The sequence below is a fragment of the Elephas maximus genome, chromosome 19 (assembly GCF_024166365.1).
Source record: "Elephas maximus indicus isolate mEleMax1 chromosome 19, mEleMax1 primary haplotype, whole genome shotgun sequence".
In the NCBI taxonomy this organism is placed as follows: Eukaryota; Metazoa; Chordata; class Mammalia; order Proboscidea; family Elephantidae; genus Elephas; species Elephas maximus.
In genome coordinates this window covers 20,387,921-20,676,278 of record NC_064837.1, presented here as the reverse complement: position 1 = coordinate 20,676,278, position 288,358 = coordinate 20,387,921, and the positions used below count along the sequence as shown (strand labels likewise).

The 288,358-nt window shown below is 46.2% G+C and overlaps 3 protein-coding genes across 3 annotated transcripts in view; 2 read left to right on the top strand and 1 right to left on the bottom strand.

Annotated features, from left to right (window-relative positions):
• The window catches only part of RFLNB (refilin B), a 9,514-nt gene extending 8,278 nt beyond the window's left edge, over window positions 1-1,236 (top strand). Inside the window, exon 3 of the mRNA XM_049860906.1 lies at window positions 1-1,236. This exon is cut by the window's left edge and continues 2,319 nt beyond it. The gene's annotated coding sequence lies outside the window, so the exon portion shown is untranslated.
• Window positions 1,237-23,615: 22,379 nt separating this feature from the next.
• Window positions 23,616-27,284, bottom strand: C19H17orf97 (chromosome 19 C17orf97 homolog). The gene is made up of 2 exons (XM_049860302.1): window positions 27,051-27,284; window positions 23,616-24,248 (listed from the first exon to the last, which is right to left on the bottom strand). Exons 1-2 carry the CDS (start codon window positions 27,253-27,255, stop codon window positions 23,758-23,760), a joined length of 696 nt encoding a protein of 231 aa, XP_049716259.1. The 5' UTR covers window positions 27,256-27,284; the 3' UTR covers window positions 23,616-23,757.
• A 53,514-nt stretch (window positions 27,285-80,798) lies between these two features.
• On the top strand, window positions 80,799-257,715 carry RPH3AL (rabphilin 3A like (without C2 domains)). Its single transcript, XM_049858722.1, is given in 10 exon segments — window positions 80,799-84,988; window positions 114,065-114,176; window positions 117,126-117,269; window positions 121,339-121,468; window positions 154,578-154,664; window positions 223,564-223,738; window positions 251,947-252,060; window positions 253,987-254,102; window positions 254,104-254,133; window positions 256,525-257,715. Coding segments are annotated over 9 exon segments (1,095 nt in total). The 5' UTR covers window positions 80,799-84,988; window positions 114,065-114,099; the 3' UTR covers window positions 256,747-257,715.
• The last annotated feature ends 30,643 nt before the right edge of the window (window positions 257,716-288,358 follow it).

The following is a 288,358-nucleotide window of genomic DNA, read 5'->3' as shown; positions in this document are numbered from 1 at the left end:
GCCGATCGGGCACATCTCGTTGGACAGGTGCCTACAGTCGGTGTAATGGTCCCAAGTTTGCCAGGGTGAAGCCAGGAGGGCACTTGGGGACCCCAGAGTCTCCTCCATCAGCCTACAGAGCAACAAATGCTTCCTGCCTTTGGAAGAGCAAATGACAGCATGTACTTCTAAAAATTGATTTTTCTATCCAGTTTCATAATCTTGCCATTAAGTGCTAAATGTAATTTTTAAATTGTGTTGAGAGACTCCCCAAGGCTTTGCTCTGGCCAGATGGAGGCACTTGAATGAGTTCAGAACGTTATTGAGGGCAGCCCAGCAGGAGTCCCTGGGGGGTGCAAAAGGTTAAGCACTTTGCAACTAACCAAAAGGCCGGCAGCTAGAATCCATCCAGAGGTGCCTTGGAAGAAAGGCCTGGCAAACTACTTCCAAAAAATCAGCCATCGAAAACCCTATGGAGCACCGTTCTACGCCGACACACATGGGGTTGCCATGAGTCAGACTCGACGGCAACTTTTTTTTTTTTTTATGGCTGGAGAGAGAAGTGTGGGAGAATATGCCTTTTAACGCAGCCACATTTTAAGATGTCCTTATGATCATTCTTTGGTTTAAGGAGGTCGTGTTAAGTTTGGGCACATACTTCTAGGTGTGGAGAGAATCTGAAACGTATCAGTGAAGTAAGTGGAAGCGAGTGATTGTAAAGGAACAGTAGGAATGGAGGAGCAGGTTTTGCTAAGTTATTCACTGGGGAACCAACTGTAGTTCTTTCTAACCTTTTTTTCCCTCCAAATCTGCTTTGCTGAAAGTTGCCGAAAAGGAAGACATAATGAAACGCGTTCGTGTAGATGTGGATCGAGTGACATAAATCAATAGGCTGTCCCTGTGCGTTCACGGTGACGTTTTAAAATTCACTGGTTAAAAACCAACATTCCTAAGTGTATCTGGGAGATACAGTTTATGTGTTAATTAAAAAGCTTTTTTTCTCAGTCTTTTAAATTATGTTTTTTCCTGTAATAAGTGATCTGTATTTTTAAAAGTTACTTTCTTTTCAAATCACAGAACTTTTTGTAAAAAACTTAATTTGAATGAGTAAATTTTCCTTTGACATTCTTCCTGTTCCCAGCCTTAGGAAATCCCGACTGGTATTTGACACAAACCATTGTTTAGATTTCTCTTTGACACCTGTCCTACATCATTTCGCTTTGTGACTTCTTCATTTAACAATAAATTATCTAAAAATAAAACTTAAAGATGTTTCTCACTTTCTTTTTTCATGCCTCTTTTTTAAAGTAAAATAATGTTTGGTCAAGAAGAATGAGAAAAATATTTCCTCAAGCTGGATCTGTATTCCCCACCCCCACCCCCACCCCCGGGGTACAAGAAGACTTTCTAAGAGATGTCTGGGTACAGACAGTTTTAAGGGAGTTTACTTGCAAATTTGATGTATGTGCTTTCTAAAACTGATCTGCCTGAAAAAGCGCCTGTGAGTGGAGATGTCAGACCTTTGGTCCTTTCTCCATCACCCCTTTCAAATTGCCTTTTCCTCGCTTTAAAGGAAAAAATACATGCTTCAGTCTAGCTCATCCTTAATTTTACTGTGATACTTTGTTCTGGGCTAGAAAAACCTCCAAGCACCAGAAAAAGGGACAGTTAGAAACACTGGTGTCTGGCACTCAAACTCAGTAAAAGTGAGCCTGCTATAGATAGGCCTTCAGGTCACTTGGGGTCCAGCATGCAATTGTGTTGAGGGTGAAACACTGTGGTAGGAGCAAGGTTGGCCTTTGTTGGGATTTTCTGAATCCCGGTATCCGTGGAGTGGGGCAGTGGGTGTGAAGTCCCTTTTCATTTAACATCCACATCTCTTCAATCTCAAATGATTGTTTTCCTTGAGGGAGAATCCCTTGGAACAAAGGAAAGAGAGTTCATAAGAAATACCGGAAGTGGAGACACCTTATTTCATTCAAGTGTCAAATTAATGGCAAGGCTTTATCTGTCTGGCTTTATCTGTCTGACTTTGAGTTATGACTCGGAAATAAATATGCCCCAGGAATGCATATTAGCATTTCCATGAATTAAAAAAAGGAAGCATATCTCCTTGTAATAGAAATTAAGTCTCACTGGGCTGATTGGTATGACAGTGAGGGCTGGCTTTGCCCATTAGGTTCAAAACCAAAAAACCAAACCCACTGCCGTCGAGTCGATTCCAACTCATAGCGACCCTATAGGACAGAGTAGAACTGCCCCATAGTTTCCAAGGAGCACCTGGTGGATTTGAACTGCCGACCTCTTGGTTAGCAGCCGTAGCACTTAACCACTACACCACCAGGGTTTCCACCCATTAGGTTAAACATGGTGTAAATTTTCCATAAGATGAATGAGTTAATCAGCAGTCCCAAGGATTTGATGGGAAAATATTTAAAGCAATAAGATTAAAGCATCTTGTATATTTAGATACATACAGAGGCAAAGTTGTGTTGGAATTAACAATATTTCCTTTTCCCATCCTTTCTCAGATTAAGCTGGTACCCCCAAGAGAAAAATAATAGGTATAACTAATAGTAATATAATAAGTCTTAGAAAGCCTATTTGGTATACTTCCCAGAAACTTAAAAAGCTAATGATTTTATTGATGAAGTAACAAATCCCATTGCAAGGAATGCCTCTTTTCAAAGTTCAATTCCAATAATTTTATTTTCGAGTATAACCACTATCAAATGGTTTCTTTACATAGTTATTTCCCAGAGTGCTTCCTGTGGAATACAAGATCCCGTTCTAGGATCCAGTAAATGCGGGGGGGGGGAAATGAAAAGCTAAATGATGCTAAATATGTTTATCACAGGGCTTCTTGGAATCCTTGCATTCACCAGCTTTTGTTGCATAACAAAGAGCCACAGACTCACAGCGGAACACAGCAGGCAGTGTTTATTGCTTGCACACAGGTCTATAGAGCAGCTGGGGCAGCTCTGCTCCAGGCTGTGTGTTGAGTTCAGGTTGGCCGCACTTGTCTCTGAAGTAGGCTAGAGAGGGTTACCTGGGACATGTTCTTCTCATGGCAGAGGTCAAAACTCCTGAGGAGCAAGTGGAAACACGCTATACCTTTCAACATCTATACTAGGACCTGGCACCCTGTTATATCCACCCACATTCCATTGGCCAAAGCATGGAGCAGGGAACCATACTTCTCCTATGGTGGTGGGAAGAAGGAATGGGATATTTGCTGTACAGTAATCTTTTTTTTTTTTTTAATCTACCATTGGAGCCCTGGTAGTGCAGTGGTTAAGAACTACAGCTGCTAACCAAAACGTCAGCAGTTTGAATCCACCAGCCGTTCCTTGGAAACCCTGTGGGCAGTTCTACTCTGTCGTATAGTGTCACTACAAGTCGGAATAGACTTGACAGCAACTGCTGGTTTCTGGTTTTAACCTGCCATAGCCTTTAATATGGTAATGTGCATTGAGAATCTTCGAAAGGGAAGATCTAGTATGTAGCATTTTCCAAACTCATTGGACCATAGGACCCATGAGAATTTCACAGACTAATGTCTTCTGGAATACACTTTAAGAAATGCTATTTATATGGACAACAATCAAGAGTTCAGTCAGAAAATCCAAGACTGTTCTAGGTATTTCCAGCAGAGGGGATTTAACGCAGAGTTCATTGCACAGATGCTGGAAGGCTAAAAGAGCAAAAAGGGGACAGTGATGTAAACCAGACTTTCAGTAAATGCGAGAAGCAGCTCTCACCCCTATTGCCCCTCTTAAGACAATTTCCACCTTAAGAAGCTAGAAAATGGTGAGAAAATTAAACCCAAAGTAAGAGGTTGTTGTTAGGTGCCTTCGAGTCGGTTCCGACTCATAGCGACCCTATGCACAACAGAACGAAACACTGCCCGGTCCCATGCCATCTTTACAATTGTTGTTATGCTTGAGCTCATTGTTGCAGCCACTGTGTCAATCCACCTCGTCGAGGGTCTTCCTCTTTACCGCTGACCCTGTACTCTGCCAAGCATGATGTCCTTCTCCAGGAACCGATCCCTCCTGACAACATGTCCAAAGTATGTAAGATGCAGTCTCGCCATCCTTGCCTCTAAGGAGCATTCTGGCTGCACTTCTTCCAAGACAGATTTGTTCGTTCTTTTGGCAGTTCATGGTATATTCAATATTCTTCGCCAACACCACAATTCAAAAGCGTCAACTCTTCTTCGGTCTTCCTTATTCATTGTCCAGCTTTCACAGGCATATGATGCGATTGAAAATACCATGGCTTGGGTCAGGCGCACCTTAGTCTTCAGGGTGACATCTTTGCCCTTCAACACTTTAAAGAGGTCCTTTGCAGAAGATTTGCCCAATGCAACGCGTCTTTTGATTTCTTGACTGCTGCTGCCATGGCTGTTGATTGTGGATCCAAGTAAAATGAAATCCTTGACAACTTCAATCATTTCTCCGTTTATCATGATGTTGCTCATTGGTCCAGTTGTGAGGATTTTTGTTTTCTTTATGTTGAGGTGTAATCCATACTGAAGGCTATGGTCTTTGATCTTCAGTAAGTGCTTCAAGTCCTCTTCACTTTCAGCAAGCAAGGTTGTGTCATCTGCATAACGCAGGTTGTTATTGAGTCTTCCTCCGATCCTGTTGCCCCGTTCTTCTTCATATAGTCCAGCTTCTCATACTATTTGTTCAGCATACAGATTGAATAGGTATGGTGAAAGAATACAACCCTGACACACACCTTTCCTGACTTTAAACCAATCAGTATCCCTTTGTTCTGTCCGAACAACTGCCTCTTGATCTATGTAAAGGTTCCTCATGAGCACAATTAAGTGTTCTGGAATTCCCATTCTTCGCAGCGTTATCCACAGTTTGTTATGATCCACACAGTCGAATGCCTTTGCATAATCAATAAAACACAGGTAAACATCCTGGTGTTCTCTGCTTTCAGCCAGGATCCATCTGACATCAGCAATGATATCCCTGGTTCCACGTCCTCTTCTGAAATCGGCCTGAATTTCTGGCAGTTCCCTGTTGATATACTGCTGCAGCCGCTTTTGAATGATCTTCAGCAAAATTTTGCTTGCACGTGATATTAATGATATTGTTCTATAATTTCCACATTCAGCTGGATCACCCTTCTTGGGAATAGGCATAAATATGGATCTCTTCCAGTCAGTTGGCCAGGAAGCTGTCTTCCATATTTCTTGGCATAGATGAGCGAGCAGCTCCAGCACTGCATCTGTTTGTTGAAACATCTCAATTGATATTCCATCAATTCCTGGAGCCTTGTTTTTTGCCAGTGCCTTCAGAGCAGCTTGGACTTCTTCCTTCAGTACCATTGGTTCCTGATCATATGCCACCTCTTCAAATGGCTGAATATCGACTAATTCTTTTTGGTATAATGACTCTGTGTATTACTTCCATCTTCTTTTGATGCTTCCTGCGTCGTTTAATATTTTCCTCATGGAACCCTTCACTACTGCAACTCGAGGCTTGAATTTTTTCTTCAGTTCTTTCAGCTTGAGAAATGCCGAGCGTGTTCTTCCCTTTTGGTTTCCATCTCCAGCTATTTGCACATGTCATTATAATCCTTTACTTTGCCTTCTCGAGAGGCCCTTTGAAATCTTCTGTTAAGTTCTTTTACTTCATCAATTCTTCCTTTTGCTTTAGCTGCTCGACGTTCGAGAGCAAGTTTCAGAGTCTCCTCTGACATCCATCTTGGTCTTTTCTTTTTTTCTTGTCTTTTCGGTGACCTCTTGCTTTCTTCATGGATGATGTCCTTGATGTCATTCTACAACTCGTCTGGTCTTCGGTCACTAGTGTTCAATGCGTCAAATCTGTTCTTCAGATGGTCTCTAAATTCAGGTGGGATATACTCAAGGTCATGTTTTGGCTCTTAGTGCTCTGATGTTCTTCAGTTTCAGCTTGAACTTGCATATGAGCAATTGATGGTCTGTTCCACAGTCGGCCCCTGGCCTTGTTCTGAATGATGATATTGAGCTTTTCCATTGTCTCTTTCCACAGATGTAGTTGATTTGATTTCTGTGTGTTCCATCTGGCAAGGTCCATAAATGTGTATAGTCGCCGTTTATGTTGGTGAAAGAAGGTATTTGCAAGGAAGAAGTTGTTGGTCTTGCAAAATTCTATCATTCGATCTCCAGCATTGTTTCTATCATCAAGGCCATATTTTCCAACTACTGATCCTTCTTCTTTGTTTCTAACTTTCACATTCCAATCACCAGTAATTATCAATGCAACTTGATGGCATGTTTGATCAATTTCAGAGTGCAGCAGCTAATAAAATCTTCTATTTCTTCATCTTTGGCCCTAGTGGTTGGTGCGTAAATTTGAATAATAGTCGTATTAACTGGTCTTCCTTGTAGGTGTATAGATATTATCCCATCACTGACAGCGTTGTACTTCAGGATAGATCTTGAAACGTTCTTTTTGACAATGAATGCAACACCATTCCTCTTCGAGTTGTCATTCCCAGCATAGTAGGCTGTATGATTGTCCGATTCAAAATGGCCAATACCAGTCCATTTCAGCTCACTAATGCCTAGGATATCGATGTTTATGCATTCCATTTCATTTTTGATGATTTCCCATTTTCCTAGATTCATACTTCATACATTCCAGGTTCTGATTATTAATGGATGTTTGCAGCTGTTCCTTCTCATTTTGAGTCGTGCCACACCAGCAAATGAAGATCCCAAAAGCTTTACTCCATCCACGTCATTAAGGTCGACTCTATTTTGAGGAGACGGCTCTTCCCCAGTCATCTTTTGAGTGCCTTCCATGCCTGGGGGCTCATCTTCCAGCACGATATCACACAATGTTCCGCTGCTATTCATAAGGTTTTCACTGGCTAATGCTTTTCAGAAGTAGACTGCCGGGTCCTCCTTCCTCATCTGTCTTAGTCTGGAAGCTCAGCTGAAACCTGTCCTCCATGGGTGACCCTGCTGGTATCTGAATACTGGTGGCATAGCTTCCAGCATCACAGCAACACACCAGCCCCCACAGTACGAGAAACTGACAGACATGTGGGGGAAAGTAAGAGGAAGGAAAGAAATGAATAATTAAGAAAATTTAAAAACCAAAAATCTAGTTCTTTGAAAATATCTTAAAATTGGTAAACCTACACTGGGTTAATGAAGAAATAGACAGAAAACACAAATTACCAATATTATGATTGAATTGAGATCCTACATTGAACACCATCAACCCTAGAGGGCAGAGTAGAACTGCCTGGTAGAGTTTCCAAGGAGCGGCTGGTAGATTTGAACAGCTGGCCTTTGGGTTAGCAGCTGAATGCTTAACTATTGCAGCACCAGGGCTTCAGAGATTGAAGAGATCCTAAGTCTGACAACTGAGATAAAATGGGAAAATTCCTTTTAAAAACTCATCTTACCAACCTGGCAGAAAATTAAATGGAAAATCTGGATAGTAAATATAATATCTTGAAATGACTGATGTATATTATTTATATATATATATATATATATATCATATATAAGCCAAACCCACTGACGTCGAGTTGATTATGACTCATAGCGACCCCACAGGACAGAGTGGAACTGCCCTGTGGAGTTTCCAAGGAATGCCTAGCGGATTCAAACTCCCGACCTCTTTGTTAACAGCCGTAGCACTTAGCCACTAAGCCACCGGGGTTTCCATATCATATATAGTACATATTTATGACATAATGATATATATATATGCTCTACTGAATATATATAGATGCTTATTCACAGTGAACTCTATCAAACATTCAAGGAAGATATAATGCCAATTTTACACGAACTCATTCAGGTAACAGAGGAAGGATGAACACTTTCCAGCTTATTCTATGAGGTCAGCATTACTATGATCCCAAAACCTGACACAGGCATTATAAGAAAACTATAGAACAATATCATTCATAAATACAGATGCAAAAATCCTTAACAAAAACAAAAAACCTATTGCCATGGTGTTGATTCCGACTCATAGCAACCCTGTAGGATAGAGAAGAACTGTCCCATAAGGTTTCCAAGGCTATAAACTTTACGGAAGCAGGCTACCACATCTTTTTCCTGCAGAGCAGCTGGTGGGTTCAAACTGCTTACCTTCCAGTTAGCAGCCCACTGCTTAACCCCTACACCACCAGGGCTCTTAACAAAACAAGTAAATTCAGTAATATATAAAAAAGGATACTGCATTGTGACTAAATGTTATTTATCCCAGGAATGCAGGGTTGGTTTAACATTTGAAAATCTATCAATGTAATTCACAATACTGACTAAAAAAAATACACAAAAGAAAAAGTACAATCATCTCAATAGATGCAGAGGAAGCATTTGACAAAATTCAACACCCGTTCATGATAAAAACTGTCAGCAAACTAGGAATGGAAGGGAACTTCCCAAACCTAATAAAGATCATATATGAGAAACCTCCAGATTGTACATCATGGTAAAAAGACAATGTTTTCCCTCTAAGTTTGGGAAGAAGGCAAGGACATTCACTCTCACCACTCTAATTCAACATTGTGCTAAACTGGTGTGTGCAATAATACAAGAAAAAGAAAGGTATACAGATTAGAAAGGAAGAAGTGATACTGTCCTATTTGCGAACAATATAATCATTATGCAATATCATATTTAACAGTAAATACTGAGTGCTTTCCCCCTAAAATCAGGATCTTAAGCCAGTGAAATAAGGCAAGAGAAATAAAAGGTTTAAAGATTGGAAAAGGCAACATGATTGTTTACACAGAAAATCTTTAAGAAATCAACCAAAAAATTAGTAGAACTGATTGAGTATGTCAAGGTCTCAGAATACAAGGTCTACATATAAAAATCAATTGTGTTTCTATATGCTAGGGGTAAACAATTAGAAAATGGAATATAAAAAATTCCATTTATAATAGTGTCAAAAACTATAAAGACTTAATATAACAAAAGCCTTTACATGAAAACTATAAAATACAGCAAAGAGAAGGTAAAGACATAAATAAATGGAGAAGTATACTATGTTCCTGGAACGGAAGACTTGATATTGTTAAGAGGTCAGTTCTCTCCAAATTGATCTATAAATTCAAAGCAATCCCAATCATAATCCAACATAATTTAATAAAAATTGAAAGCTGATTCTAAAATTTACATGGAAATGCAAAGGACCAAACAATCTCGAAGACGAAAACAAAGCTAGGAGATTTGACGCTACCCGATCTGAGACTTACTATAAAGCTGCAGAAATCAAGAGAGTATGAGTTTGGCATAAAGACAGACAAACAGATCAATGGAACAGAATAGAGAATCCTGAAATAGGCCTATTACCAATTGATTTTGACAAAGGCACAAGAAAATTCAATGGAGAAAGGGTTTTCAGCAAATAATATTGGAATAACCGATTGTTCATATGGAAAAAATGAACCTCAATCCCTACCTTATACTATAAGCAAATATTAACTTCAGATAGATTATAGAGCTAAATGTAAATGCTAAAATATAAAAACTCAGAAGGAAACCTAAGAGAAACTCTTTAAGACCTAAGGGTAGGCAAAGATTTCTTAAACAGAATATGAAAAGGAATAACCATAAAAGAAAAAAAAATTGATAAAATAGATTTCATCAAAACTTCTGTTCCTAAATTTCTAGAAACACACTATCTACCTAAACTAACACCAACAGAGGTAGAACAACTCAATAAACCTATAACAAAAGAAGAGATTGAAAAGGTAACTTAAAAACGCCTCCCACAAAAAAAGCCCTGGCCCTGATGACTTCACTGGAGAATTATACCAAACTTTCAGAGAAGAGTTAACACCATTACTACTAAAGGTCTTTCAGAGCATAGAAAAAGATGGAATACTACCGAACGCACTCTATGAAGCCAGCTTAACCCTGATACCAAGACACCATTAAAAAAGAAAATTACCAATATCCTTCATGAACATAGACGCAAAAATTGTCAACAAAATTCTAGCCAATAGAATTCAACAAGGTATCAAAAAAATAATCCACCACGACCAAGTGGGATTCATACCTGGTATGCGGGAATTGTTCAACATCAGAAAAACAATGAATGTAATCCATCGCATAAATAAAACAAAAGACAAGAACCACATGATCTTATCAATTGATGCAGAAAAGGCATTTGACAAAGTCCAACACCCAATCATGATAAAAACTCTCAGTAAAATAGAAGAGAAGGATAGGAATTGAAGAATAACTCCTCAACATAATAAAGGGCATTTATGCAAAGCCAACAGCCAACATCATCCTAAATGGACAGAGTCTGAAAGCATTCCCCTTGAGAATGGAAACCAGACAAGGATGCATCTTTTCACCACTCTTATTCAACATTGTGCTGGAGGTCCTAGCCAGAGCAACTAGGCTAGAAAAAGAAAGAAGGGGCATCCAAATTGGTAAGGAAGAAGTAAAAGTATCTGTTTGCACATGATATAATCTTATACACAGAAAACCCCAAAGAATCCACAAGAAAACTACTAAAACTAATAGAAGGGTTCAGCAAAGTATCAGGATGCAAGATAAACATACAAAAATCAGTTGGATTCCTCTACACCAACAAAGAGAACTTCAAAGAGGAAATAGCCAAATCAATACTATTTTACAATAGCCCCCAAGAAGATAAAATACTTAGGGATAAATCTAACCAGAGACATAAAAGACCTATACAAAGAAAACTACAAGGCACTGCTGCAAGAAACCAAAAGAGACCTACATAAGAAGACATTCAGGCAGCTAACAGACACATGAGGAAATGCTCACAATCATTAGCCATTAGAGAAATGCAAGTCAAAACTACAATGAATTACCATCTCACTCCAACAAGGCTAGCAGTAATCCAAAAAACACAAAATGATACATGTTGGAGAGGTTGTGGAGAGACTGAACACTTATATACTCCTGGTGGGACTGTAAAATGGTACAACCACTTTGGAAATCAATTTGGCACTTCCTTAAAAAGCTAGAAGTACTATATGATCCAGCAGTCCCACTCCTTGGAATATATCCTAGAGAAATAAAAGCCCTCACACAAATAGATATATGCATACCTATGTTCATTACTCGATGGCAATGGTTTTTTTTTTTTTTTTTAATGTTCATTACAGCACTGTTCACAATAGCAAAAAGATGGAAACAACCTAGGTGTCCATCAACGGACAAATGGATAAACCAATTCTGGTATCTTCACGCAATGGAATATTGTGCAACAATAGAGAAGAAAGATGAATCCACGAAACATCTCATAACATGGATGAATCTGGAAGGCATTGTGCTGAGTGAAATTAGTCATTTGCCAAAAGACAAACATTGTGTGAGACCACTATTATAAGAACTCAAGAAAAAGTTTAAACAGAAGAAAACTTTCTTTGATGGTTATGAGGATGGGGAGGGAGGGAGAGGAGTGTTCACTAACTAGATAGTAGACAAGAATTATCTTAGGTTCAGGGAAGGACAACACACAATACAGGGGAAGTCACTACAACTGGACTAAACCAAAAGCTAAGAAGTTTCCTGAATACAACCAAACACTTTGAGGAACGGAGTAGCAGGGGCTGGGGTCTGGGGACCATGGTTTCAGGGGACAGCTAGGTCAACTGGCATAACAAAGTGTATTAAAATGTTCTGCATCCCACTTTGGTGAGTGGCATCTGGGGTCTTAAAAGCTACCAAGCTGCCATCTAAGATGCATCAATTAATCCCAACCCACCTGGCACAAAGGAGAATGAAGAACACCAAAAAGTCAAGGAAAATATTAGCCCAAGAGACAGAAAGGGCCACATAAACCAAAGATTTCATCAGCCTGAGGCCAGAAGAACTAGATGGTGCCTGGCTACCACAATGACCGTCCCAACAGGGAGCACAACAGAGCGTCCCTGGTGGAGCAGGAGAAAAGTGGGGTGCAGATCTCAAATTCTAGTAAAAAGACCAGACTTAATGGTCTGACTGAGACTGGAGGAACTCCAGAAGACATGGCCCCCGGACTCTCTGTTAACCCAGAACTAAAATCATTCCCGAAGTCAACTCTTTAGACAAAGAATAGACAGTACTATAAGACATAAAATGATATTTGTGAAGAGTGTGCTTCTTGGTTCAAATAAAAAAAAAAAAAGTAGATACATGAGACTAAATGGACAGCTCCTGTCCGGGGGCGAGATGAGAAGGCAGGAAGGGACAGGAGCTGGTTGAATGGACATGGGAAATCTGGGGTGGAAAGGAGTGTGCTGTCACATTATAGAGAGAGCAATTAGGGTCACACAACCTTGTGTATATACATTTTTGTATGAGAAACTAACTTGAGCTGCAAACTTTCACTTAAAGCACAGTAAAAAACAACAAAAAAAACTTCTGTTCTTCAAAGACTCTATTAAGAAACTAAAAGGTAAGCCATAGACTGGGAGAAAATGTTCATATCTGACAAAGGACTTTTATACAGAATATAGAAAGAACTCTTACAAGTCAGCATTAAAAAGACAACCCTATTAAATGTAGGCAAAGACATGAATACTTTACAAAGGGAATTATGTGAACGGACAATATGCACAGGAAAAAGTGTTCAACATCAATAGACATCAGGGAAATGCAAATTAAGACCACAAATTAAAATCATGATACCTTTAGGTATTTATCCAAGAGAAATGAAAACAGAGGTCACAAAAATGCTTATACAAGCATGTTTATGCCAGTTTTATAGTCATATTTTGAAATAACAGAAATGTCCATCCACAGGAGAGCGGATTCAGAAACTGTGGTATATAGTCATAGAATACCTTTTAGCAATAAAAAGGAGTAAATTACTGATGCATGTACTATTATAGATGAATCTCATAGACATAACGGTAAGTGAGAAAAGCTAGACACCAAAGAGTGCATACTGTATGCTTTATAGGAAGTTCTAGAATAGGCAAAACTAAGTTGAAAAAAAAAAAGAGCGTTTGCCTAGCTCACACGTGGGGGACAAGGGCCAGTGCACCTCGTGAGCAGTGGCCACCCGACTGTCAGTAGAGATTTGCGAGTTGCTATGATGCAGTGGTTAAGAGCTACGGCTGCTCACCAAAGGTCGGCAGTTTGAATCCAACAGCCACTCCTTGGAAACCCTGTGGGGGAGTTCTACTCTGTCCTGTAGGGTCGCTATGACTTGACGGCAAACTGTTGTTTTTTTCTTGGTTTATGATGCTGAACAGGTTGCAGCACCACTTTCAGATTAAAACGGATTAGGAAGAAAGACCTGGCAATCTACGTCCAAAAATCAGCCAGTGAAAACACTGCAAATCATAAACACCCTGATCTGCAGCCTATCTTGGGGATGGCGCAGGACCCGACGGCATTTTGTTCCATTGTGCGTGGGGTTGCCATAAACTGGGGGCCTACTCGAGGGCAGCTAATAACACAACAAGGTGTGTGTGTGCTGGGGTGACCGGGAAGGGACATGATGGAAATCTGTGGAGACGGAAATGTCTATATCATGATGGGAGGGGGTCACATGGCTACATCCTTTGTCAAAATGGCACAATTAAGGATGTTATGAGAAGGGACCAGTCCCTGGAGAAGGACATCATACTTGGTAGAGAGGAAGACCCTCAACGAGATGGACTGACACAGTGGCTGCAGTGATGGGCTCAAGGATAGCAACGACTGTGAGGGTGGCACAGGACCAGGCAGTGTTTCGTTATATTGTACATAGGGTCGCTATGAGTTGGAACCAACTTAATTGTACCAAACAACAACAATGTATATAAGGAGTCCCTAGGTGGGGCAAATGGTTACTGTGCTCTCGCTTGGAGGTTTCGGTCCACCCAGAGGCACCTAGGAAGAAAGGCCTGGCAGGTTACTGCCAAAAAATCAGCCACTGAAAATCCTATGGAGCACAGTTCTACTCTGACACACATGGGGTCATCATGACTTGGAATCGACTTCACAGCAACTAGTTTTAAATGTATGTAAATTTTTGCCTCAAGGAAAAGTGAACCATAAAAAATAATAACAATTGAATGGAGGGGTAGGGAGTGGGTGGAGATACAGATAAAATAAGAATGGCAAAATGTTGAAAACTCTAGGAACTGGGTGATGGGTACATGGGATTTCATTAAGCTATTTTGTTTACTTTGTGTATATTTGAAATTTCCCACAATAAAATTTGAAAAGTGTACCGTAAGTGTTATTTCTATCACACAACTGACGATTTAGGAGATGATATTGGAGCCGTATTCCTTGTCCTAGAATGTGACCCAGCTGGAGCTGGACTCCTAAGGACACACCAACTGGGCCCTGAGGTACAAAGACAATTCCTAGGACAATCTTGGAGAACATCTTTTAGGGAAACTTTCCCATAAACAAATCATGAACAGTACAAAGACTCATATACTTTCCAATCTTATCTTTTTCTGATAGCATTTAGTGAACAGTAAGGTTTGTGGCACAGTGGTTAAAAGCTACAACTGCTAACCAAAAGGTTGGCAGTTTGAATCCACCAGGCGCTCCTTGGAAACTCTATGGAGCAGTTTTACCCTTTCCTATAGCGTCGCTGAGTCCAATCGACTCGACGACGTAAGATTTGTTGGGCCAGTGAAGACCCTCCTGACTGAAACCTGTACCAGTGATTGTTAAGGAAGATAATTCAAAGTGTAAAATCACAGTTTCTAGCCAATGTGTGAAAAGGTGAAGCTTTCACTGTTTTGCCCGTTTGTTAATGGTAATATATACTGAGGACTCAGTAATGTTCCTCCGTCTTCCTTCCTTGGATTCTGGCAGACAGGGCTCTAGCAGCATGCTTGTCTGCTTTCCCACTTTTGCCTCTTTGAACGTGTGCGGAATAATGAAAACCCTGGCGGCGTAGTGGTTAAGTGCTACTGCTGCTAACCCAAGGGTTGGCAGTTGGAATCTGCCAGGCGCTCCTCAGAAATTCTATGGGCAGTTCTACTCTGTCCTATAGTGTCGCTATGAGTCGGAAACGACTCGATGGCACTGGGTTTGGTTTTTGTTTTTTTTGCTTTACTAAGCTGCATGAAGTTTTTACTCTATAACACCGATAAGTGCTCATTAAAAAAAATCAGAAAATACATTAATAAAAAATCACTCATCTTCCCTCTAGAGATAAAAGCATGTTACTTTTTGGACAACTGCAAATTTTGAGGGTGGAGGATGGAGCCAGCTGAGGGAATACATTGCTTTGAGATGTTGCGTTGTAAACACTGCTTTCAAGATCACAATAGTGTAGGCGTTTCTAAGTCACTTCATGGGAGTGTGAGGGGGTTGGTGTTTTGATGGGAGGTTTCTGTTCTTTACATTTCCTGACTTTTTCAAAATGAGAATGCAGGGGTCTTGGGTGTGGTAAACCAATTGCTGGTAATTGCAAATTACTGCTTTTCTACAAAAGCTGGGCTTTATTTATAGGTAATTAAACTGACAAGCACAACTACCCAGATGGTCAGAATGCTAGCAAGCCGCCTTCCCAACCAGGAGTTCTTACAAAGCAGCGAGTCTCCAAAAGCTTTGTTTAAAGGAAGTCTTTCATTCATTTTTTTTCCATGTATCTATTTGTACCCACTTATTTTCAAAAGGTGACTAAGGTGCACCTGTCCCAAGCCATGGTGTTTTCAATTGCCTCATACACATGCGAAACCTAGACAATGAATAAGGAAAACTGAAGAATTGACACCTTTGAATTATGGTGTTGGCAAAGAATATTGAATATACCATGGGCTGCCAAAAGAACGAACAAATCTGTCTTGGAAGAAGTACAGCCAGGATGCTCCTTAGAAGCAAGGATGGTGAGACTACATCTCACATACTTTGGACATGTTATTAGGAGGATCAGTCCCTGGAGAAGGACATCTTGCTTGGTGGAGGGTCACCAAAAAAGAGGAAGACCTTTGACGAGATGGATTGACAAAGTGGCTGCAACAATGGGCTCAAGTATAACAACTGTGAGGATGGTGCAGGACCAGGCAGTGTTTCATTCTGTTGTACATAGGGTCTCTGTGAGTCAGAATGGACTTGACGGCACCCTACCAGCAACAATGACAATTTTCAAAAAAGGAGCCCTGGTGATGCAGTGGTTAAAAGCTCAGTTGCTAATCAAAAGATCGGCAGTTCAAATCAAGTTGCTCCTTGGAAACCCTATGGAGCAGTTCTACTCTGTCCCATAGAGTCTCTATGAGTTGGAATCGACTTGAAAACAACAAATTTTGATTATTTTCAAAAGAAGGAGCCTTGGTGGCACAATGGTGAAGTGTTCGGATGCTAACCGAAAGGTAAACCTGACTTATGGTAACCCCATGCAAAATGAGTTGGGCCTTTGTGATCCATACGGGTTTCATTGGCTAATTTTTAGAAGGAGGTCACCAGGCCTTCCTAGTCTGTCTTAGTCTGGAAGCTCCACTTAAACCTGGTCAGCATGATAGCAGCACACAAGCTTCCACCGACAGACAGGTAGTGGCTGCTCATGAGGGAGACTGGCTGGGTCTTCCACATGGAAGGTGAGAATTCTACCACCGCACCACCACTGCCCCTGGAAACCAACTGCATGTCTGCAAATAAGGGATTGAATCAATCGAGTTCATAAAATGGAATACTAGATAAACATTACAAAGTATGTCGATGTCAATGTAGAGACTTGGAAAGATGTCCATCCTATATTTTTAAGGGAACCATGAAAAGACAATATATATATTACTATCCCATTATCTTTCTTTTTCCTGTATGTAGATACAGGAATAGAAAAAGACTGGAAGGATGGGTACTAAGTGGATACGGGTAGCTCTCTCTGAATGGTGGGACTACAAGTGTTTGAAAAGTATTTTTTGCTTATCTGCATTTTCTAATTTTTTCTGTAATGCACATGCATTTATGTAATTTGAAAGGTACAACCTGAGCATAGAATATTATTACAGAACTTTCTGGTAATCTGATTTAAACTTAAGAGAAATGAAAGGGATAGTGGTTGGTCTGTCTGTCTCGTAGACCAAGGTCAAGAACTATGAAGAGTCTTAGATTTTTTTTTACTGTTTGCAATCTAACAGGTTAGTGCACCACCATTTATTTCATGGTGACCAAAGACATGAGACTCTTGGGTCAAAGACAAAGGATGGTGTGTTAGTCACAGCAATCACAGTAGCCAGAGTATCAGCATCTCTGCCGGTTCCCACAGGGGGATGTGAAGAGGGCCAAGTGACATGGGAACACAATGGGTTGGGTTACAGGAGAGGAACTCTGAGCTTAGGAACTGGAACCTTTTTCCTATAAGCAGTACAAAATCTGGAAGGAGCCCTAGTGGTGTAATGGTTATGCTCTAGACTGCTAACCAAAAGGATGGCTGTTGGAACCCACCTTGCAGCTCCATGGGAGAAAGACCTGGCAATCTGTTTCTTTGAAGATTACAGCCAAGAAAATAAAATGGGGCAGTGCTACTCTGTCACATACTGTCACTAGGAGTTGAAATCTACTTGATGGCACCTAACAACAAGCAAATCTGCCCTTTGCTCTCGAGAGAGACACTATCTCTATCTTCCAAGGCTCTTCACCACACAAACATCTATGAAAAGATTCTCTGGCACAGAGTCAGTCAGTTACTCTTCTCAGATGTCAGAAAAAGACCAATGAGAAATTATCTCCCAATAATTACAGCTTCTCACATTTTAATTTGCATATGAATCACTTGGGGATCTTGTTAAATACAGGTTCTGATTCTGAGGTGGGGCCCAGGAATCTGTTTTCTAACAAGCTTCCAGGAAATGTTGGTGTTGCTGGTCTGCAGGCCATATTTTGAGTAGCAAGGACTTAGACACCCATCTTCAATGCCAAGGCATGAACAGTAGCTACAAGCTGAGTTTGCTGGGCAGAGCCTGGAGCTGGCCTGGGGTGTTGTAATTAAGCAGTATGACTGAATGCAGTAGGATGCTTCCCAGACCCTTCTGAGGGACCATCAGAGACAGTCAATGGTTTCAAGGCCAAATTTGACCATGAACAAGTACCCAGGGCAGTCAAGGATCCAGAGGGTGTTCTTCCATTAACCCCATGGACCTTCAAACCTGGCTGCTGGAGGTTTCCACTTCTGAAGCTTCTCTGTCAGCCACAGGAACTGGCTCTCTCCTTCTAACACATCCCGGCCCTGCTCCAGCCACCACCCCTGCAATCAAGTCCCCAGTGCTGCTGACCTGTCTCTTTCCTTTATTGTTGAACTCTGGGAGCTGGTGTAGCTCCCACCTACCTTGGGAACACGTCTTAGACACCAGGAGCTTTGGAACCAGCCAGACCAGGGTTTGACATCCCAGTTCTTCCTCTTAGTCCCTGGGTAGGCCGTTTTCCCAGTCTGTGTCTGTTCCCTCATCTGTCAATGAGAACCATAATACCCTTGCACCTCAAAGGTTGTGGTGGAGATGAATGGAATCGCGTATGTTAGGGGCCTAACCCCATGCCTGGACAGAGGAGGAGCCTGATAAACAGGGACTGTTATGCGTATTCTTGGCAGAGAGCTGAGTATTTAGTAGTTGTTTGATAAATATTTTCTAAAAAGACCATTGGAGACCTTAGAGCAGGCCTCTTATGAGTTGTGTGATTTCAGCAAGTCACTTCTAAGCCTCAGTTGTAAAATAGGGGTAATAATTCCTACCGCTCAGGGAACTGATGAACAAACGAGATAGAAGAACTTATAAACTATCAAGTGCCATATAAATATCACTGTGGCAATGAAAGGTTGGAGGCAGTATTAAAAACACATACCACGGAAACAAAATACAAATAGCTATGTGTAACTCCACGTATGAGCAAAACAAGCAGAAACCAATCAGAGTCTTATCCAGCTCTTAACTCACCCAGCAGCTCCCTCAACCCTACATCACTTCTGGAAGTAAACTTGAAAGTCCTCTGAGCACTGGCGTTGGGTGTTGATGGTGCCTGGATAACACGCTGCTTCTATGACGAGAAGTCTGATGTGCTATACACTGCACCACAGAACCACCTCGTGGCGCAGTGGTTAAGCGTTCAACTGCTAACCAAAAGGTCGGTGGTTCAAATCCACCAGTCGCTCCTTGGAGGAGTCCCTGTGGGGCAGAATCGACTCGACAGCAACGGGTTTCTATGACGAATTTGGGTTTCTGCATTTCCAGCTCCCAGATCAGGGGCAAGGCCGCTTGCTGAGGGCAGCGGACCCACAACTGATGGGGGAGGAGGCCAACTGCGTATTAGTTATCTTTTACCATGTAACAAACTACCCCCAAATGTAGTGGCTTAAACACCTTTATTATCTTACAGTTTCTGCGGACAGGTGTCTGTGTGCCGCTTAGCTGGGTGCCACTGGCTCAGGGTCTCTCTCAAGGCTGAAGTCATCCGAAGGCTCAAATGCGGGTGGACCTGCTTTCAGGCTCACTCATGCAGCTGTTGGCAGGCCCAGATCCTCCCTGGCTGTTGGCCAGAGACATCTGTTCTTTGCTACCTGGGCTTCTCCTCAGGCAGCCCCAGCATGGCAGCTTGCTTCCCCCAGAGAGAGAGCTCTGAGAGAGAGGGAGAGAGAGTGTGGGCCAGGTGGCAGCCACAGTCTCTTTTTGTAACCTAATCTAGGAAACCCTGGTGGCGTAGTGGTTAAGTGCTACAGCTGCTAACCAAAGGTTGGCAGTTCGAATCTGCCAGGCGCTCCTTGGAAACTCTATGGGGCAGTTCTACTCTGTCCTGTAGGGTCGCTATGAGTCGGAATTGACTCGATGGCACTGGGTCTGGGTTTAATCTAGGAAGTGACAGCCTAGAGTGTCCTCTGATGCCCAATTTATTAACTTTCAGGACTTTATGAAATGATAAGCATTCTTTTAACCACTCAATAATTAATATTCCTCTAAATATTTACATACTACTGAACTAGTAAGTCCAAACTTAGGTATCTGAGAAGGTATTTTCCCCCAAACATTTAAACGTAGTTTGTCGTTGTTGTTCATTGCCATTAAGTTGATTCTGACTTATGGTGGCCCTGTGTGTGCAAAGTAGAACTGCTACCTTCTATCACTTTTGCCATATTCTGTCATTAGAAGTGAATCAACAGATTGAGCCCACACTCAAAGGGAGGGGATTACACAAGGGTGTGAATACCAGGATGCAGGGATCGTCGGGGGCCATCTACCACACCAACCCACCCACAGCCGTTAGTCCCCGGATGTGTCTTCCTTCGGGGTCCGCAGTGGGTGGTAATGAGGCTCACACGGGAGCACTTTGTTTTGGGTTTTGGACCACTACTCGTGTGGGGTGAAGCACCTGGGTAACTAGAAAGCCCAAAGTCTGTTTGTGGCGAAAGTCTCTTACAGTGAGTCTAGCTATGTGACCAGACTTAAATGGTGAAACCCATGCCCTAGGCACAACTCAAATTGTATGTAAATCATAAACCCAAGTATTATTACTAAACAATGCTGACTGGCCAATACAACCTACTCCGAAACAACTCACAGACCCAAGCCTACGGAACATCTTTTATCTTTAGTGAATAGATTCCATAGTGTTGGCCAAGGGTGAGTAGCTCTGGAGAAAGCACGCAGTCAATCCAGGCTACCTGGGATTAACCCTTGCTCTGTAATCCCTGCCCATGACCCTTGGTCAGGGCCTCCTAAAAATGAATCACTCTTCATCTGGAGGGTAATGGACACATTTTTTCTAGGTGCCAGGCACTATGTTAAAGTAAATGCTTTAGGTAATGACTGCACTTGATTCTCCCAACAGTGAGGTAGGTACTTGCATCCCCATTTTCAGACGAGGAAAATGAGATTCAGAGCAGTCAAGCAATTTGCCCGAGGTCACACAGCTAGTGGGAAAGATGCATTCAGCTCTGACGTTGAAGCTAATAGTCTTGACGGCTCTCCCAGAATGATCCCTTTAATGGTCTGAATTGTGCCCTACCAAAATATTTGTTGGAATCCTAACCCCTGTATCTGTGGATATAATCCCATTTGGGAATAGGGTTTTCTTTGTTATGTTTAATTAGGTGATGTCAGCATAGGATGTGTCTTAAATCTAATCACTCTGAGATATAAAAAGAGCAGATTAGACACTGAAGCAAGCACGTGGAAATCACCAAGGAAGCAGGCAGCACCAAGGAAACACTAAATAAGCTGAGATAAGGACCTTCCCCTAGAGTGGAAAGAGAGAGAGGGTCTTCCCCTAGAGCCAGTGCCCTGAATTTGAACTTCTAGCCTCCTAAACTGTGAGAAAATTAGTTCGTTTGTTACAGCCACCCACTCGTGGTATTTCCATTACAGCAGCACTAGACAGCTAAGACAACAAACACATCACGGCAGGAAGATGACCCCAGGCCCCGCACACCTCTCCTCCCGTGAATACACATTGCTAATGACCAAGGCACTCTGAGTCTGTTGTGCCATCAGAATCTTCCACACACAACCTCCCTCCTCCCCGCAGCCACTACTGTGGATCCAGAGGGCACATGAGAGCCTAGCCTAGCTGCTCTACTCTCTGCTCAGTCATTGCCGAGAGCCTTGGGGCCTCAGGCAAGGTCCTCTGCCCTCCTCCCATGGAGCCCCACCCAAAGCCCTTGTTGTCTTTGTTTGCTGCTGTGAGTTCTCCTCTCCCTGGACTGCAGAGAGGACAGGCCACTTCAGCATAGGGTGGGCCATTCCTGTCTGCTTCAGGATCCCTGCCCGCCCACTGCTACGCAGTCTCCAGGGGAGGGGAGCAATCTTCCCAAAGTCCCTTCCGTCTATTTTGTCAGGACATGATGGCAAAAATGTGATAACTCTGTAACTGGCCTTTCAAAGCAGGGTGAGAAGAGGGCTGCTCTGTCACCCGGGGGATAGCAGGGACCAGGATGATTTCTTCCATTTAACTTTTAAATAAACGTTCTGTGATGTTTCCTCTTCACTTTAACTGTATGTCTTGCCCACCTAAAAATATTTAAACCCCTGGAAGGCAGGGACCTCATCTTAAACCTTCACTCCGTCCTTCTTGGAGTCCCTGGGTGGTGCAGTTAATGCTCTTGGCTGCTAACCAGAAGGTTGGAGGTTTGAGTTCACCCAGAGGCACCTCAGAAGGTCTGACCGTCTACTTCCGAAAAATCAGCCATCAAAACCCTAAGGAGCACAATTCTACTCTGACATTCATGTGGTCACCATGAGTAGGGGTCAGCTCAATGGCAACTGGTCAACTGGTTATGTCCCTCTCAGGCCCTGCACTGACCATCCCAAACCCTTGGACTTTTCAGGCTGCCTCTTTGTGCCTGAAGGCTATTTTCTCCCAGAACGGGGCGGGGCCTCTTGGCCCACAATCCATGGTAGCAGTCTGTGAATGACTGGAAATTACCCTCTCCCAAACAGCTCTCAGCCAAGGTCTCTTGGGTGTATACATACCTCAGCCCCCTTACCCTCAGGGAGGATAAATCTCAGAAGTGGGTTTTGTACCATCTCCCAGTATTTCCGCATGGGATGAAGCTCCAGTTGCCCAGCCTAAAATCTGGTTTAGTAGTGTTCTCTGGATCGGCTCTCCCCCTTTCCTGCACCACCTCTCCCTTGATGTTCTGTCACCTCTCAAGTGATCTGCTTGTTTGACTCTTGGACTCCAGGTCTGCTTCTGGGAGAACCCAAAATAAGGCAGCACACAACCCTCACTCAACAAGTATTTTTGGAAGTGAGGAACGGTAACTTAGGATAAACAGCAGTGTAGCGTGTTTTTTAATGCTCCAGAACTTTAAAGTGCTGTCTTGGGGCTGTGGGCGACTACCATATTTATAAGAGAAGCAATAATCCTTTCGGGACTTCCCAAGGATGAAGTTCTGGAACCCACTTATTTTGAAGGCCACGTAAGGGCATGAAATATATTAAAAAAAAAAAAGTCTCCAGGATATTTGGGGCATTTTCCTTGGGCCTACAAAACCACGTACTGTGTAAGGGTTTTAATCATGATATTGGTTAAAACTTTATTGTTAGCTGCTGTCAGTGGGGACCCCATGGGTAACAGGATCAGACTTCTACAATTCACAGGGTTTTCACTGGCTGATTTTTCAGAAGTGTGTCAACCAGGCCCGTGCTTCTTGTCTGTATGTGTCTGCCTTTCTTGGTCGGCTCTGTTGAAACCTGTTCAGCATCACAGCAACACACAAACCACCACTGAGAGATGGCTGGGAATTGAACCCAGGTTTCCTGCACGGAGGTGCCCTGGTGGCCCAGTGGTTAAAGCACTTGGCTGCTAACCCAAAGGTCAGCGATTCGAACCCACCAGCCACTCTTCGAGAGAAAGATGTGGCGGTCTGCTTCTGTAAATATCTACAGCCTTGGAAACGGCACGGGGCAGTTCTACTCTGTCTGGTAGGGTCGCTACGAGTTGGAATCAACTCCAGGCAACAGATTTTTGGCTTCCTGCAGAGAAGGCAAGAATTCTACCACTGAACCACCATTGTTCCCTTGGTGTAAGACTAAGAATTTACATAATCTATACTTTCTCTTCTTTTGGGTGCCAGATAGAGACACCGAATAGTGATGAGAAATCCCATAACAAAGAAGAGATGCCAGTTGATTTAAGAAAAAGGAAATTTTTTTTTTTTTTTTAAAGAACTTTGTTCATTACATTGCTTGTGCTCTTAAGGAACTGTGGCTTTCCTTGGCAATTAAGGGCGTCCTGGTGCTTTTGGTGCAGGCAGGGGTGGATCTCATTACCGTACCAGCGTCTGCTTCCTTCAGATATAGGTCTGATTTCCTTTTATTACCAATTATTTTTTTCACACAGCAACTTGTGGTCCAGATAACCTGCACACTCGTCAGCGTCGAGGGTGGTTTTCATTCCGGCAGAGCAGGAGCTGAATCCGCGTGTAGGGTCTTTGGAGTCAGGTTTGCTTCCAAGTAGTGGTGCGGGCGGTCGGCCTTCAGAGGGGGCGGCCTGCTGTTGGAGTGGCTGTCTCTGTCCAAGAGGTAGGGAAGGTTCTCCACTGTCTCCTCGGCACCCTGGTCAGAGCGGAAGCCCCTGAGGGCGAAAACCCGGTACCGCTTCCTCCGGTTCAATTTATATATTCGAATCCTTTCTTTTTCGGCCTCGGGGTCGGCCAGAATCCCATCCCAACGCAGGCTTTCGTTCATCTGGTGCGAGAGGTTCTCTTCTACCTCAGCAAAGTGGGGGAGGCTGGCCGTGGCAGGGTAAGAGAGGATGTGCTTGCTGTCCTCTTTGGCCTGTCCCTGCTCTTGCTCCGGGCCCTGATCTTTGCTGGGACTTAAGATGTCATGAGAAGATGGAGAAAACCACGGACTCTTCAGGCCTCGGCTCTGCTGTTTATCTGCTGAGCAGACGAGCAGTTGTTAGTGGGGAGGCCTCCGCTCAGTCTGCCAGGGAAATTGCCAGAATCACCAAACATGTGGGGCTCGGCCCCTCTGTACCTCGGGCTCGGCCCCCCAAGCCTACCATCCTCCTACACACCTACCAGCTGTGCGCTTTTAAGTTATTCCTGGGGAGAGAGGAACCCTTTATGGAGTCCTCTGGACAAAGGGTGTCATTCAGCCCCATTTCCCATGTGAGCAAACTGAGGCACCAAGCGTTTCAGTGACTTGCCAGTGTCACCTAGTGGGTTGGAATGCAGGCCTGACTCTCAGTGCCTCATTCTTCCGCTCTGCCACGCTGCCCCCCACTTAACCTCTCCAGATGTTCACCCAGGTCCTTCCCAGTCCTGGGAGTCTATGACTGTACCACTAGTCTAGACACTTTACGACGGAAGAAACGGGGCACGACAGGAACACTTCCTAAGTGTGACTGAGGAAAGCACCATTCGGCCAAGCCAGGAAATACTTCTGTTGTGTGGCTTTACAGTTTTTGTTTTTTTTTTAAACCATTAATAGCACTTTAGAATTATTTTATATGAGATACTACAGGTTGTGGTTCTTTCATCAATTCATTCTTCTCTTTTCTGGGAGACAGAAATATCTGCGCCTTCTCCCTATCCCCTAACCCCTTCTCCCTTCCCCGGAAAAAAGAAGAAGAAATTTAAAAAATGAGCCAGAATCCACTCACAGTTGGCAGCGGGTTTGGTTTGGTTTGGGCACACCTTCCCACTCCCTGAAAACTATCTGGTGCCCCCTGCTGACAGAATGAGGTACACGCCACTGCCATTTCTAGAGTCTGAAACCAAACCAAAGCTGTTGCCATTGAGTCTATTGGGACTCATAGTGACCCTATAGGACAGAGTAGAACTGCCCCATACAATTTCCAAGGAGCTCCTGGTGGATTCAAACTGCCAGCCTTTTGGTTAGCAGCTGTAGCTATGCCACTGGAGTTCTACAGTCTGAAGCTAAGCCAAAAAGACAACAAATTTCCTAATTTGGTTTTGGGGATACACACAGGAGTTTTGAGCTAAACTCCAGAATTTTTTTTTCCTTTTTATTACGATTACATCTGAGAAAGTCATTATAATCTCCTCAATTCTCCTTTCCCCAAACTACAAGGTTGACATGGGGAAGGCTGCCATCCCTTCTGCCTCGTCTTCCCATGCTGTCAGCTCTGCACAGAGGGCAGTGATCCAAAACTTGAGCCCCGGACTAGCCATGCTGGAGGTCAGGGCTGTGTGCCAGGGTCAACAGGAGTCACCTCCCTAAACATCCAAAGCCACTGAGGTGGACCACACAGGTGACAGAGACTTCCAGCACTCACGGCAGGTACCCTGAATTCTGTGTCATTGTTGTACTCTCTCTCCATAAAGGGAGTGCTCAGTGGCCTTTGTTGAGGTGTCTGGGGTTCAACAGGAGGGAGCTCGGTGAGATGCAGGGACTCTGGGTTTGTGGAAGGCGTGCATATGTATGGGAAGGTGTCCACGGAGAGGATGGACTGAGTCCTGCACGTGTGCGACTGCATATGTACAGGCACTGTTGGGAGGTGTCTGTGCGTGGGAGTGTATAATGTAGCATCTGTGTGTGTTTGCGTGTGTGTAGGCTGTCAATGTGTGTGCGTAATGGTGTGTCTGTGCTTTATTCTTATTTGGAGGTGTTATATGACAGGCATTATTGAGGGCGTTTGGGAATTTAAGAGTATGTAGGCATCCTTAGGTGGCACAAATGGTTTGCTCTCAACTACTAATGGCAAGTTTGGTGATCTGAACCCACCCAGTGGCACTGTGGAAAAAAGGCCTGGCAATCTGCTTCCATAAAGACTACAGCCAAGAAAACCCTATGGAGCAGTTCTCAGTAACACATGGATTGCCGTGAGCTGGAATTTACTCGATGGCAATGGTTTGGTTTTGGTAGCAGAGACTGATGTGATGGGCGTTTGTGTGGTCAAAGGCTGCCCCTGGACTTTTGGGGTGTGTGTGTGAGGATACTTTATATGTATTTGTGTGGTGGCAGGAGCCTGTCACATATGAGGGTGTGAGGAGGGTCTCCAGGCAGATTAACTTGAGTCTGTGATTCTGTGTGTACATGCCTGAGTGTCTGTAATGTGGTTCTTGGTGTCTTTGGCTTTGAGAACAGTCTGTGCGGCAGTGAGAGGATCATTGTAGGAGGGTTTAAGATTTCTGTGGGGAAGGTGTAGATGTTTGGGATTTTGAGTCTCCATGGAGGGGTTAAGGAGTTGAGAGGGTGTCTGTGTAATGCGAAGAGTAGCTATGTGGGGCTGGGAGTCTGTGTAGGAATGGGTAGGGTGTGTCTTCATGGGGGGGGTCTCTCTGTGGGGTTGAGGTCCTTGTGGATAGGGAAGAACTATCAGCCCAGGATTTGGAGTGCACAGGGATTGGAGGGTCTCTGTGACTGTGGATATCAAGGAGTCTCATGGGACTGTGGGGCCTTTGAAGGGGTTGGGGTACACTATAGGATTTGGTGGTCTCGTGGGTGTAGGGCTGGAAGACTGCAAAACGATGGTGAGTCACCGTTATGTGCTCGTTGAGGGAGGGTCTCCGTGGACACGGAGGACAGTCTTTACTGGAGGGCTGGGGCATCTCTGCGTGGGGAGCTGGAAAACCTGTTTGGGATTGGCAAGTTTCTGTTGCCGGCTGGAGGTGGTCTGTAGGTAGATGGAGGATCCCTGACGCAGCTGTCTCTGCGAGACTCGGACTCTCAGGTACCGGAGCTGAAGCTGCGGCACTAGCTGCCCCTCTTACCGTCGCCTTTGCCTGACCCCTTGGTCTTTTTCTTCTTCTTTTTCTTCTTCACCTTCCGTTTGGCCAGTTCTGCGGTGCCGCCCGCGATGGGGGGCAGTCTGGACCCCTGCGTGGCCGCAATGCCGCTCTCCCGCTCCTCTTCGTCATCGTCGTCCTCGCCCTCCTCGCCGTACCCCGACGCCCCAGCCCCACCACGGCCGTCCATCAGCCCGCAGGGCCCCGACCTGCGTCTGCGGCAGCCCAAGACCTGCAGCACCCGAGCCCGCGGCTCCGAACGCAGACGCCCTGTCCCGGGCCACGCGTTTCCATAGCGACCGCCTTACACCGCGCGTGCGCAATCGCGAAGCTTCCGCCCCGGTGCAGCCGGTGGAAGTAGATCTGCGCGTGCGTGTTTCGGTTTTTTAAGTTTCTGTTAATAGTTGGCAATGGAAAGGGGGATGTGGCTAGAGAGGCTCTAAATCCTTGGGCGGCGGATATACATCTGATCCAGTCTTGTGCATTTTAAAAAGCTATTTATTCTTTCCTAAATCATTATCTATCCTAAATTTATTCTAAAATTTTATTAAATGAACATACCAACCACTATGAAGTTGGCTCAGGACCTGGCAACGGTTAGTTGTGTTATACATAAGGTCGCCGTGAGTCCCAGCCACCTCACGGGCACTAACAACATCAACGACAGGATTTTATTCCCCAGAGTTCCAGTCTCGCACATCTGCCTGGGGTCGGCTCAACATGTCCAGAACAACTCCTGAGCTCATGGTTTCTTCCCAGTCCCGAATTTACTTCTCCATCGCTCACCATCTCACTGAGCGCACAGCTGGACAGATCGGAAACCTGGAGGTCTTTTTCCCCCCATCCCTCCACCTTCTTGTGCCCTCACTTAGGCTAGCCCTGACCACCATTGTTTTTCACTTGGACTCCTGAAAGAACCCCCTTCTAACTGATATGTCTCCTTCCAGGCTCTCCTCATAAATTCTCTGTCCTCACAATACAAGGGAAGTCAGCACTACGGCATCAAAGCAAAAGGAAATAAGTTTCCTGGACACTTCCAAACACTTTGAGGGACAGAGTAGCTGGGGCTAGGGCCTGGGGACCATAGTTTCAGGGGACATCTAGGTCAGTTGGCATCACATAGTTTTTTAAGAAAATGTTCTACATCCCACTTTGGTGAGTGGCGTCTGGAGTCTTAAAAGCTTGTGAGTGGCCATTTAAGAAACTTCAGTTGGTCCCATGCCACTTGGAGCAAAGGAAAATGAAGAAAACCAAAAGCACAAGGAAAATACTAGCCCAGAAGACTGAAGGACTGAATGAACCAGAGGCTCCACCAGCCCAAGGCCAGAAGAACTAGACAGTGCACAGCTACCAGCAATAACCGCCCTGACAAGGAACATAACAGAATTCCAGACAGAGCAGGAGGAAAATGTAGAACAGACCTCAAAATCACGTAAAAAGACCAGACTTAATGGTCTGACAACAGACTGGAGGAATTCCTGAAACTATGGCCCCCAGATACTCTGTTAACCCAGAACTGAAAGCATTCCCAAATCCCACTCTTCAAACAAAGGTTAGACAGGACTATAAAACAAAAAAATAATACACGTGAGGATTGCGCTTCTTAGTCCAATACAGTCTACGTTTGAGACCAAACGGAGAGCTCCTGTCTGAAAGCAGGATGAGAAGGCAGGAGGGGATAGAAACTGGTTGAATGGACCCAGGGAACCCAACATGGAAAGGGGGCAGTGTGCTGTCACTTTGTGGAGATTGCTACTAATGTCCAAAACAATATGTGTATAAATATTCAAATGAGAAATTAACTTGAGCTGTATCACACACACACAAAACACCACCTAAAAAAGATGGAAAAAAAATTCTCTATCCACACAACTGATAGAATGAACTTTTAAAGACAACTCTGGTGAATTTCACTCTTGCTTAAACCCTCCAGCAGATCCCAATCACAATTCATATCAAAGCTGAACTCTTGATATGGCTTACAAGGCCTGGCATGCTCTGTCTCCTGCTTTTCTTTCCAGGTTTTTATCTTCCAAGGATTATATTTTCCAAAAATGGCAGCAACAATCTCTCTTATCTCACATGCTCTACTAGAATCTTGCTACTTCCACATCAAGAAACCGAGTCTAATTTCACTCCCCTTAAATCTGGATGGGTTTGTGGCAGAAGTGACACTGAATGACTTCTAATGTTGGGTCATAAAAGGTAATGTAGCTTCTACCTTGTTAGCTGGAAGACGTGCTTTCCGAATCCTGAGTCTTCCTGTAATAAGCCTGAGTACCCTGAGGCCCCCCTCCACATGTCTGTCAGTTTGTCGTACTGTGGGGCTTGCGTGCTGCTGTGAAGCTGGAAGCTGTGCCACCGGTATTCAGATACCAGCAGGGTCACCCATGGAGGACAGGTTTCAGCTGAGCTTCCAGACTAAGACAGACTAGGAAGAAGGACCCAGCAGTTTACTTCTGAAAAGCATTAGCCAGTGAAAACCTTATGAATAGCAGCAGAATATTGTCTGATGTAGTGCTGGAAGATGAGCCCCCCAGATTGGAAGGCACTCAAAAGATGACTGGGGAAGAGCTGCCACCTCAAAGTAGAGTCGACCTTAATGATGTGGATGGAGTAAAGCTTTTGGGACCTTCATTTGCTGATGTGGCACGACTCAGAATGAGAATAAACAGCTGCAAACATCCATTAATAATCAGAACCTGGAATGTACGAAGTATGAATCTAGGAAAATTGGAAACTGTCAAAAATGAAATGGAATGCATAAACATCGATATCCTAGGCATTAGTGAGCTGAAATGGACTGGTATTGGCCGTTTTGAATCGGACAATCATACAGCCTACTATGCTGGGAATGACAACTCGAAGAGGAATGGTGTTGCATTCATTGTCAAAAAGAATGTTTCAAGATCTATCCTGAAGTATAATGCTGTCAGTGTAGGATAATATCCATATGCCTACAAGGAAGACCAGTTAATACAACTATTATTTAAATTTACACACCAACCACTAGAGCCAGAGATGAAGAAATAGAAGATTTCTATTAGCTGCTGCAGTCTGAAATTGGTCGAACATGCAATCAAGATGCATTGGTAATTACTGACGATTGGAATATGAAAGTTGGAAACAAAGAAGAAGGATCAGTAGTTGGAAAATATGGCCTTGGTGATAGAAACAATGCCAGGGATCAAATGATAGAATTTTGTAAGACTAACGACTTCTTCATTGCAAATACCTTCATTCACCAACATAAACGGCGACTATACACATTTTTTTATACACATGGATCTCGCCAGATGGAACACACAGAAATCAAATTGACTACATCTGTGGAAAGAGATGATGGAAAAGCTCAATATCATCAGTCAGAACAAGGCCGGGGCCGACTGTGGAACAGACCATCAGTTGCTCATCTGCAAGTTCAAGCTGAAACTGAAGAACATCAGAGCAAGTCCACTGAGAGCCAAAATATGACCTTGAGTCTATCCCACCTGAATTTAGAGACCATCTGAAGAATAGCTTTGACACATTGAACACTAGTGACCAAAGACCAGACGAGTTGTGGAATGAGATCAAGGACATCATCCCTGAAGAAGGCAAGAGGTCACTGAAAAGACAGGAAAGAAAGAAAAGACCAAGATGGATGTCAGAGGAGACTCTGAAACTTGCTCTCGGATGTCGAGCAGCTAAAGCAAAAGGAAGAATGGATGAAGTAAAAGAACTGAACAGAAAATTTCAAAGTTTGGATCGAGAAGACAAAGTAAAGTATTAGGACATGTGCAAAGAGCTGGAGATGGAAAACCAAAAGGGAAGAACATGCTCGGCGTTTCTCAAGCTGAAAGAACTGAAGACAAAATTCAAGTTAGGAAAAGAGCGTGTCAGGGTTGTATTTTTCACCATACCTATACAGTCTGTATGCTGAGAAAATAATGCGAGAAGCTGGACTATATGAAGAAGAATGGGGCATCAGGATTGGAGGAAGACTCAATAACAACCTGCGTTATGCAGATGACACAACCTTGCTTGCTGAAAATGAAGAGGACCTGAAGCACTTACTAATGAAGATCAAAGACCACAGCCTTCAGTTTGGATTGCACCTCAACATAAAGAAAACAAAAATCCTCACAACTGGACCAATGAGCAACATCATGATAAACGGAGAAAAGATTGAAGTTGTCAAGGATTTCATTTTACTTGGATCCACAATCAACAGCCACGGAAGCAGCAGTCAAGAAATCAAAAGATGCATTGCACTGGGCAAATCTGCTACAAAGGACCTCTTTAAAGTTTTGAAGAGCAAAGATGTCACCTTGAAGACTAAGGTGCGCTGCATGTGAAAGCTGGACAATGAATAAGGAAGACCAAAGAAGAATTGACACCTTTGAATTGTGGTGTTGGTGAAGAATATTGAATATACCATGGACTGCCAAAAGAATGAACAAATCTGTCTTAGAAGAAGTACAACCAGAATGCTCCTTAGAAGCGAGGACGACGAGACTGCATCTTACACACTTTGGACATGTTGTCAGGAGGGATCAGTCCCTGGAGAAGGACATCATGCTTGGCAGAGTACAGGGTCAGCGGAAAAGAGCAAGACCCTCAACAAGGTGGATTGACACAGTGGCTGCAACAATGAGCTCAAGCATAACAACGATTGTAAGGATGGCTCAGGACTGGGCAGTATTTTGTTCTGTTGTGCATAGGGTCACTACGAGTCAGAACCGACTCGATGGCACCTAACAACAACAACAACAACCCTGAGGCCACCGTGCTGTGAGGAAGTCCAAACTAATCCACATGGAGAGACCCCAAGACTATGCGAACGGAGAGAAAGAGATGCCCCCACTTTTCCACATCCAGCCATGGTCTGACTACAACAGCAGAAAAGACTCCCAGGGTCAAACCCACCCAGACGGGCCCTTTCTGAATTCCTGACCCAAAGAAACCATGAGAGATAATAAAATTATTGTAATTGTTTAAGCAACTAAGTTTTGGGGTGATATGTTATGCAGTAATAGATCATTAGAACATCAGCCTTTGATTTTGACTATTCTTTTTTTTTTTAATTGTACTTTAGATGAAAGTTTACAGAACAAACTAGCTTCTCATTATACCATTAGTGTACATATTGTTTTGTGACATTAGTTACCAATCCCATGACATATCAACGCTCTTCGTTCTAGACCTTGGGTTCCCTATTACCAGCTTTCCTGTCCCCTCCTGCCTTCTAGTCCTTGCCCCTGGGCTGATGTGCCCATTTAGTCTTGTTTTGTTTTATGGGCCTGTCTAATCTTTGGCTGAAGCGTGAACCTCAGGAGTGACTTCATTACTGTGCTAAAAGGGTGTCCAGGGGCTATACTCTTGGGGTTTCTCCAGTCTCTGTCAGGTCAGTAAGTCTGGTCTTTTTTTGTGAGTTAGAATTTTGTTCTACATTTTTCTCCAGCTCTGACTGGGACCCTCTATCGTGATTCCTGTCAGAGCAGTCAGTGGTGGTAGCCGGGCACCATCTAATTGCGCTGGACTCAGTCTGCTGGAACCTGTGGAGTTGTGATCCGTTAGTCCTTTGGACTAATCTTTCCTTTGTGTTCTTGGCTTTCTTCATTCTCCCTTGCTCCAGATAGGGCAAGACCAGTGGAGTATCTAGATGGCCGCTTACCAGCTTTTAAGCCCCGAGACACTACTCACCAAAGCAGAATGTAGCACATTTTCTTTATAAATTATGTTATGCCAACTGAGCTAGATGTTCTCCAAGACCATGGTCCCTATATCCCTCAGCCTAGTAATTCGGTCCATCCGGATGTGTATTATATGCAGCTTCCGTGACCTTGCCTTGGACAAGTTGTGCTGGCTTCCCCAGAATTGTATACTGCCTTACCCTTCACCAAAATTACCACTTATCTAGTGTCTATTTAGTGTTTTTCCATCCCCACCCCTCCCCTCCCTTGTAATTGTCAAAGATTGTTTCTTTTTTTGTGTAAACCTTTTTATGAGCTTTTATAGTAGTGGTCTCATACAATATTTGTCCTTTTGTGATTGACTTATTTCACTCAGCGTAATGTCCTTCAGAGTCACCCGTGCTGTGAGATGCTTCACAGATTCATCATTGTTCTTTATCTTTGCGTAGTATTCCAATGTGTGCATGTACCATAGTTTGTTTATCTATTCATTTGCTGATGGGCATCTAGATTGTTTCCATCTTTTTGCTATTGTGAACAACACTGCAGTGAACATGGGTGCGGATATATCTATTCATGTGACAGCTTTTATTTCTCTAGGATATATTCCTAGGAGTGGGATTGCTGGATCATATATTTCTATTTCTAGCTTTCTAAGGAAGTACCATATCATTTTCCAAAATAGTTGTACCATTTTGCATTCTCACCAGCAGTGCATAAGAGTTCCAGTCTCCCTACAGCCTCTCCAACATTTGTTATTTTCTGTTTGATTGGCGCCAGTAATGCTGGGGAGAGATAGTTTTGATTTGCATTTCTCTAATGGCTGTTGATTGTGAGCATTTCCTCATGTGTCTGTTAGCCACCTGAATGTCTTCCTTGGTGAAGTGTCTGTTCATTTCCTTTGCCCGTTTTTTAATTGGATTATTTGTCTTTTTGTTGTAAAGGTGTTGGATTTTCCTGCAGAATTTAGAGATTAGACCTTTGTCGAATTTTCCAAAGCCCAAAATTTTTTCCCAGTCTGTAGGTTCTCTTTTTACTCTTTTGGCGAAGACTTTTGATGAGCTTAAGTGTTTAATTTTTAGAAGATCCCAGTTATCTAGCTTATCTTCTGGAGTTTGTGTGTTGTTAGTTATGGTTTGTATCCTGTTAGCGCCATGTATTAGGGCCTCTAGTGTTTATCCTATTTTTTCTTCTATGATCTTTGTAGATTTTGGTTTTAAGACAGGGAACAGAGGGACCCCAAATCTGCAAACAAAGTAAGAGGAAATGGGCCAGGGCGCAGAAACAAAGCTCTTCCCCGGAACAATGGGGCAAGGTATCAGAAAATAGCCCTCAAACTTCTTTAAAGTTGTCTTTCATTCATTAGCAGCTAGAGAAAACCAGCCCCAGGCATATGCACAGAACATCCACCTGTGACTGCTGTGTGACCTTCCACCAGGGGCAGTGAGGGGCTGCAGCAGCAGCCAGGGAATCGAACCCAGGGAGCAAGAGACTGTGCAGATGTGACACCCCATAATGAGTCCTGCTTCGAATCCCAAAGGCCTCTGGGACAGGAGCCATCTTGGAGAGCTGCTGCACACACACTGTAGTTAACATATCCTAGCCTATGCCTGTGAATAAACGTGAGTCTTTTCCCTCCAAGAACTTTTAAAAACCCGGGCGGGTGTTTTGTCCTGTAAGACGGAGGTAAGTGTTGCTTTAGGCCCTCCTCGTCTCTGCTTGCAAGCCTCTTCAATAAAGCTTTGCTTTAGGCCCTCCTCGTCTCTGCTTGCAAGCCTCTTCAATAAAGCTTTGCTTCTGTGGAAAACTCCATGTGCCTTACCTGCTCATTCTTGAGCAGTGAGAGGCAAGAACATTATTCCAGTAACAGTTTTATATTTAGGTCTTCGATTCATTTTGAATTAGTTTTTTTGTATGGTGTGAGGTATGGGTCTTGCTTCTTTTTTTTGCAGATGGACATCCAGTTTTGCCAGCACCATTTGTTAAAAAGACTCACCATTTAATGGACTTTGGACCCTGATTTTAGCTATTCTTGTGGTTAGCCATTCTTCTTGCTATTAAGCCAAATTATGGGTCCAAGCCCTGGAACTGGAGGCCCAGAAGAGGCATAGTGAGCCCTTTCAGGAGCCTGTTGCTTGAGATTGGATTATTGTCAGGACTAAGGAGAGCAGTACCCATCCAAAGCAACGCAGTCAACCAACACCTTTGAGCCAGACACCACTATTTCCAACTCGGCGCAAAATCTGACGGACAAGAGATTTGGTTGCTATGCAATGCAGATGCTGCCCTTGTTTTCTAAGAGGGAGATTAAGTTTCTAGCAGGACTTCATCTGTAATTTTTCCCGTTCTGGTTATGGTTCTAATTCACCCAAATTTAAAAAATTTGAGTCTGTTGTAGTGTCACTTCCTCAACCATGATTGAACTCGGAAGAACTGGTTCCAAGCCCTGGTTCGAAACGCTAACCTTGCACTCGTAGTCAAGCGCTTAACCGTTTGCACCACCCAGGGACTCTGTAGCCATTCTAGTGGGTATGAAATTGTATTTCCCTGTGGTTTTAAGTTCTATTTCCACGATGAATAGTGATATTGAGCACTTTTTAATATGTTTATTGATCATTTGTATATCATACTTTGTGAAGTGTCTGTTGAAATCTTTTGCCCATTTTATAATTGGGTTGTTTATTTTTTTCCTGTTGATTTGTAAGAGCCCTTTACATACTTTGGATACAAGTTTTTTGTGAAGATTTTTGTTCCAGGTCTGTAGCTTGTTTATTCATTTTCTCAGCGGTGTCTTTTCATGGGCAGAAAATTTAAATCTTGGTGAAGTCAATTTATCAATTTTTTCTTTTTGTGTCCCACCCAAGAAATCTTTGCCTACCCGAGAACACAAAGATAGTCTTCTATGTTTTCTTCTAGAAATTTATGGTTCTGGATTTTAAGCTTAAATCCTTAATCCATCTCAAATTAATTTTGTGAAAAGTCAAGATAGGGGCCAAGATTAATTTTTTTCCAAATGGATGTCTGGATGTTCTATCAACTCTCATTGAAAAGACATTCCTCTGTTGACTTGATGTGGTACTTTCGTAGAAAATAATTTAACTGCATATGTGTGAATCTATTTCTGGACACTCTATTCTGCTCTATTAATTTATTTGTCTATCCTTGCAACAATACCACACTGACTTGATTATTGTAGCTTTATGGCAAGTCTTGATATCAGGTAGAGTAAGTTTTCCAACTCAATTTGTCTTTTTGAATATTATTTGGACTATTCTGGATCCTTTGCTTTTTAATATACATTTTTGAGTCATTTTGTCTGTTTCTTCAAAACAACCTGCTGAAAATTTGATGGGTATTGTATCAAATTGGTAAATTTTGGCACTCTTAATACTCAGTAAATGACAGTCAGTGTGGACTGGCGTGTGTGCACACACTGCTGGGGAAAGGGTCCTTCTGTTGTTTTGTACGTGTGTCCTTGGCCCTCCCATCCACTGGCAATCTCCCTAATGTGTCCAGAACAGTTCTGCATTTTATGAGTGCCTTTACTGGTCTGCTTTTGTCCCTAGGAGCTAGGTGAAATGTAAATGATAGAGGTTCTTTGTGTGATTTAACAGCTGCTAGTTAGTTTTTTTTTTTTAGTTAGTGGACATGTCTACGGTTTGCTTTTCAGATGCCCTCCCCGTGCTCTCAGACAGGTGCTTGGAAAGGCTCTCTGTCCTCCTGCCTGTCTTCCCTCTCAGCTGGCCCTCCTTGTCTGGATGCTTCTCTGGCAGGAGGCAGCTTGACCGTTTCCTCTCCCAATTTTAGTGAAGGTTGCATTGAGATTGTGTTGAACCAGCCAGTCGACTTTGAAAGAGAAAATTCACCTCCAGCAAAGAGATACATTTTATGAGTAATCATAGCAATGTCTTGCAAGTGTCAGCTATTTCAAATGTTTACAGGAATTGTACATCATTCCATTTGGTTTCCATTGGCTCTCTGTGCCTCCTCACTCAATCTTTGCTCCTCAACCTGCTGCAGTCAGGCTTCCAGCCCCATCACTCTACCGAAATAGCTTGGCAAGATCAGCACTGCTCTCATTGTCACTACATCCAAGGGACAGCTTCTGCCCTCATCATACTCAACCTCTCAGCGATACTTGACATTGCTAACACTCCCTATTTAAAAAAATTTTATTGTGGTAAAATATATAACAAAAAAAGTGTCATTTTCATTAATCCAAAAAAAAAAAAAAAAGAAAACAACAAATGTTGGTGAGGGAGATGGGGCCAAGATGGTGAACTAGTCAGACACTTCTGCTGATCCTTCTTACAACAAAGACCTGAAAAACAAGTGAATCGATTATATACATGACAAGCTAGGAAACCTGAGCATCAAAGGCAAAATTAAGGAATCAGTCTGAGTGATGGGGGAGGGAGAGACAGTGCAGAAGCAGTGACGAGTTGCCGAGCCTGTGCAGCTCCTCAGCTCCGATTCCTTGGTGCATTCCTTGGCATGACTGTGGCGGGGCTGATGGTAGTTTCCTGGGACACAGCAGCTTCAGAGAAAGAAGGCAAGCAGAGTGGTGCACCCCTGACCCTGTGGCATGTCTACAGTGGGGCTGGCTGAGGTGTTTAGGAAGCAGCTGCTTTAGGGAAAGAAGGCAAGCATGACCCATAACCCACTGGGGCAATCTCAGGGGGCACCCAGCCAGCACACACAGGCTACACACACCTCTGGAATCTGAGATAAAACAAAGTAAGTGATTTTGTCTAATTTATCATGCAGATCTAATAGCTCCTGTTTTTGAAAGAACTCTCTCCTATCTTATCTGATCTCTCCTCCCTCTGCCCCAGCCAGCGTCATTAACAGTTGATTTCCCTGGGCCTGAGATAGGACCTGCTGTGCTGCCTGAGCCATTCTCCTGGCCTGGGAGAAAGAATAAATTAACAAACAGGGGAAAAATACTCTGCTGATTTCCCTAATCTGGAAGCTCAGAGCAGAAGCAGTTCCAGTACAGAGATAAGAGATCCACAGACTTTGTCTTTCACCTCTTCATGGATTCAGGTGGCTATTATATTGAAAAGGTGAATCTGTCTGAGGTCTGGCTGTAACTGTTTCAGCTGTGCGGTGGAAAAGCAGGTTTTGGAGGTCTGATACCACTCTGCCTGTTAAACAAGGCCTTCACCTACCCACAGCAGGGGCCTGAGGACTAGAAGCTCCATCCATGCCACTTAGCCATCCACAAAAGGGGTCCAAGGATAGTGGTGCCTACCAATCCTTACAGGTATAAGCATTGGGTGCCTAAGGTACAGCTGCAGAGCCCACCCACCAGAGCGATCTAGAGAACAGAGACATGCCTTCCTCACTGACACATGGGGAAGGTTATCAGTCCCCTGCCTTCCTCAGAGCGTGACCCCCTGCTGCTACCAGAAACCAGTGCATACACCCATCACCACCACTCCTCTAAGATAGTAGGTGAGAGCCTACACCGCACACTACGTGACCAACTCTCAGGACACCTGAGCTGAATCCATACAAGAATAGTGAATGAACTCCTAGGCTCATATACCTGGTAACAGCTCTAGCCATCAACAGAACGTTAGTGCTTCAAAGGCTCCAATAATCAAGTTAGCTCACTCTAGTAGCCTACTTGGGTATATCAAAACAAAACAAAGCAAGAAACTAGGACACGGTGAGCAAACATAAAATAAATTAATACGATAACTTATAAATGGTTCAGAGACAACAGTCAATATCAAATCACATAAAAAAGCAGACCATGATTGCTTCCACAAACTCCCAAACAGAGAATCGAGGACTCTCCCAGATGAAGATGTATTACTGGAATTGCCAGATGTAGAATACAAAAGATTAATATACAGAACTCTTTAAGACATCAGGAACGAGATCAGGCAACACACAGAAAAAGCCAAGGAACACACAGATAAAGCAGTTAAAGAAATTAAAAAGGTTATTCAAGAACATAATGAAAAATTTAATAAACTGCAAGAATCCATAGACAGCATCAGAAACTCAGAAGATTAACAATAAAATTACAGAATTAGACAACTCAATAGAAAGTCGGAAGAGCAGAATTGAGGAACTGGAATGCAGAATAGTGAGAATGAAGACAAAACACTTGGCAACTATATATTTGAAGAAAAATCAGATAAAAGAATTTAAAAAAAATGAAGAAACTCTAAGAGTCATGTGGGACTCTATGAAGAAGAATAACCTGTCAGTGATTGGAGTACCAGAACAGGGATGGATAACAGAAAATACAAAGAGAATTTTTGAAGATTTATTGGCAGAAAATTTCCCTGACATCTTGAAAGATGAAAGGATATCTATCCAAGATGCTCATCGAACCCCATACAAGGTAGATCCCAAAAGAAAGTCACCAAGACATATTATCATCAAACTTTCCAAAACAAAAGATAAAGAGAAAATTTTAAGAGCAGCCAGGGATAAGCGAAAAGTTACCTGCAAAGGAGAATCAATAAGAATAAGTTCGGACTACTTGGCAGAAACCATGCAGGCAAGAAGGCAATGGGATAACATATATAAAGCACTGAAAGAGAAAAATTGCCAGCAAGAATCGTATATCCGCAAAACTCTCTCTCAAATATGAAGGTGAAATTAAGACATTTACAGATAAAGAGAAGCTTACGGAATTTGCAAAAACCAAACCAAAATGAAAAATATTACAGGGAATTCTCTGGTTAGAAAATCAATAATATTAGATATGAACCCAACACTAGAACACAGAACAGACAAACCAGATATCAACTCAGATATGGAAATCATAAAAATAAACCAAGATAAAAAAATACTCAAAACAGGAAATCAGTGATGTCATTATGTAAAAGATGATATTAAATCAATAAAGAGGGACTAAATTAAGTAGGCATAAATCTTCCATATGGAGAGGAAATCAAGGCAATATAGGAAGATACAAGTTAGGTTTAAACTTATAAATATAAGGGTAAATACTAAGGTAACCACAAAGAAGACGGACAATCCTACACTTTAAAATAAAAAACAAGATAAACATAAAGACTCAGCAAAAACAAATTCAACTACAATGAAAAAGAGGAACATAAAATTTACAAAGAACTTCTCAGCACAAAAAAGTAAGTGGAAAAATGAAACTGTCAACAGCACACCAAAAGAAGTCATCAAAATGACAGCACTAAACTCATACCTATCTATAATCACCCTGGATGTAAATGGACTAAATGCACCAATAAAGAGATAGACAGTTGCAGAATGGATTAAAAAAAAGTGAACTGGCGATATGCTGCCTACAAATGACATGCCTTAGACTTAAAGACACAAACAAAGTAAAATTCAAAAGATGGAAAAAAATATATCAAGCAATCAACAATCAAAAAAAGGCAGGAGTGGCTATACTACTTTCCGGCAAAACAGACTTCAAAGTTAAATCTACCACAAAAGATAAAGGACACTGTATAATGATTAAAGGGACAATATACCAGGAGGATATTACCATATGAAATATTTATGCACCCAACGACAGGGCTTCAAGATACATAAAAGAAACTCTAACAGCATTGAAAAGTGAGATCAATAGCTCCACAATAACAGTAGGAAACTTCAACCTTCAACACATCACTTTCAGTGAAGGGCAGAACATTCAGAAAGAAGCTCAATAAAGACATGGAAGAGCTAAATGCCACAATTAACCAACTTGACCTCACAGACATATACAGAACACTCCACCCAACAGCATTCAAGTATACTTTCTTTTCCAGTGCACATGGAACATTCTCTAGAATAGACCACATATTAGGCCATAAAGCAAGCCTTAACAGAATCCTAAACATCAAAATATTACAAAGTATCTTCTCTGACCATAAAGCCATAAAACTAGAAGTCAATAACAGAACTATCAGGGAAAAGAAATCAAACACATGGTAACTTAACAACACTTTGCTCAAAAACGATTGGATTATAGAATAATTAAGGACAGAGTAAAAAAAAAAATTGATAGAATCCAACAAAAATGAAAACACTACCTGTTAGAACATTTGGGACACAGCGAAAGCAGTGCCCAGAGGTCAATTTATTTCAATAATTGCATACATACAAAAAGAAGAAAGGCTAAAATCAAAGAATTATCCCTACAACTTGAACAAATAGAAAGAGAGCAACAAAAGAAACCTTCAGGCAGCAGAAGAAAGCAAATAACAGAAATTAGAGCAGAATTAAATGAAATAGAAAACAGAAAAACAATCAAAAGAGTTAACAAGACCAAAAGCTGGTTCATTGAAAAGATTAACAAAATCAATAAACCATTGGCCAGACTGACAAAAGAAAAACAGGAGACTAAGCGAATAACCCAAATAAGAAATGAGGTGGGTGGTATCACAACAGACTCAACTGAAATTAAAAGAATCATAACAGAGTACGATGAAAAGCTGTACTCTAACAAATTTGAAACCTAGAGGAGACGGACAAATTTCTAGAAACATACTACCTACCTACCTAAACTAACACAAACAGAGACAGAACAACTAAATAAACCCATAACTAAAGAAGAGATTGGAAAAGTAAAAAAAAAAAAAAAAACTCCAACAAAGAAAAGCCCTGGCCCTGACGGCTTCACTGGAGAATTCTACCAAACTTTCAGAGAAGAGTTAACACCACAACTACTAAAGGTATCTCAGAGCATAGAAAAGGATGGAATACTCCCAAACTCATTCTATGAAGCCAGCATAACCCTGATACCAAAACCAGGTAAAGACTCCACACACACACACACAAAATTACAGACCAATATCCCTCGTGAACTTAGGCACAAAAATCCTCAACAAAATTCTAGCCAATAGATTTCAACAACATATCAAAAAAATAACTCACCACAACTAAGTGGGATTCATACCAGGTACGCAGGGATGATTCAACATTAGGAAAACAATTAATGTAATCCATCACATAAATAAAACAAAAGACAAGAACCACATGATCTTATCAACTGATGCAGAAAAGGCATTTGACAAAGTCCAACACCCATTCATGATAAAAACTTTCAGCAAAATAGGAATAGAAGGAAAATTTCTAAACATTATAAAGGGCATTTATACAAAGCCAACAGCAACATCATCCTAAATGGAGAGAGACTTAAACCATTCCCATTGAGAACAGGAGCCAGACAAGGATGCCCTTTATCATCACTCTTATTCAACATTGTGCTGGAGGTCCTAGCCACAACTATACCAAAAAAAAAAAAAAAAAAAACCCAAACCCAGTGCCATCAAGTCAATTCTGACTCATAGCAACCCCAAAGGACAGAATAGAACTGCCCCATAGAGTTTCTAAGGAGTGTCTGGTGGATTTGAACTGCTGACCCTTTGGTTAGCAGCCGTATCACTTAACCACTACGCCACCAGGCTTTCCTGCCAGAGCTATAAAGCTAGAAAAGAAATAAAGGGCATCCAAACTGGCAAATAAGTAGAAGTATCTCTGTTTGAGGATGACATGATCTTATACACGGAAAAACCTAAAGAATCCTTAAGAAAGACTACTGAAACTAATGGAAGAGTTCAGGAGAGTATCAGGATACAAGATAAACATACATAAATCAGTTAGATTCCTCTACGTCAACAAAGAGAGCGATGAAGAGGAAATCACCAAATCAATACCATTTACAATAGGTCCTAAGAAAATAAAGTACTTTGGAATAAATCTAACCAGGGATGTAAAAGACCTACACAAAGAAAACCATAAGATACTACCGCAAGAAACCAAAAGAGACCTCCATAAGTGGAAAAACATACCTTGCTCATGGATAGGAAGACTCAACATTGTAAAAATGTCTATTCTGCCCAAAGCAATCTATAGATAAAATACAATCCTGATCCAAATAGCATTGATACTTTTTAATGAGATGGAGAAACAAATCACCAACTTCTTATGGAAGGGAAAGAGGCCCTGGATAAGTAAAACATTACTGAAAAAGAAGAACGAAGTGGGAGGCCTCACACTACCTGATTTTAGGAAATATTATACCACCGTGGTAGCTACAACAGCCTGGTACCGGGACAACAACAAATACTAGACCAATGGAACAGAATTGAGAATCAAGACATAAATTCATCCACATATGAGCAGCTGATATTTGACAAAGACCCAAAGTCTGTTAAATGAGGAAAATACAGTCTCTTTAACAAATGGTGTTGGCATAATTGGATATCCATCTGCAAAAAAATGAAACAAGACCCATACCTCACACCATGTACAAAAACGAGCTCAAAAAGGATCAAAGACCTAAATATAAAATCTAAAATGATAAAGTTCATGGAAGAAAAAACAGGAACAACACTAGGAGCCCTAATACATGGCATAAACAGTGTACAAAACATTACTAGAACTGTATAAACAGCAAAAGAGAAACTAGATAACTGGGAGATCCTAAAAGTCAAACACCTATGCTCATCCAAAGATTTCACCAAAAGAGTAAAAAAATTACCTATAGATTGAGAAAAAGTTTTTAGCTATGACATTTCCAATTGGCGGCTGATCTCTAAAATCTACATGTTACTGCAAAAACTCAACAACAAAAAGACAAATAACCCAAGGAAAAAATGGGCAAAGGATATGAACAGGCACTTCACTAAAGAAGACATTCAGGTAGCTAACAGATACATGAGGAGAAATGCTCACGATCATTAGCCATTAGAGAAATGCATATCAAAAGTACAATGAGATTTCATCTCACTCCAACAAGGCTGGCATTAATCCAGAAAACACAAAATAATCAATGTTGGAGAGGTTGTGGAGAGACTGGAACACTTATACACTGCTGGCAGGAATGTAAAGTGGTACAACCACTTTGGAAATTGGCTTGGCGCTTCCTTAAAAAGCTAGAAATAGAACTACCATATGATCCAGCAATCCCACTCCTTGGAATATATCCTAGAGAAGTAAGAGCTGTCACAGGAATAGATATATGCACACCCATGTTCATTGCAGCGCTGTTTATAATAGCAAAAAGATGGAAGCAACCAAGGTGCCTATCAACAGATGAATGGATAAATAAACTGTGGTATATTCACATAATAGAATACTATGCATTGATAAAGATCAAAGATGAATTTGTGAAACATTTCATAACATGGAGGAATCTGGAAGGCATTATGCTGAGTGAAATTAGTCAGTTGCAAAAGGACAAATAATGTATGAGGCCACCATTATAAACACTCAAGAAATAGTTTAAACAGAGAAGAAAATATTCTTTGATGGTTATGAGAGGCAGGAGGGAGAGGGGATTCACTAATTAGATAGTAGACAAGAACTAATTTAGGTGAAAGGAAGGACAACACATAATACTGGAGAGGTCAGCACAACTGGACTAAACCAAAAGCAAAGAAGTTTCCCAAATAAATCCAACACTTCGAAGGGCACCATAGCAGGGGCGGGGGTTTGGGGACCAATGTTTCAGGGGACATCTAGGTAAATTGGCATAATAAAAACTATTAAGAAAACATTCTGCATCCCATTTTGGAGAGTGGCATCTGGGGTCTTAAATGCTAGCAAGTGGCCATCTAAGATGCAAATATTGGCCTCAACCCACATGGAACAAAGAAGAATGAAGAACACCAAAGACACAAGGCAAGTATGAACCCAAAAGTCAGAATTGGCCGCATAAATCAGAGACTACATCAGCCAGAGACCAGAAGAATTAGATGGTGCCTGGCTACAACCGATGACCGCCATGACAGGGAGCACAACAGAGAATCCCTGAAGGAGTAGGAGAGAAGTAGGATGCAGACCCCAAATTCTTGTAGAAAGACCAGACTTAATGGTGTGACTAAGACTAGAGGGTCCCCAGACCTTCTGTTAGCCCAAGACAGGAACCATTCCTGAAGCCAACTCTTCAGACAGGAATTGGACTGGACTGTAAGACAGAAAATGATACTGGTGAGGAGTGGGCTTCTTGGATCAAGCAGACACAGGAGACTATGTGTGCAGCTCCTGTCTGGAGGGGAGATGTGAAGGCCAAGGGGTGCATAAGCTGGCTGAATGGACACGGAAACAGAGTGGAGAGAAGGAATGTGCTGTCTTATTAGGAGGAGAGCAACTAGGAATGTATAGCAAGGTGTATATAAGGTTTTGTATGAGGGACTGACTTGATTTGTAAACTTTCACTTAAAGCTAAACTAAAAATATAAAAATTAAAAAAAAAAAAATGTTCCTGAAACATCTTGCAACTTGGATGAACTTGGAGGACATTATGCTGAGCAAAATAAGTCAGTCACAAAAGGACAAATATTATATGATCTCACTTTCATGAAATGACAGGAATTGGTCATGTACAGTGACTAATGTTCATTGGTGGTTACCAGGGGTGAGAGTGGGGAAGAGGAGGGATCATTCTCTAGATAGTAGTCACTTTTTTTTATGGTGATGGGCAAGATAGCACTGAGTGTAGGTGAAGTATGCACAGCTTGATTAATATAACTGATGCCACTAAGTTGTAAACAAGAAAAGGATGTATTAGTAAATGCTATGTTATATTATGTACAAATTTTGTAACTATGACAACAACCAAAAGAAATGTATATATGCATATATATATATATTTGGACACACATCAAGGTGGGTTGCTCACTGTGGGGTTTAGAATTTAAGCTTACCCCCCAAAATTGGGATTTCTCCTAGGTTCCTGAAAGATAATCTCTTTTAAAAAAAAAAAATGCAAGAAGACCTTGGAATGTGTGTCTTCCACAAGGACTCCAGACCACACCTAAATAACAGGTTATGCTGGTGAGGTGATAAGGTGACTCTGGGGTGGGGGCTGGCCAGGCCAGAAAGAACCACTGTGTGATACTTTGTGATTACCTTGTGATATCAACCAACCTCAGGAGGTAGGGGCTGGAGTTCGCATTACGTAATGAGCCTGGTTGGTAAAAGACATTGATGCACATAGGAAGGTGGTAGCTCCCTTGGGGACATGGAGGCACCATGTTGGGAGCCCTCCCAGACCTCGCCCTATGCATCGCTTAGTTTGTATCCTTTTTTGCTATAATAAAGCTGTAATTGTAAGTATAGCAAAAAAAAAAAAAAAACAAGTACCATTTTAACCATCACTCCCCCCTTCTTGAAATACTCATTTCGCTTTTGGGACACCACACTCAAGGTTTTCCTCCTTGTTCTCTGTATACTTGATCTCCTTTGCGGGTGAATCCTCCCCTTCTCAACCACTGAATGTTGGACTTCCTCAGAGCTTGGCCTAAGGACTCTTCTTGAAGCTCTGTCTATATGTTTTTCTTAAGGCATTCTCATCTACACTTATGGCTTCAATCATTTCCCATATGCCGATGCATTTCAAATTTCTATGTTTAGCCCAGAACCCATTTATCCAATAGCCAACTTAAACTCTCATCTTGCACAGACACCCCTGGAGCAGATACTCTTAGTTGTTAAATTGGCTTGTGTTCCTCCAAAAGCAAACTCTAAAACAAGGATTTGAGTGCGAAGAATGTATTCAGGTGGTAACATTAGGAAACACTGGTAAGGGAGTGGATAAGGGAGACAGGGAAAGCGAGAAAGGTAATGCCCCCGCCAAAACCCCAAATCTGTTGCAGTGGAGTGGATTCTGACTCATAGCAACCCTATGTGTTACAATAGAACTGCTCCACGGGGTTTTCTTGGCTGTAATCTTTCAGAAGCAGATCTCCAGGCTCTTCTTCCATGGTGCCACTAGGTAGGCTTGAATTGCCAACCTTTAGGTTAGTAGTCCAGTGCAAACTGTTAGCGCCACCCAGGTACCTTCAAGAAATTTACTAAAGGGCACGTTATCCTGCCAGTTACTACTGTGTGCAACTGGAGCTCAATCCAGAATTCTAGAAGAACTCTAGGAGATAGTGCAGAACATGGCTCAGAGCTATCCCAGCTAAGAGGCAAAAAAAAAGAGGCAAGGACGCTATATATTATCTACCACCTCTCAGAAGAGGTTGCTTCCGAGAGCATTGACTCTGGCCCTTCTGGCTTGCTCTGCACAGGCCAGACCACAGGCAAAGAGTCCCAGGTGTTTTCAGTAAAAGCTTTTGGCATGTAAATGTGAACTCCAGGGGTTGTGGGTGAAGCACAGACAGTGTAGGCTACAGTTGCCCACCAAATTTTATTCCTCCCTTCACCCATGCCTGCAAAGCGTTGGTTTTGATTCCCCTGCCCCACGATTTAAGGGGAAAATCTTGATTAGTCTGAGTAGATAGTGGTAATCTCACTTTCTCTGCCAATGATATGTTCATTGGCCAGGAATGGCCTGTTACCCATTCCTGGCCAATGAAACCTGAAGAGACGTATGTGAGGGCTCTTGGGAAAGGCTTGCTCATTGGTAAAATGATGTTGAGGGGCAGAGATGCCCCTCCTCTGCTGCCAAACCCTGCTGTGTGTGGATGTGACACCCAGGCCTGAGGCAGGTATCTTGTAACAGTGATGGAAGCTAATCTGAGGATAAAGCCGATGTGATGAGGATGGCAGAGTCTTCGGGAATGTCGCGCCTTGAGATGTACCTAAGGGAAACTCTTGCACATGGACACCAGGAACTGTCAAGAAGTTCACAGCAAAAAAGCAAAACTATAAAAAAAAAAGAGGTAGTGAAAAGATCAGGGGAGGGGGCAGTTATGAATAGTTGGAGTACAGGACATTTATAGGGCCCAGAAACTATTCAGTATGATACTGTAATGGTGGACACATGACATTATGCATTTGTCAAAACCCATAGGACTATGCAACACAAAGAGTGAACCCTAATGTAAACTGGACCTTGTTGTTGTTAGATGCCATCGAGTTGGTTCCGACTCATAGCGACCTTATGCACAACAGAACAAAACACTGCCCAGTCCTGCGCCATCCTTACAATCGTTATGCTTGAGCCCATTGTTGCAGCCACTGTGTCAATCCACCTTGTTGAGGGTCTTGCTCTTTTCTGCTGACCCTGTACTCTGCCAAGCATGATGTCCTACTCCAGGGACTGATCCCTCCTGACAACATGTCCAAAGTGTGTAGGACGCAGTCTCGCCATCCTTGCTTCCAAGGAACATTCTGGTTGTACTTCTTCCAAGACAGATTTCTTTGTCTGTCTTGGAATGAACAAATGGGACTTTATTAATAACAATGTATCAGTATCAGTTCATCAATTTTAACAAATCTACCACAGGAATACAATAGGTGAATAGGAGACATGACGTACAGAGGGGAGGGGCCATAGGAGAACTCTCTCTGTACTTTCTGTACAATCTTTTTATAAGCCCAAAACTGCCCTAAAAAATAAACTGTATTAAAATAAATAAACAAACAAAAAGAATGTTCATAGCAGCGATGTTTGTAATAGCAAAAAATGAGAACCAACCCAGTGATACAATCACGCAATGCAATATTATATATCAGTGAAAAGAATGAACTATAGCTATCTGCACCACATGGTGAATCTTGGAAACATAATATTGAACGAAAAAAAGGAAGTCTCAGGTGACTACAGTACAGTAAAAAAAAAAAATACCATTTTTATATCAAAACTAAGCAACATATTGTTTGGCATACAAATTCTGTTTTTTAAAATGGAATGATAAGCACAAACTCTAGGGTAATTGTTACCTCTGGAACTAGGAAGATGAGATTGTTGGTACGTTCTGCTTCTTGATTTCAATGGTGGGTTCATGATTGTTTATTAAGAAAAAAAAAAAGAAAGAAACTGGATCTTGGATGACATTGTTGAGTAGCTGATTTAAAGCCCTGGAGCTGCTTTGATGTGAGAGTTTTTTTTATATGAGATACTCTTTTTTTTCTTCTTATTGAACCACTTCGAGTTGGTTTTCTATTAGCTGCAGCTGAAAGGACCCTATCAGATACAGCGCATCAACTCAACATGTACAAACCAAATCCACCATCTTCTCCCTTAAATTTGGTCCTCTTTTCATGTTCTTTACCTTGGGGAGTGATACCACCATCCATCCAGTTATCCAAGGCAGAAACCTGAATCACCTTGGATGCCTCCTTCTCATTGGCCCCCAATTCTTTGCCAACTAAATATCTCATATGCCCCTTTTCTCCATACCCACAGTGGTCACTCAGGGTCACACTACCATCGTCTCTCACCTGTGCTGCCACAACAACCTCCTAGTAGTTCTCCCCACATCTCTTGTCCCCTCCAAACTAGTCTCTACTACAGATGGGGTGACCTTTTTGAAATGGAAGTCTGCTCACTTCACCTGCCCCTCCTCCCTGTTTAAGCCACTTCAGTGGCTCCCAAGAAAAAGGCAAAACTGAGTCTGGCCCACAAGGCCCTTTTCACTCTGGAATCACACAGCCTGTGGGTTCCTCTGGACTCCTTCCCACCCCAGGGCCATTTTGCATGGGTTATACTCTCTTCTCGTTAATTCCTACTCATTCGTTACATCTCCATTTTTTGAGAAAAAGCCTTCTCTGATTTTGTGATTCCTTTGGCTAATGAATGCCCTAGCCATTTTCTTGAGCCATGACCATTTTAACGGGGATGCAGGAGGGAAGTGATGGTGGTCAGTATTGATGTTTACTACTGTACATCTTTTTGGAGGGTGTCCCTGTAATGGTAGCTCTGGGTCTCGCTGACTATAGGACCACTACATTCAGGCCAACCTAAAAAAAAAAAAAGATTAATTCTAGGAGCCTTGTATTGGCATTCCTAGGTCTTATTGTGATCATGTCTTTGTGCTCCTCATTCTAGTGAAAACACTAGATTGACGCTCTGTTATAAAAAAAAAACAAAAATTTTAATGAAGGAATAATTTCATTTCATGAAATAGAGAAACACGCAGCATTCAAACAGACTGCAGCGCATGTTCTCCTTGCAGGCAGAAGAGCGGGGTATTTAACAGGCAGAGTAAACAAAAGCTAATGGTTTTACATCAAAGAGAGTGCAGGGGAAGGAAGGAGAAATTAACAAGAGGTTGTCAAACTACAAAGTTTCTTAACATCAATTTCTAGCCTAACACAGATCTCTTATTCCTTATACAATTTGACTAAGGCAATATTTCTAAAGTGAGATGTATAATCATTCTTGATGTGGGGGTTTAGTGATGGGTTGCAAGCTGAGTCAACCTGGTTGGAGTCTTTGAAATGTAAAGTTAGGAAAGAGTGAAGATTAAATCAGCTCTAAATCTGAAGCCTTTTGAAATATAAACATCGCCCATCTACTAAGAGGGTGGATTCCCTGAAAGTAGTTAAGGTAGCAAGTGTATTTATATAAGTTAAAAACAGAATCTCTGAACTCTATGTTACAGTCAAAACCTTTACCGCTGTGATCTGCCTCCTGATTTTTATCAAACTTAGTATCTACCTAGTCTCAATTTTACAAGGAACTAGCAGAAATACAATGGAAAAATCTCAGTGAGTGAAGATTTAATCTGGGAGTCAGGATGTGGAACTAAGACTTGATATATACCTATCTTGGCTCTACAGTTATTTACAGGCTCTAACTTCATTTAACATATCAGTTCTATCTTGTAACCTCTGGTTGGCCAAGGTGACGTCTCTGGAGTCAGCTGTGTAAACATTCTTAACAGGCACTGAGCAAATCTTTCGGTTAGAAATTCTGACTTCTACTTTCTTTGTTTTTTAAGTAGCAAAACTTTGACAAAAGGCTGAATGGTTTCATTAGAAGAGTAGAAATGAAAATCTTAGTTTAATTCAAAACGGAGATTTTAATTTAGGTCTGAAGTCACCCAGTTCAGATATGCCAGGACCTCAGTTTCTAACATTCACAACCACAAACAATAGAGCTGGTCCAGCCTTCAGAGAGAGAGGCTTTTCTTTACTTTCTGGGTGAATCCATGGTCCATGTCAGAGAAAGGGTTGCCTGAACTGAATATCGAGAACGAGCAGGAGCCAAAGTAGAAGAAGATGATCTAATCTAGGAACCAGACCCAGAGCTGAGAAAGACTGGGAGACCTTTCGGTGACCAAGTACGATGTGAATCTCTCACATATATTCTGGAAGAGGGTGCCCATTCCACCTTAGAAGGTTACAGGCATGAAACAAGGGTAACATTTTCGGAAATAATTATCTTGGATTTGGGAATGGGCAAAAGAGAATACTTTCTCTTTGTCCTTTCTGTGGAATGCCAGGTGTTGTCCAGCTGACTTTGGAGGATTACCTGATTCTACAGGGGAGTGCACCTTTGATTGTCTTTCTAATGACTAGGCTATTTTACAACTATGTAGGGGTAGAAAGTGGGTTGCAGAAAACTTACAGTAATGCAAATGATTGTTATCTACTGCAATGCAAATGCTTTGGTATGAATTCAATTGATTTCCACTCTGCAGAAAACTTCAAACTTGACATTTTATTGCCTGTAGAATACTAAGGATATTAGCCAACTTTTCATTTATCAGCAACCTCACTTCAGCATTTCTGATATATATACTCTGTTCTTCCAATTCTTCTCTGAACCAATTTTAACACCTTATGTTCCCTTCATCAATTAATGGGTTGAATAAAATTTTGCATCAGAGTCATGGTCTGACCTTTTTGAATATTATAATTTATCACAGAAATAAAAAGCTTTTTGCCTTATTTTAAAAGAACACTTCTACATCTGGAAAATACTTCAGACCCTGAAAAAGCTCAGTAGGAAACAGGCAACTCTTAGAGTGCTTGCTTGCCTGTCTCCTCTGCCAGATGAAGTTCCTTGAGGTCGGGGAGTATGACTTGTTTATCTCTGTTCTCAGGCCCTAGCTCAGTTCTGGCACAGAGCTGGTGTTCTGTGAGTCAGTGAATGAATGAATGAAGTAGGTGTTAACCTGACTATTCTAGGAGTCACTTATGCTAAACCCCACGCCAGCAAAGGAAACCTAGCTAATTCCAATTTCCTGTAAATGCCTGACTTTCCCAGGGGCTGAAACCTGTCAATCAATTTCCTCGGCCTGAAACGGAAACCTAGCCTAACCAATTACGACTTGCCTACTCAAGTTAGCCTAGTTCAGAATTTCCCCTTTATCCCAAATAAGGAAAGCAAATGCACACCAGCCAACCCAAAATTTGCCCAGTACAGCTTCCTTGTTCCTGTGTGTCTATACTTACAGAGCCCTTTCACATTGTATCTCTCTTTGGAACTCTTGTCTGACTTCCAGACCAAAAAAAAACCTAAAATTCATTGCCATCAAGTTAATTCTGACTCATAGCGACCCTATAGGACAGAATAGAACTGCCCTATACTGTTTCCACAGAGCACCTCGTGGATTTGAACTGCTGACCTTCTTGTTAGCAGCCATAGCTCTTAACCACTATGCTACCAGAGTTTCAGCAGTCCTGATTCATGAATTGAAAAATAAAACTTAGGAGTTTGTACACAAATTTTATATTACGAAATTTTTATTTTTAACATAGGGATAATTGGAACTCATTTTCATAACTCAGAGAGAGAGAGGTTGAGCAGGTATATCTCTATGTGATAGATGAAGAAACTGAGTCACAGAACTGTACCTTGTTCAACTTCTCGATGCTAATTTGCCACCACCTTGGCCCTGGAATCCGCATTCCCAATTCTACACATCTTGCAGGAGAGCAGTAGACTTTACAACGATGATTATTAACCAACAGAAGACAGGATAGCATTTTCATGATTTGTGTCAGCTTCCTTGTTTATACTTTCTCCTTGAGGTCTCCGCGGCTGTTGTTGTTGTTGTGCGCAGGTAAGAGCTGAGGTCTGTTTCCTAGTGATGATCAGGTTTTCTCCTCTGGCCAGTGCTGATGTGGGCTCAGGCAAGCCTTAGGTAGAGCTTGGGGTTTTTGTCCCTTCCTGCTGCCTACTCAGCCTGGGTCCCAGCAACTGGCTGGTTTGCTAGTACCAGCTTTCTGCTCTGGCCTGCCCAAGAGACATATTGTCAGCTCCTTCTCCAGGGTAGACAGGCAGAGTCCACCCTTCTGTAGCACCAGCTTTAGACATAACAGGAGGGGGTCAGCCGCTGGTCTTGTGCTTTATAGGCCCCTGTCCTGGCCCTCCTCTAGCTGCATCCTTCCCCAAGAGACAAGGAGTCTGTGAAATTCAGGGCCTGCCTACTCAGAGCCCATTCCCTCTGCTTCTAGACCACAATTGGAATCTCTGGGGCCCTGGGATTTCTTGCCCAAGCGCCCAGTCTGCTTGTAGTGTTGCCGAGTGAAAATTCCAGGTTTTGCCAATATCAGAAAGATGCCTTTATTGCATTGTACAAGGGAAGGAGCAATCAGGGCTGCTGCCTCCAAGATTGCTCGCAGGCAGCTTGGGGAGGTGGGCTTTTACAGAGAGCAGACAAGGAAATGCAAATTCATCATGAATATTCAGGATTGACCTTCATGCAGGCGCTCAGGGCCTAGGGTGATTGTGCATTTTCTCTAGACAAGGGTTCAATTCTCTGGCAGGTGCTTACATTTTGCACTTAATGAGCTAATAGGTAACTTGAAGTGTTGAGATAGCATAAAAACCCGAAACCCTGGTGGCATAATGTTAAGTGCTACAACTGCTAACCAAAAGGTCAGCAGTTCGAATCTGCCAGGTGCTTATTCGAAACTCTATGGGGCAGTTCTACTCTGTCCTATAGAATCAACTCGATGGCAGTGGGTGATTTAAGACCAATTGGGGCCCACATTGGCTGTTCTGTGGTTATCTTGTCAAGGACAGTTCTTGGCCCATTTTATAGTTACCTTGTCAAGGATAGTTTCTAAAGAATGTATAGCCTATTTTGCCCAAGAATAAGTCAGAGCAGGTGTCTCTTAGAAGTGCTGACCTCTGAGGCTGCCTGTCTCAGTAGGGTCTGTATGGGCTCTTTCTAGAGCCCATCCTCCTGTACCCCTAGATCCAAGGGTGGCATGGCCAGGATTTGGACCTACAGGTTGAGGTGTCCAGATTCGGGCACTCAAGGGCCAGCTCAGTGCAGGGAGGAGCTGGGAGTGGGAGGAGGTGGGGACACGCAATGGGCAGGGTGCAGAACCCCGAAAAGGCTGAAATTCGAAATTTAAGTCTGGCCTTCCAGATTGTTAGGAAGGTGCATTTGTCAAGGTAGAAGGGTAGTACATATTTTATTTAACATTTTGTTAGCTTGATGTGTAACTTTTAATATTTAGACATATGGTATGTGGGCCTCAATTTCTACCCTTGCCCGAGGCTTTGCAGACCTGTTTCTTCATCTTGAATGAAGCAGAAGTCTGGGTAAATATATTCTTATTTGTTTGTGCAATTCAGGTCAATGGGGGACAACCAGGAAATGACCTTGCTTTTTCCCACTGCTTTCCGAGACACTTCACTGGGTCTCCCTTTGCTCCTGTAAGAACTTGTCAGGCAGATCATGTAGCTTTTCGGTCACTTTAATGATAAGAACAAACCCATTTTGGAATTTACAACCCTCTTTGGGGCCCGCCCTGTTCTCTACCTTCTGTACTCTCGAAACTCAACACTTCTTTGAGTTCTCCACTAGAATGTATTTACACAGACGTTTCAGAGAGAAATGTAAACTTTCCTGAAGATTTTGTGCACTCTAAATCAAATCCCAGTTCTCTGTTGTATTAGTTTCCTAACGCTGCCATAACAAATTACCATAAACTTGGTGGCTTAAAACAACAGAAATTTATTCTCTCACAGTTCTGGAGACCAGAAGTCTGAAGTCAAGGTGTCAAGAGGGCTGCGGGCCCTCCAGTGACTCTAGGGAGAATCCTTGCCTGCCTCTCTCAGCTCCCGGTGGCTCCAGGTGTGCCTTGGCATCACTCCAGTCTCTGACTCCATCTTGATGTCTTAGTCATCTAGTGCTGCTATAACAGAAATACCACAAGTGGGTGGCTTTAACAAAGAGAAATTTATTCTCTCACAGTCTAGTAGGTTACAAGTCCAAATTCAGGGTGTCAGCTCCAGGGGAAGACTTTTTCTCTTTGTTGGCTCTGGAGGAAGGTCCTTGTCCTCAATCTTCCCATGGTGGAGGAGCTTCTTAGGCACAGGGACCCCAGGTCTGAAGGACGCCCTCTGCTCCTGGCACTGTTTTCTTGGTGGTATGAGGTTCCCAGCTCTCTGCTTGCTTCCCTTTCCTTTTATCGCTTGAGAGATAAAAGGTGGTGCAGGCCATGTAACCGAACGAGGGCTCTTGTCCTGTCCTATTAGCTGATCAAAATAAGACAGACGCCGCACTACCGGTTTTAAGGGAAAAATTAAGTGGAAATTTATTGCCTGTGCAGGCAAGGAGCACCGCGCGGGGTCTAGCAACCATAAGGCCACATGCTTGCTGCCTGAGGGGGCCGGGGAGCTTTTTATTTCCAATGGCATCTGGGGGTTGGGTTTGGTGCCCGGGACTCTCTGCCCTTAGCCCTCCCATGTCCACATTTGGAGGTCCAGATGTTGAATCATGTCGGTGATGTTCAGGTCCAAGGACAGACTGAGGACACAGCTCTTCAGGTCCTGTGCCATGTACCAAAATATTGGTTCGCGCATGTGCAGGATTCTGGCACCAAATTCAAACTGTGGCTATGGCCACAGTGTGGTTGGGCCAAACCGCAGTTAGAAGCTGTGGCTTGGTGGGCTGCGAAGGGGGCGGGGAATTGCATGGCGGGGGGCCGGCAGGGAGAGTCTCTGCGGAGGCCTCAGCTACACCCCAGGGAAACTCTCTTTACATTGGATCAGGGAGGTGACCTGAGTAAGGGTGGTGTTACAATCCCACCCTAATCCTCTCAACATAAAATTACAATCACAAAATGGAGGACAACCACACAACACTGGGAATCATGGCCTAACCAAGTTGACACACATTTTTGGGGGGACATAATTCAATCCATGACATTTGAGAAGGGCTTCTTTTCTGTGTGTCTCATGTAAGGACACTCGTCATTGTATTTAGGGTCCAGATAATCCAAGATGATCTCATTTTAAGATCCTTAACTTAATTGCATCTGTAAAGACCCTTTTTCCATAAAGGTCACATTCACAGTTAGGGGTTAGGACGTGGACATATTTTTTTTCGGGGCTGCCTGTTCAGCCTACTGCATCTGTAAGTTCACTCTTCACTCTCTTTTCCAATTCCACACTTCTCCCCTTTCTGCTAAATTTTAACATCCAATCCCTAGAAAAGGACATCATGTTTCGTAAGGTAGAGGGTCAGTGAAAACGAGGTAAACCCTCAACGAGATGAACTGACATAACAGACACAACGATGGGCTTAGACGTATGAAAGACTGAAGACGGCACAGGACCGGGCAAGGTTTCATTCTGTTACGCGTAAGGTTATAACGCAGGTCCTTGTACGGGGTGGAAGAAGGGCCCTCCTCTCTCTCCCTTGTCTTTCTCTTGCTTTTATCACCTTCGGCTTTGGCCATTTGAAGTTTTCCCAGGAAGCACTCTGTGATACACTCCCAGAGTGACCTCTTGATACCCCTCTGAGTGTCTGCCTCCAGAGGAACAGCCCTAAGCCTTGTTGGCGGGGGTTCTCTTTCCCCCACGTACCCCCACATGCTCTTGGGCAGGGACTCTTTCAAGATTGCTTGCACCTAGCTCTCCTCCACGGTTTCCTCTTGGGCCTTAGGAAACTCCCCCGGACAAATGGTGGAAATGTAGGGCTGCCCTACCCCTATACCGTTTGGTCCCACTATTGCTGGTACTCTGAGCTGCTCCCCACTCTTCCCCTCCATAATTCTCTAGGTTAGAAACAGCCGCCAGCTCTGGATCAGTGGTTCTCCATAGGCACGGGGAGGGGAGTTGCCCCTGAGGGACATTTGGCAGTATCTGGAGACATTTTTCATTGTCACAACTGGGGTGGAGGGTGGAGGGGTGCCACTAGTATGTAGTAAATAGAGGCCAGGGTTGCTGCTAAACATCCTATAATGCTCAGGACAGCCCCCCACAACAAAGGATTGTCCTGCCCAAAACGTCAACATGCTATGGTTGAGAAACTGCCCAAGGTTCACATCTGTCCCCAAATTCCAGGAGGCAGAGTCAGCTTCCCCTGAACTATTCTCGCCATGCTCTGCTTCTGGCACTACCAAGTGTTAGCGTCTCAGCCAGAATCCTGCTGGGGAGTGAGATGCCCATCTTGCAGGAACCCTTGATTTCTTGGGGGTTTTCTGGGCATGGGGGCAGGGGGAGTGAGAAGTAGAGTTGAAGACAAGCTATAGCGCTCTTCTCATTAGCCTTTGACTCACCACCTTGGTAGCTTCTCTCCCAAGGAACTTGGTCTGCTTCTATTGGCAGCTGGGTGAGGTCAAAGGACCAGTTTTGTCGCCTCTCAGTACATTACGAAAGTTATGTCTGGCAGCTCCGTGTAGGGGGCAAGAGTTTTCATTACCAATCCATCTCAGTTTGAGGCCCTCACAGGAATTCTGAGGCAACAGGGAGCGTCTCATCCAACGTCTAGCAGTATTTCTTTGTTTAAAGTCCACTTCCCTCTCTAGAAGGTAAACTCCTTGGAGGTGGAGGTTTTCCTAGTTTGTTCACCTCTGTGTCTCCAACTCCTGGAATAAAAGAGCTATCTATTGAATGCATATAAATGAAGAATTCACCTTCTTTAGGGAACATTTGGGTTTAAAGCTAGCAAGAGGTTTTTTTTTTTTTTTTAAATCCCTGTAATCCATTTGAGGAGTTCCTGGGTAGCGCAAATGATTACGCATTCAGCTGCTAACCAAAAGGTTGGCAGTTCAAATCCACCCAGGAAGAAAGGCCTTGGAAGAAAGGCCTTAGAAGAAAGGCCTGGTGATCTGCTCCCAAAAGACTACAGGCAGTGAAAACCCTATGGAGCATAGTTCTACTCCAACACACATGGGTTCGCCATGAGTCGGAATCTACTTGACGGCAACCAGTCTGGTTGTTTGGTTTAATCCATTTGAAGGAAGAGAAGGAATAACTTTTCTTGAACCAAAGAACAAAAAGAGAGAAGAGGAGACCATTTTGAATTTTGATGCATAGTTGGGGACTGGGTGGCGGGCGGGTGGGTGGGGAGGTAGCTAGGGACACTCTTTTCCAAGCTATGGGAAGAGGAATTAGTACAAACAAAAGGGCCTCATCACCAGACTCTCTCCACGTCATTGAGAGTGAGAGGCTGTGCAGCTTGGAGACTGGTCGAGGGTGGTATGACCCACCACTATGAGCACGAAGAAGCCCACCACGGGTGGTGGTGAATGCTCCCTCACAGGGCTTTGAGGGACTCCTGGAGGAGTTGTCTGGGGTGCGTAGGGGATCTGGAGAGCCTGTAGAATCCCTGCAGCCTTGAGATTTTGTGGTTAGTGAGGCGATGGTGGTGATGACGATGGCATTAATAGCTGCCCCTGACTGAGCTTACAGTGAGTCAGGCATTGGGCCGGGGCCTTTGCCTACATGATCCCGTTTAATCCTGCAACAGGACTATGATTGTCTCCATTTGGCATAGCCGCATTTCGCATGTGGCTATCTATATCCATTTAATTAATTAGTTCATTAAAATAAATTCAGTCGCTCAGTTGCACTAGCCGCATGTGGCTAGTGGATAAAACATGTAGAGAGCATTTACTTCATTGCAGGAAGTTTACTGGACAGCACTGGCCTGGAGAGGTTTGCTCACCTTCCTGAGGTTACAGCTCCTAAGGGGGAGATCCAAAACCCAGGGAGGTATGGCCCAGGATGACTGTGCAGGAGTCATGGGGGAAACTTGGAAACCAGGACTCCTTGATTTGGTTATCACTCAACTGCTGATTCCCAAGGTTATCTCAGGAAATTATTTCATAACTTTTTTTTTGAGAGGGGGGTGGATCTACTCATTCTCCGCAGAGAATAGAGGCTACAGCCCCTAGTACTGCCTCTCCATTCTCCCTCCACTCCTACCTCATCTAGATACACAGCCAGTCATCCAGCCTCAGAGCGGGTGGAAATGGAGAACACTGCAGATGTTTTTGAAATGGTGGAGCCAAGACACAAGCCTTAGCTTTTTGCCACTGTTTCCTTTAGTGACAGTAGCAAGATGCCTCGGTTTGTCCCGCCATCAGTGTGACATTCATTCATTCGACAAACATATGTTGAGCTCCAGCTAGTGGCAGGCACTGGTCCAGGCCCCAGGTCCCATACCTGCCCTCTTTTTGCCTCCTGGGGTTGTCAGAATGGATCATTTTATCGACAAAGGTATTCCATATGGGTTGTGGACTTGAAGCTGTTCAGGGAAAAGCTGGAGCCCTGGTGGCGCAGTGGTTAAGAGCTTGGCTGCTAACTAAAAGGTTGGCAGTTCAAATCCACCAGCTGCTCCTTGGAAACCCTATGGGGCAGTTCTATTCCACCTTATAGTGCCCTTATGCGTCGGAACTGATCAAAGAAGGGACCTTCAAGACCCGTTCCGTGGGCGAGGATAGCCATCTAAAGGGGCCCTAGCCTACCTACCAAGTGACCTCAGGTCGGGGTCCTGCGGCTGGTAGCAACAGGGCCCTGGTCAGAGAGGGGCGGGGCGGGGCGGGGCGGGGCGGGGCGGGGCGCGCGCCTGGATATCCGCGGCCGCCGCCAGAGGGCAGCCAGGGAGCGCACCCGGCGGCCTGGGCCGAACCCCCAGGTAAGTCTAGCTGAAGTGGGGCCGCCCCCCTTTCACGGCCCGGTGCCTGAAGGCCGGGAAGTGCGCTTGGCTCCGCGGTGGGGGCCGGAGGGGGCGCGCGGGCGGCCCTGGGGCGGCGGGTGGGAGCCGGGAGCTCTTGGCGCACCGGGTAGGGGCGAGCCCCACGGGCCGGCGGGGCACGGGCCGGGCCTGGCGCCGAGCTCCCCTCCCCGCCGCGCCCGCCGCTGGCTTCGCGGGAGCCCGGGGCTAGACCCAACCCGGCAAGGCAGCGCCCCCGGGTCCAGCCCCCCGGAACGGTCTGCGCTCTGCCCCTCTCCTGCAGCCTGGCTGGCTGGAGGCCCACTGGGGAGCCTGTCGTGCGCCGGGAACTCGGGGGCCGCGGGGGCGAGGCGGGGGCGGCCGAGTGGGGGAGGGGGCGGCGAGCGGCGACCGAGGGCGGCCGCGGACAGCAGGCGGCGCTGGGTAGAGCGCACCGCAGAGCGAGTCAACAAGTGCGGTGTTTTCCCAGCGCGGCCGCGCGCACGTGCGGGCGGGAGGGGGCGCCACTGGCCCTCCTGTTTGACCTTCTTTTGGTGGGGGGTACCCACTCCCAAGGATTTGGGGGGCGCTGTGGTGCTCCTGGGTCCCGGACATTTGGGCCTGAGCCCGTGGTTAGGCGGTCAGGAGGTGTGTGAGTGCGGGACGGAGGCATTTCTGACTGGCTCACCCTGCCCCCGTCACTCAGTCCCAGGTTTCTTTTCCAGCCCTCCGGAAGCCCACTGTCAGCAGTCAGGACACCTATTTTTCCCAGGCAGAAGGCTTTGGTGCAAGTACTGAAATCGATCCAGGGCGCCTCACTTGCCCTCAGGGTCAAGGTCCTGTACTCATAATGGTGCCCACAACACCTGCGCAGATGGTGCAGAAGCTTCCTTTCTCGGGCTGCTGGGGGGCTCTACTGGGGCACGTGGGGCTTTAGCCCCCTGCCTGGCTGCTCCGTGGGGTGAGCTACCAGATTTCTCCACCTGGGTGGTCTGTCACACCCCCAGGTTGCCCTGGGAAGAGGGGGGAGGCAGAAGAGTGAGGGCATTCAGGTGAATGAATGATGAATGTGACCCTCCATCTGTGCAGCCGCGTGGCTTTGATCCTCCCAGCAGTCCGAGGGCAGGGGGGACGCAGGGTGCGTTCCTGGAGACCCTGGTAAGGGCACTGGCAGAGCCACGACTGCATGCCGGTCTTCACCCCTCTCCCCCTACACACACCTCTGAGAGATTGGGCCCTTACCGGTTTCCAGGCCCCCCACCTCCCTGCCCCTGACATCCACATGGCCTCTCAGCTCTTGGGGACAAAAAAAAAAAAAAAAGGCATGTATCCGAGCCATAAGCTTCATTTCCTCTTCTCTCTACTGTCACATTTTCCCAACAAGTGCTGTGCACCTGCTGCCTTCCTTCCTCTCCAAGCTTCCCTCCTTAATCCTCCGCAGCCTGGCTGCTGGCCCCACCATTCTGCTGAAACTGCTTTCTTGAAAGTCATCTTGTTTCTAAACGCTGCTCCTTTGTCAGCCGCCCTCCTTCTGCCTGGGAAGCAGACCCCTCTGTGCGCCTGTCCGCCATGCAGCCCCCTCTGTGTGATTTCTGGGGCTCTCCTCTCTCCTGGGAGTCCCTGGGTGGTGCAGTTAATGTACTTGACTGCCAAATGAAAGGTTGGAGGTTCAAGTCCACCCAGAGGCACCTCAGAAGAAAGCCTTGGCAATCTACTTACAAAAAACCAGCTATTGAAAAGCCTGTGGAGCACAGTTCCACTCTGCATGCATGGGATCTCCATGAGTTCAAATCAGTTCGACAGCACCTTTTTCCTGACTGTTTTTATTTCTCTATTGTTCTTTATCCTTTCCTGATCCCTCTTTCCTCTTTACTGGGACTGTTTTTCAGGCCCAGTGTTTAGCACCTTGGGAGCATGCTTGTTTGTGGAGTCCTCAGGGAACACCCTCTCTGGTTTCTAGTCCTAGTCTTGTCTCGCTCTCTCTGGGCACCCCAGTGTCACCCCAGACTCAGCATGTCCAAGACTGCCTCCTCCTCCAAGCTGCCCTCACTCCCCTTCTGAGCTGTGGGTTTCTCTTGTTATTGGTCATGCCACACTTTTCTCTGAAGGTCCCTTCCCCTTTGTGACCAGGCGTCTTCAGGGCTTGTATGTCTTTGGCCAGAGTAGAGAGGCCTATTAAATGGTCTCTCAGACTCCCTTCCACCCTTCCCCTGCCATCCACTGGTGTGTCACCTCTAGACTGATGGTCCCTGGTACTGCTTTCAAACCCTGTTGCTGCCCCATCTAGAAATTTCAGAGGCTCTTCATTTCGTGCCACACAAAACTCAGCTCCTCTTCCTTCATTTAGAAGGCTCTCAGTGATATGGCATCTCCCTCAACTTCATACCTCCCTACCACGGTTGGCCCTCTTGACCTTACCCTTTGGTACTCAGCTCAAGTGCTATTTCCCTGGGAAGCCTTTGCTCACCTCCAACAGGCTGGACTGGTTGCCACAGCCTGCAGCTGTCTGCTTGCTGATCTCACATCCACTCCTGTCCCTGAGGGTGGGAAGCCTGTTCCTTTTCCCTCTGAATCCCCAAGACCCGGCACAATGTAGGTGCTCAATAAAGAAAAAAAAAATTGTCATTGAATTGATGCTGATTCATGGAGACCCCATGTGTGTCAGAGTAGAACTGTGCTCCATAGGATTTTCAAATGGCTGATTTTTTGGAAGTAAATTGCCAGGCCTTTCTTCTGAGGTGCCTCTGGGTGGACTAAAACCTCTAACCTTTTGGTTAGCAACCAAAACACATTAACCATTTGTACCACCCAGGACTCTCAATAAAGAATGTTTGCCTTCTCCAAGAACACCTTTCTGCAGTCCTTTGGGTCCAGCTCAAACTCCAGCTCCCTTCTGTACTGTTCCATCTTTTCCAGGTTTCCCTGGGCCTGCACTCCTGCTGTGCTTATTGATGGATTGATTACAGTTTGTGCCACACAGTTAAATACCTTGCTCTCTGCCATTAACCTCTGTATCATGTGTGTGAGACATGCTTTTCTGGCACTTAATCGTGGCAGTTGTTTACTGAATGGTCATTACGTGGTGGGTGGCGTGCTGATACTTTCAGGCATTCTCTAGCTGTGTTTTATCCTCACTGTACCCAGAGAGGGCACCATTGTGATTACTGACCTGTCCTTATTTTACTCCTGAGGATACAAGCTCAGAGAGGTTTAGGGGCCTGCCTCCCACACACAGCTTGTAGGTGGGCAAAGCTGGGATTGGCATTCGTGTCTGTCTGACTCCCCAAACTGTCTTTAGATACTAGGAGCTACTGTTTGTCCAGGAAGGCACATGCTGTAGAGAGTATGTATCACATGTGCTGTGTCCCCGTGGCACCTGGCCCAGGTGTGCAGGAAGTACTGGTTGCTTAGTTGCTTGAGACTCCTCTGGACTCCAGGAAAGGACTTTGTTTGAGACAGAGCAGGTGGCTAATGGAAGAACCAGTGTCTCAGGGAGGCTGTGACATCTGCCCTGAAGGCCTTTGAATCAAACTGTGCCTACTGTTTTCTTGAATCAAATTGGTGGAGCACAGAACCCCCAAGGGCCCTTGGGTCATTTCTGTCCCTTTAGGCACTTTTAATTGTATTTTTTTTGTAAACAAAATCCCAAACCCCTTTGACTAAGTTTCTTTCAGAGGTGTCCTTCCCTCCTCTCTGCAGGTCACTGTCATATGAAAATGAGTGCCTGCTGTGAAATACAGTTGCCATGGCAACCAGTAGTCTGAGGCCCCAAGTCTCCTGCTCCTGGGTCTCTGCACTGTATGCTTCGAGGGGCTTTTTCCATCCTTGTCACCTAAAAAAAAATAATAAAACACTCCTCTTCACTCTCCTTTTGCATAGACATTTAAAAAAAAAGGGTTTTTCAGGCAGTGATTTCTGGGCATTGTCAGTACCCTGGCAGCTGATCACCCATCTGCTGTCACACCATTAATCATGACCCCGGAACGGTGACCCTGGTTTAGGCCACATTTTGAGTGAGATCCAGTGCCCCCTGGGTAAAAGGACAATAGCTTCGGCTGTGCATTCTTGATGTCTGGAGAGGCAGAGAGAGGGACAGGGAAGTGGTCAGGGAGGGCTTGTCAGTGCTGCCCTGCTCTGGTGGGAGGTGGGGAAATTGTCTACAGTTGTGTCTACTCTTCCGTGCTGCTCACAGATATCCTGGCAGAGGCCACCCAGAGCAGAGTGCCTTGGGGGTGCTAAGAAAGCCAGGGTGCCTTTGGCAGTAATTATAGCTACTAGCATTGATTGTTTACTGTGTACAGACGCTGTTCTCTTGTTTAATCCTCAACCAAATGAAGGTAGAAGTACTGTTGTTATCCCCATTTTACAGGTAAGGAAGCTGATGCACAGAGAGGTTAAGTGCTTGCCCAGGGATGCACCGCCAGTAAGTGGTAGAGTGGGGCTTTGGTCCTAGGAAACCTGACTCCTGTGGCCAGTGTCTATACTTGTGGAATCACTATGTTGACAGGATGAAAGGGTGAATTGGAGAAGTCGGGCGGGTTGTGTTTTCCAAGATCTGGGGCTTCGAGCAGTGGTTTTCAACTTTTCATATGATGGACAAAAGGTCCCTGCATGGTGCAAGTGGTTTGTGCTCCACTGCTAACCTAAAGGTTGGCTGCTTGAACCCACCCCGTGGCACCACGGAAGAAAGGCCTGGCAATCTGCTTCCGTAAAGATCACAGCCAAGGAAACCCTATGGAGCAGTTCTACTCTGTAACACTTGGAATCGACTATGAGCCCGAATCCACTTGACAGCAGTGGCGTATGATGAGCAAAAGACTGCGGTGAGAAGGGTGTGTGTAAGAATGTTCATAGCAGCAGTGTTTGTAACAGCTTCCCAACACCCTAAAAAACAAACAAAAACAAAAGACAACCTTGGACATCACCCAGTGTCCGCCTGCAGTAGAAAGGACAAATGAATTCTGGTGTACTCACACAGTAGAATGCTAGACCACAGTGGGAATGAGCAGTCTGCAACCACACACAACAACATGGATGAATCACACAAACATAACGTGGCGCACAAGGTGCCAGACATAAAGAGTACATACCGTATGATTCCATTTATAAACTGTGCAGAAGAGATAAAACGAATTCCCCATGTTAGGCGTCAGGGTCAGAGCTTTCCAGAGGCCTGAAGAGGGCTCCTGGGAGGGTGGTAATGTTTGGTTTCTTGGTTGGGTGCTGGTCACACAGGTGTGCTCCGACTGCCAAAATACACCCATTTTGATATGTGTGGTTTTCTGTGTGTATACTTCCATAAAATTGACCCAAACAGTGAAAAAAGCAGTAGTGACCCTAAGCCCAGGACTTGAATGCAGACACTCAAGTCCCCTGAATGAGAGACCACACCTTTGGCTTCACTGTACTTGGAACCTTGGGTTTCTCATTAAAAGGTGAGAGGTGACATGAGGGGAGCAATCAGGTGAAGGTGCTGGGGTTGTGGAGCAAGGTTAGAGTCAGCTCTGGTTTCTTCCTGTCCCGCCTGCTCTGCCGGGTTTAGGGAGAGCTTGCTTAGTCAGAAGGTAGTTGGGTTCTGCTGAGTCCCTGAAGCGGCCCTTATTTCCCTGTCACAATGCTTTGGGGGTATGAGAGGTGATGCGTGTCGCCTTCTGCTGGCGGTGGGAGAGCCTGGGGAGACTGGAGAAAGGGTGGAATTCGCTGGTGCTGCAGCCCTCAGCACAGATATCCTTAACCTTCCACCAGTGATGAGCTGCTGCAGAACACCAGCATTTCAAGGGCTGCTCCAGCCTGTGGGGTAAGCGGCATTCACAGGGAAGGCGGCTCCTCCTTTCACAGGGCAGTTCAATGCTGCTAAAAATACTGGAGCACCTTATGTAAGCCCGCAATTACGTACTTGACACCTTATGTAAAAGCACTTATTGCACCATGGACCATTAATCACTTGCCTATTGCGGTGACCATGGCAGGCGTCATTAGGAAGTTGGTGGCGGGTCGGTGTGGTGAGGCACGTTGAATGAGCGTCAGTGGCCGGCAACGAGCGTCAGTGGCCGGCTCTGACTGACGCGGCTGCACTCGTGCTAATTTACGTGTGTGCGTCTGGGCCACCCAGGCAGTCAGGTTGATGCTAGGGCTTGTAAAGTTTCCTGTTGCTCACTCCCATCTTCTTATTCATTGATTGTATTTTCTGTCTCTATCCCCTGACTCACAGAGACCCGTGTCTTGGGGTTGAAGGGTCCTTTCCCCACTCAGTAATCAGTAGTAGGGTGGCCATTTGGCTTGTGCCTGAATGCCCCAATGATGAGGGCAGTCCACCTTGTTGCTCCTTGATGATTTGATAGTAAGGAAGGGTGATGGAATAAAACCAAGTTATAGAATACCCAAAACCAAAACCAAACCAGTTGCTGTTGAATAGATTCTGACTCATGGTGACCCCGTGTGAGCAGAGTAGAACTGCTCCATAGAGTTTTCATGGCTGTGACCTTTTGGAAGCAGGTCAGCAGGCCTGTCTTCTGCAGTGCTGCTGTGTGGGTTTGAACCAGCAACCTTTATGTTAGTAGACGAGCACAAACTGTTGGTGCCACTCAAAAGGCAAAAAAACCTGTTGCCATGAGCTGATTTTGACTCATACTCAGGGACCTTCAGTATTACAGATAAGGCTAAATTTCTCGTTGACACCCCCCCACCACATACATATACTCACACAATCCTGGTTCCTTTAAGAATAATTTTATTGAGGTATAATTTGTTTACCACAAAATTTATTCGTTTGAAGTGTCCAACTCTGTTTCAAAATCTTGAAAGGAAAAGTACTTACATCATTTATAGAACTGTAACATTTGGTGTTAAAAGGGTGATAGGCCGTGGTTGTGCAATGTCGAGAATGTACTAATGCCACTGAGTTGTGCACTTTAAAATGGTTAATTTTATGTTATGTGGATTTCATCTCAATTAAAAAAAGATATAAAAGGCCATCTAGCCTAACCCCTTTCTGATACAAGAAACCTGCCCTCCATCCACCCTGCATTATGGATGGGCTATGACAGGAATTGCACTGTCTAGCATTTTGCATTTTGGGGTAGCTCATTTTTTTTTTTTTACATGTAGGTAGAAATTCTTCCTTCTTTTAACTGCAACCTGCCTCTTTTTCTCTCTGTTTCTGAGTCTGTCTCATTGGGGCCGTCTCAGATAAGCTTTTCCTTTTTCATGGTGCAGGATTTACACTGGTTGAAGGTCTCCATCATGCCCTCCTTCTCTGGGGAGAAACCTGCCCCTCTTTCAGCGGTTCCTTATAGGGTCTGTAGGCGTAATATGGATCACGCTCCCAGACTCTGCGCTTGCAGACATCGTCTTCAGTCTAGCTCTGGCTTGTCATCTACCTTCCTCAGGTCTGTGCAGAGCTGGACTTTCTGCTCCATGCTTGACCATGACCTAACACTTCTTCAACGTGATGTTCATCTTTTTGAATTATAAAAGTAATTCATGTTTACTGTGGAAATTTTTAAAAAATGCAGAAAAACAAAGAAGAAAATAAAAATCTGTGATCCCAGCCTCCAGAGATACCAGTAACCAGTTGCCATCAAGTCGACTGTGACTCATGGCGACCCTATGCGTGTCAGAGTAGAACAGTGCTCCACAGGGTTCTCAGTGGCTGCTTTTTGGGAAGAAGATTGCCAGGCCTTTCTTCTGAGGTGCCCCGGGGTGGACTCGAACTTCCAACCTTTCAGTTAGCAGCTGAGTACGTTAACCATTGGCACCACTCGGGGACTCCAACCTCCAGAGATCCCACTGCTCAGTGTTTAAAATTTCAGATCTTACTATATAAACTGTTTTATAACCCATATCTTGTTTAATATGCTTGCTTACCCATATGAATATTGATTTTATATATATAACCAAAAAAATTTTTTTCAGTTTGGTGTTCTGCTTTTTGTTTTTTTTTTTGACAAATAGATGTTTTTAATGTCTATGGGGTTAAGTCCATCAGTCCTTTCATTTTATGATTTCTTCCTTTGTTTTGGGTTTGAAAGGTCTTCCCCACCCAAGGTGAGATAAATATTCACCCATATTTTCTTCTGGTTCTTTTTTTGGTTGCAACTTTTTCCACTCATCTCTCTCCTTTGTGTTCAACTCTAATCCAGAATAACCCGAACTTTATTTTGTGGGATGAGCCTGATTGTACTTCTTTCCAGATGTTGACCAATTTTTTTCAGCTCAGTTTGTTTTCCCACTAACTATATTTCAAGTTGAAATTTATTTTTTGGATATGCACTACAGTCATGTCACTCAAAATTCGAAAGGTACACAAAGGTGAAGAGTGGTCTGCTTCCTCCCTTCTCCCTTAGCTTCCCAGGTCCTAGTGACCAATGCTGCCAGGTGTTTGGATGGCCCTCCCCCTTCCCTTGGCTGACTTAAACTGTTAGCTTTATTGTACTTTCCAAAGGTCTATATTCATTCCCAGGCTTTCTGTTTTTCATTAGTCTATCTTTTTTCCTCAAGTATCACATTTGTTATTTATGACTTTATAATGTATCTTAATACTTGTCAATGTAAGCTCTTTTTGAAAATTTCCTTTTTATTATTTATTTGTTCTTCTATACGAAATTTGTAATAAATTTATTGTTTTTCTCCAAATATAGTTGGGATCTTGGTTGGAATTACTTTAAATTTATAAGATAATGTATATATGTACATTATACGTATGTAGTGAGTTTTTTCTTACCCTGGAATATGGTTTGTCTCTTAATTATGTCTTCCTCTCATCTCTTCTATCTCCCAGTAAATTTTCATTGTTTTGTTTATGGAAGTGTGTGCATTTCTTGTTAAGTGTGTTCCTAGATGTTTTATGTTTTTTGTTGCTGCTGGAAATAGGATTATTTTTTGTTTTTTTGATTTTCTTTTTTAGCTGGTTATTATTGGAATACAAGAAAGTTATTGATTTTCTCTTCAAATGCTGTATTGTGAAATAAATAAATATATATAGGCGTGTGTATGTATATACACACACCAAAAAAGTATATGAAGCGTGTATGTACAGTTTAAATAATAAGACATACACCCATCCAACTTAAGAAAGAGAACACTACCAGCCCCTTAGAAACCGTTTTTATGTTACTGGGTGCTGTTGAATCGATTCTGACTTATAGTGGCCCCATGTGACTGAGTAGAACCGCCCTGTAGGATTTCCTATGCTGTAATCTTTACGGAAGCAGACCTCCAGGCTTTTCTCCCGCAGAGCAGCTGGGTGGGTTCAAACCACCAACTTTTTGGTTAGCAGCCAAACAGTTAAGCTTTGTACCACCAGGGCTCCTTACAGCTCTTATACCTCTCCTGAAGCAGGTCTTCCTCCCACTCCTTCCCCAGTGGAAACACTAGCCTGGATTTTATTGCAATCAACTTGCTGTTCTTTATAGCTTTACCCCAGAGATTCGCATCCTTAAACAATACATTGTTCAGTTCTGCGTTCTTTGGAACATTTAAAATGGAATCACAGTGTATTCTTTTTTTGGGAGAGGCACATTTGTGTGTGTGTGTGTGTCTGTGTGTGTGCTCTTGAGATTCATTCTGTAGCTGTAGTTCTCTTTTACTGTAAATATATATAAATATATTTATCTGTAAATATACACAATTTACTTATCCGTTCTCTTGCTGATGAGCATTTGAGTTGTTTCCACTTTTTTTTTTTTTTTTTTTTACTATTACCAACATCCTTCCCGTGGGTAAGTTTCTCCAGAATGTGTATTTAGGATTGGAATTAGGTAATAGACTCTGTGAGGAGCCCTGGTGGCGCAGCGGTTAAGAGCTCAGCTGCTAACCAAAAGCTTGGCAGTTCTGAATCCACCAGCTGCTCCTTGGAAACCCTGTGGGACACTTCTACTCTGTCCTGTAGGGTCGCCATGATTTGGAACTGACTTGATGGCCGTGGGTTTGGGTTTTTTTTTTTTTTGGTGGCTCCACTAGTAGTTTTCAGAATTGGTCCCTAATCAGCATCATTAGCATGGGCTGGGAACTTGTTAGAAATGCAAATTCTCAAGTTCCAGTATATCATAGTGGTTGAAATGGACATGTCTCTGATGACTGCAGGGATTGAACATGTTTGTGGGCTCTTGTTTCCTCATTTACACGCCTGTGTTTTTCCTCACCCATTTTTTCTTTCTGGGTGATTACTGCTTGCTGTTGATGATTCTTACCCATTGACATTCTAATCCTTTGTCTAGTATGTGGTGCAGATACTTCTCTCAGTTTGTGGCTTGCTTTTTCACTGTCTTAATAGCATCTTAATAGCATCTGAACAAAACAGTCAAATACTTCAGTAGGCTTATTAAAGTTCAATATGTGTTTATGGTTCTTTTGTGGTAAAATGTACATACAATGAAATGTACAAATCTTGAGCCTTCTATCAGGTGAACTTAGATAAATGCATACACCTGTGGAGCTCAAGGGAGCTCTGGTGGTGCAGTGGTTAAAGCGCTCAGCGGCTGGTTCGAACCCACCAGCTGCTCTCCAGGAGAAATATGTGGCAGTCTGCTTCTGTAAAGACTACAACCTTGGAAACCCTATGGGGCAGTTCTACTCTATCCTGTATAGGGTTGCTGTGAGTCGGAATTAACTAGACGGCAGCGGGTTTGGTTTTCTGGTTTGGTGGAGCCAAACCAAAGATAGAGAACATGACCATCACCCCAGAAATTTTCTTCATGTCCCATCCTGGTCAATCCCTGACTCACTTCTCCCTGGATCAACCGCTGTTCTGGGCTTTTTTTCCACTGTAGGTTAGTTATGCCTGTACTAGAACTTCATATAAATGGAATCATAATATGTAGCCTTTTGTAAAATGCTTCTTTCGCTCTCACTTGGCATGTTTTTGCAATTCATCCCTGTCCTTGTGTGTCAGTAGTTGGTTCCTTTTTATTGCTGAATAGTATTCCATTATACAAATATATGCAATTTGTTTGTTTGCTTTCCTGTTGGTCAACATTTGGTCTGTTTTTAGTTTTGGGCTATTATGAATGAAGTAACAGTAAGTCTTTTTGATGATGTATGGTTTTATCTCTCACATCTATGATTTCTCTTATACGTTTTACCTCTCAGGAGTGGAATTGCGGGGTCATAGGCTAAGTGCAAACTTTTTTTGTTGTTGTTGACGTATACATACACTTACAGAAAAGTACACAAATCATAAGTGTATTGTTTATCTAAGTTTTACAAAGTGAACACACCCATGTAGCTATCACGCAGATCGAGGAATGGAACCTTGGTCCAAGCTGGGCTAATCAGACTTTTCCTTCTGGGATCTGAAACTTGAGCAGAGTGAAGCAAGGAGGGAAAGGATGTTGGAGACACCAGTGTTCCTGTCTTTTTCCATGTCAGGATCTTCAGCCTTCTCATTGAGTCCAAGCTACAAGGTCTCCTACTAGGAAATTCCTTTCTGCTTAAGTCATCCAGGTTTGGTTTCTGTTGCTTGCAACTGTAGAATTCTGATGGGCCCAGTGCCCCCAGCTACCAGAATCAACAATTCAGTGTAGTGTGCCGTTGCATTGTCAAAACTCAGGGTAGAAGGTGCCTTTAACCAATCCCTAAATTTTTACAGGAGCCCATTGGGATGCTTGAATTCCTGGGCTTACAAGGTAAACTTTCACACAGGCTTTCATTTTAGATCTAACTTTAAAAGTTTGTGCAAAGCTACTTCAAACATTTGGGCATGATGAGGTTTTTTCCCCCCAACATTAAATTTAGTTCCCAGTTTTGAAACAATTTTCTCTCAGTCCCTAGTGAAAAGTTAATGGAGAACACCGGCTTAATTTAGAAGGTGAAAACGTAGGAGTGCGTGCTATTTTCTGGACTTAATTTTTAGAAACCAGGTTCGTTTCTCTCTCTCCTCAATGTGGAGTGTGGAGGGATTAGTTGAGGGGGTGTTTGGTGTGGGGATCCGAAAACAAGAGTTGGATCCACAGTTCTGTTTTTGTGCCATCCCTTGGGAACCATACGCTTTAGAAGGCTCAACATCTCAATTGTTCGGCTCTAAGCGGGGCCTCATTTAAAAGTAAAAAAAGGAAAAGAATTCTCTTCTGGGTTCTTTTTTAATGTCATCGAATCACATGGATTAGTGACAGGAAACGACCCAATTTCAGTTGGTCTCTGAATTGTCACAGCGCTTGTCCTTGTTAATGTCAGGGTCTGGGAAGGTATTTGATCAAGGGGAAGGTGCCATGGGTGAAGTTCTCCCGGAAAAGGTCACAGATAAATGTGAGATGATTTCTAACCCCAAATGGTAAAAATCAGCGCTGGTCTGTATTTTGGAGCAGCCACCAGCTTGCCCATGTTTTGTTCCTGCCTCTCCACCCCCCAACCTTCTTTGAGAGCAGATTCCTAAAGTGACCAGCTTCTCTGCCTGCCATTTCTAATCCTTCTGGGAGGTTTCCTCATTTACAGAAAATGCTTCCTTGAGTCTGATAACCTTGGCCTAGACACTAAGACCTTTCGCCCACTATCTGGGCTCATTAGGACTTTACCATGAGTCCCTGGTAGTGCAGATGGTTCATGTGCTCAAGTGCTAACTGAAAGATTGGAGGTTCAGTCTACCCAGAGGTGCCTCGGAAGAAAGGCCTGGTAACTGGTGATCTGTTTCTGAAAAATCAGCCATTGAAAGTCCTGTGGAGCGCAGTTCTACTCTGACACAGATGGGATTACCATCAGTTGGGGTCGACTCGACGGCGTCTGGTCTTTTTTTAGCAGAAACAACACATGGCTCTTCACGGCAGTCTCCCTCTTTCAGGAGTACCATGGGATAGGTAACTGCTTGAGTAACTTGCTTGGCTAGAACTGTAGGTGGTTGTGGACATGGCCAGCCTGCCAAAGTCGTTTTGTAGATCGAGTGCCATATAAGGGCACCACATGGAAGAGGGCTTCGATTTGTGCAGTTTATTATGGTGATTTTCTAACAGATAGACAAGAAGTGTCTTGTTTTATCGTTATCTGCTAATTACAACCATTTTCAAACCGGTGGAAGTACAGTGTCTCCAAGAAGGGAGGCACCTCTTTTAATTTCACACCAATGGACCTATGGGCTGGGAGTGGCCTCAGACTTCCCACAAGCCCACCTTCAGGTTGGGGCGTCATATGGTAAACCGGGTCACCCCTTTGGGGCCCTCTTGATGGAGTGTTTGAGGACTAATTTAGCAAAGGGAGAAACTTGGGAGTGAGAAGTCACTATGTGGAGTCTGAATTACCTTTGTAGAATTGAAAATTTCCACCCAGGTGGCGCTCTGAGGTCAGGGTAGAAAGGACAGGCTAAGAGGGCAGCCAGGACTCAACTGTGGGCTGGCCTTGGTTGGTGCGCCCTGATGTCCAGAGCGAGGGCTCACTCAGCAGCTCAGATATGGGTTACAGGTTTGCACTGAAGGAGCCGTCGCCCTAGAGGAGCTTCACAATGTGGTCAGTCTCCGTAGTGAGCTCTGGTTACAGACACAGAACACAGACGCTTAGAGTATGAGTGCTGGACTGTGGGACAGGCGTGGGAGAGGGACAGCAGGTAGAGGCAGGTTGTGAGGAGCTGGAAGTAGACACACTCACGGGAGGGCTGGGATGGCAAGGGGAGTGTGCCGGGAGTGCAGGCTTGGTGGAGATAGGAAGGTAAGACACACTTCCACAGGTTAGGCAGCATTGACAGGTGGGAATCCAGGCAAGTTGTCTGCAGGGGGCTCGTCAGGAGGTAACCGGGTCTTGACAGACAAGTCTGATGGGACAGGACATCTTCAAAAGTGTGGCAAATGGGGCCTAACAGGCTCTAGCTGACTCTGAGCCAGAGACCTGGCGCTCAAGTTCTGGGGAGATGTGGGAGGCACCAGTATGTGCAGAGTAGGAGCTGGACTGCTTAGTGGCTGAGGGCCTGGGCTCTGGGTTCAGACTTCCTGTTTTCATCTTGGCTCTACCACTTCCTCACTTTGTGGCCTTGAGAAGTCGCTTTGCCTCTACAGGCCTCAGTTTCTTCATCTGTAAAATGGGGATAATCGTAGTATCTGTCTTATTTTTGTGACATTAAATGAAAAGTGTCACCTACAAGCATTTAGAACAGTGGATGGTGGTTACTATGATTTTTAGTATTGGAGTCACCCCAGTTTGGCCCGAGAAGTACCCTTTCAGTCTTCGAGCTGTCTCTGAACGTGGTTCATGTTCAGACTCAAGGGCGGCTGCTTTGATTTTGTGCTGAGTTCCGTAACCCACGTGCTTGTCTTGTCTCTGTGGCTGCTGGGAAGTTTAAAGTCAACTATGTTGCTCAGTTTAATTATCAGGTTTCTGCTGACATCGCCTCTTTCTGTTTTCTGCATGGCCTCTTCTCTTTTTGATCCTTAAGTTGTTTATTGTGTTTTCGCCTTCAAGCTGTTTCAAGCCCTCCTTGAAGTAGCAGTTATAAATTTTAAGTGAATAAATATAATTTTATTTATTTATTTTTATTGTGCTTTAGGTGTAAGTTTATAGCTCAAGTTAATTTCTTGTTCAAAAATTTATACATATATTGTTTTGTGACATTGGTTGCAATCCCCACAATGTGATAGCATGCTCCCCTTTTCTACCCCGGGTTCCCTGTGCCAATTCGACCAGTTCCTGTCCCTCCTTGCCTTCTCATCCTGCTTTTGGACAGGAGCTGCCCATTGGTCGTGTGTATTTGTTTGAACTGAAAAGCACGTTTCTCACGTGTATTATTTTTTGTTTTATAATCCTGTCTAATCTTTGTCTGAAGAGTGAGCTTCGGGAATGTTTTCAGTTCTGGGTTAACAGAGCTTCTAGGGGCTGTAGTTTTGGAGGTTCCTCCGGTCTCTGTCAGACCATTAAGTCTGGTCTTTTTACATGAATTTGAATTCTGTTCTATATTTTCCTCCTGCTCTGTCCTGGACCCTCTGTTGTGTTCCCTGTCAGGGCAGTCATTGATGGTAGCTGGGTACCATCTAGCTCTACTGGTCTCAGGCTGGTGGAGTCTTTGCTTCATTTAGTCGTTCAGTCCTTTGGGCTAATGTTTTCTTGTGTCTTTGGTTTTCTGAATGTACAAGTATAATTTTAGATCATATATTGAATCAAACAAAGTTGCAATATGAGGAGGCATGCCCTGCCTGTCCTCTCCCTGTCCCCTCCTCTTCATTTGAGCCTGCGATATCAGTTCAGACAGTAAGAAGGGTCAGTCCCTAGAACAGGTTGGAGTGCTCCCATTAGCCCCCAAGCAGAGAAGGAACTGCAGGTTTTCTGGCTGTGAAGAGGAAAGCTCAGGCCCAGTGGTGGAGTTGGTGAGAAGGTGGGCGCGAGGAAACACAGACTACCATAACTCTTATTGAACACCAGCTGTGTGCCTGGCACTGCACTAGTTGCTTAATACACTTTGGGCTGCTCTAAGAGGCTGGGGTTGAGTACTAGAAAGTGAGTTCCCAGAAGTGGGGTTGTAGAATTCTGGAAAGTTTATTCTGTAAATCTGGGGAAGGAGGGTGGACTTGCCTGTAAAATTAATCTGGACCTAATTGTGAGCCATGTGAAGAACCAGGTATAAGATCTTCCCCAGGGCTGCCTCCTGTTCTTTAGTCTTTCTAGGCCATATGTCTTAGTCCTCTATTGCCACAATATTGCCTTGTACCAAACCACCCCCAACCCACTGGCACATGGCAATAAGTATTTCTTTCTGGCATATCTGTGGGGTGGGTGAGGTTTAGCTGATGTAGGCTGCTTTTAGTGGGGCTTGACTGGCTTCAAACTGTGACTATCTCATAGAAGCTGAGGAAGATTTGAACACCCAGACCCCTGGAAGGACTGAATCCAGAGCATGTACTAGAGAGAGCCCAAGGAGCCTTCTCTCTGCCTTGGGTCTGTGTTCATCTCTATATTTGCTTCATTCTTTTTTTTCCTCACTGCAGACTTCCTTTCTGTTTCCTAGGCATTATTTCCGCTAGGAAAAATGGCACCTCCTTCAGCTCCTAAGTTTGCATTTTACTGTTCAGGAGAGCAGCTGAGTTGAAACTCAGCCTCTTGGTCCCAATCATATTCTCAAGAGAGGGATCTGGATGCGCCTGTTGGTTGGGTGCACCCCTGGAAAATCAGGGGGCTGGTCACAGTGTAAGCTCAAGATTTCTGGCAGGGCTTTGAACCAGTTCAAACTGTTTCAGTCATGGCCAACAAAGCAAAATCAAAACAGATCCAAATTTTTAAAATTTGGGTGATCCAAAATTATAGCTGGAACAGGAAAGATTACTGGTCAAAGCTCTGTAACGGGAGACTTGGAAGAGGCTTAGTGAGTCCTTCCAGGATCCTGATGTGTGAGATTGGATTATTGCCTGGACTGAGGAGAATGACACACGTTCAGAATGGCACGGTCATCTGCCATCTTTGAGCAGGGCACTGTTGTTTCCAACTCTGAGCACGATTTCATGGGCAAGAGATTTGGTTGCTATGCAACACATACACTGCTCTTGTTTTTTAATAGGGAGATTAAGGACTTTGACCTGTAATTTTCCTGTTCCAGTTATGGTTCTGGTTCACCCAAGTTTTAAAAATTTAGGCCTATTCCAGTGTTGTTTCCTTGGCCATGATTGAACTGGGAAGAACTGGTTCAAAGCCCTGGTTTCTGGAACCCACCCCAGCTCACAACACCAGGGAGAAGGGATATGAGATGGGATGCCAGGCTACCTTATTTCCAAATTCCCCCAACACACATACTTTGGACAACTCGCTGCCTAGCACTAGTCTGTGCCTAGGGATAAACTAACTACACAAGACCTTATTTTGTCATTGGAACTGTTTTTCCAACATAGCGCTCTTACCATCCCCCTATTCCTCTTTTTTCTCCATTTTCAGCCCTTGACCTGGCAGAGAACATTCCAGAATTTAGAATTTGTCTTACTAGAATTTATGAATTCTGTCAGTTCCCTCAGAAAAGAAAGGTCCAGTCCCTACCCTCCTGAAAACTTGTTGAAAAGGTTCCCAGTTGTCATTGTCTCATTTTCACCCACTGTTCAAAACTCAGTGGTGCTGATTCAGGTACCTGGAAACCTTGGCAATTGTAGAATAAATGAGGCTGTGATTGGGGACAGAAGGGAACAGAAAATGTCTGTGAAATCCAGTAGGAGGGTCAGCTGCCCAGTTACCTTACAGAGCCCACTGTTTCCAGCCTGGACTTGCTGTAATTGGGGAACAGGTCATGAGTGCTGGGCTATCCTTTCTTCCTGCAGGGGGTGCTGTGGTCAGGAGGCCTCCGAGGAGCCCTGGACAGCCATTTTCTGTCCTGGAGGAGTGTGATTGATCCTGGCAGGGCTTTTTCACTTGCTGGGAGAAGCATGGAATCGAGGTCCTTCCGTCAGACACTGCTCTCAGACATTGGAGCAGGGCACAGGGACACTCTGAATGCAGATGTGGGTTCTGAAGGCTCATTTCTGTTTCAATCCCTGCAGCATTTATAAAGAGGCCCTGCAGTTTGGTGTCCTATTATTTATGGCCGTATGCTGGCTGCCTAGAATGTAGTTTCAAATACTAATAATGCCAGTAGCTTGCATGTAACCGGTGCTTCACTGTTTACTAGCACAGTCATGAACCTTTCCATTTAATTTCTATTACAGCCAAGTGAAGTTAAGTAGGGCAGATTGTATTATATACATTTAACAGTTGATAAAACCTCAAGTTGGCTGAGAGTGAGGGGGAAGGAGATAATTTTTTCCCCTCACAGTCACAAAGCTGGTATGAGCTGGGACTAAAAGCCCAGCTGCAGATCTCTGATCCCATTCTCTGTTCAGACTGTATCTCATGCTTTCTTTCTTTTTTTTTTTTCTGTCTGTCATCCATCCATCTGTCCGTCCATTTATTCCCCCATCTTGTTCCATAAAGCAATTGATGATGCCTGTAAGAATATACATTTCTCTATGTATCTTATATGTATATAAAGAGAGAGAGAATTTCCTATATCTAGAAAACAGAAATACATAAAACCAAAACCAAACCCATTGCTGTCGAATTGATTCCGACTCATAGCGCCCCTATAGGACAGAGTAGCACTGCCACCTAGGTGGATTTCAACTGGTTAGCAGCTTTTGATTAGCAGCTGAGCTCTTAATCATTGTGCCACCAGGGCTTCATAGAAATATACATTTGTAATAAAAAGATAAAGTAGGTACCATATACCAGACTATACCAAAAAAATCCGTTGCCATCAAGTCAATTCCGACTCACAGTGACCCTATAGGGCAGAGTAGAATTGCCCCATGGAGTTTCCAAGGAGTACCTGGTGGATTTGAACTGCTGACCTTTTGGTTAGCAGCCGAAGTATTTAACCGCTACGCCACCAGGGTTTCCGTATACCAGACTATATGTAGTATTATGTATATATATATGTATGTATGCAAGTATATGTGTGCATATATGTGTGTGTATCTGTATATGTATGTATGTATATGATTAGAAATATTCAATAGAAACCCATACAAGTAAGATAAGGAAAAATATAGATTAACTAGGTCAAAATCAAGAGGAGAGTTAGAATATGTATTCAGGCCATAGAGTTGTACACAGTTTATTATATTTCAACCACAAATTCAGCTCTGAGTTAGTGAGTAGTCAAAGCAGGAAAAAAAATATATTTGTTACAGGGTTCACGTGGTCCATAAGGAAAAGGCCATCAGGCACCGAATGCTTTTCCAGGCAGTTAATTAAATCTGAAGGAAATTTCTTGCTTAAGTGGCCCTTGATGGGATCCTGAGTGGCAGGGAAAATACATGGCACGTGCACTGTTCTCCACGCCTACTCCCATGGCAGACATCAGTAATCAATCACTGTCCTTTCCCACTGAGCCCAGAGGAAGCCTTATAGTCCTTCTAAGCTTGGTGTTCCAATCGTTTGGAGTTGGCATGCAAGAAGACTCCCTCTTGCTACTCCAGTGATAGGGTTGATGGAAGTGCTGAGAATGCTGGGGGAGCCATAGAGCCATTCTGACTTCTGCAGGGGTAACAGGTGGATACATCTTCTTGTCCACTGGAGATGTGTTTGCTGTCAAACTCCTCTAGGTGCCACGGGAATGACCCATCCAGGGAGATGAGAGGTGGCTAAGTTGCATCTGGAGGGATACAAGGTGCACACTAGGAATTTCCGACTTGTTAAAGTCACTCATTTGGTGATACTGAACACCTACTAGAGGAAGAAAGGCCTGGTGATCTATTTGCAAAAATCAGCCATTGAAACCTCTCTGGATCACATCAATACAATCCCTGCCCGATCGTGGGGATGGAGCAGGACCCCTGGAGTGTTTCGTTCCGTCCTGCATGGGGTCACATAAGTCGGGGGCAATTTGATGGCAGCTAACAATGATCACATGTACCTAGGAAGTTCCCTCCAGACTTTTGTCTGAGTCACTGTATTCACCTCTCTAGTCTCAGTGTAATGTAATGTCACTTCCTCAGAGACACCTTCTTCTGTCTACGTTAGCGTTGACACATCACGCCACATCTCCCTGTCATAGCCCTGATCATGGTTTATACGGATCCATTGATTTGTATGTTATTACACTAAACATTTACAGCTTAGTGTTTTTCTTCTTTTCAAGAAGTGAGTTCCCAGATGGCAGGGACAACGTCTGTCTTGTTCATCGTTGTATCCCCAGTCCTAGCACAGGGTCCAGTATGTAGTAGGCACTCAATAAATATTTGTGGAATGAATGAATGGGCAAATGAAGAAGATACAAGGGTGAAGCAGATGCAGACGTTGCTCAGTAGAAGATGCAGTTGGAGCATAAATACAATGGAAGGTAGAAAATGCTCAGTGCTGAAGGAAGGAGACAGGTGAGGAGCTGAGGGAATTCAGGGGAGGGAGAGGCAGCTTCTGGAGGGAACAGGAGAGCCAGGAAGACGTCATGGTATAGAATCACTTGCTGAGTCTTGAAGGATAAGATTGAAGGGAGGAACATCTGGGGCCCTGTGGGCAGACAGGTGGAACATGAGGGGAGAAGAGCCAGGATAACTTGGGGGCACTTTTAGGGCAGCAGGAGGGTGTACGAGTTACCATCAAATTAACTCTGACTCATGGTGACTCCACGTGTGTTAGAGTAGAGCTTTGGTTCCTGAGGTCTTCAGTGGCTGATTTTTCAGAAGTAGATTGCCAGGCCTTACTCCTGAGGTACCTTGGATTGGGCCTGAACTTCCAACCTTTTGGTTAGCAGCTTGTGTGTTAACAGTTTGCACCAACCAGGGACTCCAGTGGCAAGACCTAGGAGCAGCTGAGTCAGGACATGTAGGTGTGGGCCAACCACTGGAGCTTTGTCTCAGGCCAGGAAGTTGGGGCATGCAGGCCACAGGTTTCTGAGTGGAGCAGTGATGGGATAAGAAGGGCCTGAGCAGGCAGGACCAGAATGCAGGAGAGCTGGGGAAACCAGGTGGACCCGAGTTTGGCCTGGGAATGGTGAGGTAATGCCCAGGGAGAATGCACACCCTTTGCTCCTTGGACTTGGTTTACATCCTGCCTCTCCCAGGTCTGTTGTCCCTTGAGGACTACCCTCCAGTAGGCTCTTGCCCCAAGGGCCCCAGACGAGTCCTGGGCTCACCAGCTGCCCTCCTGCTGGCTTGGCCCATCCCTCCCGGGGGCTTTGCGTGGATTTACGCAGTAGAAGATGCAGATGGAACATAAATACCACGTAAGGTAGAAAATGCTCAGTGCTGGAGGAAAGAGACAGGTGAGGAACTGAGGGAATTCAGGGGAGGGGGAGGTAGCTTCCGGAGGGAAGAGGAGACCCAGGAAGACTTCATGGTGTAGCATCACTTGCTGGCTCTTGAAGAATAAGATTGAAGGGAGGAACATATGGGGCCCTGCGGACAGACAGGTGGAACTTGAGGGGAGAAGAGCCAGGATAACTTTGGGGTACTTTTAGGGCAGTGGCAGGGTGTACCAGTTACCACCAAATTAACTCAGACTCTTGGTGACCCCATGCGCAATGTAACGAAAAGCTGCCCGTCCTGCATCATCGCCATGATCGGTACTGGATCAGACTGGTGTGATCCCTGGGGTTTTCATTGGCTGATTTTTGGAAGTAGATTACCAGGCCTTTCTTCCTAGTTCGTCTTAGTCTGGAAGCTCTGCTGAAATCTGTTCAGCATCATAGCAACACACAAGCCTCCACTGAGAGGTGGGTGGTGGCTGCGCTTGAGATGGGTTGACCGGGAACTGAACCCAGGTCTCCCATGTGGCAGGCAGGAATTCTACCACTGAACCATCAACGCCCCGACTAACACCACAGCCTTACTTATTTCTGATTTTTAAAATAGAATATGTGTTTATCACGTTTGTAGCATTTTATCTTAAATGTAGCTTCTTTTAATGTTTTCATTTTGCATTTATAGATTTATCTTCCTAATTTCCCTCTTCTTGAGCTTTTTCAAGTGCAGTCACTAATCTCGGGAATTTTTATTTCCTATTAATTGCCAAATTACTGTACTTCATTTTTTTTTTTTTTTATGTATGAGTCATTCAGTTTATTTCTTTGGGGTTTTTTTTGTCCTCCGTCCTGCAAATGTTATATGTAGATTTGTTTTAAGCAGTTTGGCACCTACTTTCATGTTCAAACTCAGTGAGATCACGACTAGAGAGGGAGGAGATGGAACAGGGCCGGCGCCTTGTTGCTTGTGATTCCTGGGTCACAAGATGCTGCTGGATTGAGGGGTGGCAAGTGATGTGCTCACTTCCCCATGCATCAGCGCTGAACGTCCTCATGTTCACATGCAAGGTGTCCACCCCTTGTTCGTTCTGGTTGCACCAGTCTGGAAGACCAGGAAACCTGAGGTGGTCAGAGGTGGGTGACAGAGCCTGAATGTAGAGCCTGGGAGACAAGCCAGGGTCTGGGATGACCTGGGACAGCTTTGGGTGTCCCAGTGGCGTGAATAAGTTGATGAGTGACCTACAGTGGCCGAGGTGGATGCAGAAGGAGCAGCTCCAAACATGGTGACAATGGGAGAGGCTGGACACACCATCCAGGGATCATGGAAGACACTCACAGCTGAGGGGCTTCTTTTGGGCCACATGGCTGCCACAGAGGAGCCAAAGCGGGCCTAGACATGAACACTGGGTGCCTGGGAGGAAAGCAGCCACTGCTCTGGGGTCCCTGGGCCACATTGCTGCTGGCAGACCGTCTAGAATGATATTAGGAGTGGGAGGAAGAAGCTCACTTCCAGGGCCTTATGTCATCCCTGTTAAGACATCAGGCTCAGTCAACCATATATGAGTGGTGGATTACAGCTCCTTCCAATCCTGGATAGGTGAGTTACACAGGACTCCTGATTGCAAGTGACAGAGACCCAACTCAGACTAGCTTTAGCAAAAAGGGGAATCTGTGGGCCTGGCAACTTGGAAATCAAAATAGTGGTTCAGGCATGCCAGATCCAGTGATTGATAATACCATAAAAACTTTTTATCTCCATCTCTCAGCTCTTCTTGGCTTCATTTGTCAAGACAGGCTGTTTCCAAGTGGCAGTGAGATGGCCAGTGATGATCCCGAGCCAACATTGTCATCACGGCTTGCTGTCTTAGGGAGTTGCTGTTAACTGCCATTGAGTTGACTCCTTAGTTGTGGCGAGCCCATGCGCTACAAAGTAAAACTGTTCCATAGGGTTTTCTTGGCTATCATCTTTATGGAAGCAGTTTGCCAGGCCTTTCTTCTGTGGAACCAGTGGGTGGGTTCAGACTGCCCACCTTTAGGTTAGTGGTTAAGTGCAATCTGCTTACACTACCCCAGCTCCTGTCAGAGAGAATATTTCTCAGTAACTCTGGCAAGAGTCCAAGGAGAACTCTGTGTGGGTGGGCCTGGGTCACATGTCCAGCCTTGAACCAGTCACTATGCCAAAGGGGTGGGACCCTCTAATTGGTCTACCCCAGTCACATTCATCCCTGTGAAGAGGAGGTAGGGGCCAGTTTCTCTCAACCCAGGAGGACTGGGCACGACTCCTTTGGATCACAGGAGGAATCATTCTACAAAGGAAGGAATGCTGGGAGAAAAATATTTGTCTGTTACATCAGGCCAGCAGAGACCCTGCCTTTTGCTTTGCTAGTGGCAGTAGAATTTATGCTCCTCCAGTCTATGAGTGGATCCTGGAGGCACAGTTTTATGGCAACTGTGGTGGCTTGCATGTTGCTGTGAAGCTGGAAGCTATGCCACTGATATTTCAAATACCAGCAGGTTCACCCACAGTGGACAGGTTTCAACAGAGCCTCCAGACTAAGGCAGACTGGGAAGAAAGGCCTGGCAATCTAATTCTGAAAATTAGCCAGTGAAAACCCTGTGAATCACAACAGAATATTGTTCAATATAGTGCTGGAAGATGAGCTCTGTAGGTTGGAAGGCATTTAAGATACACAGTGGCCACAACAATGGACTCAAGCATATTAGTAATCATGAAGATGGCTCTGGACCAGATAACGGTTTGTTCTGTCGTACATGGGCTTGCCATGAGTCAGAGCTGACTCTGTGGCAACTAACAACAACAACAACCATCCACATAGCAGTGTGGCAGCATTCCAGAAGCTCTCTCTTGTGCAGAGTTTGAACATGCAGGCGTCGTCGCATCTCCACGTCTGGCCCAGTGGAGCCAGCCTCCATGCTGGGAGCATCTGAAAGCCTACTTCTGGCTGCCAGGCTTGCCCCAGGGGCTTGCCCAGGATTGCCTTCACGCGCTGACTCTGCTTCACGTTACTCTTTGGCCTCTGGTCCCTGGACCCACAGATCTGGCTCTCACGTCTAGTCTCCATCCTTGCTAAAGGTTAAAGTCTCTTTTCTGGAAGATTGGCCTGGCTCAGTTCTCGGCTTGATTTGGTGTCACCTGCAGTTTCTGAACTGGTTGGTCCAGCCTTTGATCCTGCCAAGGCAAGGGCAGAGTGGCCAGGCAGGAACCTGGTGTTATGGATGGGATTGTGTCCCCTAAGGATATAGATTAGAAGCCTAACCCCTAAAAAGCCTAACCCCTATACACGGGGAAAGGAGCCCTGGTGCAACAGTTAAGTGCTCGGCTGCTAACCAAAAGGTTGGCGGTTTGAACCCACCCAGCAGCTCTGTGGGAGAAAGACCTGGCTATCAGCTTCCTTAAAGATTACAGCCGTGAAAACCCTATGGGGCAGCTCTGCTCTGTCACATGGGTTTGCTACGAATCTGAATCGACTTAAAGGCACCCAACAGCAACAGCATACGTGTGGGTATAATCCCATTTAGGAATAGGGTTTTCTTTGTTATATTGATGAGGGCGTATCAGTATAGTTGTCTAAAGGGAATCACTTTTGAAATATAAAAAGAGCAGATTAGGCACAAAAGGAGCAGAAGGGAAGAGATATGCTACCAAGGAATCAAGGAATGTCGGGTCTGCAGAAACTGAATGGGATCTTCTCTCAGAGCCGATGGAGGGAGAGCCTTCCCCTAGAGCTGGTGCCCTGAATTTGGACTTCTATCCTTTGGAACTGTGAGAAAATAAATTTCTGTTCTTTAACACCACCCACTTGTGGTATTTCTGTTACGACAGCACTGGAACTAAGACCCCTGGGAAAGGGGGCTCCTCTCCCATTGCATCCCCTGAACTCATAGAGCATCCTCAGGACGGAGGACCACCTGGTTCCCGGCACACCTGGGTATGTGGAGACTGCTTTTTGGAAACTCAGAGAAGACCCACCATTCCATTCTCCCTTTTGATACTATCACCCTTGTTTACGTATCAGCATTTCTCAGCATTTTTGGCTGCAGAATCTTTCCTTAAATGAAATCTCACCCGAAAACCTGATATATGAGGCAAAGCCTGAGTTGCTGTGGGTTGATTTGGAATACAGCCCTCTTACTGCCCCCTCTTCCCACCTCAGTAGCCCTGAAGGGGTGCAATGAAACCCCAGGTCCCTTTGGAACCCGGTTTGAGAAACTCTGGGCGATTACATCCGTCCATCACTCTTAACAGCCCCTGCTTTTGTTACCCAGTGGGGGACAGGTTGCCAGATATGGTGTTTTTCCTGTTTTTCTTATCACCAAAACGTTTTTTCTGTCACTAGCTTGCTTGCGCACTGAAAAGGTCAACAAGGAGATCTTTGTCATCTTCTCTCTCACTGTGTCAGAGCGTAAGCACTCCCCAGCCCACAGGGGCTCATTTCATTACTCTTGTCCCCCTCCAGGGACATTTGGAAGGCTGTTCCATTGACAGGGTTGGTCAAGAGATCCATGCCTCAGTTTACCTTCTTCCTGGGAAGCCATGCCCCAACGGGCCCCACCCCTTGCAGCTGAGGCTTCAGGTAATTGTGAGAGGCCAACATCCTGTGCGTGACTACTACCTGTAATGAATATTTTGGATACCTTTCCAGAAAATGCACTTTTTCTAACAAAAATCCTTGAAATTCGTAGGTATCAGACAGACTGAAAAAATAACACCAAAAAGAATGCAAACATTCCCAAAGGGGGCCTCCCTTTAGAAGGAAACATCCTGTATTGTTCAGTTCTAGAAGATTGCATCGGCAGGGGAGTCGACCACCAGCAGATCCGCCTTGGGTGGCTTCCCCAGGCTTCTATTCCCGGGGGAGAATCCAGGCCTTTGTTTGGCTCCGGCTGGGCCTCCCTCCCCTCCACCACCAGGCACTTATTGACTTAAGTCTGAGTGATTCAGGTCTTCATCTAGAACACCTTGGGTCGCCCCTGACAACACTGCTGTGGTGGGAGGAAGCACCACCTCCTCCTGTCTGGGTGCCTGCGAGGCTTTCTCAGTTCCTGGTAGGTGTTTCTGGGTTTCCTGGCTCCATGGGGGCTCGGGAAGATGCCATTTGTATTTCCTGGAGCCAGGGGCTCAGTTCAGACAGGGGTTTTCCCAGAACTTCGCTAACTTTCAGGGAAAGGGTGTGTGTCTCTGTAGGAAGAGTGTTTGGTTAATCTTTGACTGGAAACTGGCTTTTCTGGGTCTCCCCAGGTCCCTCGCCAGCAGGCGTTGGAGAGAGCCAGAACCTCCCCTCAGACTGTTGCTATGCTCTTTCTGGAACATCTTTCGAGATGCCCGGTGGAAGGGATTGATCTGGGAGTGCAGGGGGATGGGGAGGAACATGTGTTTTGGTAGAAAGTTGAGCAGTAGATATGCCTAGGGCCTGGCGGAGAATAGGGCTGTGTTCATACGACCAAGCAAATTGGAGCATTCTAGTCAATAAATATTTCTGCTGCATGTGTGGAGCCACTGGAGGAGGGGCTGCAGGATCTGAGCCCCTTTCCTGCCAGGTTCTCATATTTGGGGGCAAAGTGACAGGACTTTTTTGACGAGTTCCCAGATAGCTGTGAAACACTGTCAAGTCGATTCCAATTCATAGTGACCCTACAGGACAAAGTGGAACTGCCCCACAGAGTTTCCAAGGAGTGGCTTGGTGGATTCAAACTGCCAACCTTTTGGTTAATAGCCAAACGCTTAACCTCTACGCCACCAGGACTCTGGGTGCTGTGAGACAGGGCCACAAAGCCAAGGGACCACAAAGGAGGGAAAAATGAAGTGCCAAGGCAGCGTTTTTTAGAGTGTGAGAGGATTTTAAGTGGTATACAGATGACCCTTTTAAAATTTTAATGATTATGTATTTATTTCTATGTGTATTAGGATATAACTTTGTTTTCTTCAGTTGCTGTTGTCTTAGGGCAAATGATACGGTTTTCCATTTATGGTGGAGCTGTAAAGCTTCCTATGAAAATACACTTCTTTAAGTAAAAGAGTAAACTGATTTAAGTAAAATGTTAAGTAAAGAATAGTATGGGGCCTCCGGGGCTTGGCAGGTGGCATGTGAATTCCTGAGGTTTGGGGACAGCGTGCTAGAGAAATACAGAGGTGAGACATGTCACTTTCGGCTGTGGGGAGGGAATGGGTTTCAGGCAGGGGAGCAGGTCAGAGGTTGTGTGTAGAAGGCCTGAAGGTGAGGTGCCCGCCTCCCCTGGCTGGAGTGGAAGAGGTGGCAGGCGCTGCCCAGTGGTCTGTTCTTGGTGTCCCCGGGGTAGACATGGAATGTTCTGGGGGAAGCGGGTGGGGTTAGCTGAAGGAAGCTCTTCTCTGGGCAGGAGCACCAGTGTTGCTACAGGAGGAGGAAGCACGCATTTCCTGCCATAGGTTTGGCCGGGCAGCCCTGGCAGACAGCCTCGCACCGGCTTTCATTCATCAGTCGAGCCTGCTGCAGTCTGGGCCACAGACATTTCTTCCTCTTAAAAAAAAAAGTTCAGAGACCAGCTTGGCTTCAAAACCTGTTTTCTTCTTTTTTTTTAATTTTTACTTTGAGGGACTGCTATTTGCCAGGCACTTGTTTGAAACTTTTTCTTTGTTATCACAGTTCACTCTGGACAAAACCTATTGAGGGAGGTCTTAAACTCTCCATTGTACAGAGGAGGAAACAAATTTACTGCTCTCGAATTATACAGCTAGTAAACTCCTGAGTCTGCCAGATTCCAAACTCACACTCGTGGTTTTTGGTGGTAACGAGACTGTGGACGAGATATTTAACTTGGAAGAAATAAGTTGCTCTTTGTGCCCCTCTGACTGGATGTGGGATTGTTCACTGAAGTATGCTGGGGGTGCATCTGTAAAACGGGGTTGCAGACAGCACCTAGCTGCATGGTGGTGGGGATTATACGAGTCAGGACATAGCTGTGTCCAGTCCAGTTGCTGTCGCGTCAACTCCAACTCATGGTGACCCCGTGTACCAGAGTAGAACTGTGTTCCACAGGGTTTACACTGGCTGATTTATTTTAGAAGCAGATTGCCAGGCCCTTCTTCCAGGGCACCCCTGGGCGGGCTTGGACTTCCAACCTTTCAGTTTTCAGCCGAACACATTAACTGTTTGTACCATCCAGGGACTAGTATGTAAGTATAGCTGCTGCTATTGTTATTATTAGATAAAACTAGAGTGTATACAATTCTGGAATATCAATTTTACTGGAAGATATTGGGAGGGGGTATTATTTATGGTGGGGGAGAAGTTTTTAATATGAAATTGAATAGGTATATGGTGGAGTGGAATGTGAAAATCTGACCTGAGAGACTTGGGCTGGCTGTTTCTGGCCACACCTCCAGACCTTGGCATAGGGGATGTGTATTGTGTTGGGGGTGGTGTGTGTGATTACTTCCCTCTGCCAGTCCCTTGAGTATCAAGGTGTGTTTTCCTGTTTCATGCTCCCAGGCTGTCTGTTACCTCCCAGAAGCTGTGTTCTAACTGGCTGTGACCTTGGGTGCAGTCGTGAAACCTGCTCAGGCCCATTTCCTTCCAGGGAACTAATCATTCTCTGAGGTACTTTGGGTGCAGTCATGAACCTGCTCAGGCCCATTTCCTTCCAGGGAATTAATTGTTCTCTCAGGTACTTTCAGCTCTAAAATTCTGGGTGGAGATAACCACCTCGGAGGCCTCTTCCTTCCTGGCAATTGTGTGAGGACAGTTCTCTCTCTTCTTGGAATGTCTTCTGTCCCCTTGCCTGCTTGCCAAGTCCCTGTTTTTTCCTTTAAGCCCTTGATCAGACTCACCTCCTCCTTGAAGCCCTCAGGGGTTGCTGTGGAGAGGTCTCCCACTGTTCTTTGTACAGTCTCAGCATTTGTTAGAGCAACTGTCTTATTCATTCAGGATGCACCATGCGTGCCAAATCACAGGGTACTCGGGCGAACAAAACACCTGGCCCCTCACCTTGTGCACCTTCAGATATTAACAAGTAAAGAAATAAATGCAAACGGTGATACATGTAAAGAGAAAAAGAATGGGGCGCTTCTACTTGTTGACCTTTCTGTCTTCTGCACTAGGCTGTGTCCCCAGTGAGGGCTCCTGTTGGAGGTGAGTGGATGTTCTTGGAATAAGGGCATGAATGGTACACGCATTCCTTACTTAAGCAAATGGGGATGATGCCATCAAACCGTTAATCCACACAAAAACACTTTGAAGGGTGTGACGCATTATACAAATGTAATATTATATCTTTAGTATCGCAAGATCATTGATGAAAATTAGGACGGTAATTTTTTTCTGTGGAAAACAAAATTTTTCTCTAGAAAAGAAAATTATAAATTTTAGATTCTCTACATTGCATTTGGTAGCATTTGACTTTTTTTTTTTTAAATAGTACTTTTCTTTTTAGAATCTCATTCATTGTGGGGATAGTGATAGGAACAGGAAAAGGCTCCAAAATGCATCTAGCTTTATTTAGCAAAGAGTTTTTTTTTTTACTGTAAAGTATCTGGAAGTTGGAAGGCCTCCATGGTTAAGAGCCTGAACTTGGAGTTTAAATCCTGAGGGTTTGCTGCTTGCAACTGTGTGACTTTGGGTAACTCATTCACCTCCTTGTGCCTCAGTTTTCTCACATGTAAAATGGGGATGTTAAAACCTGCCTCATAGGGTTGCTGTGAAAAATAAAGGAGATGTATATAAAGCATTGGCATCAAGTCTGCAAATGGTAAATGCTTAATAAGCAGTTCTTCTAACTGATAGTTAAAACATGAATTTTCACTTCCCCTACCTGATACTTTGTGTTTCCCTTGTGCTTTAGTCTTGGAGACCCCTGAACCCCCTAAAAACAAAAAACAAACCTGTCGCCGCCAAGTTGATGCCAACTGATGGTGACTCCACGGGTGTCAGAGTGGAACTGTGTTCCCTACGGTTTTCAATGGCTGATTTTTCAGAAGTTGATTGCCAGGCCTTTCTTCCATGGTGCTTCTGGGTAGGCTCACTTGAACCTCCAACCTTTTGGTTAGCAGCTGAGTATGTTAACCATTTACATCACCCAGGAAATGTCAGAGCCTGCTAGAATCCCATTTATCCTTACGGTGCAAAATTGGGGTGTACGTACTTCTGGGAAGCACTCCCTGCCTCAGAAGGCACCCTTCTCAGCCTCAGGGCCTCTGCTTCTGGCCTCCCCTCACTTCCCTTGTTGCAAGCCTGTGCACTCAGTCCGCTCATCTCTCCTTGGTCCCTGCGACCACCTACCACGTCCCCTGGGCTGCTGTTTCTCTAAGTCTGACTGTAGAGTATGAACACCCTAGATACTCCCCTTTCTTGCTCTTCTGAGGATGAGCCCCCAGGACCTTTTTATTTGAGGGATTTGCTGCACATGGTGGTGATAAAAAGCCAGAGAGACAGGCAAATGTCCAGGGTCACGGGGTCCTCTCAGTGGTGGCTCTAGGCCAGCTGGCTCCTAGCACCTTTGGTGTTGGTTCCTGATGTGGTCTTGCCAACCGGTCACCCACTCCTCTCTGAAAGTTCACACGGCCTTTCCCCTAATGCTGGTTCCTCTTCCCAGTATACACACCTTCTGCTCACCAGGCCTCTGCTCTGGCTAGATACGGCCTGGAACACGGAAGGGGAAGGCCTGGCAACTGTCCCCGTTAGCTGTGGGCTGCTTGGAGATAGAGGCGTGCCTTCCAAGGTTCCTGGTACAGTGGTCAGGCAAGCAGCAGACGTGGCTACTGGCAGAGGCGAATTCTGAAAAAGCCAGGGAAACAGCAGCTCAGTGGTTAAGATCACGTGGGAGAGGGGAGATGTCTTATTCTATCATGAACTGACCTCCTAGGTCGTTGTGAGAGTAAAATGAATTAAGACACACAAAAGGCCTAGAACAGAGCTCACACACATTCAGTATTAAATAAGGGATGCAAGCTGGTGGTGTCATCACTGGCTCTGACCTTTCCCGGTGTACCCACGACTACCACTCCCCCATCTCCTACCTCCCCACCTCAGGCTGCTTTGATTCCCTCAGATGAGCTTGTTGTCAGCTGCCCTTGAGTTGGCTCCAACTTATGGTGACCTTATGTACAACAGAACAAATGTTGCCTGGTCCTGCACCATATTCATGATCATTGGTGTGTTTGACTCCATTGTTGCGACTATTGAGTCAGTCCATCTCATGGAGGGTTTTCCCCACCTTCGCTGGCCTTCCACTTTACCAAACATGATGTTCTTCTGCAGTGATCGGTACCTCCTTATGACACGTCCAGAGTAAGGAAGTCAAAGTCTCAGACAATATTCTGTGATCCATAGGGTTTTCATTGGCTGATTTTTGGACTTCGATCGCCAGGCCTTTCTTCCTGGTCTTAGTCTGGAAGCTCTGCTGAAACCTGCCACCCTGAGTGACCTGCTGGTATTTGAAATACTAGTGTTATAGCAACATGCAAGCCACTGCAACGCGACAAACTGACAGATGGGTGGTGGCAGGTGAGCTTAGGGGCTTGAATGTGCATTTGGAAAGAGGGCAATCCTTAACCCAAAGGAATGAGGTGTTAGTTCAGTTTAGTGCAGCAACGTTTATTGTTGCCTTCTACCTATGTGATGCTCTACTTGTACTGGAAATTCCAAGGCTCATAATTCTAGCGATGGTGAGGATGGCAGCTCTGCACCAAGTTTCAGTGCCCAGGGGTCCAGGCCCTGTGTCACCTTCACCATCTAACTCAGGATGCCTCACCTGGGCCCTGTTATATTTGAGGCTGGATAATACTTTGTTATAGAGGCTGTCTTGTGCATTGTAGGATGTTTAGCAATGTCATTGACCTCTGCCCACTAGATGACAGTAGCATCTGTCTTAGTCATCTAGTGCTGCTGTAGCAGAAATACCACAAGTGGAGGCGTTAACAAAGAGAAATTTATTCTCTCATAGTTTAGGAGGCTGGAAGTCCAAATTCAAGGTGCCAGCTCTAAGAGAAGGCTTTCTCTCATGGTTCTGGGGAAAGGGCCTTGTCATCAATCTTCCCCTGGTCTAGAAGCTTCTCAGCACAAGGGACCCCAGGTCCAAAGGATGCACTCTGCTCCTGGCTCTACTTTCTTGGTGGTATGAGGTCCCTCTGTCTTTCTGCTCACTTCTTTCTTTTATCTCAAGAGATTGACTCAAGGACACAATCTAATCTTGTAGATTGAGTCCTACCTTATTAACATAACTGCCTCTAATCGTGCCTCATTAACATCATAGAGGCAGGATTTACGACACGTAGGAAAATCACATCAGATGACAAAATGGAGGACAATCACGCCATATTGGGAATCATGGCCTATCCCAGTCGAGACACATTTTTGGGAGACACAATTCAATCCATAAGAGCATCCTACCTTCAGATGTCTTCAGACATTGCCAGATGGCCCTCAGAGGACAAAATCTCCCCAATTCAGAATCCTTGATCTAATTTATTCTTCTTAAGCACCCCAGGACTCATTTTACAGGAGAGGCAATAAAGACTTAGAGAAATGAAGTTGCTCGAGGCCGCTTAGCTAATAATTCACAGAGCCAGAGTGCAGACCCAGTATACTCGACCCAAAGCCCAGACTAATAACCACTGCCCCTTGTACTTGGCTGCTAACCTAAAGGTTGGTGGTTCGAACCCACCCAGGGGTTCCACAGAAGAAAGGCCTGGCAATCTGCTTTGGTGAAGATTATAGCCAAGCAAACCCATCGAGCACAGTTCTGTTTTATAACACATGGTGTTGCCATGAGTCAGAACTGATGCAGCGGCAATGATTTTTTGCTTTGTTTTTTAATTTATCAGAAGAGGAAACTTCACGTGGCCTTTGGCAGGGCCGCCTAGAGTATGTGGCTGCATCGGGGGCTGCTTGGTCAGTCTGGGCATCCATTGCTGAATTCATCTGGAGCTAATAAAAACAGTGGCACAGCCTGCCTGTTTGCTGACTTGTTTTGAGCCTGAAGAGCTGAATGTTTTTATGTGGAGACTGTCTCCACAGGCCCCAGACCTATGACACAACAGGACAGTTCCACAGCTTCTCCTTCCTTCAGGTGGCCCTGTGGCCTGTTGAGTTACCTGCAGACACCTGTGGGGAGATGGAACAGGTGTGGACATGTTTTTCTGCAAATGAGGCCTCCTGGGTTCATTGTCTGTTTTCTCCCACTGAGGTTGTGAATCTGGGCTTATGGCGTGAGTACCCAAAATAGTACCCATTTGTATTTTCACTTTTCAATAATTTTTTATGGAAAAAGGAAATACATATGGCAAAGTAGAAATAATCTTACAGTGCCCACGACTGAGATTCTATCATTTTGCTACACCTGCTTCAAGGAGCTCTGGTGGCACGATGGTTAAGTGCTCAGCTGCTAACTGAAAGGTTGGTGATTTGAACCCACCCAGCCGCCCCACAGAAGAAAGACCTGGTGATCTGCTCCTGTAAAGATTAAACCAAACCCATTGCCGTTGAGTCGATCCCGACTCAGAGTTACAGCCTAGGAAATCCTATGCGGCAGTTCTACTCCGTTACGTGGGGTTGCTCGGAGTCAGAATCGACTCTCTGTACTTAACAACACCTGCTTGATCACACATGGTGTTTCATGCTTCTGGAACCAAGGTCAGCATTGTCTCTGGCTGGTGGGTTAGTGAACACACCATAAATTCTCAATGAGGAGAATAAATTAATAGCATATACAGTGGTAATGAGACTAAGATAGTCTTCGTTAACCAGGCTGATAGGGGAAGGAAAGGGTCACGGACGACCGTAATCACCATTAAAACAAAACTTGTTAAAACAAGTCACTGAGTAGTTGTTGCCGTCAAGTTGATTCCGACTCATAGTGACCCTGTAGGACAACATAGAACTGCCCCATAGGGTTTCCAAGGAGCGGCTGGTGGATTTGAACTGCTGGTCTTTTGGTTAGCTGCCGAATGCTTAACCTCTGCACCACCAGGGCTCCACTGAGTAGACTGGGAATACTTAATTAGTTAGAACCGTTGTTCAGTATTTAATCCATGCCATCTTAAAGCAGAGAGATTATACCAATGTGATTGTTCCAAAAGATTCCTGGGTGGTGCAAACGGTTTGCACTCATCTACTAACTTAAAGGTTTGCGGTTCAAACCCACCCAGGGGCTCTGCAGAAGAAGGGCCTGGTGATCTGCTACCATAAAGATTACAGCCAAGAATACCCCACAGATCAGTTTTACTCGGTAACACATGAAGTCACCATGGGTCAGAATCGACTTGATGCAATGGGTTTATTTTTTGATCGTTTCAAACAAAGTCTTTTAAATTACTTGACAGAAAGAAGGCCACATTTGACCATCTGTGAAATTCTAGATTGTTTTCCTCTGGCTTCCTTTTGTGGAGCCCTCCTTTATTTCAGAAATAAAAGATTCCAGTAGTTTCTGATGTTTTCACTTCTTCCTCAGCTGACCCTTGCTCCCTCTAGCTCAGGTTCCATGGTGGGGGACATCCATCATCACACCCAGCGTTCCCCACTCACCTTTCCCGGGTGAGTCTCAGTCACTGCTCCCCTTTCTAGACAGGCTTCCAGCAGGGAAGGGGTGTTCCCCTGGCAGGCACCATCCTACGAGGCTGTATTACATGGGTCTCTTGGTATAAGTGGCCCCAAACAATACACACCTTTGTTATAAAGGTATTTTTTTAATTATGGAAAGTTTTAGGATTTTTTTGAAATTTGGAAATAATTTTAGACTTAGAGAAAAGTTGCAAAAATGGTACAGAGAGTTCTTGTATACCTAGCTTCCCCTAATATTAGCATTTTTTATATAACCGTAGTAAAGCCAGTTGCTCTTGAGTTGATTCTGACTCTTGATGACCCCACGTGTGCTCCATAGGGTTCTCATGGCTGTGACCTTTTGGAAGCCGATTGCCAAGCCTTTCTTCCAAGGCACCTGTGGGTGCGACTGAACTCCAATCTTTTGATTAGCAGCTCACTGCTTAACCATTTACACAACCCAAAGACTCTATAGCCATAGTACAGCCCCTTGTTCTTATTTCTCCATGACCTTGACACTTTTTTTTTTAAATTGTACTTTAGGGTTTACAGAACAAACTAGTTTCTCATCAGTTAGTACACACATTGTTCTATGACATTGGTTAACACCCTAACAGCATGTCAGCACTCCCTTCTCAACCCTGGGTTCCCTATTACCAGCTTTCCTGTTCCCTTCTGCCCTCCACTCCCTGCCCCAGGTCTGGTGCGCCCCTTTAGTCTTGTTTTTGTTCCATGGGCCTGTTCAATCTTTGGCAGAAGGGTGAACCTCAGGAGTGACTTCATTACTGAGCTGGAAGGGTGTCCAGGGGCCATATTCTCAGGGTTTCACCAGTCTCTGTCAGACCAGCAAGTCTGCTCTTCATTCTTTTTGAATTAGAATTTTGTTCTACATTTTTCTCCAGCTCTGTCCGGGACCCTCTATTGTGATCCCTGTCAGAGCAGTGACCTTGACACTTTTGAGGAGTATGTGTCAGTTATTCTGCAGAATGTCCTCAGTTTGAGTTTGTCTGATATTTTCTCATGTTGGGTTGTGGTCATGCATTTTTGGCAAGAATCTCACAGAGGTGATATTGTGTTCCTCTCAGTGCATCCTATCAGGACGTCCTTGATGTTGATATGTTTTGTCAGTGGTGAGATCAATCTTGAACGCTTGGTTAAGGTGCTGTCTGCTAGCTTTCTCTACTGGAAAGTTACTAGTTTTTCCTTTGTAATTGTTATAGATTGAATTGTGTCCCCCCAAAATATGTGTCGAAATCCTAACTCCTATCTATACCTGTGGATATAATCCCATTTGGGAATAGGGTTTTCTTCGTTATGTTAATGAGACCATATCAGTGTAGGGTGTGTCTTAAACCTAACCGCTTTTGAGATATAAAAAGAGCAGATTAAACACAGAGACAAGCAAGCACAAATGGAAAAAAGATACAAGCCGCCTGGAGGTCACCAGGTAACTGAGGAATGCCGGCCTAGAGAAGCTGAAACAAGGATCTTCCCCCAGAGCAGATAGAGAGAGCCTCCCCCTAGAGCTGGTGCCCTGGATTCGGGCTTCTAGCCTCCTGAACAGTGAGAAAATAAATTTCTGTTCTTTAAAGACACTCGCTTGGTATATTCCTGTTACCAGCAGCACTAGATAATGAAAACCAAAAAAAAAAAAAAAAAAACCAAACCTGTTGCTGTTGAGTCAATTCAGAACTGCCCCATAGGGTTTTGAAGGAGCGGCTTGTGGATTCGAACTGCCAGCCTTTTGGTTAGCAGCCATAGCTCTTAACCACTGTGCCACCGGGGCTCCCACAATGACAACAGTCATTAATAAATATCTTGGGGGAAGTAACTTTGGAGATTATGCAAAAATCCTGTTTCTCCTCGAACTTTTCGTCCACAAGTTTTCCCATCTGTCGGTAGATCTTGCCTGCAACAGTTATTACTGTGGTGTCCCAATGGTGATTTTTCAGCTTCCTGCATTCCTTCTGGATTTATTAATTGGAATTCTTACTATAAGAGAGTGCTGTCTCCTCTCCCTCATTTATTGAGTCAGTTATTTATATTGTAAGGACTCATGGATATTTATTTTATTCTATGGGTTATTATCCAATACTGTCATTATTTATTTTGTTGCTCAAATTGTTTCCACTTTGGCCATTAAGAGTTCATTATGAAAGCTTTTATTATGTAATTATTTTTTCTTTATGTGGAAGTGGAATCCATACTGAAGGATTTTCTTTATGTTGAGGTATAATTCATACGGAAATCCTTCAGTATGAATTACACGTCAACATAAAGAAAAAACGAAAATCCCCACAACTGGATCAGTAAACAGCATCATGATAAAAAGAAGAGATTGAAGTTGTCAAGGATTTCGTTTTACTTGGATTCACAATCAGCACCCATGGAAGCAGCAGTCAAGAAATGAATCACCACATTGCATCGGGCAAATCTGCTGCAGAAGACCTCTTAAAAGTGTTAAAAAGCAAAGATGTCACCTTAAGGACTAAGGTGCTCCTGACCCGAGCCTTGGTGTTTTCAGTCGCCTCATATGCATGTGAAAGCTGGACAATGAGTAAGGAAAACCAAAGGAGAATCAATGCCTTTGAATTACGTGGTATTGGCGAAGAATATTGAAGATACCATGGACTGCCAGAAGAACGAACAAATCTGTCTTGGAAAAAGTACAGCCAGAATGCTTTTTAGAAGCGAGGGTGGCGAGACTTTGTCTCACAAACGTTGGGCATGTTATCAGGAGGGACCAGGCCCTGGAGAAGGACATCATGCTTGGTAGGGTAGAGGGTCAGCGAAAAAGAGACACTCAACAAGGTGGACTGATACAGTGGCTGCAAGAATGAGCTCAAGCATAACGATTGTGAGGATGGCACAGGACCAGGCAGTGTTTCCTTCTGTTGTACATGGGGTCGCTATGAGCCGGGACCGACTCTGTGGTACCTGACAACAATTATATTTTAATTATTATGTAATTATTTTATCATTATAAAAGAGCTGGAAAAACAATACAAAGAATACCTGTAGTCAGCCTCTCCACCTAGATTTAGTAATTCTTAGCATTTGACCACACTGGCTTTCTTTCCCTTTCTTTCTCTTCCCTTTCCCCTCCTGCAGTGTTTTCACAAATGTACCATCTGCTGTTTTTTTTTTTTTGAATCAAGGTTAATTTGTAGTTAATCTGTCCCAGGACCATGAGGGGTTGACATTAAACGTAAGTGGCCAGTCCTTCGCCTCCTGGAGACTGTGCCTGGCAGCCCTGCTCAGCTCCCAGGTTCATTCTTCACTGTGCCAGTTGATTTTTTCTTTTTAAACAGCCGTACAAAGATATAGTTCACATACCATACAATTGACCCATTTAAAGTAGTCAATTCAGTGGTATTTTAGTATATTCACAGATATGAGCAACCATTACCACAGTCAATTTTAAAACATTTTCATCATCACAAAGAGGAATCCTGTTCTAATTAGCTATCACTCTCTTACCCTCCAGCCCTCAATTCAGTCTTCAAAAACCTATTGCCCTCAAGTCGACTCATAGCAACCCTATAGGACAGGGTAGAATTGCCCCATAGGGTTGCCAAGGAGCAGCCTGTGGATTTGAACTGCCAACCTTTTGGTTAGCAGCCGTGGCTCTTAACCACTGTGTCACTAGGACTCCAACCTAGCCTTAACCAAAAAAACAAAACAAAACCCACTGCCGTCAAGTCAATTCCGACTCACAGCGACCCTATAGGACAGAGTAGGGCTGCCCCATAGAGTTTCCAAGGAGCGCCTGGCGGATTTGAACTGCCAATCTCTTGGTTAGCAGCTGTAGCACTTAACTGCTATGCCACCAGGGTTTCCAACCTAGCCTTAGGCAACCACTAATCTACCTTCTGTTTCTATACATTTTCCTACTCTGGATATTTCATATAAATGGAATCATGTGATATGTGGTCTTTTGTGATTGACTTCTTTCACTCAGCACAGTGTTTTCAAGGTTCATCCATGTGGTAGCATGTTTCAGAATTTCATCCCTTTTTGTGGTGGAGTAATATTCCATTGTACATATTTACCACATTTTGTTTACCCAGTCACCTGTTGGTGGACATTGGGTTGTTTTTACCTTTTGGCTATTGTGAATAATGGTGCTATGAGTATTTGTGGACAAGTTTTTGTTTGAACACCTGTTTTCAGTTCTTTTGGGTATGTCTCTAGGATGAGAATTGAGTCATATGGTAATTATTCAGGCTACTTCAGGCTGGTGTGTGTGGAGTGGGGAAAGGCGGGATAGCTGCCTGGCGGGGGGAGCCGTGGGCTTGGACCAGAACAGATGATGCCAGTGTTTCTATTTGTCTGGAGACAATTCAGGCAAGGTGGGGTGGAGCCTGTAGGTGGCCATGGCCTCCCAGGTGGGGACGTTGGGCTTGATTTGGGAGTGTCTGAGCAGAGCGTATAGAGTCCCTGGGTGGCACAGAGCTAAGTGCTTGACTACTAACCAAAAGGTTGGCGGTTCAAACCCACCCAGAGGTTCCTCAGAATACAGACCTGGCGATCTGCTTCCAAAAGGCCACAGCCTTGAAAACCCTATGGGGTACGGTTCTACTCTACACACATGGGGTCACCATGCGTCAGAATTGACTGAATGGCAGCTAGTTAGTTAGTTTTTTTTTTTTTTTTTTGGAGCAGAGCCTGACCTTTGGGGGCCCATCTGGTGGGAGGGTAAGCTGGGCCTGAGTGTGGGAGCCTGGAGCTGTGAGAACCAGTTAGCATTGTAGGGTGACTGGGCTCTGGGCAATCACCTAGGTCAGGGGATGGCAATGGTGGAGAGCAGGGGCTATCTTTGAAAATGCCCTGGGCCTTCTTGGATACCAGTCCATTTGTGCCTCTCTGCTCCGTGGGCACAGAGTGGGAAAAGGGCAGCGCTTGAGACAGTTTCCTGCTGCCTGGCTCAAAGGCCTCCACGTCTACACAAAGCTACTGCCTGCTCTGGGAAACACACGTGCCCACCTCCTCCAGGATGTCTTCCAGGCTCCTCCAGCCCAGGTAACCCTGAGCCTTCTTAGAACTCCTGTTTTGGTCAATTCTTGCATATCTCACAGTTTCTGTGAACTCCTGGTACCTTCCCAAGTGCCAGGTGCTTGGTAGGTGCTTGGAAAATAAACCAAAACAGCTCCTTGCCATCAAGTCAATTCCGACTCATGGTGACCCCATGTGTTACATAGTAGAACTGCTCCATAGAATTTTCTCGGCTGTAATTCCTATGGAAGCAGATCTCTAGGCCTTTATTCCATGGTGCTGCTGGGTGGGTTTGAACTGCCAACCTTTAGATTAGTAGTTGAGCACAAACTGTGCCTCCCAGGCACTCACTTGGAGAATAACTCTTGGTTTATTGTTTTCTTGGGAATCACATGCTGCAACCAGGGCTCCTCGAGAAGCAGTACAGGGCTCAGTTGGGCAAAACTGGGTACCAGGTGCCAGCTACATGGCCTTGAGTGAGTGGCTGTATGTCTCGGGCCATCCGTATGTTTTTCTCTCAAAAGGGGATGAGGGTTGTGCCAGCCCCTTGGGCTTGTGATGAATTTCAGTTGGTGCACCTGTGGCAACACCCGGCAGGTAGGCAGGCTCCGTAAAGCTGCCTTTTTTCCCTTCCCTGTTTGGTAGCTCAGGCTCAGGCTGAGCATGGGAGGTATCTTTTTTAATTTGTGGGCTTCTGCTAAAAACCCCCAAAATCCAGGTAAAATGCCAGTAGTTCTATTTGACCGTTTCTTTTTTTTTTAGTTTACTTCTTCCTGCTTTATCTTCTCTGTACCAAACCATATTTGGGGTACACCCTCCCCAATCCCCAGGCCACCTTTGCCCAAGTCCCTGGCAGCCTGCAACGTGGTCATTGGTGATGGGCAACCCCACGTGTTTGGGGTCCTAGCCTCAGTTAGGGGCTGGGGGTGTGCAGAGAAGTTGGACAGCTGGTGCCCCGACAGCCTAGTACTTAACCTTGGATTTGGAATGGAGCAACGTCTGTTTGTATTTCCACAAACGAACGAGAGGGGACAGCTGGCCTGCAGATAGCAGGCCGGGTGAGCTGGGGGTTGCCTTGGCTGCTGGCTTTAAGTAAACAGTCAGGGCCAGGGTCCCCGCCCCCAGCTCTGGCGAGGTGGGTGGAAGAAGGAGAGGTACTTGGCAGGCCCCCCCCCACCCCCCAGCAGAGCCACCTGAGAGCTCGTGTCCTGGCTGGGCTGTGCAGAGGCTCCTGGGGGAGGTGGCAGTGCAGGAAGTTGCTCCAGGACCGGTGGATGCCCCCCCCCCCCCATCAGCAGACCTCCACTTCTGAGGATTGCCACTTTCCCAAGCAGGTGAGAAGGGGGCGGCTGCTGTTCCTTCCAAAGGCTCCTCGGCTTCGTGGAGACTTCCCAAGTAACTCCTAGGTGTGTGCTAAAAGCAGATTTCCTTTGCAAAAATTCTGTATGCCAGGAACAGAGACACAAAATTGCATAAATGGAAGCAGGCTTGGATTTCTGTATTAAAGATAAACATCATTGGTCCCTTCCCCCACTTCCTGCCTCACGCCAGGTGCTGGCTGCCCCTGGGAGGACTTGGGTATTTTCTGAGCCAGGTGCCCAGGAGCCAAGGACACCTGTTTTCCCTGAGGGCTTGAGTCTATCCTGATAACCTTTGAGCTGAGTTCTAATTTCATCTCCTGTTCTTCTCGGGCAGGGGATTTTAACCTTTTCTTTGTACCATGGATCACCTTTTTGACAGTCTGTTGAAGCCTGTGAAACCCTTCTCAAAATAATGGTTTTAAATGCATAAACAGGATTACAGAGAAAACCAGCTATATTGACTTCTAGTTATCAGAATACTAAAAAGAACAAGTGCTGCTTTATTGAAACGTTAAGTAACACTCTTGCAGCAGGTCTAATTACTGTAATTTTAAAGTAGTGAGGAGCGTAAATAATAGTTGGAGATATCTTCAGCCCTGTACTGTGATATGAAAATACCTCTGATTTCCATTGATGATCAAGACACAAGTACTGATAATATATTCATAATTAAAGGAAACAAAATATCAGTCGCAGGTTAATGAAATAGAAAATTTTTTCCCATCCAAGTTCACCAGCCCGTTGCTAACCCCTGAGACGAGGCAATGATCAAAGGAGATTGTTTTCCTGAATCTCCTTTTTGCATCAACCCTAACAATTCCTTATCCCAGAATTTAGGCTCCTCTCCTGAGTCCCTGGGTTGTGCAAACAGTTAACGTATTCATTCAGCTGTTAACCAAGAGATTGGAAGTTCGAGTCCACCCAGAGGCACCTTGGAAGAAAGGCCTGGCGATCTAATTCTGAAAAATCAGCCATTGAAAACCCTGTGGAGCACAGTTCTACTGACACACATGGCATTGCCGTGAGTTGGGGCTGACTTGATGGCAACTGGTTCCTGGTCCTTAGTACCCCAGAGCTCCAGGGGACATTTGAGATCAGCTTAAATGTCTATGCACACATAATTAAGAGCTTGCTGAGCCTGGTGTATCCACCCCCAAAGTAGGACTCTGGGTTCTGTTTTCTCCACGGCCCAGTGGAGAACTGGTACTTCTTTGGGTCAGGGCAGCAAGCCCGCAAACCTTCCTTCCTTTCCATGTGTTAGCAGGTAGATGCCTGCCGAGGAGGTCTGTGGTCAGGCCGCCTGCCCCTCTGTGATTACCGTGATTGGGGACGTCTGCCTGCTATGTTTCAGGCAGTTCAGAAATGACAAAAGCGAAATGGCCGTCTGGAGACACGTAGGCAGAACTTGGGGCTGTGAAATGGGAGGGCCAGCACTTGAAGTGATGGGGGAAGAGGTGGGGTGATTTGCATCTCATTTCAGCTGGAGGCTTTGCACAGCATTTTAGCCTGGAAATGAGAAGATGGTTTCAGTTAACCAAAGAGAGAGACAGGAATCTGGGGTGCCAGGATGGGCGTTTTAGGCAAAGTCCCCTTAAAGGTGTCCAGGGATTTTACTTTCCTGGAGAAAGGAAGACCACACAGCCTTAAATGAGGCCTTCTGCATCTGCCCGCCGGGAGTCCCTGGCTGGTGCAAACAGTTAACGCACTCGGCTGCAAACTGAAAGGTTGGAGGTTTGAGTCCACCCAGAGGCGCCTTGCAAGAAAAGCCTGATGAGCTATTTCTGAAAAATCAGCCATTGAAAACCCTGTGGAGCACAGTTCTCCTGTGACACACACACGAGGTTGCCATGAGTCAGAGTTGACTCAAAGGCAGCTGGTTTTTTTAAAGATACACTGAACACCTACCATGTTCCAGGCACGGTGCTAGCCCCAGGGCCACTGGACTCCTCCCAAAGGCTGAAATCCTCATAGGGGTCACAGAGTTCAAGACCCCATAGGGCACAAGGTGGGATGAGATGCTGATGGGAGGGAAGTGGGTTGGTACTGGATGGCAGTTTTGTGGGGAGGGGCTGGAGACTCCCTGGAGGAGGTGATGTTTGCGTCTCTTGGTGGACAGTGTACAGGAACAGCATTCCAGTGAAGAGGGTACTGGAGACAAGGCCAAGTGGCCAGAAAGAATCCAGGTCTCTAATGGCTGGAGCATGAGTTTTGTGAAGGAATATAGTGGGAGCTGAGTTTGGGAGATCGTTTAGGTCAGATCGTGGACAACCTTGAGCGCAACTGGAGTTTTTCCATTTGGCAGTAGGGAGCCCTTGAAAGTTGTTGAACAGGGGAGTAGAGTGGCCCGACCTAGGCTCTAAGTACAGCCTCTCAGGCTGCATGTGAAGGGTGGTGAGGGTAAGTCCACAGGAGGTCAAAAGCCACTCAGGAAGCATTTGCCATACGGGGAGGGGGACAGAAGAGTCACTAAGGAAGCAGATCTATGGAGACACTAGAAGACAGGGTGAAGTTTTAGTACCGATTGTCAAGCAGTAGCTTCCCCTGGGCTCCTGTCTAATCTCCCGAATCCACTTAAGCTCTGCCTTGCGCATAATCAGCCCAAGACGCCTCTGAGCGGCTCCACTGGGTTTCAGACAGGCCTTTGAGGCTTCCTGTCTGAATCTTTCATCCTCCCCACACGGGTGTGACAGGTGAAGGAAATGTTGCTGTCTGGGCTCACCTTATCTTGCTGCTATCATCATGTTTCCTGTATCATAGTAACAGAGCAGGTGTCAGGGCCTGTTGCTAAGGATTCCCTGGAATACTGATACCTGGGTATAGAGCAGAGGGCTCTCACATGGTGTCTTTGAGACCTTGGGAAGCACCAGCTCAATGGCAAGGATTCTTTCCTGTTTGTCCCAACTTTTTCTCCCTCTTTTAAACTCTTCTCCTCCCTGCCACCCTGGCCCATGCACAGCTAGCCATCTCACAGTAACAAACTCACTGGTAGCAAATATGCAGCCAGTCTCCCCTCCTGTACCCAGGGCAGACATGACTAATGGATCACAGCATTCTTCCCCACAGAGGAGGCTGGAGGCTGGCTCCAAATCCTTTCCAACATAGCTCTCCATACACCAGCCCAGATTTGGCACTTGGTATGCTTTTTAGCTGGTGAAGATGTTGGTTCAATGATTTTTTGTTTTTTTATAGTACCACTTGGCTATCGAGTCAATTCCGATTCATGGCGACCCTGCGTGTGTCAGAGTAGAACTGTGCTCCATAGGATTTTCAATGGCTGATTTTGGAAGTAGATTTCCAGGCCTTTCTTCTAAGGTGCCTCTGGGTGGACTCGAACAGCCTGCCTCTTGGTTAGCAACCAAGTACTTAACTGTTTGCACCATCCAAGCTTTGGCACTTCAGAAGAAGCCTCTTTTCCAGCCCTGCAGAGGCTACCTTCTTCCCTAGCCTCTTCTCCCCCAACGCTCACTCCTCTGGGCCCTTCCTCTGGCACATGGGTGGGGAGTAGAGTAGGTTTTGCTCATCTCTTGCATTGCTTGTTTGGCTCTGTTTTTTGGTCTTTTGGTCTTTCCACTGTTTACCACAAGTTTAAAAATCAAACTCTGAACAGCTCTGGGAAGGAGCTTAGCTGGATATTGAGGTGACGGTTGGGATTTTATTTGCCCAATATCTTTTGTATCTGTTATATATTGCCGTGATAATGCTGTATAACAACCGTCCGCAAACTCAGCGGTTTACACTCATCACTGTATGTTACTGCTTCTGTGTCTGTGGATGAGTTGGGCAGTTCCTCCTACTTTTGTTTGGACCACGCTTTGTATCCTAAGCATCACAGTTTCAGCGGCTCGGAGAAAACCACCCATACTTGTGTGGATGACGTGCTTGAGTTCTCTGTGGCTGTTGCTAGTGGCCAGGGTTTGCCTTTGTATGTTGGTATCCCCCACTTGGTTGATGCAAATGGTTAACGTGCTAGGCTGCTAACCAAAAGGTTGGTGGTTCGAGTCCACCCTGAGACACCTTGAAAGAAAGGCCTGGTGATCTACTTTCAAAGTTAACCATTTCAGCCACTGAAAACCCTATGGAGCACAGTTCTACCCTGACACACATGAGTTGCATTCGACTCCATGGCAACGGTTTTGTTTGTTTATTATCCCACTCGTAGACCTTGCAGTTTCCTTTAGCCTTTCCATCCCACCTGACTGCTTCCTGCTGTACTCCTGTGTCATTTTTCCCTCTTCCCACATTGGAGATGGTCTGTCCTGGATGCCCATACCCTCATGCCTGTGCCTACTTCATCGATGTCACTCATGTCCTGGGCTGGCAGCAGCAGTCACAGTGTAGGCATGGTTTTGAGAATGTGTTTCTCTGGGGATTCCTCCCTCATGGAGTCACAGCCGTGACTTCATCAAGGCAGACCCCTGACCAAGCAGATTGGCCAGCGTGGGGAGCTCGGTCCTCTGCCAGAGCTCACTGCAGGTTGCAGCGCCAGCGCTCATCTGTGCCACGCCCAGGGGAATGTGTAGGATGAGTTATATCAGTGAAGGTGTCCTTGAAATAAAATCAAGGAGGCAGAAATGCTAGGGTCTAAAGGCGGGGGATGAGGTCCCTGAATGGGGCAATGGTTTGCTCTTGACTACTGATCTGCAGGTTGGTGATTTGAACCCATTCAGTGGTACCACAGAAGAAAGGCCTGGCAATCTGCTTCAGTAACGATTACTGCCAAGAAAACCCTATGGAGCGGTTCTACTCTGTAACACATGATGTTGCCATGAGTCAGAATCAACTTGGTGGCAACTAACAACAACATAGGCAGGAAAGATGCCACACCAGGGAAAAGGTGCAGCGCCAGGAAAAGTGTGGCCCCAGGGAAGAGGTGCAGATGGTGAGAGCTGCCCTTGCTCAGGTCGCTGCCTTTGCCTCCATCCTGGTCCCAGGAGATGGGGCTGAGATTCTATATAGTATAATACTTCTCTAAGGGCAGTTTGGTTTGCCCTCCGGATATCTCTCTAAAAGTCTGGTACATCTCAGAGGCAGCTCCAGGCTTATAACGTTTTTCATCCTGTGTTATGACTGTTAGAAGTTTTGGAAAGTTGGGGTTCAGACAGTAGTGTTTTCCTCACTCAGTAACTACTTGTGTTGCTCTCTGGAGTCTTCATCCTCCCCGGGACTCTGTAGTGGGGATGGAGACTCCTTTTTGGAGGTAAACATGAGGCTGGAGAGGTGTTAAGTGACCTGCCCAGGGTCACTCGGGCTCTAAGGCCAGTGCTGAGTCCCATGAAGTCTGTTAAGGGAGCAGAAACCTTCTTTTAAGTGGACAGGAATACTGGTGGTGAGGAGGCCTTTTTGAGCGATTAGAGGGCTGTATGCATAAGGTCTTTGGTGGTGAAATGGTTTGCGCTTTGACTAGCCTGAAAGGCTGGTGGTTCGAAACCACCCAGTGGTGCCCTAGAAGAAAGGCCTGATAACCTGCTTCCATAAAGATTACAGCCAAGAAAATCCTATGGAGCAGTTCTACTCTGTAACATGTGGGGTCCTCATGAGCCAGAATCAACTCAACAGCAACTAGTTGGGGGGTTTTGGTACACATTATTGAGGATACCCTGGGTGGTACAAGCTGTTAATGCACTTGACTGCTAACCAGAAGGTTGGAAGTTCAAGCCCATCCAGAAGCGCCTCGAAAGAAAGGCCTGGCAATCTCCTTGCAAAATATCAGCCATCGTAGCATGTGGAGCACAGTTCTACTCTGACACACGTAGGGTCGCCATTGAACTGGGTCAACTCACACAGCAGCTGGCACTGGTATGCGTTATTAAAGCAGATAGTCAGTGTCCTCATTTCCTAGGGGTGCCATAACAAAATATCACAAAGTGGATGGCTTTCATTCTAGGGGCTAGAAGTCTGAATTCAGGGTGTGGCTCTAGGAAAGGTCCTTCTTTCTCTCGTTCAGCTTCTACTAAACCAAAACAAAACCAAACCCGTTGCTGATGAGTCGATGGCGACTCATAGCAACCCTATAGGACAGGGTAGAACTGCCCCATAGAGTTTCCAAGGAGTGCCTGGTGGATTCGAGCTGCTGACCTTTTAGTTAGCAGCCGTAGCACTTAACCACTGCGCCGCCAGGGTTTCCGGCAATTCTTTTTGTTCTTGGGCTTATAGATTCATTTGCTGCTGTCATCACAGGGTGACTTCTGCCCATGTGTGTCTCTGCTCTTTATGAGTCATTGCTCAGAAATGATTAGATTCAGGATCCACCCGACCTGGGTATATGACCTCATTAACATAGCAAGAGAAAACCTCCATTTCCTAACAGGGTCACATTCACAGGTACCGGAGCTATTAAATCCGTAACAGTCTGGTTCTTCCATCTCTGAGTTCTAGATTAGAAAGTATAAAATCTATGTTAGGCAAGCAGGACGCAGCTGCCTCCAAGTAGAACTTTTTGTGGTGGAAAATTCTAGATGCACTTCGTCAAGAGCAGGTGTGAGGCCTGCAGCTGACCCCGTGTAAGTGTCTTGAACATCACTGTCGTGAAAGTTCTCTCAAAAATACATTTCAAAAAAATAGATTTCCTTTCCCTTTGGGGAACTTAGCTTAAAAAAGTAATCAGAGCCACGCACAAAATTTATCCTCCAGGGTATCCACTTATTTTTGAGAAAAATTGGAAACAATCTTTTTGCCCTAAATTAGTAAAATGGTAAAGTAAGTTATATCCAGACTACTAAGTTATAATTAAAAATCTTGTTTTTGAAGAATTGTAGTAATATGGGGAAATACAATATAAGACAACAGAGTAAACAGTGTAGATAGTTAGAAACCAATTTTATTTAAAGTCTGTACATAAATACGTAGAAGGAAACTGGAAGGCATTGCACTGAAATGTGAAGAGCCATCATCGTCTGGGGGCGGGAGTAGGTGGTGAGTCAGTTTGGATGCTTTCCGTTAATGATGTTCTGCAGTGCCCAGGAGGGAACCAGGTATGGTGGGTAACGAGCGTGGCTGTTGGAGGCTGTAGCATTTGCCTGAGGTGACTAACGCCCAGGGTGACAAGCTCTTGACTTTAGTGGGAGGAGAATTGGATTCCTGTAAAAAATGTGTTTGTTTTTATGGATCTGCTCCAGAAAACTGCCTGGGGCTCATGAGTTTCTATACCTTAGGAATTTCCTCAGAAAGTCATCACTCAACCACTCCTGGTCCCTGTTCCATAGGGTACCCCTGAGCTCCTGAGCTGCAGGGTCTTCCAAAGTGCCCGGCTGGCCAAGGTGCAGGCCCCACTCGGCTTGTCTGGCCCAGGATGCCGGGGACCCCTAAGCGAGGAATTGGCTCAGCTGCTGGACCTCGTGACCGCCTGGCTTACTGGTGTGTGGGGAATGTTGAGGAACAAACGCCTATGAGTCAACAAGTCACAAGAGTGTGGTTAGAGCGAGCTCTGCTCTGGGAGTGTCTGGTGTGTCTCCGTCATTCCTCCTTGTTGGGGAAGGGCGGTCTCTTTGTGAAATACAGTTCTGTTTAACAGCAACACACTGCGCACCTATGTACCAGGCCTGTGCTGGGCACCAGGGACAGAGAAAAGAGCAGGGTGCAGCCCCCCTCAGGAAGCCCATAGTCTAGTGTGGAGAAAAGAAGGAGACATCTCAGTAGGATGAAGACCCCTCTGCCTGTTCCCAGAGAGGGTAGATGCCACCCCTTCCCCCGTGCAGAGCCCTCCTTCCCTAGCAGACTTGACCCATGCTCATAGCCTGACCCATGCTCACCAAATCACACACATGAGTGCATACAAACATATCCATGTGTGGGTGCACACAAACACACATGTGAGTGCACACATATGTAATTGCATACACACGTGTGTGTAGGTGCACACACGTGTTTGGAGATACACACATACACCCCATCCTTCGGCCTCTTTCCTATCAGAACTGGAAGAATCTGGGAGTCAGACCCACCCTGTACACCACTGCCCTGCCGTTTTACGAAAGTGAGCAGCTGCCCAGCCCTCTTTCCAAAAAAGCCTGTTTTCTCTGCTCCCCTCCAGGCCCCTTGGCCAACGCCACCCTTCCCTTTTGTGAATTGGTGTGTTTGCTTTCCCTGCTTTTTCACTCACTCTCTTGAAGCCTCCCATTTGTCCCCTGTCAGCTAGTTTGTGTCCAGGGCAAGCTGACATTTGTTAGTACAAGGGTGCAGCTTACGCTGAACTCACTCAACGTAGCTCTACTCTCTGGAGGTTCTAAGGACCCAACTCTTAACAGGGTGCGGGCCGGACAAGGCAGGGCCCTGCAGAGGTGTCTTCCCTAGCCCTCCTACTCGAGACACCAAGGTGGAACAGAGCCCAGGTGGGGGATGTTGGAGGGTGGCGAGCACACAGCTTAGCTAGAGGAGCCTACCGGGGACCGGGTTGGGTGGTGAGGGCCTCATCCCCACTGCCAAGTCAGAGAGCTGGCTGCAGACACTGGCTCAGACTGAAGAAGTTTGGAGAACCCAAGCTGGCTCTGTTGGCAGTTTCCTAAAATGTGCCTCCGGGAATTGCCCCTCCTGTTCCTCCATCTGTCCCAAGGTTGCTCTTTGTCCTGGTCATCTAGTGCTGCTATAACAGACATACCACAAGTGGATGGCTTTACCAAAGAGAAGTTTTATTCTCTCTCAGTCTAGTAGGCTATAAGTCAAAATTCAAGGCATCAGCTCCAGGAGAAGGCTTTCTCTGTTGGCTCTGGAGGAAGGTCCTTGTCATCAGTCTTCCACTGGTCTAGGATCTTCTCCGAGCAGGAACCTCGGGTCCAAAGGATACACTTTGCTCCTGGCACTGCTTTCTTGGTGGTATGAGGCCCCCATGTCTCTCTGCTTGCTTCTCTCTTTATATCTCAAAAGAGATTGGCTTAAGACACTATCTAATCTTGTAGATCTCATTGGTGTAACTGCCACTAATCCATCTCATTACATCGTAGTGATAGGATTTACAACACATAGGGAAATTGCATCAGATGACAAAATGGTAGACAATCATACAGTACTGGGAATCAGGTTAACAGATTTTTGGGTGGACACATTTCAATCCATGACACTCTGTGTGGATGAGGGGCAGCTGTGCCTTTGGAGGTGCCAGCCACAGCTATAGGGTGGGCACAGCAGTCCCGGAGCAGAGGCCTATTTCACCTGGGTTCTTGTTTCTGACCTTTTCTCAGAGCTACTCCTGTGAACGTGCCAGGCCACAAACTTACCATCGGTGACCATACTGCCCAGCCAGTGCCCACAGCCCTAGCCCTGGGAGGTGATGTCCTTCTGTCTCCCTTGACCTCCCTGTAGCGTTTGATTGTTGACTCTTCTTCCCTGAAGCTCTAGGAGCAAGGGGCCAGCGGACATGGGGGTACAGTTGTTGTGTCCCTTCCCTGCTTTGTGGACTAGACTGAGTTTGGGGCCCAATTTCTACCTCCTAGGTTGGAGGAGCCCCCAGCCTCCCACCCTAGGACCATTCTCCTATTCCATGTGTGCCAACCACACCTCCCTTGTGCAGTGCTGCAGGGTCAGAATCAGGTGCTAGGGTTGACAGGGCAGGCAGTCCAGCTCATTTGGGTACCAATGAGGAAACTGAGGCTCAGAGAGGATAATTGACTTGTCCTCCTCTTCCAGTAAGTTTGCATAAAACACGGTTCATGGGTCTGTTCTCTTAAAACTATTGAGTTTTCTTTCCAGCTTCCTCACTGCCACAAAACCCTTCCCTCCATAGTTACAGTGGAAGGTGATATGATGCAGGGAAGATAATACTTGTCTAAGTTAGTAGGGAGTCCTTGGATGGTACAAACTGGTAAGCACTTGGCTGCAAACCAAAAGGTTGGAGGTTCAGGTCTCCCCAGAGATGCCTCAGAAGAAAGGCCTGGTGATCTATTTCCAAAAAACTAGCCATTGAAAACGCTATGGAACACAGTTCTACTCTGACACACATGGGGTCACCATGAGTTGGAATCAACTTGGCGGCAACCAGTTATATGAGTTAGCAGACCTGCAGAGTTAGCTGTGTGATCTTTTCTCAGTCCCTTAATTTCTCACTTTCCTCATCGCTTAAAGGAAGAATAATGATTAGATTTAGGAAGAAAAAGTATAGAACAGCCTGTGGGTTGCTCCAAATTGATGAGTTGTTTTGGCTAAAGTTCCAAAAAAAAAAAAAAAGTAAACAAGTTACAAAAAAAAAGTAGCAGACCTTAAATGGGTCAGGGGACAGATAGATGTTGGTTTGAGGGTTCCCTTGTCAGTGATCCCAGAACTCTGACCCCCTAGGAAGTGACCTGAAAGGGATAAAAGGGTTTTTTTTTTTTTTTTTCCGCTAGAGATTCATTTGGAGTGATTTGCTTGGGGCTGTGAGGGGCAGCTGTTGTCTCCGCCTGTTTGCTGCTGCCTCCTGGATGCCCCTACCTGTGCCCACCATAAAGGAGATGAAGGTTGGAGCATTAGAACACAAGGGCTCCTCTCTTTCCCCTGCCCCCTGCCCCCTGCATCTGTTCCGTACCCTTTTGGTCCAGAAGCTTCTGCAAAAGATGGAGTCCTCCTGCTGAGAAATTCCCACCCCAAGTTTCCCTGGCTTGTACCCTCCCCTCAGGGGTTACCACTGGTATGTCCCTGATTGGAGCGCCCAGCAGAGCAGAGGGGCCAGCTCCATCCAGCTGTGTGCAGCTGCTGGAATGGGACAGGAAGGCTCAGGGCCCAAGATGTGGTGCCCCCTGCAGGCTGTGGCAGGAGAGGCCAACGACAACTGGCCACTGGACACCCAGTTTAGCCACCAGGAAAGCCTCTTGAGGGGGAGACCCCCATCACTTCCATTTCTTGAAGCTCCCAGAATAGTTAAAAAAAAAAAAGGAAAGAAACAGGGCTAATGAGTTGTAGTATATTTTCAGTGTTTACTTTGAACAGAGTAACGCTTTTAACACCCACTCAGAGCAGTGTGACTGCGCTATTCACAAGACAACAAATTTATAAACAAAACAAGCAAACCATAAGGTACTGAAGGCTGGAAGTGGCATACTGGTCTAAAGTCATCTGATGAACGTGGTTTCTTTTATTCCTGCCTGTGTTTGCCTGGGTTGTGTGTTAGCCTCATCTGGGAGAAGGTGGAGAGTTTAACCCTGAGGAGACGCTTGGTGATCATGGCGCCCTAGCCCTCCCAGCACTGGGCCAGGCCTCAGGTCTCCACATGTGTTTCTCTGGAGCCTGGAGTTGCCCACATCTCTTTCCTGTCATCCCGAGATGTCCTACGGTAGAGTTTCAGGACTAGTCTGGGTCAGCAGATGCCTAGAAGTGCCCAGTGGGATAGAGAAATCCCTGAGGGCAAGGTTGTGAGTTTGGTCCCTCCCTGTGCGGATCAGTTAACTGCACTCTGCCCCCTGCTGGCCTTCACAGAAATGGGTGCCATTGGTCTACACAGAGGTCCAGGAAACCCAGGAGGTCCCCGACACTTCTCAGGCGGTCCACAAGGTCAAAGCCACTTTCAAAATAATAATAAGGTGTTGGATTTCATTCTCACATGAGTACAGAAGATGAAAAGTTCATTGATATGTTTTCAGATGTGTCTTAGCTTCTTAATGCTGCTGTAACAGAAATACCATAAGTGAGTGGTTTTAAAGAACAGAAATTTATTTTCTCACAGATTGTGAGGCTGTAAGTTTGAATTCAGGGCACCAGCTATAGGGGGACGCTGTTTCTGTGTTGGCCCTGGGGGAAGATCCTTGTCTTAGCTATTGTGTTCCCAGTGTTCCTGGGTTCCTTGGGGGTCTTCACATGGCATCTGTCTTCCCGTTTGTGCTTGCTTGACTCTGTGTCTGTGTTCCTCTATATATCACTCAGAAGTGATTAGGTTTAGGACACACTCTACACTGATAATAGCCTCATTTACAAAACAAAGAAAACCCTATTTCCAAATAGGATTACATCTGCAGGTATATGGGTCAGGACGCCAACACATATTTTGGTGGGACACAATTCAGTCTATAACAAGATGTTTAAGAAATTACTGTTTGTTAAATTTTGATACAGTTATCAAAGAAGAATATCCACAATTATCTGAAAAGACAATTAAATTTCTCCTCCCATTTCCATCTACAGTTCATATCTGTGAGAGACTGGGTGTCCTTGTACTTGAAACAAAACAACATATCACAAAAGACTTAAGCAGATAGGAACATCCAGCCGTCTTCTGTTAAGCCAGACGTTAAATAGATTTGTAAAAATGCAAAACAATGCCACTCTTCTTGCTAATTGTTTCTGATTTACAACTGTAGTTAGTTTTCATAGAGTATGTTAATTATGTGATCATCTTATGGGCTTATTATTTTTTTAATGAATTAAATATTTCTTAATTTCTCAGTTTTAATTTCTAATATTATAAATATTATAAATATCAGTAGTCATAGCCCCCATAAACAGAAATTCTTGGGAGTTCTCAATCATTTTTTATGACAGTTTTATTGAGATATAATTTATACACCATGTAATTCACCATTTTTTTCTTTTAATTGTACTTTAGATGAAGGTTTACAGAACAAACTAGTTTCTCATCACACAGTACACACATTGTTCTATGACATTGGTTATAATTCACCATTTTAAAGTGTACAGTTCCATGGTTTTTAGTATATCCAAAATTAGTATGTCTAATTTTAGAACATTTCATCACCCTAAAAAGAAACCCCGTACCCATTAGTAGTCATTCCTCCTTCCCCCAGGGCTTGGCAACCACTGACCTACTTTCTATCTCTATTTTCCCTACTCCAAACATTTCGTATGAATGGAATCATACAATATGTGGCTTCTTTAACTAAGCATAGTATTTTCAAGACTCATCCATGGTGTAGCAAGTATCAGTACTACATTGCTTTTTATAGCTGGATAATATTCCATTGCATGAATATACCACAATTTTTTTTAATCCATTCATCAACCAATGGATATTTGAGTTGTCTCTTTTGGTTATTATGAAAAATGCTGCTGCGAACAGTCAAGTACAAGTTTCTGTGTGGACATGTGTTTTCATTTCTCTTGGGTATATACCTTGGAGTGGAATTGCTGGGTCCTATGGTAATTCTGTGTTTAACACGTTGAGGAAGTGTCAAACTATTGTCCAACCTGAATCATTTTTAAGAGTGCGAAAGGGTCCTGAGTTGGAGAACCACTGGGATTAGTACAGGGAGTGTGGCTGACTCATTTCAGCCCCTCATCTTTGCTATAGGGTTGAGACACCCTAAAACTCATCTCTCTCTCTTTCTTCCCCATTTCCGTCCTTCCAACACACACGTCATAATAGATAATCGAAGAGTTGGTTCGATCCTTGGTGGCAAGGACAAAGCCAGCTAAGCTAGACCGTGCACAAGTTAAACCATCAGGAAGGTCTGGAGCAGAATTGCCACCCCACGGGATTCCGGGAGGCACCGTTGCCATCGTAGTCCCTGCGGATAGTACCCCCGGAGTTGTACAGCAGCTGCGACTCTGCTCTCCTCCCTGCTTTGGAGAGCACAGTGATCTGTCAGGGGGAACCTTCTGGGGAGCAGAGCCTGTGGAGGCCTTGTTTGTAGAGCTGAGGAAGGTGGCCAGCTTCAGCCACCCATGTGCCTTGGGCCACCACTCAAGGCCCCTCAGGTTTAGCAGCAATATAGGGGCTTGCCCAGGCTGTTTAGCCATCCTTCTCCTGGCCCAGGCTCTTCCTACAAGATGATATGCTAAGTACAGCAGGGGTGGTGTTTGGGAAGAACAGCGGTCTAGTGCCCTGCAGGGCTTGCCAGCTAAGTTCCCAAGGGTGTGGCCATTCTCTCCTTTCTGCTTCTAACCCTTTGATGTCCTCTGATCATGTCCAGGAGCTCTGGTGGTGCAGTGGTTAAGAGCCTGGCTGCTAACCAAAAGTTCAGCAGTTTGAATCCACCAGCCGCTCCTTGGAAACCCTGTGGAGCTGTTCTACCCTGTCCCATAAGATTGCTATGAGTCAGAACTGACTCAGCGGCAGCGGTTTGGTTTGGTTTAGTCATGTCCATTCTTGTCACTTAGCCACGTGATCCACTTAGTTACCCCTCCTAGAATTATTACCCTTTGGAAGGAGGAGCTTTGAGTGAGCTGCCTTTCGTCTGAGCACTGATCCGCTGGTGGATTTTCAGGCATCCATGGGGGCGACATAGGGAGATAGGTTGGAAATGCCAAATATTTGGTGCCCTTGAGTTCAGAGGGACCGTGTCTCCACCTGCAACCCCCTCAGTAATACTCTCGCTTTTTTTCCCCTCTGTTCGCTGCAGATGTGACTCTTGGTCCTTGGCTGGTGCCCTGAGCCATGGCTGACACCATCTTCAGCAGTGGGAATGACCAGTGGGTTTGCCCCAATGACCGGCAGCTTGCCCTCCGAGCCAAGTGAGTACCTCCAAGGCCCTGCCAGGTTCGCCCTCCCTCCTCTTCCTCCCTCCCACCTTGCTTTGGCAAGATTCATTGCCAGGGACCTGGAAAGAGAAGTTTGGAAAGATGTGCCTGTCCAATGCACATCTGTGCCAGGCCCTGAGCTGGGCAGTCCCCAGCCGTTCACTCATTTAACACCCGTGCAGAATGACCTCATCTTGCAGATGAAGAAAGTCAGGCTGAGCCCCTAATGCCAAGTCTCTTCATTTGTGACCCAGACCGGGGTCCATCTGACTCCCACATCTGTTCTTTCCACCACAACAGGCTGCCAGGAACCAGCCACCTCATTTGCCACCTTTTTTGTTATGAGTATAAGCCCCTGTCATGGAACTTAAGCTCATGGGCCCTTGGGAGGAGGGCTTTGGTCTCTGGTGCCCACTTCAGAGTTCGGTGCCAGGCATGGACAGGACAGAGCAAAGATGTGTCAGATGGGTGAAGAGCTGCCCCTCCAGCTGAAACATTCCACTTCAAGCCGTCCCAGGTCTCACATCAGTGTCTCTCTAGCTTCCTGGTTCCCATTTGTCCCTTTAGGGGTCCCAGTTTCCTGTTACCCTTCAGCCTGCTGACCCCCTCAGCTCCCGCTAGGTAAGGCCGTCTCCGCTCATTGTCCACGTGTGGCTGGAGACTGGTGGCTCCCAGATGCCTGTCTTCTCTTCCAGTCCCTTCCCTACCCCTCCGAGGGACTGGGAGTCCCAGGCATCTGGTAAGTCCAGTGGTGCCCCTTCAGCTGTCAAAACATGCCAGTTACGGGATTCGGCATTTCCCAGATGGGACCAAGCTTAAGAAATTTGCAATTAGATGTTATGAGCCTGCAGAAGGACCAAGATGGAACATCAAAGGGGGATAGAAAAATTAATCCGAAATGCTCCAGGGGAGCAGAGTCATGTGTGATTTGTGGGAATCTTTGCAGGACAATTCATTTGTCCCCCTCGCCTGGATGGCTCCTCAAGTAAATCCCTTCAGCCTTCCCACTCAGCACCCCAGTGCCCCCACACGGAAAGGGAACAGGGATGACGCCGGTGAGATGATTGTTCCTCCCTGGCAGGAGGATATGAGATGCTGGTGAGAGCCCATCCGCCCAGGGTGTAGTACGAGGGCTCTGTGTAGCTCCGCCTGGCCTCCTCAACATTCCCTTCAGTTCTCCCTGACCTCCTCTGACTCTCAGCAGCAGCCAAAAGCTGTTGTAGCACCTTTTAGAAGAGCAAATGCTTTTATCTCCTCCTCCGAGAGTTTGTACTGACTGGCAAGTGCCCTAGAGGAAAGTGGCACAAACCCTGGGGCTGCAGAGCTGTGAGCTGTGCCCTGAGGGGGTCCCTCTGGGAAGCCTGGGGAAATCGCCCTCCCCCTGCATCTCAGGACTTCCCCCAGCACTCCATCAAACATTCTCTGATCACCTGCTATATGCCAGGCACTGGCTGCACAGCAGCAAACAAGACCAACATGGCCCCTTATCTTAAAGAACTGACGGGGAGAAGTGAGCATTATACAAATAACTATACAGGTGCATGTGCTCTCGCAGTGGTAATGGGATGGGGGGGCCAGGGGGCTGCTTAGTCTAGGGGGTTGAGAAGGCATCCCTGAGTTTGTGATGATTATGTTGAGACCCAGAGGTGGGATGAATGTTAGGTGGAAATGAGAAGGTATAACATGTGCAAGGGCCCTAAGGTGAAAGGAACATGGCCTATAGAGGACCTGAAAGTAGCCCACTGTGGCTTGAATGCAGAGAGTGAGGAGGCAAACGGTGTGAAAGGAAGATGGTGAGGCAGGCAAGGCCCATCCTCTAGAAACTCATATTCTGGAGGGGGAAATGGAGGACCCAAATCCCACATACTAATGCTTAATCCCAGGAATGGAGATATGCCTGGGCCTTATGGGAACTCTGACAGTGGGCTCCTAACTTGTCTTGGAGGGGATCTAGGAAAAAATTCCTGGTGAAGGCCATCTCTGAGAGAAGTCTTAAGAGTAGGATCAATTCCACACCCAGCTGTATACCCAAAAGAATTGAAAGCAGGGACTCAGATTCTTGTACACCAATGTTCATTGCAGCACTATTTCACAATAGTCAAAAGGTGGAAACAACCCAAATGTCAGTAATTCAGTAACCTCTATTCAACTTCCTGTCCCTATGAATTTGCCTATTCTAGGTACCTCATACAAGTGGGATAATACAATATGTGTTCTTTTGGGTCTAGCTTTCACTCAGCGTAATATTTTCTAGATTCATCTACGTTGTAGCATGTGTCCGAACTTCATTCCTTTTTGTCGCTGAGTAGTATTCCGTTGTATGTATATACCACCTTTTGTTTATCCATTCATCTGTCAATGGACGTGGGTTGTTTCCACCTTTTGACTATTGTGAATAGTGCTGCTGTGAACTGGTGTACAAGTCTCTGTTTGAGTCCCTGCTTTCAAGTCTTTTGGTTGTATACCTAGGAGTGGAATTTCTGGGTAATACGGTCGTTCTATGCTTAACTTTTTGAGGAACTGCCAAACTTTCCCATAGCAGTCCATCTCAGCTTCTTACATGACACAGATTTCAGTATTTGTTCTTTTCTTGATAGTCTTCCACTCTTCACCCTTGAAACCTCACGTGCTGTGGCTGGCCTTCTCCATTTGTACAGTGGCTGCATTCCAAGTTCCTACCTCCCCAGGTGCTAAGATGGTGCTGCCATCTTTGCCAAGGCCCAGAAGCTGGCAGATGGCAGAGCTGGCCCTTGGAGTCAGGCATCTACCTTGTCTCTATTCCCTGCACCCTCGGCCCCAGCCCACAGTACCTTGACTGTAGAACTGTCTCCTTGGGTGTTCTCAGACTCATCCTGGGGGAGGGCTTATGGATGTGGTGGTTGGGGAGATGCCGGGGTGAGCACTGGGGATGCCCCAATGCTCTCTGGGTTGTTCTTTCTCGAGGCTGCAGACAGGCTGGTCCGTGCACACCTACCAGACTGAGAAGCAGAGGAGGAGCCAATGCCTCAACCCGGCGGAGTTGGAGGCCATCCTGCAGGTCATCCAGAGGGCTGAGAGGCTTGACATCTTGGAGCAGCAGAGGATCGGGTAAGAACTGTGCCCAAGGTGGGCAGGAGCGAGATGGGGTGAGAGGAAAGCAAGGGTGTTAGTGTAAGACCAGTGGACTAGGAGTCTGGTTTTCTGGGTTCAGGTGCTGACTTGGCATCACTGGGATGAATCAGAAGGGGACAGACTCTAACCCCTCCCCAGCGTCCCTGCCTGAACACCCCTGGAGCCTGACACCCCAAACCAACCCACCAAAGCCTCCGTGTTTCTCTACGTAAGATGGATATCCAGCACGCGTCACTTTGTCATACTGTGGTGGCTTGCGTGTTGCTATGATGCCTGGAGCCATGCCATCCATATTTCAAATATCAGCAGGGTCACCCATGGTGGACAGGTCTCAGTGGAGCTTCCAAACTAAGACAGACTAGGAAGAAAGGCCTGGTGATCTACCGCTGAAAGTTAATCAGTGAAAATCCTATGGATTACAGCAGAATGTTGTTCAATATTGTGCTGGAAGTTGAGCCCCCAGGTTGGAAGGCACTCAGAATACACAGTGGCTGCTGTGCTGGACTCAGGCATGCTCAGGAGCATGAAGATGGCACACGACTGGGCGTGTAGATGCCAGGCCGTGGGGAGGATGAGGGAAGGTGGTGAGATGCACTTTGCACACTAAGCGTCAGCCATGATTCAGCTGAGGGAGGGTGTTGAGGCTACCTGTGACGTGCCCCGTCAAGGTGAGGCGGCACATCTCCAACAGGAGACCTCTCCAGCTTGTCTTAAAACCTTCTCCCGGTCTCCAGGGTCCAGCGCTGACTGCTACACAGACGTCAAACCTTTGTGTGTGTGTGAAAATATATACACCAAAACATACACCCATTTAGCAATTTCTACGGGTACAACTCAGTGACATTGGTTACACTCTTCACATTGTGTCACCATTCTCGCTGTCTCTTCCCAAATTATTTCACCACTGTTTTCTTAGACTCACTGCCCAGTAAACTTCTCATCTGTGCCCTAGAGTTGCTATTGTCAATTTGATCTCATGTAGATAATCCTTTAAAAGAGCACAATGCTCAAGGCAGACATTCTTTACTAATTGAGCTAAATGGTTGGTTTCAAGATGACTTCAGGGGATAGTTTCAGTTCAAAGTTTAAAGATTATCTCAAGGAAGTGAATTTGGGGGTCCCTGTAGTCTCAGTGAGTCCAATAAGTCCGGATTCCATAGGAATTTGAAATTCTGTTTCACATTTAACCCCCCTTTGATGAGGATCCATCTGTTGACCAAACTATTCCATAGTGGTAGCCCATCCATTTACTCTGGTGTCATGGCAAAGGGTGTAGTAGTTCATGGAGGCAATTAGACCTGCAGTCCATTTCCTCCTCCAATTCCAAGTCTTCTGCTGCTGCTCCAGGCTAATAGAGACCATTTGTTGGATCTTGGATGGTGGCTTTCAAGCTTTTAAGACCCCAGGCACTGCTCAACAAGTCTTTAAACATTTTTATTGTGTCTTTTTTTTTCTTCATTTACATACAAAAGCATTCATACTTTGTAGAAAATTGGAAAAACACAGAAAAGCATGAGTCAGGAAACAAAATACATTGCCTTGGGCAGGAATTAATTTGATTCTAGCCTCCCTGTTTTTCTTACATTTATGTTTTTTTCTGTTAAATTGTATGATCGTTAAAAAAAAAAAAAAAATCAGACATTGTAGAAATACACAATTTTAGGAAGTGAGGCTCCCGTGGTGGCATCACTGCAAAGGTAACTGCTGTTCCTAACAGTTTACAGTGCGTGCCTCAGCCATCCTGGCATAGCACTATCACTTTATTACAAAAGGCTTTATACCACGCATACTAGTTATATTTGCCTTTTTGGATTTTTTTTTTTTTTTTTTTAGCTAACGTTACTACAGCCCTGCCCTCTCCCAGATGATGCCCCAGGGCCCTGCAAGGCCCTCTTCAGACAGCAAATGCCCACACAGAGATGATTGGCATTCCACCGTTAGCATCCCTCGGCTCCCCTAGGAGGGTTTGCTGGAATCAGGTGGAGGTGCATGTAATGGTGGGCTCGCCTGTGCCAGAAGAAGCATTTGCTGGCCCCTTATCCATCTGGGCTGCCGTCTTTAGCTTCCCTGTTCCACCTTAGTGAACTTCTCCCATTGTCTGGCCCCACCTGTGAGCGTGGGTTTGGCAAGGGTGTGGGAATTACCCAGAAGGCAGTGCCTCAGGTTCATCATCTCAGGTAGAGGTGGGTCCTGTGTTTTTACATAAATTAGGAGGCATGAGACAAAAGGCGGTACTGACAGAGGGTCCCTAAGAAAATGCAGGTCATACTAGGGCTCAAGCTGGGTTTGTCCCCAGCAGATCCCCGGATGAAGGATGGTTGCCTCTAGCCAGAGCTACTAGCTGGAGGGCATGCAGGGAGAGTGGCGGCCCCACTGCCCCATCTGCCTTCCCTCGGCTGTCGTGGCAGTGCCTGGTCATCTCAGGGGGCAGAGTGGGGTGGCTGTGAGAGTGAGGGCCTGGGCCAGACAGCCTGGGTGTTGTGGATGCTGTCTCCGCCTTTTCGGGGCAGTATGACCCTGACAAGTGTCTTCACATCTCTGAGCCTCAGTCTTCTTGTCTTTAAGATGGGGAAAACAGCGCCCTCCTCACTTGGGGACTGTGACAGTTAAAAACCAAAACCAAACCCAGTGCAGTCGAGTCGATTCTGACTCATAATGACCCTATAGGACAGAGTAGAGCTGCCCCATAGAGTTTCTGAGGAGCGCCTGGCAGATTCGAGCTGCCAACCATTTGGTTAGCAGCTGTAGCACTTAACCACTACGCTACCAGGGTTTCCCTGTGACAGTTAGGAGAGATAATATGCCCGTACTTGATCCTTCGTTCATTCAGGAAATTTCACTTAGTGTCCACTGGAGTCTGAGGACACGGAGACCAACAGAGAAGTAGCAGCCAATTTCCTGGTGGTTGTACTCTGACAGGGGTCACGCTGTGAGGAGCGGCTGAGGGATGCGGGGGCGGTGGTGGGGAGCGAGAATTGATCCCAGACTTAGTGGAATTCAGGGAAGGCTCCTGGAGACTTGACATCTAAAGGTCCAAAGAGGAACTCTGTTTTCTTCTCTCCTCCAGCTTCTTCATCTGCCCAGCTCCTCAAACCAAAAACCTCTAAGTCATCCCTCACCTCCTGTCACCTCAAACCCATCAATTAAAAAAAAAAAAATGCTGTCTCCAAAATACAGTCCATCCCAGTCTTCAGCCTCCTTCCCTGGACCATAGCCACAGCCTCCCACTGGACTCCCCATCTCTGCTCTCCCCACTCTAATCCCAGCTTCCATGGAAGCCAGAGCGAGAATTTAAAAAATGGGGCTCAGATCAAATCACTGACTGCTTAAAACCCTTCAGTGTGGCTTCACATTGATCTTAGAAAAAAAATCCAGACTTCTTCTGTAACCTACAAAACCCATGTAATCTGGTCCTACGTCTCCCTCCAGCCTCACTTCGTACTGGTCTCCCCCTTGTTCACAGGGCAGTCGCCACACTGGCCTCCTGGGTGTTCTTCAATGTGCCAAGCCCATTCTCACCTCCAAGCCTTCATGTGTGCCGTTCCCTCTGCCTGGAATGCGATTCCTACCAGCCCTTCACCTCCTCCTGCTCTCAGTTCACATGTTCTCCGAGGGGTCTTCCCTGATCACCATCTCACATGCCTCTGCCTCCCGCAGAGCCCCCACCCCCACATTTATATTTCATAGTATTTTTCTCTATCTGAAACCATTTTGCTTGTTTACTTGTTTTTGGACTTTGTCCCTTTATTGAACATAAGTTCCATAAGAGCAGGGACCATGTCTATCTCTGGCTTGTTTGCTACAATATCTCCAGCTCCTAAAACAGTCTCTGGCATATAGTAGGTTCTCAATTAATAGTTGGTGAGTGAATGCATGATTAGGAGTTAGCCCCGGGAAGGGGTGGGCTGGTGAACATTGCCCCAGGTGAGGGGACAGCACATAGCACATGGTATAGCTCGGGGGCCTCTTGCCAGCTGTGCCTGGGCAGTGGTCGGGGTTGGGGACAGGAAGTCCATTCCCCCTGACTCCATGTCCTGTGCTGCAGGCGGCTGGTGGAGCGGCTGGAGACCATGAGGCGGAACGTGATGGGGAACGGCCTCTCCCAGTGTCTGCTTTGCGGGGAGGTGCTGGGCTTCCTGGGCAGCTCGTCAGTGTTCTGCAGAGACTGCAGGAAGGTAAGGCTCTGCTACGCACCCTGGCTCCCAAGACTCCATGTGTGTATGTGAGCACATGTGCGTGGTGTCTTTGCTTCTCGGCAAGAAGGGCCAGTGCCTGAAGGTCAGATGGCCTCGCTTTTAGGACCAGCTCTGGGTCTTATGGGCCTGGGCGTAGACCCAGGTCTTCCACTAGTCATGTGACCTCAGAGAACTTGCTTAATATCTCAGGCCTCATCTTCCTCATTTAAAATAGGGATAATGAGAATATGTATCTCACAAAGTTATGAGGATTAAATATTATTAGATGCAAAACTCTTAAAGCCTTGCCTGGCATGTAATTATTTAGTAGATATTAACAGTTATCATTAGATCAATACTGCTCTTCTCAGGGCCAACTAGTATGCTAGCAGTGCCCTTTCTATTCTGTGTGTCTGATCTGTTGCTCCCTGGCCATTCAAAGGACAGTGACATTTGCAGCAAGGTAAAATGGGTTTTCTCCTTGTCTTGTACTCCACTGATTACAGGTAGTCCTCAACTTGTGATGGACTCCATCCTGATGTTCATAAGTCGGTTCTGACATAAGTCGAATACCTCTTTTTTTTTAAGTTTTCATTATTATTGCTTTTTATTATCAGTATCTTTGTATCTTTATAAACCCAATCTTTGTCTTTGGGGCTTGGAAATATTACATATAAACTTACGGATATATTTTAATACATATGTAAAAAATACACAAATCACAGAAGTTTACTCCAACGATGACAAGTTGAAGACATTGGGATTTTGTCAGTTGCAGTAATAACTCTACCTGTGGAAGGTTCTGGATCATCTGGATTGTCCCTGGGAAAGGGGTTGGACTTTCTCGTCAGAAAATTAGTGAGAGTTGTCTGTATGGTCCTTTTCTTTTTTTCTTCGTGATTTTTGTGGTCACATCTCACTGCTTCCTGAATCCGCATGTTGACTTTAACGAAGCAATCAGCGTTTGGGTCCATGTTTTCAAGCAACTGAAGCCCCTAATTTAGTTTAGAAAAAACATAAGCTTATCCTTTGATGGTAAAAATTTTTCACAACTGTCCTTCCTCTCCCTCATTATTTCTCTTTTCTTCAGCATTTCTTTCCTCTTCAAAACCCATTAAGTTCTGATCTGTCAGTTCCCCTCCTTCCTGATGTATGAGCTGTTCCACATCGGTGATAATCAAGTTTTAAATTCAGCATTCTTGCTGTGTGGATGGTTTTCCCACCCATCTCTTCCATCCTGTTATCCTAATCAGATGCTTGGAGCGTGTTCACATAATTCAGGAATTTTTTCCTTGTTCCCTCCAGAGTTAAAGACACTGCTTCCAACATACTATGTCTCCTTCCTTTTTGTTGTTTGACCTTTGTTTTGCTGGAACTCATCCTCAAGTAACTTCTATTCACCAGTCACTGTTTTAACCCTAGAGTTATTGTAGCAAGCAAGACAGAGAAAAGAACCTTCTCTCTTGAGATTGCCTCGTGTAGGAAAACCAGAAAACAGCAAGTAATGATCAAATACATAAGATGATTTCAGGAAGTAATAGTTATTTCTGGGAAGAAATAACAGGTGATAGAGGGCTAGGCATAGGGTGGAGTGGCAACAGTTGAGAGTTCTATAAAATACAAAGTAGTCAAAGAAGTGGACTTGGATTTGGCAACACGGAGGTCATTGGTAACCTTGATGAGGGCATTTTCAGTGGCATTCAAAAGCTGGATGGGATAAAAAAAAAAATTTTTTTTTTTTAAAGGAGTTTAATACACTGAGGTAGTAAGTGGGAATGCCAAGACTTAAGCTGAGGTCTTTTTTTACCTGCTCCATCACATGTGGTGAACCGGGCTGAAGGGTGTGAATTAACTGGTGAAGGGCCCTGAGAACAGTGGGGTAGTGATGGGGCTCCACAGCACCTGTCCTAGAGACCCGTGAGGGTAAGGGGCACGGGGAGCCTGGAATGTCTTGCTCTCAGTACTTGGGAAGGTGGGGTTGTGTTTTGTGACTTCTGTCTGGGGAACAGGTCCTGCAGCCTATTTCCCGCTTTCACCCCTCAACCCCACAACTGCTGTCAGTGTTCCAGGTTTGTGGGACCGTGAGAGGGTCAGAGCTCCATCTCCTTCCCCTGGAAAGGCCTGGGGCCTCTGCCGCAAAGGCAGGCCGCTGTCCCTGGCTGCTAAAGGGTTAATGCCAGCTGCTCCTTGGAGAGCATTTCCTAGCAACAGCGGCAGTCCCTGAGGAGGGCCTCAGCTGGCTGTGGGGGTGAGGTGGGGGAATGTTCTTTCAGATACTCCCTGGTACCCTGGAGCGCTGGGCTAGTCAGGAGGACGCTTCCATTTGAAACAGATGGGCTCTGGTTCAAACCCCTGCTGAGAATTTGCATTTCCAACAAGTTCCCAGGTGAAGCTAACGCTGCTGGTTAGGGACCAATTCTGAAGACCGCTAGTAGAGCCAAATTCCGACTCCTAGCGACCCCGTAGGTTTCCAAGACTGTAAATCACCATGGAAGCAGACTGCCATATCTTTTTCCCGCAGAGCCTTTCACTTAGAGGCTGATTGTTTAACCGCTGCACCACCAGGGCTCTTTACTAGTAGAACAGTGGTTCTCAAAATGTATTATATGTTAAGAATTACCTGGGAATCTTGTTAAACCACAGATTCTGATTCAGTATATCTGGAGTGAAAATGCAGACTCAGCAGGGATGCGAACCAGAACAAACCGATTCAAAGCCCTGACTGGAAAGGGTTCTTTTGCAGCAGGCTGGGGACTTGGGCTTGGCTTGGGCAGTTAGGTGAAGGAGTCCTTTGAGCTTCAGAGGGGACTTATTCCTGAGTGAAGGTGGGAGGAGAGGGCGTTAGGTAGGGCTGCCACTGAATGATGGGCACTTGGGGAATTTTCTTCATCATCTCTGAGAAGACTGTGGCATTCATTCATTCATTCTGCAGATAGTAGAGTTCCCACCATGTATAGATCCTGTTCTAGGTGCTGGTGATATATATAGTGGACAAGACAGAGTCCTTGCTTCCATGGAGATTATTTTCCAGATGACCAAATGAATAAACATAAAATACTGTCCTAGGGCTCTGTAATGAATTAATAAAACAGATGATGCAATAGAACATGACTGGTGCTCAGGGAGGCCTCTCTGAGCTGAGACCCCAACACAAGTAGGAGTTAGTCTCCGGAAGACCCCAGCTGGAAAAGTGTTCCAGGCAGAGGGAATAGCAAGCACGAAGGCCCTGAGACAGCTGGGCCTATTCAGGGAACTAATGAGACATCTGGGCTTAGCGAGGAGCCCTGTTGGCCCAGTGGTTAAGTGCTACGGCTGCAAACCAAAAGGTCGGCAGTTCAAATCCAGCAGCCACTCCTTGGAAACCCTATGGGGCAGTTCTACTCTGTCCTGTAGGGTCACCGTGAGTTGGAATCAGTGCAGTGGGTTTTGGTTTTTTGGGGGTTAGGGGGCAAGAGGTGGTTGTGAGCCATTCATGCAGAGCTTTGTCATTTTGTTCTAAATTTGGTGGGAGGCTTCAGGAGTGTTTTAAGCAGGGGCGTGATGGGATCTGGCTTAGCGTTTTTAAATGATGACGCCAGCTACTCTGTGCCGAATGGATTGCAGGGGACGCAGGGGGAAAGCAGGGACATGAGTTAGGTGGGGATGACCATCATTAGGTGGTGATGGGGTTAGGGACACGGCAACATAGGTCCGAGGCCGTATGCTGGGGGAGAGCATTGGCCTCTCCAGTGGTTTCTAAGTGGAGTGGGAAGGGTAAGCGAGAAGGAAAGAGCGTCCTAGACTGCAGATGGGCCAGGATGAGAGGTCGTGTGGTCACCTTGCCCAGTGAGGGCCGCAGGTCCTCCTGGGTTGGCCAGTAAGCGTCCTTCCCACAGAGACATTGTGTAGTGCCCAGGACTCCTGACTGGCTCAAATGGGGCTCATTCTGCACTACCACAGGTTGCCTCTAGGTTTCCCCAGGTCTGAGCCTCTTCTCTGACAAGCAGCAGCTAGTGCAGAGGGAGGGCCGGCTTTGCTTTCCCAGACAGGTGGATCTGAGGTGGTCGTGAACTGGGTCTTGGGTTGAGGCCCCAGCTGGGCCGTAGCTGTGTGACCTAGTACAAGTCCCTTATCCTTGCTGGGCCTCTGTTTCTTCATCTGTAAAATGGGTGGGTATGGAGAGGACATGAGGCATGGGGGCATGGCCAGGTGGTAGATTAGGGGCTCTGGGGAGATGTCTGGTGCGGGAGGTGTCCAGACCCAGGCATGGGGGCGGGGCAGACCCTCAGGTCTCAGTTCCTGGGTGCACAGAAGCATAAGAGTAAGAGCTTGCGGAGTGATGAGCAACTGCAAGCTAACAAGTGAGCAAGTTAATGGGTGGAGCCTGTCTGGGTGCAGAAGCTCCCCGGTAATTGGGCTGCCCACCCAGGCTGCTGCCCTCATTAACAGGGCTGTGGTAGGAAGGAGCGGGGGCCAGCAGCTGATTAGAGAGGCCTGGTGCTCCTAATTGCTGAGGTTCTGAGTCAGCCGCTTTCAATCTAACCTTCAACTGGAGGGGGCCGGGCAGGCGGTGCTGCAGAAGAGCCCACCTGAGCCCGAGACGGTGCTGTCACCGTGCGGGAAGCAGCCAGGTTTTCCCTGGCTTTAGCTAAAGTGTGTCCCATGGCGTGGGTGTGGAGGAGACTGCTCATGAAATGATAAGCTCAGTAATGCGTGCTGCTGTTAGTTGCCGTCGTGTCAGCTCCAGCTCATAACAAATGGCAACCTTATATATACAGAACGAAGCGTTGCCTGATCCTACGCCATCTTCACGATTGTTGGTGTATTTGAGGCCATTGTTGTGGTTTTATGTCTGTCCATCTCATGGAGGGTTTCCCTCATTTTTGCTGACCCTCCACTTTACCAAACATGATGTCCTTTTCTAGCAATTGGTCTTTGCTGATGACATGTCTAAAGTAAGTGAGCTGAAGTCTTACCATCCTTGCATCTAAGGAGCTTTCTGGTTGTATTTCTTCTAGGACTGATTTGTTGATTCTTCTGGCATTGTGAAAGAGGATGGAGCAGCCGTATTTTGCTCAAAACCCATAGGGGAAGTTCAGATCAGGTTGGTGGGGGGTGGTCAGGTACTGTGCCTGCTTGGGTGAGGGAAGAGACATGCCCATAGAGCCTGGGCCAGAACCTGATCCCTCTCATCCACCTGCTCCAGGCCACATTGCCCAGAGGAGGTGTGTCCTGGTGGAGGTCTGCCCAGAAATGCCCCCCCACCCCCACACACAGGTGAGCTGGAAATGACCCTGGGCTAACTGGGGCTCTGTGGTTTTCCTGAAGCTCAGTTTCCCTCACTGTTCAGTGTTTGGGCCTTGAGGCCACTGAGCCCAGGCAGAAGCCAGTGGGGATTTCTTTGTCACTCCCTTGTCTGCTCACTGGACTGAGTGCTCCTAGTTTCATTCCCAACAGCCAGCCCTCCACTCTTATCTGCCAACAGCAGCCCTTCCTAGAAGGAAATGACCTCCTAGAGGTATTTGCCTCTTTGTCCCTGGAGGCTGTGGGAGTCCTGGTCCCACCCAGATTCCAGAGAGTGTCCCCCACCCCCAAGGCGTTAGAGCTGTAGGAGAGAGGTCAGGTACTGAGTGAGTCCTAGGTCCTCGCTACTCAGAGTGTGGGTGGTGGACTGGCAATGTGGACATCACTGGGGCTTGTTGGGAATGCAGCCCCCCGACAAGACCTCCAGAGTCAGAATCTGCATTTTAATGTGATCCTGGTAATTTGCTTGCTTCTCAGAGTTTGAGAAGCTCTGATCTACCCTGATTCTCAAAGTGTGGGCCCCAGAGTTGTCAGAAATGCCAATTCTTGGGCCCATCCCCTAGACCTACTGAATTGGAAGCTTTGGGAGGTGAGGGCAATAGTCTGTTTAAACAAGCCCTTCAGGGGATTCTGGTCTTCAGTCAGGTTTGAAAGCGCCTGCTCTAAGGCCCCAGCCCCGCTCCTGGCTCAGGGTGAAGTCACCCCAGTGCCTGGCCTTTCCTCTGCTGGTCTCCTTCCCCTGGCTGTCATTCCCTTCATCCCTGCACACCACCCCACCGCCCCCACACCAGCTCAGGGGCACCTGCTGCCCTCACTCCTGCCATCGTCACACTAGCAAACAGTGAACCCTGAGGCCCTTGTCTTATACTGCAATGCCCTTTAGAGTTTGTAAAGCGCTTTCACGAAAATCATCCTTTGTGGTCCTCAGGACAAAAGCTGTAAGGGAAGCAGGAAGGTGGGGCTCCGTCCTAGTCACGGATAGAGGACAAAAGCTTCAGTCCAGTTGGTGTGACCTGCTTGGGGTTACGGGGCCAGATAGTGGGGCAGCTGCGTGCCAGGTCAGAGGGTGTCCCCTATGCCACGCTGCCTCCCTTCTTTCAGACCGAAGTGTTCAAGCCTCGTGCTTTCCCTTCTGTGGAGAAGCACCAATAACCTAATGGAGGATGCAGGAGAAGGCACACTAAGGAGTGGGCCTCCAGTGGATGTCAGCATGGAGGATGCCTTTGGGGAACCAAGAGCACCCTGATAGCCCCATCCGGGGGCCACCCTCTCACATTCACCGCCCTGTGCCACTTCTCCAAGACTTTCAGAAGCAGACCCAAGTGTTCTCAGGGTGTTCCCAATTCAAAACCTAAACATCTGAGGGTGATCAAGCGAACCACGGGGACCAAGGGCTGTGCGGGCGGGGAGCAGAGCAGCCCCCCAGGGAGACTTTTACTTCCTCTGTAGCCAGTACCATTCCCCAGGCCCATCCTTGCAAATGAAATTGAGTTTCATGAAGGCCTTGTCTCTCTGCATAATTTTCTTCATTCATTCATTCTATCTGCTGACTATCTGCCAGGCCCTGGAGTCAGCCTGATGAACGAGGCAGAAAACGGCTCTGCCTTGGTCACGGCTACTACAATAATGAGAGCCCCGGCTTATCTCACTCTGTGCCAGACACTATTCCAAGAGCTCTTCACGTGTTCACTCGTTTATTTCTCCTAACAACCTCACAGGTCAACAGCCTTATGATCCCCCTTTTACAGATGGAGAAACTGAGGCACAGAGAGGTTAGGTACCTTGCCCAGGGTCACTTACCTAGTTAGCTGTGGAGTTTGGATGAGAACCCAGGGAGTCTGTTCTGAGCATCCATGCTACTAATCACTGCACTACATCACCCTCAGAGAGCTCAGGACCTAGAAAGGTGAGGTGGACAGTGAACAAGTTAATATGATAATTTCCGAGAAAGTCACAAGTAAAAGCATAAAAGGGGGGCGATGTAACATCCAGTGGGGAAGGACGTGAGAAGGCTTAGGGTGGGCCTCTATGAAGAGGTGGCATCTGAGCTGAGCCTGTGTTGAAAAAAGGTCAAATCTGGTAGAAAAGTGCCCCAGGTAGAGGGAGCGGCAGGTACAAGGTACTGGGGCAAGAAAGAGCCTGGCATAATTGAGGAGCTCAGAGAGGCATGGGAGAGGGAGGGAGCCCTGCAAATTACCCTCCAAAGCTCTGCTGGGCCTACAGACTGGGGGTTGTCCCACTGTGCTCCTTGGATTGACTTTGTTGTTGTTAACTGTGGTTATGTTGGCCCCCAATTCATAGTGACCCTAGATACATACTGACTGATTTTAGGAAATAGATTGTCAGACCTTTCTTCCTAGTCCATATGAGTCTAGAAGCTCCACTGAAACCTGTTTAGCAGCACAGCAATGCGCAAGCCTCCACCGACAGATGGGTGGTGGCTGCGCTTGAGGTGCACTGGCTGGGAATCAAAGCCAGGTCTCCTGCCTGGAAGACGAGAACTCCACCACTGAACCACCACAGCACTACACAGACCAGTTGCCGTCGGTGACCCCATGTGTGTCAGAGTAGAACTGTGCTAGGGTTTTCAATGGCTGGTCTTTCAGAAGTGGATTGCCAAGTAGGTCTTCTGAGGCACCTCTGGGTAGACTCGAACTTCCAGCCTTTCAGTTAGCAGCCAAGTGCATAAACCATTTGCACCACCCAGGATCTCCTTTTCTTGGATTAATTTGAGTCTCCCCAAATAGGAGGAGGCAGTTTTTTACAAGGTCTCCCGAATAGAGGCCGTGGCAAAAGTCATTTGCTGTCTCCATGTCCCCACTCCCTTTTCCAAACATAACCCCCAGGCTCTGTCTTTCCGGTGGGGCCACAAAGCAGCAGCCTCTTGGGGAATAGCCATCTCATCTGCCTTGCCTCGGAATCGGCCTCACTGCCATGGCCTTTCTCCTCGGCCTAATTCAGATGTAGAAGACGTGTGTCTGTGCCTCATTACGAAGATGGATTTTTTCATTCAGCTCCTGGTGTTTCCTAAATTCCCGGGAAAAGTCACTTATTTCATCTGCCCTAGGGGTTTGCTCTGGCAACTCGGGTGCAGAGGCTGTTTGGCAGGAATTGACTTGGTTCCCGTGGCCAGGATCCGAGGATTGGAGCAGATGCCACACAGCATCTTGGAACATCTGCCTTTTCGGGAGTCTGATGAGCAGAATGTCTACATTAAGGCACACATTCGTTGTGCTGGTTGGTGCCTGCCGTGTGGCTTTTCTTCCCTCACAGTAGCTTCTTTCTTGCCACGGTGTGCTGTTCAGAGCCCATTCCATTCACCCCGTTACGCTACTGACCTTCAGCTCAGGGTCGTGGGGACAAAGGCAGCTAAGGAGGTGCCGAGAGCCAGGGCGACTTCGGGATCAGGCGGCTCCCTGGCGGCAAGAGAGAGACCAGCGCTCCTGGGGACATGGGTCATTCCCACAGTTCTCTAGGGACCGTGCCCACCTAGCTCACCTTTATATCAGGCCTGTGCCACACACTGAGGGCAAGGAGGTGGAAACCCCAGCCCCCGCCCTCCAGGAGCTCACCATCTGCAACAGATAACGCAGAGAGAGAAGTGCTGGGTAATGGAAGGTACAGGGAGCCCCCAGCAGAGAAGCGTAGGGGCTGTAGCTTGGCAGCGACGTATGAGCCAGGACTTCAAGGGTGGTCATGAGGTGCCCGGAGAGGGTACAGCATTGTAAGGGCAGGTGACGAGGAGGGACAGGGAGCAGGTAGGGACTGATGGGCATCTGCCGGCTTGGATATGGAGGCACTGGTGGTTTAGTGGTAGAATTATTGCCTTCTGTGCCAGAGATTCGGGTTCAATTCTGGGCCAGGGCACCTCTGCGCAGCCATCCACCATCCGTCAGTGGGGCCTTACATGTTGCTATGATGCTGAACAGGTTTCAGTGGAGCTTCCAGACTAAGATGGCCTAGGAAGAAAGGCCTGGCAATCTAGTTCTGAAAATCAGCCAGTGAAAACTGTGGGTCACAATGATCCGATCCCATCCTGCATAGTGTCACGATGAGCCGGGGCTGACTCCACAGCGACAGCTAACAACAGCAGCAGTTTGGCTAGATGGGGAAGGAAGAAGAGGGGAGATGAGAGAAGAGGGAGGGAGGGAGAAGGGAGAAAGAGACAGGCAGAGGGAGAATGAAGGGAGGATCATGGAGGGCCCTGTGTGCCAGGCTAAGATGTTTGAGCTTTATCCCTTTGGCAGCAGAGCCAGCAAAGGTTGCTAAACAGGGAAATAGTAATCACAGGGGTTTTGGGGGAGGTTCGGTGTGGAGATTTGGGAGAGGGAATGTGCAGTGGGCTGGAGAGAGCCTGAAAGATACTGAACTCTCCAAACAGTAAAAACAAGGGCCTGAATTCAGACAGGACCAATCAGAATGGAGATGTAAAAGGCAATGAAGACTTAGAGGTAACAAACCTGCTGGTGACCACCAAGAGCTCACTTTATACCAGGCCCTGTGTAAAAATAAATTTTTATTATTTTTTTTTTGTGCTCAGCCCCTTCCCACTGAATTATCAAACCCAGCCTGGGAGGTTTGACCCCCCACTTTGCAGGTGAGGAAACGGAGGTATGTGGAGGTTAGGTCCCATGCCAGGTCATACAGCAGGTCAGTGGCTGGATCTGACAACCCCTTACCCACAGTTTTGTTTGTGTGCACAGTGCCTGTTGAGAAGGCCAGGGCTGGGCCAGGCGGGGGTAGGAAGGGGAGTTGGCTGGTGAAGTGAAGCACTTTGTTGTCATAGTTGAGGCCGAGCTGTCTGGAGAAGCCAAGTGGGAGAGAGAGATCAGCAGCCCAGAGGTTGAAGTCGTAGGAGTGACTGAAGTGTCATGGGAGAGAACAGGGGCTCAGGGCGGGGGAGGAGGACACCCCAGGTGGGGCATGTTGGTGGGGGGGACGACAGTTGTCTTCTCTCCTTGGGTCTGCCTGAATGACCTGTCCAGAGACTAGGATGTGTCTGTGGCCTGATGTTCCTACATGGGTGTCACGTTGAAGTGTCAGAGTCAGGACTGGTCACTGGGCACCTGCTGTGTGTGGTCAGGCCACCCAGTTGCGTGTAAGGGGAGTCAGAATTGAGAATAATCAATCCCTGTAAATGCCGATGAGGTTGCACAGTGGGGCGTGGGGGGCACAAAGCTTGGGTGTGAGCTGGGCCTCCAGGGAGGGGCTAATTCTTCCCTACCTAGACCCTTACCTGTGAATCAGGTATCACCCTGTCCTCCTAGACTGGCCCGATAGGGCCGTTTCCTGCATGGCAAGGCACAGGGTCCCCTGTGTTCAGCCTCCAAGAGGTCAGGGCTTCCCAGCTCCACCTTGACCTTGCTCCAGACTTGGGCTTTTCCCGAGCCCAGCGCCTGGGCTCCTAGCTTTAACCCTGACTGTTTCACCTCCTGGGCTGTGGGTCTGTGGTGGTGTAGGTGCCCCGGAGCCCATTGCCAAGCATCCTAGTGAGCCAGCCAGTATCCGCTTCCTCTCCTACATCAGGGACCTCAGAGCTGGATTGCACTAGATCAGGGGTCAGCACCTGTTTTTATATGATCCATGAGCTAAGAATGGTTTTTAAATGGTTGGGGGGAAAATTAAAAGAATATTTTGTGACAGGTGAAAATGATATGACATTCAGATTTCACTGTACATAAATAAAATTTTGTTGGAACACAGTCACACACATTCATTTACATGTTACCTGTGGGCAGTGATGGTTCAGTGGGAGAATTCTCACCGTCCCTGCGGAAGACCTGGGTTCTATTCCTGGCCAGTGTGCCTTGTGCACAGCTACCACCCGTCTGTCAGTGGGGATTTGCGTATTACTTTGATTCTGAACAGGTTTCAGCAGAGCTTCCAGACTAAGACAGACTAGGAAGAAAGGCCTGGAGATCTACTTGCAAAAATCAGTCAACAAAAACCCTGTGGGTCACGATGATCTGATCCACAACTGATCACGGGGGTGGCACAGGACCAGAAAGCATTTCGTTCTGTTGTGCATGAGGTTGCCATGAGTCAGGGGCAGACCTAACGGCAGCTAACACAGCAACGTATGTTTATGTGTATGTATGTATGTATGTATATATATAATGGGACCATAATGTAGTCCTTACCCTGCAATTGCCTTTTTTCACCTTTTTTTCCACTTGATAATACATACACCAAAGACATCCTCTGGGTCTCTGCATGTGAGCCTAATTCCATTTTTAGGAGCTACAGAATATAAAGGGATTTTTCCCACTGGCCTGAAGCCCCTTCTTTTCCAGGCCCCTCGCACACCCTGCTTGAGGGTAGGAACAGAGCGAGTACAAGCAAAAGCCAGAGAGCACTGTGCCTGGACCCACCGCTCTGACTTCAGACTCCTCCCATCCTCTTCCCTCTGTCTGAATCTCTTCCAGGGGGCCATAGCCTCTCTTTGCAATTTGGCTTCTACTGCCTTCCCCTGCTCACCACCCCCTACCCCAGCTTACGCATGTACCACCCATGTCTGAAATTCACTTGAGGACATGGTTCAAGTTCATTTCTCAGAAAGCTCCTTGGTCCCTGTGAAAATCAGAGGATGGACATAGCCAGAGAGGCCGGGGTGGGACCCAACAGTATTGCCTAAATTCATGGGTAAAATGCATCTGAATCTCAGCGGTCGCTGCCCTGCCACCTGCAGTGAGTACATGCGGTGTCAGGAACCTGACCGCAGGCAGCAGGCACCGCTGTGCTGGGAACTCCCTGTGTGACCTTGGATAAAAACCTCTTCCACTCTCGGGGGCCCCTTGTCCTCACCTGTGAAAGAAAAGCGTCCTTCAGCAGCCTCGTCCCGTGAAGTTCAGGCTCTGTCTGGCCCTGCAGCGTTACTGCCCCTGAACCTGCTCCCAGGGGTCCTACGCTGGCCTCTACAGAATAGGGACAGGCAGCAGCTGAAGCTGCGAGCTAAAACTCCTTTCTCCATGCCTCTGGAACACAGCTCAGTTTGTTGTCCTAAAGCTTCCTAATTTGCTTCCCAGTTTACTTTGGCTCAGGCTGAGTAACTGAGTTGACTGAGTTGGTGTCCTCTGAGCAGGAAGAGGTCAGTGTGGGAGTTGGCATGGTGCCTCTGAGAGCCCCCTCTGCCTCTGACCTTTCTATGATGTTTTGTGCCCCTCGTGGCCCCAGAAGGTAGGTTACGGAAAGGCAATGATTATACCCATTTTCCAGAGGAAGAAACTAAGGCTGAGAGCGATAACTCGCTCCCAATGGTACAGCCAGGTCTTTGCAAATACTCTTACCTCTTGGTTCAGAACTTCACTGTGTACCTTTTGGAAAGTAAAGGGAGCTACAGACGTGCAGGAAACCATCTCCCCCAAGGAAGGTGATGCCTGGTGCCAGCTTGCAAATGGGGTGCCAAGGTGGATGACTAAGTACCCTCCACACTGGGGAAGGAATTGTGCCTCCTATGGCAGCACCGTCCATGATGGGGTGTGGTGCCCAGGACGGGCTTATAGGAACTCCAAGCCCTGACCCCTCCTTAGGACAGTGCCCCCATAGAGTGGGCCCTTGCACTGGGATGGCTGAGCCAGGGGAGTGGCAGGACACATGCAGAGGTTTGTAGGGGGATTTGTGGACTGGAGTCACCATGAGGCCAGCTCCCTTGCTAAGTGGGTAGAAGCTTCTGCAGGGTTGGATTGGGGTGTTGGGGACACTGGTCAAGGCTCCCTGAGGACACCTGCCTGGTACCCCCCATGGGCTTTCTGCCGCCGGGCCCTGAGCTCAGTGGCTATTTTCCCCCTGGGGTCAGGTTAATGTGGCTTTGAGAGTACTGGTGGCAGGAAGCATTGTTGGCAAATCTGTTTAGCGGCTGTTACCAGGGGCGGTAATTCTGTGCAGCCTCTTGTACTCTGTTGTGGTAAATAACAGATAATGACATTTCCTGTTGATGGCGTGGCCTGGCACTGCACACGCAGCACTCACCTTGCCGCTGCGCCTGCGGCTGCCACACATCAGGGGCCTGTGATTCTTTATCGTGCTCCAATTGCCGTTTTTTTTCTTGCCGTGACATTTCTCTCACTGCTCTTTGCTGTTCCCTGACCTTAACTTGGGTTAGATCAGCCTGTCCTCCTGTTCTCCCACGGGAGGGCACCGGAGGGCAGCTCTCTTGCCAATGGGGGCAGCCGAGGAAAGAAGGTGGGAGTCAGCCCAGACTCCAAAGCCAAGAATCAGGACTTTATCAGATGCATCTTTGGGGTTCTTTAGCCCTCTCACTTCTAAACTTTCCTCACCCCTGTCATCCTACCTTCTGTGGGTAGGAGGGATAGAAATGATTCTCCCAGGGTTTCAGATGGGGAAACTGAGGCAGAGCAGGGTTGTGATCTGTCAGGAGCAGAATAAGAATCCAGGCCTTACGGAGACTTCTCTGCCCAAGAACTACTTGCTAAGTTTTCAGGCAAAGACGAGAGCATGAATTGGGCCCACCAGGGAGTAAGGCCTGTGTTCCTGGCTTGTTAGCCCAGGGGAGGGGCTGCTGTGCCTTTGCTCCTCCCAGGCTTCTTGGCTTTCCAGCTCCTTCTCTACTCCTCTGCCTTGTTCATCTTCCTGATGTATAGCTGAGCGTGTCATTCTCTCTCTCCCCTAGAACCTTCAGTGACTCCCTGCTGCCTGCAGGATAAAGTCTGAATGCATCCACTCAGTGTCCGGGACCCTCAGTCTGTTCCCTGGCCACAAGCTGTTGAGTTCAGCAGCATAAATTAAGCCCCCATGCTGGGAGTTCTACAGCCCGAGGGCTGGCCTAACGCCACCAGGCCCAGATCTGTCCTCTCTCTCCTTGGAGCTCTGTTTCTGCCCTGGCCAGGCACCGAATTGATCATTAGTGCTGTTATGCTCAGAATGTGAAAAAGCCTTAGGGTGTTTGTCTAGCCTGCTGTATTTTTCAAATGAAGAATCAGTTCCAACAATGGGGATTTACTGGATGCAGTTCCTTCCAAGGGACTGCATGGATACCACAAATATCAATGTGTCCGAAGCCGGATAATCCGCCCACCCCGACCCCCACTGCTTTTCTCCCATATGCTCTCTGAACCCTTGCTCTGTTAACCTATCCACCATCCATCCTGTTGACCCGGCTGGCAGCCTTCCCCTTCCCTCACCAGCTAGACACAGGAGTTGAATTCTGTAGGATCGAGGAATGTTCCAGAAAAAGGAGTGTGTATGTCAGGATTCCTGTTTTCAGCAAAGTGACAGGATCCATATTTTTTCCGAAACCAGGGTCTGACTATGTCCTTCCGCTCCTTCTCAGCACCTCTAGGAAGTCCAGCTCTGGGAGCACATTGTGCCAGCTAGTGCCAGGCGCATGCTAAACTCTGGGGATTTCAGTACAAACAACAGTGAGGAGTCATGGTCTGAGAAGGGTGCAGTCCGAGAGCAGACAATTTCAGTGTGATGCGGTCAGTGTTTCTCTGGAAACATCGATTCAGTGTCGAGCAAAGTGGAGGGAGTGACTTGTGTTCCCCAGGGTAATCACAGAGGAGGAGACGTTTGAGTTGTTCCTGAGGGATAAATAAGATTGCTAGGTATGAGGTGGGGTCCCTGGTTGGTTCAAATGGCTAATGCACTCTGCTGTTAACCATACACCTGGCGGTTCAAGTCCACCCAGAGGCACCTCGGAAGAAAGACCTGGCAATCTGCTTCCAAAAAAGCAGCCATTGGAAACCCCATGGAGCACAGTTCCATTCCTGGAGTGGCCATGGGTCAGAGTCAACTCGATGGCAACCGGTTTTAGGCATGAGACACAGCCTGGCAAAAACACACGGGCGTTAAAATACCTAGTATGCCGGGATAGACGGCAAAGCATGGTGGGCTTGGCGAAGTGATGGGGGATGAGGCTGGAGAGCTAGGTGGGAGCCGGGGGGGAAGGTTCTTTGTGTGTGTGTATATGTTTTCTTGTCTCTTCCCCATCAGCCTGTGAGCCTCACTGTGTCCTCTACCTAACCCTTGGTCTGGGGGGGATTTAGGAAGTGTTTGCTGGATACCCTTGACCTCATTGGCTTGACCTGGAGCTAAAGTCACTGTCCACCAAATTCTAGGAGATAAAATGGTGGAGGAGCAACAATGGAATAGCTTTGCCTGGCTGGCTTCTTCTTCGCCCACCCATGGAGGTTTTCAGCCTTCCAAAAGCAGGTCTTCGACTTCATTATCTTTGGGGTTGGCCCCAGGCAGGTCACATGCCCTGGAACTGCAGAATTTTAGAGCTAGACTGGCCTGGCTGGGGGCTCCTTGCTTCGTCAAGTGCTGACTGCAGTGAACATCCTTCCTCCAAGGTGGGCTCTTGGGCAGCCTCCAAGCTAGGGATTGTGAAACGGACATGGGGGTAAAAGCTAAAACAATCCACCTTCTCATAAAAAGAAACGAAGTTCTGACACATTGCTATGACATGGATGAATTTTGAAAACATTCTGCTGAGGGAAAGAATTCAGCACAAAAGGACAAATATTGTATAACCCCGCTTATATAAAATATCTGGAACAGGCAAGTGCAGAGAGACCGAAGTTTAGTAGTGTTTACCAAGGGCTGCGGGAGAGAGGAATGAATGTTTTTGCTGAAGGGATACTGAGCTTCGGTTTGGTAGGGTGAAAAACTGGTAAAAATGGATAGTGGTGATTGTGATACAACATGGCAAATGTAATTAATGTCACTGAACCCTACACTCGAAAATGGTTAAAATGGCAAACTTGTGTTATATTTTTATAACCACAATACAGTTAAAAACAAAAACCAACCCAGCCTTTTCCCTGGCTGTGGCCTTGGGAAACAGGCTCCTTTAACAGAGCCTGGGCCAGGTGATTAGCAGGCGGCAGGCTCGTAGCAGCCCTCAGTCAGAAATTGTCTGTGGGAGGCCCTGGCCCAGGGCTTCCAGAAAGAATAGGTTGGTTATGCAACCAGGGCCGGGCTGGGGGAGGCTGGAGCTGGCTTTTGTTTGGGGCTTTCAGTTCCCTGCGTTGGCGTTCCTGGCGTTGGCCAATGTCTATCTCAGAAAGTGGGCCGCCGTTTATCTTCAAAGAAGCTGTATCTCCACTGCCTGTAGGACCCAAACCCTTCCACTTGCTCTCGCCTTGGCTCCCTTGTAACCAGTCATGTCTGTTTTCTTGACCCCATTAGCATCCACCTCAACAAGTGTGGAAGTCATAGAAGAACATGGGTGAAAAGCAAGATGGGGAATGGGAATCCCAGTCCAGCCTTCCTCTACCTGACCTTGTATTACCTCGGACAAATTACCTAACCCATCTGTGCCACAGTTCCATTATTGTTAAATGAATGATCCACGTCAAGACCTTATACCGTGCCCAGCACATAGCACGTGTTATGTAAGTGCTTGCTTTTAGCATGATGGACCTGGCTTTGCCATCCCCTATTATTGGCACTGGGGTTTTTTTATTATGGACAAGCAACCCGGTCGGTATCTCCAGGCCTTCAATTCCTCATTCATGAAGTTCAGATCATAAAGCCTCCCTTACAGGGTCATTTTCAAAGTAAATGAGATTAAATACGATAATGATAATGTGTGTTGAGTGCTGAGCATGGTGCCAGGCATGGAATAAATGCTCAATAAATGGAGGCTATTATCATTATTACGAGTTTTAACTCTAAGTAACCACGCGGCAGGGAGCAAGACAGATGTAAGTGAGTTGCTGCGCCACCTGGGCCTGACTTTATCCCAGCTTGGAAGTGGTTCAGGAAGACAAAGGGGACTGAGGCTAGAGAAATGCAGACTGCTGTGTGAGGGGGGAGGGAGGGTCCAGGAGGTAGTTAACCAGCGTTTTAGTCCCCAGGTGAATCTGATGCAGCCACATGGACCTGCAGCAGGGAACCTAGAGGGCTGTTGAGCTCAGCTGTGGCTCGGCCCATGTCAAGCCGAGAGTTTCTTTCTTTCTTTAGAGTGGGAAGGCACTAATAAGAGCTCTGGAGTCCCTGGGTGGTGCAAATGATTAACACATTCGGCTGGTAACCAAAATGTTGGAGGTTAAGTCTACCCAGATGCACCTCCCAAGAAAGGCCTGGTGATCTATGTTTGAAAAGTCAGCCATTGAAAACCCTCTGAAGCACAGTTCTACTCTGACACTCATGGAGCCACCATGCCTCGGGGTTGACTCAACGGCAATTGGTTGGTAACGAGGGTTCCAGGGTTCTGATTCCAGAAGAATTTGCCTGCCCCAGGCAGGGCGGAGCAGGCTGAGGACAGAGCTTATGGAAAGGCTGAGGAGAGTCAGGGCAGCCTTCACCGTGTGTTCGAGCTCCACCTGCCTGTACATTCCTCCTGACCCGGCAGGCTGGCACAGTGACTGGGGTGGGCCACGGGGTACACACTGGTGCTGGGAGATTTTGAGAGGGTTGTGTTGGGGAACCCCTGGGCAGAGAGATAAATACATGGGTTTCTAGTCTTCACTCAGCAGTCCCTCCTGGGGAGAATCAGTGCAATCTCTTGTCCTCTCACAGGCTTGTCCCCTTTGATGTTTGAGGGAGACAAGTCTGGAGTCTTCGACGTGGTCTCCTGACCCAGGAGCTGCTGGTGCTCCTTTTCTGTCTGATTTTAGATGAAGTCCCTGAGTAGCTCAAACAGTAATGCACTTGGCTGCTGGCCAAAAGGTGGCAGTTCTAAGCCACCCAGAGGTGCCTCGGAAGAAAGACCTGGTGATCTGCTTCCGAAAGGTCACAGGCATTGAAACCCTGTGGAGCACAGTCCTACTGTGCACACGTAGGGTCCCCACGAGTTGGAAGCAACTCAGTAGCAGCTAGTCCATATTTTAGAGCCACGTGGCTCAGCCTTTCAAACATAGGCTCCCTTTGGATAAACATGGAAACTGTCCATGTTGTTTTTGAACACTATTTGAAATTTCAAAATAATATGTTTGCAAATAGCGGTGATAATGTGGAATGTGCTTTTCCCACGACACATGGCCTTCCTCAGGCCCTGAATGGGGACCCCAAATAGAGAGTCACCGTAGAACAGCTTGCAGATGTCATGATGTTAGCAGAAACAAGCATGTGGGGGACTCTCCGTCTCTTGGGTGGGCACCCTGACCCTAGCCTGAGACAGAGCTGACCCTAGGAAGCTGTCCCTGTCTCCCCCTGCCCTTTGGAACAGCTCCTTTGTCCCTTCCATATTTATGTACATAGTCCACTCTGCTCACACGTTTCTGCAAGGTGCTCTCCTGTCTTGTTGTCGTTGTGTGCCATCGAGTTGGTTCCGACTCACAGCGACTCTGTAGGACAGAGTGGAACTGCCCCATAGGGTTTCCAAGGAGCCACTGGTAGATTCAAACTGCTGACCTTTATGTTTAGTGGCCGGCCTCTTAACCACTTTACTACCAGAGCTCCAGACTTAACTTGGTCAGACTTAATGCTCTGTCTATTCGGGACAGCGATTATGTGTCTCGTCCCGCCACGGGGACTGTGTCACAGGCATTTTTTTTTTTTAATGTTTGAAAATATATATATGTATGTATATATGTTTTATTCAACTTTAGATGAAGGTTTACAGAACAAACTAGTGTCTCATCAAACAGTTAGTACACACATTGTTCTATGACATTGGTTAACAGCCCCACAACATGTCAACACTCTCCCTTCTCAACCCTGGGTTCCCTATTACCAGCTTTCCTGTTCCCTCCTACTTTCCAGTTCCCGCCCCAGGGCTGGTGTGCCCCTTTAGTCTTGTTTTCTTCCATGATCCTGTTCAATCTTTGGCTGAAGGGTGAACCCCAGGAGTGACCTCATTACTGAGCTGAAAGGGTGTCTGGGGGCCATACTCTCAGGGTTTCTTCAGTCTCTGTCAGGCCAGGAAGTCTGGTCTTTCTTTTTGAGTTAGAATTTTCATCTACATTTTTCTCTCCAGCTCTTTCCAGGACCCTCTATTGTGATCCCAGTCAGAGCAGTCAGTGGTGGTAGCCAGGCACCATCTCGTTGTACTGGACTCAGTCTGGTGGAGGCCATGGTAGATGTGGTCCGTTAGTCCTTTGGACTAATCTTACCCTTGTGTCTTTAGTTTTCTTCATTCTTCCTTGTTCCCAAAGGGTTGAGACTAGTGGAGTGTCCTAGATGGCTGCTCACAGGCTTTTAAGACCCCAGACGCTACTCACCAAAGTAAAATATACAACTTTTTCTGTATAAACTAAGTTGTACCAATTGAGCTAAATGTTCCCCAAGACCATGATCCCCACAGCCCTCAGCCCAGCAATTCAGTCCCTCAGGGAGTTTGGGTGTGTCTATGGAGCTACAATGGCCCCACCTTGAATAGGCTGTGCTGGCTTCCCCAGTGTTGTTCACTGTCTTACCCTTCAATTAAGTTACTGCTTATCTACGTCACAGGCATTTCTTAACACCTCGTGTTGAGCATATACTGCACCCACCTTGTCCTCCACAAATGCCTGTCAAATGAATTAACTCCTTGAGACCAAGTGCCACGTCTCAGGGCATCCCTCCTCTCAGCTTCTGATTAAAGAACCCCTCTCCACCCCTTGAGGAGCCCTGGTGGCCCAGTGGTTAAGCGCTCAGCTGCTGACTAAAAGGTTGGCGGTTGGAACTCATCATCTGCACAGAGGGAGAAAGCTATGTCAGTCTGTTTCCGTAAAGATTTACAGCCTTGGAAACCCTATGGAGGCAGTTCTACTCTGTCCTACAGGGTCACCATGAGTCAGAGTCTACTCGAGGGCAGTGGGGTTGGTTTTTGTTTTTCTCCACTCCTTGGAGTCCCTAAGTGGTGCAAATGGTTAAGTGCCTGACTAGTAACCAAAAAGTTGGAGGCTCAAGTCCACTCAGAGACACTTCGGAAGAAAGGCCTGGCAATCTCCTTCCCAAAAATCAGCCAGTTCTACTCTGACACACATGGGGTCACCCTGAGTCAGTTGACTAAGTGGCAAATGGTCTGCACCCCTTTGCTAAGCTCTTGTCTGACACCATTTCTGCCTCCATTTATGTCCCTGTCCCCCACACTGCAGGCCCCTCAGGCCCAGTTGAGACAGCTCAAACCTCCTGTGTTTCTCATGATCTAGTGGAAAAGAGGCAGAGGCTACAATGCCATCTCCTGGTCTGAGAGGTGACACTGAGGATAGCTAGCAGGGGGTGGGGAACAGGGTGGCATGGCCTTGTGGGGCAGCCATACTCCCCTCTCCACCTCCAGCCAGCCTGGTCGTTCATCCTGTCTGAAGTGTCCTGATGTCCCCAATGATGGGCACACGCTCGGGGAAGCACACACACAGAGATGCTCCAAAGCCACACCCCGATCCTGATTTCTTATTATGCCCTCCATGAATGTTAATAATCAAGCTTGATTCTGTTGCCTTTGTAACCCTCCTCTGCACTCAGGATAAGGTGGGAGCTGGCTGTACATCCATGCAGGCAGAGGGGCGGGGTGTGTTTTAGAAGCTAGTTCTGAAATCAGCAGGCAACCACGGTGCTTTCTTTCAACTGGGAGAGGTGGCTGGGAGCTGGGCACAGGCCTGGTGTTACAGGTGGCCCCCGGCAATGTCAGTGGCTCATCTGGTGGAAGGTGAGGACCTGCTCAAAGGTGGCAGTGCAGCCTTCGGGAGCCTGGGCACAGAGAGGGGGCCGGGCTCTGCGTGTTGATACCCCTGGTGACCACAGCCCAGGTGGAGGGGGACTGGGGTCTCCCTGGCAGGGGCTGGGGGTGGGAAGCACAGAAAGACTTGTCTTCCTTCCGAAATTTTTCTCCAGCTACCTCCTGGCTTCAGTCTCAGACCAAACAGCAGATGGTTAATGTTCTTAAGGCCGTGCCTCTCCAGGCCCTATTGTTGCTGTTAGCTGCTGTCAAGTCAGCTCTGACTCATGGTGACTCTGTGTAGGACAGAATGAAATATTGCTCAGTCCTGAACCATCTTCAGAGTTATTGGCATGTTTGAGTACAGTCAGACAATATTCTTTCTGATCCATAGGGTTTTCATTGGCTAATTTTTAGAGGCAGATCCCCAGGTCTTTCTTCCTAGTCTGTCTTAGTCTGGAAGCTCTGCTGAAACCGGTCCACCCTGGGTGACCCTGCTGGTGTTTGAAATACCGGGGGCATAGCTTCTATCATCATAGCAACATGCAAGTCACCACAGTATGACAGTGGTGGCTTTGGGCTCTAGTCCTCGGTATTTGCAGGCAGTCAGGGCAAGGTCCAGAACTCTGCGTGCCCTTGGCCCTGCTGGCCCCCATTAGGAAGGGCCCGGGCTGTGCCCTCTCCCTCCTGAGTCTTGACCTAGTCTGTGGTTCTGGAAGAGGGTCCGGGGCCCCCAGAAGCCAGCTCTGCCTTAACTCAGGGGTGAGAGTGAAGCCAAATCCAGGCAGGAGAATGAGGGCCTGGAATTGTCCTGCCTGGGCAGCGAGGCCTGACTGGGGCAGCAGGAGCCCACATCTGGGGCTCAGACAGAATGGGGCTCACATCCTATTTCTATGATGGAGTTACTTAACCTCAAGCCTCAGATCCCTTGTTCATAAAACAGAGACAATTATACCCACCTTGTAGGCTTGTTAGGAAAATTAAATGAGATTCCACATAAAGCACCTAGCTTGGTGCTTGGCATAGCATAAGTGTCCAATAAATAATATAAATATTTGCAGTATGCTTATCAATGTCTAAACTATATATAAGCAGCCCTGGAAGCCCTGGTGGTGCAGTGGTTAAGAACTTGGCTGCTAACCAAAAGGTCAGCAGTTCAAATCCATCAGCCGCTCCTTGGAAACCCTATGGGGTAGTTCTATAGGGTCATTATAGGGTCACTATGAATCAGAATCAACTTGACAGCAATGGTTTTTTTTTTTTGGTTTGGTGGTACAACAGTTAAGTGCATGGCTGCTAACCAAAAGATTGACAATTTGAACCCACCAAGTAGCTCTTGGGAGAAAGATCTGGCTCTCTGCTTCTATAGCGATTACAACCTAAAAACCCTGTGGGGCAGTTCTACTCTTTCATATGGGGTCACTGTGGGTCAAAATCAACTTGACAGCACCTAACGGCAAACTATGTATATCCAAGGTTGTTTGTCAAAAGGACCCGGGTTCCAGATACCACATATATGGCAACAAGGCTGTTTCTAGCCCCTCCACTCCTGGTGCACTTGGGGGTGATGCACCTCCAGGCCTGGCTGATGATGTCTTGGGGTTGAACAGGGCTGAGCCTTAGGTCGGAGGGGTCAGTGACCCCATGGTACTATCCGAGGGGGGCTCAGAAGGCAGGGCTGGCAATCTACGGTGACCCACACTCAGCCAGTTAGGTCCTGTCTCCTGTCTGTCTGCACTTCTGCTTGCAGCTTTCTTCATCCATCCTGACCTGCAAACACCCAGACCTGGTCTAGAAATGAAGTTGGGGCAAGCCATTTCTCAAACCATTCAGCATAGACTTCCTTTAAATAGGAATTCTGCCTGCTTATCCACTTAAGATAGCACAGTTTTGACGTAGCACAATTTGGTTTGCATTTTGGCCCATATCCTTCCAGATTATTTTCCTGTGCATATATCGACTTCTATGTAGATACCAGCACAGATGCATATTTATATAGTCGGGAATCGTACTGCGCATACCGTTCAGAGCGTTGTTTTTTTTTAACTTAAAAATGTATTGTGAATGTTATTCCATTTCAGTGTCTCTATGGCTTTTTTTTTTTTTTTTTTTTTATGGCTTAGTCCTTTTTCTTTTCTTTCACTTTTTTTGTTTACATAGACATTTTTATTGGGGCACCGCTTTCCTTTTTCTGGATTTGATTCATAGCACCTGGACCACATTATGTGACACGAAATGCGTATTTGCAGCCTTTCATAATTCATTGTCCGCGTGCTGATATCATTACTGTGTAGTTCTTTCTTGTCCCCACTTGATTGAAGCCGGAGAACGAGCCCTCTGAAAACATCATTTGTGGCAGGGTTCCTAATGAAAAACTATCTCATATATTACAGATGTTTTTCTTAGTTGCTGTCAAGTCAGCTCCAACTCATGGCAACTGTATGTACAAAAGAAGGAACCATTGCGTGGCCCTGTGCCGTGTTCTCATCTTCTAGCACTGTATTGGACAGTATTCTCTTGTGCGCCATAGGGTTCGTATTGGCTAATTTTCAGAACTAAATCTCCAGGCCCTTCTTCCTAGGCTGTCTTAGTTTGGAAGCTCTGCTAAAACCAGTCCACCATGAGTGGCCCTGCTGGTATTTGAAATGCTGGTGGCATAGCTTTCAGAGTCCCAGCAACATGCCAGCCACCCCAGTATGACAAGCTTACAGATGGGTGGTGGATCGCACATACAAACTTCAATTAGTTGGATCTCCTGAGAAAGTAATTTTCCAAGTAAGTTTTGCTAACTGATAAACTCCTCCATTCGCTGGGACATTCCTTGAGACCAGAGGGTGGCGCCTTACTCACCCCATAATTCCTAGAACAATTGTTTACACACAGTATCAAGTAAATGTCTGTTGCATCGAAGCACCAAACGTTTTTAAACGAACCGTCTTTGACATTCATTTCTGTGGTGCAGCGTATACCCCGACCTCCTTGTACAGAACTTTTGAAGGCGCTTTTATCTGTTTTGGCTGACGGTGCATCACACACATTGCTTTCTGTGTGAGAACAGCCACACTGTGAAGCTCTCAGGGCCTGGGCGGGGGATGTGGCATTTACCAGGTTACTGAGTAGTCCCATACTGCTGTCCCTCTGCCATGTGAGTGTCTGTTTCCAGAGCATTTTTTTAAACATTTTTCTTTATTGTACTTTAGATGAAGGTTTACAGAAAAACTAGTTTCTTATTAAACAGTACACATGTTGTTTTATGACATTGGTTAACAACCCCACATGTCAACACTCCTTTCTCGACTTTGGGTTCCCTTTTACCAGCTTTCCGGTTCTCTCCTGCCTTCTAGTCCTTGCCCCTGGGCTGGTGTGCCCCTTTAGTCTCATTTTGTTTTATGGGCCTGTCCAATCTTTGGCTGAAGGGTGAACCTTGGGAGTGACTTCAGTACTGAGCTCAAAGGGTGTCCGGGGGCCACACTCCCAGGGTTTCTCCAGTCTCCAGAGCAATTTTGTTCCCTCCCCACACTGGTACAATGCCTCCTCCTTCTTCTACCTGTAGCAGCTTGGAAGCTACGCCATCGAGCTGGGTGGGATTCTGTGTGAAATGGGGCATCAGGCTCCCAGTAAGGACGGCAGGCCTGTCCTGGGGTTCAGTCCCTGAGCTTTGGTGCAGATAGCCTCATTTGAGTGGCCCGCAGACCTTTCTTGTTGTACTTTCTGACTCTTGGGTCGCGTCTGGGAAGGTGCAGGTGTCAGATGGGGGAGTTCCAGGTAGTTAGGCTGTGTCTGAAGTGACCTGATGGGGAAGTTGAGAAGGGTGCCTGACCTGACCTTAGAACGTGCCTGCAGAGAGATAGCCTGCAAGATGCACCCCTGGGAAAGGGGGCAGAGGCAGTCATGTTGGGGGCAGGTAACACCATCCGTTCTCCCCACCCTTTGGAAAGGACTCTTCACGTCGTTACCTCCATGGGGGCCAGCCTGGATTCACATCCATCACCCTGAGGGTGAGGCCCACTCAGGAGGGGTACTAGAGATGACCCTTCAGTCCCACCTTCATCGGGGGGTACCCTGACATCCCACCCCACATGGAGCTCTCCTTCTTCTGACCTTCTGTCCCCACCTCGCCAGCATTCCTCAGCATGATGAACCAAATGATGCTTTGTGTCTCTGCGTGTGTCTTGTCTCCCCAGCAGATTGGCACATTCCAAGAGGGACCCCGTCTCACCACCTCAGTTGTCATACGCAAGTAGCTGCATTTGTTCACTCATTTATTCACAATATTTATTCACTGGGTGAGCAGAAACAGACATGGCGTCTGCCCTTAGGTTTTCTGTTGTTATCCTTAAGGTATTCATTGGCTAATTCTTGGAAGTAGATCGCCAGCCCCTTCCTCCTAGTCTGTCTTAATCTGGAAGCTCTGCTGGAATCTGTCCTCCGTGGGTGACCCTGCTGGTCTTTGAGATACTGGTGATGTAGCTTCCAGTATTATAGCAACATGCAAACCACCACAGTACAACATCATGTTTGATGAAGTAGAGGGTCAGAGAAAACAAGAGAAACCCTCTATGAGATGTATCGACATAGCTGTAACAGTGGACTCAAACATACCAACGATGGTGAGGACGGTGCAGGACCGAGCAATCTTCTGTTGTTATTCATAAGGTTGCCACGAGTCGGAGCAGACTCAACGGCAAGTAGCAACAACAGCTGCCCCTCAGGGAGCTGACAGCCTATGGGGGAAATGACAGTAATCACGCAGCCACACAAATGAGCGTAAAATCACAGCCCTGACAGTGAGGAGAGGAGGCAAAAGCCTGTTAGAGAGCTCTAACCAGATGAAGAAGTCATGGAAGGCATCCTGGAAGAAGTGATGCTTTTCCTGAGGACTAAAGGATACAAGTGTTAATGATGAGAGAGTGTGGCCAAGTGCATCCCAAGCAGAGGAAGCAGCAGGTGCAAAGGCCCTGTGGTAGGAGAAGCAGAGCAAGACAACATGAATGGAGCACAGTGGGTGGAGGACAGGTGATGGAGCGGGGGAGAAGGGTGTGAACTGAGGCTGGTGAGGAGGTCCGGCCTGAGCAGACATCATAGACCCTGTGAAAGGGGATGGTTATCATCCGGAGAGCAACGGGAAGCCTCTGAAAGCTTTTAAGCTGTCAGGGATGGAAACATGACATGATTAGCTTTGCATCTTGAAAAGATCACTCTGGCTGCTGTGTCAGGAACCAATTGGAGGTTGGCCAAAGTGGGGGTGGGGAACCCTGCTGGAAGGCCACTGTGCAGGCCTGGAGACCGGTAACCATGGTGTGGAGCTGGGTGGTGGTGGTAGAAAAAAGGTGATAGGTCCAAGAGAGATTTTGAGTTCTTGGAGTTGGATTACTTGGATGGGGAGCAGGGGAGAATGAGTATCGAGGGTGATTGCTGGGTATTTATTTGGCTTATGCAACTGGATGGATGGTGGCATCCCTCCCCAAGGCAGGTGTGCTGGGAAGGACCGTGGCTGTTGCCCTGTCTTTCCCTTGCACTGTGCTAGGAACGTTCATGGATCACCTCCCTTGATCTTCCCAACTGTGGTCTGAGGTATGACTGTTACCAACATTTTACAGATGAGGAAGTGAGCCTCAGAGAAGGTAAGTAACAAATCCAAGGTTGCCCAGCTTCTAAATGGCAGACTTTGCTCTCTCTGGCCCCAAAGCCTGTGTACTGTGGGCTTGTACCCTGAGGCCTCCACTTCTCTGTGTTCTATGGGCAGGGATGTCCATTTGCAAAAGGAATGATGGAGTGACTGAGACAAGAATGAGGAGAGAAGATGTCTGTGGTCTGAAGGCCCAGAGTTTATCACTTCTTTCAGAGTCAGGCCCCAGAAGCTAGACTTGGTTTATTTAGTACTCAGACACAGTTTCCCACAACGGGTCCTGCAGCCAGGCGCAGGAATCCAATACTTGCTTGCCCAGAGCAATTCTGCTCAAAGGAAGCCCATTTTGGGCAGGGAAGCAGGTGGCCACCCCGCGCCATCCTTGATCACATTTCATGCAGCATTCTATTTGCACAAGTTGATGTAGAGGCAGATTGGCTTGCTTTCGCTGGCTTTTTAAATACCACCTGCTTAATTTTCTTCATTGGAGCCTGGGAACAAAGACCAGGCCCATGAGGGAAAAAGCATCATTATTCTCTTATTGATCCGAGATTTAATAGAGACAGTAGCAATTATGTATTATTTGAACTGCAGCATGTTATCTTTTTGCTGGCTCTCGTCTCATAGGAGCACCAACTCCGCCCCGACAACCAGGGAGGCTGCAGGCACATGAAGACAAGGAGAGCTGGCGGGAGAACCATGGGTGGCCAGTAGCCTGGGAGCAGGGCTGTGGGGAGGCTGGGACAGGGTGCCCTGTCATGTCACCCTGACCCGCACAGCACTGGCAGGGCACGGGGAGGGGAGGCAAACAGGGAAACCATGGCTGCCACTTTCTTTGCCTTCGATGGTTTTCTCTGTCACCTGCCTAGGATCTAGGGAGCAGACAGGACTGGTCCCTCTGCTGGGGAAAGCGGGGCTCACAGCCTTAGCAGGGACAGGCCACCTGCCCCTTATCCCTGCCCCCTCCCCAGTTCCCCAACCCCAAACTGGGAGCTGACCAGCCTTTGACCCAACTCTGAGGGCAGCTGGCCCACACTGTTCCTTGCCCCCAGGCTGGGCTGCTCTGTACACCCCAGGTCTGCGAGCAGAGGGCAGGACATAACCTCCGTGCTTTCTCTCCTAGTTTTGACATTTAACCAATCAGACGATACTTATCGAGGGTACGTGCTTGCCCATCCTTCAGGACCCTGCTTCCTAGCGAGTCTCTGTTTATGGTGATGGAAACTTTGGCAGCGATTATTGGCGATGGTTGCACAGCGTGATTAACGGAATTCATAGCACTAATTTGTACATGTGAAAAATGTGGAATTGGCAAATGTTATATATAGTGTTACAACAATAAAAAAAAAATTTTAAGCAAGTTTTTAACTTCCCCTCACCCCCCCAAAAAATACTTGCTTCCTTGTCACTTCTGTGCTGCCTCCGCCACCTCCCCCAGTGCACAGCAGGCCAGCCTCTGACCCAGCATTCTGCATGTGGGCGCCTTGTCTGTGCCTCACGGGCATCCGGGCATCTGCTGTGAGGGCTGTGTCCTCCCCACAAGGGGCTGGGCTCTAGCGGTGCTCAGCAGAGGAAGGTTACATGAATTAGCAAATCAGAGGGTGGGCTGGAGTTGGATGGAGTGGAGGCAGGAGACAGACTGATAAGGACAAATGAGTGAGCGCATTGGTCTGATGGGAAGTGAGGCTTTGTGGGGAACAGCAGGGCCAGGCTGTAAGAGTCCCGAAGTGCCAAGACTGAGGGCTAGATCCTGTCATCTGGCGCCGTCCTGCAGAACATCCTGCAATGATGAAAATGCTCTGCTTCTGTGCTGTCTGGTATGCAGCCATTAACCAGGTGTGGCTTTTGAGCACTGAAGTTTTAATTTAGTTTAATTTTAATTCATTTCAGTTTAAATAGCCACATGTGGCTGGTGGCTACTATATTGGACAGCACAGGCCTAGAGGACGATCATGCAAGGCTTTACAACAGGGGGTGAGGGGGTGCACTACCACTGCTAATGAAGCCTGGGATGTATCCTGGTCAGTCCTCAGAACAACCCTTGGGGATAAATATGGTTATCCCGTTTTACAGATGAGAACATTTGAGGCTTAAACCCATTGTTGTCGAGTCAATTCTGATTCATAGCAACCCTACAGGACAGAGTAGAACGGCCCTACGGCTGTAATCCACGGCTGTAATATGGGAGCTGACTGCCACATCTTTCTCTTTGAAGCAGCTGGTAGGTTCTAACCACTGACCTTTAAGTTAGCAGCCAAGTGCTTAACCACCGCACCACCAGGGTTCCTTTCGAAGCTTAAAAACAAACACCCAGTGCCATTGAGTCGATTCCAACTCATAGCATCCCTATAGGACAGAGTAGAACTGCCCCATAGAAGCTTAGAGAGGTATATTAGTTCCCTAGGGCCGCTGTAGCAAATTCACAAACTGGGTGGCTTATAACAGAAGTTTCTCTCTCAGTTCTGGAGGCCAGAAGTCCAAAGTCAAGGTGTTGGTTGCTGCGTTCCTTCCAGAGGCTCCAAGGAAGGATCCTTCCTTGACTCTTCCAGCATCTGGGGGCTCCTGGAGTTCCTTGGTGTGTGACCACAATCTCTGCCTCTGTTTTCACAAGACCTTTTCCCTGTGTCTCTGTGTGTCTTCTCCCCTTCTTAGAAGAACACCAGTCATTAGATATGGGACCCGCTCTAAATCCAGGATGACCTCATCTTGAGATCCTTAATTACATCTGCAAAGACCGTATTCCAAATAAGGTCACATTCACAGATGCCAGGGGTCAGGGCTTGGACATACCTTTTAGGAAGACGCTATTCAACCCAGTAGGAATTCCTGAGTGGTGCAAATGGTGAACGCATTTGGCTGCTAACCGAAGTGTTGGAGGTTCAGTCTACCCAGAGGTGCCTCAGAAGACAGGCCTGGCAGTCTCCTTCCAAAAATCAGCCACTGAAAACCCTGTGGAGCACAGTTCTACTCTGCCATACATGAGGTCTCTGTTGGAGTCAACTCAATGGCAATTGGTAAAATTCAATTCACTATATGAGGCTTGAGTAGCTCGCCCAAGGACCCCACTGGGCCTTTCTCGCTCTGAATCTCCTGCCCTTAGCACCATGCTGTACAACTTCCGGAAGTGCTGAGAGCAGTGTTTCAGGAAAGTAAAATTGTAACAGAGTGGAGGATGGAGTGAGCCTGGGCAGATCGGGGGCTCAAAGTGTTTCCAGTGGGAGATAGGTGATGATGCACCCATCAGTAAAACAATTGATGTTTTATTCTGTCCTTACTCCAACACCATCATCTCATCCTATAACCTGTAGAGAGGACAGTGTGTGTGTGTGGGGAGGCGGGGAGGTGGAGGGTCCTGTACCGCAACTCAGGGTTTACAGGGTTTGTTAGGGTTTAGACCACAGCCACTAAAGCCCTCTGCCAAGAGTGGCTCCCCCCAGGAATCATTGTTTAGGAAGCAGTGAGTATCTGTTTATGACAATAGAAAATTTGGCAACGGATACTGGTGAATGGTTGCACAATGTGATTAATATAATTGGTGTCACTGAATTATGCATGTAGAAATTATTAAATTGGCAAACACATTATATATATATATATATATATATATACATAAACAACAGTTTTTTAAAAAGATTGGCCTCCCAGAGTGCTTTATGGGTGTGTAGGGTGAGCTGTCCTTGAGCCCTGTAGATATGTAGAAAACACAGTGTGAAACCTCACATCTGAGAAGACCATACTCGTTTTCACATGCATACTGTGTATGGGAAATAGTGAGGATTAGCCAGGAAACAAAGCTGACTGGCTTCAGAACCTCCATCCCCTCTCCTTTACCCCAGGAAGGAGGGGCCCATGTTGTGGGTTTATGGGGACCATACCCTGGATATGGGTCCCTGGGTGGCACAAACAGTTAAGCGCTCAACTACTAGCCAAAAGGTTGGTGGTTTAAACCTGTGCAGAGGCACCTCAGAGCAGTTCTGCTCGGCACACATGGGGTCGCCATGAGTCAGGATCGACTTGACAGCAACTAACAACAACCCTGGAGGCGGGAAGATCAGGGTAAGTGTTGGGAGGGTTAGAGAGAGGCAGCTCTTGTGGGCGAGGGAGAGTGTCCCCAGACTGAGTCAGAGATGATGGCTTAGGATTCCAAAGAGCCAGGCTACTGGTGAGAGGCTGAACCTTAGCACAGCAAAGATCCCAGATTCAAGCCTAGCACAGAAGTGGTCGCCCCCTCTCTCCTTCAACGGACCATGAGAGCTTGGAGGGTGAGCAGTGTACCAGTGAACAGCATGGACAGTACCCAGGGACCCTCCCCAGATGTACTGGACTGCTGAAGACCCTGAGCCTAGGACCTTCCCAAGACCTGGGGAGGGGCCAGTTATGGGGGTATGGACTTTCCTGGCAGCCAGAGGGACAGGAGCTTGGAGCAGATTACATTTTATTTGGAGAACTAAAAGAAATGTGCCATTTCTTGTCCCTTAGTTTTGGCTGGTAGCAAGCCCACATCCTCCACGAATGTCTCATAGCTTCTCTTCCGCCACATGCTGGCTCCCTCGGTCCCGCAGTGCTGGGCTCTGCCACCCCAATCAGGCAGGTGACGACATGCTTTGGGAAGCCAAGTTGGTGACATTTCCCTCTCGGGGGAGCAGTGTGCTCCTGCTCACTTGGCAGCCTGCAGAAAAGGCCAAGCAACAGATCCAGCCTCCCCCGACAGGGGTGCAGGAGAGAACCCCTACCCCTCAGGGATGGGCAGCTGCTCTCATGGCATGGCAGAAAGCTTGATTAGCCGTGAGACAGTCCTCCAAGGAGGAGAAGGCATCGCTGAATCAGACTCTGCCTGGGTTAGCTGGGAACAAGCGTCAGCCCCATCAAGGCCCCCTCTGCCTTCCAGTGAATTTCATTGAAGCCTTTCCCACTGCTGCTTGTTGCTGTGGGTTTCATGGAAGCAAAATATGAATTTAGAAGTTATGCACTTAAGCAGTGCTATAGAATGAAAAGCACCGTAGAAACTAGGTGCTGGCTATTTACATGTCTGGAGGAAATTAGATAATGGCTAAAAGCTCTAGAGGAGCCTGGGTGGCATAAGTGGTTTGCAACATAACATAAAGTTTGCTGCTAACATAAAGGTTGGCGATTTGAACTCAACCAGCCACTTTTTGGAAGAAAGGCCTGGCAAACTGCGTCCAGAAACACTGTTGTCATTGTTTGGTGCTTTTGAGCCAGTTCTGACTCACAGCAACCTTATATACAACAGAATGACACATTGACTAGTCCCGTGCCATCCTCACCACAATAGGTATGTTTGAGTCCATTGTTGCAGCCACTATGTAAATCCATCTCATTAAGAATCTTCCCCTTTTTTGATGAACGCTCTGCTTTACCAAGCATGATGTCTGTCCTATTACAGCCAAGAAAACCCCATGGAGCGGTTCTACTCTGTAACACACAGGGTTGCCATGAAGAGACTCGAGGAGGCAAACAACAATAGCAGAAGCTCTAGGATCCTTTTCTGACTAGCTCTGTGAACTTGGGCAAATTCTCCACGGCCCAGAGACCTCATGTATAAAATGGGTCTAGTGCTTATATCAGAGGGTTACTGGGATGGTTAAATGAAGCGATGCATAAAGGTGACTTGGCCTAGAGTAAGTCCTCAAGCTGCCACTAGTATTTCTCACTATGTCATCTTCTGAGCTGTCAAGCACATCCATGAGTTTTTTATTTTTTTGCGTGGCATATACAAGTTTATCTTTTCTTTGTTGAGTAACTTTATTTCCTGCCCACAGTTTCACATATCAACAAAATCTGGAGGTTAAGACCGTATAATATTCTGGTGTGTTTGTCTGGATCTTCCCTTGGCCTTGGCCATTTGGGTTGTTTCCAGTTCTTTGCTACTAAAGACGATGTAGCTGTGAATATCAGTGAGCTTTTTTTTCTCTCTGATCCTAAAAAAACCTAATCATGGGGGTGAATCTATATCATGAGAAGATTCATTAGGTTTCAGAGCCGACCAAGGATTTTGGGATTATCTGTGCCTTTTGGAGTATCTACCCTCTTCCCTTTGCCTACAGCAAATGCTGTCCCCTTGGAAGACGTAAAAGTGAACCTCAGATGGTACCTGGCTGCCGTTACTGAGTGTTTTGATCAAAGGTTCTGTAGAAGAATCCTAATCAAAGCGGGGGAAAATGTGGTACAGAATTTCAAATTCTCGTAGAATCTAGGCTTTCTGGAGCCAGTGAGTATGGATGAACTATTGCCCTGAGATAATCTTTAAACCTTAAACCAAAAATATCCCCTGAAGTCTTCTTTAAACAGAGAACAGTTTAACTTGTAAAGACTGTCTGCTTTGAGCATTGTGCTTTTAAATCAATATGGGATCAAATTGGCAACAGGAATACAAAAAATTGGGTAGGAAACTTAGAGGGCAGTGAGTTAATGGGGGAGTGACAATTCAGAAAAGGAGTGAGAATGGTTGCATGACTTGAAGAATGTCATCAGTTGTACTGAATTGTACATGTAGAAATTTGTTGGTGTATATTCTGCTGTGTATAATTTACAAAAAGTAAATTAAAAAAAAAAAGTGAGCCTCAGTCACAGCTTTCCCAGCCCCTCAGCCAAGGAGGACGTGGCTGAAGTGTTTATGTTCCTCTCTCTTGTAGAAAGTCTGCACCAAATGTGGGATCGAGGCCTCCCCTGGCCAGAAGCGGCCCCTGTGGCTGTGTAAGATCTGCAGTGAGCAAAGAGAGGTAGGGTACCCTCCCTGGGCACGGGGATGTGCAGGGCAGGCTGGGGGTGGGCACATGGGGGTGCGCAGGGGAGGCTGGGGGTGGGTGCTCGGGGGAGGCTGGGGCGGAGCCCGGCACATTCAATTATGGGAAAGTGGATGATTGGTCGCTGGGAGGGGCTTCTGTCAAGGTCAAGGAGGGACTACCGGGCGGGGCATAGGGAATGAGGGTGAGGAGGGGGCAACTTGCCGGCTTGTCCGTTTCCCAAGTGCAGAGGTGGCAGCGGGCCCTGGTTCTGCTGTGCCTCAGGACCCTGGTTTCAGTGGGAAGTCCCTCCCACTGGCAGTATATGTGCATGTGGTATTTGGTTGGGGGAGGGGGACATACTGTTATAGTGATAGTTGCCCTGGGTTGAAAATGTACTATGTACCTGGCCATACACTAAGTTTTTGCATGTGTTAATTAGTTTGATCCTTACATCAACCCCACAGGTAAGTCCTTTTGTTGGTGGGGAGATGGAGACACAAAAGGTTAAGAAACTTGGGAGCATCAAGATAGTTAGCAGGGGGTCTGGAAATCAAATGCAGCCAGGGTCTGCTCATTGAATTGATTTCTACTAATGGGTACCCCATGTATGTCAGAATAGAACTATGCACAATAGGCTTTTTCAGTTGTGTTTGTGTGTGTGCTTTAGATGAAAGTTTACAGCTCAAGTTAATTTCTCATTCAAAAATTTATATGCATACTAATTTTGTGACATTGGTTGCAATCCCTACAATGTAACAGCACACTCTGCCTTTCATCCTGGGTTCCCTGTGTCCATTTGTCCAGTTCCTGCCCCTCCTGCCTTCTCATCTTGCTTTTGTGTGGGAATTATCTATTTGGTCTCATATATTTGAACTAAGAAACCCATTCCTCACATGTGTTATTGTCTGTTTTATAGGCCTATCTAACCTTTGTCTGAAAACTGGGCTCTGGGAGTGGTTTCAGTTCTGAGTTAGCACAGTATCTCGGAGGTTCCTCCAGTCTCTGTCAGACCAGTAGGTCTGGTCTTTTTCCATGAATTTGAATTCTATTTTACATTTTTCTCCCTTTCTGTCTGGGACTGTCTATTGTGATCGCTGTCAGAGTTGTCAGTGGTGGTACCGGGCACCATCTAGTTCCTCTGGGCTCAGGCTGGTGGAGTCTCTGGTTCATGTGGTCCTTTAGTCCTTTGAGCTAATAATTTTTCTTGTGTCTTTGGCTTCCTTCATTCTCCTTTGCTCTGGGCAGGAGAGGGCCAATGGACGTATCTTAGATGATGGCTCGCAAGCTTTTAAGACCCCAGATGCTTCTCCCCCAAGTGGAATGCAGAACATTTTCTTTATGAACTATGCTATGCCAACTGACCTAGATGTCACTCGAAAGTATGGTCCTTCATAGTTTCAGTGGCTGAATTTTTGGAAGTACATCATCAGGCCTTTTCTTCTGAGTCACCTCTAGGTGGATTTGAATTGCCAACCTTTCAGTTAGTAACCAAGCACTTAACCATTTGCACCACCCAGGGACTCCTTCTGATGCTAAGCTTCTATAATTCTAGTTCTGATCCCATTTTAGGGGAGGAAATCATGGCTCACTCTTAGTCAGTAGCAGGAGGGGGCTAGAACCCACATCTCCTAACCCCAAGCCTAGGGTCCTCCCCACTGCACCAGGATCAGAAGTGGAGCCTGAACACAGCAGGATGTTGGCCAGGCAGCTTCTGGGGAAGGCCTTGAAGGGTGGGGAGGGGCGTAGGCAGAATGAGTTAGGCAGAGGGAGCCTGCCCCTGGGTTTCAGGTATGGATTTCTTTTTTTAATCTTGCTTGGTACTTGGGGTACAATTTTAATCTGAGAACCCATACACTGCCTTTAGTTCTGGAAAATTCTCAGCCACAATATTCTTGAATATTACTACTCTGCCATTCCATCTCTGTTCTTCTGGAAATCCTGTTGGATTCATTTTACCAGTTGCTGTCAAGTAGATTCTGACTCATGGAGACCCCATGTGTTTCAGAGTAGAACTGCAGTCCACAGAGTTTACAAGGCTGTGATGTTTCAGAAGTATATCAACAGGACTTTTCTTCCAAGTTTCCTTTGAGTGGATTTGAACCGCTAACCTTTCAGTGACTAGCCAAACACTTAACTGTTTGCCCCACCCAAGAACTTTTAGAGCCTTTTAATTCATCCTCCGTAGCTCCAACTGTTCTTTCTTACTTATTTTATAGATCTTTCTGTGATACTTTCTGGGTAAATTCCTCAGTACTGCCTTCCAATTCATTAAATCATTCTTTGAGACTTTCTCCCGATTGTTGATTTTGTTGGTTGTCTGTCTTAGCATTAGTTTCCCTCAGGTGTTTTGGAATTTTGGTTTGTACGCTCATCTTGAGTGGGAGACAGTCTCTCTCTTTTCCTACCTGCACATCTCTCATCCAGCTCTCCTTGCTAAGTGGTTTTTCTGTTGCTTCCACTCAGCCCCTGACTCCTCCAATGCAGAGCTGTGTGTCTTGGGTTAGTGGTGAGCTGCTTGTACATGGTGATCATGAGATTATTCCCAGAGCCAACCATCAAAGTAGTGGGCAGCCTGGCCCAGGCCCTGGCTGTGTGTTCTGCTTCTAGCTTCCCTCAGTGTTCAACTTTCTGATATAAACTGTAGTCTTGGAGTGTATTCCTGCCTTTTTTCAGCTTCCACATCTAGGTGAGAATGCCCCTTCATCAGCCCCCATTTTCAGTGATCCTGGCTCTGGTCCCCCACCTCCCATGGGACACTGTTAGTCCCCATACCTTGGGAGAACCCAGGAGGCCATACCTTTAGCCCCTCTTACTATTTTGAGCTTCTTATCCATTGAGATTATCTTGATTGCATGTTCGATCAATTTCAGACTGCAGCAGCTGATAAAAATCTTCTATTTCTTCATCTTTGGCCCTAGTGTTTGGTGCGTAAATTTGAATAATAGTCGTATTAACTGGTCTTCCTTGTAGGCGTATGGATATTATCCTATCACTGACACCGTTGTACTTCAGGATACATCTTGATACATTCTTTTTGACGATGAATGCAACACCATTCCTCTTCAAGTTGTCATTCCCAGCATAGTAGACTATATGATTGTCCGATTCAAAATGGCCAATACCAGTCCATTTCAGCTCACTAATGCCTAGGATATCGATGTTTCTACATTCCATTTCATTTTTGACGATTTCCAATTTTCCTAGATTCATACTTTGTACATTCCAGATTCTGATTATTAATGGATGTTTGCAGCTTTTTCTTCTCATTTTGAGTCATGCCACATCAGCAAATGAAGGTCCCCAAAGCTTTACTCCATCCACGTCATTAAGGTCGACTCTACTTTGAGGAGGCAGCTCTTCCCCAGTCATCTTTTGAGTGCCTTCCAACCTGGGGGCCTCGTCTTCCAGCACTATATCAGACAGGGTTCCGCTGCTATTCATAAGGTTTTCACTGGCTAATGCTTTTCAGAAGTAGACTGCTGGGTCCTTCTTCCTAGTCTGTCTTAGTCTGGAAGCTCAGCTGAAACCTGTCCTCCATGGGTGACCATACACCGGTGGCATAGCTTCCAGCATCACAGCAACGCGGAAGCCCCCACAGTACGACAAACTGACAGACGCGTGCAATCAAGATGCGTTGATACAAGGCTGGCATTAATCCAAAAAACACAAAGTAATAAATGTTGGAGAGGCTGCGGAGAGATTGGAACTCTTATACACTGCTGGTGGGAATGTAAAATGGTACAACCACTTTGGAAATCTATCTGGCGTTATCTTAAACAGTTAGAAATAGAACTCTACCATACAACCCGGAAATCCCACTCCTCAGAATATACCCTAGAGAAACAAGAGCCTTCACACAAACAGATATATGCACACCCATGTTTATTGCAGCTCTGTTTACAATAGCAAAAAGCTGGAAGCAACCAAGGTGTCCATCAACGGATGAATGGGTAAATAAATTGTGGTATATTCACACAATGGAATACTACGCATCGATAAAGAACAGTGACGTATCTGTGAAACATTTCATAACATGGAGGAACCTGGAAGGCATTATGCTGAGCGAAATTAGTCAGAGGCAAAAGGACAAATATTGTATAAGACCACTATTATAAGATCTTGAGAAATAGTAAAAACCGAGAAGAACGCATACTTTTGTGGTTACGAAGGGGGGAGGGAGGGAGGGAGAGGGTTTTTTATTGATTAATCAGTAGATAAGAACTGCTTTAGGTGAAGGGAAAGACAACACTCAATACATGGAAGGTCAGCTCAATTGGACTGGACCAAAAGCAAAGAAGTTTCCGGGATAAAATGAATGCTTCAAAGGTCAGCGGAGCAAGGGCGGGAGTCTGGGGAACATGGTTTGAGGGGACTTCTAAGTCAATTGGCAAAATAATTCTATTATGAAAACATTCTGCATCCCACTTTGAAATGTGGCGTCTGGGGTCTTAAATGCTAACAAGCGGCCATCTAAGATGCATCAATTGGTCTCCACCCACCTGGAGTAAAGGAAAATGAAGAACACCAAGGTCACACGATAACTAAGAGCCCAAGAGACAGAAAGGGCCACATGAACCAGAGACCTACATCATCCTGAGACCAGAAGAACTAGTTGGTGCCCGGCCACAATCGATGACTGCCCTGACAGGGAGCACAACAGAGAACTCCTGAGGGAACAGGAGATCAGTGGGATGCAGACCCCAAATTCTCATAAAAAGACCAGACTTAATGGTCTGACTGAGACTAGAGGAATCCCGGTGGCCATGGTCCCCAGACCTTCTGTTGGCACAGGACAGGAACCATCCCCAAAGACAACTCATCAGACATGAAAGGGACTGGTCAGCGGGTGGGAGAGAGATGCTGATGAAGAGTGAGCTAATTATATCAGGTGGACACTTGAGAGTGTGTTGGCAACTCTTGTCTGGAGGGGGGATGGGAGGATAGAGAGAGAGGGAAGCTGGCAAAATTGTCACGAAAGGAGAGACTGAAAGGGCTGACTCAATAGGGGGAGAGCAAGTGGGAGTACGGAGTAAGATGTATGTAAACTTATATGTGACAGACTGATTGGATTTGTAAACATTCATTTGAAGCTTAATAAAAGTTAAAAAAAAAAAAGATGCGTTGATAATTACTGGCGATTGGAATGCAAAAGTTGGAAACAAAGAAGAAGGATCAGTAGTTGGAAAATATGGCCTTGGTGATAGAAAAAATGCCAGACGTCGAATAATAGAATTTTGCAAGACCAACAACTTCTTCATTGCAAATACCTTCTTTCACCAACATAAATGGCAACTATACACATGGACCTTGCCAGATAGAACACACAGAAATCAAATTGACTACATCTGTGGAAAGAGATGATGGAAAAGCTCAATATCATCAGTCAGAACAAGGCTAGGGGCCGACTGTGGAACAGACCATCAATTGCTCATATGCCAGTTCAAGCTGAAACTGAAGAAAATCAGAGCAAGTCCACGAGAGCCAAAATATGACCTTGAGTATATCCCACCTGAATTTAGAGACCATCTGAAGAATAGATTTGAAGCACTGAACACTAGTGACCACAGACCAGACGAGTTGTGGAATAAGGACATCATCCATGAAGAAAGCAAGAGGTCACTGAAAAGACAGGAAAGAAAGAGAAGACCAAGATGGATGTCAGAGGAGACTCTGAAACTTGCTCTTGAGTGTCAAGCAGCTAAAGCAAAAGGAAGAATTGATGAAGTAAAAGAACTGAACAGAAGATCTCAAAGGGCCTCTCCGGAAGACAAAGTAAAGCATTATAATGGCAGGTGCAAAGAGCTGGAGGTGGAAAACCAAAAGGGAAGAACACGCTTGGCATTTCTCAAGCTGAAAGAACTGAAGAAAAAATTCAAGCCTCGAGTTGCAATAGTGAAGGATTCCATGGGGAAAATATTAAACGACGCAGGAAGCATCAAAAGAAGATGGAAGGAATACACAGAGTCATTATACCAGAAAGAAATAGTCGATGTTCTACCATGTCAAGGGGTGGCATATGATCAGGAGCCAATGGTACTGAAGGAAGAAGTCCAAGCTGCTCTGAAGGCACTGGCGAAAAACAAGGCTCCAGGAATTGATGGAATATCAATTGAGATGTTTCAACAAACAGATGCAGTGCTGGAGGTGCTCACTCGTCTATGCCAAGAAATACGGAAGACAGCTTCCTGGCCAACTGACTGGAAGAGATCCGTATTTATGCCTATTCCCAAGAAAGGTGATCCAGCTGAATGTGGAAATTATAGAACAATATCATTAATATCACACGCAAGCAAAATTTTGCTGAAGATATTAAAAAATAGCTGCAGCAGTATATTGACAGGGAACTGCCAGAAATTCAGGCTGATTTCAGAAGAGGACGTGGAACCAGGGATATCATTGCTGATGTCAGATGGATCCTGGCTGAAAGCAGAGAATACCAGAAGGATGTTTACCTGTGTTTTATTGACTGTGCAAAGGCATTCGACTGTGTGGATTATAACAAACTATGGATAACATTGGGAAGAATGGAAATTCAAGAACGCTTAATTGTGCTCATGAGGAACCTTTACATAGATCAAGAGGCGATTGTTCAGACAGAACAAGGGGATACTGATTGGTTTAAAGTCAGGAAAGGTGTGGGTCAGGCTTGTATTCTTTCACCATACCTATTCAATCTGTATGCTGAGCAAAAAATACGAGAAGCTGGACTATATGAAGAAGAACGGGGCATCAGGATTGGAGGAAGATTCATTAACAACCTGCGTTATGCAGATGACACAACCTTGCTTGCTAAAAGTGAAGAGGACTTGAAGCATTTACTAATGAAGATCAAAGACCACAGCCTTCAGTATGGGTTGCACCTCAACATAAAACAAAAATCCTCACAACTGGACCAATGATCAACATCATGATGAACAGAGAAAAGATTGAAGTTGTCAAGGATTTCATTTTACTTGGATCCACAATCAACAGCCGTGGAAGCAGCAGTCAAGAAATCAAAAGACGCATAGTATTGGGTAAATCTGCTGCAAAGGACCTCGTCAAAGTGTTGAAGAGCAAAGATGTTACCCTGAAGACTGAGGTGCGCCTGACCCAAGCCATGGTATTTTCAGTCGCATCATGTGCATGTGAAAGCTGGACAATGAATAAGGAAGACCAAAGAAGAATTGATGCCTTTGAATTGTGGTGTTGGCGAGGAACATTGAATATACCACGGACTGCCAAAAGAACGAACAAATCTGTCTTAGAAAAAGTATAGCCAGATGCTTCTTAGACACAAAGATGGCAAGACTGCGTCTTACATACTTTGGACATATTGTCAGGAGGGATCAGCCCCTGGAGAAGGACATCATGCTTGGCAGAGTACAGGGTCAGTGGAAAAGAGGAGGAACCTCAACGAGGTGGATTGACACAGTGGCTGCAACAATGAGCTCAAGCATAACAACAATTGTAAGGATGGCTGAGGACCAGGCAGTGTTTTGTTCTGTTGTGCATAGGGTCGCTATGAGTCGGAAGCGACTCAACGGCGCCTAACAACAACAACAACAACAACAACATCCATTGAGATATATATCTTGTAGTTGAGCACAAATAAGTTTACCTGTTGTTGCTGCTGCTTTAAAAATATTTTCATCTAGCATTGCTAAGTCTTTGGAACAAGGAATGTTGCAGGGAGAGCCTTAAAGTGTGAACTAGTATTATTCTGTCTTGCCAGAGGTCCCTGATTCCTTGTCTCTAAGTGGAGGTGCTAATACCCTCTTCCCTGAGTTGCTATGAGAATTCAGCAAGATAGTTAAAGTGTAGGGACTCATAAATATTAGAAGCCTCCCCTCCTCACCCAGCCAGGACATCCCCCTTTGAACTTGAGGTCTGTCTTAGTCATCTAGTGCTACTGTGACAGAAATACCACAAGTGGATGGCTTTAACAAAGAGAAATTTATTTTCTCACAGTCTAGTAGTAGGTTACAAGTCCAAATTCAGGGCGTCAGCTCCAGGAGAAGGCTTTCTTTTCTCTTGGCTCTGGAGGAAGGTCCTTGTCCTCAATCTTCCCCTGGTTGAGGAGCTTTTCAGGCCCAGAGACCCTGGGTCCAAAGGACACCCCCTGTTCCTGGTGCTGGTTTCTTGGTGGTATGAGGCCCCCAGCTCACTGCTTGCTTCTGTTTCCTTTTATCTCTTGAGAGATAAAAGGTGGTACAAGCCACATTCCAGGGAAACTCCCTTTACATTGGATCAAGGTTGTGACCTGGTAAGGGTATTACAATCCCGCCCTAATCCTCTTTAACATAAAATTACAATCCCAAAATGGAGAACAATCACAGAATACTGGGAATCATGGCCTAACCAAGTTGATACACACATTTGGGGGGGAGGGCATAATTGAATCCATGACAAGGTCCTTCCGGTTTTTAGGGAGCCACTTTTAAGATGCAGATGTTTACAACAGAGGAGATTCTATAAAACATTATCTTGTAGGGGACACCTTAGCAAAATGAAATGACAGTCACAGCTGAGTTATGGGAGGGCAAGGATGAAAGAGCTGTCACAGGGAAGAAGGTGGATGGAAGAAAAGACAAATTGAGCAAACTTAATAACTTAGTAGAGGGCTGCTGCAGTGGCTGGCCCTATCCAGCCACGCCACTAGTTTCTCTTACGTTCCTTAACAGTCCTGAGCTATCCATGTTCATAGGAGTCCCTGAGTGGTACAAACATGTTAAGTATTTGGCTGCTGTGATGGTTAAGGTTGTGTGCCAACTTGGCTGGGCCATGATTCTCAGTGGTTTGGCTGTTCCGTAATGATGTAACTTGGTAATGATGCAGTTATCCCCCATTTTGTGATATAATATAATCACCTCCATGATTGATCTGTTGTGATCAGCCAATCAGTTGTAAGGGGAGTTTTGTCAGGGGTGTGGCCTGCATCCAGTATATGTGGACATTCTGGCAAAGCTCACTGGTTTTTGCTCACTCTGGATCCTGCATCAGGCTTGCCATCATCTTACCTCCAGTTCTTGGGACTTGAGCCAGCAGCTTGCCGTATCGCCTGCCAGTCTTAGGATTCATCAGTCTCTTCAGCCCGTGAGCCAGGAGCTTGTCATCTGATCTGCCAATCTGGGGTTCTGAGATCATCAGCCCCTTTAGCTACATGACTCAGGAGAAGTCTCCAGCCTGACGCTGGGACTTGCCAGCCTCTGTATCCGCGTGAGCCATTTCCTTGAGATAAATCTCAATCTCTCCCTCTCCCTCCCTGTGTGTGTATATATATATATGTCATGGATTGAATTGTGTCCTCAAAAAAATCTGTCAGCTTGACTGGGCCATGATTCTCAGTGTTTATATGTGATCACTCCCATGATGGGATCTGCTGTGAGTAGCCAATCTTTTTTGAGATATGAGAGAAGCGGGCAGAGAGACATGGGGGCCCCATACCACCAAGAAAGCAGCACTGGGAGCAGAGCGCATCCTTGGACCTGAGGTTCCTGCGCTGAGATGCTCCCAGATCAAGAGAAGACTGATGACAAGGACTTTCCTCCAGAGCCAACAGAGAAAGAAAGCCTTCCCCTGGAGCTGACACCCTGAATTTGAACTTCTGGCCTACTGAACTCAGAGAGAATAAACATCTCTTTGTTAAAGCCATCCACTTGTGACATTTCTGTTATAGCAGCACTAGATGACTCCGGCAATATACATAACCAAAAAACCCCACTGCTGTTTAGTAGATTCCAACTATTAGCAATCTGTACGGAAGCAGACTGTCTCATCTTTCTCCAACGGAGCCTCTGGTGGTATCAAACTGCTGACCTTTCAGTTACCAGTCGAGCACCTTAACCACTGCATCACCAGGGTGCATATATATATAGACACACAGACACACACATGTATATATATAGAGAGATATAGCTATATAGATAACATGTACGTGTGTGTGTGTACGTATATACGCTTCACTGGTTTTGCTTCTCTAGAAAACCCAGACTAAGACATTTGGTACCAAGAATGGTTCTAGAGAAAGAAAATTGTAAGGATGAGTTTTCTAAATTGGTTCTCAAGTCTGGTTGGTCTTAATTGATGACTCTGCTTCCAGTAATAAAGAGGGCACTGCTAATCCATGGTGTGAGGTGGCAATAGAAATATGCAAAATATCAACACTAGTTGATCAAGTATTGGTGAGAGGTGAGGTTCTGGGGGAATGCATGTTTGATACTTTTCTACAATTTTTGTCAGGATGAGAAGTATAAGGAAGCTGGTTGGTTGGTCCTACTTTCACTAGACAAGTGGTGAAAGAAAGAGATAAACTCAGGGCTTCAGAGTCACAGCTCAAGTGCTGCATAAATGACCTCAAAGTTGTCACTTTTAAACTGAAAGGAAGCCTTATTTCTTGTAGTAACTGCCATGGGGGGAAAGATCCCAGACTCAAATTTAATTAAAGGAGATTTTTATTAAGCCAAGACAAAGGCAGTCATTGCAGTGAGGAATCTGCCAGTGTGCACCAGGTCCAAGAGACTAGCAGAATCCCTCATTGCAATGATTGTCTTTGTTTTTGTCTTGGCTTAATAAAAATCTTTTCTAATTAAATTTGAGCCTGGGGTCTTTTCCCCCTATGACATTTTGGCGACAAGGATGGGATAACAGAAAAGGGCCTTAATAATAATGACTGGTTTACAGAGCTTTGTTGACTGATTGACTACTTAGTTACATTACATTAGTTGGTGGCTTGCAAGTTTTGTTTTAAGGCTCCTTGGGAACAAACCATAGAGATTGGTTTGTTTGGATTAAGGCTCCTTTGGAAATGACAAAATTCTGATCGGTGCTTGATGAGGTAAGATAGCTACTACATAGTGATATGGGTGCTTTGTTGGTTAGTTGCCACTTAACAACCATACAAGTTCACAGAGTGGTCACAGGACATTCTTCTTTGGAAATGTAGAAGTTACATAAAAGCTCCTTGGCTTTGTTACAAGGAAGAAAACCACATTCTCTTAGACACCAGATAACAGAATTGCTCTAACTGGTTTAGTTTTCTGGTTCTACAGGTTTTTGACACAGAGTGAATTCTAACCTGGACCCCACTTTAGCTTTTCTTTTTCAGGCCGTCTATCTCATAATAATCTTTTAGGATCTCCATGTCATTCCCTTCTTTTGATGAACGATTTCAATTGAACATCCTTTGATCACACTTACAGGCATGCTTTCTTCTGCATGGATTGTTGATATGTTGCTCCCAGGTGGAGACTCAGTGTTCATGGTTTATGCTTGCTTTATCTCTGATGTTGACCCTCTTTGTCCATAGTCAGGAACCACTAGTTCCTTGATTGCAGGGTGGCTCCTGGAAATTCACAATGCTGTGTCCGAGCAGCCATCTTCAATGATCTTATTATGAGATGTCCTTAAACCCATTAAAACCCACTGCTGTTGACTTGATTCTGATTCATAGTGACCGTATAGGACAGAATAAAACTGCCCCATAGAGTTTCCAAGGGGCAGCTCGTAGATTCGAACTGCCAACCTTTTGGTCAGCAGCCAAGCTCTTAATCACTTCGCTACCAGATGTCCTTAGCATGGTCTTTATATCCTAGATGATAGTCCATCCTGCTCCAGGCCTTTAAGCTAATGACTTACTTAGTCAAATGCCATCTGGTTCCTAACTGTGTATCTTGTCTGGATGCTGTTATCCGGAAGGGTAACAACTCAGAAGCCTAGGCCAGATTGGAGGAATATCTGACCTTTTCATTGAAGCTAATATAGAGTGCAGGACCCATCTACCATGTTGCAAAAGTGACAGGAATTAATATATATAAGTTGTTTCGGAGGTGAAGAGTTTCTTAAATTGGACACACATTTCATAATACATTTAACAATTCCAATTATTATCAGAATAACTATTCCAGTTTGCAATAAAGGTCTCAGCCATGACCCTATTCCTTGTGGTAACCAACAGAATAAATCAGAAAAAGAAAGTATACCCATAGGTGGAAATGAAGTGAAGTCAAACTGCTTGTCGATGTATTTTATGAATGTCTTCTGCCATTTCACTAGTGGCGTTAATTCAGGAGTAACAGGATGTGGCTGCTACTGATTGAGCCAGTCTGACAAAAGCATTATCCTTTTTAAGCCTCAGTGATTATTACAAGGCATAGTAATAAAGAACTTAAGAAAGGCTTCATAATGGAGGAAAATTGCCCAGAAGAAATAAACAAGAGCAATTAGCGTACAAATGACTGAGAAATTAAAATGGGATTCTTTAAACAAGGGCATATATGAGTAAACAAGAATGGGTGAGGCAAATAACTTAATGACTACAGAGAAAAATATAAAGGAACGGTTTTAGGTTAAAGCACATGGAAAGGTTTAATTATACAAATTTGTCTTATGATTAATAAAACCTAGTTGATAGAATAAAGCTACTAAAATAATGAAGGTTAGGCACAAAGCAATAATTTCAGTAACATTCATTCACCAGGAGAAGGATATGTAAGAAAAAAGGGTAGCAAATATTAGAAAAAGAAGTATTCAAGGCCCAAGAATTGTATTTCTATTTATGTGTTCCAGTGTTTGGGAGTAAAGGATTTACAGGCCTGGTCCTGGATCTTGGAATGTGTTGTCCATGCAAGATTTTGTCTTGTTTTTTATTCTGGAAATTTTTTAATTTTAGTTTGAGTCCTTGTCATGGATTGAATTGTGTCCCCCCAAAATATCTGTCAGCTTGGCTAGTTCATGATTCCCAGTATTGTGTGATTATCCACCATTTTATCATCTGATGTGATTTGCCTATCGGTTATAAATCCTACATCTGTGATGTTAATGAGGTGGAATTAGTGGCAGCTATGTTAATGAAACAGGACTCAATCTACAAGATTAGGTTGTGTCTTAAGTCAAACTCTTCTGAGATATAAAATAGAGAAGTGAGCAGAGAGACATGGGGACCTCGTACCACCAAGAAACAAGAGCCAGAAGAATAGTACATCCTTTGGACCTGGGGTCCTTGCACTGAGAAGTTCTAAACCAGAGGAAGATTGATGACAAGGACCTTCCCCCAGAACTGACAGAGAGAGAAAGCTTTCCCTTGGAGCAGGCATCCCGAATTTGGACTTGTAGCCTCCAAAGCTGTGAGAGAATAAATCTCTGTTTGTTAAAGCCATCCACTTGTAGTATTTCTGTTATAGCAGCACTGGATGACTAAGACAGTCCTTTAGTTGGTTAAATTGTCCAAGTACGATCAGCAGCTTTCTTTAATTGGGAGAGGTGTATCCAAGTCTTAACTCTCTAATTTAGCAACACAAGGATTACCAAAGAGAACTACATACAGTCCTTTTTGACAAAGCTCCAGGGAATCTTTTAACTCATGTCTTTTCTAATATATATAGTCCTCTGGAACAATATTAGGCAGATTTTGAGATTCTGGTTTTCGGTGTCAAAAGCTCCTTTAACCTGTGAAAACATTCTTTAACCTTTAAAACATTTTGGATTAAAAATTGACAATATTTAATAATAATGGAGTTGGGATAAATAACATAAAGAAGGGCCATTTGGTTTTGAAGAATTACTTTTCTCATAATAGTCATTTCAGCATTTATTTCTTCAAGTCCATGGACGGAATTATTTAAAATATTCTGAATGTGCTTAGTCAAACTTTGACATGAGCCACAACATTTATTAATTCACAGGGTATTCTGTAACTAGCATAGTGTTATTAGTTCTTGAAATAGCTGATTCTTATATTAAAAGAAGGAAAGAAAAATAATTTCCTATATGTAGAAATTAAAACATTGAATATCAGTAATATTTTCGTAAAAACCTTATGACAATTCTTTTAGTTTACTTAGTCCCATGTAGCCAATTTTGGTTCCATATTATTCTGGATCAGTAGCAACAAAAAACTCAGTTTCTACATAAGAATTTTAAAATAGTAATTCAGTCCAATGGCATTTATGTTCAAAACGTTGTAGTCCACTTTATGAGTCTGATACAGTTTGTTTTGATGGGTTTTCAGTGAATTAACAAGGTGTAAAACTTATTTGTGAACAATAAACTTAAAAATGGCTACGCTTAATTAATTCTTTTATTGTATTTTAGATGAAGGTTTACAGAGCAAATTAGTTTCTCATTAAACCATTAATACACATACTGTTTTTGTGACATTGGTTGCCACCCCACAACATGTCCACACTTTCCCCTTCTTGACGTTAGATTCCCTGTTACTAGCTTTCCTGTCCCCTCTGGGCTTCTTGTCCTTGACTGTGGGCTGGTGTGTCCATTTAGTCTTGTTTTCTTTTATGGGCTTTTCTGATTTTTTGGCTAAAGGGTGGACTTCAGGAGTGACTCCAGTACTGAGTTAAAAGGATGTCCGGGGACCCTACTCTCAGGGTTTCTCCAGTATCTGTCAGACCAAAGTCTGGTCTCTTTTTTTGGTGAGGTGGAATTTTGTTTTACGTTTTTCTCCAGCTCTGTCTGGGACCTTCTGTTGTGATCCCTGTCAGAGCAGTAGGTGGTGGTAGGTGGGCACCATCTAGTTGTGCAGGACTCAGTCTGGTGGAGGCTGTGGTAGTTGTGCTCCATTAGTCGTCTGGACTAATCTTTCCCTTGTGTCTTTAGTTTTCTTCATTCTTCTTGCTCCCAATGGGGGTGAGACCAGTGGAGTATCCTAGATGGCCACTCACAGGCTTTTAAGACCCCAGACGCTACTCACCAAAGTAGAATGTAGAACATAATCTTTATAAACTATGTTATGCTAATTGAGCTAGATGTTCCCCGAGACCATGGTCCCCACAGCCCTCAGCTCAGCAATTCAGTCCCTCAGGGAGATTGGTTGTGTCTATGGAGCTACCATGACCTTGCCTTGTACAGGTTGTGCTGGCTTTCCTAGTATTGTGTACTCGCTTACTCTTCGCCCAAGTTTCCACTTATCTATCATCTATTAAGTGTTTTTTCCATCCCTGCCCCTCCTCTCCCTCATAACCATCAAATATTGTTTTCTCTTGTATGTAAACCTTGTCATGAGTTTTTATAGTAGTGGTCTCATACAATCTTTGCCCTTTTGTGATTGACTTATTTCACTTAGCATAATGCCCTCCAGATTCCCCCATGTTATGAGATGCTTCGCAGATTCATTGTATCGTTGCGTAATACTCCATTGGGTGTATGTACCACAGTGTGTTTATCCATTCATCTGTTGATGGGCATCTAGGTTGTTTCCATCTTTTTGCTGTTGTGAACAATGCTGCATTGAACATGGGTGTGCACATGTCTACTCGTGTGATGACTCTTATGTCTCTAGGATATGTTCCTGAGAGTGGGATTGCTGGATCATATGGTATTTCTATTTCTAACTTTCTAAGGAAGCGCCATGTCGTTTTCCAAAATGATTGTATCATTTTGCATTTCCACCAGCAGTGCATAAGAGTTCCGATCTCCCTGCAGCCTCTCCAGCATTTATTTCCTGTTTTATTGATTCATGCCAGTAATGCTGGGGTGAGACGGTATCTCATTGTGGTTTTGATTTGCATTTTTCTAATGGCTAGAGATCCTGAGCATTTCCTCATGTGTCTGTTGGCCTCTTGAATGTTTTCTTTGGTGAAGTGTTTTTATTTCCTTTGCCCATTTTTAAATTGGATTATTTGTCTTTTCAATGTAGAGGTGTTGGATTTTCTTGTAGATTTTGGAGATTAGATCTTTGTCTGATTTGTAATAGCCAAAATTTTTTTCCCAGTCTCTAGGTTCTGTTTTTACTCTTGCAGTGAAGTCTTTTGATGAGCATAAGTGTTTAATTTTTAGAAGATCTGAGTTATCTAGCTTATCCTCTGGAGCTTGTGTGTTGTTGGTTGTCGTTTGTATCATGTTAATGCCGTGTATGAGGGCTGCTAGTGTTGATCCTATTTTTTCTTCTATGAACTACATGGTTTTTGGCTTTATATTTAGGTCTTTGATCCATTTTGAGTTAGTTTTTGTATGTGGTGTAAGGTATGGATCCTGTTTCATTTTTTTGCAGATGGACATCCAGTTTTGCCAGCACCATTTGTTAAAAAGACTGTTTTTTCCCCGTTTGATGGATTTTGGGCCCTTGTCAAAGATCAGGAGACTATAGATGGATGGATTTACATCTGGGTTCACAATTCTGTTCCATTGGTCAATGTATCTGTCATTGTACCAGTACCAGGCTGTTTGGACTACCATAGCTGTATAGTAGGTCAGGTAGGGTGAGTCCTCCTGCTTTATTCTTCTTCAATAGTGCTGTCTTAGTTATCTAGTGCTGCCATAACAGAAATACCACATGTGGGTGGCTTTAACAAAGAGAAATTTATTTTTTCACAGTCTAGTGGGTTATAAGTCCAAATTCAGCGTGTCGGCTCCAGGGGAAGGCTTTCTCTCTCTGTTGGCTCTGGAGGAAGGCTTCCTCTGGTCAAGAAGCTTCTCAGATACGGGGACCTCATGTCCAAAGGATGCGCTCTACTCCTGGTGATGCTTTCTTGGTGATATAAAGTCCCCAACTCTCTGCTTGCTTCCCTTTCCTTTTTATCTCTTGAGAGAGAAAAGGTGGTGCAGGCCACACCCCAGGGAAGTTCCCTTTACATTGGATCATGGATGTGATTTGGGTAAGGGTGGTGTTACAATCCCGCCCTAATCCTCTTTAACATAAAATTGCAATCACAAAATGGAGGACAACCACAGAATACTGGGAGGCATGGCCTAACCAAGTTGATATGTACATTTTTGGGGGGACATGATCCAATCCATGACAAGTGCTTTACTTATCCAGGGCTTCTTCCCTTTCCATATAAAGTTAATGATAAGTTTTTCCATCTCTTTAAAGAATGTTGTTGGTATTTGGATCGGTATTGCATTGTATTTGTAAATTGCTTTGAGTAGAATTGTCATTTTCACAATGCTGAGTCTACCTGTCCATGAGCATGATAAGTTTTTCCACATATGTAGATCTCTTTTGGTTTCTTACAGTAGTGTTTTGTAGTTTTCTTTGTATAGGTCCTTTACATCCCTGGTTAGATTTATTCCCAAGTATTTTATTTTTTTAGGGGCTATTATAAATGGTATTGTTTTCCTGATTTCCTTTTCATTGTTCCCTTTATTGGTGTATAGGAATCCAACTGCTTTTTTATGTTTATCTTGTATCCTGCTACCCTGCTGAGTCTTTCTATTAGTTCTAGTAGTTTTTTCATGGAGTATTTTGGGTTTTCTATTATCCGCAAATAGGGAGAGTTTTAACTTCTTTATTACCAATTTGGGTGTCCTTTATTTCTGTTTCTTGCCTTATTGCTCTAGCCAGGACTTCCAACACAATGTTAAATAGGAGTGGTGATAAAGGGGTGGCTTTGTTTTTGATTCAGGAATTTATTTTGTTGAACCTTTGTTTTTGAGGAAGATTGCACAAAAAATAAAATTAATCTTTCGGCCTATTAATTGAGGAAAATTGTTATTTTAACCTGAGAAACCTAGTTCTTTGCTTTATATGTTATTTGACATTAAGCTTTAAAAAATCCTTATGAATTAACCCATTAAACTTTTAGTTGCAATAAACCAGAACTTTGATTATATTAAACAAAAATCTTTAATAAACCTTTAAAATTTCTTGTCTTTGTTAAATATTTCTTAGAGTATAACTCTTTAAGTGACTTAAAATGAACATATTTATTATCAGATCTAAATAAGTACATCTTTTTTCTGTAGTATACAAGAATTTATAAACTTAAATTATAGTAAATATCTATCAGCTTAATATTAGTAAGTTAATTTAAGTTTATACATAATTTATTGCTTATATATAATAATTTGTATATTACAAAATATATTACTGTAAATAGTTTAACCTTCTTATTCTGGAATTAATAGAAGTATTCTTTTTCTCTAAGTAAAACATATTTTATATAATACCCAGCTTGTTATTTAGTTTTTAAGGTGTTTTAAAGTTGGCATGAAAATATTTGTTAAAATTATTTTTTATTAATTCTTGGGCTTATTAAAAAAAAACCTAGTGCCATCGAGTCGATTCTCATAGCACTATTTAATTATTTATTGTTAAACCAGTTAGAAGAAACCTTTTAAACAAATTAAAAAAACATTGCCATCAAGTCGATTCTGATTCATAGTGACCCTATAGGACAGAGTAGAACTGCCCCATAGAGTTTCCAATGAGCACTTTGTGGATTCAAACTGCCGACCTTTAATCTTAGCAGCCATAGCACTTAACGACTGTACCACCAGGGTTTCCTTTAAAGGAATAGTATAATTTAATAATACCATCCAGAGGTAAGAAATTGTTCTCATGATTGTGTTGTTTTTTTTTTTTTTTTGCATGTTTCATAGGATCCTTTAGAGAAAACAATTTAGAATAATTTGTTTCTTTTTAAGATCTTGTTATAGCAATCAAAATATATCTTTTTACAGTGCAGCTTTTAAAATAGATTAATTCATGTTAATGTTTTTTAGAGTAGCTGTTGAAAGCCTAATTCATAAGACAGACACAAGAAATAATTTTCTTTGGAGCTGAGACTTAGAGTGACCTACCTCATGTTAGCACACAGAGTGATAAAAAAGGAAACCCATATTGAATGCTCTCTCTAGATTAGAACCAAAGTCCTCAAGAGAGAATCTTACCCATTTTTCTAGGTAACTTATTGCAAATTTTGTCCAAGTGCACACCATCTTGAGTGAGAATCACTTACTCATTGGGTCTTTCTGGAGCTAGTTCAAACAGGCTTATAAGGCCTCTGCCCGTATTTTTCTTTATGATTTTCCATTTTATGACAGCCAACGATGACATAACATTCTTAGAACAGCACAACACAAAACGAGACACACGTACGCACAAGTAGCTACACAATTTCAAGCTGTTTCAGTCAGGCTAACATATCTTAAAATTATCAAAGATCTCCCTTGGATCTTGTCTACCTTGGATCTAGTCTCCCTTGGATCTACTTGCCCTAAACTTGGACAAGTAACCTTTACCCCAAACCTGGGACAAGTAACCTTTGCATCTAAGCTGGCGTTAAGTGTTTTCTAAGGCCTCTTTCTGCAAACTGGAAATTTTAAAGCCAGCATCCCAGACCAAAGCATCTGCAAGAGAGCAGACAGAAAAAGCTAAAAATGTTTGCTAGAGCACAAGCAGAAACAAAATCCTACTTAATCTTTTACTTGCCTCTTTTCTTGGCAATGAGAAATTACGTAGTTGGTAGATTCAAAGAATTCCTTACTTTACTAATATTTTTCTAATAAGAGAACTATTTTATTTCTTCTTAAATGCAAGGGTAAATGTAAATCTGAATTATGGGAAGAGGTAAATAATTTGGTAGACAATTTTGCTATTAGGTCATCACTAAAGTTTTATTGTTGGGTGCTGGTAGTATCCAACTTCTTTCTAACTTATAAGTTCCTCTTTAGGGACTGCTTGTTGATAATTAAAAGATTCAGTATTTAAAAGCTAAAGTCACTTAGTAGTGGTCTTTTTTTTTTAAAGTCTGGTCTATAACGTTTGAATTAAATGAGAATGTTTTGTAAATAGTTTGGTTAAATGATATACAGATTTCTTTTTTTCTCTTGTTTGTAGTTTTAAACTTTTGCCCAATAAATTTTTCTTATATATATATATAAAAAAAAAAAAAAAAAACAGAAACCGCAAGGATGACATTTTAAAAACTGAGCTACTGCTTTTGTTTGATCTAATAATTCAGTGCCTGAAGCATTGAGTTTAATTAGTAATAACTTTTCAGGGTTTTTTTTTTTTCCTTTTTTCAATGTGCTTTTTCAGTCTGTTGTTAGGCTTTTCTGTGTCCTGGTAAGATACTAATTAAAACAAATCTTGATAAACTAGGTTTACAAGTTTTTATACAGGTGCCATATCTACAAGTGTTGTAACTGTAACATTCCCTCCTTTTTATTGTGATTGTGAGAGGAATTATTATGGTCATGAATGAGGGTAGTGTCCTCAAAGGATGATAGGGAACCTTTTGTCAATTGCATGGGGCTTTGCCTTTGACTATGGAATAAAAGTGACTGTAGAAGGTTTTTTCTTCTTCTTCGCGGCATTTCATTTTAAATGGCATTTAAAAATGAGGTTTTCTTCTTTTCTCAACAGGGCAGTCAGGTTTAGAGTCTTAAATAGAACTCTTTGTTATTTCTAGGGCTTTTTAAAGTATTTCTTCAGCCATCTTTTCTTAAAGCAAAACTGGCCTGTGCGTCTTTCCAGCCAGTGTGTGATTTCTCACTTGGCTGGATTCATAGTTGCCACATGACTGTAAGCCATTAATTTACTTGTCATGGAGTTTCTTTGGTTTCAGCTAGTTTTTGAGTCAAACCTGTCAGTCTCAGAGGAATAATTTTTCAGTAGACAGATAGAAAGGAAAAAAATGTCCAGCAAAGAAGCAAAAGGGAACTTTACTAGATGTGTGAAAACTTAACTTTGCTGATTATTTTAGAGTCTCCTTTTTTCCAATCCACCGCGCAGAAGTTAATTTTCGCTGAGCTCAAAAGTTTTCCAGACCAGTCACCAATCTGTTTCCTTATTACTGGTAAGAACATGCTATTTCCCAAGATACTGAACTGAATTTGGCCCATAATTCTGATCAGATAAGTGGCTGCAGTGCTAGAGGAACTTCACCCTGGTCCTTTCAACTGGCATTCCCCATCCTTACCAGATTTCAGCACATGCAGTTTCACCTTAAAAAGTTATAAATCTACAGATATCAGTAAGCACCATTATATGGTGCTAGAACACAACTGAAACAATTTCAGTTTCTCCTGAGTCAAACTGTTTATGGCTCCATGCCCCTGTTTTCAAGACAAAACAATCACAAACAAAAATCAAAAGGAAAGCATGCTGGGATGTCTGAGAGTTTCCAGACAGAGAACACGAAAAAAAAAAGCTTAATAAAAATCTCAGAGAACCACTCCACAAATTACAGAGTACAAATATAAGAGTACTTACCTCCATAGGACTCCCAGGGTCTGTGGAAATGGTAGGGCACAAAGGGCCCTGTGCTGGCCTGCTCCAGTCCTCAACCTCTCAAGTCCTGCTGAAGGAAGACAGCTTTGGACCCCATCCTCATCTCCAAAATGTTGGGGGTGGGGGGAGACCCCAGACTAAAATTTAATGAAATGCTCTTTTGATTAAATTTGAGTCTGTGGTGTTTTCCCCCCATGAAATAACAGAGCTGATATTGCTGAGAAACAAACCCAGAGTCTTATAGTAAAAGTGGCTGAATGACATTGCTAATTGAATTCTCAACCTCGAATAGTGCCTGAAGTTAAAGCGAGGGCATTGATTGGGAAGAAATGGGATCCTGAATCTTGGGATGGGGATATATGGACAGATAATTAGGAAGCTGGGGACACTGAGCCTCTAAATTCCATTGACTCACTCCCGCCAACAGAACCAGCCCTTGCACTCCCATCTGAAGAGATTACTCCATCTTTGTCTTCCAAGCCACCCTCTCCAGTAAAACCATTAGCCCTTCTACCCCTATCTGATGAGATTAACCCAGCTGTGTCCGAAAAGATGTCAGAGATATTGCCTGGGGCGGCATCTGAGTCATCACCTGGAGAGGCATCTGAATCATTTCCTGTGGCTTCACCTGAGGCAGAGGCCTTAAAAGACATTGCTGAATGTTCTCAGAACACATCCCTACCACCTATTCTTGCTTCTAGACATATAACTAGACTTAAATCCCAGTGAGCCCCAAAATGGTGAAGTACAAAGTGTGACCCAGGTAAAGGTACACTACATTTCAAAAGAATTGCTTGGCTTTTCTAATATGTACAAAAAGAAATCTGGGGAGTATGTGTGGGAGTAGCTATTAAGGGTGTGGGATAATGGTACAAGGAACATAAAGTTGGATCAATCTGGATTTATTGATATAGGCCCACTAAGCACAGATTCTTCGTTCAGTGTTTCAGCTCAAGAGATTAGGAAAGGATCTAATAGTTTATTTGGTTGGTTCACTAAAGCCCGAATTATGTGGTGGCCTACACTAAAGCAAGTTGAAGTACCAGAGTTGCCTTGGTATACTGTAGAAGAAGGTATCCAAAGGCTTAGGGAAATTGGCATGTTAAAATGGATTTATCAGGTTAGACCTGCAGGGCCACACATGGAATGCCCAAATGACACACCTTTTACCACAATGGTGAGGAAAAAATTTGTTAAGGGAGCCCCCGCATCTGTGAAGACTGCTGTGATTATTTTATGTAAGTCAGATTTGACAGTGGGAACTGCCCTAACAGAATTAAGACACCTAACTACTGTGGGGCTGAGTGGACCCCGTGGTGGTAGGGATCAAGTGGTGGCACTCAGTCGACAAAGACAAGATGGGCGTGGTTACCATAATGGACAGCAGAGTCAAAGCAGTAATCAGAATAGTCTGACTCATATGGACTTATGGCATTGGCCACTTAGTCATGGTGTCCCTAGGAATGAAATAGATGGGAAATTACTAAATACTTACTTGATCTGTACAAGTGGAAGAATTCTAGATCAGGGGAATGGCAATCTTAACTCATGGCCCCTCAGTCAATTCCTAGACTTGAGCCAGTTTACAGACCCACAACCCCTTGAATGAAGGGGAGGCTGGGTCCTCTTGAGGAAGGACCCTGTTACACTGCCAGAAATTTATACTGTTAACCTTTCTCCCAGCTTTCCCCAAAGGGATCTGTGGCCTTTTACTAGAATGACTGTTCACTGGGGAAAAGGAAATAATCAGACTTTTGGGGATTACTAGATACTGGCTCTGAGCTGACACTAATTTCAGGAGACCCAAAATGTCACTGTGACCCGCCAATCAGAGTGGGCGCATTTGGAAGTCAGGTTATTAATGGTGTCTTAGCTCAGGTTCATCTTATAGTGGGTCTAGTGGGTCCCTGAACTCATCCCGTAGTGATTTCCCCAGTTCCTGTACTCATAATTGGAATTAATATACTCAGCAACTGGCAGAGCCTCCACATTGGATCCCTGACAAGTAGAGCAAGGGCTATTATGGTAGGAAAAGCCAAGTGGAAGCCCTTAGAACTGCTGCTACCTGGTAAAATAGTAAACTGAAAACAATACCGCATTCCTGGGTGGATGACAGAGTTTACTGCTACCATCAAGGACTTGAAGGATGCAAGGGTGGGAATTTCCACCACATCCCCATTCAACTCACCTATTTGTTCTGTGCAAAAAACAGATGGATCTTGGAAAATGACAGTGGATTTTTGTAACCTTAACCACGTGGTAAGTCCAGTTGAAACTTTTGGCATGTTACTGGGCCTTAGTAGAAAATGAGTGCTTAACCATGGGCCACCAAGTCACCTTTTGACCTGAGCTGCGCATCGTGAACTTGATAGAACAATGAAATGGCCTTCTAAAGACACAATTACAGTGCCAGCTAGGTGACATTACCTTGCAGGGTTGGGGCAGTGTTCTCCAGGAAGCTATATATGCTCTAAACCAGCGTCCAGTGTATGGTGCTGTTTCTTCCATAGCCCGCATTCCTGGGTCCAGGAATCAAGTGTTGAAAATTGAGAGTGGCAGCACTCGCTATTACTCCTAGTAACTCACTTGCAAAATTTTTGTTCCTGTTCCTGTGACCTTATGTTCTGTGTGTCTAGAGGTCTTAGTTCCAAAGGGTGAATACTGCCACCAGGAGAAACAACAACGATTCCATTGAATTGCAAGTTAATAGTCCCACCCAACCAGCTTGGGCTCCTCATGCCTCTGGATCAGCAGGCAAAGAAGGGGGTTACTGTATTGGCTGGTGTGATTGATCCTAATTATCAAGGGGAAATCAGATTGCTTTTACATAATGGAGGTAAAGAAGAGTACGTGTGGAATACAGGTAATCCCTTGGAATGTTTCTTAGTACTACCATGCCCTGTGATTAAAGTCAGTGGAAAACTAAAGCAGCCCAATTCCAGCATGACAACTAATGGCCCAGACCCTTCAGGAATGAAAGTTTGGGTCACCCCACCAGATAAAGAACCATGGCCCGCTGAGGTGCTTGCTGAGGGCAAAGGGAATACAGAATGAGTGGTGGAAGAAGGTAGTCTGCATACCAGTTATGACCACATGACCAGTTGAGGAAAATAGTTGTTATGAGTACTTCTTCCTTGTATGTGTGCATCAAATATTTTTGTTTTCTTCACTTACAAAATATAAGATGTAAACGGGGCTAGTACTTTTTTCAGTTGTACGCCTGTTGTATCATGTTAGGCCATACCCCTGAGGAAACTTCCCTTACAACTGATTGGCTGATCATTATCAGATCACATAATGGAGGTGATTATGTTATACCACAAAACTGCCAAACTTTATAACTTTTTAGTTGTCTTTATTTAGAGATTGTGTATGATTTAAGGAAATGTGTATAGGTGTCAAGTTGACAAAGGATGAAATGTGATGATTAAGGTTGTGTGTTAACGTGGTTGGGCCATGATTCTCAGTATGGCAGTTATGTAATGATGCAGTTATCCTCCATTTTGTGGTATAGCATAATCACCTCCATGATGTGATCAGCCAATCAGTTGTAAGGGGAGTTTCCTCAGGGTTATGGCCTGTATCCAATATATATATATATATGGACATTCTGGCAAAGCCTGCTGGCTTTTGCTCTCTCTGGATCCTGCATCTGGGTCTTCATCATCTGACCTCTGGTTCTTGGGATTTGAGCCAGTGGCTTGCCGTATTACTTGCCAGTCTTGGGATTTGTCAGCCCCTGTAGCTATGTGAGTTAAGAGAAGCCTCCAGCCTGATGCCTGACCCACAGACTTCGAGATTTGCCAGCATCTACAACCACGTGAGCCATTTCCTTGAGGTAAATTTCTCTCTCTTACATAGATAATATGTGTGTGTGCATGTGTGTGTATACTTCACTAGTTTTGCTTCTCTAGAGAACCCAGCCTAAGACAGCTACTAACTGAAAAGTTGGCAGTTCAAACCCACCCAGAGGTGCCTTGGAAGAAAGATCATCTTCTGAAAGATCATAGCCATTGAAAACCCTGTGGAGCAGAGTTCTACTCTGACACACAGTGGGACACCATGAATCAGAATTGTCTCAGTAACAACTGGTTGTTTTGTTTTTTGTCATGTGTATGCCTACCATCAACTTGCTCTAATCTCGAGTACTCATCAGTGCCCAGAAAATTCCAGAAAAGCGTAGGATGAATTTTTCTTATCTTTCTTAGGGCAAAGAATGTGATGCATTATGCTACCAGTTTGTTCTTGAATTTTTAGAGGCTAATAAAATTTTTTTAGCAGGATCAAGAATGCTATGTTCCCTCTGCAGCACGAGGCATACTGCAGACAGATGTTTAGCAAGCATGGATGGGACTGTGAAAGCAGGGCTTCAAACTGGTTCTGAATGGTTTCAGTCATGGCTGACAGAAACAAAGGCAGTGTATGCATTGCATAGCAACCAGATCTCTTACGCATTGGCTTTTGACCTGAGTAGGAAACCGGAAGCAGTGCCCGACTCAAAGATGGCAGCCACCCATGCTGCTTTGAATGTATGTCACTCTCTACAGTCCTGCCAATGATCCAATCTCCCACATCAGGCTCCTGAAAGTTTCCTGATGTGGGAGATTGGGTTATTGGCAGGACACCCGCATTCAAAGCATTGCTGTCATCAGATATCTTTGAGCAGGGCATTGCTGCCTGTTTTCTACTCAGGTCAAAAGCCAGTGCCCAAGAGATTTGGTTGCTATGCAATGTGTATGCTGCCCTTGTTTCTGTAGGCCATGACTGAACCACTTTGAACCAGTTCGAAGCCCTGCCTTGTTTCCATTGGCCATGACTGAACCATTTAGAACCAGTTCAAAGCCCTGCATGAAAGTGCACACGGGGTGTGAGTCTGGGTGCCTGCGGGTACCATACCATGTGCTAGATTTCCTTGCCCACTTTGGGAGCAGAGGAGTGGCAGTAATTGGTTTTTAGTGCCCTTTTTTTTTATAGAAAAATTTCTAACCATAACAAAAAGATAGCTAAATATAAAGAACATTTAAAATGTCAGAATTTAAGTGCCATGTGTAGCTGGTTCTGGGTCTGTGATAAAAATTTGGAGTCCCACCCTGCGGCAAAAGCCAATTCCTAATGGAAGAATTTGAATTTTCTGACGGGAACTTGTACCACTTTGCCCAAGCACCCTTATCTTTCTTTCCTTTTGGCGCTTCACTTCCATCATCTGTGGTTATAATTACAAGCATTTTATTCTGGAGTGAGTCAAATGCTGGTTAAATGTCCTTGGGGCTGTCAGGTTGGCACTGATGCCTGTCTGTATGCATGTTAGCAGTGCAGCAGTAGAGCCTCAACCCTTCTGCTCTTGAGAAGTTTACAGTTGAATGTGTTCATTCATTCCCTCAGTCAACACATATTTGTCGAGCATCTTCTATGCACCCAGCAAAGCAGCCTTTCTAGTGGAAAAGAAAGACCACAAACAATAAAGTAAATTCTACAATGTCACAGATAATGTTAAAATGCTCAGGGGAAAAGGGAGAAGGGGTACTGGGAGTGGTGAGGGTGGTCATTCTTTCATGTGGAGGTTAAGAAGGGCTCACTGATAAAATGGCATTTGAGCAGACACCTGAATGAAGCACATTCTATGTGGCTATGTGGGAGGAAAGCATTCCAGGTAGAGGCTACAGCAAGTGCAAAGGCCCTTCAATAGGTATATGTTTGGTGGGGTTGAGGAACAGCAAGGAGGCCAGTCAGGACCGGGGAGAGGAGGTCAGAGATGGGGGCAAAGGGTCAGGTTGTGTTGGTCCTTGTAGACCACGGTAAGGCTTTGGCTTCTACCTTCAGTGAAGTGAGAAGTCATTGGAGGGTCTTGAGTGGAGGAGAGGTGTGATCTAACACCCACCCATTTTTGAAAGGATCACCCTGGCTGCTCTGTTGAGAATAAATTGTAGACTATAATATCAAAGTCACACAGTGCTTTATTTTTTTTTTTACTTAATATATCACACCCAGTATTTTAACTGAGTTGTCATTACCCTTAGGAGTTTTCATTTTAGAAAATACATACATTTTACTCTTTTCTGATTATAAAATTAATATGGATCATTGAAGAACATTTACGATATGTAGAAAAGTATAAAGAAGTACACATAAAAAAAAAATTTTTTTTTTACACATACACACACACAAAAAAATCCGTAATCTTATCATCAAGAAACAATCACTGTTAACATTTTCGTATATTAACCTCCAATGTTGTGCCTTTTTTTTTTTCTCTCCTGGGCCTTTTAAAATTTGTATTGCTGAGCTTATTTTTTTAAATTAACCTTACATCACAAGTATTTCCTACTCTAAGAACTCTTTGCAAACGTTCTCACTGGTTACGTGACGTTCTGCCATATAGATATTCTCCTAATTTAGGACAGTTAGGTTGTTTCTATTTTTTTTTTCTCTTGTTAATAACTGAAATAAATATCTTTCAGCACAGCTCTTTGTCCACATTTTAGATTAATTCATTCCTTCTAGAATGGATTCCTAGAAGGGAAGAATAAACATTAATCTTTGTATTTTCCATATCCTGATAGACACTTGGGTTATTAGTATTGATTGATCTCATAACTAGCTGGAATATGTTTTTATGTAATTTTTTAAAATAAGGGCACGTGAGTGGTATATTTTCTGTGTTCTTTGCATGTCTTAAATAGCTATTGCCTTTATAAAAAAACGATGACTGATTGTACAATTGATCATAACCTTTCTCACTCAGAATTCTGAGGAGTTTGCCCCTGTTGTCTACAAACCACGTGAAGAAAAGAACCACCATGAGGGAGAGTAAGCAAACTTAACAACCAGGAGAGTTAGTACTCAGGGAACTAGAAATAACAGTGAAATTGTGAAAAGAGGCAGTAAGTAAGTATATTTAAAAGAGATAAGAGAAGGAATAGAAACGAAGTTCAGCAAACAAGACTTTTGAAGAAAGAATAAGTAGAAAAAGAACCAAATGAGCCATTTTCATTTCTGAAAATGAAAAATACTATTACCGAATTTAAAAACTCACTGAAGTATATGATCCTTCAATAATTTTTTTAAAGCAATGAACCTTGTTTCTCCCATTAACAGCCACAGAGGTTTCCCTATCATTTGCTTATTATTGTTTTGGGTTTTTTTTTTTTTCCTCGATTCCTGATTGGCACACCCATCATACAAACTGCCATGAATACAATATTTTTGTGACCACATGAAACTGCACTCTTTACCTAATTAGCTGCTTGCTTGTTTTAACTAGCTACTTATTCAATTTCCCATCTCTAGAGTCACTCCCCCATTTTCAGTCCCTCTGTGAATTGGCACACTCTTGTCACTTTCCTGGTTTGCTTGCTGGCAAATTAATAAACTCTAATTTGTGTTCTGTGGGGACTTGGTGGTGCAATGGTTAAGCGTTTGGCTGCTAACCAAAAGGGCAGCAGTTCTAATCCACCAGCCGCTCCTTGGAAATGTTATGGGGCAGTTCTGCTCCGTCATACAGGATCACTATGAGTTGGAATCGACTTGATGGCAACAGGTTTGGTTTCGGTTTTTTGGTAACGTATGTTCAAGATTTAAAGACACACAAAGCGGAACGAAACAGCCCTCAGTGGACTGGTTAAACAGTATATTAGTCATAACTGAAAAACCTGAAGAAGCAATTTGTGAACCAGAAGATAGTTCCGAGAATGCAGCTTAGAGCAACCAGTAGAAAAAGTTGGGAAGTCAAAGTTGAGAGAAAAGAAAATGACATGAGAAGACCTCAGGCACAGCCACCTGTCTGTCAGTAGAGGCTTCTGTGTTGCGATGATGCTGAACAGATTTCAGCCGAGCTTCCAAACTAAGACAGACTAGGAAGCAAGGCCTGGTGATCTCCTTCCAAAAATCAGCCAATAAAAAAACCTATGGATCACAACAGCCCAATCCGCAACCAATCGTGGGGATGCACAGGACTGGGCAGCGTTTTGTTCGCTTGTACATAAGGCCACTATGAATTGGGGGCCAAGTCGATGGCAAGTAACAACAACCACAATACACAGCGCAAAGTAGTTTTAGAGGCAAGAACAAGGACATGGAGAAGCCTGAAGCCAGACTTAAACGCTTTTATTACCTTTAAATAACCTGGTTTTTTGCTTTATAAGTTGAAAATTTTGTTGAAGATCTACCTAGGTCACTTCCACTGACTTCTGTCTAGAATAAAATTTAGATCTGCGTACTTGGATCTTAATTCAGGAAAACATTTCAATTATGTTTCTGATGATTGCTTTGTTCCCAGCTCTTCTATTTTCTACTTGAGAGCACTTTTCATTCAAAGGCTGCACTTCCGTTCTCGGTCTTCTTTATTCATCATCATCTTCCAAGTCATTTTCAACTCTTAAAATTTTCTCCTCCAATCTGGGAAATCTTAGAGTTTTCTTCCATGACAGATTCACTTTTTGTGGTCTGACTTTAGTGGTTTCTTATGTTTTGCCTTTTGTGTGTACGCATGTCCACATGAAAAGAGCCTAAATGTAAGAGTCTTCAAAAACATTTATGTACAGTGTAAAGAACCATAATAAATACTCATTACCCACCACCCAGGCCAAAAAATAAATGGTGACTACACCACAGAAGCCCCCATGTATAGTGTCCCCATATTTGAACGTGACGTAAGACTGAACCATATCTATTTCCCTGTGCATTGCTTCTTTGTTCAACATTATGATTTTGAAATCTGCCATGTTGATGGATGTAGCTGTATTCGTTCATGTTCACTGTTGCGTATATTCCATTGTAATGAATACACCCCTGCCTATTTATCTACTCGGTGGTAATATTCTCACCTTCCATATGGGAAGCCAGGGTTCAGCAAGCTACCACCTGTCTGTCAGTGGAGGCTTGCTTGTGTGTTGCTATGGTGCTCACAGGTTTCAGGGGAGCTTCCAGTCTAAGATGGACTGGGAAGAAAGGCCCGGTGATTTACTTCCAAAAATCAGCCAGTGAAAGCCCTATGGATCACAAGGGTCCGATCTGTAACCAATCATTGATAATGGGGAGGTGCACGATCAGGCAGCATTTCCTTCCATCATGCCCCGTGTCGCCGTGAATCAGGGGCCAACTTGACGGCAGCTAAAAGCAATGACATTTATCTGTTCTACCATTGATGATCATTTCAGTTATTCTCAGTTCTTTTGCTATTATGGATAATTCTGCTGTGAACATTTACGTCTCCTAGAGCGTATTTTGGAGCCCTGGTGGTTCAGTGGTTAAGAGCTCAGCTGCTAACCAAAAGGTTGGCAGTTTGAATCCACCAGCCACTCCTTGGAAACCCTGTGGGGCAGTTCTACTCTGTCCTATAGGGTCACTATGAGTCGGAATTGACTCGATTGCAACGAATTTTTTGGTTTGGAGTATATGTTCAAGAGTTTCTCTAAAATTTATACCTAGTTGAAGCTACTCCCAAAGTCCACCTTTCAGCCAAAAATTAGTCAGGCCTATAAAACAAACAATAACACACGTGAGGTACGTGCTTCTTAGTTCAATCAGGTATACGAGAGCAAATGGACACCACCTGCCCAAAAGCAAAGAGGAAAAGGCAGGAAGGGACCGGAACTGGACAAATGGATATGGGGAACCTGGGGTGTAAAGGGAAAGGGGGAGAGAGCTGACACATTGCTGTGATTGCAACCAATGTCACAAAACAATTTGTGTATAAATTTTGAATGAGAAACTAATTTGTACTGTAAACTTTCACCTAAAACACAATAAATTTTTTTTAAAAATTATATCTGGGAGGGTTTCTGTTGAGTCATGGAATATGCCCATGTTCAACTTTATTAGGTAACTTACAAGTAGTTGTACCAATCGATGCTCCTATGAGCAGTAGATAAGTGTTCCCTTTATGTTGTTCTTGTTAGGGTCTAGTGGGTTCTAGCTCATAGTGACCCTATGTACAACAGAACGAAACACTGCCTGGTCCTACGCCATCCTCACAATCGTTGTTATGCTTGAGACCATTGTTGCAGCTACTATGTCAATCCATCTTGTTGAGGGTCTTCCTCTTTTCTGCTGACCCTCTACTCTACCAAGGATGATACCTTCTCCAGAGACTGGTCCCTCCAGATAACATGTCCAAAGGATGTGAGATGAAGTCTTGCCATTCTCGCTTCCAAGACGCATTCTGGTTGTACTTCTTCCAGGACAGATTTGTTCGTTCTTTTGGCAGTCCATGGTATATTCAATATTCTTCACCAACACCATAATTCCAAGGCATCGATTCTTCTTCAGTCTTCCTTATTCTTTGTCCAGCTTTCACACATATATGAGGCTCACCTTAGTCCTCAAAGTGATGTCTTTGCTTTTCAACACTTTAAAAAGATCTTTTGCAGCAGATTTGCTCAATGCAACACATCTTTTAATTTTTATTGTGCTTTAAGTGAAAGTTTACAAACCAAGTCAGTCTCTCTCATACAAAAACTTATATACACCTTGCTATATACTCCTTGAGGAAACCCTGGTGGCGTAGTGGTTAAGTGCTATGGCTGCTAGCCAAGAGGTCAGCAGTTCAAATCCTCCAGGCGCTCCTAGTTGTTCTCCCTCTAATGAGACAGCACACTCCTTTCCTCCACTGTCTATTTCCGTGTCCATTTGGCCAGCTTCTGACCCCCTCTCCCCTCTCATCTCCTCTCCAGACAGGAGCTGCCACCAGTCTCATGTGTCTGCTTGATCCAAGAAGCTCATTCTTCACCAGTATCATTTTCTATCCCATAGTCCAGTCCAATCCCTGTCTGAAGAGTTGGCTTTGGAAATGGTTCCTGTCCTGGGCCAACAGAAGGTTTGGGGACCATGACCTCCAGGATCATTCTAGTCTCAGTCAGACCATTAAGTCTGGTCTTTTTACGAGAATTTGAGGTCTGCATCCCGCTGCTCTCCTGTTCCCTCAGGGGTTCTCTGTTGTGTTCCCTGTCAGGGCAGTCGTTAGTTGTAGCTGGGCACCATCTAGTTCATCTGGTCTCAGGCTGATGTAGCCTCTGGTTTATTTGGCCCTTTCTGTCTCTTGGGCTCATAATTACCTTGTGTCCTTGGTGTTCTTCATTCTCCTTTGCCCCAGGTCAGTTGAGACCAATTAATGCATCTTAGATGGTCGCTTGCTAGTGTTTAAGACCCCAGACGCCAAAGTGGGATGCAGAATGTTTTCTTAATAGATTTTATTATGCCAACTGACTTAGATATCCCCTGAAACCATGGTCCCCAAACCCCCACCCCTGCTACTCTGGCCTTCGAAGCATTCAGTTTATTCAGGAAATTTCTTTGCTTTCGGTTTAGTCTGGTTGTGCTGACCTCTCCTGTATTGTGTGTTGTCTTTCCCGCCACCTAAAATAGTTCTTATCTACTATTTAATTAATGAAAACCCTTCTCCCCGCCCCCCGATAGCCATCAAAGAATATTCTTTTCTCTGTTTAAACTGTTTCTCCAGATCTTATAAGAGTGGTCTTATATAATATTTGACCTTTTGCAGCTGACTAATTTCATTCAGCATAATACCTTCCAGATTCCTCCGTATTATGAAATGTTTCACAGATTCATCATTGTTCTTTATCTATGTGTAATATTCTGTTGTGTGAATATACCATAATTTATTTATCCATTTATCTGTTGATGGGCACCTTGGTTACTTCTATCTTTTTGCTACTGTAAACAGTGCTGCAGTGAACATGGGTGTGTATATATCCGTTCGTGTAAAGGCTCTTATTTCTCTGGGATATAGTCCAAGGAGTGAGATTGGTGGATCTTATGGTAGTTCTAGTTCTAGTTTTTTAAGGAAGCACCAAATCAATTTCCAAAGTTATCGCACCATTTTACATTCCCACCAGCAGTGTATAAGTGTTCTAGTCTCTCCACAACCTCTCCAACGTTTATTATTTTGGGTTTTTTGGATTAATGCCAGCCTCGTTGGAATGAGATGAATCTCATTGTAGTTTTGATTTGCATTTCTGTAATGGATAATGATCGTGAGCATTTCCTCATGTATCTGTTAGCTACCTGAATGTCTTCTTTAGTGAAGTGCCTGTTCATATCCTTTGCCCATTTTTAAATTGGGTTATCTTTTATATATATACATATATAATTTTTATTGTGCTTAATTGGGTTATCTTTGTGTAGTTGAGTTTTTGCAGTATCATGTAGATTTTAGAGCTCAGACGCTGATCGGAAATATCATAGCTAAAAAGTTTTTACCACTCTGTAGCTAATCTTTTACTCTTTTGGTGAAGTCTTTGGATGAGCATAGATGTTTGATTTTCAGGAGCTCCCAGTTGTCTAGTTTCTCTTCTGCATTGTTAGTAATGTTTTGCATACTGTTTATGCCATGTATTAGGGCTCCTAGCATTGTCCCTATTTTTTCTTACATGATCTTTATCATTTTAGATTTTATATTTAGGTCTTTGATCCATTTTGAGTTAGCTTTTGTGCATGGTGTCAGGTATGGGTCTTGTTTCATTTTTTTGCAGATGGATATCCAGTTAAGCCAACACCATTTGTTAAACAGACTGTCTTTTCCCCATTTAACTGACTTTGGGCCTTTGTCAAATATCAGCTGCTCATATGTGGATAGGTTTATGTCTGGATTCTAAGTTCTGGTCCATTGGTCTATGTTTCTGTTGTTGTAGCAGTACCAGGCTGTTTTGACTACTCTGGCAGTATAATAGTTTCTAAATTCAGGAAGAGTGAGGCCTCCCACTTTGTTCTTCTTTTTCAGTAATGCTTTACTTATCCAGGGCCTCTTCCCCTTCCATATGAAGTTGGTGATTTGTTTCTCCATCTCATTAAAAAATGTCATTGGATTTTGGGTTCAAATTGCATTGTATCTATAGATGGCTTTTGGTAGAATACACATTTTTACACTGTTAAGTCTTCCTATCCATGAGCAAGGTATGTTTTTCCACTTATGTGAGTCTCTTTTGGTTTTTTGCAGCAGTGTCTTGTAGTTTTCTTTGTATAGGTCTTTTACGTCTCTGGTTAGATGTATTCCTAAGTATTTTATCTTCTTGGGGGCTACTGTAAATGGTATTGATTTGGTGATTTCCTCTTCGATATTCTTTTTGTTGGTGTGGAGGAACCCAACTGATTTTTGTATGTTTACCTTGTATCCTGATACTCTGCTGAATTCCTCTGTGTGTTCCAGTAGTCTTCTTAAGGATTCTGTAGGGTTTTCTGTGTATAAGATTATGTCATCTGCAAATAGAGATACTTTTACTTCTTCCTTACCAATCTGGATGCCCTTTATTTCTTTATCTAGCCTAATTGCTCTGGCTAGGACCTAGAGTGGTGATAAAGGGCATCCTTGTCTGGTTCCCGATCTCAAGGGAAATGCTTTCGGACTCTCTCCATTTAGGATGATGTTGGCTGTTGGCTTTGTATAAATGCCCTTCATAATGCTGAGGAATTTTCCTTCTGTTCCTATTTTGCTGAGAGTTTTTATCATGAATGGGTGTTGAACTTTGTCAAATACCCTCTCTGCATCAATTGATGGATGCAGAAAATCATTTATATGATGGATTACGTTAATTGTTTTTCTAATGTTGAACCATCCCTACATACCTGGTATGAATCCCACTTGGTCATGGTGAATTATTTTTTTGATATGTTGTTGAATTCTATTGGCTAGAATTTTGTTGAGGATTTTTGCATCTAAGTTCATGAGGGATATAAGTCTGTAATTTTCTTTTCTTTTCTTTTTTTTTGTGGTATCTTCACCTGGTTTTGGTATCAGGGATATGCTGGCTTCATAGAATGGGTTTGGGAGTATTCTGTCCTTTTCTATCCTCTGAAATACCTTTAGTAGTAGTGGTGTTAATTAACTCTTCTCTGAAAGTTTGGTAGAACTCTGTAGTGAAGCTGTCCGGGCCAGGGTTTTTTTTGTTCGGTGTTTTTTAATTACCTTTTCAATGTCTTCTTTTGTTATGGGTTTATTTAGTTGTTCTATCTCTGTTTGTGTTAGTTTAGGTAGGTAGTGTGTTTCTAGATATTCATCCATTTCTTCTAGGTTTTCAAATTTGTTAGAGTACAATTTTTCATAGCAATCTGATATGATTCTTTTAATTTCAGTGGGATCTGTTGTGGTATCTCCCATCTCATTTCTTATTTGGGTTATTTGCTTCCTCTCCTGTTTTCCTTTTGTCAGGTTGGCCAGTGGTTTATCAATTTTGTTAATTTTATCAAAGAATCAGCTTTTGGTCTTATTACCTTTCAGTTGTTTTTCTGTTCTCTATTTCATTTAATTCTGCTCTAATTTTTATTATTGGCTTTCTTCTTCTTCTGGTGCCTGAGGGTTTCTTTTGTTACTCTCTTTCTATTTGTTTAAGTTGTAGGGATAATTCCTTGATTTTGGCCCTTTGTTCTTTTTGGATGTGTTCATGTATTGATATAAATTGACTTCTGAGCACTGCTTTTGCTGTGTCCCAAAGGTTCTGATAAAAAAAAAAAAAATCTCATTGGATTCTTCGAATTTCTTTATTCCTTCCTTGATGTCTTGTATACCCAGTCGTTTTTGAGCAGGGTATTCTTCAGTTTCCAAGTGTTTGATTTTTTTCCCTGCTTTTTCTGTTATTGATTTCTACTCTACTTTTATGGCCTTATGGTCAGAAGATGCTTTGTAATATTTCAATGTTTTGGATTCTGCTAAGGCTTGCTTTATGACCTAGTATGTGGTCTATTCTAGAGAATGTTCCATATGCACTAGAAAAGAAAGTATACTTGGCTGCTGTTGGGTGGAGTGTCCTGTATATGTCTATGAGGTCAAGTTGGTTGATTGTAGCATTTAGATCTTCCATGTCTTTATTGAGCTTCTTTCTGGATGTTCTGTCCTTCACTGAAAGTGGTGTGTTGAAGTCTCATACTATATTTGTGGTGCTGTCTATCTCACTTTTCAGTGCTGTTAGAGTTTGTTTTATGTATCTTGTGGCCCTGTCATTGGGTGCATAAATATTTAGTATGGTTTTATCCTCCTGGTATATTGTCACTTTAATCATTATATAGTGTTGTGCCATATCCTTTGTGATGGATTTAACTTTAAAGTCTATTTTGTCAGAAATTAATATTGCCACTCCTGCTCTTTTTTGATTGTTGTTTGCTTGATATATTTTTTTCTACCCCTTGAGTTTTAGTTTGTTTGTGTCTGTTAAGTGTAAAGTGTGTCCCTTGTAGGCAGCATATAGACGGATCGTGTTTTTTATCCATTCTGCCACTCTCTGTCTCTTTACTGGTGCATTTAGTCCATTTACATTCAGCGTAATTATGGATAGGTATGAGTTTTTTTTTTTTATGAGTTTAGTGCTGTCGTTTTGATGTGTGCTGTTAACAGTTTCTTTTTCCCACTTAATTTTTTGTGCTGAGTAGTTTATATATTCTTTTCCTCTTATTCGTTGTCGTTGATTTTGTTTCTGCTGAGTCTCTATTTTTTTTCTTGTATTTTATTTTGATGAGTAGGATTGTTAACCTCCTTTGTGGTTACCTTAATATTTACGCCATTTTTCTGTGTTTAAACCTAAATTTTATTTCTTTATATTGCCTTGTGTTGTTCTCCATGTGCAAGATCTGTGACTATATTTCTTAGTCCCTCTTTCTTGTTTTAATGTTGTCCTCTTTTACATAATGACATCACTGTTTCCCTGTTGTGAGCATTTTTTTTATCTTGATTTATTTTTGTGATTTCCCTATCTGGGTTGACATCTGATTGCTCTGTCCAGTGTTCTAGTCTTGGGTTGATATCTGATATAGAGAACTCCCTTTGTTATTTCTTATAGTTTTGGTTTGGTTTTTATGAAGTCCCTAAACTTCTGTTTATCTGGAAATGTACTGATTTCGCCTTCATATCTGAGAGACAGTTTTGCTGGATATATGATTCTTGGTTGGCAATTTTTTTTCTTCAGTGCTTTATATAAATCATCCCATTGCCTTCTTGCGTGCATGGTTTCTGCTGAGTAGTCTGAGCTTATTCTTATTGGCTCTCCTTTGTAGGTGACTTTTCGTTTATCCCTAGTTGCTCTTAAAATTCTCTATCTTTGGTTTTGGCAAGTTTGATTATGTCTTAGTGATTTTCTTTTAAGATCTACCTTATGTGGAGTTTGATGAACATCTTGGTAGATATCTTCTCATCTTTCATGATGTCAGGGAAGTTTTCTGCTAATAAATTTTCATCAATACTCTCTGTATTTCCTGTTATTCCTCCCTGTTCTGGTACTCCAATCACTCGTAGGTTATCTCTCTTGATAGAGTCCCACAGGATTCTTAAGGGTTTCTTCGGTTTTTTTAATTCTTTTATCTGATTTCTCTTCAAATATATTGGTGCCAAGTGCTTTTTCTTCAGTCTCACCAGTTCTGTCTTCCACTTGCTCAGTTCTGCTCTTCCGACTTTCTATTGAGTTGTCTAATTCTGTGATTTTATTTTTAATCTTCTAAATTTCTGATTGCTGACTCTTTATGGATTCTTGCAGCTTATTAAATTTTTCATTATATTCTTGAGTAACCATTTTAAATTCTTCAACTGCTTTATCTGTGTGTTCCTTGGCTTGTTCTGCGTATCGCCTAATCTCCTTCGTAATCTCGTTCCTGATGTCTTGAAGAGTTCTGTATATTAATCTTTTGTATTCTGTATCTGGTAATTCCAGGAATGCACCTTCAACCAGAAGATCCCTTGATTCTTTGTTCTGAGAGCTTGTTGAAGCACTCATGGTATGCTTCTTTATGTGATTTGATATTGACTGTTGTCTCCGAGCCATCTATAAGTTATTGTATTAGTTTATTTTATGTTTGCTTACTGTATCCTAGCTTCTTGCTTTGTTTTGTTTTGATATGTCCAGATAGGTTGCTTGCATGAACTAGCTTGATTATTTTCACTTTTGAAGCTCTAATGTCCTGTCACCAGATGGCTAGAGCTATTATCAGGTATGTCAGTCTAAGAGTCCATTCACTTTTCTTGTATGGTTTCAGATCCGGTGTCCAGTAGTTGGTCATCAAGCATGTGGTACAGGCTTTGTCCCACAGTGTTAGAGGGGCAGGGGTGATTGGTGTAGGTACCCTTATCTGGTTGCAGCAGGGGGTCATGCTCTCAATAAGGCAGGGGGCTGACAAACATTCCCTGAGTCTTCATCAGGAAAGCACATCCCTGTTCTCTAGAGCACAGGTGGGTGGGTTCTGTAGATGGACCATGGGCAACCAGTGCTTTTGGTTGTAAGGACTGGGAGGTACCAGTTATCCTTGGACCCCTGTCATGGGTGGCTGGGTGACCTGAGTGGAGCCACCAGTCCTTAGGCCCCGATGTGGGTAGGTGAGGACCCCGTTTAATAGGCAGAGCGACATCAGACATCAAACACCCACCTCTTCACCGCACAGCTGAAACAGTTGCAGTCTGCCAATAAGGGCCTGTTCTGCAATAGGCCCACACAGGTCCGTGCAGGGGTGAGAGGTATTCAAAGTCCATGGACTGTTTATGCCTAGACAGGAGTCGCTTCTGTCCCGAGCTCCTCAGGTTAGTGGAGCTGGCAGGTTATCTTTTCCCCCAGTTGTGAATTTATTCCTTCTCCAAGGCTGGGAGAATCGCTCAGGATGCACAGCAGGACCTTTCTCAGGCCCAGGGAAATAAACATCTGCTGAAGCTGGCTTGGGGGCTGGGGGCACGGTAAAATATATGCAAGTACTTAGCTTTTGCCAAGAGCGCCGTTCTTCCCTGGTTCCAGAGACGTGAGTAGGCTGTGCAGCTGGCTGTTTCTCCCTGAGGAAACTGCGGCTGAATGCTACCATCAGCCCATCACAGCCTGAGGGTTCCCGGTGATTTAGGTACAGCAATTCCTTTCCACTTCTGAACTGTCTCTCCCTCCCCCGCCGCCCAGTCTGTTTTCTAATTTTTCCTTTGATGTTCGGGGCTCCTAGCTTGTCATAAATACAATCGTTTCACTTGTTTTTTCAGGTCTTAGTTGTAAGAGGGTTCACTGGAAGTGTCTGACTACTCTCCATCTTGTCCCCACCTCCTGTCTTTTGATTTCTTGGCTGCTGCTTCCATGGGTGTTGATTGTGGATCCAAGTAAAATGAACTCCTTAAGTGAGCTACTTGCACCATGTGGACACTTGACTCTATGTTGGCATCTCCTGTCCGGAGGAGAGATGGGAGGGTAGAGGGGGTTAGAAACTGGCAAAATGGTCATGAAAGGAGAGACTGGAAGGAGGTAGCGGGCTAACTCATTAGGGGGAAAGTAAATGGGAGTATGTAGTAAGGTGTGTATAAGTTTATATGTGAGAGACTGATTTGTAAACTTTCACTTAAAGCACAATAAAAATTATTAAAAAAAAAAATGAACTCCTTAACAACTTCAGTCTTTTCTCTGTCATGATGTTGCTTATTGGTCCAGTTGTATGCATATTTGTTTTCTTTATGTTAAGGTGTAATCCATATGAGGGCTGTGGTCTTTGATCTTCATCAGTTAGTGCTTCAAGCCCTCTTCACTTTCAGCAAGCAAATTTGTGTCATCTGCATATTGCAGGTTGTGAGTCTTCCTTCAGTTTTGTTCCCTTTATAGCCAATTCATTTTTCTGCATTGTCAGTTCTGCCCTTTCATGCCTCCACTGTCAGATTTGGTTTTCTTCAGCTCTTCCCCTTCTGGCTCCCTCGTAGTCCTCCGTTATTCAACTCATTCAGCCTGCTTTCTCCTTTTAGCTTCCTGTTTTGCCAAGGGCCAGTTTTCTCTCACCTTTCCAAGAGACCAAACTGTTTTCAAATTCTTATCTGAAACCTAGCATGACACATTGTTATATAGTAAAACCTGCGAAAGCCAGAACCTGTATAAGGTAGGAAACTGTCAAGAAGGAAAACTCAAATATTTTCCAGTAATAATGATAGAAAAGTGATAAGACTGCACCCTGTCAAAGGCAGAAAACTCACGAGACCCAAAAAATAAGGCTGTCCTGTCAAGTTCTGGCTCTCACTGGTTTCACTGAACTAAACATTGTAGGGAGTCCCTGCGTGGTACGAATGATTAATGCTCTTGGCTGCTAACTGAAAGTTTGGAGGTTCAAGTCCACCCAGAGGTGCCTTGGAAGAAAGGACTGATGATCTACTTTTGAAAAAGCAACCAGTGAAAACCCTGTGGACACTTATATGAAATATCTAGAATAGGCAAATGTGTAGAGATCAAAGTGGTGACCAGGGGCAGGAGGGAGGGGGAAAGGTGGTGTCATTGTTTAGGAAGCAGTAAGTTGCTGTTTATGGTGGTGGAAAATTTGGCAAGGATTATTGGTGATGGTTTCACAAAATAATTAATGTAACTCGTATTACTAAACCGTACACGTGAAAAATGTTGAATTGGAAATGTTGCGTTATACATATTTTTACATTTCTTTTTACGAAAAGAAAACCCTATGGAGTTCTACTGTGACATGCATGGAGTTGCCATGAGTCGGAATCAAGTCCACAGCAACTTGTTAAACATTTTAGAGGTTATCTCTTTTTCAGTCTTCAGAATGATATTTGCCTTCCCTACTTCAGTGGTGCCCCTGGTAGCACAGTGCTTAAGTGCTCAGCTGCTAACCAAAAGGTCAGTGGGTCGAACCCACCAGCAGTTCCATGGGAGAAAAGACCTGGCGGTCTGTTCCTGTAAAGATTACAGTCTTGCTGGCAAAATTGTCACGAAAGGAGAGACTGGAAGGGCTGACTCATTAGGGGGAGAGCAAGTGGGAGTATGGAGTAAAGGTGTATATAAACTTATATGTGACAGACTGACTTGATTTGTAAACGTTCACTTGAAGCTCAATAAAAGTTAATAAAAAAAAAAAAAAAAGATTACAGTCTTGGAAACCCTGTGAGGCAGTTCTACTCTGTCTTATAGGGTCGCTATGAGTTGGAGTCAATCCGATGACATGCAGTAACTTCTATGGTAGACTTTCCCAGTCCCCAGTTTTTCCCCTATTCATCCATCTTCCCCCTAAGGCAAGATGTACAGACCCAGGGTTTGCCCAGAGGCAGCACTCACACGTCTTGCAGCCCTGTCCTCTGTATGGGATTTTGCTAGTGATGCTCTCCACAGAGGAGGCATCTTATACTTTCCTGTTACCTACCCCTCCGGAGTCCCTGTATGATGCAAAGTGTTAACATGCTCAGCTGCTAACTGGAAAGTTCAAGTCCACCCAGAAGTGCTTCAGAAGAAAAGCCTGGCAATCTATGTCCAAAAAATCGGCCACTGAAAACCCTATGGAACACAGTTCTGCCCTGACACACATGGGTCACCATGAATCAGAGTCAACTCAACAGCAAGTGGTGCCCCAGCCATCTTGTCATCTGAACTAGGGAGGAGGTACAAATCTCCAGGCCCTGGCTTGTGCTGTCTCCAGGGCTCTTCCAGCCTCGCTCCACCACAACTAAGCTCAACATAAGGAAATCTACCTTCCCAGATGCAGCTCACCATCACCAGCTTCTTCCCACCCCTGCTTGCCTATTTTCTGGGAGTTGTACCTTCCCGTGGGTGAAGACTGGGTTGAAGAGGGAGGGTGGCCCCTGAGCTGCACCAGAAACTGGCAGCCATGCAGGAGCAGAAAGGCTGCCTCGTGCCCTGGGGGCTTCAAACCCTGCACCCTGATCATTGACAAGCAGGCAAGGCCCAGGTGGGCAGTGACACACTTGTCACCCAGTCCATTCACCTTTCATTGGAAGGGAAATGACCTTAGACCGACTGTCAGCTCCCTCCTGTGCTGGTGTTCTGCAGGTTCTTTGTTCACGTACTTGCTTGAGTGTGATAGTATGAGGTCCAGAGAGGCTGTGTCAGGGGCTTCCAAACACATGACATCTCCAACCGGAAATAGATTTCATTTATTGTTTAACTTTTAATCCCCATTCTTTTAAAAGAAGAGTGACTCATTCTAAGTTATACTGCAATCAATGGAAAAGTTAATTGGAATCTAGATTTCCCAGGATTCTAGACACCATTCCTTCGGCCTCAGAAATACACCTTTAGAGTAAGAGGGTGTCTTTGAGGATGCAGGCGTCATCGGAGGGGGATGAGCGAGAAAGAGGTGAAGACCAATTTGTAAGTAATTGAAGGCTGATTAATACAATTAGAGCATTCTCTGTTCAGCATTTCCTTTTTCATTCCCAATTTAACAGCAGCAACAGGCTGCTTCCAACACTTACTGCTTCCCTGCAGGGCTTTGCATACAAAAGGTGCTTGGCAAGTGTTTGTTGATTGAAAGAGAAATTTGCAAAATAGGAAAGCTGTTTCCATGTTCTGATCACAGTAGAACCAATTCCCAGCAGGGCTCTTTTGATTTCCCTGAAGTCTTATAGCAGATGCCCCTGGCTGGGGTTCCACCCTGTCCATTGATGCTGGGTCTGTATTCCCTCCTCCTGGCTCTTCTCTCCTGCTTGTTGATTGACTGAGAGACGAATTTGTGAAATAGGTAAGTGGCTTTGTGTGGTAGTCTTTAAGTCATTTCCAACCCACCCAGCTTGGAGGGTGGCCAATAGTCCGCCTTGGTCAGGGCCTTCAAGGCCTGCAGAAGGTCTGGAGACTCAGGACTTTGCTCACCCCTCAGCCTTGTGAGATGAGCCCAGCATCCCTGCTGCACCTGCCTCCCAGGCAGGCGGCCTGTGCTCACTGCAAGCTCCATCTGTTTCCCACGCTGCTTCTCTCCTGGCCCTGCTGTTACTTGCAGTTTAGATTCTTGCTGCAAACAGCTTTGCCAGGGGACCCCCTCCGGAGGCCTGTGCATGTGCTCAAGAGTGGGTAGCTGGTGCTCGGGCGGGCGGCTGCCTGAGCACCCTGCCATCTGCGTCTGGCTTGCTCTGGGCTGCCATCGCGGCGTCCCTGGGGGACCCGGATGGTCACACTTCCTTAGCGTGTTGGTCACCTCCTACGCCGCCGCGCATTGCCGACAGACTCACCACAGGCCTCCCACGCATGTGGAAGTGTCAGGAGGAGGAAGAGCCTCCTGGCGACAGCCAGCCCCCTCCCTCCCATGGTGAGGCTCTTACAGATGAACTGAACTATCCCCATCCCTTTGTTTGGGGTGCCTACCTGAACCTGTGTCTGTGTGCCTGAGAAAGGGTTCTCTCTTCTCTCCTTCTAAAAACTGCTGGCATATGTGAGAGGAAACTGACTTCATCACCGTTGTGCTTAGCACTGAGGCAACTGTCCAAACACAGGCACATCAAACGCATCCAGTCATCATTTAGTTTACGGACTCTAACTGAGCACCTGCTACAGGCCAGGGGTGGTGGTAGGTCAGTGGTAGAATTCTCGCCTTCCATGCAGGAGACCCAGGTTTGATTCCCAGCGGATATACCTCACGTGTAGCCACCACCCGCTTGTCAGTGGAGGCGTGTGTGTTGCTATGATGCTGAACAGGTTTCAGAGGAGCTTCCAGACTAAAGCACACTAGGAAGAAAGGCCTAATCATCTATTTCCAAAAATCAGCCAATGGATTCACAGCAGTCTGGCCCCCCAGCCAATCGTCGGTGGCAGCATTTCCTTCTGTTGTACATGGGGTCACCATGAGCTGGGGCCAACTTCAGAGCAGCTACAACCCTAGACTACAGGCCAGCCAGTGAACACCTCACTTCATCCTCGTAGGAGTCCAGTGAAGTAGTCATTACTATCCTCTTGTGACAGATGGGGAAACTGAGGGTTACAGAAAGAAGGTCACTTGCCCAAGACACCAGGTGGTAAGAGATGGAGCCAGAGTTTGAAGCCAGGTGTATCTGCCTCCTTCAGAGACTCTACTTTGTATTCATTCATTCAGATAATATTCATTGAATATTTACTACATGCCAGGCACTGTGTTAACCATTTGCCATTGAGTTGACTCCGATTCATGGCAACCCCATGTGTCAGAGTAGAACTGTGCTCTCTAGGGTTTCCAATGGCTTGCTTTTCAGAAGTAGATCACTGGGCCTTTCTTCTGAGGCACCTCTGGGGCACTTGAACTTCCAGCCTTTCTGTCAGCAGCCAAGTGCATTAACCATTTGCGCTCCCAGGGGGACTCCAGGCACTATGTTAGGCCCTCGGAAAACAGCAATGAACAAAACAGTCGAATATGTCTGCTGTGTGCTTACGTTCTAGTACATCTAGAAATGTACTGTTGAGTTGACTCCAACTCACAGTGACCCCCGTATAGGGTTTCCAAGGAAGTAAATCTTTATGGAAGCAGGCGGCCACATCTTTCTCCCTCAGAGGAGCTAGTGGGTTCGAACCTCTGACCTTTCAGTTAGCAGCTAAGGGCTGAACCACTGTGCCACCGGGGCTCCAGCAGGGTAGAGAGTAGACAATAAAATAAGCAAACTAATAAATATGCTGAATGAGAAAAAAGAAAAAGTGAGCCAGGCATAGGTTCCACGGTGCTGAGATGTAGGTGGGGAGGGATACCGTGGTTCGTTTTTCCCTGGTATGGCCTCTCCTCTGCCAGCCCCTAAGGAGGCAATCAGAAAGCTAGAGGGGACATCTGAATTTGGTCTTTTTTCTCATATTAATTTGAATTAAAAAATTGGGTAATCAGATATTCCTGCCCACTTTTCAGATGGCAGATGATACTGGCTGGCATGGTTGTACCCCTCCCCCTAGCCAGCTGCCTGGCAGATGGAGACCAGGAAATAGAGTGTGGCTCTATCCAGCAGGAAGTATTTATTAAGCACCTCGGTGGTATCCAGCTGTGGAAAAGCACACCCATTCTCTGTCCTAAAGAAATAAGACACATGTCATACTGAAGTGCCAGAAAAATCCTTTGATGAAAAAGAGAAGCAGAGAAGTGGCTTTTGTTGAGAGCCTCCTCTGTGCCCAGGATGGGGCTGTGAGGTAGGCATTCATGTCCCTACTTCCCAGCTGAGGAAGCAGAAGCTCTGGGACCTCAAGTGACAAATCCAAGATGGCACAGGCAGGATGTGCAGAGCTGGGGTTTTAACCTGGGCTGTCTGACAGGCTCTTTCCACTAGACCAGCTACTGCCTCCCAAATTCTACCAAACCAGCAGCCACTGCCTTCATTGATAATTCTTCAGACCTATGGCCTTTTTTTTTTTTTTTATGGCCTTAGTTTCCAAGTGCTACTGTAACAGAAACCACAAGTGCGTGGCTATAAAGAAAAGGAATTTATTTTCTCACGGGTTAGGAGGCTAGAAGTCCAAATTCAGGGTACGGCCATAGGGGAAGGCTCTGTCTCTGTCGGCTCGGGGGGAAGATCCTTGTCTCAGCTCTGTAGCCCCCATGTTCCTCAGTTCCTTGGTGATCTCCACATGACATCTATCTTCCCCGGTTTGTGCTTGCTCCTGTGTCTAATATGGCCTCCTTAACTTAACAAAGAAAACCCTATTCCCAAATGGATTACATCCACAGGTATAGGCTTAGCATTCTAACGTATATTTTGGAGGCACACAATTTGATCCATAACACCTACCCTGCTGTGGATGGGCCCACAGGTTGGAGGAATGGAGGTGGCCCTTTAGCCATGTCTTCCTTCCAAGGCAACGTGTTGATTCCTGACTCTCCGTGTGACTCCTGGGTCCCTGCGTCCCCATCTCTCTTCTCTTTGCCTTGACTTTGTAAGTTGTTACATCCCAGACTGGGCTAATATACCCACCACAAAAGCCCAGTCTGACCTTCACTTTTTCCAAATACTTGTATCTCTGAGCCTGGCTTTGGGTCCCAGGACCTGGTGTCCCCTTGACCCTTCTTGACCTTTGCCTGGTGCTTCCAATCCTTCATCAACTAGAGAGTCAGTGTCATGGTCATAGGCCAGCTCCTGATGCTCCATTTACAAAGTAAATCAGAAAGTCCTCTTTTGCAGGAGTGCCAGCTGGTTCATCTCCATGTTGTACCTCGCCCTACGTGGAGACTTCACAAGCGTTACTGCCCAAGCATGACACATAACCTCATAGCCCTGCTCCTAGGTATATACCTATGAAAACGGCGTGGGGGTGGCATCTGACCACCTTTAACTTCATAAGTGGGAAGGAGAACCAAGACTAACAGCCCAAAGCTGATTGCTATGAGGCGGGGGTCAGACATGCCTCCTTTCTCTGCTGTCTTTACCAATTCTGACACCAGCTATCCCTCCCACGGTACTCTCTACTTTTCTGCTGCATTCAATAATTCATTGCAATGGTCACGCAGAACTCACAGATAGCACTTACAATTATGGGGTTTATTAGGGAAATAACAGGTTACAATTCAGGCTCAGGAACACTACAGATACAGACCTTCCATCAGGACAGCCTCTTCCCAGCTGTGCTCATACCTCTTCTTGGTCCTCAGTCTCTGCCCAAAGGCACCAGGTTTCTCTCTCTGTGGGCTGGGAAGCCCACCATGCCATCTCCTGCTGCCAGGTCTCTGCTGTCTGATCTTTCCTGCCACCACTTCTCACCGTCTTCAAGGTTACAGCTCGCTCTCTGTCTCTTGGGTCCAGGAACTTCCCAGAGCAAGGATCCCAGGTCCAAAGGCTGTGCTGGCTCCTGGCTGTTCTTCTTTGACGATGCTGGGATTCTCCTCTCTGCTCTGGAATTGGCTCTCTTTTAAGTCAAAACTGACCAGTCCATTTGGTGAGCCACAATTATCCTATCACACAGCCTTGCCCAGTCACCTGGATGGGAGTTACAAAACCGTGGCTAGAAAGGCCACACAGAAGTAACCAATCGTACCGCAGTACCCTGGAGAAACTCTTACACGTGCCTTCCAGGAATCATGCCCAGGAATGCACGAAGCAGCATTTTTCATAGTAGCAAAAAACTGGAAAACAACCCAAATGTCCTTTCACAGTGGAGTGGGTAAATTGTGACTACGAAGTAATAGAACTGCAGCAGTGAAAAAAGAACTGCAGCTAAGCTCATCAAAGGATGAATCACAGCACAACAAGCAAAAAAAAAATAAGTCCCCAAAGAATACACAATGATTCAAACATAGGATTTTCAAAAACAGGCAGTAGTAAATATTTATTTTATCCAGAATTACATAGATAACTGTCTTTGAGTCAACTGTGACTCACAGCAACCTTATATACAACAGAACAAAACATTGCCTGGTCCTGCATCATCCTCACAATAGCCAGCAGGTTGGAATCCATTGTTGCGGCTGTTGTGCCAGTCCATCTCACCGAGGGTCTCCCTCTCACCCTCACTGGCTCTCTACTTCACCAAACATGATGTCCTCCTCCAGCAGTTGATCCTCCCTGATGACATGTCCAGAGAAGCGAGTTGGACAACGTTCTGTTGGGATCCATAAGGTCTTCACTGGCTAATTTTTGGAAGTAGATTGCCAGGCCTTTCTTCCTAGTCTGATTCTGGAAGAGCCACTGAAATCTGTCCATCATGGGTGACCCTGCTGTTGTTCGAAATGCAGGTGGCATAGCTTCCAGCATTACAGCAACACGCAAGTCACCATGGTACAACAAACTGAGAGATGGGTGATGGTAGAAATATACACGTAGGTGTTTTTTTTTTTTAACAGAAAGAAAAGCAAGGGACTGCTTAACGCAAATTCCAGATGGCAGTTACCTCTAGAAGGGACAGACAGAGGGCTTATGGGGGCTTCTGAGATCTGATAATATTTAATTTCTTGATGAGTTCACAGGTGTTAAGTCAAATATGATTGTTGAACTGTATTGTGTTTTCATTACTTTTGCATGTAGGCTAGATTTCACAGGCACAAACCTCAAAGATAGCACAGGAGATGACGAAAATCAAACCAAGAACCACAAAAACAAAAGCTCAAATCAGTGATGTGGAGAAAATCCTTTAAAGTATCCCAAAACACAGAGGGGGAAAAGAAAAATCGAAGAGCTGAAAATGACAAGAGAGACAGTGACAAATAAGGAAGGCAGAGAAGACGGTGGAACCCTAGAATCAGGTTTTCCCCAAGAAGGAACAAGACCAATCGGAAATGGAGCAATAATCAAACACATAATTGAGGAAAGCAGCCCTGAATCTAAAACGGCCACAGTGTGCCGCCCGCATGCTCTGCTCATTAGGGGTCAGCTCCGAGAGGGTTTCGCTTTGGCTTCAGGATATGTTTCTGAGGCTGTGTTTAAACAGAGGCATGTTTGTTTTTCTGGGAGTTGAATCAAAATCGTGACGCTCCTCTGAAAAGACCCAGCTCGGTGTAATTGGCCTGTCCAATTTTCTGATTCCAACCTCTATTCATTTCCTGTGTTCAATCCCTTCCATCTGCAAACAGAACTTGGCTTTACAGCCAAACATCACCAAAACAGTTTTGCCCTCTTTCGAACCTGTGTTGGAACAGAGAAAAAAGCTAAATATTCAGAACTCAAAGGGATCTCATACTGCATGCAAATTAAGAGGAGACAAGGTATAAAATGTTGGCAAAGCAAGTAATTAAGGACAGTAACTAAAGGTGTGATCAGCTTCCTTGGATTTGGTGAACTTGTAAGCCCATTCCAGAAAGAGGGAGAGAATGGCATGTGGGACCAGAGAGAAGACAGGAGTCCCTCTTCTCAGTGGCTTATGGAAGCCTTTCCAGGCCACAGGTAATATGGGTGACTCAGGGGCTGAGGGGACACCCTTCAGGGCACAGACCCTGCAGGTGGGCTACTAGAAGGGATGAAGCTAGCGTTGGAGGTTGGCTGGCCTGATCCAGGGGCACACAACCAGCTGTCAGCAAGAGCCGCTGACAGGCACTGCCTCCCTCTGAAGCTGGCAAGCACACCTCAGCGGTAATTGTGTGGAAGCCTCACAGGAACACGCCACTCGCCAGGGGTTAATGGAAGCCGAAGCTTTTCCCCTGGTTCTGAAATCATCTAGCCAAGGTGTTTAAATTATCTGTCAAGAAAACAGATAGCACCCTCGGAATATTTTTCTCACTGCATTTTTTTCTTTTCCACCGTGCTGCCAATTGCCTGCCTCCCGGGCTGACCTGGTTACTCAAAACCCCACTTGAAATGAAGAGGAAACTTGCTGGGGCCCTGGCAAAGACGAGTTTCCAGCCCTCGGGGCAGTGGTGCTCTGCCTTCACTGGAGCACCACACAGAAGCAGAAAGGGAGTACAGACGTGGTTTCCAGCCCACTGCCTGGTGAGGTTTGGGGCCTCGTGGTGCGCAGGGTGCTTAGGGACCACTAAGGGAACTGGCCATTGGTCAGCAACGCCTAAGAAGAAAGAGACTTTCTAGGCAGGATGAATTTGAGTGGCGCAAACGGATAAGCACTTGGCTACTAACTGAGAGGTTGGCAGTTCAAACTCACCCAGAGGGGCCTCAGAAGAAGGAACTGGTGATCTGCTTCCAAAAGGTCACAACCATGAAAACCGTATGGAGCACAGTTCTTCTCTGCAACGCATGAGGTCATCAAGTATCGGAACTGAGGGCATCTGGTTTTGTTTTTGTTTTTTTTTTTAAAACCAAGGTTGAGAATGGGTGGGCAGAGGGATGGTGGAAGGCTCATCACACACACACAAACACACACACCGCACCACGCTACACATGCTCACGCACATTCACACACACAAATACACAGGCACCTGTGGTTATAAAGTGTTATCCTTTAAAATACAAATTCTTCTGGGAGGGGTCTCATTTAGTGCTCAGCTAGCACCTCAATTATGAGCTAACGCTTAGAAGGGACTAGTGGAGAGCTGGAACAGGGTGGGCTCCTGGCCTAGGAGGGGGAGCTGGGAGAGCATGCCTGCCCTGGCTCTTCTCAAAACCCTTTTGTGAGCTCCGGATTCCTTACTTGTGGTTTATACAGCAAACATGTCTGCAGCATGCAGAGGGCCCTCCCAGGTGCCCGGGGGTGGATATAAATGAAACCCTCACAGAATATTATAGCTACTGAAGACAGAGTGTGAACACATTCACAGAGTAGAGAAAAACAGAGCCACGGGCCTCAGCCATCTGCGAATTTATGCCACGGGCCACCCACCTGCAAGAACATGCTCCATGTTTTAACATGTAGGGGGCGCATAATAAATATTATTTGAATTATATCTACTAACTCTCCAGAGGAAACCCTGGTGGCATAGTGGTTAAGTGCTGCGGCTGCTAACCAAAAGGTCGGCAGTCCAAATCCACCAGGCGCTCCTTGGAAACTCTATGGGGCAGTTCTGCTCTGTCCTGTAGGGTCGCTATGAGTCGGAATCGACTCGATGGCACTGGGTTTGGTTTTTGGTTTAACTCTCCAGAAGTTGTTTGTAAACTTCATCTTTCAGGGGTAGAAAAAGCAAGCAATGAGGAAGGGTGTGGTGGTTCTAAACTTAATTCTCATCAGAAGAAAACAAAAGCAACGACAAGGAAAAATTACAAACAGAAAACTGGCTGTCAGAAGATCCAGTATTTCAGTTATGACAAACTTTTTTCCTAGGTTTAATTCTGCTGGTTGTTTTAGAAAGGTAGGTAGGTAGGAAGATGATAGATAGATAATTTTAAAATATTCAAACCAGCATTTTTCTAGTCGCTTACGTTAGAATACAAACGGTATCTGTTAACTCCCTCTCACCATAAAGAGGGGTCCTTGGGTGATAAAAACGGTTAACATGCTCGGCTGCTTACAGAAAGGTTAAAGTTCAAGTCCACCCAGAGGTGCCTTGGAAGAAAGGCCTGGCAATCTACTTCCAAAAAATCAACCATTGAAAACCCTATGGAGCACAGTTCTACTCTGATGCACATGGGGTCGTCATGAGTCAGAATAGCCTCAACAGCAGCTGGTTTTCATCATAAAGAATGAGGAACCTAACACTTGAATTTCCAGACCCGTCTTGATTTTCACTGCGACAATCTGGAATTTTTTTTATCAAATTGTTATTGTTACTGATTCTTTTACAACTACTTTTTATGCATAATTTTCACATTTTTATTATTTTGTAGTTATTTTACATTAATTTGTTAGCTTGAATCTGCGTTTATTTCATTGATCATTGCCAATTTTCTGATATCATAAGTGCCCCATTCTTTTTGTGTGTGTGTGTGTGCGCTTTAGATGAAAGTTCACAGAACAAATTAGTTTCTCGTTAAACAATCACTACACATATTGTTTTGTGACATGAGTCCCCCATGCTTGAGCTTTGTATTTTAATTCATCTACGGGTCAACTGATGCTACCTTTGAGTAATTTTTAGGAAGAAGGGTTGCATCTGTGTTTTCTATTTTTGCTGATAGGATCCATGTTGGCATGAGAATCACAGCCATTTTTCCAGATTACAGAGCAGGTGAAGGTACCGTCCTCTACATTTAGATCAGGAGATGCCAGACCCTTCCCTGTGTTTCTTGTGTGGTTACAGACGTGTGAAACAGGCCTGTGACTCGATTCATCCAGCCCGCGTGCTAAACACTCTACAGACATGTTGCTGTTGTTAAACCAAAAAAAAAAAAAAAAAAAATCTATTGCTGTCGAGTTGATTCCAACTCATAGCAACCCTATAGACAGAGTAGAACTGCCCCATAGAGTTTCCAAGGAGCACCTGGTGGATTACAACTGCCGACCTTTTGTTTAGCAGCCGTAGTTCCAAGTCAGCTCCAACCCATGGTGACCCCATGTACAACAGAACAAGCCATCTTCTGGTCTTATACCATCTTTGCAGTCATTGGTGTGCTTGAGTCCATTGTTACAGCCACTGTGTATTTTAAGTGCCTTCCAACCTAGGGGCTCATCTTCCAGCACTATTATTGGACAATATTCAGAGTGATACACTGGGTTTTCATAGTCTGGAAGCTCCACTGAAACCTGTCTACCATAGGTGACCCTGCTGGTATTTCGAATGCCGGTGGCATAGCATCTCGCATCATAGCGACGCACAAGCCACCACAGTATGCCAAAGCTGACAGATGGGTGGTGGATACGACATACAAACATACACTGTCAGAAACCATCATGGAATAATCATATGCTGTATAAATTCTGCATCCTCATCCAACATGAGTCGACCTGAAGGCTTGTAGGGCAGTGGGTAACCCAGCTGTTAAAACCAGAGCTTTAGGATAGAATGCTCCCAATCTGGTTCGAACCACAGATACAGCCTTGACAGCAGAAAACACTACTGAAAATGAGTGTATATGTTACCTTAGCACACCTTGTGTTGACATGCCTTGTTCAGTATCGGCATGGCCTCAGGGCTTTTGTAGAGATCCAGCTTTTTGCCCTTGGCTGTAATCATGGTTTTCATGTTCAGCTTATCACTACTCAGCTGCCCAGAAGGTGGAAACCTTGGCAGAGGCCAGGTCCTGGTGCAGCCGGTACTGCCTGGCCATCTCAGAGAGTAGCAGCTACTGCCCACCAACAGCCCAGGCCCCGAGCCCTTCCTGTTTTCCCACCAGATTCACACCGTCTTCCTTTTAGCAATGAAGCCCTGGTTCCCTTTGAGAAAATATTTTGTGTTAGGTGCTGTCGACTCAATCTCAACTCACAGCAATGCCACACAAGAGAGTAGCACTGCCGCATAGGATTTCTTTTTTTAATCTTTACAGAAGCAGATCACCAGGTCTTTTTCCCACAAAACTACTGGTGGGTTTGAACAGCCAACCTTTCAGTTAGCCGCCAAGTACTTAACTGTTCCGCCACCAGGGCTCCTTTGAGAAACTGTAGGGGTGCCCACTGGCCAAATTCTGACGCCTGGAGATTAGAGGGGTACAGTGGCATCGAGGAGGAGATTGACTATCTTCAGGAACCGGAATTTCAGCATTGATAGTTCATGCTGACGTTTTCAAACTAACCGTAACTTGACCTAGTCTTTTTCTGTCTTGCACCACCTAAAAATTTTCCATAACTATGTTCCTCTTCTTTCCTGAACTGCCAGCTTTTCTCCCTTGAGACACATCTAGATTCAATCCACCCACCTCAGGCTGTCCCAGCTCCCTGTGTGCTGACCTGCCATGCAGCCCAGTGATTTAATAAAGTCAGCGTTCAATTGCCAATCTGTTACGTTTTAATTTTAATGAAAGTAATACATGCATGTGGTTAAAAATTTTAAGTCATTAACAAGCTTATCCTGGAGAACGGCAGTCATCTGCCCTGCTCCTCCCTCACCTGGACCCAGCGCTAGTGTGAAACGGTGGGAGTGGTAATATCAGAATCTACCCAACTTCAGGGGGGTAATGTGAATCCAGATCGGCCCAAAGCTGATCCCTACGAGGTGGTCAGACATACCGCCACCCTTTAACCTTTTTACCAATTCTGACACAAGCCGTCCCTCCCATAGCACTCTCTACTTCTCTTCTGAGTTCAGAAATCCGTTGCAATGGCCACACGGAACTCACAGACCATACTTACAGTTAAGTGGTTCATGAAAGAAGCAACAGGGTACAACGCGGGATCAGGATCAGGAAGCATGCAGGCAAAGTCACCCTTCCTCACTACAGGGCAGCTTTCTCAGCTCCCCTCAGCCATGCGGGCCTCCTCTCGGCCCCCTCAGAACAGGCTCCTCTTGGCCCTGCTGTCTGTCACCACTGACTCTACCGCTGGGCCCCTTCTGGGCCTCCCGCTGTCTTCAGTGTTACAGCCCTTGACCCATTTTACAGCTTTTTTGGGAGGCTCCTTATCTCCTCTCTTTCTCTCTCTGCTGCTTCTCTCTTCTAACTTCTTTTGGTCTGAGAAATTTCTGTAGGGTTGGTTACGTATATACATGTACTCCTCATCAATTTCAAGGCATGGCCCTCCCATGAGGTTCAAAAACTGACCAATCACCTCTCAGTAGGCCACGGACACTTCATTTACATAGTCTGTTGACCAGTTCCTGCAAGGTGCATTACCAATCACAGGGCCACCTGCAGCCCAGGACCAGACAAAAAGTATCAAACCAAGTTGTTTACAGCTTTCTCAGAGAATGTCAGGCGACCTTGATAAAAGTAACAAACCCTCTGGGGTAGAAAACTAGAGCTAAGGTAACTCCTTAGGGATTAAGAGGGTGTGGGGAGGAAATCTCTCAAGCTGTTTTTCCAAAGAACCAAGGCAAAAAGGCCACATAAACTCATTTCACCACAACTAACCATAGACTTTTTTTGTTTTTTAACATTTTTTTGCTGTGGTAAAATGTAAACACACATATTGTATGTATTTATACAACAAAACATGTCAACATTTTTTAAATGTACAGTTTAGTGACATTAATTACGTTCATCATATTCTACAACCATCACCACTATCCTTCCAAAATTTTCTGTCACGCGTAACAGAAACTCCGTGACCTCTAGGCAGTTATTCCTCCTCCCCCAACCCCCTCCTGCCCCGATGACTACTCATCAACTTTGGTCTCTCTACATTTCTCCATTCTAGATATTTCATATGTGTGGGATCACACAATATTTGTATTTATGTTTCTGACTTATTTTACTCAACGTAATCTTTCAGGGTTCATTCATGTCGTAGCATTATCAGAACTTCATTTCATTATATTAGGTGCCATTGAGTCAGTTCTGACTCTTAGTGACCCTGTGTGTTGTTAGGTGCCATCCAGTCGGTTCCAACTTACAGAGACCCTATATGTAACAGAACAACACACTGCCCGGTCCTGTACCATCCTCACAATCGTTGCTGTGTTTGAGCCCATTGTTGCAGCTACCACGTCAGTCCATCTCATTGAGGGTCTTCCTTTTTTTCATTGACCCTGTACTTTACCAAGAGTGATGTCATTCTCCGGGGACTGGTCCCTCCTGATAACATGTCCTAAATACGTGAGACAAAGTCTTGCCATCCTCACTTCTAAGGAGCATTCTGGCTGTACTTCTTCCAGGACAGATTTGTTCATTTTTCTGGCAGTCCATGGTTGTCTTAGTTATCTAGTGCTGCTATAACAGACGCACCACAAGGGGATGGCCTTCACAAACCAAAATTTATTCTTTCACAGCCTAGGAGGCTAGAAGTCCGATTCAGGGCACCAGCTCCAGGGAAAGCCTTTCTCTCTCTGTCGGTTCTAGGGGAAGTTCCTTGCCATCCACCTTCCCCTGCTCTAGGAAATTCTCAGTGCAGAGACCTCAGGTCCAAAGGACATGCTCTGCTTCTGGTACTTCTTTCTAGGTGGCATGAGGTCCCTGTCTCTCTGCTTGCTTCTCTCTCCTTTTATCTCTTGTAAGAGAAAAGATGATGCAGGCCACACCCCAGGGAAACTCCCTTTACGTCCCTTACTCAAGGATGTGACCTGAGTAAGGCATTCCACCCTACCCGAATCCTCTTTAACATAGTTAATCTTACTTATTAACCGCAGGCAGAGGTTAGTATTTACAGCATACAGGAAAATTAGATCACAAAGTGGTGGACAACCACACAATACTAGGAATCATGGCCTAGCCAAGTTGACACACATTTCTGGGGGGCACAATTTAATCCATAACAGTGGTATATTCAGTATTCTTCACCATAGCTCACATAATTCAAATGTCATTTCTTCAGTCTTCCTTATTCATTGTCAAGCTTTCGCATGCATATAAGAGGATTGAAAATACCATGGCTTGGATCAGGTGCACCTTAGTCTTCAAAGTGACATCTTTGCTTTTTAACACTTCAAAGAGGTCTTTTACAGCAGATGTATCCAGTGTAATACATCCTTTGATTTCTTAACTGCTGCTTCCATGGGTGTTGATTGTGGATCCAAGTAAAATGAAATCCTTGACAACTTCAATATTCGTTTATCATGATGTTACTTATTAGTCCAGTTGTGAGGATTTTTGTTTTGTTTATGTTGAGGTGTAATCCATACTGGAGGCTATAGTATTTGATCTTTGTCAGATTAATCTGCAGGCTCTTAACCACTTATTAGTTCATGCAGTAGTTTCTGCCAATCCTTTCTTGAATTATCAACTTTAAAACCAGTTGCTGATTCCAATCCAAATTTCAACGACATTCTTTAATGAGGTGGAGAAACAAATCACCAACTTCATGTGGAAGGGAAAGAGGCCCCAGATAAATAAGGCATTACAGAAAAAGAAGAACGAAGTGGGAGGCCTTACTTTACCTGATTTTAGAATCTATTATACCGCCACAGTAGTCAAAACAGCCTGGTACTGGTACAACAACAGATACATGGACCAATGGAACAGAATTGAGAATCCAGACATAAATCCATCCACATATGAGCAGCTGATATTTGACAAAGGCCCCAAAACAGTTAAATGGGGAAAAGACAGTCTTTTTAACAAATGGTGCTGGCACAACTGGATATCCATCTGCAAAAAAATGAAACAAGACCCATACCTCACACCATGTACAAAACGAGCACAAAATGGATCAGAGACCTAAATATAAAATCTAAAACAATAAAGATCATGGAAGAAAAAATAGGGGCAACGTCAGGAGCCCTGATACATGGCATAAACAGTATACAAAACATTACTAATGATGCAGAAGAAAAACTAGATAACTGGGAGCTCCTAAAAATCAAACGCCTATGCTCATCCAAAGACTTCACCAAAAGAGTAAAAAGACTACCTACAGACTGGGAAAAAGGTTTTAGCTATGACATTTCGGATCAGCACCTGATCTCTAAAATCTACATGATACTGCAAAAACTCAACTGCAAAAAGACAAATAAAGATATGAACAGACACCTCACTAAAGAAGACATTCAGGTAACTAACGGATACATGAGGAAATGCTCACGATTGTTAGCCAATTAAAAAAAAAAAATGCTCACGATTGTTAGCCAATAGAGAAATGCAAATCAAAACTACAGTGAGATTCCATCTCACTCCAACAAGGCTGGCATTAATTCAAAAAACACAATAAATGTTGGAGAGGCTGTGGAGAGATTGGAACACTTACATACCGCTGGCGGGAATGTAAAAAGGTACAACCACTATGGAAATCAATTTGGCACTTCCTTAAAAAGCTAGAAATAGAACTACCATATGATCCAGCAATCCCACTCCTCAGAATCTATCCTAGAGAAATAAGAGTCTTTACATGAATGGATATATACACACCCATGTTTATTGCAGCACTGTTTACAACAGCAAATAGATGGAAGCAACCAAGGTGCCCATCAACAGATGAATGGATAAATAAATTATGGTATATTCACACAATGGAATACTACACATCAATAAAGAACAGTGAAGAATCTGTGAAACATTTCATAACATGGAGGAACCTGGAAGGGATTATGCTGAGTGAAATTAGTCAGTTGCAAAAGGACAAGTATTATATAAGACCACTATTATAAGAACTTGAGAAATAGTTTAAACTGAGAAGAACACATGCTTTTGTGGTTACGAGAGGGGGGGGATGGGAGATGGGTATTCACTAATTAGATAGTAGATAAGAACTACTTTAAGTGAAGGGAAAGACAACACACAATGCAGGAGAGGTCAGCACAAGTGGACTAAACCAAAAGCAAAGAAGTTTCCTGAATAAACTGAATGCTTCGAAAGCCAGCGTAACAGGGGCAGGGGTTTGGGGACCATGGTTTCAGGGGACATCTAAGTCAATTGGCATAATAAAATCTATTAAGAAAACATCCTGCATCCCACTTTGAAGACTGGCGTCTGGGGTCTTAAACGCTAGCAAGCGGCCACCTAAGATGCATCAATTGGTCTCAACCCTCCTGGATCAAAGGAGAATGAAGAACACCAAGGACACAAGGTAATTACGAGCCCAAGAGACAGAAGGGGCAACATGAACCAGAGACTACATCAGCCTGAGACCAGAAGAGCTAGATGGTGCCCGGCTACAACTGATGACTGCCCTGACAGGGAACACAACAGAGAACCTCTGAAGGAGCAAGAGGCAGTGGGATGCAGACCCCAAATTCTCATAAAAAGGCCAGACTTAATGCTTTGACTGAGACTAGAAGGACCCTGGTGGTCATGGCCCCCAGACCTTCTGTTGGCCCAGGACAGGAACCATTCCCGCAGCCAACTCTTCGGACATGAATTGGACTGGACAATGGGTTGGAGAGGGATGCTGGTGAGGAGTGAGCTTCTTGGATCAGGTGGACATTTGAGACTATGTTGGCATCCACTGCCTGGAGAGGAGATGAGAAGGTAGAGAGGGTTAGAAGCTGGCAAAACGGACATGAAAAGAGAGAGTAGAGGGAGGGAGCAGGCTGTTTTATTAGGGGGAGAGTAATTGGTTATATGTAGCAAGGTGTATATAAGTTTTTGTGTGAGACTGACCTGATTTGTAAACTTTCACTTAAAGCACAGTAAAAAAAAAAAAAGAACAGTTGCTGTCAAGTTGATTTCCGATTCATGGTGACCCCACGTATGTCAGAGTAGAACTGTGTTTCATAGGGTTTTCGGTGGCTGATTTTGGGGGAAGTAGATCACCAGGCCTTTCTTTTGAGGTCTCTCTAGGTGGACTTGAACCAACAACCTTTTGGTTAGCAGCTGAGCACATTAACTACTTCACCACCCCGGGACTCCGTTATCAACTTTAGATACTCTATTTTGATTCCATGCTGTGGAAAGTGAGGCACTGGCTCAGTTGGACTGCTCTTCTTCCTCTTTCCTGTCCGTTATTATTTTTACTTCTTCAAATAGTCAAATTTATAACTTTACATAATATACCACTGTTATGGATTGAATTTTGCCCCCTGCAAAATGTGTGTGTCAACTTGGCTAGGCCATGATTCCCAGTATTGCGGGGTTGTCCTCCATTTTGTGATCTGATGTAATTATCACGTTTGTTGTGAATCCTAACCTTTATGATATTAAGGATTATGAGGCAGGACACAAACTACAGGATTAGGTTGTATTTTGAGTCAATCTCTTTTGAAATATAAAAGAGAGAAGTGAGCAGAGAGGAGAGGGGACCTCATTACCACCAAGAAAGAAGGGCCAGGAGCGGAGCACATCCTTCAGACCTGGGGTCCCTGCACTGGGAAGCTCCTAGACCAAAGGGAAGATTGATGCCAAGACACATGGAGATTTCCAAGGAACGCGGTGCCCACAGATGTCGATAGGAGACAGGGACCTTCCCCCAGAGCTGACAGAGAAACCCTTCCCCTAGGGCTGGCACTCTGAGTGGACTTCTAGCCTCCTGAACTGTGAGAGAATAAATTTCTGTTTGCTAAAGCCATCCAATTCTGGTATTTCTGTTATAGCAGAACTAGATAACTATGATAACCCCTCTTTCATCTTCTGTCAGCTTTGGCATTAACACCTCAACTCCCTCTGTGTGAGTTATGGGTATGGATGCCCCTATTCTTCTCTTCCCCACTCTCACCTCCCACCTTTTCTCAGCTGTACCTTAACTGATAGATTGTGAGAGTTACACATTTAGATTCTGATTTTTAACCATCGTTCTTCCATGCTTTGTGTCTAGGTTAATTCCAAGAGTTGATAATCAGTGAATAGCATTTAATTTAGTAAAGCTGTGTATTATTTTACAAGAAGGCAACATATTACAGTGGTTAAGAGGGCAGACTCTGGAGTCAAATGGCCTAGATTGCCATTTTTGTTCCACTTCTTCCCTCCGTCTTTGTTTTTATGTTACTCCTTCTCTCTGTGCCTGATTTCCTCATCTGTAAAACAGAGACAATGATAGGACCTACCTCGTAGGAGTACTGTGAGAATTAAATGCAGCAGTGTATGTAAAACTTGTAGAACAGTACCTGGCGCATACAAAGTACTCAATAAGTTTAAATATATTCTATTGGTCAAAGTGAGTCACAAGACTAGACTAGATTCAAGGAGTGGGGAAATAGACTCTACCTCTGGATGAAAGGAAGAGCAAATAATTTGGGGCTGTGTTTAACCTACTACAACCTCCTAGGTAGATTCTGCCTCTAAGAGTGTGCGAGTCTCTTAACTCAGTAACTCAGTTACTCAAAGACTTGAAATTTGGGTATGTGCTCAGTCATCAGCTGACAGGTATTTATTAGGTATCTTTAGGGGGTATTGGTGGTTCAGTGTTGGAATTCTGGCCTTCTATACAGGAGATCTGGGTTTGATTCCCAGCCAGTGCACCTCATGCATAGACATCATTCGTCTGTCAGTGAAGGCTTGCTTGATGCCAAACAAGTTTTAGCAGAGCTTCCAGATTAAGACATACTAGGAAGAAAGGCCTGGTGATGCATTTCCGAAAATCAGCCAGTGAAAATCCTATGGATCGCAATGGTCCAATCCACAACCCATCACGGGGATGGCGCAGGACCAGGGAGCGTTTCATTCCATTGTGCGTGGGGTCACCATGAGTTAGAAGCCGATTCAGCAGCAGCTAACAGCAACAAGAATTATGTGATAGCAGGTGCTGGGTGTCCTGGGTGGCTTTTACACTATGGAGCTTTCAATCTAGTGCAGGAAACAGGCGCCTAAATACGCACCATAACACTGTGTGTGCATGTTGCAGCAGGAGGCATGCAAGGTTCTGTGGAAAATTTTGATAAAAGTGATTTCCTAAAGGCTGGGTAGGAGTTAGCCCAGGGAAGGGAGAAAGAACAGCATGTACAAAGGCCTAGAGGCAAGAGAATGCTTAGTGTGGTCAAGTAAGGGAGGTTTGGTTTGTCTGGCATATATGTGGGGGAGGTGGGGAGGGCAAGAGGTGAGGCTGGGGAGGGGGATGGGGCATTGTTGGCCATGCTGGGAGGCTGGCATTCTGTATGTGTGCACGCTCAGGTAAGGGTTGGGGGTGGGGGTGCTGCCTCTCCTCTGCCTGGGTGGGTTGACCCTTCAAGAGCCCGCTGCAGAAGGACAAAGCATCAGTGAGAGGACTGCTCTGTCCCAGGCCATTTCACTTGGCTTTTCAAGGCTGGATCAGCCTGTGCTTGTTAGATAAAACATGGTGTCACTGGAGACAAGGTCACACACCTGTCTCCTGGGGACACTTCTTTGCTTTGTTGTCTTCGTTTGCTCATTGAGTCAGTCAACAATATCCCTACCACGTGCCTGCTCCTCGCTCAGTCCTGGGCTTACTAGGGTAGCTCAGGCACAGCCGCTGCACTTGAAGAGCTCACCCCAGTCAGGAAGATGAACAAGTCAGAACCCCAGTCTGGATGAGACTGCTGTACCAGCAGTGCCCTCATGGCCTCTGGGGCACAGCTGAGGGGCTCTGGTTCTGCATAGTTGTGCGGAAGGCTGCCCATGGAGATGCCAATACACAGTGGAGGGAACAGCATATGCAAAGGCCACAGATGGTAACCCTGCTCTGACCCATGGGATGAGTGGGTGGAGAACATGGACAGCTGAGCCCACGAAAACCTGTATCTGAATTCATGCCAGGGGCACCCTGGGGCTCTGGAGCTGAGTTGCATGGGAGCCAGGGAGAGGCAGTAAGCACAGTGATGGATGGAGCAAGGGCCAGGAGCCTTTGTTGTCAGTCTCCCCTCCCCCCCTCCAGTGGCCCTTCCACGAGGCCCCTGCTTTCCAACAGGGCCCCAGCAATCACCACCTTCTCCAGCCACCGCCATTTAGGAAATGCCAATGACTAGCGCTTATTGTCACGGTAATTAAAATTCCCTGGGAACAGCTTGGCTAATATCCATCTGTATCTGCAGCTAGGTTAACCGTGAGCTGAAATCCTAATGAAAACCTTGAAGCAGAGCACAAACCCTGGTACCAGGGAGGATTAGATGCCGCTGGCTACCCCATACACGTGCCATGGCGGCCGTGCGGGGCTTTTCTCATTAAGTGGCGTTTTCAAGGCTGGCTGCTCTGCTGGCCTTATCACAGCAAGGCACACGTGTGGAGAATGTGGCTTTGCAGAATCACGGGGCTCTCCAGAAAGTCAGTGTTCTCCAATCTGCTGGCCTGGACTGAGGTGGGGTGGAGTGGGGTGGGGATTGATTCCCACGAGGGCTTCTCCTGTCTCTGTTCTTGGGGAAGGAGCCAGGCATTGATGTCCAGCATTGGGTGGTGTGCCTGTGTGTGCAGAGCAGAAGTCATGTGATCAGAAGCTGCTGGGGGAGCTTTATTACAGGGTAGGGGTAGGCAGCAAGAATGGGTTTGGGAGTGCATAGGTTGGCAGGGGTACTGCTCAGAACCCGACCCAGCTGGGATGCCTCACTCCTCTGCCTCACTAGCCCCACTCTCCTGCGTGGAAGGCATTTTCCAAAATACTGACAGGTGTCTTCTCCACCTCTGCATGGGGCAGTGCGCTTGTTCGCTCTGGTCTCCCAGATGCCATCTCCTGACATGCTGATGCAGGGTCACCAGGTGTTCTGGGTGGCCACGGTGAGCCTGGGCAGAGCTGCTGCCCACACAGCTTCTTTCTAGTGAGAAACCTGTGCCCCTCACCCCCCATGGTCGTGTCACACCCTGCCACCTGGACCAAGGTGCCAGCCCTGGGGAAGAAGCAGACAGAGCAGAGACCCCGTCACAGCCAGTTCCCAGGGAGTGACTGAGTCACCAGGTCTGCCCCAGATCTGCCCATGGAACCCCAGGGCTGGCAGACCTGGTGGGTAATGGCTTGCTGAGCGTAAACATCACAGCGAAGCCCGTGAAATTGACTTGTTCTTTTTTTATTTTTGTAGGTCAAAAATGGTCGAATATCAGCAATTTCATGTAATTCAACCTAATATTTCATGTCCTGCACTTTTATCAAGAGCACTTTACAGATCAGTGTTTTTTTAAGAAGTAGGGGGGACTGGAAATGCCTTGTTACGGCAGGAGGTGAGGCTGAGACAAGGGGCCCCTGTGGCCGTGATGCGCCCGGCGGCAGGGGCAGCTGGGCTGGGGGTCTCCCTGGGTTCTCAACGAGGGGCTGGGAGCATGCAGCCGCCTTGCTCCCAGGGTCCACAGCCAGGGGCTTGTTTGCCTCCATCCGCCCTGCTAGGCACTTTCTCTTTATCGTTCTTTTAATCTGAAGTTGAAATTTATTTGATTAATTAAAAGAAGTTGGATGAAACCCCCAGACCACTTCCCAAGAAGGCAGCAGACTCTGCAGGTGGGGACACATTCAGTAAACTACCCAGGGCTGCTAAGTCCATCACTCAGCCGGTGTCTGTTGAGCAACTGCTGGGTGCCAGGCAGTGCTCGGAGCTTGAAGATACAGGGGTGAGCACAGCAGCTGTCACTCTTCCTATGGGATGGGGCAGCCTAGTAGAGGTGACCAGTGAAAGTGAAGCGACCGTGCACACTTATGTGTCAGAACTGGGATACGGAGCTGCAGATGAGAAGCGTAGGAGGTGGCATCACTGAGCACTGGCTCCGTGCTGGGCACTGCAGGTCCCCGAATGCAGTGTCATGCTTCATAGTGTTTCTTAGTCTCTCCCAGGGAAAGCCGTGCGACAGTGAGGTGTTGGCCGGCTTGCTGAGTCATTCCTCTCCAGACAGGGCCTCAGCTGGGTGGGCATGAGGTGGGGGTGCTCTTCTACCCCCAAAGGCATGCCCTAGGCTAGCATCAGGGACTCTGTTGTCCCTCCTATGGTACCTAGCTCTGGTGACCTCAAGACTTGGCAGATGTCTCTCCCCCATACCCACTAACTCGTGGGAATAGCTCGCACGCAAGGTCCACAGACTAGACCCCAGATTTCACCAGGAAGGATAATATGGGATCCCTGCCCTACATACAAGGAGCCCTGGTAGTGCAGTGGTTAAAGTACCAGGTTGCTAACTAAAAGGTCGGTTCAAACCTACCAGCTGCTCCACAGGAGAAAGAGTGGCAGTCTGCTTCTGTAAAGATTACAGCCATGGAAACCCTATGGGACAGTTCTCCTCTGTCCTATAGGTCCCCTATGAGTCAGAATTGACTCAAGGAATGGGTTTGGCCCAGAATGTGGAGTCCTTGGGTGGTACAAATGGTTAACACTAGCTAAAAGCTTGGTAGTTCAGGTCTATCCAGAGGCTCCCTAGAAGAAAGACCTGATGATCTGCTTCCAAAAAGTCAGCCACTGACAAGGCCATGGCAGCTCCATAGACACAACCATCTCCCTGAGGGACCGAACCACTGGGCTGAGGGCTGCACATCCAACTCCCTGAGGGACCAAACCACTGGGCTGAGGGCTGCACATCCAACTCCCTGAGGGACCGAACCACTGGGCTGAGGGCTGCACATCCAGCTCCCTGAGGGACCGAACCACTGGGCTGAGGGCTGCACATCCATCTCCCTGAGGGACCGAACCACTGGGCTGAGGGCTGTAGGGACCATGATCTCGGAATGTCTAGCTCAACTGGCATGACATAGTTTATAAAGAATATGTTCTACATTCTACTTTGGTGGGTAGTATCTGGGGTCTTAAAAGTGTGTGAGCAGCCATCTAGGATACTCCGCTGGCCTCACCCCTTCGGGAGCAAGGAATAATGAAGAAAACTAACAATACAAGGGAAAGATTAGTCCAAAGGACTAATGGACCACATCTACCATGGCCTCCACCAGACTGAGTCCAGAACAATGAGATGGTGCCTGGCTACCACCACTGACTGCTCTGACAGGGATCACAATAGAAGGTCCAAGACAGAGCTGGAGAAAAATGTCGAACAAAATTCTAACTCAAAAAGAGAGACCAGACTTGCTGGCCTGACAGACTGGAGAAACCCTGAGAGTGTGGCCCGTGGACACCCTTTCAGCTCAGTAATAAGATCACTCCTGAGGTTCACCCTTCAGCCAAAGATTGAATAGGACCATGGAACAAAACAAGACTAAAGGGGTGCGACCAGCCCTGGGGCAGGAATTGGAAGGCAGAAGGGAACAGGAAAGCTGGTAATAGGGAACCCAGGAAGAGAGAGTGTTGACATGTCATGGGACTGTTAACTAATGTCATAAAACAATGTGTGTACTGTTTGATAAGAAATTAGTTTGTTCTGTAAACTTTCATCTAAAGTACAATTTAAAAAAAAACCTGAAAAATAAACCCAAAAATCAGCCACTGAAAACTCTGTGGAGCACAGATCTACTCTGACACACGTGAGGTCACCATGAGTCAAAATCAGCTCAACTTGATGGCAGCTGTTTGGTGGCCCTGAATATGCTATCCGCCACACTGGGGAGCGTGACCACATGCAGTCTTTTTCCTGTGTGTGTATACGGTGTATGTCATTACCTAAAACGTATAGACATCCTTTGATTCGTCTATTCCACTCCTCGGGATATTTCCTAAGGAAATAAACCAAAAACTATCTAATGATGTATGTTCGCAGCCCTGCTCGTATGAGTGAAAAATTGGAAAGCAATTTAACTGTCCATCAGTGGTGGACTGGTTTAATTAAGTTTAGTAAATCCAAACTATAGAGCCATGAAAAAATGATGATGGAGACCATTACTTATTAACCTGGAACAAGCGCTGTGATAGATAGTTAAGTGGGGGGAGAACAGGTTATGTCTAACATCGTCTTCTTCTAAATGAGAAACAAGCAAACAGCACGTATGTGCCCAGGGGGTGAGAAAATTCACACTGCAGGGTTTAAACAGGGCTCTCCAGGTGGGAACATACGCGTGGTCTTTAGCTTCCTCGTTTTCCTCTTTTGTTTTCTTCCTAATTTTGTATGCTGTGCTGGTTCAGTGGTAGAATTCTCGCCTTGAAGGTGGGAGAACTGGGTTAGATTCTGGCCACTGCACCTCACGTGCACCCACCACCCATCCGTCAGTGAAGGCTTGCGTGTTGCTGATTCTGAACCGATTTCAACAGAGCTTCCGGATTAAGACAGACTAGGAAGAAAGACCTAGCGATCTTCTGCCCAGAAATCAGCCAGTGAAAACCCTATGGATCACAGTGGGCCATTCCACAAGCAATCATGGGAATAGTACAGGACCGGGCAGTGTTTTGTTCCATTGGGCGAGGGGTCGCCATGAGTCAGGGGCTGACTTGACGGCAGCTAACAACAACAGCATGTATGTATTTCTCATCTCAGAAAAAAAAAGGGGGCAGTTACTATGGCAGGATGAGGGAGGTGTGTGAGATATGGGTTACAAGCCTGCCTGTACCCCACTGTTCACAGATGGCTCTCAGATGCTTCATGTGGTCCCCAAGGTCAGCTCGTATTGGGGCAGGGCTCTAGTCTGCTCAGGGGAGAACCAGCCAAGCCAGCAGGAATGGACACTCAGGCCTTCACTTAGCAATGGGGGGCCAAGGAGCACCCCCTCGCTGTCTCCCCACACTCCCAGTTGCCTGGCTGTGGCCTTTTGAACTTGGACGCTTATTCTCATGAGTCACACAACAGCTCTCCAGGGACAGGACGGCGTTGGCAGCTTCTGCTTGCTTTTCCTTCCTTTCCCTGTCCAGCATTTCCCTCCCCTGTAGGGGTCCAGGAAGACATCGGACCCGCTGAGGATTTATTAATCGCTCAGCCGAAATTCAGTGAGCATCTACTTGGCATCTGTAAACTGTTGGGGTGAGACTCTGGGGTCTCTGGTGTGGAGGAGAGACCAATAGAGTGGTGTGCTGGCCTTGGGCAAGTTGCTTAACTTGTTGGAGCCTCGTCTTTCCCATCTGGAAAGTGGGGATAATAACAGAGCTTCCTCAAAGAGCAGTTCCTGTTGGATGGCTCTGGGAATGGGGGAGGGGACTTTGCACTTTTGTACTTTTGTGAGTTTTAGACCATGTACGAGCATTACCTACTCAAATAGATAACTATGTATCGTCCAATGGCTGTGAGAGGACCACAACGGGTTTCCCAAAGAGGGTTTCGTGAAACGTTTGTTGCACCAGATGGGTTCCATGTTGTTCAAGAACCACACCAGAGCAGGCTTTTCCTCACAGGGTTGCTGGGAGGAATGAAGGAGTGACTCATGCCAGGCTCATGGTCAGGACCCAGTGGTCCTATACTTGTCACTCTGGAGCATAAAGAGGCAACTACTGCCTACCTGGAGAAATAAGGACACATTACCCAACGTGAACGGGAAGTGCCGCACAGTTAAATGCTGAGTTTATGCAGACCCATTACCTAGGGTTGAGTTTCCCTAGGAAAGCCTTCCAGGTAGGTTCCACGTGGGAAGCACTGTGTGTCCTATAGCCCTGGTGGAGAGTACTGTTTACATTAGCATGTTAAAGGCTCTGAGAAGTCCTGCAATATGGAGCTTGGTTTCACCTAGTGCTTCTCAAGCATACATGACCATGGAACCTTTTTTGTTTTGTTGGCCCGGCCCCTATTAACACCCCCAGAATTGAATGTGGCACAAAGGAAGTTTCAGGACTGGGAAACACTGTTCTAGAGAGCCAGGGCTGACTCTGGCCTTCTGGTTTTAAATTCTTCCTTTGGAGTCCACTGGTTCTAAAGTTGGGCATGTCTGTCAGACAGAGGAGGATGATGCTGGTGATCACAAGCTCTGGTCTCTTTGGTGGCTGCTCCATATCCGGCACTGGGCGGTATGGATCTGACATTCATTCTTGCATCCCACTTACTGGTGAGGAAACTGAGGCTCAGGGAGTTGGTATGTGTAAATCACACAGCTGCTGGGTGACAGACCCAGAATCCAACCAGGATGTCTGCTCTGAAACACCATGGCTTGCTTTTCTCTGAAAAGGGCCCTTCATTCCTTCACACACCCCCATGTCTCCTGACTAAATACCCTTAATGTATTTCCTTTATCGGAAAAGAGATTAGAGCCCTCAGTGTTTTTTTTAGGAGGCAGTAAGCGTTCAGGGATCTTAGCTGCTCCTCTGAATTCTAATCTGTGGCTTTTCCTGAGATTCAAGTCCTCTGCCAGTGCAGAGATTGTCTCAGCCCAAGAGGCTCTCAGAAAGAGCTTTCCAGCACCTCAGAGTGGCCTACCCAAGGAAAGGGACAGCCAGGAAGAAAGCAAACTGGTATCTATTGAGTACCTTCTGGGTGATATGTGGTGTGCTGCGTGCTTTTCAGTTTTCTTGGCAGCCCTGTTGTGCAAGCTTTATTATCACATTTCACTGATCAGGAAACTCAGAGAGGTTAAGAAACTCACCCAAAGTCACACAGCAAGTACATGAGGAAGCAGCTATTGATCCTGCCTTGTACACAAGGAAGAGTACAGGGAGTAGGGGAGCCTGGGTGGCCACGTGGGGGCAATTGGGCATAGAAGGACTCCCACAGAGTCCAAGGGGCAGTGTGCCCAGACTGGAGCATCTCCTGCCCCATCTGTCCTGTCCAGGGTGAGGGTGAGCATCCTTGGCTTCCCAGGTACTTGCTTTCAGGGGTGCCCATCTCACCAGCTTCCCCCAGCCCCACATCACTTCCAAGGGGAAGCAATAAAGAGACACTTTGGACCTGTTTGGGCCTGGCAAGCATTGTCTGACCCCACTAGATCTGAGAGCCCCTGGTGGGACTGTGTGGGGTCAAGAGGGGCTCCAGGGATGCCCCAGATTTAAGAGGGGCAGGACTAAGGCCAGAAAGAGGAAGGGGTGGCCAGACCAAGCCTGAAGCTTTGCGGCACTCCTGAGGCCCACCCCCCAGGGACGGTGACAAACGTGACCCCAGCAAGAGGGTGTGACTTGGTGGGAGGGGCTTAGGGACATCTGTGGTATCCAGGGATATTTGTCAGGAAGGGAAGCTGGGGCCTGGGCGCTGCACTTGGGAAAGGTGGAATGATTTGGTGGCTGGATGCTGAGTGGGAGGACTGGGTACTCAGTGAGGGTGAGCGGGTCCACTCTGTGCGCCCCAGGAGGCCTCAGCCAGTGAGATAGGTGCAGTGAGGGCCGCTGGATGGAGGGAGAGGCTCCTCACAGGCAGACCCGTTAGAACCCAACAGGCTGCTTTGTGGCTCGGGGGCACCCCATCACTAGAGTTCTCGGACAGGGACTGGGGGTGTGCCGGGGGCCTGACTAAGGCCATCTCCAGGATCCTGGGTTATACAGACCAAAGGTGGTAACAGTGGACAGTTTCAATAAGCATTTCCAATGGGCCAGGTGCTGTGTGAGGGCTTTGCATGCATTACCTCCCTTCTCAAGAGAGAGACGAGGGAACATGACGTTGTCTCTAAAGTAGGCGTGGAAGTCCATGGAACCTGGTGTCCCGAGTCCCAGGAAGGTGGCGATGGCCCCAGCCCAGGCAGGGAGAGCAGAGGCAGAGCTCTCCTCATGCTTGGTTCTTAGCTGCTTTGCCCTCCCATCTCACATCACCAGAAGGGAGAGCAGGACAGGCACCAAGAGGGGAGGCCTGGCCGGTGCACAGGGCAGAGAGGGCTCCTTGCGTCCTGTGCTTTAACCCGATGTCTCTCCTCTTCCCAGGTCTGGAAGAGGTCAGGGGCCTGGTTCTACAAAGGGCTCCCCAAGTATATCCTGCCCCTGAAGACCCCCGGCCGGGCTGATGACCCCCACTTCCGACCTATGCCAGTGGAGCCAGCCGAGCGAGAGCCCAGAAGCACTGAGACCAGTCGTGTCTATACCTGGGCCCGAGGGAGAGGTAAGTCCCCTGTGCCTTCTCCCAGGGCAGCTCCTAATGTTTGGACCATCGGCCAGGCAGGAAGTGCCACAGGCACAAGGCCATGCCTACTGCCACCCCTATATGGCTCATACTATTACTTCATCCCTGCCCTCAGTACCCCACTTGCACCCAAGCAGGCGGCTTGGACCTTCAGCAGGTGATTCCTTGCTCTGTGCAGAGATACAATGGGAGCGTCCATTTGGGTGGATTCACAAACAAGCAGTAATTTGTGGCGGGGGGGTGGGAATGCTGTGAATAGCACTACAGAGCTTTGCAGAAATGTGATGTTGGTTGAGGTTTTTTTGCAAAGTATAGAAATCCATCCTTCCAAGGTAGGCCTGTACCACCTCTTCCCCGTGCTTGTTTGTGTCTTAGCAAGGAAGGACCTCAGCTTCCCTGTTCCTAAGGAGCAAAGGAAATTCGTGCCCGATGCCTCTTGGTGTTTGTGGTGGCTGCACTAATGTGGGTGTGTCTCAGGTGTCCACCGTCAGAAGGGGAGCACCATCCCACTTTCAGTTTGCATGAGGCTTCAGGTTTATGACTTTAGTTTCAAAGTTCCTGGCCTCCCAACACACCCAGGAGGTGGACAGGGCAGGTGTTTAATAGCCCCCCTTTATAGATGAGTAGCCGGGGCTCAGAGAAGAGGAGGGATTTACTCAGCTGGTGTGGAGCAGAGCGGGGACCAAAAGTCAAATGGTCTTACCCTCTGGGGTCTGGCTCCTTCTGCCCTGAAGTAGCCCCAAGACTCAGGCTGCAAGGGTCTTACAAGAGACAGAGGCCACCAGAGGGGTAAGGGGTCATCCTGATGTCTGGGGAAGGAGACCCAAGACACTCAACGTGGCAGCTGCTCCTAAAGGGCATCCCACCATCCTGGTCTTTGGCTTATGATCAAGCGTCTGTTTTTATATTATTTGGGGTTTTTTTCCTTTGTTATAAAAGTAATGTATGTTTATTATAAAAATTTGAACGTTGTAAAACGACATCATTTAGAAGGTAAAAATTTCCTGTAAATCAAACCTTCCAGACATAACCTACATTAACAGTTTGGTGTCCAACCCCCAAATGTTTTCTCCTCGGCATCACCTGGTTATTTTGAAGCAGCCTTTCCTTGCCCATTTTCCTGGATTCTGTTTGCAATTCTGATTCTCATGAGGTCACATTCCCTGACATCACCGCCACAGACAAGCATTTGTAGGGACCACGGGGGCAGGATGCGGGTGGAGACTTTGGCCAGGTGCAGTGGGGAGGTGAGCAGGCTTGGCTTAGACACTGGCCTGAAGGGGGCTCTGTGGCTGGCCAGCCCTGGGAGGGAGCCAGCAGGGAGCAAGGAATTTGGTGGGGAAGTTACCCCCACTTCCGTTCTATCCCTTTTCCACCCTCAAAGCTGGGGCGTTCTCTTGCCTGAGCCCTGTCAGGGTGCGTCCCAGTCCCCCAGGCAGGAGGAAGAGATGTGGCAGCGGAGACAGATGCTGGTGGACATTACACACACACATACACACACACACACACGCACACACACCAGTTGCCATCCAGAGTCAACTCCGACTCATGGTGACGCGTATGTATCATAGTAGAACTGTGATCCATAGGGTTTCCAATGGATGATTTTTTGGAAGTAGATTTCCAGGCCTTTCTTCGAGGCACTTCTGGCTGGCCTCGAACCTCCAGCCTTTTAGGTAGGAGTCGAGTGCTAAACTGTTGTGCCACCCAGGGACTCCTTTGGTGGACATTATTGGATTTAGAATGTTACCTCGAGTGGTTGAGCAGGAGGGCCCTGAGGCTTGTGCAAGCAGGTGTGGCCTGGCCCCCACACCAAGGGGCCCGAGCCCTGACTCCTGGGCCAGGTGTCCACCTCCAGGGGCCCTCGCTGCCCTGTCTGCTCCAGCATCAGCACAGCTCACAAGCGCACACACGAACATACAAACACAACACAGCTCTGGGGAGGAAGAGAGCCTCCACCACCTCCTTAGCCCTGCAGACACAGATGGCCTTTTAATTCTGTGAGTGAGGAGGCTGGTGGCTCCACGCACTTGGACTGAGCACCATTTTTTCAGAGAGTTGCTCTGGGACCAGTTAAGGGAGCTTGGGGGCTCCTTGTGTGAGCTGATTCTCCACTCCAGCTGGTGCCAGCCCCAGTGCCAAGCATACCATAGCCCTGTGATTCTGCAGCTTGGGAGATGGAGACACAGACAGGTGACCTGGTGTGTCTCAGCCACTGGCAGCAGGATGCTGAGGCTGAAACCCCCTGGCTGGCTATGGAGGCTCAGGAGACGTCTGCACCGACACAGAGGAGAAGGTGCACCAGGAGGGGAAGGGGAAAGGTAGGCAGGACTGAGCCTGAGGAGGAAGAAATGCTGGTAGAGGAGACAAAGGAGGCATTGCTAGGAAAGCAGGAGGAAAACCAGAGAGGTTCCATACTGTGGAGCCAAGGTTTGCGTAGAGGAGCCTGGGCTCCGGAGAGCCCCAAACTGGCCCGTTGTTTAGCTACTGCCAAGCTTGTTCCTGGGTGACTTGGCCATCTTCTCTCTGATTAGCCTGTGTAGAAGCCAGGATCTGTGCTTTCTGATTAAGTTGGGGTCCCCTGACTGTCCCAGACCTGGCTGTGTTCTTAAAGGGAGTATACAGAATAGGTACTAAATGCTTGTGTGAGACCAAAAGGTGGGCCAACTGGAAACATCCCGAGCCTGGGGCAGAGGGAGGTGGTCTGACATGTGCCAGCCCTTCTCTGTGGTGGTCCACATGACCTCACAGTGAAGTCCATGCCTGTTGCCTCTAGGGAGGGCTCAGCCATGGCTGCTGTCCCTGGGGACTGCAGCCTTTGTATGGCTCCTCCTAAGGGCAGCCTCCTCCCAGCCGTTGGGCTCCAGCATGCAGCCCTTGAGTCTGGCTCAGGGGAAAGACACTGGGTCTTTTCTGTCCATTGCCAACTGGACTTTGGGGACTCTGCTGGTATTTCTCCAGCTCCAAGAGAGACTTCCTCTCTCCACCCCCAACCCCATCCTCAGGGGTGCCAGGCTGGGGTCAAGGCTGCCCAGTGCCAGGCTGGGGCCAGATAGAAACAGAGTCACTGCCCAGGGGCCTATCTATGGAAAATGCACTTATTGCAGTTAGTTTTAAATTGCTGAATGATCTCTCACAGCTGGCAATGGAAACTGCAGTAGCCAATAGAAACTGCTCATTAGTGCCCCTCCTTAGGTGGTGCCCAGGGCACGCACCCTACCTGCCATACCTTAGTTACGCCTCACCCCATGACACTGGGAGCCCCATGTGGGCAGGGGTCATGTGTGTCCTGAACAGGCCACTTCTCAGCACATATCAGGAGAGGCCCTCCATACATGCTTATTGGATGAATGAACAGAAGAATAAATGAATAAATAAATCACCCACCTGCTCCAGAACATTTGAAAGGCCTGTGGAGGGGTATTCACTGAGGCTGCAGGCCCCTCCAGGCCAGGGGTCTTCTGGAAAGCCCCAGGAAATGCTTGAAGGCTGAGAACTACCCTGCTCTCATGAGTGGCTCTGCTTCTGGGCCCCTACCTCTGGGGAACCCAGGGCCATCGCCCCCTCCTGCCCCCCAGTCCCTGCTCACTAGCAGTAAGCTGATCCCAGCACCAGCTCACTCACTCTCAGCCTCTCTCCTGGCTGACCCTCTGACCCTCTTTGGGGTAAAGGGCCTAGTTTTACCCTAAGTAAGGTGGCCTTTGTCCTTGGCTCCAGAGAAATAACCATTGGAGTAATTGGGGTGCCTTCTTGGTCTGAGACTTCTAGGCCACACCTGAGGATTTATGCTGGCGTGGGGCTGGCTGTACCAGAAGACTCACCTGGGAGGCCCATATCAACTAGCCTCAGGAGGCATGATTTAGCCTATCGTGCAGGACTGGCCAATGAAAGCAGGGTACACTAAGGCTCAGGGAGCTTTCTCGTCAGCAAAGGGAGGGTGACATGCATTGGAAGGGCACATGCATCACTCGTGCGTCTTTTCCTTATGATGGTCCTAATTTATGTCCTATTATTATAGTGAAACCAGTAGGCATAAATACAACATCTTCTGTGAGTTCTGTGAGTCGTTCCAGTAAATTTATGAACCCAAGCACAGTGTTCTCTTAACATCTAAGGTCTGACCTAGCAGAGGCTTAGCAAGGGTAACAAGTGCCCAGGGGCAGTCTCTAAGTTGTACCATCCCTCTCCCCATTCAAGTGCCCGGGGGCATTCTCTAAATTGCACCCCACCTCCACCCCCAATTTCAAGATGAATAGATGTTGGTAGCAGCAACACTTCAGAAATGCCTTCCCCCTCTTGTCCTGCTGCCTCAGTCAGGTGCTTTTCATATTTGTGGTGCCTCAGAATGTCATCCCACACCTCATCTGGTGCTCCCTTGGACTTGTCCCTGGGGACAACTGCCCCCCTCTACTCAGTGGCTAGGGACAGGGAGAGAGAATGCTGTGTGGGCGACTGGTGTCAGAAATGATGGAGAACTGGGAGCTCAGGGATAAGATTGATCTCCACCTTCTGGGAATTGGCTTTATGCTGATTCTCATCCATGAATCTCTGGTTCTATCATCCTTCCCCAGCCCCATTCCTCCGTCTCTCTCTTTCTCTCTCTCTCTCCCTGTCAGCCCTTGGGCTCAGGCATCTATGACTCCCAACGCCTCCTCCCCCATCCCAGCCCACTCCCTTTTCTTTCTCACGCCCTGTTGGAAGAGGAAGGGCAATCAACAAATGTAAGCCATGAACTTTTTAATCCACAGAACAGTCAAGTAAAATGTATTGACGTGTCCAAGGCAGGTTCTTTTTCTTGTGTCTTTACGTTTTCTTTGTTAATATTTAATTACCATTCAAAGATGTATGAAAAATAAAAATCTCTCCTACTCTCCAGCATCTCCAAACCCCTTTTTTCATTCTCCCTACAGCCATAGATATGATACAGGGGTTTTTTTCCTTGCTTTTTTTTAAAAAACAACAGCAGCAACAAAAATAGGCTCTTCTTACCCGTTACTCTGCAGCTTGTTTTTTGTCTTAAAAGAGTATCATAGGCATCCCTCCAGGTCGATGAATATAGATTTTACTTTCTTCTTTTTAATGGCTGGATAAAGTCCCATCATATAGTGCACCGTGATTTAATTATGCACCTGTCAATGGACATTCAGATTGTTTTCCAGTTTTGGGGCACTGCAAACGATACTGCAGAGTACTGATACACGCTGCAACATGGATGAGCTTTGAAAACGTTATGCTAAGTGAAAGAAACCAGACACAAAAGACCATATATTATGTGATTCCCTTTTATATGAAATACCAGAATAGGCAAATTCATAGAGACAGAAAGTAGACTAGCGGTTCTTCAGGAGCTGGGGGCAGAGGGAATGGGGAGCAACTGCTAATGGATATGGGTTTCTTTTTGAGGTGATGAAAATGTTTTGGAATTGGAAAGCGGTGATAGTTGTACAAGGTACTAAAAACCACTGAGTTGTGTACTTTCAAAGGGTGAATTTTATGTGAATTGCATCTCAATAGAAAACAAGTTCATAAGGAAGCTAGAGAATAACTTAACAAAATGTTTTTTTGAAAAGAATAGCAAGGGTAGGGGGGTGGCCTGAGCAGATGTTAAAGCTTACTCTAAAGTTACTGTACTCAGTAAAAGCAGTACTGTATTGGTACCGAATAAATAGAATATTTATGTATTTATAGAATAAATAAAGTGGAACAGAATAGAGAAAGAATAGACCCTCAGAAGACATGGCAGCTGAACGTGGGTAGCTTTACAACTCAGTGGGAAAATCACAGGTTTTATTTCGTAATGAGCTAGTGTGATTAGATTTCTTTCCAGGAGAAGACCCTCTACTTCCGTGCATATCCAGAAACACATTGCAGATAGATTAAAGATCTAAACACTACAAACAATGCCATGAACGTAGGAAAAGATTGGGAGTGTTGTTTTCCTCTGTGTTACCTCAAGGAGAGCTGGTGGCAGCCCTGGCACGTGTAGGACAGGTGTGCTGGTCACCTGTATTTGCTGCTCTCTCCCTCCTCAGGACACTGGGTATTCATTTTGGCCGAGGATTTTTTTGCAGACCCCTTGGTGAGCCCCAGGCAGACTTGCCCACAGCAAGATATTCGTTCTTTCCCCAGGAGGGGATAGGAAACACCATGGCCTAAGCCCCTCCTGGTGACTGGCCGTAGGGTCTGCCTGGCTGTCCCTGGAGAGGGATCTCCACCCTCCCACCTGATAGATCCAGATCGAGTGGTTTCTCTGTGCTGCTTCCTAGGGCAGATTGCTCCACATTTATGGCAACGATAAATAGAGCCAGCTTTTGTACACTACCTGGTCTCTTTGCTCCCCTGTGAAATATAAGGTATAAATGATGGAACCAATACTGAGGGCTCTTAGTCCCTTTAGAGCTGAGCCCACGTCTTCTGCAGGCTTCTTTCTTCTGAGCTGGATTTTGCTGGTGGCGGCGGGGGCACCGTATTAATCTGGCATATTTAGGTAATAAGAGGTAAACTTTTTTTCCCATATAATAGGTTTAGAGAAGGCACATGCGTTCTGCAGCTCAGTGATGCAAGGACAGATGTCTTTACAATTCTTGACCTTTCCCTCATGGTCACAAAGTGGCTCCCATGGTTCCAGCCATCCCTATAAAGAAAGGAAGAAAAATAAAAGGGAAAGGGTGGCACCAGAAGACTTCCACTTATAACTTGTTGACCAAAACAGTGTCACACGACCACTCTATCTAGCTGCACAGGAGGCTGGAAAATCAAGCCTGTTATCTCTGCAGCCTTGTTAATAGTAGAAGCAGGAAACAGGGAGAGGCGCTGGATGATACATCCCACGGTGTCTGCCATACCAGTTGCAAAGCTAATCCCTGTGAGAGCTGAATTGATCTGACTGAAGTCATTTTTTTTTAGATGGATCATAATTTATTTAACCACTGACAAATTTATAGACAATTAGATTTCTGAACTTTCACTGTTACAAGTAAATGAATATCTTATATACATATCCTTGGAAGAGTTGAACAACTATTTTGGTTTTGTTGTTTGTTTTTTATTGTGCTTTAGGTAAAAGTTTACAGAGCAAATTAGTTTCTCATTGAACAATGAATACACAAAATTGCTTTGTGACATTGGTTGCCAACCCTGCAATGTGTCAACACTCTCCTGGTTTCGACCTCGGGTTCCCATTTCTATTCGTCCAGATTTCCTGTCCTTCCTGCCTTCTCATCTTTGCTTTTGGACTGGTGTGTGACTGAAATCATTTTGTATGTGAATCACTCTCGGAATTTCGTGATTCTCTACCTCCAAAGCCAAGGGAATTTAACATGATAGGGCTTATTATTTTCTTCAGCCTCCAGGGCTGTAACAGTGCGGTAGTGCTCTCCTGGGTCTTCTCTGTGGTTTTTCTTCCCCGCCCTTGCCTTGCTCAGCTGTGGGCTGAGCGCCTGAAACCGATAACATGGTGCCCTGAGTCTAGAGCCCACGCAGGTGTTCAGAGGGCTCTATTTAATGGGTGTGTTTTTTTACTTGGATGGGCGCTGGGGTTCCTGGGAGGTGAACCCTGGATAAGTGAGACGTTGCTGCATTTACCTCTCCCTGGGAGCCTGGGGCCAGGTGAGGGGAAGGAACTAGTCATCTGAAGCCTTCATCACAGCCCTGTGACCTGGTCAGATTGTTGTCATTGTTAGCTACAATCAAGTCAGACTCTGGCTCATGGCGTCATGCACAATGGAACAAAACGTTGCCTGGTCCTGTGCCATTCCTGTGATCAGTAACAGATCAGACCGTTGGGATTAAATGGTTTTCACTGGCTGATTTTTAGAAGTAGAGTACTAGGCCTTTTTTCCTAGTCTGTCTTATTCTGGAAGCTCTGCTGAAAACTGTTCAGCATCATAGCCACTCACAAGCCTCCACAGATAGACGGGTGGTAGCTACACATGAAGTGCGTTGCTTAGGAATCGAACCTGGGTCTCCCGCATGGGAGGCGAGAATTCTACCACTGAACCATCAAAGCCATATCTGGCTAGATTAAGGGAGGCCTTTCTGCTTTGCGCTCCACCCCAGACGCCACTCACAGGGTACAAATACCTATTTCCTCCTCACCCTAGCCCCCCTGAGATGGCAGAGAAACTTTACTAGCCAAAAAGCTCCCAGCTAGGGTACAGGCAGGTGCCTCAGTCTCCCCATAACTGGGGGGCAAATGTATTTTCCCACCTCTGCTAAACCCTTTGTGGGTCACAGCCCCTCCTCAAGGACCTCCTTAGGATTCCTCACACCTCCCATTCCCCACCCCCCTCCCTCTGTTGTCCTCTGAGTAGAGCCCAGGCTTCCTGGACAGACTTCAACAGAATTACACACTGGCCTACTTCAGGGTCTGTTCCAGAAAACTGCTTCGAGGTTTTGGATTTGTTCTGGTTGGGTAGTTTTAAGAAAAACAGTTTTATTAGCACTTCTCTGGTTCATTGGATTTTAAACTTTTTTTTTTTTTAAATCATAAACTGTGGTTCCATTTGTAGTCCTGTAAAAAGCTGGCTTTGGTTTCTGTTTGGTTGTCTGGTCCAGCTCAGGCTACAAATATTGACCTGGGGCTGGCCCTTTCCGAATGACCCCCCAGCTAGCCTGCCACTCTCCACGCCACCATCTGCATCCTCTGGAGAAGGCGAGCTGTTCAGCTCTGTGCCGTCTAAGCCAGAGCACTTTGTAACTCATGGTCATTATCTCATTTGATGCTCAGAATGGCCTGTGGGGCAGCCATGGACGTGAAATTGACTCTTCCTGACAGATGGGGGGAGGAGAGAGTCTGCCCAAGGTCACGTCAGCTGTGGCCGAGCGGGCCTGGTCCCCAGGCTTACTGAGTCCCAGCCCCAGGCTCTCCCCTTTACACCATATCCCCTCATGAGCCTAGCACCAAGGGAAGGCATTGCTCAAATGGCCCCACACACCAGTTCCTCCACTGCTGGCTGGTCAGAGGCATTGTGGTTCCAGGAACAGAAACTAATGAGGCTGGCTCAAGTACAGGGGTGTGTTGCCAAGCTGCTGAGGAAGGGTCTTACTATTTTCTTCAGCCTCTAGTGCTGTAACGGTGAAGTACCACTCCCCTGTGTCTGCTTTGTGGTTTGTCTTCTCCCAGAGCCAAAAGAGAAAAAGGCTTGTGAGGCCTCATGGGGGTCGGGGACATGACAGCAGCCTGGCTGCGCTGCCTCTCAAACAAACTCGCAGAGCTCATCTTGTTGTATCCCTGACCCTGTGTGCCTCAGCTCCATTCTCCTCAGCCCAGTTGGCATGCCCGGCAGTCTCAGCGTCTGCCCCAGCTCTGAGGACCCCACATCCTCACTCATGGTAGAGGAAGCCATTAGCCCAAGTCATTTCTGTTCAGGCTGCCCTGTTGCATTGAACCTGTATCTCATCAGACACAATGCATGGCACAACCAGCTAGGGCTGCTTTTCCTCCATTAGAGCTGGGGTAGGCCAGGGGGATATTTGTGTCTCTAGCTCAATAGCCATTCAGCCATAGAATTGGGTGTTTTATACCTGACAGGTAGTGAGCTCTCTGTCACTGGGAGCATTCAAGCAGAGACCAGATATTATAGAGGAGATCCTGTAGTTCAGAAACTGGCACTAATCAAGGAGCAAAGTAGGCAAATCCCTCCTTCATTGCTAACTGTGTGGTAAGGCAGCATGAATCCAGTCCCCAAAATGTGGGGATGGATCCAGTCCTCACCTTTCCACTTCTCCATCCTCATTACCAGCCAGCCAGGTAGCTCTCTGTCTCCAACCCTACCCACCCAGAGCTAGGTCAGAGCTCACAGGTTAGAAGGATACTTTCCTTCAGACTGCCAAATGGGTAGACGCCAGCCCTGCTGGCTCTCACTGCCCCTGTAGGTTCCTTATATTTGCTGAAATGACTCACAGAATCTCACAAAGAGCATGCCACATTTATAACTACAGCTTTATTACAATGAAAAACGATATAAACGAAGAGACACTTGGAGCGAGACCTGAAAGGGGTTACAGCACAGAGCTTTTGTGTCCCAAAGAGGGACACACTACCCCCTCCCATACCTGGTCACCAACCAGGAAGCTCATCTGAACCTTCAGATATAGGGCTCTTATCAGCCTCCCCACATGGCCATGGTTGACTGTATCATGCCTCCTGGTCCCTCTTGGTCTAGTCAGCCCCCACTCATTAGCCACAGGTGTGGTCTGGCTTTCAGAAACCCAGAATAAAGGCCAAATTGCAAAGCAATCTCACACCTCGAAATATATGTGTAGACTGATACCCCCATGTTGTGAATGGGGCTGGGAGGATACATTCTGTGGTCCAAAATCAAGAAAGCCACATGACCCATGCAAGCTTTGAACCCGCAGCCCCTGTCTCGTTAGCACAGAACAGCAGCCGACTGAGCTAATAAGCAGTTCTGTGGCAGCCGTTTTTCCATCAAACGCATATGCCGTTTCCTGACTTCTTAACGCAGCATGCTATTTATACCAGCAGATCCATTCATTCTTAATGAGCCGCGGTTGTGGATTGTAAAATGTTTTATTTTCAAATGGGATTGCTCACTGCCCAGAGCCAGCTGTTGCTATGCCGCCTTCCTTCGTTCTCTGTTCCTGAGAAATCAGCATTTTGGAAGCTCCTCAGCAAGCTCCACCGCCCTCTCCCCACTGTCCACTCCCAATACTTCCCCAGCCAACTCTAGACTTGCCATTTCTGTCACATCGGCTGGAGTGCGTAAATCCCCGCAGCCTCCGGAGCAGCTGGGGGTGTGTGTTGTGCCCAGAGGGGCCACCCTGGCTGGGGCTTGAGGAAGGAGGCAGAGTAGAGCTGGAGGGCTTCCGTGTCGGGAGGTGGATGCCATCTGTCCTTGGAGGCATAGACATTTGCCAATGTTAGAGGTCACAAACTGGGGGAGCTGTTTTAAATTCATTAACAACTTTTTAAAATGTGGTAAATTCTTATCTTTTAAAAATGAAATTATGGCTTTTTTTTTTTTTTAAACAATCAGAAGGTCTGCCATCATTTCCCCTCCCTGGAAAAATTGGTCAGGCTCAGTAACAACTTCCTCGTTTACACACAGCTTCCCTTCTCTAGTTCTTCACAGTCCCCACTCCTCCCTATTGCCCCCCACACTCTGTCAGCTGCCATTTATCATCACCCTTGCAGGGTTACTAAGAAGGAAGGGAAATAGTTCTAGTCTCCACGTCACTATGAAAAGTGAGAAAATAGAAGTAGAGCAACAGGGACACTCGTTTGAAGAAAAATGGGTGTGGGCACACCTCTCTGTGGGAGTGAAGGATCCTCTTACCCCTCCCACTTCACTCACTGACCCTTCCATCTGGCCAGTGGATAGCAGGGCCCTGGCCATGTCACATTAGTATGTTCCTATTCCTCATCCTGACCCCACAACCCCATGGTGGCTTGGCGCTCTGCTGTGAGCATGGAGGTGATCCCCCACCATCGCCTCCAGTGCCTTGCTGAGAAGGGTTTGGGGGCCAGCCCTCACAGAGCTCATGTGTTTTAATGATGGACTCTTAGGGAGGAAAGCCTTAGTTTTGGGGAGTCCCTTGTCCTCTCCGGGCCTTGGTTTCCCCGTTGAGTAGAGTAGAAAAGAATAGAATAGGGGATGAAACTTGGCTGGAGGAATTTCAGGTGTGTAGTGGACAGCGACCAGTAAACAGCTCTCCAATCACACCCCGACACTGCCCAAACTTGAAAGACCAGCCCCATTTCAGTGTTAGCCACACCCTCACCTCCAAAGCTCTGGCATGTGCTACCACTGAAATCCCATCAAACCCCCCCTAGCGCACCACTGGCACCCACTGCCCCCAGTGCTTGTGAGAAGCATTTGCTAAGTGCTTATGAATGAACAGAATCTTCCCTTCAAAGTTCTGTCCCCAGGATCACCTCTTAGGCTTAATTATCACCTTCCCTGTCTCTGTTCATTTTACTCCCTGCATGGGTCCTATAGTCCTGGGGAGCTGGAAGTACCCGGCATTTTTTTTTTTTTTAATCCCAAAATAATAGAAGCCACCATATACACACACAGGGACACAGGAGCCAGAAAGACTGACTGTGAGAGAGGAGGGGTGAGAGAACCCCTGTCTTTGATCCCCCAAGAGGGGAGCTCTTTGTCCCAGCACCACTCCCTCAAAGCTTTCCACTCAGGTCTTCACGGTGTAGGTCAGCTGTTTGGTTCAAGAAAATAAACAAATAAAATAAGTTTAAATGTTATTGATTTGTAATTACACAAGAAATCCTTGAGATTACAGGAGAAGCTAAAGCTCCTTTGATTGCCTCCTCTGTCCTGATTTGCTCCTCAAAGACAACCCCCACCATTACTTTGGCTTGTTCCCTCCCAGACCTCTATGTATGCAGTTTACGTACATGCAAATGTATCTTCAGTGAAAGCCTAGGAAACTCTAACATTCAGGCATTTTTAAATCTACGCAAACAACCATTTTATTTGCTTCAGCCCAGCATAGACAAATATATAGCAGGAGAGATTCCTAAATTAGGTATCGTTCTGTGACTTGGGTTTTTCACACAACCACAAATTTTGAAGATTTTTCCATGTCCATGTCAGCTCAGATAGCTCTGCCTCAATCTTGTAAACTGCTGCCTAGTATTCTATAATGGGGATCTTGTTGTTGTTAGCTGCCATCTGGTCGATTCCAACTCATGCTGACCATGTACGAAACAACAAAATGTTGCCCCACCCTGCGTCATCCTCACGATCACCAGTATGTCCGAGTTCATCATGGCAGCTCTTGTGCCAGTGCATCTCACCAAGGGTCTCCGTCACCCTCGCGGGCCCTCTGCTTCACTAAATACAGTGTCCTCTTCCAGTGATTGATCCCTCCTGATGACGTGTCCCAAGTAAGCACATCTCACACAATGTTCTGTTATGATCCATAAGGTTTTCATTGGCTAATTTTCAAAAGTAGATCACCAGGCCTTTAAACTTCCTATTCTGTTTTAGTCTGAAAGCTCTGTTGAAATCTGTCCACTGTGGGTGACCCTGCTGGTATTTGAAATACCAGTGACATAGGTTTAGCATCATAGCAACACACAAGCCACCACAGTTGACAGACTGACGGATGGATGGTGGATGATGTGGATAAAAAACCAAAAAACCAAATCCACTGCTGTCAAGTCGATTCCAACTCGTAGAGACCCCACAGGACGGAGTAGAACTGCCCCATAAGGTTTCTAAGGCTGTAAATCTTTACGAAAGTAGAATACCACATTTTTTTCTCCCACTGAGTGGCCAGTGGGTTCCAACTGCTGACCTTTTGGTTAACAGCCAAGCACTTTACCAGCTGTACCACCAGGCCTCCTTATAATGTAGATAGCCTCTGGTTAATTTAGCCTTCTCCCTATTGATGGACATATAGATGGTTTCCAGTTGTTCACAATTACACAGTTAGAATCAAAATCCTTATACATGCCTATTTGTATACACTTGACAAATTCAAATAGTACTTTTAAAAATACTTCTTGTGTCTAGAATGCCCACACTGGGACTCCTCCCTGGCACAGATTATCAGATCCCATAGCTCATAACTGAGGGTCACCCTGGAGCTGAACAAAGTTACAGAGAATCTTCTAATTGAAAATTTCTTCACGTTTTTCTCAGAGCAGGGGCTGGTCTGTGATCATGGCATTGACCTCGGTAGGACTAGCATGGGGGCGGGGGGAGCTTACCCAAGGGCTCAGCCTCACTCAGGCGATTCCATCAAAGTGTTCTCCCCAGAGTCCTCGTATCAGAATTAAAGTAGGGGTTCAAGTCTCCACGAGTTGGAATCAACTTGACAGCAACGGTTTTTGTTTTTCAGCCGGAAGACAGGACCCAACCTATAGCTGAGATCAGATACAATACTGTTTGGGGGTGTTCCCGGGCCGGGAGTGGGGGCGAATATGACACAGGCTGGCGCCCGCCAGGAACACAAAGAGATGATGAAGTTGGTTTTCCTGAGTGCAGGGTAGCCTAGTGGGGACGGCTCCTTGAGTTCTGAGCCTCAGACCCTGTGAGACGTGCTCAGGAAACCGCTCTCAGTCCAGGGAGCCCAGGTGACTCCAAGACAGCGATGGGGTTGGTCTTGACTTTAAGAAGAAAAGGTTTATGGTGCCGACTGGTCAAGGACATGCCTGGAAATATAGTATAAACATATGATGGAATATTAGTCAGCCATAAAATGCAATGAAGTACTAATAAGCTAAACATGGATGAATGTTAAAAACGTCATGCTAAGTGAAAGAAGCCACACACAAGGCTATATATTGTACAATTCCATTTATATGAAATGTCCAGAGTAGGCAAATCCATAGAAACAGAAAGTAGATTACTGGCTGTCAGGGATGGAGGGGGAGGCCTGGGGAATTAGTACTAATGGTATGGGGTTTCTTTTGGGGGGGTGATAAACACGTCCTGGCATTAGATAGTGGCAATGATTGCTCAATCTTGTGAAATACTGAAAACTACGGAATAGTACACAATGAAAGAGCGAATTCAAAAAAAACAAAGAACATGCCTGGAGCTCTGACCTTGTAAAGAGATTGGCACTAGACACCAGCTGAGGAAGAGAGGGGCAAGGCCAAGCAGGAGGCTGGGGCCCTGTCTCAGGGCCTTGGAGCAAATATCTTGGGCCCGCAGAACTCTTGGGATAGAGACCTCATCTGGGGAGAGAATGTGCCTGAAGCTGCCTCTTGTCAATCAGAAAATCCCAGTCCTCTCTCCAGTTCAAAGAAATTGCTCTTCAGCCCGTTTACTGGATGTGACTTTGGTACCTCAGAAAAGTAGTTTTGGAAGGGGGCAAACCAGCCCTGTTCCCTGCTCCTCCAAGTTACTTCTGAGCCTCAGTTTTCCCATCTGTAAAGGGGGAACGCTGGCAATCCCTACCCCCTTGAGGTGGTTCCATTAATTACTTTGTGGAAAGTGCAAGGCCTGGCACACAGTAAACAGTAAATGGTGCAGCCATCATTGTTGTTGTATTTAACCTCTCACACCCTCGGTTGTCTCACTTTTAACATGGAGGCAATGTGACCTTGTAAGGTCGTTGCCAAGATGGAAGGTCAGCCACGTGCCTGGCCATGGTGGAGGCCCAGGAAATGATAGCAGTTACTGCTGTTCTTGTTGTCGTTGTGTTGCCAGTGGGGAAGAGGGAGCAAGTTCAGCCATATTCGTGGCCAGCCACATCCAGGAGTGTGATGGCTCCAGTATGTGGTATGCATGGAGTCAGTCCCTGCCTCTCACTCCCGCCTCTGCCCAGGTGCCATGGAGGCACACATGGAATACAAGATGGTAGGTGATCCGTCGCCACGACCAGGCTTAATTAGCACCTCAAAGGTGAATCCAGTGGTGGCTGATGGCCACAGGCCTATGACGTGTCCCCAGTCCACTTGGCTTCTTGCATTTTCCTTGTGAGTTCCCAGCAGCAGGTCCCCCCTTTCCAGCAGTCCTGGGACAGGCAGGAGACTGCTGAAGTCCCCGCATCTGAGTACAGGGCCCCTGGTCTGAGCACAGCCCTGACCTTCCTGCCCACGGAATGTGTGTCTCCCCGCTGGGAGTCCTGACCCCAGTTGGACAACCCAGTGCAAAACCAGAGGCTGGGGGACCTGACCGTGGCTCCTGTCAGCCGTCTGGAGAGTTGAATGTAATCATCCTCCCCGACAAAGACAGGGAGTGGAGAAGGTGCTGAGCCGCCCCAGCCCGCTATGGGCTGCACTGGGCCAAATGTCAGTGGTCAGTCTTCCTGACTGGCTGCCACTCCAGCAGTCTCAGTGGAGGGCTGTGTGTCGTGTGCATTTTGGTCTGTGCAGGTGGAAGGGGCAGGCTGTGGACCTCAGTGCTGAGTGGCCACATACAAACAGCAGCAATAGTAGCAGCCGAGGTCACATGGTTGCTGGTTTCGACCTCAGCACCTACCACATCCACTATTTCATGTAACTCCCCAACAACCATGTGAAGGGGACACTACTGTCGTCCCCATTTCACAGAAGAGCAAACTAGGGCATGGAGAGGTCAGATGGCTTGCACTGTAACCTCTGTGAGGAAAGGAAGAGAAAGCCCTGCCAGCATTCGGGAAACTGCCCTTCCGCTACCTCTCAGGGAACAAGAGGCCTAGCCTCGTCTTGTGTGGCTGTGTTTTGGAAGAGAAGCCCACACATACTGAGTTTGTCTTGATCCTTGGCTTCCTTGGTTACACCAAGCACTAGCCGAATGACAGTGGGTATAATGGAGGGATCCCACCTCAGAACAGAAGTTCTGAGCTTAAATGAGCTGCTGTTACCCCCTATGCTGCCCTTGCCCCACCCACAGCATCCCTCCTCCCTGTCCTGGGTGCCCTCGCTGGCGCAGGGACTTATTTCTCCCAGCAGAAGGCCCTCATTAGCAGTGCACCACAGAGATCAGGGGCATGGCTGTCACCTCTCATTTGCCCAAACCCAGTGACAGCCTCAGCGGATTGGTCAACTCCAGCTGCAAGGTGAGGTCTTGGGCTTCTTGCTGCCCAGTGAGCTGAAATGGGAAAGCAGGGCCCCGCCCCCCAGAGCCCATGTCTGGCTTCAGCTCAGCACGCATGCCCCGAGCGCCCACCATGTGCGGGGCCTGTGCGGGAGAGAGCATCCCTTTCTCTTTCCAGCTGCTCACCTGTCTCACTGTGTGAGCCTACAACTTAATTCCTCCCACTCTAGATTTAACGGCCTTTGGGGACCAGGTGAAGGGAGTAAATCTGGGCCCACCTGCTCTCTCCAACTCCAATAAAGCCCTGGGAGATAAGAGTGCTGGCTCTGCTCCACTCCTCGGCAGCTCTCCCTAGGGCCTCCTGTCCATCATGGTTGATGCCAGCCTCACAGATGGGGCTAAGCTGATTTTTCACTGCTGGTCCAGCCAGAGGCTGGGAGAGTCTGCTCTGTGGTCTCTGTCCAGGAAGGGGGTGGTGCCCCAGCCTGGGTTGCCCTGGGGTAGGTGTAGGAGCCAGGAGCCCAGACTGATCCTTCCCTGAAAAACAGGACAAGGCAGACAACCCATCCCCATGTCCAAGCTCTGAGCAGAGACCCTACAGGTTGCGGGAGGGACTGAGGCACCAGCCCGGGTGAGGCAACTTGAGGGACACACCAGAGACCAAGGAAGCCCTGTGGGAATGTAACAGGCCTGGAGAAAGAGAGACAGAGACCCAGAGACAGATAGACGCAGACAGAAACTGGAGAGCAAGAGAAAGCTACAAAAACAGAAAAAGAGGAACCAAGAGGCAGACCCAAGAAGAGTCAGAACACATAGAGACACAAAGACCCAGAAGAAAAGGAAATGAAGACAAGAGAGATGCAGTGAGGTGAAGGCAGAGAGAGATGAGAAACTCAGTAAGAGAGGACCCGGTGAAACCTCATTGCCATAGATTCCAACTCATAGCGACCCTATAGGACTGAGTAGAACTGCCTAGAGTTTCCAAGGAGCCGCTCGTAGATTTGATTTGCTGACCTTTTGGTTAGCAGCTGAGCTCTTAACTACTGTGCTACCAGGGCTCTGAGAGAGGCACAGAGAGAAGTAAAAGAAAGACAAAGGCCCAGCAACAGAGAGAAAGAATGAGCGGGAAAGAACGAGCTGGAAAGAGCTGAAGCCAGGAAGCGTATGAATGTAGCCCTTTGTATCCCAGCAAAGGAGTGGGCAGGAGCAGGGTTTCGAACTGGTTCATCCCAGTTCAAACCCCTGCTGAGAATTTGCATTTCCAGCACGTTCCTAGGTGATGCTAATACTGCTGGCTAGGGACCAGTTCTGGGTTTCCAGTAGGGCAGTGGTTCTCAAATTTTATTATACATAAGAATCACCTGGGGATCTTGTTAAACTATAGATTCTGATTCAGTATATCTGGGGTAGAAATGCAAATTCTCAGCAGGAGTTTGAACTATTCGAAGCGCTAGGCAGGAGGCATGCCCTTGCTGTGTTTTATTTCTGCTGTGACCCAGAAGTTTCATGTGTCAGGGAGACAGAGTGCAGAGATCGCCAAGTCTCCTGAGCCAGCAGGCCTGTCCTCACCCCACCCCAGCATTTCTGTCCAGATCATGCCCATGGTTAAATTCCACTTCTTCCAGGAAGCCTTCCCTGACTTGTCCTCTCCCTGAACACCGGCCCCCCCAGTCAGTGTATCACATCTCTCTTGAGGGAGCTGTCCTTATCTTCCATCAACCCCCTATCCTATTTGGAGCTCCTCAAGCAAGGACAGGGACTACAGGATTTCAGTGCTGGCAACCATGTTTTCATTGATTTGAGGATTCATCTTCATTATCCAGTGCCTTCTGTCTGTGAGCCTAAAGGAGAGAGGTAATTAAAATCGATGGTGAGTGAATAAGCAAGTTCAGGAGACCCTCTGCTCCCCAAACCTTAATTCCTCACCTGGTCTGTACTATCCCTGCTGAGGTCTGCCCTGCCTCAACCGTGCCGCCCTCAGGGCCTGGAAGGGGGTCCAGGGAGGGAGCCCTCCCCTTCCGGAGCTCCCCAGGTGCCACGCCATCGCAGCCCTGGGGGTGGTCCCGTGAGTACCATGCATATCCCCATCTTAGCCACCCAGTTGCCATTGAGTCGACTACAACTCATGGTGACCCGTGTGTCAGAGCAGAACTGCTCCATAGGGTTTTCAGTAGCTGATTTTTTGGAAGTAGATTGCCAGGCCTTTCTTCCAAGGCTCCTCTGGGTGGACTTGAACCTCCAGCCTTTCCATTAGCAGCCGAGCATGTTAACTGTTTGCACCACCCAGGGGCTCCATCCATCGTTCAGATGAGGAGATGAGGTTCAGGGTGCTCAGGCAGCTGGCTGGAGGGACGCAGGGTTTGAGCAGAGAGCAAGGAGGCCAATGGTGAATCCCAACAGCCTCTTCTGGCCACTAGTGGGCCTGTCCTATGAGGACAGAATCCCCAGCCTCAGCCATATCCGACCCCGGCTCTCAAGGGCCTAGAGGAGCCCGGCCTAGGGTTTGGCGGAAGAGCTGCTCTGTGTGAATAGTGTACTCTCCCCGCAGTGCCCACTCATCCCGTGTCCATGGCAACTGGCCTCAGGCAGCCCCTCCCCCATTAGTCTGTCATCCCTCCCACGGCTGGGGCCACAGGCTGCCTGGCTGGTCCCACTTGAGTGTCCTTCAGGAGCCTGCTGAGGAGGCACCTGTTTGGTGGAATGCCCAGCTCTTTAGGAGGCGGGAGACAGGGCCTTGGGTCTCTTTTTGCCCCTGGCTCTCCACCAGCATACTGACTCCCATCCCAGACCCACTCTTTATACAGTGCTGTTTCCTCTCCAGGGGAGTTTTTCAGGAAAGCAGTCAACAAGTATTTGCCTAGTGTCCATTCGCCGAAGGCCCAGCATTGAGGGATGAGGGAAGGAAGCAGGCGGGAATAAGACATGGCCCCTGCCCTCAGGTGGCTGCAGGTACAGCTGAAGAAGTCAAGTCAGGTGTTTATCAGAAAACAAATGCAGTCCCGCGGATAGAGTCTGACAGGGCCAAGGGAACAGCCCTGGCAGTCAGAGGGAGGACAAGAGAGGCCCACTCTTCACTCATCTCTCCCTGGGGCTGGGAGACTTTTCCACATAGGCACATTTTGAATTGGTTCTTGGAGGATGAACTGGATTACCAATTTTTAAAAACTTTATACGTTTGATCACTTTTTAAACTTACAAAGCTGTTTCTCTTACCTGATCTTCTTGGTAGCGATTATTGTCTCCGTTAGGCAAATGAGAAGACTGAGGTGCAAAGAAATTGAAAGTATTTGCCCAGGAGCATCTAAGGCAGAGCTTGAACTCAACCCTTGGTGTTGGGAGTGAACTAGAAGTCCTTCTCTCCCATGCTACAGCCCCGAGGGAAACGTGGAAAGGGCAGGTTGGGGAAACAGAGATCAAACTGGCCTGCCAGAGAGGAGAATTTCTGAGGGAGCGGAGCTGGACCATGCTGGGTGAGGTGGGAAGAGCAAGGATTCTGGCCATCAATAGGCCTGAGTTCAAATCCCAGCTCAGCCTCCAAATGGCCACCAGGCCTCAGCGTATTGTGAAGCAAAGCTTGGGACTCCAAGCCTCCTCAGAGGGGACGAGTCTACCCCTGTGAGGTTGGCCTGGTCGCTGAATGTAGTGTCCTAGAGGCCAACCCTGTGACAGTGGTTTGGGTCTATAAGTTCAGGATGCCCCCCTCAAATAAAATTATTGTTGTTAATCGCCGTCGAGTTGATTCTGGCTCATGGCAACCCCATGTGTGCAGAGTAGAACTGCTCCATAGGATTTTCAAGGCTGTGCCCCTTCAGAAGCAGATGGCCAGGCTTGTCTTCCGAGGCATCTCTGAGTAGGTTTGAACCACCAACCTTTCAGCTAGTAGTTAAGCACTTAATCATGTGTGCCCCCCAGGGACTCCTCCAAATAAAATAAAATAGCTACCATTAATGAAGCACCTACCAAATTTCATAGATGGGCCCACTGAGCACAGAGAGGGAAAGACACTGACCCAGAGTCACACAGCTGGGAAGTAGCAGAGCCAGGATACAAACCTAAATCTGTCTGACTCAGAGCCAGTACCTCTTCGCCACCCACACTCCCTCCTGCTGCCACCAAAACAGAGTCTGGACTGGGGGTGGCGTCTCAAAGGGATCCCGGACCACAGAGCCAGCCGTGCTTGTGCTTAGGGCAGCCCCACCTGTCCCAGCGGGGGAGCTCTGCATCTCTGCAGCCTGGTGAGCTGGGTAGGACTAATGGGGGACTGTCTCTGCATTCCCAGGGCCTTATCATCTTTCCTTTACATATTAAAAAAAAAAAAAAAACCTTTTTTTTTTGTTTTTAGTATGCAAAATTTTCCACCATCTGCTTTGCCTTGGTGGAATGTTTGCTGAAAATATCTCACTTCCTCTCTAATTCCCATAATTTCTGGAGGATTTGGGAGCCTCCAAGCAGAGCAGTGGCAGCTCACAAGTGCCTTCCAACCTCCCAGGCTGGTGGCTGTCTTTGTGCCAGGCGGTGGGTGTTGTATGGCCCAGAAGTGGCATTTCCCTGTCTCTCAACCAGGGAGGGGCGCCAGGGGTCTGTCCACTGATGGGACAGAGTTGACTCCAGGTAGAGTCTTAGAGTCAGACCTGGAGAGCTGTCCACATCAGCCTCTTTGTTTTTGCAGGAAGCTCTAAGAAATGCAGGGACGTGCCCAAGGTCATAGGGAGAGGGCAGTGGCAGAACAGAGTCTGTGAGAGGCCCCCAAGTCCCAGCCCAGTGCTGTGAGTGCAAGTGGCCAGCATCCAGCCTGTCCCCTGGACTGTCCCAGGGTCCTTCTGAGGTAGTCAGGCAAGACTTTCCAAAAGAGACTTCCCTCCCCTCCATGTACCAAAACTCTGAGTTTCCATGGCGACAGTCAAATTGCAAATCCATCCAAGAGTGAGCCAGGCAAAAAAACTGGCCTGTCCCCAGAGAAGTGGGAATGGCTGGCGCCGGGGCTGTCCATGGCGAGTATGAGTGGTGAGCAGAGCGGGCAGCCTTTCTGGGACAGGATGGGAAAATCTCAGGGATGTCAGGTCCCCAAGCAAGAGGTCCAGGAGATCTGGCCATTGTGGAAGGGCCCTAGGTGGAGACCCACCCGCCTCCCTGCTTCATGGCAGAGCCCAGGTGAGTCCATTTGGTGATGCCTCCTTCTTGGAAAGGCTACTGGGATATTCTTCTCCCTGGTTTTTCCCATCTTCAATCTGAAAAATCAGGCGTGGGCAGAGTACAAGCTCTCATCACCGAGCCGTCCCAGACTCATCCTTTGGGGAGTTGAAGGGGAAGGGAAAAAAATCAGCCTTCAGACACACAGAGTGTTTTGTTGTGGATGGAAGATCAAGGGCCAAAAGATTTATGAGCCTAAAAGCTTTGTTAATAGACCTAAAAGATTTACGATCACAGCTGCTGTGCTGGGAGAAAGGTGGCAACAGCAATCAAATGGCAAATTAGCCAAGGTTTAGGTTTTACGGTGACATTTCGGGGGAGGAAGGAGAAAAAGCATCATCCTTTGCCGCCAGAGGAAGCTGGGAATATTTGGGTAAACGGCGTTTGCATTGGGCTGCAGTCCAGGGACACTCTCAGCAACGCCTTCAAAGTGTTTCTATTTCCCACTGGCAATAAGGGCCCAGGCCAGGCACAGACCCCACTGACACCCTTTACTTTGTTTCTTTCGAGTGGAGTTTATTGGAGTGGATTAGAAATGAGACTTGGGCCTGCACTACAAAGACCTCTAAACTGAGGCCTGGTCCCAGCTAGAAATTCCAGACACAACAAGCAAAGATGCCTGAGCCCAGGGAGAGTACGTCTAAGAGCTGTGTTGTCTCGTCAGCTGACCAAGTCCCTGTGCTGGGGCGCCTATGTGAGCTCATTTGTCACCTGAGGTTACTACTCCCTTTTCCATGGCCGTGGCCCTTTGGGGTCTTTAAAAGAAGAAGCCAACTGACTGTAACTTGGAGAGTTGTTTTGTCTTTTAAAATCTGATACAATACAGGAACCATATGGGGACTAGGCAATATGGAACCCTAACCCCATCTCCAGAGTTAAAGTTTTGGATGAAACATACAGCTCACACAAAAACTGCTCTCCCAGTGTACCACAGCCCAGCCTTCCTGCAATGTTAGCCCCCTTCCAACCCAACATGGCGACCTTGTGCAATGGATGACAGGGAGGAGGGGGAGAAATGGGATAAGTGAGCTTGCCACCATAACCTAACCTCAGTCCTGGGACAGCCCTTCCCATCATCTCCTTTCTGTGGGAAAGGGTGTGTGTGTCCTTGATATTGGGTGCCCTTTGACACCTGTCCCTTAGCACCAAAGAATCCAGGCGTTAACTCAGCACCTTGAAGCCTCACGTCCTTGTGGGTACCGGAATTACGTAGATTCTCCATATCAACTAGAGTCCCTCGCTCGTGCAAATGGTTAACGCACTCTGCTGCTAACCAAAAAGTCAGAGGTTCGAGTCCACCCAGAGGCACCTGGGAAGAAAGACCAAAAAAATCAGTCATTAAAAATACTGTGGAGTACAGTTTTACTCTGATGCACATGTGGAGTCAATTCATGGCAACCAGTTTTGCGTATCAGTCATGGAGGAGGGAGATGGAACTTTCCAAGTCAGAAAGAATAAATAGATAATCCCCAAGCATTTCTGTCAGAGAGATGAGGAAACCCACGTGGAGATCAGTCACCAGCTTCTGCTCCGGAATATCCCACTGCTCAGCGCTACCGAGGCCACCATGCCAGCCCCTTCCCCTGCTCCGGGGGAGGAGGAAGCCCAGAATCCTCCCCAATTCCTTTGAAGCTGCCCCAAGAGAGATATGGGAAGCTACTTACTCCGTATGTTAAACAGGAATCCCTGCCTTCTGCCCCCTTACTCCCACTCTCTTTGCCTGGACACCCAAGGGTTGGTGTTTAGTCAGTGGGTGGATAAGTCAAAAACATGGAAATGCTTATAAAGCCCATACCCCTGAGGTCCGGGCTCCACAGATTCGTGATCAAAGAAACCCAGGCCAGGACTGAAAAGCGATTTCAAAATAAGTCCAGTTTTTACTTACATTTCTCGAATGCTGTGAAGGGGGCATGTGGACCTCAACTTCTCCCCATCCCGACCCCCTCTTGATTCCACATCACAAACACCGAAGCAAAAGTCTTCCTTGAGGGCAAGGGAGGAAAAGAAACAGCAGAAAAAGGCAGAGCCTTCAGCAGTCAAGGAAAAGCTGAGAACATTCTTCTTGTTCTCTTCTGCGTCCTCCCCACCTCCCCCACCCCGTGTTGACCAAGCTCATTGATGAAGCCTTGTTGTTGTTGGGTCCTGTTGAGTCAATTCAGACTCATAGCAACCCCATGGGACAGAGTAGAACTGCTGCATAGGGTTTTCTAGGCTGAAATCTTTATAGGACCAGATCACCAGATCTTTCTCCCACAGAGTCGCTGGGTGGGTTCAGGAACAGACAACCATACTAGCCTCATCTGTGGGTATGATTTGGTCCCTGCCCTCAAGGAGCCTCACAATCTAATGGGGGAAAGAGAGAGACACACAAACACTAAAACAGAAAGTGGTTGATGCAACTGTATGCCAGGCTGGCTGAGGGGACAAGAAGGCTTCCTGGAAGAGGAGATACCACAACTGAGCCAGGAGAAGAGAGCAGAGGGAAGCAAGGCAGGGGGAAATTTGGCAGGAGTTACACACCCTCTAGGGAGCTCTGGTGGCATTATGGTTAAGCACTCGGCTGCTAACCAAAAGATGGACAGTTTGAACCTACCCAGCAGCTCCTTGGGAAAAAGGCCTAGTGATCTGCTCCTATAAAGTTTAATACAGCCTAGAAAACCCTACGGGGCAGCTCTATTCTGCCGCATGGAGTCACTATGAGTTAAAATTGCCTCGATGGCACCCAACAACAACAACACATGCTCTTCGGGGTTGGAGGACCCTGGGGAAGGAGACCAGGTTGTGCAAGAGAAGAGGCAAAGGAGAGGAGCTTGGACTTGCCCCTGTGGGTTGTGGGGAGCCATTAAAGAGCATTAAGGTAGGATTTGTGTTTTCGCCGAAGCATCCTCTGGCTTTGGGGAGAGGCCCGGGTAGGAATTTGTCAAGGGAGTCCAGATTGGAAATAAACTTGAACTAAGCAAGGGCAGTGACAATGGTGAGAAGGGAACTGATTCAACAACCATTTAGGAGGTGAAGTTCCCAGGACGTGGTGATTGGAGAGATGTGGGGATGAGGGATAAGGAAGAGCCACTTAGTCATGAGACCTCTGTGGAGCACTTACTGTGTGCTGGCCACTCTGTGGTGAAGCACAGGGCCGAGATTCTCTTACAGCTGAAATGGCCAGCCAGCTCCAAACCCCTGGTTGCTTGGATCTGTGAGCTGTGACTCCCTCAGCTGAAGGATGGCACAGGCTGAAGTCATGAGGGCTTTCCAGAAGGTTCTAGATCTGGATGGTGAAATGTGGCATAGGTACTGCCATTTCCCCCTCATGTCCCCATAGCCAATATCCCTAATTGACCAGGTTCTCCTTCCTGCTGAACTTTAATGCAGTCACAGACTTCTTTTCAGCACACTGCTCCAGAAGGGCTTGGTGGATCAAATGAAACCTATTAGCCACCCCTGGTATAGATTGATTCTGCAGCTCCCCCCCCATCTCATCTACAGAATGGAGCAGGAAAACCCATGGCATAGGGTAGTTTGGAAGATGGAGTAAGATGATGTATGCCAAGTGCCTAGCACAATTCCTAGCCTGAACAGCTCAACCAAGCCCTCCTAACCTTCCTCCGTAACCCACACTTTCCATTCCCTGAGTATAACCCTTACTGATGGCCTCAGACTTCTATGAACTTCTATTTCTGTTGAGTTATACATCTATGAGAGCTGATTACCTTTGATCCCAAACCTTTTTGTGTAGTTGTACTTCTTATTAGAATTACATAATTTAATTAAATATTGTACACATTGATGAAAAGAGTCCGAAAAGAGAGAAGTGTTTCATTAAAACTAAAACTTTAAAAACCCTTGATGAAATAAATGGTACAACCACTTTGGAAGACCGTTTGGCAGTTTCTTACAAAGCTTCGTATAGGTTTAGCATTCAATCCAGTAATAGTGCTCCTAGGTGTTTACTCAAGTGAGGTGAAAGCGTATGTCCACATAAAAACCTGCACACAAATGTTTGCAGCAGCCTTATTCCTCATTGCCAAAAATTGGAAGCAACCAAGATGTCCTTCAGTAGGTGACCAGATAAACAAATTATGGTGCATGTAGAAATGGAGTGTCTGTCACTCAGCAATAAAAGAAATGAGCTATCAAGCCATGAAAAGACAAGGAGGCCCCTTAAATGCATATTGCTAAGTGAAAGAAGCCAATCTGAAAAAAGCTACCTACTGTATGATTCCAACTATCTCATGTTCTGGAAAAGGTAAGACTGTAGAGACAGTGAGAAGAGCAGTGTTTGCCAGGGAAAAGGGGAGGGGTGGATAGGTAGAGCACAGGGCATTTTTAGGGCAGTAAAACGCCTCTGTGTGATACTGTAATCGGGACACATGGCATTAAGCATTTGTCAAAACCCATAGGACTGTACAACACAAAGAGTGAACTCTAATATAAACCAGGGACTTTAGTTAATAGTAATGTATCAATATTATTTCCTCAGTTGTAACAAATGTACCAATTAATTCAAACCCAAAGCCCAGTCCATTCTGACTCCTAGCGACCCTATAGGACAGAGTAGAACTGCCCCATAGAGTTTCCAAGGAGCATCTGGTGGATTCGAACTGCCGGCCCTTTGGCTAGCAGCCGTACCACTTAACCACTACACCACCAGGGTTTCCCCAATTAATGCAAGGCATTAATAACCAGAGAAACTGCAACAGGGAGGGGCACATATGGGAACTCTGTACTTTCCGTATCATTTTTCTATAAACAAAACTGCTCTCAAAAATAAAGTCTATTTAAAAAAAAAAAAGAAGTCTTGATAGAGGCAACCTGCTTTAAAAAGTCTATTGAATTATAGGTGTGGGCAGGACAACTGTAAAAGACAAGAGGGAGAAATGGAAAAATATAGAAGGATTCTGCACTCCTTTTGCTTTGCAAGTGCCTTCAAGTTGTTGATCCCACTGAAAGGGTCTGAACCTGAACCATATAGATGCAATTTCTACATGAAAAACCATGCGGGCCCAAGCTCAAAGAAACACCCAAGCCCTACATCAAAAGATTGGCAAGTGGATGTACGTTTATGTGTTTAAAATAAAAATAGAGTGTTTAAAATCTGTATATATCCTGGATTATGACTCCCACTTTTGATTACCCAAGCCAGCTCTGGTCCCACTTAAGCCAGAACAGAAGGATTTCTACCAAAGTAAATGTTAGCTGCTCACTAGCTCCCTCCCTCTCCCCTTTCCCACTATTCCTCCCTCCACAGGGACTCTCCCTCCAGCCAGGGGAGACCCCCAGAGAAGTCTGTGCATCTTCACCACGGACCCTGAGGCTGGCATCGTGGTCCAGCTTTTACAAGCCCTTTACCGCATTATGATGACCCATGACAGGTGCAGAGCAGGTATCAGGCCCACTTGACCTGAGGTCACTCAGGCTCAGCCAGGGAGTAAGCTACCCAGCTAAAATCCTGGCCAAGGTGAAGTTGGGCTGGTCCCAGAGGGGCCACCCCCAGACTCACCTCCTACCTCCCTGCTGGAGAATGTCTGAACCTATTAATCCAGAAAGGACCGGGAGGGACCTGCCAGGATCTTGCACCATTCCAGGCTCTATGGGAAACCAGGAAAAGGGCAGGAGGGATTCCTGGCTCTTCGCTCAGCTCAGATCCCGGCTATGTCCAACTCCATGCACCTTCACTGAATGACCTGGTGAGGCAAAAACTCCTGTCTGGTCTGCCCCATAAGGCCACCAGGTGGATCATATTGTGACAACATCAGCGCACTGGGCCTGGGTCAGGGGTGTTGCTGGGGAGGCCTCGGTGACTCCCTGCCGAGCAAAAGAGGTGCACCCATGAGAGAGGCTGGAAGTTGTTGGGTCCAGTGCGACCTGACCCAGCAGAGAGGGCGCACTCCTGGCCAACATCTCCATTCGTCACCCCTTCCCTGTGGCAGAATCAGAACCCTCTTGCATGGTGGAAGCTGATTATCAACTTTGGTAAAAGTGCAACTGCTCTGTGCCCTGAGGCTTCCATCTGACAAGGCTTAAAGGCAAAAAGCAATGCTGAGCAGCTGTGCAGCGAGAGAATTCTAATCATAGCTGACCCCACCGGAGCCCCTGTGCATTCCAGCACTTTACAGGGACTCCAACTCATTGACTCTATAGCAACCCTGTGAGGGAGGAGTTACCATTATCCCCATTTTACAGACAAGAAAGCTGAGGCACTTGCCCAAGGTAGTAAGTGAAGGAGCTGGGATTCCAGCCCCAGCAGTCTGGCTCCAGAGCCTGGGCTCTTGTAACCACCCCTGATTCTGCTGGAAGAACTGAACTGGAAGACAGCAGTAGGTTCTCATTCCAGTTCACCCACTGGCTCACAGTGGAGTATTGGCAAGTACTTTCCCATCCAGAGCCATTGTTTCCTATTCCCAAAACAAAAGGGCCAACTGATGTTCTGTGCCCCTTTGTCACGGCAGGAGGGAAGTCTGTCCTGGGGCCCACTATCCAAGATGCCTGCTGGCAGTAGCCAGGGAGGGTGACCTCCTGCCCTGGTGTCTGTGTCTTTTCCAGTGATTTCCAGCGACACTGACAGCGACTCAGATCTCAGCTCCTCCAGCCTGGATGACAGACGTCCACCCACTGGGGTCAGGGACCCAAAAGACGACAAACCCTGGGGGGAATCAGGTAAGCGTGGGAAGTAACATGGCTTGTTTTCAGAAGACCCAGGTGCAGAGTGGCTTGGCTGCTTCTTGGTGCCACTCCTCAGTGGGTGTCTTCTTATATACGGAGTTGTTCTAGGTCAGGGAGGAGAAGTGGGCCTGAGGGTGGGACATCTAGGAGCTAAAGTATTAGCACTACTGGAGAGCTGTGCGAAAGCAAGGTTCACCTGTGTATGCAGGGGGTGGGAAGCAAGACAGGAAAGGCTAAGGGACAGCTCCAGCCAGACTTCCCTGGGTCCTCTCCCTGTACACCTGGGGTTCCTCCCCAGGTTTACCTGTGAGAATCTGTCTCATGAATGCTGAGTTACCTGGATTCACTCAACTCTGCCACAGAGCTACAGTGGGACCCCAAATACAAGCCATGACCTCCAGGCCTCTGGTTCCTTCTCACTAGCACGAAAGTAGGTGGTCTCCAAGGTTCCTTCTGAATTTAACATCTCTGAGCTCACTTCTGTGACCCCATCGTATGAAAGAGAGTTAACTGGGGCATTGAGGCTGGAGCAGAGAAGGCCGGGGAACATTGTCCTTCAGTTTTAACACATGATAAGGCACTCAGCTGCTAACCAGATGAGCAGTTCGAACCCACCAGCTATTCCACAGGAGAAAGATGTGGCAATCCGCTTCTGTAAAAATGACAGCCGTAAGAACCCTGTGGGACAGTTCTACACTGTCCTCTATGGTCACTATCAGTCAGGATCAACTCAACAGCCATGCGTTCGGTTTGGTTTTGCTTAAACACACGAAGGGCCTTCCCAGGGAAGAAGACCAGCTTTACTCAAAGTCGCTCCAGGGGGTAGAACTGGGATCTTTGAAAGAAGTTACAAAGAGGTCGATTTTAGTGCCTAAGAAGAAAGAGCTTTATAATAACTGTAGCTGTCCCAAATTGGAATGAAATGCCTTTTTTTTTTGGCGGGGCGGGGGCAGGGGGCTTTCCTGAGGCTGGGGCTGGGTGGCCCCTCACTAGAGCTGGTGTAGAGAGAATTCCCAATGGGGATGGCAGTTTGGCCTAGATCAGAGATGACAAATGCCTGGCACATGTGCTACCATTCCCCACTCTCATGCCCATGGCAGACATTACTAGTTGATCATGATACTCCTTCCCACGGATCCCTGATATGGCCTCAGACTCCTCCCCAGTGCAGCTTTCCTACAGTGCAAGTGGTCAATATCAATAGGTGGAGATGACACAAAAGATGAAAACTGTCCCTGGACTAGGTGATCTCTTAGGCCCCTTAGATTCTACATTGGGAAAATGTAAAGGAACTTTACCTGCCAGCCTTGATGTTCAGGGCAGGTTTCACCTTCCTCCCCACCCCCCGTCATAGCTTCTGGCCCCTACACCAACTTTCAGCATTGCCCAAATGGGCACAGGATACAGGAGAAGACCAGATTCGGTATCACAAGCCTACATTTGCCCTCTTGGCCAGGTAAGGAACTAACAGCCCTGTCTGAGTGAAGAGTAGTTAGTAAATGCAGCAATTAATCCCTATCTCATTGGGTTAACTGAACTACATACTCTTCATACACACTCCACGAAAGCAAGAAAAATAATTCCCAATTGTCACGTTAGTGACTTGATTTAGCACTTAGCGAACTAACCTGAGGTCCCCCATTTTTTGCCTTTATATATCTTGGACCAATCAGCAGTGGCCAGAAAAGGGTGAGGTCAGGTTAGAACATGACAGCTGTGTGGATAGGGGGATGGGGGTGGCAGTCCCCACGTTAGGGGACTGCTGGGCAGACACCCACTACATCCCATGGACACCCACTACATCGCATATGGGAAGTTATTTTAGATCAGCTCCTTGCTGAGCTGAGCTAATCCCTGTCTCAGCCACAGGTCCAAAGGACCAGCACTGAACCATTCCAGCCCACGTATGGTCTCTTGCAGGTGGCAGCATGGAATCCCCCAGGATGAGGCCAGCCCACCCACCCAGCCACCTCTCTGGGAGCCAGAGCAGCCTGGCCAGTGAGACTGGGGCAGGCCCTGTAGACCCGCAGGGGGGCACCCCACCCCAGCCTGACCCAAAGGGCACAGGTGAGTACCAAGGGGTTCCTTGTAAACCCACCTCCTTGCCCTCGTCTGCTGCTCCTCCCCTACATCCCTTCTTTCTCACTCAGTCATCGAAAACTAGGGAGTGGGAGGTGACATTTTCAATTCTCCATGTTCACCGAGCACTGGGCCAGGTGCTGGGGGAACAGCCTGCCTGCCTGCCTGCGATGAGCTCGGAGGAATCCAAAATAACCATAATGGTAACCGTCTGTCTTAGTCATCTAGTGCTGCTATAACAGAAATACCACAAGTGAATGGTTTTAACAACCAGAAATTTATTCTCTCACAGCCTAGGAGGGTAGAAGTCCAAATTCAGGGTGCCAGCTCCAGGGGAAGGCTTTCTCTCTCTGTTGGCTCTGGAGGAAGGTCCTTGTCATCAATCTTCCCATGGGCCTAGGAGCTTCTCAGCACAGGGACCCCGGGTCCAAAGCACATGCTCCACTCCTGGCTCTTCTTGCTTGGTAGTATGAGGTCCCTCTCCTCTCCGCTCGATTCTCTTTTATATCTCAAGAGACTGATTCAAGATACAGCCTAATCCTGTAAATTGAGTCCTGCCTCATTAACATAACTGCCTCTAATCATGCCTCATTAACATCGTAGAGGTTAAGATTTACAACACATAGGTAATTACATCAGATCACAAAATGGAGGCCAACCACACAACACTGGGAATCATGGCCTAGCCAAGTTGACACACATTTTAGGGGGGAGGGGACACAATTCAATCCATGAGGCCGTCCCAATCCATTCTCCATAATTATAAATAACAGTTACTAAAAAAAAAAAAAAAATTTTTTTTTTTTTTTTTACCATCCTGGGCTGTCTAAGACATATGTTTCAAAGCATTTCCCCATCCTGGTGATAATCATAGTAACTCCAGTTTCAAGAGCACCTACTAAGTGCCAGGCAGTCAAGCCTTCGCAAGCCTAGTCACGTGTCCAACCTGTGCTGGGTGTGGTGGGGGACAGTCCTTGTCCTCAAGAAACTTACCACATTGTTGAGGAAGCTGAATCAACCCACCAGAGCCTGGCCATGTATAAACCTGACTCATATCATAAGAGAGAGAACCTGGGACCACTGGATACTGCACCAAACCCTAGCCTGCCCTGGGCCTCATTCTTTTGGCAGACTATATGAGAGGATTATTGCCCCCAGTTGATGGGTGTGGAAACTGAGGCACAGAGAGGATAAAGGCTAGAATCCGAGGCTCCCACCTAGCCCTGATCAGCCTGCAGTCATCATGTGATGGGGTCTTCACACACTCAAGCCTGAGAAGATTGTATGAATGCAGGCTTGGCCCCCAGAAAGAAAGCCCTAGCTGGACTGGCATCTCTCTGCCCAGAGGGTCAGCTGGCAGCATGCATGTATGAGTCGCCTGGCAGCTGATCCCGAGCTGCAGGGTGAGGAGCCTGCCTTCCAGGGGTGGCTGTGCATCCCTGCAGGCAGCTACTGTCTGCACAGCTGCACCCAGAGAACCACGTGGAGAACACACACACTCAACTGCACTCAAGGGTTCCCGAAAAGAACACCTGCGGTTTGGTCACAGGGCATCCTGGGAGAGAGAAGCATCATCCCTGGGCGTGGGCTTGGGGTGGACCCTCCCCCCTCCCTCTTACCTCATAAGGTCCTGCGCAGAGGACAAGTTCGGAATCAGGCAGGCCTGAGTTCTAGTCCCATCCCTGCCAATGTGACCCTTGGGCAAATAAGTTGAACCATATGAATTTGCATTTTTGTAGGTCAAAAAACGGTCAAATATCGGCAGTTTGATATGGTTCAACCTCATATTTGATCTGTCTGCTCCCAGTGCCGTTACTGGTAACATGGGGACGACATCATCCCCCTCATGTGGTTGTGGGGAAAGTAAAATCCAGCATCCATGTGGAGAGCCCACCCTTAGCAGGCCCTCAGGAAATATCCAGTAAAAAACAGGCCAGGTGCGGGGCACACAGAAGAAATCCCATGGCTTAAGAAACAACTTGAAAAGGATTGGCCTAAAGGGAAATGTTATATTCCCATGTCTCTTTGCTCCTTCTGGCATCCTTAGATCACCCGTGTTGATGACGCCAGGCGAGCAAACTGAAGCTCAGAGAGGTAGGCGGCTTGCCTGTCATCACATAGCAAAGCTGCACAGTGCTGGACCTAGACCTTGGCTTCCCCATCCAGGGCGCCAGCCCCAGCCCTCCATGGCTAGTTTCAGTGAGGAAAGCAGCCTTGGTGCAGGGGCTGCTCCGGTGAGGAGTCTACCATCCCTGCCATGGCTGCCATTTCATTCCCAAAGGTTAAGCTGACCACTGAGGAGAGAGATCTGCCAAGAGGCCAGCGTGGCAGCAGCTCTCCACTCACTGTACAATGGCCTTTCTTCTCTCTCCCCTAAAGGCAAAAGACACACCAGGGCGAGTCCCCGCTGCTGATGTGGCCTGCAGCAGTCCCCTCAGACTGCCCTGGGCAGAGGCATGTTTGGGGCACTCAGCAGACTTCTCTGTGGAAGATTTTGAGAGAGAGAGAGAAAGTTGGAGCCAGACCCTCGCAGCCTTCGCAGCTCCTTCCCAACCAGTCCTGGCTCCCTCTGCTGCCTGCCCTATTGGTGGTGACCTCTGACTCAACAAACCAGTGTTTGGGGGCTGTGTCTGCTTCCGCCTACCCAGTGCCTTTCTCTCCCGGGGAGCCCTTCTCTACCACCACTTCCACCATTACCCCCTGACCTTTATTTATTGTCCTTCACCTACCACCACCTCCAGCCCACCCCTGTGTTTGTTTAAAGCTTGCTCATGTCCTGGGTTGGGGCTGGAAGGTCCTTCAGGCCCATCTTGGGGGCCTTCCCATGTGCACTGCAGTTTCAGAGGGGGAGCCAGGTGTGGGCTTTCTCCATGTACGTATTAATGGTAGTAAAAAAAAATAGCCCTGACCAGTTATCTTTCAGAGCTGAGCTTGGGCCCAAGAGGCAAGTGTTGGAGCCAAGAGTAGGTGGGATGAGAGATTTGCCCACCCTTCCCTTCTTCATCTCTGGCAGGCAGGAGCAGGGTCATCACTTCCAGTGGGGCCGACCCAGGGACTGCTGTTGAAACCTGGCTCTTTACAAGGTTTCTTTCAGTTCCTCCCTCCATTGGCCTCCCTGGCTTTGATCAGCTTCTCTTCAGCTGGTGGAGCTGGGAACCATTCCAATGAGTACCGTGAATTCACCCATTGAAGAGCAGCCTTCGGCTGAGTCCCCAGCCAGGGCACGTGGTTCCCCTAAGCCGCAAATTCACTTCTCTTCAGTAGGTTCAGGTTGGCATGAGGGATACTTAATTCAAAGTGCTGGCAAATGCTTCTGGAAAACCCTTCCCTGAAGAGAGAACATGTGTTTGTGTGTGTGCTGGTGTCTACACCCTTCCGTCCTTAGTGCCCCCTGACACACACCTCATGTGCCTAGTTCTAGAAGGGCCACCTTCTCTCCCAGGCCCTCAGGTCCCCACCATTAGTTTTTTTGCCTTTGCGGCTGGCAGATGGTAAAAAAAAAAAAAAACTATTTCCCCATGACATGTTATGCTTCAGAATTAAAACAATAAAGACTAAAATTTGCATTGAGCCAGTGTGTTGATCAAAGGACAACAGTCGCCTGTGTTTCTGAGATTCATCAATAGAAAAATGGACGAGGGGAGTGTGGTGCATTGATTTGCCGGGACACTTCCTAAGGTACAGTGAAAGGAATGAGCTAAATCTGTGTGTGCTCATAGAGCTCGCAAACCTAATACTGAATGGAAACCTCAAGGCCATCTATGTAATAAAGAAAAAATAAAAATAAATTTAAGTCTACATACAAATAAAATGAGTAATACAAACTTATATGTACATATATAAAAACATTTTTTTGATGGACATGAACTTTTGATTAAATATGGTGGACTGAACACATTCATATCTCCTCTGCTTGTGAAAACCTCACTAAAATGACGTAAGTGAATATGGTATAAACCAGAAAGACAGAACAGGAGAGGAGATGGCAACAGACCAGAAATGTCTGAGAAACCTCAGAAGATGGAAAAGTATAACTTGTTTAGTATGAGCTTACCCCCTCTCTAAATGTCTACAAGGGAGGAAGCCAACCACAGACAAGCCATTTACTCTGCAGAATTCCCCAAATGCTGAGAACCTGGAGGGACGAGGTATCCCTAAGGTGAAAGTTCAGGGTTGGGTCTGAAAATCACTTTGGTGAAAATAGTTGAAAGAAGTGGTTAGACCCCAGGCCCTGGTGACTGCCCTTCCCTGACCCTGGTAGAAGACAGATTTACTACCTGCCAAGAAAGATTCTGGACTGGGGACACCAACCCCGGCCAAAGACTAGGAGTAAAGTGCCTTACAGAAACCAAGGGATGGTTAATGGGAGACCTCAGCCCCCTTCTGCTGCTGCCAGCCAAGCCTATTCCCCATCCACCCATGCCCAAGGGAGGAGATTATTGAATTTCTTTCTGGGGAAACTAACCAAAGGGAAAAAATCAACAGATGAACAGCAAAATAGCTAGTCTCTGCCCAGTCCTGCTGTGAGGCCCCCAGTCAATAAGCCCCACCCACATATACAGAGCTTCCTGTCAGCTTGCTGTGTTTCAGTCACAGTAGGACTAGGCAGCTAACAGTACTGAAAATTGTAAGAAAACCAATGACCAAAAGTACAGAGACCCCAATACACGGAAGAAAGGAGCCAGAGGAAAGTCCTCTGAGGAAACTGTACCCACGAAACAAGAAAAATTCATTATTTGTTAAAGTATTAAAATTCTTGGAAATTAAAAATATATCAACAGAAATTTTAAAATGCATTAGAAGGAATGGAGTAACGTCCCAGAAGTAAAAACACAAAAACAGATTGTAAAAGTAGGAGAAAGTCAAGAAAATTGGACACAAAAAGATCAAGAGAGAAGGTCCAACTTCCAACTAATAGGAACTTCAAAACAAGAGACAGAAAATAAAGGAGAGAAAATTGTTGAAGGACGGCTCTATGTTCCAGGGCTGAAGGAGATGAGCTTCCACAGAGAAAGCCCACTCAGTGCCCAGCACAGTAACATCAAATCTCCACACCAGTGTGGACCAGTGCAGCCATCAGCAGCAGCAGTTTGGGAAGATCCAGTAGATGAAGGTGTACATGGCCTGCAGCTGCAGTAAAATACCCATCCCCTGAAGTCTTGCTAAAATAGATTCTAACACACTAGGTCTGGGAGGGGCCTGACAGTGCACCTATAACCAGCTTCCAGGTGACTCTGATGCTGCTGCTTGGACAATCCCACTTTGAGTGGCACTGGCCAAGGGCAGTGGTTATCAACCTTGGCTACACGTTGGAACCAAATGGGGAGTTTTGAAAGTACTGATGCTGGAGCAATCTCTAGATCCTGGTTTAATCAGTATTGGATGCAGCCTAGGTATTGGGATTTTTAAAAATCGCCAAAAACCAGAAAAACAAAACCTGTGGCCATCAAGTTGATTCTGACTCATGGCAACCCCATGTGTTACAGAGTTGAACTTCTCCATAGGGTTTTCTTGGCTGTGTCTTTACAGAAGCAGATCACCAGGGCTCTTTTCCTCAGCACCACTGGGTGGCTTTGAACAACCAATCTGTAGGTTAGTGGTTGATTGCAAATCACTTGTGCCACCTAGGGACCTCAAAAGCCCCCCACATGACTCCAATGTGAGGTCAGCACTGAGAACCACTTCCCCAGAGAAACTCTTTTACATGGGCTCCAGTAGACAGACATGCACAGAATGTTTAGAACAGTACCTTTTTATTAGCTAAAATTTGGAAAACAACCTAAATAGCACCAACAGAAGAATAGATACTTAAATTGTGATACATTCAAACAATGGGATATGATACAGTAGCCCTCTCCCTTATCCACGGTTTCGCTTTCCACCGTTTTGGTTATCCGAGGTCAGCTGAGCATGAAATGTTAAAGGAGTGTCGTAGTGAAATCTTGTGCTGTCCTGCCCAGGGACCACATTCACATAACTTTTATTACAGCATATATTGTTATAATTTTTCTATTTTATTAGTTATTGTTGTTAATCTCATTGTACCTAATTTATAAATTAAACTTTATCCTAAGTATGTACGTATAGGACAAAACATAGTATATATAAGGTTGGGTACTATCTGCAGTTTCAGGCATCCAAGGGGGGGGTGTCTTGGAATGTATCCCCCTCGGGTAAGGGGAAACTGCTGTACAGTGATGAAAATGTGTAACCACACTCAGCATAGATGAATTTCACAATGTTGAGCCCTCAGGATGAATTCCAAATGCATTTTCTAGAGATGTGTCAAGGACTCGATGCATTAAGCCTAAATCCCTCAGCTTTTGGATGGAGATGGAATGCAAATTCCCCCGGTAGGGCCTGGGGATGCTTCAGAAGTCAAGGGGTCTTTGCGGGATTGGCTGGAAATGTACAAAATGTCCCAAGCAACCAATTTAACAAGTTAACTTTTGGAACTGAGCTTTTCAGACACACTGGGATGTGTCATCTGTAGAAATCAGGGATCACTGAAACCACGTGGTTTGTCCCAAGTACCAGTTAGCTCAAGTAGTCCCCGGGCGCTTCCAACTGGTTCATTCCAGTTTGAACCCCTGCTGAGAGTTTGCATTTCTAACAAGTTCCCTCCTGAGAATTTGCATTTCCACCCCAGATATACTGAATCAGGATCTACATTTTTAAAAGATCCCCAGGTGACTCTTAGGTGTGACTTCCTGGGAACTTGTTAGAAATTCAGATTCTCAGCAGGGGTTCAAACCTGATGGAACCTGTTCAAAGTCCTAAAACCAAAACCAAACCCCCTGCCCTCAAGTTGATTCCGACTCATAGTGACCCTATAGGACAGAGTAGAACTGCCCCATAGAGTTCCCAAGGAGCAGCTGGTGGATTTGAACTGCTGACCTTTTGGTTAGCAGCCACAGCACTTCGCCGCTATGCCACCAGGGTTTCCTTCAAAGCCCTAGTGGTCCTGAAAAGAGGCAATAGATGGACAGCTCATGAACTTTGGACACCAGGTTTCAAATCCCAGCTCCGTGATTTAGGACCCGAAATTATGGGTTCTTCTTGTGCCTCAGTTTCCTCATCTGTGAAATGGGAACAACACTTCCTTCACAGGATCATTGTCAAAATTAAAAGCGCGTAAGCATCCACCTCTGTAAGTGGCCAGCTATTACAGTTAATATTCCTGGAAAATTCGGATATGGCACTTACCTCAAGGCGTTGATTACTTAAGAACGCACGTGCTTGACTGCGTGGCTTCCAGGGCACAGTGACTGCTCCTGCTCTTCCCTGACGGCTTTGCGATGGTCGTGCTCATGTGCCTTCATTCATCCTCCCGGTTCTTATGGGCATCTGCTAGGTACTAAGTGCAGTGTTAGAAGCTGCACGTTAGTAACGGACAAAACAGACACTGTCCCTGGCCACCTGCGGCTGCAGTGTTCTCAGGCCCCAGCGTGCATCAGAGCCACCCTGGGGGCTTGCTAAAGTAAGATCACTGGACCCCACCCCCCGTGTTCCTGGTTCAGTAGGTCTGGTGGGGCTGAGAGCGTGCATTTCTCCTAACTTCGAGGTGATTAGCTCCTCATTTGGAGACCACACTCTGAGAGCTGATCCAGTGGACCCAATTTACTTGCATTTCCTTGGGCTGATATCCCGAAACCCGCACCGGCTGGAGGTCAAGGCAGACACTGCAGGGGAGCGACGGGACGACAGTGGGGGCCAGCTGGCAGAGAAAACGCAGCCCTCCAGGTGCCCCAGGAGGCGAATTGCAAGATCGAATCCTTCCGCTGGGCCCACCCTCTGGACAGAAGAGCTGCTGAGAGCTGTTGCGCAGCCTTGGAGCTGCGTGGTCCACAGTGGGTTCACCTCTGACAGAGCCATTTCCACCCACCAGAAGGGGGGGTGCTGGCATCCTTCCCATCTCAGAAAATGCCTACTCTGGCGATGTATCCAAGGTTCCCAGAAGCCTGTACCACCTCGGTCTGTTCCTGCGTTGTCTCGCGCACAGCGCACACTGTGTTCTCCCGAGAAGCGCAGGGCCGGCAGGCCGCTGTGAGGGAGCTGCCTGGCTGAGGAGGGACGCCCGCCCTCACCATGCCCGCCTCCTCAGGCCACTGGCCTTTGCAACAACCAACAGAGCTGGCAATTTGTCTGAGCTGGGGCCTGGGAGAGAGGGGGAGCATTTTGCTGCAAGGGACTGGTAATAACGATCAGAGGCACCATTTATTTGTTGGGCCAGGCACCTGCTAGGAGTTCTAGGAAACCTTCGCCCACCTCTGAAGCCGGTTACTTCTATCACTCTCATTTTACAGAGGATGAAACTGAGGCCCAGAGAGGATAAAAAAAAAAAAAAAGTCATCATGGAGTGAATTTCAAGTCCTGGAGACCCCATGTGTTTCAGAGTAGAACTGTTTCATAGGGTTTTCATGGTTATGACCTTTCAGAATTAGATCGCCAGTCATTTCTTCCGAGGTGCCTCAGGGTGGTTTTGAACCACCAATCTTTCGGTTAGTAGTCTGGTTAGTAGCCACGCATTCAGCCATTTGGGCCACCCAGGGACTCCAGAGAAAGGTCAAGAGAGCCAGAATTTGAATCCGGGGCATTTGGATACCTAAGACCATGCTCTTGAGTCTTAAATGCAGGGTGGCTAGTGGGGTTGCTTGTGAGAACAAGTCAGGATTCTGAGAGCGGGGGAAGCTGGGTTCTAGGTGCTGGGTACAGGAGGGAGCTGGAAACATCTGGGGGAAAAGTCAGCCCCTTGTCCCACTAGAGGAGCCCTGGTGGCCCAGTCATAAAACGCTCAGCTGCTAACCGAAAAGTCAGCAGTTCAAACCCACCAGCTGCTCCCCAGGAGAAAGAAGTGGCGGTCGGCTTCCATGAAGATTACAGCCTTGGAAACCCTATGGGGCAGTTCTACTCTGTCCTACAGGGTACCTAGGAGTCATAATTGACTCAGCGGCAACGGGTTTGGTTTTTTGATTTCTCTACTGGGGTGTTTTCCCACTGCTAGTGCAATGAATGAAAATAAGGCTCAGTCACAGCACAGACGTTTTGTTTTGCCTCCTGTGTGGGAAACTGTCTCACGTCCATGGAACAGTGTGGCTGAGAGTACCAGGCGCTGAGGGGAGTCTTCCTTCATTGGGGCACTGGGGCGGTTGAGTGAACCAGCTGTTTTATCAGGCCTATTTTTTATGTGGGCAGTTGAGGGATGGATTTGGCATAGAGGGTTTCCGGGAGCTTCCATCAGTCAAGTAGCCTCTCGGGGCCTTTGGCATTCAGAGCCTGTCTCTGGGCGGAGCTCCTCCAACTCTTCAGAGGGCTATGGAGCTACACAACCGAACAGGGCACCTGAACTCCAGTGGAGGGGCTACAAGCCCATGGCCCCCTTGCCACATCTCGGGAGCCCCCACAATTGTCTCCTCTCCCCATGGGCACCTGCCTTTCATTTTTAAAACAGGAAGCTCTTGTTCCTGCATCTCTTCATTAGCCCCCAGCACCAGCTCCCTGTTCTGTATGTTTCTATACCTGTACCTATACCTATAACTATACCCATTGCCGTCCAGTTGATGCCGACTCAGTGACCCTATAGAACAGAGGAGAACTGTCCCCTGGGGTTTTGCAAGGAGCAGCTGGTGGATTCAAACTGCTGACTTTTGGTTAACAAACGTAGCTCTTAACCACTGCACCACCAGGGGTGTGTTTCTGTAATGCTCACAAATCCCTTAAGGTATAAGTCACTGTGATGCTTTCAAACTATGTATGTATAAGCACTCATAATATGAACTTAGAAATATGTATACCTTTGTGAGGCCCTTTAACATTAACTATAAGTCATGAGTGGCCTGGAAGTCCTAAGAAAGTTGTTTAGAAAATTTCTGAACTTAGACGTAGAAACATCAAAGCACGTGAAGTGTGTAAAGAACATAAACAACCTTTAAGCTCACTTAAATCTGATATGCTGTGATTAAAAAAAAAAAAAGACATGATGTAGTTAATCTTTGTAAACTAGTATTAAACATAAATCTAAACAGCCTCCCTAACTTCTAACCTTGAAGAGGAATTGTGTCACTTGGCTACCCTCTAACCCTGGAGAAAAGACGTAACGTCACATGTGAAGCCGAGGTGACAAATTCACATATAAACCCTAAATTTCTGCTCACTTCACTGAGGGAAGACAGAGATGGAACTGAGATCCTGCCTGCCGCTGCAGACCTTGGGCCCTAGCCATGAGGGACCTCCACAGAGTTCAAGCCGTGGTTAAGCCTTCCTCCCAAGGCTTCTCACTAAAGGCTGAAGATTTGAACTCTAACCATTTTACTAACATTGTAATTGTTAGTTCTGATTCCCCCGTTCTAAATGAATGTTATGAGATCTTACTCTCGTGCCTTACCATGAGTACCTTGCAATAAACTAAGCAAATTTATGCATGACAAACCTGAGTATCTCTCTATTAATTTTCTAAGATAAAATCCTACACAACGCTCCCGTTCTCTCCCCCTGTGGCTCACTGCTTGGGGAAGGGGCCCTCAGCTGCTCGGTTGGCTACAGTCCTGGCTTCATGGGCACACAGCCTGTGTAGGAGTCCCTGGGTAATACAAACGGTTAACACCATCAGCTGCTAATCGAAAGGTTGGAGGTTTGAGTCCACCCAGAGGCACCTCAGAAGAAAGGCCTGGCAATCTACTTTCAAAAGTCAGCCACTGAAAACCCTATGGAACACAGTTCTACTCTGACACACATGGGTCTCCATGAGTCAGAGTCGACGTGATGGCAACTGGTTTTTACAGGCACACAGGGCCCGTGCTTAGCTGTCACCATCTCGAAGTTATTAATAATTCTGAACAAGATCCACATTTTTATTTTGCACTGGAGCCCTCAAATTATGTAGCCAGTCCTGACAGGCCTGGCTTTTGCTTTCTGTTAGTATGGCCTGATAGAGTGAGTCATCAAATTCTCTGCTGATAGACAGACTGGGGTGGGGCGTCTGGACCTCATCCTGGCCCTGCCACCAGCCCTCTCTAGACCATGCAGTTATCACTCTCTATCTGTGAGGTGAAACAACTGGACAAACTAGAGGGTTTTCTAATGTGTTCCCCGAATCCCTGAGGGGCTGATGGGAGGTGCCAGTGGGCAGCTTGGGGCCATCCCCACCACATTTCCAACATAGAGGCTTCCCTTTGACCTGTTCTCGATATCTCGATATGCCTGCACCCCCTCCCTCAGGCGTCACCTGTCCCTGTGCCCTGCCTGCTGGGGAGGGAGGAGGAGCCTCCAGCATAAAGTAACCAGATGGAGATCCCAGCTGTTGGAGAGGCGCCACAGGTACCAGGCAGAAATGCGATGGAAGGAGGTCCTCACCAGCGGAGACGAATACCACACACACACGCGTGCACACACACATACACATGCACGCACACACATGCACAGTGCACACACGTGCACACACACACACTAATGCACACAGACACAGAAAAGATTCAACTGTTTACAAAATGTGCATGGTCAATTGGTTCCAATTGCTCATCTGAGTACCAGAAAGGCCCTCTGCACTAGGGAGGGATGGGCCCTCAGGCCTTGCCTCAGACCACTTGAGAAGAAGGACCTCACCAGGCCCTGTACTCAGGACATTGCAGAGCCCCTGCCCAGGCTAAATCCTGGTGTGCCCTGCAGAGAAGGGCCTCAGTGCTCCAGATTCCCATCCCTGTCCTTTCCCCAGCAGCTGGCATTCAGGGCTCTGACCTGCACGTGCCTAGCCCCACCCCTCAGGCTGTCTTGTGCAGAAAGCAAAGTAGAGCCTGGTCACCCAGTCAGTGCCATAAAGGGATGGAGGGAGGAGAAGGAGGGCAGGAGACGAGTGAGATGGATGGGAGCTCAGAAAGCCCGAGAAGCCCCCGACAAGCTGCTCCTACATCTTCAGGAGGCAGGCAGAGGCTCTGAGCCTTCTGATGCCGACCCAGGACATCTGTGGCTTCTTCAGTACCAATTCCAAAAAAAACCACATTGCTGTCCAGTCGATTCCAACTCATAGCAACCCTATAGGGCAGAGTAGAACTGCCTCATAGGGCTTCTAAGGCTGGAACCTTGACAGAATCAGATTGCCATATCTTTCCCATGGAGCAACTGGTGGGCTCGAACTGCTGATCTTTCAGTTAGCAGCTGAGCACTTAACCACTGCACCACCAGGGCTCCTTGTACCAATTACCGGGAAATAATTCAGCATGCTCACCCCCTGCCTCTCTACAGATGCTCTTTGGGGACATTTTAAGTCTGAGTGTACCCGCTGAGCAGCTGACAAGTGAAGTCTGTCACTCCCTCCCTTGCTCCCTCCCAACTGCCATCTCCTCCACCTTTCTGCCCGGCAGGCCCTTTAATGGGGAAAAGGACCGACTGGACAGGTGTGCACCATCATCCCTGCCTCCACGCAGGCCTGCTCAGATCAGCCCCCCACCCTGCCTGGCTCTGCTTTGAGATGTGGCAGTGCTGGGCTCCCTAGAGGACCCCCATTAGCCCCTTGAAGACAGACACCATGTCTTATTCATCCTGGAGTCCCTGGTTAGGAGTCAAGAATATTGCTGGGTCAGTAGATGGATGGGAACGGGGTTGGGTGGGTAACTGAATGAACTGATGGAGTATTGGATGGAGACATAGGTGGGTGGATATAGTGTGTGGACCAGCATACTGAAGGACACCTGAGAAGATGGGCAGCTGGACAGAAGGATAGACTGCTGTCCAGATGGAATAAATGCATGGATAGAAACACTCCCAGGTTCAGGGCCTAGCTGCTGTCTTATCCCTAGGGAAAGATCAGCAGAGCAGGAGCCCTGACCTATACTTCTCATCAGCTGTGGGGTCCCCTGTGTGGGGCTCACTCAGTTCTAAGCAGCTCTCTGGGAGCTGTAATGGGATTTGTACCAGGGACCTAGCTTGGAGACTGTTTCCCTGAAACCTTTGTCTTGACCCCATGACTGCCCCCCATCCCAACATTGCCTACCTCTGCCCTAACACTGACTCCCCTCACCCCAACACTGACTCTCACCCACTGCAAGCACTGTCTCCCTGTCTTAGTATCCCAGCCCTTGAAGGCAAGGTTAATAGGGGGCTCATCTCCCACCCACTCAGCTTCCCTCCTCTGGAGGCATGCTCTGCTGACAGGGGTCTCCCAAGAGACTGAAGGTCTACACCACACAAGGAGCCAGTCTTGAGCAAGCCCCGCCTACTGAGGACTTAGTCTTTTGGGTCTCAATTAGTGCCCTTCCTAGGGACCAGAGAAAAAAAATTTTTTTTTTTTTTTTTGCTGAAGATAATTCAAAAGTGGTTGCAGCAGTTCATTAACAGGGAACTGCCAGAAATTTAAGCTGGATTCAGAAGAGGATGTGGAACAAGGAACATCATTGCTGATGTCAGATGGACCTTGACTGAAAGCAGAGAATACCAGGATGTTTATCTGTGTTTTATTGACTATGCAAAGGCATTGGACTGTGTGGATCATTAGAAAAGCAAAAAACCAAACTCATTGCTGTCAAGTTGATTCCAACTCATAGCGACCCCATGTGTTACAGAGTAGAACTGCTCTATAGGGTTTTCTTGACTGTAATCTTTACAGAAGCAAATAATAAAAATTTAGAGCTAGAAAGGCAAGTCAGAGGGTGAAACCAGAGAGATGGGGTGAGGCAGGGGGTCACTGGTTGAGGCAGGGGTTATGAGGTAAAGCCCCCCCACCAGCATCCCATACACCCTTGCCCCATGGGGAGTGGCAGCTGAAGGACTGGTGTGTTCTGTTCTATTTGATGCACTTTGTATTGCAATGATGTAAGCCCCTCCTCTGTCCCACCCTAAACATCCCCGGTGTCTCCTCCATACCCAGGTGCCTTGTACGTAACGGATTCGGGGTGATCGAGAAGGGATGCGGGGGCTGAGTGGCACATCACAGCTGTGTGGTACAGAAAACACTTGTATATGGTGGAAAGGAGCGCTGGTGCTGCAGTGGTTAAGCACTTGGCAGCTAACCAAAAGGTTGGTGGTTGAAACCCACGCAGCCGCTCCGTGGGAGAAAGATGTGGCAGTCTGCTTCCGTAAAGATTTACAGCCTTGGCAACCCTGTAGGGCAGTTCTTCCCTGTCCTACATGGCCTCTACGAGTTAGAATCGACCTGATGGCTCACACACACACACACAAAATGGTGGAGAGGCCCACCCCTCAACGCGGAATGAACTCAGCCACAGTAAGACCACAGAGCCAGAGGCAACGTGAGTAACAGAAGCCCTGGGATTTTGCAGAAAACTTAGCAAGGGCTTTGGCCTTCCCCAGGGCACCAAAGGGAACGTTCAAAGCACCTTCCTGATCTGAGGAGAACAGACATCCCAGTCAGGTCATCACCTGTTCCAGTTTGCCCAAAACCAAGGGTTTCCCAGGATATAGAACTTTTCCAGGACTAAAACTGGGGAAGCTCCCAGACAAAAAAAAAAATTGGCCACCCTAAAAAACTGATGTCTGGGTCCCATGTACCATAAGCTGGATGCTGGAGTAAGCTCTTCACACACCCCACCTGAGTTAATCCTCACAACACTAAAAAAGAAAATCCACTCCCATCAAGTCAGAAAACCTGGTGGCATAGTGGTTAAGTGCTACGGGTGCTAACCAAAAGGTTGGCAGTTCAAATCCACAAGGTGCTCCTTGGAAACTCTGTGGGGCAGTTCTACTCTGCCCTATGAGTTGGACTCAACGGCAATGTGTTTTTTGTTTTTTGCCGTCAAGTCAATTCTGACTCATAAGTGACTCCCCAGGGTTTCCAAGGCTGTAAATCTTCATAGAAACAGATTGCCACATCTTTCTCCCAGAGAGCCGCTGGTAGTTTTGGACCACCGACCTTTCAGTTAGCAGGCAGGCGATTTAACCACAGCACCACCAGGGCTCCTTAGGAGGTAGACATTTTTCTCCCACTTTGCAGATGAGGATACTGAGGCTGGGAGAGGCTAAGCAACTTCTACAAGACAACACAGCTAGCAACTGGCAGAGTGAAGATTTGAACCCAAAGCCCATGCTTTTAAGCTCTGTGCTCATCCACATGGTCTCCTGGGGATGCTCAGCTTGTCAAAAGCCAGAGTCAACATCCCCAGCACCCTTCCTCTGGTCCAGGGCCTGGGGCTCGGAGCCCCCCAGCTTTCTGGAGCTCCATTCAGAGCCGCCCATTCCTGCCAATGGTTTTGCCTTCCATGAGCCCCCAGGCTGCAGGTCCCAGCAGCCCTCTGCCACCCCTACGAACCAGCCCAGCAGTACTAGTTGCAGGCTAGTCGACTCTCACTCCTGGTGACCCGCTGTGTGTCAGAGTAAAACTGTGCTCCATAAGGTTTTCAATGGCTGATTTTTCAGAAGTAGATTGCCAGGTCTTTCTTCTGAGGCACCTCTAAATTGACTCGAACCTTTAACCTTTTGGTTAACAGCCAATCATGTTACCACTTGCACCACCCAGGGACTGGCCCAGCAAAGCCCTATGGAACTCCACCATGCACCCACCTCTGGATTCAGAAGAAAGAAAAATGCCCTCTGCTTCCTGCCCTGGTTTCTGTCCACAGCCTCCTCCCTACTGTGTTCCATGCCACCGCCACCACTTCAGCCCCAGAACAGCAGGCAGCACCTCTGTCAGCCCCTCCTAGGCCGGGAAGCAGCCTGGGGATTTCCAAGCTGGGAATTCAAGCAGCTCAGCATGGAATAGGCTCAAACAGGGTCAGCTAATGAAAATAACATGATAAATTATTCCAGAGAAAGAGCGATTTTGCTTATACCCTGCTTGACTCAGAAAACAGTGCGATTGCAGTGGAAATTGGAGGCGTCAGAACTGGTACCTGAGGAAAGAAAAATGAAAGCTTGCTACACACCGCTGTCAGTGCAGCCCCTGGGGGTGAGAGAGAGGGTAAGGTCAATTCCATGCCGGGCACACAGTTGGCCTGGAAGCAGCCCTGTCCTCCCTAGCAGCCCCAGGCAGCAGGACTTGCCACCAACTGGCTAAGAGGCTGAGAAGTGAAGGGCAGACAAACCTGCATTCTCTTCCCAGCTCCGGCACCTACTGGCCTTGTGACCTTGGTCAAGTAACTTAATTTGAGCCTCGGTCTCATGGAGATAAAGGAGAGATAACATGAAATAATGTAAGTCACAGGCTCAGAACAGTGTCTCAGTAGGGTTTCTAAGGAGCAGCTGATGGATTTAAACTGCCAACCTTTCGGTTAACAGCCAAGCTCTTAACCACTGTGCCACCCACCAGGGCTCCAGAACAGTCCCTAGCTCCTGATGAGGGCAGAAAATGGCAGTTGTTGGGCTGTCCTGACTCACCCACCCTTTCTGGCTGTGCCCACTCCCAGTGATCAGAAGGGGCACAGAATGCAAGCCGCTGCGGGGCTGATCAGCCCAGCAAGCAGCAGCTGGACACATGAGCTGTCCTACCCATTCCAGTACCGGTAAAACCAGCTGCTGTCGAGTCAACTCCAACTCATGGCGACCCCAAGTGTGTCAGAGTAGAACTGTGCTCCATAGGGTTTTCAAGCGTTGATTTTCTGGAAGTAGATTGCCAGGCCTTTCTTCCAAGGTACCTCTGGGTGGACTCGAACCACCAACCTTTCTGTTAGTAGCTCAGTGCATTAATCATTTTCACCACCCAGGGACCCCCTGCCTGTTCACACACTGCTAATTTGGGAGGGTCCAGCCTGACCACTGCCTCCCATCGTTCAGCCAAGGCACTCACACTGTGGTATTTTCCAGTCCCTCTGAGGCTTCCAGAAAGCTGTATTTGGTCCTTGCCTTGCCACTTTGGGTATTGTTTTGGTTTTATGTTTTTGTTTTTAAGGCAGTTTGATAGAAATCTTTTAAGATGTGCAAGGAGCACACCCTTGTTCCAAGTCAAGATAATAAGTGTCTGTAAACTTCTTTTGATTACTAAGGGCGCTGTGGGAGTAAGGAGACCTCTTTGCCCCTACGCTAAATGGCCCCAGGGCATTGGGACTGCTCCTGACTCCCTAAATACTCAATACTCTCACTAACGGACAGCCCACACAGCCAGCCCTCCCAACCTTCTTTAGAATCCGCTGCCCACTGCCCCTGGGGAGACCGATGTTTGCTGGTGGAAGAAAGATAAATGAGTTTGTCCAAATCATTGTTCTTAATTTGCAGTAAGGCCAAAGCACAGGCTCCGAGCCGAGCTCCGTTCTAAAGACATATTTTACTGTTCAGAGGCCTTTGATGGCTTCACTTCCCAGGAACTGGCTGGGTTCCCAGGGTTGAGGTTGCCTTGAAGTTTGACTGCTGGAGGGAAAAAAAGAGCTTTTCTCTATTTTGTTGTTAACTCAATCTAAACTCTGAGCTGGCAGCATAAAGAGTTCAAACATCCTGGCTAGATTTCCTTAACTAGATTGTTCTGGCAAACGCAGATATGAAACTGCAGTAGGACAGATACCAAGGAAAAAGAAGTCTCAGCTCCAGGCTGAGGTGCTCTGAGTCATGGCACCCCAAAGGGGACCACACTTTAAGGGGTCCATGAGCCAGAAAAGTCTCCCCCGGACTTGAGGGCTGGTGTGGGGCTGCTCACATTGTTATCTTGCCGAGTAAGAATATAAAATGAAAATCATCATTTAGGATCACCTTCATTTCAGAAAAGAAAAGAGGAAAAAAATCTCAGAGAAAAAGGCCATCCCTTAAAAATTAAGGGAATTTTATTTGTAAAAATTTGACAACATTGTTCTTTGCCTTTCCCATTTAGCGACACACAGGTGAAAACTTCCTCATGAACCTGTGAACTTGCCAGTTTTTGTGTGTGTGTGTGTGTGTGTGTGTGTGTGTGTGTGTATGCTTTAGGTGAAAGTTTACAGCTCAAGTTGTTTTCTCATTCAAAAATCTATACACATTATTATTTTGTGCCATTGGTTGCAATCCCCACAATGTGACAGCACGCCCCCTCCTTCCCACCCCTGGCTCCCTGTGTCCATTTGCCCAGTTCCTGTCCCCTCCTGCCTCCTCGTCCTGCTTTTGGACAGGAGCTGCCCATTTGGTCTCATGTATCTGGAAGCACATTCCTCCTGTGTATTATTTTGTTTGTTTTATAGTCCTGTCTAATCTTTGTCTGAAGAATGGGCTTCGGGAATGGTTTCAGTTCTGGGTTAACAGTGTCCAGGGGCCATAGTTTCAGAGATTCCTCCAGTCTCTGTCAGACCATTAAGTCTGATCTTTTTATGTGAATTTGAATTCTCTTCTTCATTTTTCTTCTGCTCTGCCCAGGACTCTGTTGTGTTCCCTGTCAGGATGATCATTGGTAGTAGCTGGACACTATCTAGTTCTTCTGGTCTCAGGCTCATGGAGTTTGTGGCTCATTTGGTCCGTTAGTATTTTGCCTAATTTTTGCTTGTGTCTTTGGTTTTCTTCATTCTCCTTTGCTCCAAATAGGATGAGACCAATAGATGTATCTTAAATGGCAGCTCTCAAGCTTTGAAGACCCCAGATGCTACTCACCAAAGTAGGATGTAGAGCTTTTTTTAATAAACTATGTTATGCCAGTTGACCTAGATATTGAGCTTACCAGCTTTTGCAAACGGGACAAGACCGAGGAGTCCCTGGGTGGAGCCATCAGTTAAGTGCTTGACTACTAACTGCAAGATTGGTGGTTCAGACCCACCCAGGGGCACCTGTAAAGACAGCTCTGTCAATCTGCTTCCGAAAGGTCACAGCCTTGAAAATCCTGCAGTATGCAGTTCTAATCTACACACATGGACTCGATGGCAATGGGTTTGATTTTAGATTGGTTTGGGACAAGACCAAGGGTTGGATGCTGGATACCAGAACTCCTGGGTTCTGGGTTCAGGGCTGCTTTGTTGTTGCCCAGTTGAGGCTGGGTGTTCCCTGTGCCTTGGTTAAGAGTCCAGGTTGCACACACACACAACCTGGGCTTGAATCTCGAGTGAGCCTACCTGTTGTTAGCGGTGGGGGCTTGCAGAATGGCTCTGTGCCTCAGTTTCCCTGTCTGTCATCATGCCCACCTCGTGGTGAGATGATGCGTCTGGCCCGACATGCTTATGAAGTGTTTTCAATGAAGCTCCTGCAGCTTCACAGGCCTGTACAGCCCCAAGTGAGTCTGGGGATAGGAAAGATCTTTGGGGACAGTAAACCTACAGGCCAGGGAGAAGAGACACAGTGGATTCAACCCCTGGCCAGCTCAGCCCTGTGACTCCAGCAGGGTGGTGAAGTCCCCAGAGATCACACCCAGCTCAGTTTCCCAGGTGCTGGAACTTTATTTAGCAAAGGTACTCAGCGGGCACCTGGCAGAAGGGGGGCTTGTGAGGCATCGTGGCACAGCCCTCTCTGCTGGCAGATGTACTGTGGGTAGTGACCATAGCCCTGAGGGTGCATTTCCAGAGCCTGGACCCTGGCAGAGGGGCCACCAAGAGACCCTGCAAGGCTGAATTCCCTCACCTCCTGCCATACACATATACCTGCTTGTGTGTGTGTGCACACATACTGACATTCTCTTCACTCTGAGCAAAAAAGAGCCTCAGCCACACTCTAGCAGACATGCGTGCACCTGTATGTATGTGCGTGTGTGAGTGCACGCACCTGTGCATGAGTGTGCATGTGCGTTACCTATGAGTGTGTGCACCTGTGTGTATGTGCACGTGTGTGTGCACCTGTGCATGAGTGTGCGAGTATGCCTGTGAGTGTGTGCCCCTGTGTGTATGTGCATGTGTGTGTGCACCTGTGTGTATGTGCATGCCTGTGGGTGTGTGCACATGTGCATAAGTGTGCACATGGGTGTACCTGTGAGTGTGTGCACCAGCACGTGTGGGTACCTAAGTGCTGGTATATGAATATATGCTTGAGATAAAAAGAACTTAGAATTTTGTTCTGACATCTCTCTCTCTCCCTTTTTACTCAACCCCTTTCCTCCTTTCTCTCTCTTTTTTTCCTTTTCTGAAATGAAAAAAGGAAACAGGATACTAAAAAAGGACCATGTTTGGGAGTCACGCAGGCCTGGGTCCAGATCCCAGCTCTGCCTTTTCCACCCCACTGATATTGAGCGACTCACTTAACCTCTCTGAGCCTTAGTTTCCTCATCCATCCTGTGGGAGAAAAATGTTTACAGTCCATACAGCAGTTAACATACATGGATACAGAGAGGCCAAGTAGGAGGACTGGTAAGTCCACAGACTGCTGGGCTTGCAGCCTGTTCTACCAGTTCCTAGCAGTGTGACCTTGGACAGAGCTTCTTACCCTGTCTGTGCCACTGTTTCATTGTGTCTAAAATACACCCGCCTTATGAAGTTGTTGTGAGGATCAAATAAGGTGACAGCATAACCTTAGGGCAGTTCTTGGCACATAGTAGGAGCTCTATTTAAAAAAAAAAAAAAAAACGGTTTCCATGGATTGATACCAACTCATGGCGACCCCATGTGTTTCAGAATAGAACTGCACTCCATAGGGTTTTCAGTGTCTGTGATACTTTGAAAGTAGATCTCCAGGGCTTTCTTCTGACGTGCCTCTGGGTGGATTGGAACCACCAACCTTTCAGTTAGTATCTAAACACTTAAACATTTGTGCCACCCAGGGACTTTATAAGGGGCAGCTGTTAAAATGTATATCAAATAGCATTTAGTGGGGAAAAAAGGAAGAAAACAAAAAAGCATTTAGACTTTTGAGGAAGAATAGAAATGTTCTAAAATTGGACTGTACTGATGGTTGCCCAACTGTAAATTTACTAAAAATCACTAAACTGTACACATGAAATGGAAGAATTTTATGGTGTTTAAATTATACCTCAATAAAACTGTTTTTTAAAAAGCACTTAGCAATGAATGAAAAATCAAGTTGCAAAATAATAATACAGTATTGATGCCACTTATGAAAAGTTTTAAACTACATAAAATAATACCTCTTTTTTTAATATGTCGCAAAGATATCAAAACACAGCCTGGAATAATTGTGTTTCATAATTGTGTTTGCTTCCTCGGGTGGGGTTGGGACTCCGGAAGGAAATTTTTTATCTGTAATGTTTTATTTGTCTTTTTTAAAAGAAATCAAGAAAGGTAGGACATGGTTGCCAGAATAGTCCACATATAATGGGGGTAGGGAGAGGTGTAAGGCACTCTTGTGGTGCAGTGGTTAAGCACTCCACTGCTAACCAAGGTTTGAACCCACCAGCTGCTCTGAGGAAGAAAAATGGGGCAGTCTGCTCCCTTAAAGATTTAAAAAGAACCCGTTGCTGTCAAGTCGATTCTGACACATAGTGACCCTATAGAACTCCCATAGGGTTTCCAAGGACCGCCTGGTGGATTCGAGCTGCCAGCCTTTTGGTTAGCAGCCATAGCTCTCAACCACTACATCACCAGGGTTTCCTTAAAGATTAAAACCTTGGAAACCCTATGGCGCAGTTCTACTCTGTCCTACCGGTTTGCTATGAGTCGGAATCGACTTCACTGCAGTGGGTTTTGCTTTATCTTAGGGAGAGGTATGTAATTGAGAGGGACATATCACAGGGATTACCAGGGGTGTAGGGGGCTGTTAAGTTCCTGTATTTTGACTTGGGTGGTAATTATCATGTTGCTGGCTTTATAACTGTTCACGGTACTGTACATCTATGTTTTATGCAATTTTCCATGTTCTAGTTCACAATTTCTTAACAGTTAAGAAAACTAAATAAAAAGATGACTATGTTTATTTTGGTGGTACATTTTTGGGTTTGTGATGTTATGTTCTATATTCTCATATGTTAAAATTCTATTCAAAATAAATAAAACAAAAAAAGACCTGCCTTGCAGTGTGAAGTGACGACCATGTAAGGTAACCCACCACCTTTGGGATAAAACATTCATGTGCCTGGGAAAAGGAAGGTGGCCCTTCCCTCCTTAACCAGGGGGGCCCTGGGGTTGCCTTGGGGGTCCCCAGGCCCCAGGGGAGCAGCTGGGCTGAAGCAGGCCCTCAGCCTGCCTGCTCAGCCTTCCAGACGGCCCAGAGAAGGCCTCAGACAGCTTCCCTGATTTCCTAGGCATTCCACGTCTCCTGGCTGATGGATGACCCTCCACTCTCCCTCCCTCCTCCCTCTAAATGCTGCTGTCTCCAAGGCCACCCACCAACCTGGCATGGGAGTGCACGTAAGCAGGGAGGAGCTGGACGGGGCCAGGCTGGCTGGGCCCCTGCTGGCCTCCCCTCCCTCTTTCCACGCAGTGGCCCTGCCCGTCATTCCATGGTCTCCTTGAGGCTGTGGTGGCCTCCATGTTCAGATCTCTTCCTTCAAGCACTATGAAGGGGGCCAGGCACTGTACTGGGTCCCTGGCTGCAAGGAGCTCCCAGACAATAAGAGCAAGTAACAGCAGATAGACCTAGCTACTTTGCATACGGTTGCCAGGCCCTCAAGGAGACAGCCTTGAGCTAAGACCTGAAAGGTGAGACGATTTGGTGCAAGGATATTAGAGGAGGAGGAATTGGCCAGTGCAAAGGCCCTGGGGCAGGCCTGGGCTTAGCTTGTTTAGCAGTAAGGAGTAAGATCACTGAACCCAGACAGACGTGAGAAGGGAGGGTGGGGTGAAGGAAATGAAGTAAATTCCTCCTCAGCATAAAGTAGCCTCTGTGAAGGCCCTGTGGGAGGCGGTTGAAGTATAGGTGACATCAGGGCCACCAGAGCTCAGGCAGGACAAAAGGAACAGCCCCAGGAAGAGCCACCCTGCTGGCCTCACCTGGGTGGGCTTCAGGCCCTGAAACCAAGCCTGTGCCAAAAGAATCCCAGATATCACGGGAGGGCAGCACCACCCTCCTCGGCCCCTGGACAGGGAGAGGGGGACAGCAGAAGGAACACAGCCTGAAGCCCCAAGCCCTGGCCCTGCCTCAAAGTTACTGTGGGACCTTGGGCAGGTCACGTCTCTGGGCCTTGGTTTCCATGACAACAGAGATGTGCGGTGTCGTGCTTGCTGGACAGCTTCAGAACACAGGAACAATGTTGATTCCCAGGTCCCCCTGGGCCCAAAGCCTGGGCTTGCTGGGAGTATGTCCTGAGAATCTCCCAGGGGGTTCTAAGGCACATCAGGGTTGACCCCCACAAGCCCTACAGTGATGGTACAGACAGATGCCTGAGCTGGCTTCATGCAGGAAGCAGCTACTGAGGACTGCCTTGCCTCCTACAAGTTCAGTGTGCCAGGTGGTTAAGGTGGGGTGAGGGCAGGTAGAACAGGCTGAGCAGGGGCATGGCAGCAGGGGCACTGAGCACTGGGCTGCTGAGTGGGCGGTGCTGTGTGAGCTATAAGGACTCTGTGTCCCAGAGTCTTTAACTCCAAATGCAGACACAAAGCCCTCCACACACTTGCTCAGGAGGCAGGTGGGTCCTGCAGGGTCATGGCAGCATCTAGGGCCTATGATGGGAGGGTGACCAGTGGACACACTCAGCAAGGGTATCAGGCCTCCACCCTCTGTCCTGAAGTCCCTCCCTGCCCCCATCTCTGTCTCCTTCTTCACACATCAAGCTCCAGCCAGGCTCAATCTCCAGCAGGTCTGCAAACACACCAGGCCCTTTCTCATTGCAGAGCCTTAGCACTTGCCCTTCCTTCTGCCTGGAGCCCTCCCTCCTCTCTCCATCCCCATCATTGGGCTCTTTCTCAGCCTTGGGTTTCAGGACCAAGGCCAAGGTCTTGCCTCCCACGCTGGGCTGGTGGGGAGGGGGGAGCCAGGTGAGGACCTTGAATGAAAGGGGGTCAGAGACCCCAGCAGGCAGGGTGGGGCCGGCAGGTGCTGCCTCATTGCTAACCTGACTCAGGCCCAGGACTCTCTGAGAAAGGCTGGAAGCACGGGACCCTGGGTCACTGTCCCAGGGGGCAGGGGAGGATTGGCCCAGAGTTGGCAGGTGCTATCACATATGTTGAGTGAACCTCAGCTAAACTTGACCTTCCCTGACACCTGCAAAGAGCTGTGCTTTATCATCTTCAGCCTAAATGTGTTTGGCAAACTCGCCTGTCTGAGGGATGTGAAGTGACAGGAATGAACACATCAGGCATGGTACGGGAAAACTGTCAAGGGCGTGAATTCTGGAATCCAGGCTGCCTGGGTTCAAATCCTGGCTCTGCCCCTTTCTAGTTATGAGATCTTCGGCAAGTTAACCTCATTTTCTTAACCCAAAATATTTTATTGCAATAATTAGGTTTGTTTCAATGATAGTAGAGAAATGTAATCAGTGCATAAATTCCCATCTCAGGTGTTATTGTTAGGGCAAAGCTAGGCAAAGTTAAGTGAGCCAATTTAAAGAAAATTATAAAGTACGTAATATTGTGAGTCCCAGCGGAAATGCTGGCTCATAAATGACTGAGCTGAGGGAACGTCAGTGTAGGAGTCTTGCCTGTTTAGCTGAGGAGCTTGGGCTTGACCTGGGAACAGTTGTCTCAAGGCCCTGGGGCTGTCAAAGTGTTCTGGGCAGGTAGAGACGGATGGACTAGTGAAGAGAGGGCAAGGGTTGGGGCCTCTCGACAAGGTCAGTAGAAGAAGCTGCTCTCCCCTGTGGTCTCTTCTCTCTCTGGTGTCTGAGCCCCCCACTGAGCTCCCCCCCAGAGTGGGCTGCAGGGGCTATTTAGAAAGCAGAACGGCTTTAGGGCATGGGAGGACCCAGGGTATGGCCATGGGAGATGGTGGCTGAAATGGCACCATTGAGAACATGATTGTAGGAGGCAAGGGGAGTCCAGGGACTGAGGGGCCACCATGTTGGAGGGCAGAGCATCAGGAGTGTCCATATCAAGGTTATGGAGGGTGTGACGGTGAGCGCTGGGGTACAGCATGATGGTAGGAGCCTCAGAGACATTCAGGGGAGGGGGTGAGGCTGGGGTGAAATGGTGGGAGTAATAACAGCATCAGAATCTGTCTAACTTCAGGGGGGATAATGGCCGGGGTCATCCCAAAGCTGAGTCTCATGAGGTGGAGTGAGGTGGAGGTAGGCATACCTCCACTCTCCGAACTTTTTACCAGTTCTAACACCAGCCATCCCTCCCACGTCACTCTCTACTTCTCTGAGTTCGATAATCTGTTTCAATGGCCACACAGAACTCACAAACTATACTCACAGTTACTTAACTGTATTAACTGTTTAGTAAGAAAGTAACAGAGTATAGCTCGGGATCAGGATCAAGGAGCATGTAGGCAATGTCTCCCTTCTTCAGGGCAAGACAGCTTTCCCAGCTCCTCTGGGTCATACAGGTCTCCTTTTGTCCCTGCCATCTGCCACCACCAGCTCTGCTGCAGGGCAGCTTCCACGTCTCTCACTGTCTTTAGTGTTACAGCCCTTGACCCGTGTTACAGTTCTTGTAGGAAGTTCCTTGCCTCCTCTCTCTCTCTATGCTTCTTCTCTCTTCTTTCTTCCTTCTGCTTCTGCCCGCTGCTGTGCTTCTTGTTTCTTTCAGTCTGAAAAACATCTGTGGGGTTGCCTATGTATATACACAATTCCTTGTTAATTTCAAGGTTTGGTCCCTCCCAGTGGGGGTAAAAAAAAAAAAACACAAATTGACCAATTCCTTCTAGGTGGGCCACAAACACTGCATTTGCATAGCAGGCTATAGTAACTTCATTTGCATAGTCTATTGACCAATCCCAGCAAGATGCATACCAATCACAGGGCAGGCTGCAGCCCAGGACCAGACAAAAAGCATCAAACTAAGTTGTTTACGGCTTACCTAGGAAATGTTAACCAACCTGGACAAAAGTAACAAACCCTCTGAGGTAGAAAACTAGGGCAAAGGTAAAATCTTCAGGGCTTAGGGGAAAAAATCTCTCAAACTGCTTTTCCAAAGAACCAAGGCAAAAGTCCACATAAAGGAACCCATTTCATCACAGTGAGAGAGGCCCAGGAGAAGCAGGATCTCAAAGGCATGGGATAGGGCTAAGATGGAGGCAGCACTGGAAGGAAAGCATGGGGGTTAGGGAAGCTCAGAGCTGCATGGGACACACAGGCCACCAGGTTGATGGGGACAAAAGACAGGCAGCCCTCAGCCAAAGGGTGGCCTCTGGGCTGGCAGAGGCTAGCTGAAGCCCTGCTCAGGAGCAGACATTTCTGCCATGGGGGAGGACTCAGGAAGTCACAGTTCCCCTCCCGTGGAGACTCCTGCCTGACGACCCCAGTGTTCTAACCTCTAGCTCAGCCCATCTCTGTCATGGAGCCATGATTATGTCTTGCCTCTAGGGCTGGAAATTCAGAGTAGCAAAGCTTTAGATAATTATTATTTTTTTATTAATTAATTTTTCATTGTGGGCTTATTTTTTAATAGGTAATATATGTATGTGGTAAAAATGCACAGACACTCTGTCTCCTAGTTCCCTTCCCAGATGAAACATTCTCAACAATTTTCAATTTATTCTTTCAGAAGTATTCTATGCATATATAAAATATGCATGTGTGTATACATCCTTTCATGTATATACAAAAGGAAAATACCATTTTATGCCTCTTACTTTTTTTTAATTTAACAATAAATCTTAGAGATGAAAAAATCTTTAGTGTATCAGGATATCAATGTATCTTCCATATCAGAGCACAGAGAGCCATCTCCTTCTTTTTAATAGCTACATAATATTCCATTGTGCAGATGAATCCTAACGTATCTAACCAGCCCCTTATTGATAGAAGCTCTTCAATTTTCAGTTTGCTACATTTATCTATTGACAACCCATGCCCACCTTTAGCAGCAGAAATGAAACAGTATCTAGTTAGCCAGAAAAACAAATTGAACACAGTGAGATACCCTTTCACACCTATCAGACTGGCAAAAATGTTCAAGTCCAGCAATACCAAGTGTTGATGAGGATGTGGAGGACCTGGAACTCCTCAGACACTGCTGGTAGGGATGGAAATTGTTACAACCACTTTGGAGAGCAGTCTGGCACTATCTGGTCAAGCTAAAGATTCATATGTCCTTTAGCCCAGCAAGTCCCCATGCGGAAAACTTTAAACAGCTCTCCCACACATGGTCGAGGAGACAGATAGGAGCATCTATCGCAGCAATGTTTATAGCAGCAAAGCATGGGAATCAAATATCCATCAAGGGAAGAAAGGATAAATCAGTTTGGCACATTCACAGAATTGTCAATTGTATGGTGATGAAAACAAATAGATGACAACCACATGCTTCAACAGGAATAAATCTCATAAACAATGGTAAGTGAAAATACGAGGTTAATAAGGATCTGTACAGTATGATGCCACTTATTTTGTCACTATTGGAATAATGGTATACCAGTCACTTTTTATGCCTTTGGACCTCAGAGGCAAGGCAGTATTCTTTGATTCTAATGCATTTAGCGTCAAGCTGGGTTCCTTTTGAAATGCATGAAGCTCAGCAGACCCGGAGTTGGAGCTTCGTTGTTATGTAGGTAGAGCCTTCTATTAGGGGATGCTTCCTGGATGTGTTAGTTTTGTCAACTTTTGCCTTTTTCCCTTTATTTCTGTGAGATAAGGCTTGCAAGCATAATCGTGGCTTTCCTCGGTGATAGCTAGGGAGCCCCGATGGATTCGTTTTGATTTTTCTGTGTCATATTTAGAAAACCAGAGGTTCCCCCATGTAACGTAACGGAAAGGCACCTGCAATAAATTACTTGTCTAGCTCTCACTGATATATCATCATACCACAGATCGGTGGTACCACAGTGCCACTCGCCTTATTGGTGGCTTATACTATCAGATCATATTTCTAAATTCCATATTACCAACCAAAAATGTAAACACTCAATTAGTAAGCTTGCATTCCAATACTGAAAACACATGACATCAAAAAAAAGAGAGAGAGAAAATGTAGTAACAAAAGGGTTATGTAGTTTTAAAACATGCAAAATACTCTACTCCTCGGTATATACCCAAAAGAACTAAAAGCAGGGGCTCAAACAGAGACTTGTAAACCAGTGTTCACTGCAGCCTCATTCACAATACCCACATTATTCAGTTGGGAAACAACCCAAGTGTCCCCTGACAGAGGAATGGATAAACAGAATGTGGTATATACATACATACAGTGGAATATTATGCAGCCATAAAAAGGAGATGTTCGGTTACATGGACAAACCTTGAAAACATCATGCTAAGTGAAATAAGCCAGATAACAACGGGACAAATATTGTATGATTTCACTTATATGAGTCTGGAATAGGCAAATTCCTAGAGACAGAAAGTAGACTAGAGGTTACTAGGGGCTGTGGGGAGGAAGTAACAAGGAATTATTCTATACTGAGTACAGAGTGGAAACTCTGGTGGCATAGTGGTTAAATGCTATGGTTGCTAACCAAAAGGTTGGCAGTTCGAGTCCACAAAGAGCTCCTTGGAAACTCTATGAGGCAGTTCAACTCTGTCCAATGGGGTCACTGTGAGTCGGAATCGACTCTACGCCAATGGGTCTTTTGTTTGGGGTACAGAGTTTCTGTTCAAGGTGATAAAAAACTGGAAATAGTAGTGATGGTTAATACAACATTGTGAATGTACTCAATGCCACTGAATTGTATACTCAAAAATTGTTAAAATGGTAAATTTGTTATGCATATTTTACAATTAAAAAATGGAACAGAACACTAAAAACATGCAAAACAATACCATAGATATCTTTTAGAGATACACATATGTAGCAAATATAAAAATAAATGCATGGAGTCAAATTATCAAATTCAAGAGCATGCTTGCTTTTGGGGAGAGCAATAGGGGATTTCAAATACACTTGTAATGCTGTATTTTTAAAGGAGCGCTGGTGGTGCAATGCTTAAGCGCTCAGCTGCTAACCAAAAAGGTTGGTGGTACAAATTCAGGAGAAAGATGTGGCAGTTGGTTTCTGTAAATACTATAGCCTTGGAAACCCTATGGGGAAGTTCTATTCTGTCCTATAGGGTCACTATGAGTCGGAATCAATGGTATTTTCCCATATGGGTTGTATTTTTCAGCCAGCCAGTACGTATAGGCATTGTGCCTATTTTTTCTTAGGTATGGCTTTTTTTTTTTTTAATGGCTGCAATATTTTATGGATTTATGAAGTAGAATGAGTTCCAACTGAAAGCCAACGCTTGCATTGTTAATACCTTCTGAACAACATCATCAATTCCCTGCTGTTGGAGGGAGCATTGTGGCTGTGCCTAGTTAGATCCTGCCCATTCTAACCCACGTATAATGTGAGATGTTCCCCCACCCCTGCTCTGTCCTAAGATCACCTAAACTAAGGCCCCTCAGAGGGGCCTGCCTCATCCCGCAGGCTAAGCCTCAGGCTACACCTCTCTTCCTCCCACAGGTTATTTCTGGATCTCCCCTGAGGATTCAGCATTATCCCTCCATGGCATCTGATCCCCCTCCAGAGGCAGCCTGATCTGGGCTAAGTCCCTCCCGGCAGGTGACTCTCTCACCTCAGCCTCTTTCCAATCCAGCAGCCCAGCCCTTGGCCTCTGTGGAGGGAGAGAGCCTCAGGTCTTCCTATCAGCCCCTTGGGCAGTCTCCAGGGGCTCTGTGGGCTATAGGTCAAGAGACTTGGGTTCGAGTCCCTGGGTGCTGCAAACAGTTAACACCCTCAGCTGCTAAGTGAAAGGTTGGAGGTTCAAGTCCACCCACAGGCTCCTTGGCCTGGCTATCTACTTCTGAAAAATCAGCCATTGAAAACCCTGTGGAGCACAGTTCTACTCTGACACACCGTGGTGAGTCAGGATCACATTGAGAGCAACCGGTAACTAGTACAAACCTGTGTATAATTGAAAGAGACCTGGGTTCAAGTCCCAGCTCTGCCCCATGTGACCTCGGGTCAGTCCCTCCATCTCTCTAGGCCTGCTTCCTCACCGGGAAGCAAAAGGGGTAGGTAAGGAGAGGGGCTCACAGCCCTGTGGTCTGCAAACCGCTCTATAGGTGTCCCAGGAGGGAAGGAAGACGAGCATCTCTCCGAGCCACTTAGCCCATCACTGCAGCTCCGGAGGATTTGACGTGTGCAGAACAGAACAACATCATTAGGTTAGCGTTAACTTCTCCCCACTGGTCGGCCTGGCACTAGTAAATGTACTGTGACGAGTGTAATGTGTTTATGAAAATGTGCCTAATAAATTGTCAGAAAGGGCTGCATTTTTAATATCACTTAATGCGTCAAGTTTGCTTCTCAGCAGCCACAAGCTTTATTGCAAACATTTAATTTGGCTCGCTTACGTCGGTGGTCTACCAAGCTTTCTGTGCCAAGACCTCGGTGTACACAAAGGAGGAGGCAGGGGACGGCCAGAGTGGACAATTCCTAATATCCCCTTTGGCCCTCCATCATCTGGAATCTCAAGAAAAATGGGGCTTCATTCACCACCAGGTCCCCTGCAGAACACAGCACAGGGCCTGTCACAGGGTAGGTGCTCAATAAATATTTGTTGAAATGTGAGTTCACAAATAAATGAATGGGCAAGGGCCCGTGGAAGGCCTCTTTCCATCAACCAGCAACTGTGCTTGAAATTCCTCCATCAGCTCCTCCTTTGGGTTAAAAATTCCTGTTAACACAGAGAAGGCTCTATCTGCACAGCGTGCCAAGATCTCCAGACATTCTCCAGGAATCAGGGAAGGGCAGAAACTGGGGAAACTCATTAAGCCAGGGCCAGGGAGGGCCCCTTCCTCCAAGGGCACACAGACACCAGCCAGAGATGCCAACCAAGGACACCCAGCCAAGTGCATCTTAGAGGTCATTTCCTCTAAAATGCATGTCACCCAATGAGAGGAAAAGCTTTAGCTGGTGGTTCTCAGCCAGGAAAGAGGTCACAATGCCCAAAGTGGGGTGTATCCGACTCTCCAGTGGGGCTTTGCCAAACGGCTTTAGAAATTCCAACACTCCCCAAGACAGGATCCCACCTCGCCAGTGAAGAATTGCTAAATACTGAGAGGTGTCAGCGATGGGCAGCGATGGGTGGGCTGGAGGCAACAGTACAGGTTGAGAGTCACCGTATTAATCCATTAGCACCTTCTAACCCAGCAGTTCTCAGCCTTCATTATGCAAAAACATAACCCAAGGGTGCTAGTTAAAGCGCAGTTCCCCATTCCAAATCCCGAAATCGGAATCAGTGGATGTGGGGAGGTAGTGCCTGGACTCTGCTTTGTGAAGAGACATCTTGGTGGGCAGATATCTGGACTGTCCTCTGAGGGGACACATTTCTACCTTCTTGGGCAGGAACCTTCAAGAGGCTTTGTGTTGGGGAGAAACTGGTGGGGGAGAAGGGAGGTCAAACACTGTGACCAAAGGCTGACTCGACCCACTTAACTTTGCCAAGGCCCAGTCCAGCTGCAGAGCCACACACCCCACCATGGAAAAAGGAAGGCAACATGATTGATGGGGTTTGGACATGTCCAGTTGCTTTAAGATCCCACACATGCCAGCGGTTGCCCCAGCCTGGATGAGTACATTAACTTCTCAACGCGTTGCCTCCCAGTGTCCTCACCTGGTACTCACAGCAGACAGAGAGAGGGCAGCCAACTGCCTTTCAGTACTGGAGAAACTGAGGCAGGCACAGGGCGTAGGGTGACAGTTTGCACCAGGAAGGCAAGAACAGGGGAACTACAATTTTCTGAGTGTTTGTTACATGCCAGAATCCCAGAGTGGTGCAAAATGGTTAAGCACTCAGCTGCTAACCAAAAGGTTGGCGGTTTAAACTCACCCAGAGACACCTCGGAAGAAAGGCCCGGTGATCTGCTTCCAAAAGGTCCCGTCCATGATAACCCTAGGGAATGCAGTTCTGCTCTGAAACATATGGGGTCACCATGAGTCAGAGTCATCTTGATGGCAACCGGTTGTTACATGCCAGGCATTGTGCCAGGTACTTTATAGCTATCGTTGCACTTAATTCTCACAAGGTTGTTCATAGTCTCCCCATTTCACAGGTGATACTGAGGCCTAAGTTAAGCCACTTGCCCTAAGTTACACATAATTGGCAGGAGGTGGGTGTTAGCATTTGATCCCAAGTCTGTCTGACTCCCTGGCCCATGCTCTTTCTAGAAACTGGACTTCCCCAGATATCACCACTTGTCTCTTTCTAGGGAGCCCTACCCCATCTGAGCCCAGTTTCCAGAGGGACACATTCAGACCTCGAACTCCACCTACTAAAAAAAAAAATCTTTTTTTTTTTTCCACCTACTTCCTGCCAGAAATTAACACCACAGATATCTCATGTTTATTCAGCAGGCGTCCTGGAGTTCCCAGGCTTGGTGCTTCTGGAGGCTAGTTCTCCCAGTCCCAGACCCTCAGAGCCCTCTCCTGCAGAGCCCAGAGCCATGAGTTAATCCTCCAAAGAGCCAGGCCCACAGAAAATCAAGAGGTGAAGGAGAATCCAGTCGGCCTTCTTCTTTCTTCCCCACCCCCGGTGGACATATGGGTATGGCCTCCACCCACTAAAAAGAGCACTAGGTCAGGGGTCATGGCTCTTGTCCCCAGTCTACGTCTTGCTGGTCGCTTGACCTCCAGAAGCCTCAGTTCCCACATCTGTAAAATCTTGCTCTTCAAGTGAAGAAATGATGGAATGACAGTTCGCTGTCTGTATTTAAATACCCCGTATCATTACATAATCACTTTGTGATGCTGTGACCTCTGGTACAGAAAAAGTCACTTCTGTGCCTATTTAAGGACTGATCCCCTTAAGCATTCCTAGAAGTGAGAACCCCTTTGTGTCAGGCTATCTTCCCAGGCTTTTCTGTCCTTCCCTTAGCCTTTGACTCTTAGGAGAGCTGTGTTTTTTCCCCATCAGGGTCCTAAATTGTCCTTAAAGGGCTCCAGGGCTAGTTCACTCCCACTGTAATCTCTGAGGTTCTTGGCCCCCTTCTCTATCTCCTTCCTCCACCTCATTTTTATTCGGGTTGTTTCTGTCCAGAAAGCCATAGGTTTTTCCCGGGTTTCCAGCTCTGCTCTTTCTCCCTTGAGTTCTGATGGCCCTGGGGGTTGGAAACATCAAAAAAGTCAGGGTACCTGTATTCTAATCCCAGCTCTGCCACCAGCCAGTTTTCACCCTGAGCAAGTCATTTTCTCTTTCTGAGCCTCAATTCCCTCCCCTACAAAATGGGAACGGCATGCCTGCCTACCTGATGGGCTTATTTGAGGAACCAATGAAATGACAGCTGTGAACATTCATGTGGTTTTCAAAGGTAAGTAATGACCATCACCACCCAGTTCAGCACTTACCGTGAGACAGCACAGGACACACCATCATTTCTCATAGGGAGGCCCATCTCCCAAGGAAAGAGAGAAGGGAAAGCCAACCCTTCTTACCTGCCATGGCCTGGGCTAGACGCAGGTCACCACAATGCCATGGGGTTGATATTAAACCTATTTCACAGTTAAGTAAACTGATGTTCAGAGAGATCAAATGACCTGTCCAGAATCATGCACCTGGAAGTGATAAGGACAAGGCCTCTTCTCTCTTCTCTCTGCTCCCCACCCCTCCATAGGAGTTACAGTGAGGGGAACACAGGCTTGGGGTCCCTCATTCAGACTCCTGGAAGGAACTTGGCCAAGAAGGTAAGTGTCCCTGACATGTCAGTGAAATCCACAGAGTAAACAGGATTCTGTCCAGGCCCCGGGCTTTCTGGGGAGACACCTGTATAAGCAGCGGCCTTTCCCAACAGAGCTCTGGTTCTGGAAAGACAGACAACAGCTGGGCGGGGCTGTCTGGCTGGGATTTGTTTAGTTATCTGACCACTATGAGGCCTGAGCAGGTGGGCAGACCACACCCTGCATTTCCACCTCTGCCTGATTCTTCAGGCACTGGGAAGATCTCCTCTGCCTAGGCCTGCTGACCCTCACCCCCTCCTGACTCCAGCCCTGGTCAATGATCTCACCCACCCTGTGCCCATGAGCGAGCTGTGTCCTTCAAACCCATCAATGACAGAGTGAGGGACTGAGCTGAGATTACAGAGACTGTGTTTGTGTGTGACTGGAGAGCAGATAGTGCCAGGCTTGTCCTTATACAGCAGACAGTGTGCATAGCCTGCTATTGTGGCTGCATGTCCTGCTAGGGAATGTGTGTGGTGGGGGAAGGCATGCCTGTGAATCCCTTAATCACTGTGTGTGTGTGTATGTGTGTGTGTGTCCTGCTAGGGAATGTGTGTGGTGGGGGAAGGCATGCCTGTGAATCCCCTAATCATTTCTGTGTGTGTGTGTCCTGCTAGGTGTGCTTAGCGCATGAGAAGCTGTGCCCTGGATATCCTGAACCACCTCCGTGCAGGGGCAGATTATCCAATAAACAAGGTAAGCATGGGCTTCTG

Bases quoted from the DNA above. Each gene is read 5' to 3' on its own strand.
- C19H17orf97 (XM_049860302.1), bottom strand. From the start codon at position 27,255: ATGGACGGCCGTGGTGGGGCTGGGGCGTCGGGGTACGGCGAGGAGGGC. The intron at 24,249-27,050 runs GTAAGAGGGGCA...TCTGCTCAGCAG, and splicing joins GGGGTCAGGCAAAGGCGACG to ATAAACAGCAGAGCCGAGGC.